The 234,027-nt window shown below is 39.3% G+C and overlaps 1 protein-coding gene across 4 annotated transcripts; it reads right to left on the bottom strand.

Annotated features, from left to right (window-relative positions):
- Positions 1 to 9,186: 9,186 nt before the first annotated feature.
- On the bottom strand, positions 9,187 to 229,183 carry Me3 (malic enzyme 3). 4 transcript variants are annotated; one of them, XM_003468608.5, is made up of 15 exons: positions 229,022 to 229,183; positions 228,445 to 228,642; positions 124,425 to 124,558; positions 121,456 to 121,605; positions 87,807 to 87,882; positions 72,304 to 72,465; positions 61,578 to 61,681; positions 32,419 to 32,528; positions 17,231 to 17,328; positions 16,859 to 16,972; positions 15,179 to 15,284; positions 14,492 to 14,634; positions 13,728 to 13,901; positions 10,830 to 10,928; positions 9,187 to 9,426 (listed from the first exon to the last, which is right to left on the bottom strand). In XM_003468608.5, exons 2-15 carry the CDS (start codon positions 228,625 to 228,627, stop codon positions 9,265 to 9,267), a joined length of 1,815 nt encoding a protein of 604 aa, XP_003468656.3. In that variant the 5' UTR covers positions 228,628 to 228,642; positions 229,022 to 229,183; the 3' UTR covers positions 9,187 to 9,264. The 4 variants fall into 4 exon arrangements, with proteins under 4 accessions (XP_003468656.3, XP_013006613.1, XP_013006612.2 ...); XM_013151159.3 differs by lacking the exon at positions 229,022 to 229,183 and adding an exon at positions 228,973 to 228,994; XM_013151158.3 differs by lacking the exon at positions 229,022 to 229,183 and adding an exon at positions 228,778 to 228,917.
- Positions 229,184 to 234,027: the final 4,844 nt, after the last annotated feature.

Raw genomic sequence — 234,027 nt, 5'->3', positions numbered from 1 at the left:
TGCTATAAACATGGGTACACATACATTGTTATGGTATGATGCTTTTAAGCTTTTGGGAGGATATCCAGAAGGAGACTAGCTGGGTCAAATGGTACCTCTGAAGCTAGTTTTTTGAGGAATCACCAAACTGATTTCCACAGTGGTTGTACCAGTCTACATTCCCACCAACAGTGGAGAAGGATGCCTTTTTCCTCATAGCCCCTCCAGCATTTGTAATTGGTTGATTTCTTAATGGTTGCTTTCTGGGGTGAAATGGAATAGATTGTTTTAATTTGCATTACTTGAATTATCAGTGATGTTAAACATTTTTCGTATATTTATTTGACATTTTTATTTCTTCATCTGAGAAGTGCATATTCATCTCAGATGCCCATTTTTGGATTGGGGCTTTCAATTTGGTGGCTTGATTTTTTTCAATTCTTTATATGTTCTAGATAGAAGTTCTTTCTCTGATGGACAATTGGTTAAAATTTGTCTCACTCTGTAGGTTGTCTTTTCATTTTGTTTTGCATAACAAAATGAATATCCTCCCAAAAGCATTAATGTCTTTTTGTTTCTTTTGCTTTGCAAAAGCTTTTTAATAAAATGAGATTGCAGTTGTTGATTCTTTGAAGTTTTTCCCATGAAGTCTGGGTTTTGTTGATGAACTCTCTGCCTATACTTATGTCTTCAAGATTTCTACCTACTTTCTCTTCCAGTAGATTTAGTGTTTCTCTTCTAATATTTTGTATCCTTGAACCATTTTTGACTTTAGTGTAGTGCATGATAGGCAAGGGTTTAGTTTTAGTGTTTGGTATGTGGAAAGTCAGTTTTCCTAACACCATTTATTAAAGAGGATGTTTTTCTTCCAGTGAACATATTTGACCCCTTTGTCAAAGATAAGGATGGCTGAGTATGTTTATGGTTGTGCATCTTCTAATATTTTCTACTGGTCCTCAGGGTTTTTTTTTTTTTTGCCAGTACCTTGATGATTTTATCACAGTAGCTTTGTAACATAATTTCAAGTCTAGGATTGTGATACCTCCTGCCTTGTGTTTATTGCCCAGGATTACCTTTGGTATTTTCGATCTCTTCTGGTTCCAGATGAATTTTGGGGACTGTTTCTTGAGTTCTGTGAGCTATCCTAATGGTAATTCAATTAAATGGTAATTTGATTAAATCTGTATACCAATTTTGGGATTATGGTCATTTTCATTATGTTGGCTTTTCCTATCCATAAGCAAGGGATATATTTCTATTTTCTGATATTCTTTTTGATCTCCTTTTGCAGAGTACTGTAATTTTCAATATATAGATCATTAACTTCCTTTGGTAGATTGACTCCTAAGTATTTCATTTTTTTGGATGCTATTGTGAAGAGTGTGATTTCCTGAATTTTTCTCTCAGTGAGTTGTTTGTGTACAGGAATATGATTGATTTTTGAGTGTTGAATTTGTACCCAGCTACACTACTAAATCTGGTTATTAAATCTGGATGTCTTTTGGTGGAAATTTTGGGTCTTCTGTATAGCCCAATATAGGCCCAGAAAAAAAGCCACACCCTGAGGCTCCACTACCATCAGGGGAGCATCAGTGAACTTCTGCTCCATGTCGCCCCACCACTCCTTGAACCCCAGAATGGAGGAACCCAGTTGCTTAGCCTAATCCCCTACACCAAGGGACTGGCAGCCAATATAGGAAATGCCTGGGATGCAGCAACAGGCTGATTGAGAGAAACCCAGAAAAATATCAAGATAAAGGAGCAAAATACAATTTCAGACCTCCAGCACACCTAAAACAAGTTCAGGAGATGCAGGTATAGTATCAATTAGAGGTCACACACCTGAAATTTCAACTTAGTTCTTGTATTGTTTGGTTAATTTTACATGCCTATGTCTGATGTTCTAGGCAGGCCTGAAGACAAGATGTAGTAAGATAGCCATTGTTGATTTCCTGTTATCTTGTTTTGAAGTTCTGTATAATTTTCATTGTTTTTTTTTTTTTTTTTTTTGGCTTTATTCTGTTTTGGGTTCTTTTTGGTTTTAATCTCTTAAAAAAAAAAAAAAAAAAAAGAATCCAGCAATCCACCAGGACCTGGGCTTTTCTTTGTTGGTAAGTTTTTAATTACATTTTCAGTTTCATTGGCTGATGTTTCATTGTCCAGAATTTTTATATCTTCTTGATTCAGCCTTGGTTCATACATATCTAGTAATCTGTCCACTTTGTTTTTCATCTTATGAGAGTAAAAAGTTTTCAAAGTATGTATTGATGATCTTCTGAATTCCTACAGTATCTGTAGTTATTTTACCCTTTTTATTCTTTATTGCATGAATTTGAGTCTTTCCTTTTTTGATAAAGTTGGCTAAGGGTTTATCAGTTTTATTGAATCTAAGAACCAACTCTTCAATTAATTCTTTGTTTTGCATTAACTTCCTCTCTGATCTTTATCATTTCCTTCCTTCAATGGATTTTGGGCTTGACTTGCTCTTTTTGTAGAAACTTGAGGCGTAATATTAGGTTGTTTATTTGTAATCATTCTGTTTTCCTGATGTGAGAATTCACTGCTATAAATTTTCCTCTTAGGATTTTTTTCATTGTGTCCACAGGTTCCAATATGTTGTATTTGCATTTTTGTTTAATTGTAGATATTATTTAATTTCTTCTTTTATTTCATCTGTGACTCAATGGTTTTTCAGGATGTTGTTATTTAATTTCCATGTGTTTATGGAGTTTTTGTGGTTTCTTTTGCCATTAGTTTGCAATTTCATTGTGCTATTGTCAGAAAATATGAATGGGATAATTTCAGTTCTTTTAATTACTTAAGCATATTCTGTGGGCTAGTATATGGTCTGTTTTTGAGAATATCCCATGTGCAGCTGAGAATAATATATATTCTGATGTTGTTGGGTGGAACATTCTGTAAACGTCCTTTTAAAAAAAATTTTATTTTGAAGGTCGTAAAAATACAACAGAACAAAGCCAATTGAGACAATGCAGTGAAATTAGCACAGAACTTCAAAGCAGGATCCTGGGATAGTAGTAATAGATACTATAGTATATCTCCTTAGCTTCATAATAGTTGTCCAGTCAGTTAGGTATAGTGAAATCAAACCAAAAACAGAATATTATAAACCAATTGAAAGAGAGTATTAAATAGAGCAAAACAAACATAACAAAACAAAACAGTGAAAACAACCTTTGCCTTCAAACAGAAGATAGAAGGAAATCCCCCAATCCCCCATATTTGCTATATTGCATATGGTCATCCTACCAAGAGATCCTGAGACATCTATCCCCAGTTGCTATGGGGGGGGGGCGTGTTTGATTCTCAGCCCACACACTGCTAGGCTCAAGGGAGCCTCTGGTTCTCCTCCAGGCCCACGCCAAGGGCGCTTATGAAGAGGGCAGGCGAATAAGCTAAGTTCCATCACGACTGGATCTCAGGAGCGCTTGTTTTCCTCCTGGCCGCACCAGGGGCGCTTACCAAGAGGGCAGAATAAGCTGCCTAAGTTCCACCATGACTGGAGGGAGCATTGGTTTTCCTGGCCTGCACCAGGGGCACTTACCAAGAGGGCGGGTGAATAAGCTGTCTAAGTTCGATCATGGCCAGATCTCGGGAGTGCTGGTTCTCCTTCTGGCCCGTGCCAGGGGCGCTTTGGAAATGTCTTCTAAGTCTCTTTGTTCACAGGTTTGATTCAGTTCTGGTATTTCTTTGCTAATTTTTTGTCTGGTCAATCTATTTGTGACAGTGGGGTATTACATTCCCCCATTACAATTGTGTTATTGTTTATTTGATTTTTCATGTCTATTAATACTTGTTTTATATGATTGGGTGTTCCCATATTTAGTGCATATATATAGATATATATATGATATCTATCTATATATATAGATATATGTATCACTGCTCTTTCCTCCTCTCAAAGTTTTCTTCTAACAAGTATGTAGTGATCTTTATCTGTTTTGATCATTCATAGTTTGACTCTTACAATCCTGTATTTTGCACAGAGTATTGTTTTCCATTTTTTGACTTTCAGTGTGAATTTCTTTGTGAGTTAAATGTGTTTCTTGTATAAACATAAAATTGGGTTATTTTTCTTGATCTATTCTGCCAGTCTGTTTCTTTTTATTGTGAATTTAAGCCATTTACATTGATGGTTATAGCCGGGAGAACATGGCGGATAGATAACAGCAGCTACAGAGGCTCTCTGAGACAGCCAGCATACACTGATGGTTATAGCTGATAAGTATTGGCTTATCTTTGTCAAGTTACCTTTTTTTCTTTCTTTTTTATTTATTTTTTTTCTCTTTTTGAGAAAGGGTCTTTTTATATAGTTCAGGCTGGTCAAGCACTCACTTTGTAGCCCAGGCTAGTCTTGAATTTGCAACAATCCTCCTGTCTCAGCCTCCTGACTTCTGGGATTATAGGTGTGTGCCACCTCACCTGGCTTCAAGTTACTTTTCTGCTGTTGGTTCCTACTTTCCCCACAGTTTAATTGCTTGCCTTGCTGGGTGGTTTCTTTCTGTCTTTCTTGGAATTGTGGTCATTTCTGTGTCTGTCCAGAATATTGTTTAATACTGTTAGTGTTGATTTGGTGGTCATGAATTTCTTCAGTTGGTCTTTGTCATGGATGTATTTTATTTCTCCATTATTTTGGTTTTTTTTCCTTCTTAAATTTTATTATGAAGGTAGTAAAATACAACAAAGCCAATTGAGACAATGCAATGAAATTGGTACAGAATGTCACAGCAGGATACCAGGATAACAGTAATAGGTACTGTATATCTCATTATCTTCACAATAGTTGTCCATTCAATTAGGTATAGCAAAATCAAACCAAACACAGAACATTATAAAACCAGTAAAAGGAGAATATTGAATAGAGTAGAACAAGGCAAGGTAGTGCAAACAACATTTGCCTTCAAACAGAAGATAGAAGGAAGTCCCCCATATTTGCTATATTGCATACGGTTATCCTCCTAAGAGATGCTCAGACCACTGGCCCCATTTGCTAATGGGAGTGGGAGGGTTGCACAAGGGGAAGGCTGGGCTGTTTGATTCTCAGCCTGTGTGCTGTAGGCTCACAGGAGACCCTGACAGGTTCTCCTCCTGACTTGCGCCAGGGCCACTTACCAGGAAGGAAAGTGAATTGCTTTCTTGCTCAGTTACTTAAGTTCCACCATGGCCACATTTAGGGGATGCTGACCAGTTCTCTTCCTAGCTCATGCCAGGGACATTCACCAGGAAAGGAGGCCTATTTCTCCATTATTTTGAAAGATAGTTTTGCAGAGTTCATTCATCTAGGTTGGAAGTTATTTTCTTTCAAGACTTTAAATATTTCATTCCAAGTTTTTCTTGATTGTTTGTGTTGAGAAGTCTGCTGTGATTCTGATCTGCTTTCCTTTTACAGGTGTTCTGTTTCTTTTTCTAATAGCTTTTAATATTCTGTTCTTGTGATAAATTTCGGCGACCTTAATTGTTACATGTCAGGGTGTAGATTTAATTTTGTTATGGCTAACTAGGATTCCCCATGCCTCACTTAACTGTATGTCAGATTCTTTTCTCATGCTTGGGAAATTTTCTGCTATTCTGAAAACAGGGTTTTTTGGTATGTCATTTGTGTTGACTCCTGCTGTACCATTGACAGCAATTATATATTATTTTTCTTTGCATCATCTTGTAGCTGTTAAATTATTTCCCGATTGTTTGTTCTTTTCAAGTGATCTTTCCTTTCATTATTACTAACCAAGAGCCTGCCTTCAAGGATTGAAAGCCTGTCGACAGTTTTGTTCAGGCAGTTTTGCCAGATTTCAATGTAATTTTTAATTTCCTGGGTATTTGTTTGAATCTATTTCATGCATTCTATTTCTTTCCTATTGTGATCCCTCACAGTTTCCATCCTCTTCCAATCATAATTTATTTTTATGTATTGCTACTCCAGATTTGCTGAGCAATTCCTTTATAAATGCTGACATTTCTTTTTTCACCCAAGATATTACTTCTGATCTGATTTCCTTTATAGTCTCATGAATTTATTTCTTTCCTTTGGTTGCTATCTTTTCAAAAATTTCAAGTGAGTGAGTGTCTTCCAGTTTCTTTGATATTTGATGTCTCCTGGACTTGTTCTGGGTGGGCTGGAGGTCTGAGGTTGCATTTTGCTTGTGTGTCTTATCATTTTCTAGGAAATTCTCTAATTTTCTGGGAAATTAGAGAAATTAGTTTTTGTTTTGTTTTCTGTATTGATCCTTGTAAGTTTTTGTAGTAGGTAGCTGTATTACTAGTGTCAAGAACCCTCTCTGTAAAGTTTGTTCTTTGATGATGTCTTCTGTGGTAGGAGGTCCTTGGTTTGTGTGGTCCCATGTCCTACCTTTCCAATTAATATAGAATGAGATGTTGGTATCTGTTTGGTTTAGTCCCCAGTCCGTTGGTGCTAAGATGGGGTCAGATTATTACTCCAGAGCTTTGCAATATTGTTACAGAAGTGAGAACAACTGATTAAAATAGTTATGACATTCTAGCTAAAGTAGAATAATTAGCAATAGTGATATCATTGGGCACAGTTTAGAAACTGTATTAACTATTAAATTTTTACCTTTAAGCATAGGAACAAAATCTTCAGTTATATTACAGATCTGATCTTAAATTGGGATCTTGTGTGCAATCTTTTCCCTTGATAGAGTGGTTTTACCCTGTGGTGGGGAAATTTAAGAAAGACAGTGGATAAAACAGAGATAACTGAAAATAAAGTAAAAGCCAGTCTGGAGGACAAAGGATGGTCATGCAGGCTTTGGGAAACTAGAGAAGAGGGCAGAAGAGAAAGAATGAAGTAGTAAGCAAGAGATTATTTGAATTTTGTCTCTAACTTTGGGGGATGGGATTAGTTTTATGTTTCTCCCTAGCTGTTTAGAAAAGAGAAAAAAACATAAGAGAGAAGAAAAAGAAGAAAGAGAGAGAAGGGGAAGCCTCACCCATCGACTTCTATTCTTGTATGTCTTTGTGCCCAAGAACAACACTGGTTCACCTAACTTACCACCTGTTGTCTTACACTGTTATTGTTGCTTCTGATAATTTCATACTGCTACTCTCATTTGTTCATTCTGTACACACTGACTGGGGGTCCTGCTGTGTGGCTGACATTCCCGTCAGTCTCTAGGACTTCCTGCAGTGCTTTTCATCTAGATCCTAGTAGCCACAATGGTGGTGGCTGGGATCTATGTCTGCCCACACTGCTTTTCACCTTGGTCCCAGTAGCCACGATTGGGGGGACTGAGTTCTGTGTCTTCCTGCACTGTTCACTTGGATCCTAGTAGCTGCAATAGGAAGGGCCAGGCTCTGTGTTGACTCATGCTTTCAAAATAGTATCTAAAAACTCTCCTTATGCCAAGTTATACAATTTTCCACTTTTTTTTTTGTCTTTTTCCTTTTTATCGGTACTGGGGATCGAACTCAAGCGCCTGCTTGCAAGGCAGGCACTTATGCCACTGAGCTAAATCCCCAGCCCCTGTTTTCCACTTTTTTTCCAAGAAATGTATAGTTTTTAGCTTTTACATTTCAGTCCGTGATCTATTTTGAGTTAATTTTTGTGTGTAGTGCAAGATGTCTGTGATTTTTAAAATTTCATTTTGATTTTTTGCATGTGAATATACAGTCTTTCCAGCATCATTTTATTCAAAAGACTATTCTTTCCTTTATTAAAGTATCTTAGTAGCTTTGATGAAAAAACCAGTTTGCTATAAATATAAGGACTTGTTTGTGAACTCTCAAATATGTTTTATTTATTTTTATGACCTACAGTTTTATTGTATGATACATAGTAAGTTTTTGAAATTGAATAGTGCCATTTTCTCTTTTTTTGTTAGAAAAGGGATGTTCCTATTTGAATTTCAGTATAAGTTTTAAGATCAGTCCATGGACAAAATAAAATAAGAACAAAATAAAAACAAACAAATAATAAACCCCTTCAGGGAAATGCATCATAAACAATCGTGTGAATGTTCCCTGGTGTGCAGATTCCAGCTTCACTCTTTAAACCTTCCTCTGACTAGTTTACCAATCTCTGTGAGCCTAAGTATTATAGAGGAGAGATGTTTTATCAGGATATTGTTGAGTGTGCACCAGCCAGAAGAAGATGATGTTAGAAGAAAAAAATGTGAGAAGGCAAGTGGTCGTTCTGATAACTTTTCTCCTAGAAGCCTGATAGTCTATATGGCTTGTCATTGGGAACTGATCAAATAATGTCCTACTCCTTGTGGGTGGTGGGAATTCTGACACTGTGGTGGCTGCAGCAGAAGGTCCCAAAGTATGACAGAAAGAAATTAAACATTTGAAGCTATCATCCCAACACACCTTAGCTCTTTCCTTATCCCTGTGCTCCAGGATGTGGGCTTTATTGGATAGGAGAGAAATAAATGCTGAATTTGGTCTAAGAAATACCTAGATTGACATAATATCTACAAGGAAGCTGTTCTGGGATGCTCAATTACTTTGGAGCGTGTGGAATAGAAGAGAATGGAAAGAGAAACCAGTCTTCCTTAGAACTCCCTATGGTACTCTCCCTCACTGCTTCTTCTTCCTCTTTATTCTTCATTGTGCTGGGCCTCCCCACCCACATTTCTCTGATTTTCTTTTTAGTAATAAACAAAAAAGAATGTTTACTACTCTGCAACCCATAGGGCAGTGACCATTCCAGGCCGGGCAGCTGCCTCCAGCCAGCTCAGCCTTCACACACTGCTGAGTCTTAAAGGGAGTGTATTCCTCTGACAAGGGCCTGCATTCTCTGATGGGCGGGTCACATTTTCTAGCTAGTGGCTGTGTCCACATTCCTTACCTCTTTATGACTCCCACCCACATTTCACTCCTGAAAACCAGTGCATATGCTACTTTCCATGAACCTTCTCTTTATGTACTGACAGAAAAATCTTCTCTTGACCTTGATCTGCACATTTCTACTGATTTACTACAGTCTTTATTTTGTGGCAAAATGAATTATGTTCAATCATGGTAGGAATCTAGGCAGGATTCTGTATTTTCCCACAAGGCCTAGACAATAGCAATAAATGAAAGAAGAAATGTTTCAGAAAAAATTCAGAAAAGAGTTATAAGACAGTGAACTGCCCAGGTTTTCATGGGTAAGAATTTCATTCACTGAATGCTTAGCACTTCTCCTCACCCACAGTGCTCATGGGAAAGAAAACACAGTCACAAGGATGACCATTTTGGAATCCATTTATATTGTAGATATCACTGTGGGCTTCATTGAGCCCCACACCAGCCCCTGAGACTGCATCAGACTGTCTGAATATTCATGGCTTCTTTGGGCCAACTGTAGCTGTCCAGTGTAAAGGAGTCATAGTCTGGAGTGTAGACCAAGGATCTTACAAAAGCCTCCTTGTCCTTGGGCTCTGGATAGTAGGAGGCCAGGTTGTGTTTGTACGCGTAGTCGAGGACCTAGGAAAAAACATGTTTGGCTGAGGAACTGGATCTAAGGGAAAAACCTACCTAACGGTCCTTGTGTGCGTTCTAGGATGGAGGAAGAACCAGACATATTCCTTTCATGAGTTGTGGCCCATGAAACCTTGGAGAGTATTTTAAACTTTCTGTATGGACAGGTAGTTTTGACATAGTGAAATAGATCAAGAGGCTTAGCATAAATTCTGCCTACTTGCAACTGCTAGTGGGTACCCTGCCACGACAACTCACTGAGCCTTTGTTTCCTCATCTGTAAAGTGAGGGTAATGATACCTTTCTCTGGAGTGATGTGAGAATAAATAGGTAACAGGTAAAAATGTGCAATATCTAATTTTTTTAGCCATGCCTATCATACCATCCAGGGAGACTGAGACAGGAGAGTTACCATGACTTTGAGGTCAGCCTGGATTACACAGCAAGACCCTGTCACAAAGCAACCAACCAACCAAACAAACAATGTAATTTTGTTTTCTTTTCTGGGTGTAGGTTGAATTACATGAGTATTGTGGGAGCTGTTCTCTGGGCATTAGATTTAACTGTGAAGAACTTAAATATAAATACTGCAAAAGAATGAAAGTGGACAAGGTAGATCTGGCCTGTGAGCTGGACTACTGGTATTTAGGGCTGATTCTGGATCATGCACTGGATTACTCATGGAGAGTGTACACTATTGTGCACTATTGTGCAGTGCATTTATGAAATATTTTAAAAAGATTATAAGAAACATGCTTCATGACTATAAGTAGTACAATAAAACTTAGGTACCCATTATTCAACCCCCATAGTTATATTCTGAGGGAGCACCATGCTCAGATTCTTTGAAAGCCCATCATCTTTGCATAATGTCATGGAATATTCCATGAACCCAATTACTTTGAGGTCCAGCCATTCTGACACAAAGGGAGAGAGTGAGCATTTACTCTGGCCAGGCAGACACTGAGTGCAGAGCTTTCTCACTGTTTTAAAACTTTTTCCAGAACTCTGGGAGACTGGGATTACTGGCCCATTTGAAAATGGAGGAAACTGAGGCTCAGGAAAATGATTGGGACAAGGTTACTCCACTATTACTGGCAGAGCTGGGACCTCAAAGCCTGAGACATTTCCGTGATGCAATGCAATCTGTCTCTTATTAATGGATGATTATGATTCATTAAAAAATTCCTCCCACATTCTAGTCTATGACATTGTAGACTCTGGTGTCCTTTCTGCTTTATGTTTGAGCAATAATTCAGAAGAGTGTCTTAGAACTGGCCAGGGTTTGGGGGACTCCAGCTGTAAGCTGCAATTTGTCACATAACCTCTTTTATCCCCTTAGCCCTCAAAAGATAAGAGATAAATAGCTGAGCCTCACTACCCATTTGTAGGGGTAGGATGTCTCTTACTTTGACGGCGATTCTCAAAGACACATCCTGGATGCTTTTGAGTGGTGGGTACAGTCTCCCCTGAGACAGATGCAGCTCAGAGACTTCCTGGGCAATTTGCTAGAGAAAGGGAAAGAATCAAGAAGAATAAAATTTCTGACTTTCTAGAACAAAGCTAACCTATACTCCAGAGACTCATCTGGCCCTGTACAGATTGGAATGCTACAGTTGTTGATGTCGATCGACTCTGCCACACAGTACCAAGGGATCCTAATGGTTAAACTTAGGCACACTTTCCTATGCTATGAGACTGCTTGAGGCTTAACACAACATTTCCTCTGAATTCTAAAGGAAAATCACTAAGACCAAGATGAATAAATTTTTGATTTGCAAAGAAGACTATGGGATATCCTCTTGGTTGATCCAGCCTATTTTGCAAGAATCTAGGATTCCTTACTTCCTGGGTCCCAATCTCCTCCATGTGCTTGGTATGATTTTGGATGCTCATCGAAGAAATATTATTTCTTTTTACAGGACTCTGAACTCTTCCTTCTTGCCATGTTCCATCCCAAGGAAGGCCTTTCCTCCAGCAAGCAAATGACACACTGTATTCTACAAGCCTTATTTTCTGTCTCAGTGTTGGTGCTCAGCCAGCCTTGCACATCAGCCTCTTAAATGGGTAGCTCTCAGTCTATCCGCATCTGATTTTCTAGTGCCAAGTTTAAATTGGAGAAAAGCTATCATGACTGTCTAAGAACAGTTTGTACCAGAAGTGACAGGGCAAGTGAATTTGTTCTCTACTCCCATAACTCCAGAGTTTGCAGACATTAGGAAAATGGTTCTCTCCCTCATCTGCCTCCTCCCACCCCTCTTTATTCAGTCAAACATTCACTGAGCTAGCTGTAGGGTGATCCATGTTGAAGTCATATTTTTTCTCTGTTAGAGGCTGCTATCAGTGCACAATGAACAATTATAACTTAGAGTGGTGAATGCAGTGAAAGGGGTTAGGGCAGCGAGGGTGAACATTTTAGAGCTTTTAGTGATACAAAGAGTCTGCTGCTGCATACATGCTATAGGCTCATCACCATTGGGCTAGGGAATAGAGGAAGGTTGGGTCTCATTTGCCAAGTATACGGAAAGCTTTACAGAAGATGTGCCATAAGCTGACAGGCAATCAACAAAGTATGAATTACTTAAAAAGGGGAAATGCATGAAATTATGAATTACATGCAAATGCTTTGAGGTGAGAAAAAGCATGGACGTGAGGTTGAAGACAGTATTCTGGATGTGTTGATGGCAGGGAGAGGCTAAAAGTTAGGCTGGATAGGGAAAGAGGGCCTGGTGATAAATTACCTTGCATTGAAACTAAGGGAAAACCTTTGAATGTTATGAACTCCAGGAGCCATGAAAAGGTCTGAAATTAGGAGAGACTTGGCCTGATCAATGTTTTGAAGGATTTTTTGTGTGGAGGTATAGAAGATAGAAAGATTAATAAGAAGCAGGATTTCTACCACTAGAACTGCTTCTAGAAAGGTTATCCTGAAGAGGTAAATCATGGTATGCTGGACACTGGTTCCTGCTGCAGAAGGGAGGCAGGTTGTTTGGGGCCATGTTGGTGCTGTGGCTCAAAAGCCCAGAAATCTTGGGCAAGTTCTTTAAACTATGTTTCACTTTCCTGATCTATAACAGGGATAAGCACTATACCTGTATTACATGATTGCTATGGTAGACTGAGGTAGTGCATGTAAATATCATAAAACCTGCATTAATTTCCCTAACAATCAAGTTCAACTTAAATTGTCTTAACTAACAGCGCCTTTTTCAGAAACAAAGAAGACCAGATTTTCAACTTCTAAAAGGGTTGGGCCTTATCCTATTTATAGTAGATACTTAATAAGTAGATTGAGAAGAGGTTATTGTATAATTTATGGGCACTGTTCATCAATTCCTAATCTGTAGTAGATTGGAAGGGGCTGTGTAAAAGCTGTTCCCAAGTTTTGTTATTTCTGCTACTTTCCAGAGCCATACTGAGACAGAAACCCATAAAGAATTTAGAAGTCATTGGAACTTCTTAGGTATAAGCATATTTAATATTTGCATATAGCTTTGATAATTTTACCTCCGAAGAGACACAATTTTATGCCTTGGTCTATTCAAAATGAGAATAAATGTCAGGTGCCTAGTACTTGGTAAATACTCAATAAGGTCGGCACTGCTGTAAATTGTAATTAATAACTATAGTCATGAATGTGAGCTGTCAGCCTTAAATTGTAATTAATAACTATAGTCATGAATGTGAGCTGTCAGCCTTAAATTGTAATTAATAACTATAGTCATGAATGTGAGCTGTCAGCCTTAATGTGAGCTTGATTGCCTGTCAGCTGAGTTTTTTCGTGTAAAGAAGTCTTTTCTGCAGTAAAGAATACTTTCAGGAGCTTTTCTAATATTATACCTGGAACAAGTATATCCTCCCACCATGGTGCTTGTAGTAGGAAATTCACCTCACTCCTTTACCAAAAGAGCTCCTGCTGCCAGTTTCCACACTGATATGACCAAGGCATGGTCTGCAAGCCCCCAAAGGTGGCTTAGATAGCATCTGTGTGTAGGTCTATAGGTGGTACTGCCAGAAGAGTTCTAGGTTTGTCCTTCACTGCCAGTGCCTTCTGCCAACACTGTTTCTCATTAACAACTACTCACTATCCCACCCCAAAAACTCTGTGTGTGATTGTAGAAAAAGTCAAGTCTCTAGATGATCTTGAAAGATGCCTGAGGTTCAAGCTCTGTGGGGATCCATTGCCAGGTCTACAAGCAGATGAGCAGAAGAAACAAGACAGAAGGAATATTTTGGGCCCAGTATAGGACTTGATGTTGACCCAGAGGCCCTACTAGAAGCATTCAAAGAAGCAAAGATAATGGTACCTCTGCTGTCAGGAGGAAGATCTCATCAGGAATATGCCGGATTCCTCCAGCGATGACGCCCAGTGCTACTCCAGGGAACACATAGGCATTGTTTCCCTGCCCAGGAATAAATGTCTTTCCATCTTCCAGAGTCACACTCTTAAAAGGACTTCCACTGGCAAAGATTCCTCGACCCTGAAGGCAGGAAGAAAACCAGTGATGGGGATTGGTTTGGGGGCAGTAATGGCTTGGGGCAGTTTTTTTATTTTCCAAATGTTGGATCCTTCTTTATCTGCTTCCAAATGCCAGCACTGTGGTGAGAATATGGCAAGTACTGAAGCATATTTGTTCATTTTACCAGAAAGCTCACCATCAGTCTCCCCACCATTAAGACTCTTTCCCTACATACACATCAAGCTATCTGAGAGCCACTGAAAGGTGATGGAGTTCATAGTACATTTTTACACCTGTCACCTAGAAGGCCAAGCCAGGACATAGCATGTATGGAAGTGGCCTGGAGTCTTTAAGAGCCTTTGGTTCTAGCCAAAGTTTTATGTTGGTTAGGGGAACTTTGAGCAGAACTGGTAAGAGTAAGCATATTGCTCTAGAGTAAGACCTGGGTTTCAAAGCCAGCTTTTCTTATTAGCTCTGTAACCTTAGGCAAGTTACTTCATCTCTCTGAAATTAGTTTGTTCATGATGATGGGAATTTTTTCACCTTCATAGCTCACATAGTTATTGTTACTATGTCCTCTCAGCTGGGGGAAGGAACAACTCCCCGCTGACCTCTGTGACCTGGTAGCACTTCTCAGCCGTGCACTCGGCCTTGCTGGTGGGGTTGCTCAGGGCAAAGATGATAGGGCGCTCGTGGAAGGAGGCCATGTCCCTCAGAATCTGCTCCGTGAAGGCTCCTGCGATGGCGGCAACACCTACAGGGAAAAGGTGTGGGGTAGTGGGGATACCTACTCTTCATAAACAACCCATTCTTTGAATTCTGGAGGATTGTGTCTACCATGGGGACAGAAGGGGCAGAAGGGAAGAAGGTCTTCCTGCTGGAGCTGCCTGAGACTTTCTGTTCATCCCTAAAGGAACATTGGTCTACGTATCCCTGCCAGTTAGATACCCCTTGAAGACATTCCTGGGCATTATTAATAACAATAGGCTTCCCTCTAGTACAAGGAAAGATGGGTTTCTGCCTTGGAGGAGACATCTTTATCTCATCTTCTCTTGATTAGGGAGACTAGTCCTGTGCTTTTCCACTGCATTCTTAGCCCCAACTCTAGCACCTTATTTACTTCTTTTTTTTTTAATATAGTAACTACTCATGAAAGTGACACTAAACTAGATATGAGAACAGGGGATAGAACTGTGCTTCTATGAATTCCTTTTATCTCTCAATTGAGCCTCAGTCATTCCATCTGCAAATCAAGAGAGTTAGTTCAACTGGGCAGTAGCTGATCTTCTTCTTCCTACCTATGATGGCTGTGGGCTTCACTAGCCTCACCACCTCCTCCAGAGAGTTCACTTCAGAGTGATCTTGGGCAAACACCTCCTTTTCTTGGTTCAGGTGGCTCCTTCCCTGTAAGAAAAGAAAGTTCATGAAGCAGTTGTGGTGTTGATCAGTGCTGGACAGGCCTGGATGTATGCAAACATTTGAGAGCAGTCCTGGTTCAGCCCCATGTTTTGGTCTGTACTTGCAGAATCTTTGAGGCCTGCGTATTGAGCAGGTTTCCTAGCAGATCCTAAAGTGAAATGTCTGTGTGTGTTTGTGTGTGTGTGTGTGTGTGTGTGTGTGTGTGTGTGTGTGTTTTCTTTTTAAACTGAACTATGCAGAGAGAATTAGTTGAGGGATGGGGGTTCAAGCCATCTAGGGGCAGGAATATGATATGAATGTACTTTATCAGGACCTGTAGCCTTCCTGTGAATAATACTAAACTGAGCTCCAGGATAGGCTTTGGAGAGCCAGATGTGCCATACCAGCTCCAGATTCCTTCCATTTCTTCAAGTAGAATTCTGTGAGCAACAGGATGAAATGAGTGCTAGTAAATGAATACAAACATTTCTAATGACTCCTTTGTACCAGCTGGTCTCATGAGAACAAACATAAGGATGTCAGCTCTGGCAGCTCCTTGGGTAGGGGTGAGTTCCACAGGGTAAGAAAAATTACAAAGAAAAATGAGCAGGAGGGAAGAGTGGCAGGTGTTGGCAGCTTGTGCTTAAGGCTAGATTATGCTCTGGAATGACACGAAGGTGAGGAAGAGGAATCACTAGGCCTAAGTTTCTACCACAGTGATCTGAATTTACATGTATCAATAGGAAGGCCACTGTCTGCTGAAAGTATCTGCTATTCTTGACCAATTACCCAATGCATTTCCCCATGCTCATCTCTAGTTATTTTCCATTTCTCACTAGCATTCATGGAACTGTGGAAATTAAAGGGTGAATCTCTGAATGAATTCCTGAGAGATAGGATTATGCATTATATCCCTCATATTCTAGTCAGAAGCTGTTTCTCTGTCATTATTTCATTCATCCCTCATATACTAATTATGTGTTCACAGCATACCAGGCATCAAGACTAGATAGTCTAGTGAAATGGCAACTGTTTTACAAGTGAAAGGGCAACTGTTTTACAAAGTTGTAGGTGCAGTATATGGAGATGTGAGGCTCATATGAATATAGATGTAGGAAACTGACCTCAGTGCTCTGAGAAAACTTCTTGGAGGAAGTACTATTTGAGCTCAACTGGAACATAAGGAGAAAACTGGGAAGGAGGTGAAGGTTGACAGCACGTGCAAAAAAGGACAAGAGCATTTCAGGCAGAAGAACAAAATGTGCAGTGGTAAAACAAGACGGAGAACATGTGACTTCTGGAGAATTATGATTCATTATGGCTGGAGGTTAGGGCAGGAGGTGATAGGATTTAAAGCTGGAAGGCTCACACACACATATTCAGCACTTTAGGATTAGAGCAATTAAAGCTACTTCAGGATGAACCTTAGTCTATTACCACAGTCTTTGCTTTGAACCTTAGTCTATTACCATAGCTATCCTCCTCTTTTCTATCTGAGCAGTTTGCCTCTTAGAGTACTCTTTTAGTCTAGTTTGTAGGAACTGTGTCAGGAAACCTTCAAATCTTCAGAATGACAGTACCTTGACAATTAACCCTTTAGAATCCACCATCCAGATTTTCCTTGTAGCTTCTGCCTTGGGTACACCTTCTTTTTCTAGGGCCATGACAAGAAGATGGGCAATGCCCATGGCTGCCTGGGGGGTATTATAAAGAGAAATTTAGGTACAGGACATGTATCAGATGCTTCACCAGAATGAATCCCCCTTCTCTCACCCAGTCTCACGATTCCCAAGAGGCCCAGCTAAATCCTTGCCTTGAGAGACTCAAATGTTGCAGTTCAGGAAGCTGCAATGGTCAGAAAGCACATGTGCTGCTCCCTCTTCTCAGAACACCCAAACATTTCCCTTTCTGAATCTTCTCTGTGCAACAACAGAGACCCCTAATGCACTTACCTCACCTGCGCCTTGGAAAACAAACACGTGATTGGAAAGCTTGTTCTTGGTGATTCGCAGTGCAGCAAGGATCCCTGCCACAGCAACGGAGGCTGTGCCTGCAACAGAGTGGACTATGAGCAACAACTGGCCACTGGCCCTCATACCCGAGAAGACACCTCACAGAATTCCCAGTACTTAGGACCTATGCAGGCAGAAGCAAATTTCCTTAGGCATTCAAGTTAGAACAGATTCATGCCTTCTTTTGTAGATAATTATTCTACTTTTGAGGAACAGATCTTGGATTATTCTTATTCTTGGCAGAGAGGACCAGACATTCAGATGCTGCTATCACCATCATTCATAAATAAAATGACAAAATGAATATAATTTAATAGACTCCAGAGAGAAGTGTGACACCCATAAAAGGATTTCTTCAAGAGATAAATGGATAAAGATATACTTAAAAATGAGTTCACAATCTTACCATTAGACATTGTGACTTTGTGCCCTAGGCTGCTTACGTTATAAGGTTAGGCATATCTGATAGTAAAAATCATTATCAAATGGCTTGAAGTTGTCCAGAAGAGACATGAAAATTACATTAATAGGTGGTTTAAACTTGTGTGAGCCCCACTATGTGATTTCATCTCCCTCAGTCCACATCTAAGTCTCGATGAGAACTTTTGAGAAAAGCTAACCAAGGAGAAGAATTCGTGGGCTTGATTCATAGAATGTTTTAAATGGTATGTTCATACCAGCTAAAGATGTGAGGTTGAAACTCCATAGCCCCAACAAAAGGTAGCTCTAAGGATCAATGATGAAGGCCAGTGGACATAGCTTCAGTTGGAAATTTTGTTGTTCACTTCAGTCCAAGAGATGCCTAGGTTGACACTGATTCATGTCAATGGTTTAGCTGGATGGCCAGGGACTAGAAAAGAACAAATTTATAAGAATGGTGCTGAAGAGGCCTAAGGGAAAAATGTGTGGAGGAACCTCTTGGAATTGATGCAGAATGTGAAGATATTTGTGTCCATGTGATAGCTCACCAAAAGACATAATGAAAGTAGTATCTCAATAACCAAGTGGATAAATGTTATGTCCTATGTTTGTTACACAGCTAGCATATTTTCCCAGACACCTAGGGTTTTCTTGATGGGATTATATACAAAGTAGCCACGATGGCAAGGATGGAGGCTGTGCATGATTTCCTTCTCATCACCTACTACTGATACTGCTGAATAACCAGTATTATGCTTCTGATATGGAACCACAGTCTGAAGGGAGCATTGTCTAGAAGGATCACCCATTTTGTGGCAAGATGAATGTGTACACTGAACTCTTTACATCATAGACAAGAAAGAGAACTGTCATCCCTGGAACAGATATTCTGGATATGGAATTCTTTCTTTGTTTATAATGCTTCTGCTTGTATAATCATCTGTGAATAATTGGAATTTCTATTCAGTTATCTTGCTATATTCCAGACAATGAAGTTTCTAATAAAGGAATTTATTTCACAGTAGAAGAAATACATCAAAAGGCTCATGATCACATAATTCACTGGTTTTAATGTACGTTCAACCACTTGGGAGCAGCCGGCCTAATAGATCAATAGAATGATCAATTGGCATAGGATAAAAAAAGACTTGAATTGAGGCAACACGCCAGTGGATAATTCTTACAAGATGTAACATGTGATGGGATTCAGCAAACAATACATTATGTTCCTTGTCCCTTAGCCAGAACATATGAGTCTGGAAGTGGGGTGGTTTTTCTCATCATTTTACCTAATAATACACTTGCAGACCTTTTGTTTCCCGAATCTTCAATTTTGTGCTATGCTAGATTGGAAGTTTTAGTTCCCAAGAGAGAAATCCTTCCATTAAGATTCATAGTTGATTCTCATGGATTGGAAGCTGAGAATACCACTTGGCAATTTGGGACTGTTTGTGCCACTCAACCATTAGGCAAAGAAGAGAATTCCTATTATGGCCACAGATAGTGGTCCTGATAACCAAAAGGAAACTGGGGCAGGCAGAAGTTTAGCTGAAGATAAGGAGATTCTCTGGGCTGTGTCTTAGTATTTCCATTCTCAATAATAAATATTACTGAATATTATAGCAACCACAGAGAAGCAGGACTGCTGAAAATTTAGAACCTTCAGAAATTAAGGTTTAGATCATTTAGCTGATAAAGAACAATGGCCAGCTGAGTTCCTGTCTGAGAACAAGAAAACATGGAATAGAGTATTAAGGGAGAAATTTATAAATATCAGCTATGATTTCATGACTGGCTAAAAAAAGAGCAATGTAGTAGTCATATATATATCTTCCTTGATCACTATATGGTCATAAATAATGGTGTATGTTACTTGATTTTTTCTTCCCTTTCCTTCCCTTTTTTATTTTATATAAGTTTGTTGGAAGTTAATTTTACCCTTTAGGCTTTTAGTAACAGAATTTTTAGGTGTGGCTATAACTTAATTTTAACTACTATTAATGCTTCTCAGAGATGAACAGTGTGACTATCTTTCAGAGATGAGAAAAGTGACTGCTAAGTTTTTGCTTTTTCCTATTTTGGGGAGAAGGTAAGAACGTTTTCATTGGTGGAGACAATTGTAGTTTGTTAGAGTTATTTTTGTTGTCTGGAAGTACATGTAGAATAAAATGCATGGATACAAAGTAGTCAAAAGGATGTGCTGTGTATTATTACCCAACCCCAATTGCTTGATCATTTCTCAGCAGCAAATTCATACTTCTTTACTCTGCTTGACTTTGTCAACTGGCTGTACCCTGGGCTACTCCAACAGGGGACTCTTGAGGGAACACGGAAGTCTTGATGAGGGAGGAAGGAATACCTTTTTCCAAATCACCTTAATCTTGTAGAATTGCTAAGCAAAATATAAGACATTTAATAAAACCCAAGTTTTAGAAAAAAAGTAACAAGTACATTTTAAAGACTAAGTATGTTATACAATATTGGCATAAATATTCTAAAAATAGCTATTTATTTAATATTGAAATTTAACTGAATGTACTGAGTTTTGTTTTTGCTAAATTGGGCAACCCCACAGCCCTGCTTCTTCACCATAGCAGCAGTTACATCTACAATTCTCCCGTGACTTGGAGATCTAGCTTTCTAGTTTGGACTCCAGAGACAGCAGTACCTGCCTCTTTCTTTCTCTTTCCTTTGTTCCCCCGACCTCAAGGGTCATAGCAGATCCTTAGTTTTTTTCTGATTTTCAATTTTAATACATAATGTAAAGTTCTTAATATTCTTAATTTTCTCTATCCAAGCAGTTGATACAGACCCACACTGATACAGAGCATCCCAAATAAACACACAGTTACATTTGGCAATGTTAAGACTCCAGGATGGTCAAAGAAAAGGAAACTAAGGTGAGAATATTTATAGACTGTTCAATTTGCATGAGTTAGACTGATGTTATCAAAGTTAGTAAGAGAGTGATGAAAATAAAAACTTCCAGCATATCTTGCATTTTAAAGTCTCATGATTCTTTTTCTTTTGAAAACTATTTTCCAATACAAACCAAAGGCACAAAATGCTTCTGCATTTTTAGCTCACACTTGTACTTCTGAAAATCTACATATGGAAAACCCAGATATATTTGTAGTAGGACACATATGACATGTACGGCAGTGTTATTTGTAGTGCAGAATGACTGGAAATAAGCTAAACATCTAACAAAAGAATAAGTATAAACATTGAGCAGAATTTTCTTTTCTTTCTGTCTCTCTCTGTCTTTCTCTTTTTCTTTTTAAACTGGAGATTGAACCTAATGTCTTCGCACTGAGTACCTCCTCAGCCTTTTTATATTTTAGGATAGGTTCTCCATAAGCTACCCAGACTGAGCTATATTTTGCAGCCATTAAAATGGTCTTTATGAAGATTAGGTAGCAACAGGGAAAGTGATGTTACTAACTAACATCAGATAGTTCTTAATTTTTTTATTTTAAAGAAGATAAAATAGAATAAAATCAATCAAAACAAACCAGTGTAAGAGGACTTCAAAACATTATGAAATCAACAATAGTTACCATAATGCCTTTTGATGTCATCAAAATAGCTGCAGATAACTTCAGACATAGTAAAAATCAAACGGAAAAGAATAGAATAGAAATAATAAAAACAAGACAATGAATGTAACAGAGGATTTCAAAACAAGCCAACAGTAAATCCAAAATTGTTACCATAATATATTTTGCTCTCTTTGGAACAGCTGCTCCTGCCTCAGATTCGATGTAATCAAACAAAACAAAAGAGAATAAAATGCAACTCAGCAAAACAATGGAAATGATGTAGGACTTCCAAAACAATAAGGAATTAACAATGGCTGCAACCCTCAGAAGGAGATGGGCCCTAGATATCACACTGTGTACCACTGTCCTCTGAACCTATGATCAGACCACTGGTCCTAGACCTGCAATGTTAGTGAAACAACAAAGCACCACAGGTATCCAATTGCATTTCACCTCAATAGCTATCATCACAGCCTGTGTTTCTCTGGGTAAGCCGGTTGCTTACAGTGGTGGGTGGGGATGAGTCTGTGGGATGGTACTTCTTGTTTTCTAGCCTAAGTGATGGAAAGGGCTGAGGTCTGCCTGTTCTAGTCCTGTGGGGGTCCGTGCATGATACTGGTTTCCAGACTCAACATCAGATAGTTTTTAAATTCCATCATCTGTCTTAAGTTAATGCATTTATTTATTTAATCTTCACTATTATCATACCATTTTACAGAGTAGAAAAACGAGATACAGAGCAGTTTTTGACCAGTCCAAAATCATATAACACAAACAAGATTTGAACTTAGAGAGTCACACTCCAAGACCTATGCTCTTAACCAAGAAACTTTGCTTCACTGAGTTTGCTGGAAAGAAGAGAATCTTAAATAGTAAGTCTATATAATGGAATTATAATTATAGTGAAACAGAATTCAGAAGAAACTACAAAGTATAATGGCTTCAGGGTGGAGTTTGAGTGAATGTTTTGTGTTATTTTCAGTTTTCTAGGTGGTTTGTTTTTTGCTGGCTCAAAGGTAGGACCTTCTTCATGAACATAGGTTGGACTTGTGCCTGGTTTAGAGGCTGTGTTGGGCTGAGATAAGGAGCCCAGCAATCATTTAAAGACTAGTAAGTGCCTGTTCATCACTGTGTACGTCAGATATCAGGATTCTATGCAGGACATACTCCCTAGAAGATGGGGTGCAGGCTCTCCTGTCTTTACACAGCTGTGGCCTGGAGGGAAATGTTCTAGGGGCTGCAGGGGTCCAGAGGGAGGGCTAGAATTTTATCTGAAGGTCTCCAAAGTGTTCAGTTTTGGGCTTTTACTGAAGATCTACCATGTGACAGGCAATTATAGGCACCAAGAAAGACAGAGATAGATACAACACTGTCCCTGCCATCAGGAGCACCCAGTTTACAAAGGCTTGGGAACAAGTAACTATGACCACCAGTAGTCAGAGATCCTTCAAAATTGTTGCATTCATTTACTTATTGAACATCAAAAAAGTATGAACCAGACTCTGGATACTGGGGGTACCATAGGTAATTAAATAGATGACATTCATTTATATTTGGAAGAAAAGACATCATTATACATGTGATGAATATTGGAAAGAAACTGAGACATATTTTTGTTAATTTATGTATAGAAGAGTATTGAACACTATCAACTGTCTTAGTTACTTTTCTTGTTGTTGAGACAAAATACTCAAACCCAAAGTTAAAGGAGGAAAGATTTATTTGGCTCACAGTTTGTAGAAGTTTTAGTTCACAAATCAGCTGCTTCCAGGTCAGGGTGACACTGTGAACAGGCATTGCAGAGGAGAAGCAGTTCATGGTGGGCAGAAGGTGGCAAAGGAGGCAAGGGATGACCACAGTTCTATTTCTTATGTTTTATTCAGGCTACTTAGGATGGGTAGCACTTACACCCTTAATCCTACTGCCCTCGACCCTAACATTGCATCATATCAATCCCAGAATCATACTTTCTAGATCCTGCCTATAACTGCATGAGGCTTAGGGGGAGCATCTGGGCACAAGCAATAAAATTATGGCCCTGGCCTCCCAAAGACTCATGCATACTCTTTTATGCAAAAGGAATTTAGTCCATCTCCAAGAGTTGCCACAGTCCTAACAGTTTCACATTGATAAAATGTCCAAGTCCAAAGTCTCCTCTGAGATTTAAGGCAAACTCTAAGCTGCAACCCCCTGTACAAATGATAAGAAAGTTAAACACTTCCAATATTTAATGATACAAGATAGACATTTTCATTCCAAAAGTTACAAATGGGGGCATCAAGCAACGGAAACAAAGCAGGACTAAAATCCAGCAGGGCAAACATTAAATTCCACAGTTCTACTTCCAGCATCCTCAGCTGGCACCAAGGCAGGGTGGCACAGCAAGTAGGCATTACAAAGGAGAAACAGTTCATGGTGGGCACAAGGTAGCAAAGCAAGCAACTGATGACCACAGCTCTTTCTGTCCCTTATATTGTAACTTACTACTTAGAGTGGGTAGCACTTACACCCTTAATGCTGGTGGTCTTGATCCTAGCCTTGCACCATATCAATTTCAGCATCACTCTCTTTAGATCCAGGGACATTTAGAAAAGCTCCACCCAGAACTGCATGAAGCTTTGGGAAGACATCCAAACACAAGCCATAACATCAGCCTGTCTTTACAGTTTCATGCCTTCCTATTCCACTAATGTTATTTGTAGTGCCCTTGAATGCCATCTGTTTATATACTTGTGTGCTCGTGCCCTATGCTTTCCCACTCTCGAGGACTTTTTGCAGTTCATTACTTATTCCTTAAGACTCTGCCCAAATGATTTCCCGTGCTTCCCACAGGCATCATTAGCCACTCTTTCTTTCCCTATGTCTATTTTTTAATCCAAACTGAATAAATCAGGTTATAACATGGCCAGAATCAGCATTGCATGTGCTCAAAGAAACTACTAACTAGCATCCAAGAAAGAGGCAAATATAAATAATTATTTAAATCACTTAAAGAGATAATGAGGAAAATTGTATGATCTTCTCTCCAAATCCTCAAATCTCCTGTGTCCATCATTTTAGCCACTTGTTAGTCTACAATAAATCTACCAACTGTGGCCTGTCTCCATTTCTTGGTCTCCCCGCAAACAACTCCATTATACTTACATTCTCTGCCCCTCAAAACCTGCTTTCATTTTAGTTCTAATGAGTCAGAATATGTATTTCAAAATTTCTTTGGATAATTTGTGTGCCCATGCAAATCTGAGATACAATGAATGGAATGGAATCTTTAGTGGACTGCTAGTTTGCCCTGTAGAGAGAAGGAGTTTGCTTATCTGATCCTTTCATAACAAATAGGCTTTCACCTTCGCTGAGCAAAGTATTTGCCACCAGATGGCGCCAAAGATGTTTGGCCAGAGTCATTCCCAAAGACGGTTCAGGGGCTTTTTCTTTTTGAGTATTAATGTCTTTCAGGATTAGAACCTGAGAATAGAATACGTGGGCTTACTTTCAGAAACTCAGTGCTGAATGGGGTTTGGAGATTGTGGCATTCTATAATGCATAGGGGAGAGAGAGTGAGTGAGAGAGAGAGAGAGAGAGTGAAAAGAAGAGAATAGGAGGAGGAGAGGAAAAGGAGAAGAAGGAGAAGAAGAAGAAAAGAAGAAGAGGATGAGGAGGACCAGGAGGAAGAAGAGGATGAAGAGGGCGAGGAGGAAAAGGAGGGAAAGATGGACAGACAGACAGACAGACACTTGGTGTGGTTGGTCGTTGAGGGAGAAGCAAAGCCAGGGCCTGGGATGTTCATTGTAACTGTTTGGGGGTCTTCAGCTTCTGATTGGAGGTGGAGAAAATGGAATGGTATTATGATTTCCACGGGGAGAACTGTGGCGTGGATGGTGAAGTGGAAGCAGAAGAAGGAAAGCGTAGACAGGAGTCTCTGCTGTCGGTAATGACTCTGTCATTGTACACCTGTGACTCGAAGGGGTGGGGGACACACAGCACTGGGAAATCTGATAGCAAAGAATTGCATATTTCAATAAAAGAATGCAAGATCAGCTACCATTTACTGATCATTCTTACTGTGACTGTGGTTTTGTGCTGTAAGTTTACCTGCCTTTGCTCTTTTGATCTTCACAACAGCTCTACAAAGTAGGTATTATTGTATTACCACAGCTTTACCTTTTCCCTCTTTCTTTCTCAGAGAAGTAAATGAGGCTTAAAGAAAATAAAAGGAATCAAGGGAGAACTTGCGAATCATTTCACTGCCAAGTCTGTGAGTCCTTCACCTCATATCTATGCATTTTGCTAGTCCTGCTATAAACATTGAGACAGTGTCTCTGGTCCCAGCTGAAGCCACTTCTCTTTGTGTAATGGATCTTGTCATTTCTATCCACTCAAGGAATTTGTGCTATAATTCTTTCCCTTGCTCCCTGAATCTTCAATATGTCCCTCTCTACTGGACCGCCACATCTACTGGCAGCATTGGTGGGTACTTCTTTGTGGTCTCTTTTCTGGGATCCTTTTTTCATGTAATCCTCTCAGTTGGCAAGCCATTGTAATTACAATCCAGGATTTGATAGGAAAAACAGCAGCTTTTATGAAGTTTGGTCGATAAAGTTATCATCTCCGTCATCACCCATCATAAGGAGTTATCTGCTTTCATCTTGGGAGGCTCCTGGAGTTTATACCAGGAATATAAAATGGGTGAGAGAACAACTACTTAGCTTTTTGGAAGCAACCCTCTGAGAAGCCTTGGGGTCGAGGGATGGCCAGAAACATGGCTTATGCTCGTAAATGCCTTGGGCAGCTGAAAGAGTGACTGGTTGTTCCCATTTTTTATGAAAGAAAAACAATCTTTTCTTCGTCAGAGGGAGATTTCTATAATTACATTTCCTGCAAACTGAATACTTGAGGTTGTAGGTTCAGGAAATAGCACAAAAGAGCAAGCTAAAAATGTAGTTTCTACTTTTAATAGTCACATATGACGACTATGATTTTTTTTTAAGTAGGGTCTCACAATGTAGTTTAGGGTAGGAATGTCCATCTTGAATAACTGGTTCTTAGAGGAAAGAGGAGGAATTTACTGCCTCATCAGGCAGCGGCAACACTGTTGACCCAGGCATTATGGAAGTCAGGGCGGGGTAGGGTTTGTCAGGGCCCATCCACGGTGGCTATAGAGGCCCACGACCCTGTAGTATTGGACAGTTTATACTGTAAAACTAGATCTGCATCCAAGATTTGCAAGAATTGCTTCCCACAACTCAATCCAAAATGAGTGCATGTTCTTTATTGACTGACTTTTGAATATATAAAGAAGAATAAGACAGTCTTATTTTCAAGGAGTTGCCACTGCATAAGTGTTCAGAAAAGTCAGGTTTCCCTCTGTGGCCCTGGAGAACTTTAGGGGAATTCTGTGAAGTGGGCTGCCATTTTTGGGCCATGGGGAAAGGTGGAGTCATCTAGATACCCGTGGACTGGCTCTGGATACCATATTCTGAAGGAGGTGACACTTGAGTCTTTAAGGACAATTCAAAACTAGCTAAGAGAGGGAAGAGAGTTCTTGGCAGAAACCTTTTCAAAGTCACATTCAAAATAAGACTTGTCAGAAAAATTCAGTGGACCAGAAGAACAGGGCATGTGTGGGGAAAAGGAGAAGAGTATGGTAGGTTCTGCCGCCCTTTCTGCAGCTCCCTTGTGCTCACATTGAGCCTCTCCTCCTGTCCGTCAGAACCTCCCTGTCTTGAGTCTCCATCCTTTCTCTTTCCTCTCCTCCCATACTGACATGTTGAGAGCCTGCTATGTACTGGAGATATCAGTAACAGGTATCATGAAGTGAACACTGAACTACACCGGTTCCTGCTTTCATATCCCTGCAATCCTTGGCACAGTGAGTACCATAAACACAGTGATGTTGGAAATACTTAAAAATGAATTTACACACGTACCAACAAACCAGAATAGATGATGGCCTTAGAAAAGCATCCAGGGCATTCCAGTGGTATTGGTTGATTACTACTTATGACTATTATGCTGTTATGTCCAGTTTTGCAGATAAGGGAAAGAATAATCCGAAAATTGAAGTTACGTCAATTGGCCAAAATGTTTAAGCAGAAAAATAAGCATTCACATGTAGCCTTGTTTCAGTTCAGTATCTGTGTTAAGCAAGCTCGCTCATAAATTAAGGCTTTAAAATGTGAGGGGATGATGCTGGCCTGACATAGCACACAGGCACACCTACAAGCTGGTCTCAGGGATGTGGAGGGACTGAGGGAAGTTCAGGTTCAGGGAAGCCTAGAAGAGTGGAGGATGCCCTGGAACTGGTGAACCTATTGGGTTTTCCTGTTCCTAGTCACACTATGTGTTCACTTTGCACTTGGAGGCTGGCAGCCCAAGGTTACCAGGACAGCAGCATTATTGACCTAGCTCTTTGCTTGCAATTCTTCCCAAGGTTGGAATTGCTCTGTCCCCTAGTGTAAGGATTCTTGCTTCCTTTTCCCTTCTAGGCTTCTTTTTCCTCCCATAAGAGCAGAGATGCTTCTCTGATTGCAGCTGAAACAACAGAGGTCACCTGAGCCTCTGCTTATTCCAAAATTCCCGAGGAGGCTGCCAGTGATGACTCAGTGCATTGGCAGCCTTGCTCGCCAAGGACCAGCTCAGCCTGGCCTGGGGCTTCCTGGGAGTCTGCACTGTGCTGGGGCAAAGGAGACAGAACCTTTTATCTCAAATGCTGTGGCTTCAGAAGCCAAATCTTGTGATTGGCCTGGAGTGTCAGTGATTTTCAGGTGTATGGGGCTGTTGTTTGCCTGGGAGACAGTTCAAACAATGTGCTCAAGCTCCTGTACCATACTAGGCCATGCCCTGCCCCACCTCATGGAATTCAGTGTTGGAAATTCCTGAGGACTTTGGTTTTCTATCTTTCCTGGTCCCTCTGAAGATGTGAGGTTAGGATGGTGTACAGAGTGGGCAACACTGCTCCAGTCTCGCTTTCTGAAGGGTGTGGATTCCATGCACATTCTGAAAATCTGTCCCCAGTTCCTGTTGGGATGGACGGGGACTCAGCTTATTCAGTGTGGTTTTCATTTCTGTTTACCATCTTAATTTGGTGTTTCTTACCTTCGCCTCTCTTTTCCTCTCACTCCAAGCCCACTTCAATTGTGATACTTTTTGAGCACCACTATGTGGCTTAGAGCTTTCTTTGTTCTTACTTTGTATTTCAAATTAAAGGGAAATAAATACAGCATTCATTGGATCTTCCATATTGGTCTTTTAATAGTGAAATTCCTCATCAGTCCCCTCATTGCCCACATAGTGAGAAAATACATCACAAGCTTCTGGTCCTGGTCTTGTCAGCGGCAGCTTATGACTGAGTCTCTTCCTCTCACTGGCCCTTATCTTTAAACTGCAGGAGTTAGAGTAGAGAATGGAACGAGGAGGGGGAGAGGATCACTGCAACAGGATGCTGGGAGCAGTAATGACCACGCGCATGGTGGGTTTTAGACTCTGACCCTTAGCAAGAGGATCTGCTCTACCACTTTGCACATGGGAATAGGCAACCAGCACTCTGATCTCCTGAAGAGTAGAGAATTCTCAGTCAGAAATAAGTGGGTTCTACTCCAATGTTTGTGCCTTTCTTGCGGTGTGACCTTGAAAAAGCTTTAACCTCTTACATTCTAGTTTCCTGATCAGTGACATGGGACAGCAACATCTGTCCCTCCCTCAGGAAGAGAGGGTGGTTGCCAGGAACTAGTGATATAATGGAGATGGGAATCACTGTTCAAACCTAAAGTTCTGCGGGCATGCGAAATGTTGCTATTTGGCACAGTTTGTGTCCCTTGGGAAATATCACATAATGGAGTATTCAGGATGTTTTTAAGAAGTGCTCTTGTAGAAAGGAGGGGAAGGAAATAGGACAGGGCAAAAAGGGAAGATGAGATGTGAAGTAGGCTCCAATGCCTCAGCTAATCCAACTGGGAGCTCTGCCCTTGGCTCAAATGGTTGGGCCTCTTCATTTCCATGTGGGAGGCTTGCGCTGACAGTGTTGCCATCAGTTGAGGCCACAAATTTTTCTGAGAAAGGAGGGCGGGGTCATGCATTTTCATGTCCACTGCTTTATTGTTGTTAATTATATGATCACACCAAAAATTAGGTTGTGCTCATCACAGATTGGAATAATATTAAAGTCCTCACCATTCCAGAACTATTTGCTGGCTCTCTAGATTAATGACTTCAGTTCTAATTTCTGAGAACAGAATGGGAAATTCCTCTTTCATTTGCTGTGATACTCAGAATACTGTTCCATTTGGCTGTGCTTAGAAGTCTATAAGTAGGACATAAATCAATGAATTAAGCAAATGAATTGATTTAATTATTTCAAAACACTCCATATGTATTTATGTGTGCACACGGGTTTATATACATATGAGTATACACATGTGTATTTATAGGTGACATATGTATGATGACTGGGATAAGAGAGAAGCTGCATGAAAGGTGTTCCGTGTGGAAAACCCCACATGAACAGTGGGTGTTATTATGAGAGTGTCGTTGGCTTGTGTTGCATCATTAATTTACTAACCTAATGTTTAGTAAGCCTCTGCAATGTACCAGGCACTGTGCCAGAATCTGGCAAAGAATGGTTAAGATATGTTCCTTTCACTGGAAGCTTATCTCATGGGGAGGCATACAGTTCAATACAAAAACCTGGGATATAGTGGAGGAAGAGAATGGCCAGAGCAGAACAAGTATATGGGTGCACACATCAGACTGGGGCAGCAGGGACAGACCTGGGTACTGCTTGGGCAGGAAGCCTTCAGTCTGAGTCTTGATGGATAAAGGAGTTGCTCAGGCAAAGATGATGGGAAAGTGTGAATAGGACTTTCACACACAGAAATGACTGGAGAGAAGGTCATAGGAGTCAGAAGGAAGAGAGAGTCAGAGGTCAGCGGAAAGATTCCCGAAGCCATATATTTCACTGAAGGAATGTTAACTTTCTCATGAAGATACGGTAGTGTAGCTAGCCACATTTCCATCTTAGAGTCACATTCTGGCAACAGTGCAGGGGGTGGTGGCTGATGGACTGTAGGGCCTGGGCGGGTTCCTTTGTTTATGAGGCTATAGGCCCATGGGGCTGACTCTGTGACTATAAAGATAGAATCTATGCACATGGGCTTGTTTTTCACTTCCTTACACTGGCCTTGGCAACACAGTTGTTCATGGGGATGGCTGTCCTGCTGCTCGTTCATGGGTGATGCCATGAAAGTAGAGCTGGCCAGGGGCTAGTCAGCAGGTACTTCTTCCAAAGCCACAGGGACCCCAGCTGCCCACCACACTGATAGTAAAGTAGCTAGCAAACAATGAGAGAGTGCTTTCTTGTCACCCACCAGTCCTCCTGGACCTCACTGCCATGTCTGCAGAGTGCACAGCTTGTCTGGGTAAAGCTGGGCTTGCCCAGCCAATGCCTGTCCCCAGTGCAGGCATTAGAGCCACAGGGGGAGAGAATGAAGCAGCTGAGAAGATGGAGGTATGTAACCATGGCTGATGTTTCTTTCAGGGTCTCCTCCTCTCTGGGCACTCAGTTTTTGGGCACTGAATCACATATTTGAACTTATTCATCTAAAAGGGTGTTACGACTTTGCTATCTCACTCTTTACCAAGTCATAACAAATACAAAAAAATCCCCATTTATCACATTTCTTATACAGAATAATGTACACCATAAGGGAAGGAAAAGGCACGTGATTTTGTTATATGAGTGTAAGACCTAGAACAGTACGATGAGTGATTGTGAACAAGGAATTTAGAATCCAAATGCCTGGCTTAAAATTTAAACTGTATACTGACTGGCTATATAAGTTGCTTGTTTGTTTAATTCGTAAGATGTAGCTGCTAACATCTCATGGGATTAAAGGTGTAAAGTCTCTAGAAAAGTGCCTGATATATAAGAAATATTTAGCTAGAAAACTTAGCTAGATTTACCTGGGTTTCTTTCACTTGATGAAAACTCACTTGATAAAAAGTTGAGACTGTTCAGCTTCTAGAAGAATCATCTGTTGACTGAGATGTTGGTCAGGCTTTTTCTTTCTTTCTTTCTTTCTCTCTTTCTTTGTTTCTCTCTCTCTCTCTCTCTCTCTCTCTCTCTCTCTCTCTCTCTCTCTCTCTTTCTGGTACCAGGGATCAAACTCACGACCTTGTGCTTGCCAGGCAGGTGCTTGTGCCACTGAGCACTGAGCTCAAACCCCAGCCCCAGTCTTCTACTCTTCTGTTCCCACAAATCCATTCTTTTTTGTCTGACATGGATCTTTGTTTGTAATAGACCTTGTTGGGCAAATTTCATTTATTAAATAATATCCTCTCAGACCCATCAGTGTTTTTCTTGGCCTTTTTGAAGTATTAGGAATGATGTTCAGTGCTCGATACTGAGAACTCTGGGATCAGGTCAGATAACCCCTTAGAGGGCCATCCTTTCAGCTCCAGTTTCAGACACTGGCACCACCACAGCAAAAAGCAAGTGTCCTTAGACATTTTGGGTCCTAGAATGAGTGACTAAGTGGACTTTGCATTAGAAGACGCTCGTATTGGCTTTCAAAGTACTCTGTGTCCTGGGTGCCAAAGTCTTTCAAGCCCATCATTCTCAGCAGTGTACATTTCAGGCAAGGTCAGGGAAAAAATGTTCTGACTCTTTGATGAGGACACATCATGTGTTTAAAATTTAAGAACAAGTAATTAAGGCTGTGGAAGCCCATGTTTATATGGTGACTGACAATTGGTCTGTATGTGTTAGTACTTTAAATTAATACAACCACCTTCCAGGCTATTACTGTCATATCTGTAGACTTTATGATGAAACTGTTGTCAGAGAAGTTATTTATTCACATTCAAATAGCTAGTAAGTGGCAGCATTATATAAAATTTCTAGCACTTATTAAATATCATGATCTTTGATGTAGTTATAATCTCCATTTTTGTAGCTAAGGCAACTGAGGTTTACCAATGTTAAAAGACTTGCTCAAGGTCATAGAGCCAAGAACTGGCCAAGTGGGAGTTGAATTAAAGTTTAATGTTTTTCCTTCAACAAATGCTGGCAGGAAATCAGAAATTGAGTGATATCTCTCCCTGCTTCAGCATCCTGGCAAGCTTTGTAAAAAGGCCCTGGTCAGAACTGGATTTGTCAGTTGGGTGGAAACCTACCTTGGATGTCATCATTGAACATACAGTACTTGTTGCGGTATTTGTTGAGCAGGCGGAAGGCATTGGCATTGGCAAAGTCTTCAAACTGGATGAGGCAATTTATTCCAAACCTGTGAGGAGAAAGAAGGAAGAATTTATGCTTGCCTCCCTGGGGGAATGTCCCTGGCAGATGGCAAGGTGCATGAAAGAGTAGGGAGGCTCAGGCTAGCAAGTTGGAGGTGGTATGCTCCCTGTCGGCTGGATTCGGAACTGGTTCTGAAGTTCTGCCTGCCCCATCATTGATGAGAAGAAGAAAGGGAAAGAGTAGGCAATGGTCAGGCAAATCAACATCACTGTGTACGAAACAGTCTAGTAGCTCTCCTGGCATACATGATGCCCTGAAGGTTCTAGGAGGCCTGGGATAGGCCTGTCTTCTTTGTCACCTGTGGTCATCTGAGATCACAGCAGAAAACTCAGAGCCAGGCTTGCCCATTGCAGATAATCAGAAGCTTCTGCAGCATTCACATGTTCCCCTAGCCAGACCCTGAGGCCTGGAATCCCTCCACTACAGACTTCTTTACATTCAGACATCATTCCTTGAAAAGATACGAAGAAGGCTGGGAAGGACCTCCACATGAAGCCACCGTCATCTACTCACATCTTGGAGAAGTTGTTCTCCAACTTACAGGATTAGAAAAATCAGTTAATGAGCCTGTTTAAAATGCAGATCACCAGGTCCATCTCATAACCTCACAAGTGAGTGTGGGATGAGCCTCAGGAGCTTGGATTTTTAAACAAACATTCTAAATAGTTCTGACAGTCTAGATAACTTTGAAAAACACTGCCCTAGTGGGTGAAGATGATACCCTTCAAGCTGCTTGATATGCTTATTGGAAATCTGTGTTGGTATTGCCATCTGTATTTCATATCCTTCAAGAAAAGGAGGAAGAGGAAGAGGAAAGGAGAAGTGGAGGAAGAAAGGAAGTGGGGGAGAAAGACTAAATTTTTAAAACTATTTTCCCTTTTGATGTTTTCTGTCTTCCAGGAAGCTAAGAGAGAAGTTTCCTGCTCATTTACAACAAATATCCTCAGTCTAAGATTTCTGCACACAGATATCCCCTTACTACATTCTCACTCTTTGATTCCAGTAGAATTTTGTTGGTGCTTCTTTCTGGAAACAAGAATGGTACAAGTCATTAAAATTTTCATAACACAAGGCTAAACAAAAGTTTTCACATCATGGATCAGTTTGTGACAGAAGTATATATCTGGGGGCGGTGTTCGTTGAGAAAAAGTCTTGATTGATCTCCATTAGATACAGGAATGGTAATACATGTGACAGAAAAAAGTGGCCTGCCATTCCTAACCTGCTGTCAGATACAAGCCTGGGTCTTTTGCTAAAAGATGGGCAAGGTACTCCTCGGGTTTCCTGTGTGCTGGGGCATCTTTCTGAGGAGGTTAGTGACAACAAAGGGGTGAACAACACTAACTGACCCAGGGAAGCATCCTTTTTGCCCGCATAATTTTGTGTATGGCTTATCCTGTCCAGCATAAAGGCCAGTAAGTGGATAAATATTTGTTCCTGATGTTGTTTTTCAGAGCCTTTCTTGATCAGCACTCTGTGTCTCTTTGTGACACAGCTGGAGTTGGGTTCATATTGTTAGGGCAGAAGTGGAGAGGCTGTGGCTTGCCACCATTCACTGCTGAAGAGTTCTGGGCTTGGATCAGGAGGCTGTGGGCCTGATCTGGCCTTCTATATTCAACTAAGTGACCTTGCTCATGTCTCTTTACTCTCTATTTCTTCCTTGGTATTCCATTTGTCAGTGGGCACAAACATATCTGTCTGGCCAAGTTCTGTGGGCTGTTGTGAAGATGAAAAACTACGAACAATTTTACCCTAACATTACCGGGGTATAATTTATAAATAAAATTCGACTTATTAAGGCATACAGTGTGATGATTTGATATATGTATATACTATGAAATGAATATTGTAATCAAGTTATTAACATAGTCATCATCTCACATAGTTCTTTTTTGTGATGAGAAAGCTTAAAGTCTACTCTTTTAGCGAATTTCAGATATATGATATAGTACTTTTAGTTATAGTCAGAGGATGATTTTGTACAGTGAAGTGTTAGATTGTCATTCTAGCCACAACTCCTACAATCATAGGGTAAGACGGCTAACATATAGCTCTCTTCTCTTGTAAGAGAAAGGAAGGATGACAAACAGATTAAAACAGTAGTAGAAAAGATACTAATTGTACCCTAATGCCTTAGATACACAGTGTGAGACAGCAAACAGACTTTGAGTGCTTCTAGAGAAATAGTGGCTTCAGAGAAAAGCCAAGTTTCAACAAGACTAAGATGACAAGGAATGATCAGAGCAATGCAGATTTCAGGAATTCAGACCAAGATATGTCTCCAGAAAGTTCTAGAAAAGAATTTACAAGGGCAATGAGGTGTAAGAGGTTGGGTTGGATGATGTAAGACACATAACATGAGACTTAAATCTGAGAAGACTTAATGAGTTCTTCTTGTGTTCCCAATGGGATAGGACTAGAGAAGACTATGGTGTGTTCCTCTTTTGTATAATTAGGTACAATTATCAACGCTTTCATTTTCTAGTCTCTGCACACAACTGAAAACAGATTGTAATTTTTTTGTGTTCTTAAAGGGAAAAGAATTTCATAATTTTTTTTTCAGTAATGCATCCCATGGCTTAACAAGCCCTTAAAACTTGGTACTCAAAACATCGCCCAACACATAGTAGGTGCTCTGTATCTATGGGTTATCATCCATGAATTTACCCAATCCCAGAATGAAAATCTTTGGAAAATAAGTTGAATTTCTAGTGAGTATGTACAGACTTTTTTCTTGTCAGCACTTCCTAAGCAATATAGTAAAACTATTTACACAGAATCACATTGCGAAGATACTATAAGTAATGTAGAGATAATTTAAAGTTCACAGAAGTTTTGTATATATTATATGAAAATACTGTGCCATTTTATATAAGAGACTTGAGCATCCATAGATTTTGATATTTACAGAGTTCTGGAATCAGTCTTTCTTGGATACTGAGGGACGATTGTACTATGAATAGAAATGATAAATAAATCCTCCCATGCACAGATATTATGCTCACCAAACCAAAATTTATTGTGAATTTTCATTTGGAGTATGAATTTCAAGTATTTGAGTTGGGAGTTGGGAACAGAATGTCTTTGGCTTTTTGTGACATTTTACTATATATAATATGTCCACTATTGCTTCACAGCTAGCCTGGAGCTAAAATGCTAAAAAGGTCAGGCAACAAAACAAGCAGTGCATGTTCTCTCTCTTTCTTTCTCTCTTTCTCTGACACACACATACACACAAGCACACTTGACCTTTAAACAACACCACCCTCACTTGCTGAGGTAAAAAAGAAGGCAACAGTTATAAATAAATACATTTGTCTAGTGGGTTTCATTTTTAATTCAATTTTATATAAAAACTACTCTCTTTTCCATGCAACAATTTGGCAGAATACAGAGTAAACCCTCATTAGTTAAATTTCAACTTGGAATTATATAAAAAGCCATCTGGACCACCCATCCAATAGCTGGAACTGAGAGTTCCTAGGCTTCCGGGACCTCCACAACCCCATCATTTTGGACTGGCATCTTTGAGGCTGTTCCCAGGGCCTCTCATCATCAGAAACTTCTCCTGTTGTAGGATTTATACTGTTCCCTTTCAGTCTCTGATCACAGCCTCATCTTATAATTCCCCTTACTTATACTGCATCTGCTCTTTGTCTGAATCAAGACCTCTGGGCCTTCACCAAATTATACCAAATTATACCAGTGTCTTGACCTTTCTAATGAACCAGTCTAAATCAAGAAGAATTACTTTAGTCCCTGGTCTTAACTCCATCCATCCATCCATCCATCCATCCATCCATCCATCCATCCAGCTATCCATCCATCCATCCATCCATCCATCCATCCATCCATCCACCTATCCATCCATCGACATCTATCCATCCATCTATTCATCCATCCATCCATCCACCCATATACCCATCCAGCCAATCAGTTGAATGCCTAACATGATATAATACTATAGTTTAATAATGTTTAGGAAAGGATATATATATGAAGAGTTTGGAGGAAATTTACACTGTGAGTTTGCTTGACAAGTTGTTAAAATAATTAAAAACTACTTAAGGACAAAAACAAAATTTTAGTGTGAAAATCTAAATGGTTCAGGTAGAAAAACTTTTTTTCATTTCTATGAACATCCAAGTACACAGACTTCCTCTGTAAAAAATTTAATTGTTAATTATCACTTAACTTATATATTTATTAAGTGATAATTAAATTGGTAATAAAAATACTTTACACTTTTTGAGTACTTACTGCCTGCTAGGCATCACACTAAGCTCTTTACACATTATCTCAAACTTCACATTACCTTATATGAAGTAGATGCTTTTCCCAAGAAGGAATCCTGACTGTAGATGTCGTCTGCCTAGGGGTATTTACTCTAGTCCACTTGGTAGTTGATGGAGTTGGTAGGAATTTGGATCTGGCTGTAATCTGACTTTAGATTCTGCCTTAGGTTAGTCTGAAAAGCAATATAGATTTGTAAAAGATAAAACTAAATAGGTAAAATAATAGATTTCTTTTAGCATTTGGAAAGACATGGTGAAGAAAACATTGGACAAGGAGACAGAAAAAGCATTTTCTTCATTTATGACAAAGTCTACTAGTCTTATTCAAGTGCCCTTTCTTTGCCTGGACTGTTTTGGGCTGTGAGTGAGTAGAGGATGAATATGAATTGCTTAACATCTGAGGGTGCAACTGATACACTAGGAGCTTCGTGATATTTCTACAAGATGAAGAATAAGGTCTGAACCATTCTTGTTGAGAGAAATATGTCGCAGGAAAATCTGGAGAACCAGTGTCTAAAGTCCTCTTTATAGTTACACAAACCAGACCAGCACATGACTAAGGCAGTAGCAGGACCTTTCCTACCACCAGATCTGAGGCCCCAGGGAGCTGGATGGCTTCTTGATTTTAGTGCTGGCTGGTGTCCTTCTGTCTTGCCAGAAGCAGTCCCCTACCAGGGAGGACACCACTTTCCTGTCTCCTGCTTCACTCTTGAACTTCTCACCCTGTAGCCCAAGAATTTGTGGGGGAACATCTGATTCTTCTCCAGTGGAGAATTCCTGCAGTGGAGAAAGAGGCAACTCCCCAAGCCACACAGGGAGCTGCCCAGACTTCCCAACCCCTGGGACTCAGCTGGAAAATGGATTTGAGGCTGCCAAGGAAGACATTCCAAAGTAAAGGGTCATTTAAAGACACAAGATGTTGGACAGAAGTTTGATTTTTCCTCCGTAGATCAGGCAAGGGGAAGCCTGCAAAGAGTGACCTATACTTGGGAGTCCCACTGAGCCAGGAGACAGTGTGATGATATGTGAGCCACGGACACAGACCTGGGCACCTGCCTCCTGGGATGCAGCCTCCAGGGTAAGGGGAGTCTGAGAGAGTGTACCTTCCTCTACATTTTGAATCAAATGAAGATGAGGGATGTTGGTGAATATTTCAGGTACTGAAGATGTGGTTTCCAGAGGTCAGGACCTGCCATTCTTTCAAACACCTGGGTCTGATTCTTTGAGGCCTGAACAAACATGGGGGACATGGGAGGAGCAGGTGAACTTGCTCAGCTTGACTCCAAACAGAATGACTAAATGCTACCACTCATATTTCCATGGCAGTCTGTTCTATTCTTCCAATGATAAACAAACATAAGTTTCCCGCAGGAGAGTATTCAGTGATAACATCAGTTATCATCCCATGGAAAACTATGTCTTTCCATTCCTTCTTTTCTTCCAGGAATTAGAACTGACACTGTTTTGTTTTTTATTTACAAATTGCATTAAACTCTGGGTCCTCAGAAAGACATTCAGGAGTAAAATAAATCTGCATTATTACATATGGCATGTATGATGTATGTCAAAGACTCTGAAAGTTCTCTTTTAAGAAGTTTGCATAACCCAGAATTTTCTAAACATATTTGACCAGAGACTTTACCGTTCTGGGCACCTCCCTCTACCTGGGGTGAGCTCTAATTTGAGGGAACTGACTCTCTGTAGAAAAAACTTGTTCAGGTGGGCCTGGGTAGATACAGGATGAGGTAATTTTTCCCTGAGGTTACTACATTGCTGTTTCTGGCCAAGGTCCTACAATGATTGATCTTGCCTCCTTCAAGTTTATTTCCCCTTCACCAATTCACCATCTACATCTTTCTGTACACAAGTCTGGGAGGATCACTTATTTTTTGAAAATCCTAGGATGGTTTTCCCTGTCTTTGAGGTTTTATTCAAATTCCATAGGTGGTGTTTACTTTGGTTCCAATCTTATTGCTCAATACCGGTCCACATCTTTTGACACTCTAGGCACATTTTTGCTGTTCTTTAGCCACTATAGGCCCTTGCATAGTTCCATATTTTATGGCAGCTGCTGGTACTCTCTGCCCAGAAGCCTCCTTTTATGCCTTGGCCAACTCTTGCTCAGATCATAGGGTGCAGCTTATATGTCATATCTTCTAGGAAGACTTCCCTAAACTATATTTTTCCCTATACATGGAATAGTATGAAATCTCTTCAGTAGGCTACCTGGTACTCTGGACATATCTATAATAACACATCACATTATGTTACACTTGTTTACTAAATTTTCTATTACAATTTAATAACAAAAATATATTTGGCAGGGAGTCCTTTTTAGTGCCAAGAACTATACCAGGTATAATATAAAATTTTAATTAAAATATCTAAGTATTACCACAAACAATGGGCTGTCCTACTTTCCAGAATACAAAAACAAATATAAAGATCCATAGTCAAACAGGAGCACAGACAACAAAAAAGCAGTTGTAACGTAATATGTAATAATAAAGCCGTGTGCCTGCCATTTGGGAATCTTTAGCAGGCAGGCAGATCTGCTGGGGGGAACAGTATTCAGGATTAGGATGTGGTACCTTCCTGGAGCTTCAGGGGAATACGTAGAACCTTGCCAGTGAGTGGAAAAGAGGAGGATGTGGGGGAGACGAGGTGGGAGAAAACCTAAAGGCAGCCCATCGTAAATCTATGTGAAGGGCCTCATGAGAGACACACTAAGGGGCACAGGCAGGAAGGCAGCGTGTGTTGCAGGAAGTCCATCCTGGAAGCAGAGTAGATGGACAGTTGAGAGCAAATATTACAGACAAAGCAGGGTGTGACCACATGACAGATTGTGAAGTGTTGAGATAAGGCAATGGGGAAACTGAGGGAGAGAAGGTATTGGAAAAATGACATTGAAAGGTAAAAAGCATAGCTCAGATAAAAGAGAATAGAAAACGGGGGAACTCTGAGATCAAGTAGGATTGGCTCTGTCACTTACTAAATATGTGACCTCAGGTAGATATTTAATGTAAGTTTCCATCTTCAATAATAAGAAAGTGAGATAATAATACCTCTTTTGCTGCGCTATCCAGGGAATTAAGTTAAATAATGTATATAAAAAGCTAGAAACATTATAGATACTGAGTCCATGGAAGTATTGATTCTGATGACTTTTCTCAGGACTTAATAACAAGCTAGATATGGAAGATGAAGAAGGAGGTGCTTGGGATAGATATATGGTGGTGCGTCTACTCCTAGAGGTCAGGGATAAAAACAGGACAAGCAAATTTACTAGGTTAGACAGGCATGGCATATGCTGAGTATAAGATGCCCCGTGACATTTGATTGGATGTGTTCATGAAGCAAAGGACATGAATAAGGTTTAGGATAGAGGACCATGTGGCTCAGGGTACTGTGAGTAGTTAGAGTCATGGAACTGGAATGACTGTCCTCAGGTGGCACATGTGGGCAGGGAACAGAGAGAACAGTTAGGACAGAACACTGAGACACGTGTATCCAAGGATCAGAAAGAGGCACAGTAGGGAAGCCAGCAAAGGACAATGAGCGGAATGCCCACAGAAGTGGGGTAAGGACCCACAGAACACTGCCAGAGGACCTATAGGATGGGCTGTGACTGGGAGTATCAAATGCTTCCATTAAGTAAAACAGGGATTGGAGAGTATCTGTTGGAGTCAGAAGTTAGAAGATGGTTGGTGACCTTTGAAGAGAATTTTCAGTGGAGTGGTGAAAGAAACCATATTGCATGGGGTTAAAGCATAAGTGGAAGGGAAGAAAATGTCAGTGATTATGAATATCAAGAAGTTTGGCTGAAAAGTAGAGGAGGATGACAGCTGTTGGTGATGCAGGTTGAATGATTTGTTTTGGAGACAGAAGGCATACATGTGAGCCAGTTTGGAGGAGAGGTGAGAGGTGAGGAATGAGAGGATGGGGGAGACCCTGAGCAGCTTGGAAGAAGTGACAGCTGGATCCCAGTTGGAATGTGAAGACACAGTCAGTACCATGAAACAGATCAGAGCTGTTACACTATGACTCAGCCTCTGTGAGGGAGTATCTCATTCTTCTGGAGGTAGGAGGGAGACAGAGTTTGGGGAAGGACTCACAAGAATGACAGGAGAACTATCCTGCAAGTGAGGAATCTGGAAACCCAAGATTGAGGATAGAAGATATCAGGCCTGAAAAAGAAAAGGCAAAGGGACATGGGGCACACTGATTATTGTCAAATATAGGAAAGAATATTCTGACAAGGAATTAAACTGAATTATTTTATGTTGCATTAAGGGAAAAATAGTGCCAAAGAGTAGACAGCAGAGACCAAGATTACATATAACTCCACATAAAGCAGAGATTTCAAACATTGCAAGGACAGAGGCTACTGATCATTGGAGGTGATTTCATAGTCACCAGATCTCCATTTGGTGAGGAAGTCATAAGAACGATTTTAGCCTGAGTACAAGGATAAATGTCAGAGACTCTGTTCTTCCCAGCTCTTAGGCAGGGAAAGTCCTTGCTGTGTATGCTGAAAGCCAGATTGGCAGCTTCCTGGAGCTGGCATTCTGGCTTCAGGGAGAACACCCCATTAACTAGTAAGATAGTCACATAAAGCAATAATTTCTAAGCAAAAGCCACAAGAAAATGTTGGTCATTTCTCAGTCACTGCTGTAACAGTCAGTCTGGGCCAGATTGAAAACATTTCAGGAGTAGTAGGATTTCCTCCTGAATTTCTCTGTTTGACTGAGTTCTTGGGCATGCAAGCACACGGTGCCAGGAATCCCAGGACTGGGAAGATGGTGGCTGATCTGCTGACCTCTCAAAAGTTGGTGGCCAGTACTGTGTTTTTCCTCTAGAGCTCAGAAACTCACTTCTGTTCAGAGAGTTCAAATAATTTTCTCAACCTCTAATCCTCTGGCTAGCTTAAGGACTTCAGTTATGCCAGCTCATGTCTATCTATAGATTATGTAAGTCCAGTTATCATAAAGCCACTACTGTCCTTCACGAAAATTCTCTGATTAGTTTGGCACATGCATGTCTCTCTTTTTAGGTGTGTTACTACAGTATTCACATCATATGATTTGTAGTACAGTTATATCTTGACTTTCTTGAAAGTCTAAACTGATCCTCTTATAAGGGGGACAAAAATAAAAAGAATTGACATGTGTTATGTACATGAAACATACTTCCCATGATGAATGTAATCATTATGTCCTGCAAACATGAACTAATAAAAATTAAAAAAGAAAAAAACTTTGAAAATTTCTAAAAAATAAAATAAACTGACCCTCTTTTATGGAACTAGCTGGACCCTATTTTTAATTATGATAGTTAATTTTGAGGTGGGGGTTGTGGAATATGGTAGAATTTGGAAGACAAATCTATGTGTATGGGCTTTCAGAATCCCAGTAGGCTAAAGTCAGAGAGAGCAGAAAGGAAGACCATCCCTGGTTAGGCAACGAGCTGGATCAAGCAAATGCTTAAAAGAGAGTCCTAGAAGGCACAGGTGGTATCTTATTCTCCATTACCTGGTATGACAGCTGAAGAGGAAAGTCCATTGACTTCATTTCCTGTCCCTGCTCTAGATAAGTCAGTGCTGGAGGATCAAAAACTCTACTGCATGTCCAGTATCCTGGCTCAGTAAACCTCTGTGGATCATGTGAAAACATGAACCTAGAGAACAGTCCCTCTCACAGGGCTACCCAGACATGCACATCCCATATGATACCACCAGCCACCTGTGGAAGAACACTCTCCCCTCTTCTAGAGGCCACAATGGCAAAGGAGGTTTGTACCTCAAAACCTGGAAATTCTTTCTTCACCCTTAAGGATCAATAGAAATGAGCATTAACTGCAGTGAGCATCTTCTCAGCAAGGCTAGGAAAGCAGGCTAGCCCAGGATTTGTAGACCCTCTCTGGCCATGAACTTTAGGATTTGGTGTTGTGTGCATTTGAGAATCTAGCTGGGTGATTTGGGGCAGTTACTTAACTTTTGTTTCTTAATATCTCGGGGTTGCTGTGCTAAGTAAATGTAACTAACGCAGCATGGTGCTGATGCACTATAAAGGTCAGTTGTTAGCTCTTTCTTGGGAATAAGGTTTTGAGTTTTTAAAATTAAATAAGTGTCCCACATCTTTCATCATCTTATTCACTCTATGACCCTTGATTAATACTGCAAGTGGCATTTTTAGTCAGGTTCACAGTAAGTCTACAGAAGCCGCTAATAATTATTTAAATATTTATGTCTTTTTATCCTCTAACTGATCTTTAACAGCAAAGTCTATTTTTGAGTTTTTGCTATGTTCAATAATGTCAGTTCAATGAAAGGAAATGAGCAAATAAATACACAAATACTTTTCATAGAATAATAGAATGCTGTCTTGAGATATTTTCCAATTTATATGTTTATATGTCTGTATTATAAGCCCATGAAAACTGAATCCTTTAGGCCAATATTTTCTCCATGTTGCCACATTGTGTAGAGTACAGAGAAAACACATGATGACTACAGGCTACATGGAATTTGGAGGGAATTTCATAAGTTATGTGAAAACCAGAAAAGAGCTATTTATTTTACCCTTATTTATTCATTATCTGACATTGAAGAAATAATTTTCTTTTCTGGACTCAGTTTCTGTAGCATGAAGTGAGGAAGTTGGATCAAATGAGCAGGTTGCCTCATGCTCAGGTATTCCAGGCCCGTGGGATGACAGTATCATGTTGGACCAGGTGGGAAAACAAGCATGGTAAAATAGAGCTTGAGCCACAAAAGGTATTTTAGGTATTCCTAAGGATTTTAGGTATTCGTAAAATCCTGTGCATAGAAATACTCAATAATAGCTGTTTTGGTGGAGAAAGATTTAGAATGCGAATAACCTCTTAAAATCTCGTAGTTAGGGCTTATAACCAACAGTTACATTTTTGCAGTCTTTTAAAATTAAAAGTAAAACCTTCAAACCTTTGTTACAGTTTGGATGCCATAACCTCAGGGCATTTTCCTTGTTTATATTGTTTTAAAATCAGCAAAAGAAACTTGGAGCCCAAGAGCCTCAGCTTTTACCACTGAGGTGGGCTGAGCTGGTTTGTTGGTGATTTGTTGATCTGCATTTTTGGTGAACAATGGGGAACCAACAACTCACCCTTAATTGGTCAAGAAGGGGGAACCAGGGAAGAGCCAACTGACTAACCTGGAAAATAGCTAAGTAGGACAATGCTTCCTTCACTTTCTACTAGAGAGTTTTGGAAATGGCTGTCCACAGTCTCTTTATGGTGATGATGGGTGGAGTTTTAGCCTTGTCCTTAAATAAGTTAGAGAGAGAAGGCACTAGTAACGCAAGGACAATGCTTTCAAAAGTTCTTGCTCCATTTATTCTTCTGGCCTACTATATAAAGAAAGTGTCTGGAGTATGTGGAACTATGTTTGCTTTCATGTAATAGGATGCAAGTAGACAATATTCAATGTAGAAGGATAATTTTGCAGTTAAATCATCTGTGTTCCCATCTTGGCCCTGTTTAATGAAAGTATGAATTTAAACAACTTCCTTAACCTCTCTGTGTCTCAATGCTCTCATCCATAAAATGTGCATTTATTCAGTAAGTACTTATTCAGGGTCCACAATGCATTAAGCATTGTTATAGGTGCTTGAGATATAGCAATAAGTAGAAAAGACAGCTCCTTTCTTGGAACTTACATTTTAGTGGGATACAACAAAAATTATAATTACTTAATAGGGTTCCCTTTGGTTTATGTAAGTGCCTTCTAAAGACTTATGGTTGAAGTCTGGTCTTCAGGGTGGCACAATTAGGAGGTAGTGAACCTTTAGGAGGTGGGCATTATAGGAGGTCCTTGGGTTACTGTGGATGTGTAATCAAAGGTGATTGTGCAATTTCAGCTCATCTTTTTCCTCTTTCTGGTTATGAAGTGAGCAGTTTGCTCTACTATATGCTCCCTGACATGAAGTATGGCAGCATCCCCTACCTCTCCAAACACCCAAAGCAATGGAACCTCCACAGCAATGAGCTAAATGAACCTTGTGGCTCTATAAGCTATTTATCAGAGGTATTTTGTTAAGATGCTGGAGAGCTAACTCATTCAGGCTCGTTATGATTATTAAGTGAGTTAATGTATGTGAATTGTTCATTATCTCTGTTTACCAGAGGGTAAATGGTAGGATGTTTGCTTGCTTATTGTTTATTAAGGAGTTTTTTCCCTTCAAGAAACTATGTCTGGGCAAAAAATGCTGTGTAACTTATTATTTTTACAAAGGATTCAATTATAAAAAATCTTGCTCCCAAAAAGTCAAAGGTCACAAAAAAATGAATGTATTGGAAAGCAAACTATCCTTGGAAATCTCATCCCTTAATTGTAATCACTATTAATAGTTTGTCTTATATACCTTTAGATTTTTTCTTATATAACCTATCTTGATAAAATCATTTGTTTTTAGGACTTTTTCTCAGTTATACAACTTTATTAAAAAGCAATCCAGAAAGCCTAATAAAATGCACAAGATAGAACAAGAAGAAACTGTATGTTGGTGTTTGAACAAGCAAAATAAAGGAGAAGACTTCCGGGAGAACATGGCGGACAGATAACAGCTACTACGGAGGCTCTCTGAAAGGCTCGGCTCAGAAGTCAGGAAGGGTGCGGAGCAAGGAGACATAAGGAGGTGGAAATATGCTCTGCTGACTCAGGAACGAACTGGGTTGAGAGAAACCAACTTGGAATGCAGTCCTGGTGCTAAAACAGGAACAGAAAAGCCTCAGTGTGGAGGCTGGAGCCCGCGCCATTGGAAGCTGCGATTTGGGTTTCCCGCCGCGCGGCGGCTGGCTGCCTTTACATTGGCTCGGCAAGGAGAGAGATGCGTGGAAGCTCTGAGAACGGCAATCTGAGAATGGAGTGGAAAACAGGACAGGCAGGGAGGCGTGCACTGACTTGTGGTGAGGTGACTGAGAGAAACTGACACTCTACCACAGTTTGACTCCAGTGGAAGACACTCTGGGCCCGGGCAGTCCTGTGTGAGCAGGGCGCAGTGGCGACTTCAGCCACACATGCCCCTCTCAGGCGGGATTGGTGAAAAGTGACTAACCTACGTGACACTGCTGGCGGACCCAGTAGGCTAGCCCAACCCAGATCCCAGAGCCTGATGGTGGCCGGGAGGGGCAGGCCCCGCGTAGGCTGCCTGGTCTGGAACTTCCTGGTGTGCTGCGGTGGGCAGGCGGGAACACCTAACTGGCGCAATTCGATCAGGCTGTGGCTGACAGGGAGAGAAGCTGGGCCTATTATAATAGCTTGCATATATAAGGAACAGAGAATATGGGAAGAGGCAGCAACAAGAAAGGCTCCTCGGCCCCCAATTCTGAGAAACAGGTAATAGCGGACACTGCACCAATAGACATAAAGCGCCATATAGAGAGCCTCATAGATCAGTTCAGGAATGAAGTTATCAATGACCTGAAGCTAAAAGTAAGTAGAATAGTTAGAGAAATGCTAAGCACCACCCAAGAAAAAACAGATGGTGGAATGGAAGAACAGAAAAAGAGGGGAGAATTTTTGATGGAGAAAATAGAGAAAGCATAGAATACGTGAAGCAGGTTCAAAGGGACTACCAGGAAACTAAAAAGTCTATCGAAAACTGGCATAACAGCTTGAAAGAAACTAAGGACAGACTATCTGAACTGGAGGGAAGATTTGTAATATGGGAGAATGAAATGAAAAACTTCTTAAAAGTAACAAAGAAACAAACAGCAATAATACAAAGACAAGAAGATGATAAGAGGATCCATAACTTAAGAATTAAGAACATAAAAGAAGAAGTAGGGACACAAACAAATGAGCTACAAAAGCTACTCACAGAAATAATCCAGGAGAATTTTCCTAATTTAGCAAAAGGTAAAGATACTCAGATGTATGAGGCATACAGGACCCCAGCCACCTACAATCCAAACAGAGCAACACCCAGGCATATAATAATAAAAATTCCAGAAATTCAATACAAGAACAGAATATTAAAAGCTGTCAGAGACAAGAAACAGACCACTTACAAGGGAACACCCATCAGAATTACAGCAGATTTCTCTGCACAAACCATCAAATCACGAAGAGCGTGGGGGGAAATAATTCAAGCTTTGAAAGATAATAATCTCCAGCCAAGATTGAGATATCCTGCACAACTGTCCCTGGAAATTGATGGAAAAACAAGGTGCTTCCAGGATAAAGAGGAACTGGGGGAATTTGCAACCACCAATTCAACTCTACAGAGAGTATTGCAGGATATTCTAAAAAAGAAAAATACAAAGAATCCAGAAATAGTGGCGGGGAGGCCACAACGAATGGAGCAGAGAACAAAATGAAGAAGACAAACTGACAACTAATGACAGAAAAAGAGCTCAACAGAAATGAGACAGAGAAGATTGGATGATAGGAACAGCTATTTTGGAGAAAATGGCATCTTAATAGATAATACTGATTTAGTATCATCTTGTTTTGAAGTCTCATCAAACTTTTGTTCTTCTGTCTCCATTGGTCTAAACAGGTTGTATCTTATTGGATTTTATTATGTATGATAGTATAAACAAAAACTTTTAAAGACAAGGAGATTATACAGAAACCATTGTTCATTTTCTGTTAGTTGATTCTAAACACCCTGTAATGCTGTCATTCTCTTAAATGGTTTTACATTGTTTTGATATATTTAATGCTGCAATATACGAAGTTGTACTCAAGGATTTCAAGGAAAGAGACAATATGGTAACTACTTTTATGTCAGGATTATCTGGTGGTGAAACACTATTCTGCTTAAATGGTTATGTTTTGATCTGCGCTGTTTTGCTGTTATGCCCTCTTGTATCTCAATCTCCACCATTATTTACTTTTTTATTTTTATCCTTTTAATTAAGGGAAAAATAAATAAAAATAGCAGGATATATTATAGCAACCCAATTTGACTTTCCATTATCTTGATTTAAAGCCCTGTATTACTCTCACCATCTTGTTTTTGACTGATGTTCCCCTATTCTGCTTCGCTTGAGAGTACCAGGTTCGAAAGTTTAGGCAACAGCTGTGAAGATAGTGAGATTCATTATGATGCCCATTCTCGATGACTTTTATCTACTTTTGAAGACCTACAATGTCTCCAATGTTTTGGTTTTGTCGGTTTTGTTCTTTACTGTTTTGCTCAATTTTATTATAACTGATGATATAAGCAATTCTATTAGAGATAGCAGGAGGCATTATGGTAACCATTATTGATCACCTTGTATTATGCTTTTACATTATCTATTATGTCTACCCTTTTGATTTGATTGACTCTGTTCTGTTATGTCACATTTGGTTCTACTACCTTCCAAAAAAGTAATAAGAAATGTGGGAGTAACAAAACCCAAAATGTGTAATTGTCATTGTACAAAAGAGAGGAAAATAAAGTGCTCTAAATGATATAACTGCATTTATGTTTAAGTGTATAAGATAGAAAATGATATCACTGAGTTTTACTGGATCATTGAACAGAACTGTTTGCAGTCTCACTGTTGGAGTGTCCACTTTACAAGCTTTAACTTTGTGACCTGAACAATTATTTCTAAGATGACAATATGTAATCCATTAACTAGTGATTTCCTACTGTTTATTTTTTCTGTAAATCTGTATAACTTGTACCCTTTCACTGCCTTTTTTTCTCCTTAAATAAAATAAAAAAAAAAAAAGAAAAGAAAAACAAGGTGCTTCCAGGATAAAGAGGAACTAGGGTAATTTGCAACCACCAATTCAACTCTACAGAGAGTATTGCAGGACATTATAAAAAAAGAAAAATACAAAGAATCCAGAAATAGTGGCGGGGAGGCCACAACGAACGGAGCAGAGAACAAAATGAAGAAGACAAACTGACAGCTACTGACAGAAAAAGAGCTCAACAGAAATGAGACAGAGAAGATTGGATGATAGGAACAGCTATTTTGGAGAAAATGACATCTTAATAGGTAATACTGATTTAGTATCATCTTGTTTTGAAGTCTCATCAAGCTTTTGTTCTTCTGTCTCCATTGGTCTAAATAGGTTGTATCTTACTGGATTTTATTATGTACAATAGTATAAGCAAAAACCTTTTAAGACAAGGAGATTATACAGAAACCATTGTTCATTTTCTGTTAGTCGATTCTAAATACTCTGTAATGCTGTCATTCTCTTAAATGGTTTTACATTGTTTTGATATATTTAATGCTACAGTATACGAAGTTGTACTCAAGGATTTCAAGGAAAGAAACAATATGGTAACTACTTTTATGTCAGGATTATCTGGTGGTGAAACACTATTCTTAAATGGTTATGTTTTGATCTGTGCTGCTTTGCTGTTATGCCCTCTTTTATCTCAGTCTCCACCATTATTTACTTTTTTATTTTTATCCTTTTAATTAAGGGAAAAATAAATAAAAATAGCAGGATATATTATAGTAACCCACTTTGATTGACCCACTTTCCATTATCTCGATTTAAAGCCCTGTATTACTCTCACCATCTTGTTTTTGACTGATGTTCCCCTATTCTGTTTTGCTGGATAGTATCAGGTTCGAAAGTTTAGGCATCAGCTGTGAAGATAATGAGATTCATTATAACGCCCATTCTCGTTGACTTTTATCTACTTTTGAAGACCTACAATGTCTCCAATGTTTTGGTTTTGTTGGTTTTGTTCTTTACTATTTTGTTCAATTTTATTATAACTAATGATATAGGCAATTCTATTAGAGATAGCGGGAGGCATTATGGTAACCATTGTTGATTACCTTGTATTATGTTTTTATATTATCTATTATGTCCACCCTTTTGATTTGACCGACTCTGTTCTGTTATGTCACATTTGGTTCTACTCCCTTCCAAAAAAGTAATAAGAACCGTGGGAGCAATGAAACCCAAAATTTGTAATAGTCATGGTACAAAAGAGAGGAAAAGAAAGTGCTCTAAACTATATAACTGCATGTATATTTAAGTGTATAAGATAGAAATTGATATCACAGAGTTTTATTGGATCATTGAACGGAACTGTTTGCAGTATCATTGTTGGAATGTCCACTTTACAAGCTTTAATTTTGTGACTTGAACAATTATTTCTAAGATGACAATATGTAATCCATTAACTAGTGATTTCCTACTGTTTATTTTTTTTTCTGTAAATCTGTATAACTTGTACCCTTTCTCTGCTTTTTTTTCCTCCTTAAAATTAAAAAAAAACAAAACAAAATAAAGGAGAAGATAAAGAGAAAATGAGAATAAATATTTTATGCTATGAAATTGGTGGGAATTACTACAGCCTTTCTGTACCTATCACAGACTGGATTTGAGGGTTCTGGGTCTTATATAATCTTTCTTCCTCTCCAGAAGCACTTGATTTCATCAACAGTATCTGATAAACTCTTTCCTGATAAAGAACTTTGACAACTGAGTTCTGAACTATCAGAAGTGAGAACAAAGGATCTCTCTGAAATGCTGATAGTAATTTTGAGGATTTGGGTTCTCTAACAGTGTCTTTTCATGACACTGGTGCACACTCCTGGATTTTCATGCTTCTTTTTCATTTCATATGTTTCATTAGATTATTTTTCAAATCTATTTGTTATTATTTTGATTCACAGTATGGGTACAATACTTCGTGATTTCATTCTATAAAAAAGTCTCTTTAGTAAACTTAAGCATAACTTTTATAGTTTCTCTTGGAACATTCATTTTTCTTTTGATTCTAATTCTTCTATTTGTTGGGTATCCAATTTTTTCTTGTTGTTTCCTATGTATCATTTCCCTACATGTAGATCGTTGTGAATGATGCGTCTGTCCATTTTCATCGGGGAACTGAATTCACAGCATAGGTTGTAGGAGTATCCCTACAGACAAGACTTACGTTTCCTTCTGTCAGGTCTTCCAGCAATATCACTGGCAAAGTACAACATTTTATGTTTGTTTCTTAACAAGAAATTTGTTTCATGAGTATATTGTAAATGAGGATTTCAAATCCACATATGGTGAAGGCTTGCCATTTTCATTTTTTGCATTTCGATCAAATTTTTCTCTCACAGGCTCTTCATCATTTTGCAAGGTTGGTGCCCACAGCCTGTTTCTTCTTCATAAAGGGTGCAGTCATTAGTGTCTCGCAGTATTGGGAAGACTCTCTGTTCCAACGTTTTGTCTTGTACAGATTTTAAAACTTGTTCCTGCCTCGTTGACCTCTGTCTGACTGATGGAGAAATAACCAGAACAGTGCAGTGCTTTCAAGGCTAGCGAGTTACCGTGGGTGAGGGCTCTGTAGCTATAACAAAAGTGATGTGTTTAAAGAGCAGCATGAATACCAGCGTGACTAGAGCCCAGGGAGCAAGGAAGAGGATGGTAGAAAGTGAAATCTCTGAAAGCATCCTTCTGCCTTCAGGAGGAAAGTACGAGTATGTGTATCTTCTTAGTAAGTCAGTATCAGGGTAGATCTTAAGCAACTGACTTTCTGTTGGACAAGTTTGTGTTTTTCATTTCTGTGTGAAAAATGTGTCATGAAAATTTTGGTTATGCAAGAGGACAATTCTGTCAGAATAGTGAGTCTGCAAAGCTCAAATAACACTCAGCTGAAGCAGTTGCAGAAAGTTTGTGCAAATTTCACCCCACAGACACAGTAACAATCCTCCTCCCTGAAAGACCTACAATGCCTCTTTACTGGGCGGGGGTTACCGAGCATTACTGTGGTATGGTACACATACCCACAGATCTAAGATAGAGATGGGTCATCCCTAGGGACATTTTGCTCTTGTTTTTCCTTCTTAAGTTCAGCATTGGGGAAGAGAAAGTAATATTGGGATGGAGAGAGTAGACTGATGTAAAATTGTGGAAGACAGTAATGACCTATTAATTAAGCATGGATATATGAATTAACAATAGCAATAATTAATAATAGCTTTGAGGTTAAATGTTAAGCATTTCACATGGATGGCCCCATCTATCCATCATAAGCATTTTATGAATTGTTTTAAAAATACCCTTTAGGGATGAGGAAACAGATACAGATAAATTAAGTCGTGTGTTAATACATAGTTTGTTAATATGAAGTTCAAATTTAGGTAATCTTTCTCTATGATCCATGCTTTTAACAGATATAGTTAATGAGTATGATCTTCATAAAAGTCCTTGTATTAAGCAAAACACTTATGTTTTTATAGCATTCAATTTCTTCATCTCTTAAAATGAAGCTATTAATAGTACCTGCTCCATAGAATTGTGAGAACTTGATGGGGTATTATCGTATGAATCGTATGTGGATCAGTGTCTATACATAGGAATCAGTTAAATAAGAGTTGTTACTATTATTATTGTTAATCCATTGAGGGAAATCAGAACCCTCACTTCTCCCATTCCTCATATACACAAAATACTTTTTTATTTCCATTTTTTCTCTTATAATCTGGAAGTTTCAGGTCTGGACATGATTTTACTCCTATTCTTGAAACCAGGCAATAAAAATTAGGCTGCTAACAAAGAAAATGAAACAGACCCAGCCAGCTGGCGTCATTGAGTCCATTTCCCTGGCCAGTGAGTTTTTCCAGCATAGTTTGGCTCAATCCTGAGGCCAGACTTTAACTGGTGAACTGAAAACTCTCTCAATTATTCAGTCTGCTTGGCTATGAAAAAAGTGAATAGGTCCTAGATAATTGGTGCCAGTTTGAATTATGGTACATTGTCCCAGCCCTTTTGTGACCCAGGACAGATTCCTTGTGGGCCTGGGAGTCTGTCACCATGCAACATCTGGCTTCTATTCTGATGGGAATATGTAGGAGCTACATTGGCAACAATTAGGCATGTCAGACTGAGAACTAGAAAACTGTCCTGCTTCTTGAAAGGACAGACAAACCAGAATAAGTTCCAGAGTTCTTTCTTCTGAGCTTCCTCAGATGTGGTCATATTCATAGCCCTGAGTCCATTCTAATTCATAGCAAGCCTGCTAAAGGCTTTTGACCTAACCACCCACCAAGTTAATCAAACAGTCTTGTCCTCACCAGTTCCTGTGGGCTCAGTGTAAGTAAAGGCATGTTCCCCTGGAGCTACCAGTTGTTAGAGATGTCATAGTCATAGAACTAGAGTGAGGCCAGACAATGTCAATACTTGAGCTCTTCTAAAATAGTCCAGGCATATCTTTGTCCAATCTCTTTACTGACTGAAAGACTAGAGCTTTAAGGAGCTTAATACCCCCCACAAATCATTATTGAAATGGTATCCCAAATTGACTGTGTGAACAATTATGAAATTATAAAATGAATATAATGAAATACTACGCAACCCTAAGACTAAAAACAGGGAAATAGTTTCAGACCAGGCCGGTCAGGATAGATTTCCCTAGGTTGAGCAGAATTTGAATTAGGGAATTGATATGTATTCTGCCTCTAATCTCTTCTCATATCCTGTCAACTTTAATATAATACTTTGTGGTTCAGGAATCTCCCATGGCATGAATTTGTAGGTTTCAAATATTTTTTAGCAGAAACTTTTAAAAAAAATGAAGTATTAAGCAAATACCTGATACAGAAAGCAATTATAAACAAGGAAGTATTCCTTTAAATAGTTAGAATCTTTTATAGTTGGTGAAATATATTTTATTTGTTGCCTCCCCAATACACGTTATAGTCTTGGGCTCTGGGAGGCTTGGTTTAAAAAACTGCCATATTAGATGACTGAAGCCCTTTCCACTTTGAGCTCTAATCATGAGGACCTTCTGCCAGGTTTTAATGGCTATCATAATACAATAGCTAATTTTAAATGTCAACTTGTGTTATACAAAGGATATCCAGATAGTGGTAAAGCATTATTTCTGGGTGTGCCTGTGAGGGCGTATCCAGAAGAGACTGGCTTTTAAACTAGTAGATTGAGTAAAAAGATCTGCCCTCATTCAATGTGGGTAGGTACCATTCGATTGCTTAAGGTAGAAGGAGGAAAAGGTGGAAGAAAGGTAAAGTTTTGCTCTTTTCTGGTGCTGGGATAACAATCTGTTTCCTGCCCTTGAACCTCAGTGCATTAGGTTGTCTTGACTTCTGACTCCAGGACTTGCACTCCTTCCCTCCCCCACCTGGCCCTGCTTTCTCAAGCCTTTGGCCTCAGACTCAGAGTTACACCATTGGCTCTTATGGTTCTCATGCTTGTGGACTTGGACTGAGCTATCAGAGAATTTTCTTATTTTCTAGTTTACAGATAACCTATCATGGGACTTAGCTTCCATAATTTCATGAACCAATTCCCTAGCAAATCCCCCCACCCAACCCCAGTTCATTCTGTTTCTCTGGAGAAATTTAAATAATGTATGTTAACTGGTTCAATTTATACTTAACCTTATTTTTAGCTAACAAATGTTCTCCTCCAGTTGGACTGTTCTAGTCTCCTGTGCACTCCTTGCCTTTCCTGTGTTCTGGCTTTCCTCATGATGTCTCCTTTATGTGGAACACCATTCTTTCTCCTACTGCTTAGTCAAATTTGGCCCCAAGTTTATAAAAGTTTTTCTCTTTCCTGTCATTACTGATTGTATTTTTAAAAATTTCCATCAAATTTAAGGTCAACACCAAAGAGTAATTATTTCCTATTCAAAAATTTTGTCTATTAAAGGACTATAAGTTTCTTAAGGGAGCAACCAGGTCTTTTATTTCTTTTGAATCTTATTACACTGCCTAATAGACTATTAGTTTTGCAGTCACTATTCAAAAGCTTTGACAATGCTTGATTAAATATATTATTTGTTTGTGCTGTATCTAGTTTCTCAGAGATTCTGTAAAGAGTCTTCTCATCTTACTGTTGAAAATAAAGCTCAATCCCCAGAATTCTGGGGTACAGTACCTATTGTTCCTGTCACTTTACCAGAAAAATATAACCTGTTATGCTGCATGTCTACTCTTTCCAGTTCAAAAAGTCAAATTCCAAAAAGTAGGCATGTGTTGTAAGCATGATGTGATTTTCTGTATTTCTACAGGAAGCTTTTTAGAAGAAATTCTATGAATAAGGTAGTAATTACTGTCTGTCCCTAATTTAAGCATTTGGCATTTCCTTTTTCCAAAACTATTAGCTGCTATGAAGTCAAGGCTGAGGCTAAAGAATCAGGCCTGAGGATAGATATGTGGGAAAAGGCAGACTTGATTCTAGCCTACAACACGTCTCCAGGGCCAAAGTGCCCAGATATGTGAATGCTCGCTGTGCATGGGAAATGCCAGACATGAAAGCAGCACAAGCTCCTCAGGGCAAAGTGTATTCCCACAAAACCAATGGGCACAGCCCTGCTTGGAAGGTTTCCAGAGTAGAAGGAAGCTGTTCATGTGGCAAGTGTACTGTCAAAATGGGCCGCTGTGAACTTGGCAGCAGAGAGCATCACCCAGAAAATACACTAGGCCCTGTCTGATGTAGGTCCTTGCTGGTAAAACTGGTGGCAACTTTCTGTGTGTTGGCCTTTAAACCCTCACTTCAGCCTTAGTCTGATTCTGAAAGTGGGAGGAGCTGAAGCTTCTCAAAATATGCATTTTCTGGGGATGTGATCCCTTAGAATTTTTCACACTTTGGTCCTTCATGGCTGTATCAGGATAATTAGGAAAGCTTCAAAATCACAGATACGCAGGGCTCACCCCAAAGTTATGATGGCTCAGGAGCCTGGGTCTGTACTATTTGTAGGCCCTTCTGGTGATTTAGAGGCAAAGCTGTATTTGGGAATCACAGGTCAATATGTACATACGTTTTTATTTTAATGAGGATAAAACTAATATAACAAAATAGAACAAAGTAGATCAGAAGAAAACAATGTAAGTGACACAGATTTCAAAGCAAGATAATAGGATATCTACCATGGCTATCATAATGTCTTTTGTTTTTTTCCAAATAGTTGTCCATATCTCCACAATAATGAATTCATACAAAACAAAATAATATTAAACCTATCAGAACAGAATGATGATGATATTACAGGCCTTCAAAACCAGGCAATAGGAAAATCAACAATGGCTGCCATAATGTCTCTTGTTTTCATTCAAATTAGCTGTCCATACCTTCATGTATGTCGAAATTAAACAATACAAAACAGACTAAAACCACTCTGAACAAAGAATAAAAGCATTACTGGATTTCACAGCATGATGATACAGTATCTGCAGTGAATACCATAATGTCTCTTTTTCTTTGTTCATTTCATCATGCATAATGTAATTGATTCTCATATACTGTTGAAGGGGAAATTCTACACATGTATAAGCCTCTACACGTATACCTATCTTTTCTGTATTAGAGGGAAAAACAAACCAAAACAAAACAAATTGCTAGAAAAACACGAAACAAAAAAGACAAATAAATAACAATAGAAAAGAGCCCAAAACAATGATGATATAGGCCTTCAAAGCATGACTAGGGTTATTATTTTACATAATGATCTTCAAGAGGTCCTCATATTACTTTGATTTATTGTTCTATCTCACAGTGGATAACAGGGGTGGAGTGGGGATGGGGTGTGTCTGGGGAACATAATTCTGAATGCTTTTATAGCAAAAAGAGAAGTTGCAGTTTTATGTAGACAAAAAGTGAGAGTCTCAGTTTAGCTCTTGAAATATCTGGAGCACTTGGAGAAGAAATGCTCTAAACACCTGGAGCACAACACAGAAGCTCTGTTAGTCTCTGAGTTGACCCTGAGCTCTAGGAGTTACAGGACAGCCAGTGTGAGCGCTCATGGAAACACTGATCTTGAGCTACCAGGTTCCTCACGGATCCAAGATGGAGACAGCACAGTGTGTGCCACACACCTTATTCCCCACCCGAGCAGACATGACACTCTTCTCTACTAAACCTACAGAGGTCTTAGGCTCCTAAGCAGTCAGACCTGGAAAAAGGAGTGAAATCGTGTACCTTTCTTGCTATTTTTGACAGTAATATCCTAGTCTATTATTAAATTTCATTGACCCACTTGGACTTGAAGTTATCTATAGGGTATAGTTCAGAGAGAGATGATGAGCCATATTCTCTATCATCTTTTCCTGATGAACAAGTCTCCCTTTGTACTTTAAATATCACTTATGGGATGGAATCTCCAAATTTTGTATTTCCACTATAGAACTCTCCAGACTACAGGAGAGGAGCAAAAAGGTCAGGTTATTGAAACTCCATTTAGAGGCGACAGGAGCGAAAAGGTCAGGTTATTGAAACTCCAGTAGTTATACAAAAATGTCTTTGACTACAAACCTCTTTGAGAGTAGGACTGTTTATTTCTCTGGGGGTTACTTGCCAACTCTGGCTCAGTTTCTGGTATATGGCAGGAATTGGGTAAAAATGCTCATGGATTTTGTATATTGCATATCCCTGCATATTCTTTTCATCATTCGTTTCTCTACACTTCTGACATTTGTAGAATACCTTTTCCTACACTGTTCACTGCCTATTCCTTTCCCTCTCAGGTTGGATAGGCTGTGGTAGTCTGTTATACTAGTGGCTCCTGGTGAACCAGGGTTCCTGGTATTTGCATCCTTGTGTTACCGCCTCTCTCCCAGAAATGAGTATGGGCTTGAGGTTTGCTTTAACCAGTATAATGTGGTGGAAGCTACATTGTATGAATTTCAGGTTCATCTTTAAGAAGGCATGGCAGCTTCTAGTTTTGTGCTCTTGGGAGCTTTGCACTGCTATGTGGAAAGTTCTGCTATCTTGTTAAGAGAAGAGCCATCTAAAGAGGCCATGTGGGATAGGGGAGGGGGGAAAGATGGAGAGACAGAGACAGAGACAGGCAGAGAAAGAGAGAGAGACAGAAAGAGACAGAGAGAGGCGACTAAAATCCATGATCTCAGCTGAGCTTGCTTCCAAATTAGCTGCCAGCTAAAAGCATTAATATTCATGATCACTGACATGACCAGGACTACCCAGATTAGCCAAATCAGTGTACAAGAATCCAAAGCAAGTAAGATATTTGGCCACTAAGAATGGGAGTGGTTTGTTACACAGCAATAGAAATGGAGGTTATGTGCCTTGATAGCACAGACCAAAGGATAGGGAACAGTTTTGGAATCCTAACTCCTTGTTTCTAGCTTTACTTTGGTGCTTTGCATTGTATTAAGGGCACTCAGGTACCAATTCCTTTGTTCCCTGTTGATCTGATCAGAGCACAGCAGAAATACTTAGTTGTAATTTTATATTTGAATGGAAACCTTAGGGCACCCTCCAAGCTAGGACTCCTGGTGTAACTTAAAATGGACAAGACCCACTCCTTCTGCTGTAAGTTGCAGAAATGAAAAATGTAAGTGAAAATCTTTACGGAAAATTGTCATATCAAGATGTGGTAGTCAGGTGCGGGCTCTGGATGCCACTGGAGGAAAGAGGAAGAACAGCAAGGGCAGAATGATCAGTCTTTGCCACAGAGCATCAGACTTGGTCTCAGCTTTCAGGGGGCTCTCTTAGCACTCTGTGGTTCTGGTTTGAAAATATAAATGAAGACTCTTCCTGACCTGGTGAATCTTCCTCAGTGGCCAAGCTCCAGAGTAGGAACTGGGCCATAGTGAGATTTTTTTTTTTCAGGTCAAAAATGTTTTTAGGCACATGCTGATTAGTGGGACGGGTAAGGAGCTAGCGTTTTTATTGACAGGATGTTTGGACAGAGACGGGATGTTGAAGGCAGGAGTCAATGTTTCCCAAGGTTCCTTCTTAAAATACACTGAGTTTGGCTTCAGGGCTTCTGACTCACGCCCAGGCCAGGCATTCAATCTTGGGGTGATTTGGAGTATATTCCCAAGAGTGCCTGGGGAGACCAGCTCATTCCCCACCTACAGTATCCAAAGAAACATCTGCTTTAGCTTATTAGGAAGTCAAAACAACAGACCGTCCATCTATCATCTTTTCTGCTTAAGGACACATTCTTGTTGGCTGACGCATGCCCCTCCCCTAGGGGTCACTCTGTGTGCTCCTGTGAAACAGTGAACTGATTTTGATGATCCTTTGAAGAGACTCTTACACTCTGGTTTATTTAACCTTCTCACATGAATAGCAAACCTCTCTTTAGGGAATCAAGGAGTGACTACTGATTCATTAGATAAACCACGAGTCCTGAGCACAGGAAGCCAACTTAATTGCCTTCTGTCAGGTAACCTAGCATTATAGAAAACAGCCTGGCTGGTGTTTGCAGACTGAAGTTCAGTGCACAGTCCTGCCCGGAGCTATGTGACCTCAGCCAGATACCTTGGTATATCAGGGTCTCGGTTTTCTCTTCCATAAAAATGGAATTAATAATGTTTATCTTGTACATTTTACAGGGTTCATAAGAGGCCAAAATAGAATGGAGGAGGGCCATGTAGAAGCATCAGATGCTTGAATTCTCTCTTATAATAGCACCACCAATCAGCCATCAGAGTCCACTGCATGGTGGATAGCTCTGATTTATTTTGCTTTTAAAGTAGTTTCTCTTTATATTCTATCAATTTGTTCTTGTCCACTGGATATAAACAAGTACAGTTCCCCCACCGGAAGACCTGCTGTCAGATGTCTGGAAGTAATCCTGCCTTCATGATTCAGAGGAGTCTCTGAGTCTCTCCACCAAGTTAAGCCTTTTATTCCCTTTGCCATCACAATTATTGTTAAACAAATTTGCGTTAGTTTATGGCCTTCAACATGTCTTGTGTAGTACTGAATGCAGTATTCAGGATAGACTGAAAGAGGAAGAATGAAGTGGGTATTCCGCTCTTCTAAATGCTATGCCTCTACTAAGCTGCCCCTTGCATTGACTTCTTTGACAGCCACGTGTAGATGGCAGCACTTCTTCCGCAATACCACCGGAAACGCCTAACTTTCTGATCTCCATCTCCCTGCTTTCTACTCATTCATGGACTGAGTACCCCATTCAGCAGTTCTCAGTTCTCAGCAGGACTAACAGTCTACCTCGTACCTTTTCCACTGTTCTTTTGCCTCCTCTCCTCTCCTCTTTGTCCTTTGTTCCTTCTTACTTTGCTTAGATCTTGTGACACATCATTGTAATTACTTCCTTGAATATACTCTAAGTTCTTTCTCTTTCCCTGTGTCTTTTGCTTGGCAAAATTCCAGCCCTCATTACATCCTCCCCTGTGTCTTCCTGCCTCACACCCAGAAGGTTGAACCTAGCTAAAGAAACACAAGAACAGGTTAACTTGGCTGTGTGTGATGGTGCACGCCTGTAACCCCAGCACTGAGGCAGGAGGATTTCTGTGTTTTAGGCTTGCCTGGGCTACATAGTGAGTCCAGGTCAGCCTTAACAGACAAAAACAACAATAACAACAATAACAACAACAAAAACCAAAAAGCAGCAAAGCAAAACAAAACAATAACCACAACAAAAAGAACAAGTTAATTGCCTTCTTGGTTGTTTTGTGTTGCTATCACAGAATATTATGTAATTGATAAAATAAGTTTATTTCTCACAGTTCAGCTGCGAAGTCCAAAATCAAGGTAGCAGCCTCTGGTGAAGGCCTTCTTGTTTCGTTGTCCCATGGTTGAATTAAAGGAACAGGAGAGCTCCAGGGAGCAAGAGACTGTGCTCAGAGCCCTAAATCCTTTTATAGTTGGCATTAACCCTTATGCCAGAGTAAGGGTTAATGACCCACACGCCTACATCCCAGCATTACACTATTGCATTAGGGATTAACATGTGTTATTTTGGGACGCATTCAAATCATACCACTGACCTGAGTTGAATTCACGACCCGTAACCTCAGGTCCATAGAGCTTCCCAGGGGCCATATCTTTGCTCCTAAGTCTGTTATTCTCTTACACCTCTTCTATCCTTCAACCTCTGCTGCTTCATCCTCTGTCTCTACTCTTACTTAATGACCCTATTTTCAGCTAGATGGGACTTACACATGCTCCTTTCGCCACTTGCTGCTTCTGTGCCCAATATTCTGTCTTCCCTCTCTCCCTGTGGATGCTTTCTGTGCTCTAAAATTAAGCTCTCCGCATGTGTATTACAGCATTACCCCTCTAGCTTTCTCAAGAACTGCTGCCTCATCCTACATGCCACCATTTTCAACTTTTTTTATAGGATCATTCCATACCCACATGACTATAATATTATTTTTCTCTCTTTCCAAGTGAGAAGGGGACCTGCGTGTTCTCTAAAACCTGGGAGCTGCTGAAACACTAGATTGCCCAGGTTGAAGATGAGGTATTACCAGGAACACACCCCAGCAGCACAGCAGCCTTGGCAGGGAAGCAAGTGACCAAGATAGATGGGGCAGGCCAGAGTGGGGGAACTGCCAAAATACTGCACCACAGTGAAGAAATGGCACTTGATAACTCTAGTGGGTTCAGAGCCCATGTAGTCTCTCATTAACACTGCCTTGTCCTTACAGCTACGTGGAAGATGACAAATGTGGTAAGCTCTCTTCCAAAGCCATTTCTTCAGGATATCTTACTCCACCACTTGCAATATCCCTATTTATGCTGAGAATACCAAACAGCTCAGCCGAGTTTTCTTCCTGGAACATCAGATACTTAAATGCCTCCTCACCACAGATCCTACAGCCATCAATCTTCTTCCCTTTCCTCTCCTCTCTGCTCCTAAGGACTCTCCCAGAGAATGACCCCCTTCACTTCTAGTCTTCCAAGGACATGGGGTCAAAGTTGGAATTTTCAGGCCACCCAGCAAAACATGTATCTATTACTTCCTGTCTGTGATTTTGCCAAAAACCAATATTGACCTCAGTCATGGTATCTCTTAAGAGTATGTACTCTTGTGAAGGGGACAGCTTGGCCCACATACTTATCTGTCACGGCCTGCATGAATTCATCCAGCAAGTCATCGTACTCCTTCCCGCGCACACGCTGGTGTTTCAGGCCAATGTACAGAGGGTCTCTGAGCAGCTCCTGGAACAGATAGTACTCATTTATTGAGCCTTCTCTTACTGTCCCTGATTTATTATTTATTATTATTATTTTTAGACAAATGTCTAGGCTTAGTGGGGCTAACCAGGGTATCAGAAGAGAAGAGGGGGTATGAAGGTGGCTGGGTACCCTACCCCTATAGGAATCATCTCTGAAAGGTCCTGCAGGCAAAGCCACCTACTAAGAATGAATTCATATGTGGCTCCCGCTTGAGGAATGAATGGAGCTTTGACCCAGATAATCCTCTCTCACACATAGTCTTCCAACCTCTGAGTGCAAGCTTTGGGTTTATTTCAGGAGTTCTCAACAGTGGCACTATTGATGTCTTTGACTTGGAAGTGAGAGCTAAACTGCATCTTGTAGGATATTTTGCAGCCTATCTCGCCCCTAGCCACTAGAATTCAGCAGCATCTGTGACAATGAAAAATGTTTTCAGACATTGCCAAAATTCTTATTATGAGCCCACTGTAAAATGACTTTAAGCAGCATCTATTTTGAAGTATTGGATCTTACCCCAAATCCCTGATATGTATGGACTCAGTTTAAAAGATTATTCATCGACTCATTCATTAATTCAATGCAATCTTATCTATCACATGTGTCAAACTATCTAGGTCCTGAGAGATGCAAAGATACCATGATACTACTGGAGATTTCAACTTAAGAAAGATGCTCCTCTTACTCCCTGGTCTGTGGCAGGTGACCCTCTACCCTGCCTCCTGCAGGTCCTTCCATCATAGCAGTCACATGTTGTTGTGTTAACAACCTTCCACACGGGATTTTCTACCTCACTATTTTCCTATGAATTAGTGGACCCACTCAGGCTTTCCAGTCTTCCTCCATCTCTCTCTTTCTTCCTTCCTTTCTTCCTTTCTTTCTTTCTTTCTTTCTTTCTTTCTTTCTTTCTTTCTTTCTCTCTCTCTCTCTCTCTCTCTCTCTCTCTCTCTCTCTCTCTCTCTCTCTCTCTCTTTCTTTCTGCCTTCCTGTCTTCCTGCCTTCCTTTCATGGTATTCCCTGTAACAAAATTGTTCTGTATCTTGATTGCTGTGATGATACAAGAATGTACACACACCAGAAAACTGCATGAAGTGAAACACACACCCACATAAACATGAACCCATACAAAACTAGTGAAAGCTAAATAAAGTTTGTGAATTGTGTCAAGGCCAGTTTCCTGGTGGTGATATTGTACTAAAGTTCTACTAAATGTTACCATTAGGCGACACTGGGTAATGGCTAAATAAGATCTCTCTGTATTAATTCTGACAACTCCACAAATGCAAATCCACAGTATTTCAAAATAAAAAATGAAATACAGAGTCACTTGTTAAAATATTTGTAACCCATAAAATCAAGAGATGATACATTTATGAATCATTTACTACACACCAGACCTGGTGGGGTAATTTGTAGATAACTGAGCAAGGTTGTTGTCTTCAGCGTGCTCACTGTCTACTGCCGGCTGCCTATGAGTAGTAGACTTAACTGTACTACAGGGCTGGGGGATGAGGCTTTGGAAAATGAATGGTGCATGGAAGCACAGAAGGAGTGAAGTAATTTCCCTTGGGTTGTGGGTGGGGATTGTGTCATGGATAAAATGTTCAGGCACTGAAAATTGGGTGTACACATTTTGGCTTGCCTGGGCTGCCTTGAGTGAGGAGAAATTGTCTTGGGCCATAAATAAAATATATGGTACAGTTAATATGTAAGCAGCAAAACTCTTATTTTTAAACTTTTTTATTGTGACATAAAAAGGACAACATAAACATAAAGCTACTGGGATATTTGGTCTTGTGAATTATGACTGTACATTAATGTCTCGTTTGATGGAAAGAGTTATGATTAGTGAGTTCTTAAGGTGTTCATCAGAAACTTTTGATCTAATTGCATTATTTGTGTGATTCATTCTTAAAAATAGTTGTTCAGGAATATGTTACTACCAAAGAATGATGACATGAATGATGCATGCTTGTGAAATATGGGCTATTTTTCTCTGGGAAGATAGTTCTTATAAAAGTCTAGCAAATAGATACAATCATCTTTTGAGTTGAATGATTATAACTTTTACATTACAAATATTAATAAATAAGCAGCCATTTATGTTTCTAGTATTAATAATGTCATCTATGTAGTTGTAACAAGATCTTGAGCAAAAATCTATATATGTTTTTGTACTTTTCACATACCATAGCTGCTAAATACTACTTTAACCTATAAAATTATTTTACAAAGTGACAAGTTCTAGTTTAATAACTGAATAAGAAAGTTTACATATCTGCTTCATAACATTAAGACCCATCTTCAAAGGCACACATTCATGTGTAGGTAGGTAGCTGTGCAACTTGACAAGGGCATTTGGCTTGTCAAGTTGCACAGCTGCATGTCATATCTGTTACATGTAGATTTTGATTGGGTTGCACTGTTCCTACTCCTTCTTAGGCTTCTGTTCTAGCCTATGTAGCCTGTATTCATGCAATTGAGTCACGAAACATCATTAAAAATCACATAATACTGTTCAAAGTTTACTATCTTGTAGTACCACATTACAAGCTCTCCAGGGCTACACGTGGCACTAGGTCTGTAGGTCGGATATCTATGGTAAAAGATGAGCACATTTCAACAGGTGGTATGGGCCCTCTGGGTGATCATATAACACAAAGAACAGATGGGGGTTGGAGAGATAAGGAGGAAAATAATGTGATATATTTGTGAAATAGTAATTCCTGATGTTAAGAGGAATTATCTATTTTTGTGTCTAGCTCATCAAACTTATGAGCTCCTAAAACACGAGGTTCTGTCTTATCATCATCATCTGTGTTACATTCATCTTCATCTCACAGCTACCACAGGATACAAAGATAAGGACAACATGGGTGTAATCTCAAGGGGCTTTGAGTCAACTCTCATCTCCACCACCAAGAAGTTGTGTGATTATGGGTGAAGTACGTGACAGTTCAGAGCCTTTTTCTCATCTGTCAAAAGGGGACAAGATACCAGGAACAGGTGGTTGTGATGACTGAGCAAAATAACATAAAATAGGTTTGTGAATTATAACACAGGCTATAAGACAGTGGCAACTACCTTTCACAGCGCTTCCTATGTGTTCCAATCGCTTTAACTCCCAGGTCACGATGGCCATGGAAAGGTTCAACTCAGAACTCTCTTAAGAGAGCCTACAGAGTGGAGGGTAGTTGGGGGATAGTAGTGCACTACCACATTCTATGTACACTGGCATGGTGGGGTCTAGGGAAGGCCCTTTCTACCCAGCTGAGACTCTAAGCAGCTTTGCTTAGAGACTTCCCTTCAGCCTGAATGAGACTCCCTAGGTTGCCCTGCAGTCACAGCTCACCTTATTCATTTCTTGGTTCTTTCTTTTCTCCTTTCCAGAAGCCTGACCTATTTTGTAGTCTGAAGGCCGTGTACACTTCAAGCTATGCCTGGCCCCTCCACTTTATTCTTCATGGTGTTTTTTTCCATGAAGCTCTCACTTCTGTTTCTTGGACAACCTGAGAAGTGGGTCTCATTTTTTGGTCCCTATGTTGCAAATGAAACAACCAGATACAGAAAGAAAATACAACCTGCCCAAAATCTTGGACAAATAAGGCAAGAAGCAAGATTCAGATTTAAAGTTTGTGGTTTTAGCACTCAGTCGTGCCGCTTTATTGGCTGTTTTGTAGATAACCAAGGACAGACTTAGAATTTTTTAAGCCACTGTTCTAGACACATACTGTTTAGACATCGCTGTAGGGAGTGGTAGGGGAAAGGTGTAGGGACAAGATCAGGAAGTATAAGCCTTTTCAGCCTCTTGCCCCTGTCATGGATTCACATAATTTGTTTGAATTTGGTTTAGTACTTTATTTAAGATATCACAGGTCTAGAAAAGAAGTGAGTCCTAATCTCCTTTCTCACTCTCCTCATCTCCTAGACTCACCTTGAGACTATTAGTCTTTTTGGTAGTTCTTCCTTTGTAGGGTGTGTGTGTGTGTGTGTGTGTGTGTGTGCGCGCGCGCTAGGGAAATAAAGAATGAAGCTGAGACAAATCTTGTGTCTACCTTCTTATATGCTACCTGGAAATTATTATTTAAAATCCACTTAGAGATAGCAAACATCCATGCAAGGGGGTGATAAACAATGGTAGAATAGCTGAATGGACAGCTGGACAGTCATTAAAATGAGGGGTGTTTAAAACCATGTTACTGTTTGTGTCTGAATGTCACCACAAAGCCTCATGTGGTTGGGGGAGGGCAGGCTTTTCTAAGACAGCTTGTTAAACGTGGACCCTTTGTTGTTGTGCCCTCATATCAGGAAACAGAGTTATAGCATTTCCAGCTCAACTCAGCAGAGGGCCAGACTCCTCACTTTGTAAACATCCTCAGCCTGTGCAAGATGGGGGCATAGACATGGTGTGAATGCTACACCTGCCCTAGGGTGGGTAGCCTGCATAACTATAAGGGAGGAAAAGAGGCTTACTTTCCTCCTTTTGGCTCTTGTTGCTTTTGCTGTCTTCTGCCACCTTGAATTGCTGCTCTCAACCATGCCATTCTGTGCTGAAACCTCCAATAACTGTGAGCTAAACAAACCTTTCTTTCCTTAATTTTGGGTATTTTGTCTCCGCAGTGAGAAAAAGGTAACTAACATGAACCATGTAGACATGTGGACAAATGTGTATGAGATTTTTAAAGTGAAAAAGAAAAATGCAAGATTATGCAGATTTGTAACTGTAGGGGTGATGCTTCAGTCACTGTTCTAGAGCCACACTGATTTAATATCATACCTAATAGCTTCCTTTTAACTTGAGTTATACCTTTTGATGTTACTGAATCATGGATTTGAATCTTGATGTTTTCAAATCTTGATGTAGCAGGGAACATAGTATAAATATGCAGTCTCTGGTATGAGTCAAGTTCTTAATTGACACCTAAGAGTTTCTAGATTTTCCAAAAAAACGTGTATTTCAGAAAAGATCAAAGGTCAATCATAATGGGCTGCTATTAACATAGTAAGATGATTCTGAAAATCTTTTGTGTCTTACTTTTAGGATATAATGTTTTGTGGCTCAAATGCTTCAAAAGTAACCACAAAAATTGGAAAAAATTCCATGTGAAATTACAAAAAAAGTAGCTTCTTACGGTTGTATAGAGATTTCAAGCAATTTATTCACTTGGTCTTCCAGTAGTCTGATCTCTTTTCATTTCTGTTTTACATGTGAGAAAGTTGTAACCAAGGCTTTAAACCATTGCTCAAGAGTCAGAGATGGCTAAGCTGAGATTGAATCTTACTTCAACTGGATCTCATGACAACAGTCTCTCCTCCCTGTCACTTGCTGTTGTGCTGACCAGAGTCCTAAGCAGCAGTTCCTTGCCCTCTTCCCGGGCCTCCCAGAAGAGTTCAGCAGTGGCTGGGAAGGCTGAGTTGGTCAGGCTCTCATTTGACAGACCAGGCTGGAGAGCAAGGAAAGCTTTAATGGAGCCAGAAGAAAGTCCATGTCCACCTTTCTAGCATGTAGGAGCTATTCTGGCGAGGGTGAAAATGGCTTCTCTTAAATAGCTGCCACAGATGACTTGATACAACATCGAGACAAAACACTCACATTCTGCCTCGTGTTACACTAACTGACCTGCACTCAAGAATGACTGCAGTGAGGTGTGTGTATTTACTAGGCTGGACCCTCTCCTTTGTAGCCCTTCTGTGTTCAGACTTTGTCATATGAGCATGTAGGAGGAAAGTAGTATTGCAAGATAAAATACAGGATGCTCAGTTAAATCTTAATTTTGGATAGGCATTAAATAAAGAAATTAATTTGAGTGTGTCCCAAATGTTGCATTGAACATACTTGTGTTAAATACAATTGTTTATCTGAGAATTAAATTTAATTTGGGTTCTGTATTTTTATTTGCTAGACCTACTAACCCTATCAGTTGCGATGAAGGAATCCTAAAGTTAAGAGGTATGGTACTGCAAAATAGGGCCCCACAGGGCCTGCTGGCTAAGGTCAGGATTCCCCCTCTGAGTGCTCTTGGTGTGGCCTGAAGAGGTGCTGGGCTGTTGTATTGGATGGACCTGGGTTTGAATTCACACTGTATTACCTAACTGGTCCTTTGACTTTGGGCAAGATATTTCCCTTCTCGCTACTTTTTCTTCTGTCTCTCTGTCTCTGTCTGTCTGTCTCTCTTTTTTTCTTTGAGTTAGGTTTTGCTCTATAGTTTAGGCTTGCCTTGAACTCACTTATGTAGCCCAGGCTGGCCTTGAACTCACAGAGATCCTCCTGCTTCAGCTTCCCAAGTGCTGGGATTACAGGTTTGCACCATTATGCCTAGTGCCTCTCTTTTCAAAAGGGATAATAATTTTACCTCTGTCATGTAATGCAAATTTTTTGAGGAAAAACTCTGCTCTGTATTAATTAGCATCTTGCAGAGATTTGTAAACTTTTTATGAATTATATGAGTCCCAGGACTGGATTTAGGAGATTCTAAATTAAGAATGAAGGTCTGAGGAAGTCATTTGGCATAGCCTCCTCCAAATAAATTTCTGAGACTCTAAAAAGCCAAAGGAGCTGTCCAAGGTAAATCAACAACAACAACAACAAATGTTAATGGAAGCAACAGAGAGGAAAGTGTGATTTCTAGACCACAGGTCTTCCCAGGGTGGAGACCAAGCCTATTCATCTCCAAGCTCTGGTGCCCAGAAGGATGTCTAGCACCTAAATAAAACCCAAGTGCCTAAATCTTTCTTCTCTGTTAGTTACTAAGTTCCCTTTAGAACTAAATGCATCAACGACTATATTTTTAGTTGAAGGCAGGTAAACTGTAACTCTTTCCTCTGCTGTGGGAGGCAGAGGGCCAAAAATACTCTCTGGGGCTGTTTGTCCAGCTCTGCCTTTCTGGGGTTTTTCTTGGGAGAAAACAAAATGTCATGGAAAACAAAAATGTTTCATTGTCTTCATTGGGCATTAGTTTTAAACTGGTAAATTTCTTAGTAAAAAAAAAAATACAACCATTTATCTTGCACAGCAACAGACAAATCAAGATACTATGAAGATCATCTATGACCTGAGAGGTCATAACATTGGGTTTACACAGTGGCCACAGGGTCCCAGGGTAGCAGCTATGTCTCCTTCTCATTTCTTGGAAGCTAAATTAAGCCCAGGAGTAGGCTGCAGAAGCCTCAGGAAGAGCATCTTCACTGATCACATGCACAGAGAGTGAGCTCTCTGATGGAACCTCATGGTGAATGCTGAATATTTATTAGTCACACTGGTGATAATCTTGGAAGTTAGAAGAAATCTGAAACACCCAGCTTGGCTGCTGACCCCACGCTTCCTCACTGATCCACTTACGCCCAAAGCAAGGGTACCAAGCTCTGCTGATAAAAGCCTCCCACATTTGTCTCCCAGAGCAGATATGCCTCTTCAATCAGTTCCACAGGTCTATAAAGCATCTCTTTCTCAAGTGAATTTATGATTGTTTGAGACTTGAGCCAGGAGAAGTCCACAAGGCTCAGGGGGACCAATGTAAAGCTAAGCTTCTGTGACGGCAAGGAGCCTTGCGTACAGTACGGTGAGTGTGGGGCTCGGAGCCAGTTCTGCATTTGCCCTCTTTCCCCTTGTGAAATGAGGGTGTTGGATAAAATAATACGTCAGCCCCTTCTAACTCAGACAGCGTGAAGTGACTACCATATGTTTTGCTTTTAATCAACAGAAGCTCTCTTTCCTTTCTCTCTTGGAATTTAACCATCAGATGTCCCTTTTCATTGGATCACCACCCAGTGTATTTATTTTGCTAAATCTCCTTAGTGTTGGCAGGTAAAAGTGACTCAGCTTCAGGGCTGTAGACAACAGATGTTTTCCTTCAACAGGAAATCTGGAGGGCTGTTTTCTTTGACTCTGATTAATGTATTGCCCAGGAGTTTTTCTGGAGGCATACACAGATGGCCTAGTTATTCTGACACTAAAACCCCTCACAACAGCACCCTTCCTGCACTGACATATGAGATAAAAGTTTCAAGGCCAAGCCTCCCTCTACTGCGCCTAGGCCTGCTCTGAATGAAAGATGCATCCCTGGACTTTTACAGAGAAAAATCTTGCAAACAGATTCAATTTTTAAAAGAACTATAGCGTGGGAGATGACACATTAAATTCATTTGAAAAGAGATAAATCACTGTCTTTTTAATGTTGGTCACTGTGCAATTTTGAATTCTTGTGTTCTGAGTGAAACCCTTAGGGGAGAGGCAGACACTGCAAGCAGAAGACATAACCCATTAAAATGATCAATTAGGTGACAGTGTTGAAATACTGTCAACCAGAATATTTCACCCAAGCCTGGATCTCATTTATCTCCTCATGTCTAACAGAGTGCCTGACACCTACTAAATACTCAGTAAACTTTTACTAAATAAGCAAAGGGAAAGTGTTCACAAAATAATCTTAATTTAAAAGTATAGAATAAAATTACATGCATATTCTGATCACAGCTCGGGAATAACGAGATTTATGTATGTGTGTAGAAAAAACACTAGGAGAGGACACAGATATAGCATTGTGAGAGAAATGCTATTTCATTTTTCTTTAAAAATTTTTAATATTCAAAAATTACTAATTGTCTCAGTTACTTTTCTCTTGTTGCTGAGACAAAATACCTAACACTCAAAATTAAGGAAAGAAGTGTTTATTTAGATCGCAGTTTGTGGAAGTTTCAGTCCATAATCAGCTGGCTCCAAGGCAGGGTGGTGTGGCACAAGGGAAATATTTCAAAGTGGCAGAAGACAGCAAAGACAGCAAGAGCAAAAAGAGAACTAGCCTGTTTTTTCCCCTATATTTGTAAGCAGGCTATCCCACCACCCCAGGGCAGTGCAGCACTCACACCATCTCCCTGCCCACCTCTTGCACAGGATGAGGATGTTTACAAAGGACCCTGGCTTCCTGCTGAGTTGCTTAGTTAAACTTCTGAACTTCTCAAGTTGATACAATGCATCAACCATTATACTAATAAAAATTCTGAAATCAAGAGATGATATTTACTTATAAAACAACAGAAATTCAGGCAGGGGCATGAGCAGAGGTTGCTTGTAAGCCTGGGGAGAGGAGCAAAGCCTCCACTTAGGATCCTAGACTGACATTTCCAATAGGCCTTCTGGGTCAAGTTAAACTCCCTGGGCCTCAGTTTCCTCAACTCGAAAAAGACAGTAAGAACAGCTGCTCCCATCACATCATAAGTAGATTTAATTCACACAATTCAGAATTATAAGGTTTTAACTGAGTGTAAGGGCCTGGACTATGCTTGCTGCTGGTCAGCTGTGATCATTTTCTTCCTGGTGAGTTTGTTACAAATTGGAAGTAAAGTTCCGTGCTTTTCTGTAGAGTCCTGATCCCAGGACTTTTACCTTCACTCATCTCACCCTACCCCTACGATTCTCAGCTATTAAACAAGGCCTGTCTGTCTCTTTCTTATTTGTTTTTCTGTGGATAAAACTGATGAAACATCCTTTACTAGTAGCTACAGTGCTCATTCTTGAAATGAGGCTGCATGGTGCCTCATGCTGAGTCTTGATATGTTTCCTTGAGAGAGGTCACTGTGGAATGCAGTAAGTATTATCTTTTTGACATTGTGAATAAAAAAATTTAATATATGACTATTCCATTTGTGTCAATATTTCTGCTTCCAGAAATTTATCCTAAAGAAATAATGAAGAGAGGAAGACTGATCTGTAAAATAGGGTTACTAGTGCACAATTCATTTTTGCAAAAAGCCTAGAAATAACTTTAACACCCTTATGTAAATCATAACAGATGAGGAATTGAACAACTTTGCTCCTCTATGACTTCCTACCATGAAGTTTCTGCCTTGGAGCCAGCCATCTATAGACTGAAACCTCTAAAACTGTGAGCTAAATTAAACCTTCCTTTTGTGTTCTGGGCAATCAAGTATTTGGTCCCAGCAATGAAAAGGCTGACTAATATAGTTCTTAAAAAAGAATTCTTGGACACTTTTTCATGTTTTCTAACACAGAGACACAGCTGAGGATCACAGGCATACATTAAACATGTCAGTCCCAAACCACCTGGAATTCTGCAGGTGGATGTCAGTTTGGCTTAGTTTCTCTCACCATGGTTACAGGACTTTGATCTGCCTGATTGAGACTTTTCAGCCCCCATCCTTGTGCCCTGTATCCCAGCCCTGGTGCACTGAGTTTGAATCTTTCTCCTGAGTCAGCTCACCTTCAAAATGCTGAAAAACACAGTCCACTCACCTGCACTGGTTTCTATCTCCATCAGTGGGTGAGGCGGCTTCAAGAGGAATGGAAGCCATGTGGGATCATGGAGGCTAAGGATAAAGAGAAACTCAAGCAGGGGTCATAAAGGGCACAGAGGCTCTCAAGGAGGTAGAGCGTCAGGGAGAGGTAGAGGAAGAAGCAAGGGGACACAGAAATGGGAGAGGGGTGGGAGAGGAAGGGCAGGGCAAATGTGTGAAGGGAGTACTCCGTTGAAGGGGAACTAGGAAAGAAATAGCTCACTGCTACATAGATACAATCACCCTCGAAATGCTCCCCATTCATCCACTTCTGTCATTTTCTGGCCCCAGAGCCCTTGACCCAAATAGCCTGTTACCTCATTGTTGGTGCCAACATCCAGCAGGACAGGGAGGCACTGCTGCGGGTTCACCCCTCCACATGCTGTGTACAAGGCCAGCTTGCCCACCGGGATGCCCATGCCGTAGCAGCCCAGGTCTCCTAAGCCCAGTATGCGTTCCCCATCAGTCACCACCACGGCCTGAAAAACACAGCAGGCTGCCATCAATCCGGGGCAGCACCTCCAGTGATAAGGTGCTCATTTCAGTGCCCTAGCTTGTCAGACTTGACAAGTAGATACCTATTGATTTTGCAGGGGATGAGACAGCTTGTCTGGGATGAGGCTAGAGGAAATCCTACTGTGGCAAAATGACAGAAAGGTGCCTCCCCTGCATTCTGAGGTTTGAGGGGTGGACTGCATAAACAGCTGGAGGGAAACCACATTTAGTCACTCTCCCTGAAAGAAACTAACACACACTTTCAACCTGAGAAACGTGGGGGGAGGGCACGTAGGGAAGGCCGTAATAAAAGGAGAAAATGGAAAAGAGGCCTTCATGCTGCTGCTGCAGCTCCAGAGTGTGGGGACTGATGTAAATACTGCTGTAAATCCAATTTGCAAAGAACAGCTCTCCTTGTGATGTCTTCTGGAATCACCATTTCATGTCAGATGGGAAAATTTTCAAGCTGTGCTGGTGTTATCTTGCATTTGGCAAACAATCACTGAGAGCTGAAAATGGACTAGAGATAGTACTAGTTCGAGGTTTGACTCATAAATTAACAGATTCTGATGAGGCTAATGGTGATGAAGGGTTTTATTATATGGTTACAATGGATATTTTTTATTCATTCACTTCACATATATTTAAGAAACATCTACTAGGCAAAAGATATTTCCTCCATCTATTGGACGAAGGAGCTTGAGTTTGCTCTTCTATAAAAACAAGTATGCATGGACCCAGCCCTTAATGAGCTAGAGGACCAAGGGAAGTGAAATATATGTATTAATAGTCATGACTTTGGGAGGTGGCTTTACTATTTACAGCAGAATAACACAAAGGGCAGCAGGGATTGAGTCAGAAGATTTACTTCTGTAGAGTAGCCCTTCATGGGTGATGGGGTGCATGTGCCAGGTGCTGGACAAGTGGAGACTGTGTGAATGCAGGTGGGGAGAAAGACAGTTAATGCAGAAGGAAGTTAAGATACAGCATAGAGTTTCGGTCATGGAAGATATGTTGGGAAACAAATAGGTATAAATTGCCTGGAACAAAAGAATGGAAAATCAGGCAGAAATTAGACAGCAAAGGGCCATGAATGTCAGGATAAAGGGGCATCAGGCAGACAATGGAATTGTTCATAGGTCACCACAACCTACTCACCATCACAAGCTTTTCCCACTTCTAAAAGAACTGGAAACCTGGCTTTGGACCGGGACTCAGAACCAGCTCTGACATATGCATGTGCTAGCTGTTCACAAGACTCTGTCAATAGGCACCTTAGGATTTAATCCATGCAGAGACAATGCAAGATACTGGAATAAAGAGATAAAAATCCCTACATACTCTGCAAGAGTTTACAATCCAGTAGTGAAAGGGCCCATGGTATTTTTCACTTCTATTCTTTGTCTCTGTGGGGTGAGAGCACACATAGCCTGGTGCTGCCTTTTGGTACAAATAGGTGTAGAGATCCTAAACACATTCCTGCACTTCTGGAGAGTGCTGTAAAACTCATGACATGGCCTCTTAGATTAGATTCACTATCTCTGTGAAGAGTGCTCACAACTCACTCTTGTCTGACCCTTCCTAGCGTATGGCCCAGTAAGAATGTCTGAAGACTGCTAGCCTTGTTTCACAGGTGAGGAAACTGAGGCTCTCTTGGAAAGATTAGATAATTTACAAAGGTCACCTTGGTTGTATATGTGGCAGTGAAAGATTCCAGGACCTAGTTCAGGACTCTCTGCTATCCATTCCTCACGGCTAAACTACCTGTGCTCTTGCCAAGGTTCCATCCTGCTTCAGCCTCACCTTGTCGATAGCCTGCTTGTGATCTCCCAGCAGCTCTCCTGCTGGACCCTGTGCTGTGCCCTAGACCCCAAACTCTATTACTGTACTGTGTCTCCTAATCACAGTTTTCTTACTTTGGTTCCCATTTTCTTAGAATACTTTTCTCTGCTTAAGGAGTAGAGAATAAGAAGAGGTTAAAGAGAGGAAAGGAAAGCAGTTACTCCAGAGCCTTATCCCTTTAATACTAGGATGACAATGAGGCTTTTCTGTACAGCTTGGAAATGTCCAAGAGTCCCTTATTGCCTGCGCAGCTCTTCGGAGTAGATGCCTCTGCTCCTTTTCTCCTCCGTTCTCAATCCTGCTGTGAAAAAGGTTGATGTTGCACCAACTTCATAAATGAACTACTTACCTCTCATCTTTCTTCTGATCTCGTCTGCCAACAAATGTCAAACTGATTGTTTCAAAAGCCCATTTTAATTATGTAATTCTCAGGCTCAAAAACCTTTAGTATCTTCTAATTTTTCATGGGATGGCGTTCAAAGAGCTTAGCTCTTTAATGACCTGAACCCAACATACCTTCTGAGATTTATCTCCTGATAGGTATCTGTTTATAATTCCATCCTCTGGCCAAAGTGGCTGCTTTACTCTCCCCAGATGCATTCTTAATCCTCCTACGATCTCTCTCCCCAAGCCTCTATGGTTTTCTCTCTGTGATGGGATTTCTTTCCATCCTCCAGCAGGGCAAATCCAGACCACTTGCACTTGTATCTACCACTTATACTTCCTGTCACCTGCCTGTCTTCTACAAATGTTATAATTACTTAGTAGGCACAGTGCTACTGTCTGTGAAGAAATTAAAGTAGTTCTTATGTGGCCCCATTAGTTTCTACAAAAGTGAGTTATCAAAGAGCAAGACTGACCCCTCCTTGGTCTCTCTAGTTTCCCGTCTCACTATTAATTCTCTTACACATGATCCTGACATTGTGATGCCATTTGCCACGAGTGCCTCCCCAAAGCTGAGCTGATGACAGGATCACACACTTGAACCTCCAAAAATGAGAGCCAAGTAAGCCATTTTTCTTTTATACATTATTCAGCCTCAGATATTTTGATGAGTCAAAGTCAAGTATATTTTATGCTGTTTAATTTTTTAATAACACAGACTCTGTCTCACCAAACACTTCACAGGTTAATGGCAGGGGCTTTGGAATCTAGTAAACAATATTTCCATCTAGACTCCTTGATAATGTACTGTACAATCTTGGGTAAATAGATAACTTTTCTGACCTTTAATCGTCCCATAAAATGGGTATAAATTAATATTAAGATGAAAATAATATATATCTTAACTTAAAAGTAAGAGTGGTCAGTAAATAGTCACTATTCTGATGATTATAATGATGATTATTACTTGGGGCAAAGATTATATATTAGACTTTAACATTATTTCTGACTCTCTATAACACAAAAGGACCAGGTGATAATTATTTGTCAAATGAACAAAGAGAAACCAAAGAGAGATTTTGGCAAAAGAAACTTTCAAGAAAATCTGTGTATTCCAGGCCTAATAACATTCTAACCTTGAAATTTCATCCATCCTAAAAGCTCCTACTGTCATTTCTTAACCTGATGACATTTGTAGCTAACTGCAGGAAATTTCCACTTTTATGTCCAATACTTCTCAAAAACTGCATAAGTTCCTAATAAGAATTCTCTTTTCTTTTTACTCTGTTTGAACATTCTTGCTCTGCTGTCCTTCTGTTTCCTTGTATCTCTCAAGTTCAAAACCATCCAGTCTGTATCCTGTCTGTCATTAGTTAGCCATCAGGTTCTACTGATTTTACCTGCTCTGTGTTTCTGTGTCAGCTCCAGCACCTTCATACCTTTTCAACTGGTCCATATCTTACTTAGGCTACCACAGTGGTATTCTGACTTCTTACTCTTGGATCTTTCCCATTCACTTCATTTTTCAAAGCACAACCAGATGTATCCATTTTTTGTCCCCAAATAGCCAAAGGTTTCTGATTCCCATAAAATTGACATTTTATGATTGACATTGACATTGATGATTTCCACAGCATAGTTCTAATCTACTCTGAACTTTTTATCTTCTCTATCTTCTTTTATAATTACAATATTCCAATTTTGTATGAGATTTATATTTTTTGCATAAATGCTATTTTACTTTTCAGACTTTGGCCTGAATCCTACATTGTTGTGTGTTTCAAGGAATAGTTCAAAAAGTAGTTCCCTCATGAAGCTTTCTTTCTGGAAGTTATCACGTCCTACCCTGAATATTCACAACATTTTCCTCACCCAAAGAATCTATCACTCTCTTCCTTGATCTACAGTTACATATATTTCCTTGTCTTTCATACTAATTCTAAGCTTACTAGGAGCAAGTAGTAAGTTGTGTCATCTTTGATTCTCCAGCACTTCACAGAGTGCTCACAGGTGATATATATATATATATATATATATATATATATATATATATCAGTAAATATTGGGCAATATGGTGCATAAATTGGCATTTTTATTCTTTGGAAGTTTTACAACTCATAACTACCTTATCTTTTATAAAATTAATTTTATTGGTATACTTTTGATACACATAATTATCACATTCATCATAAGAAATTTGTATGTATACATAGTATTTCTTGATTCTTTTCTTCTACCATTCTCCCCTCCCTTCAACCCTTCTCATTTACAAAAGCTTCATTTTCATTTTTTGGGGTCAGTACTTGGGATCGAACTCACAACCACGTGCTTGCAAGGCAGCACTTATGCTGCTGAGCTAAATCCCCAGCCCCTTCATTTTCATTTTTGTTTCCTATCCTCCCCCACCATTTCCTTTCCCATTTGAACATGTTATTTTTACTTTCCAATATCATTTTGGTTCTCCTTTACCCTTTTGTTTCTCACACAAGAGAGACAATGTGGTATTTGCAGCAGGAAATTTGGAGAATAGCGTTCTATGTTCTGTCTTTATCTGTGCAGCTCCAACTCACATCCTTTTTTGATTTAGTGAGCATGCCCTTTGGCTTAGGTGAGACCTGATGTACTGACCCAAGACTGACCAGAAGATTCTGATTTCTTGCTTACTTTAGGGTTTTAGATTTGTAGTTACGGTCATGGGCTGCCTATAGTACCATGTGTACAACCTTCAGTTCTTCTGATTGTCTACTTCCTTTTCCTTCCCCTTCTTCCTATTCTCCTTATCACTTCCCCACAGCATAAATAATGCACATTCAATTTTGTTTTTTTTTGTTTTCTGAGACAGAGTCTTACTATGTAGTTTGCAGTTCAGGCTGGTCTTGACCTCACTCTGTAGCCCAGGACTCAAACTCACAGTGTTCCTCCTGCCTCAGCCTCCTCAGTGCTGGGATCACAGACATGTGCCACCACATCAGCAGTTCAAATCTTAATTCCTTTTCTTACTTGCAAAGAACCTAATTTTTCAGCTTCTTTCTCTATAAAACAGTTATTTTCACATCTACACTTTTAGTTATCAACCTCCCTGAGGAATTTTCTCCACCAAAGAGCACCATCTTGTTTAGTGTCACACCTCATTCTAGAGGCAGGCCTGGTCACTGCAGGAGTAGAAGGGCCCATGCTCTTTCCCCAACTCAGGAAGACTCTGAAGGGCCTTTCCTGCTCTAGAGCCTCATGGGTTCAGCTGACACTTTCTTATAAACCTCTCTGGAGCTGACTTCTGTGATCTATACTGCCTCTTTCTCTTCCACTAGTGTTGACTCAAGAACATTTTCTAATATACTAATTTCTATCTCAGAGTCTGTTTCCAGGAAATTCAATCTCTCACACTGAGCACAGTGTGGGGGGTTGCACAGACTGTACCTATGCATGCTAAGTAGACACTTGACCCTGGCCACTTTGTCCAACTTTAAATACCCACATGGTTGGTACATACGGCAGGACACTCCCTTGGCTTCACACCAGCTGCCTCTCAGTGCTTTCTCCAGAACTTGTCGTGATTGGGATAAAAGAAAGATTTAAGAGCTTGGGAAAATTGTTGGGGAGAATGCAATTCTCAGAATTGCCTTCTAATTCCACGCAATACACTCTGTGGGAAAAAGTAAGAAAAGCAATTTGCATTCCTCTTTCTGATTTATGCCGGACACTTCTTGGAGGTCTAATGTGGCCTACCCCATCCTCCCTAAACAAGAAGAGAACCCAGGACCCAGGTAAGCTGCACAGAGGAGAGCAACCCCTCCATCCCATGTTGGCCACCTTGGGAACCGAGGTGAACCTCGCCAGAGGAGGGTGGCTCTTCCCTTCGCTACTGCCACTACTGAAGTGAACGGCTTGGGAAGGCCTAAGCGACCAGAAGGAATGCCAGAAAAACAGTAGGGTCCCAGCTAAGGTGCACAAGATGGACAGGTGAGACTCATGATGTGAAAAGTCCAAAGTAACAGTAAAAATATGATCCAGCAGGTGACTGAGGCTTCTGAGGGACCAGCAACCAGCTAGGGAAGAATCCAGGACTTGGTAACTGGCCCTTTTATCTCAATTTTTTTCTCTTTTTGTCTCTTCATTTTCCTTTTTTATTTCTCTTTCTTTCTTTTGCTCTTTTTCTCTCTCTTTTCTAAAGTGCTAGGGTGAATTCCAATCACCATCCCCCAAACCCAGAGACCAAGTTCTGATAATCTGTTGCACACTCCTTTATTCTTTTTTTTCTACCCCCTTCTCTGGTTTCCAAAACCTTGCATGATCATCCTTTGTCTGCCAGCCTTACTTCTACTTCGTTGCCAGTTATCTTTGTCTTATACAGTGTCCTCCCTAAATTTCCCCACCACAGGGTAAAACTATTTTACCAAGGGGAAATACTTTGCATACAAATTCGTAATTTATGATCAGTTCTGTAATATAACTATAGACTTTGTTTGAATGGTCTAGTGTGTAAAACTGACAACAGTTTTTCAGTTTCTAAGTTGTGCCTGATACTATTGTTGCTGTTAATTTTATTACTTTAGCTAGTATTTCATGTCTGGTTTAATGAATTGTTCTCCCTTCTGTAACAATACTGGGAAGCTCTGGGATAATAACCTCACTGAAGCCCTACAGAAAAAGACCAGGGACTGAGTCAAATAGATACTCACTCTTAATTAATTGGGGAGGTAACATCTTGTAACAGACACTAGCAAAGAATCTTCTACACACAGAAGACATTACTGAAGAACAAACTTTTCCTAGAGAGGCCTTGATACTAGCGATATCTACAAAAACCCACAAGGATCATCACAAAAGCAAAATAAAAAATTTTTTTTGAAATAGAAAATGACAAGATGAAAAAGCAAAATGCAATCTCAGGGCTCCAGATTACCCAGAATAAGGAGACATCAATATAGAATAGATTGAAGACATACACAGGAAATTTCTGAAAAGACAGTAAGTGAGATAAAGAAACAAATCCATGAGACTATAGAGGAAATCAGATCAGAAATAATCTCTCAGGTGAAAAAAGAAGTGTCAATATTTATAAAGGAATTGTTCAGCAAATCTAAAGATAGATGATGCTAGAAAGACATTGGAAACCATGAATGATCAAAATAAGAAAGAAATAGAATGCATAAAGTAAATTCAAACAGATATTCAGGAAATTAAAAATTCCACTGAAGACTGGAAAATTGCTTGAATGAGACTGACAACAGTCTTTCAGGCCTTGAAGACAGGATCATGATTAGTGCTCATAAAAGGAAAAATCTGAAAAGGACAAGAGATCAGGAAATAACAATTAAATAGCTGCAAGATGATGCAAAGAAAAATAATGTAATAATAATTTGTGTCAATGAAAAAAGCAGGATTCAACATAAATGACATAAATTATTTGCATAAGTAATAGTGGAAAATTTCCCAGTCATGGGAAAAGGATCTGACATACAGATGAGTAAGACATATTGAACTCCAATTAACCATCCAAAATAAGTCTATATCCTGATATACAATAATCAAGATCCCAGAAATTCAACACAAGATCAGAATATTAAAGAAAATATTAGAGAAAATAAACAGATCATCTCTTAAGGTAAGTCCATCAGAATCACAGCACACTTCTCAACAGAGACCCTCGTCAAGAAGAGCTTAGAGTGAAATATTTTACATCCTGAAATAACTCCCAACCCAGACTGATATATTCTGCAAACTATCTATCTTTCAAAATTAATGGAGAAATAAGATACTTCCAATGCAAAGAACAACTGAAGAAATTCATCACCCTCAAACCAACAGTACATAGGGTAATGGAAGATAATTCTAGACATAAACAAAAATGACCACAATTTCAAGAACAACAATGAAACTACCACGTCAGGCAAGCAATTAATCACTCTAAGCTCTCCTTGACTGGAGGATTTGTGTTGAGAATTCTGCTGTCATTCCAACAGGCTTTCCTTTATACTAACAGCTTTTAGTGTTCTGTTTTTGTGACAAATTCCTGTAATCTTGACTATTATATGCCTTGTTGCAGATTTCTTTTTGATCATGGTTCATTGGAATTCTACATGACTTATATGTATGTCAAATTCTTTTTCCCTGCCAGAGAGGTTTTCTGCCATGATCATTGTGAACAGGTTTTTTTGTATTATTTGCCCTATCTCCTGTTTTTCATTGACTCTGATCTATCTTATGTTATTCTTCTTTGCATTATTTAGAAGCTGTTGAATTGATTTCTTGTGGTCCCTTGCTACTTTGAAGAAATCTTTCTTTTCATGATGACTAACTATAATTCTGTCTCCTGTATCTGATATTCTATCTTTATATTGGCTCACTGTGTTCTAAACTTTCAATTTTCAATGTCCACAATATCTATTTGAATCTGTTTCATGGATTCCATTTCTTTCCTATGTTGGGTGTTTGTGGTTTCCATCATTTTCTTAAGCTCCTCTACTTTTTTTTACACTCTGTCTCTGCTAGAGTCACTAAGCATGTCTTTCATTATGGTCACCATGTCTGTAGTTATCTGAGAAATGATTTCTGATTTGACTTTTTCTAGAGCCCCATTCATCTGCTTAGTTTCTTCTGCTATTACCATTTCAGAGAGTCCAGGTGGGTAGCTTTTGCATTGTTCAAATTCACTACCCCCTGGTTTTGCCTTTGGTGAGCTAGATATCTGTGGCTGCATCTTCTTTAAATGTCTTCTCATTGTTTATTTTTTTACTTTAATTTCTAGGTCAATGATTATAAATTGTTTGTGGCGAGTAGCTGTATTGCTAGTGTTTAGAATCCATGGGAAAGGGGAATTTGCAACCACCAATTCAACTCTACAGAGAGTATTGCAGGATATTCTAAAAAAAGAGAAATACAAAGAATCCAGAAATAATGGCAGAGAGGCCACAACGAATGGAGCAGAGAACAAAATGAAGAAGACAAACTGACAGCTACTGACAGAAAAAGAGCTCAACAGAAATGAGGCAGAGAAGATTGGATGATAGGAACAGCTATTTTAGAGAAAATGACATCTTAATAGGTAATACTGATTTAGTATCATCTTGTTTTGAAGTCTCATCTAGCTTTTGTCCTTCTGTCTCCAATGGTCTAAATAGGCTGTATCTTATTGGATTTTATTATGTACGATAGTATAAGCAAAAACCTTTTAAAGACAAGGAGATTATACAGAAACCATTGTTCATTTTCTGTTAGTCGATTCTAAATACTCTGTAATGCTGTCATTCTCTTGAATGGTTTTACATTGTTTTGATATACTTAATGCTACAGTATATGAAGTTGTACTCAAGGATTTCAAAGAAAGAGACAATATGGTAACTACTTTTAGGTTAGGATTATCTGGTGGTGAAACACTATTCTGCTTAAATGGTTATATTTTGATCTGCGCTGTTTTGTTGTTATGCCCTCTTTTATCTCAATCTCCACTCCATTATTTACTTTTTTATCTTTATCCTTTTAATTAAAGGAAAAAAAATAGCAGGATATATTATAGTAACCCACTTTGACTTTTCATTACCTTGATTTAAAGCCCTGTATTACTCTCACCATCTGGTTTTTAACTGATGTTCCCCTATTCTGTTTTGCTGGATAGTATCAGGTTCGAAAGTTTAGGCATCAGCTGTGAAGATAATGAGATTCATTATGACGCCCATTCTTGTTGACTTTTATCTACTTTTGAAGACCTAAAAAGTCTCCAATGTTTAGGTTTTGTCGGTTTTATTCTTTACTGTTTTATTCAATTGTATTATAACTAACAATATAGGCAATTCTATTAGAGATAGCGGGAGGCATTATGGTAACCATTGTTGATCACCTTGTATTATGTTTTTACATTATCTATTATGCCCACCCTTTTGACTTGACCGATTCTGTTCTGTTATGTCACATTTGGTTTTACTCTCTTCCAAAAAAGTAATAAGAACCGTGGGAGCAATGAAACCCAAAATGTGTAATAGTCATGGTACAAAAGAGAGGAAAAGAAAGTGCTCCAAACTATATAACTGCATGTATATTTAAGTGTATAAGATAGAAAATGATATCACAGAGTTTTATTGGATCAATGAACAGAACTGTTTGCAGTATCATTGATGGAATGTCCACTTTACAAGCTTTAATTTTGTGACTTGAACAATTATTTCTAAGATGACAATATGTAATCCATTAACTAGTGATTTCCTACTGTTCATTTTTTTTTCTGTAAATCTGTATAACTTGTACCCTTTCCCTGCTTTTTTTTTCTTTTCTCCTTAAATAAAATTAAAAAAAAAAAAAGAATCCATGGGAAATCACTACTCTTCAGAGGTGTCTTCCAGGTGCAGTTGGTTTTTAGGTTTTGACTCTGTTATAAGATCCTACCTTTTAAACTTATGGGGATAAGAAGTTTCTGCCTATTTGGCCCAGATTCTGTTTCTTTGGCACTGGCTTATATTTTTTATGACACTTAGGCAATCTCAGCTTTAGTATATTAGGGAAAAAAACTAGTTAGAGCAATTATGCCACCTTGGTTGTATGTCATACAACCAGTGATAGAATTAGCATCAAACATAGCCTAGAAAATGAGGTAACTATTAATTTACCACCTTTAACTGTATGAACTAGAGTTGTGTTATATAACAAAATGTAAAATGAATTAGAAAATCATATGTAGCAAATAAGCCCTCAATACAGCATTTTTACACTCAGGGGAAAAAATTTTAAAAAAGGTTGGAGGAAACATTGAGAAACAGAGAGGAAGAGATTAGGAACAAGGCTGGAAAACAAAAGAAGATCACACAAACTTTGGGAAAGTGATGCAGAAGAAAAAAATACAAACAACATAACAGAACAACAACAATAAAAAATCAGAAATAATGTTCATACTCATATAGAAACAAGAACAAACAATCAAAAACAAAAACAAAACAAGGAACAAGAGAAGGGAGGGGAAAAAAGGAAAAAAATGTCCACTTTAAGGTGTGTCTCTCCTGTCACTGGTAGACATTGTGGGCAGACAGAGTCCAGATTTGAGTTAATTCATCCCAGTAAAATAGCTACAGCTTTTTGGCAGAGTGGTGGATAATCCCAGTGAGTCTGTCCCATTAGTTCCACTGAAGTTCAGGCTGGTACCTGGTTGTGGAGATGGAACCAGATTCGTTCAGTCTGCAGCTGTCTGTAATCCTTGAACTTGGCTTCCTGCTGGGTTGAACTCAGCTCCCTGATCCTGACACTGGGAGTCATTAGGTAGAACCAGCAGTTACTGTAAGTTCGAAGCTCAGTTGGGCCTTCTCCAAGATGGCTACCAGCCAATGGCCTCCCTTAGGTGATGTCTGAACCCAAATAACTCATGAGCCAGTGCAGTCTGTTACCTTCACTGCTCAATTCCACTGGTGTGTTTCTCTTGTGGAGGCCTACTAATGGAGGTCAATAGTAGACATCACAAATCTGCATGTTCAAACTGCCTCTCCCAGGCAAAGAGTCTGGGCTCAAGGTGAAAGCACCACATGCCCCCTCCTTCTTTGTTGAAGTCTCTCTCTCTGTGCTCTCCTCATGGGCTTCAGTTCTTGTTTCATATCCTTCCTGAGTCCTGGGGTGCACTTCTCCCCTTCTATTCATTACTTTGCTATATTTCAGAATATGAGCATGAAATCTCAGGCTCTTTCTTTGTTGCTCATCACTATGACACCTTTCTGATTGCTCATTTGTGTCCTTTGATTGTGAGGTAAGACCTTCCACAGATGTTCCTAACTCCCACACAGATATGTGAGCTACAGGGGCTTCCAGTAATAACAGTGTCCATTCAAGTGCCATTCAATGTGTACAAACATTATTACTGTGAATCTTCACAGCAGGAAAACGAAGCTCAGAGAGATTATCTGTTCATACATGTAAATGAAAGATTTAAGGCCAGAATGCCCATCTGTCAGGTTTCAAAGCAAGGGCTACTTCCTCTACGTAATAACTAGAACAGACCTCTGGGCTTCTCCAAAGTGAGACAGGAATAAAGGACGGAGAAGGTATTCACTAATTCACTCTAGGACCCTCTAGGCAGGCACAGACTGATTACCAATTTGCTGCTTCCCTTACAGTCTCCTCTTTTTGACAGCACAGACACAGTGTACTCTCATTACTTCTGGGTTGGTCTCTAACCACTGTATGCTCCTTGAGTTTGAATCTGTACTTCTTTAATTCCACTTCCCCAGAAAATTCTTGCAGAGTAGATGTTTACTAAGTGGTCGTCAAATCCAACTGAATTAGATGCCACTCCAGCCTAGATCTGCTTATGCAACATATACTCTCCGTAAAGGTGGTGATGTCTGTCTATTCAGGCTTTCTTGAATTTCATCTCCTAAAGCTCCCATTTCTCTTCCTCTGTAACCACTGTCTGTGGTACTTAGAACTCAGTGTTCTGAAAATACGCTTATTGAAATCACTATATGTAACTCCTTTCATTGTACTTTTGAATTCATGTTTTGGTTTTCTATCCATAGTATAAAGCAGTTCCAAGGCAGGATCCATGTTTTTTCCTTTTGTATCTCTTGCATCAGGACTGTAGTAACAGTTGTATGAGTTGTGCCCTAACAACTGAAGCAGTTGAATCTTGACAGTCATCTCATGAGGCTCTCAAAAAGCCTTGGTGGCAGCTTAGAAGTGGACACCTTTTATTTCTGGTTAAGATGGAGATTATCTTTTCATCATTCTTTCTAATTTCTCATAATTTTAACAAAAGTACTGTATGTATTAGTGGAGATCCTCTCTCTGGTACTTTGTAACTGAAAGATGCTTAATACATCTGTTGACTGAGTTTATTTGATTCAATAAGCATCTTTTAAATGCCTACTATATATGAAGTTTCTTCATGGTTGAACACTCTATGTATGTAGAAAAGCCCTCATTTACAAGACTCCAGCAACATTCCTAGTTAGATCAGCCATTAACTCTCCATTGAGTGAACTGGCTTCCCTTAATGTCAAGATTTTAGTGTACTTACATCTTAGATACATCCTGGAAACTGGGTTTTCTGGACAGAGACCAAAACCTGAAAGGCCAATGCCAGTACATAATTGAAGTCTAAGCAGATAAGCAAGAAAGAGATGCATGGGGCAAAATCACTTCTAGACAAGATACACAAAATGAACCATTTACCATGGCCAGGATTGAAGTTAAAAGGTGCTGCCTCTCTCTACTCTGGTCTGAATGATGATGCAGCACAGGAGGGCCAGAAGTGGCAGGGAGACAACTAGAAATAAATAGGAAGAAGCAATATTTGGAGCCTTTTGGAGACAGGTGGTGGGAGTCAGGGAATCAACAGAAAAAGGAGGAGGGAAACCCTGGATAATAAACAGTGGTGGAGTGCAGGAACTCTCAGTGGAGGCATAGTGGTGTCAGCACTGGACACAAGAGTTTCTTATACTGTGGTTGGTCAGGCCTAGTCTCTTCCCCAGCTCCTGTGCCAGAAATACCCTCATTAAGCAATCAGCAGATGCCTGGAATTTTTGTTTCATCCATATTGCTTCTGAAAGTGACAGTAACGTTAGGTACCAAAACCCTAAAACTTTATTACAGAAGTTCTTATGGCAGAAGATCAGGGGTTTAGCCAAAGGCTAAAAAATTTCCACAAAGTTTTATATTTTAAAATTAACACAGCGTTTAGATCCCACATTCTGTCTTGTTTGTTAAATAAATTTCTTTTCCATTAATATTGGACAAGAAGAGGAGGAGAATAAGGGTAAAACACAGGAAGGTATATATAAGGGTAACAGGATGTATATGATCAAAATATGTTATATGCATGTATGAAAAGACAGCTATGCCATACAGAAAGATAAAGGGGAGTCATTTCTAGGAAAATTGATGCACTTTGAGACTATGATGTTAAATGAAATAAATTAGATATACAAGCGTAAATATCACATGGCTTCTCTTACATAAGAAACCAAGAGTATAATTAAAGAGCAAAATAAAAGAGACAATAGGAACCAGGGAGGCAGATCTTTTGCATGTGGGGAGGGAACCAGGACAGGGAGAGAGTGGTGAAGGTGGAGAAGGAAAGAGATGCAAAAAAACTTAAGATGTGCTATGCACATGTACCAGCTCCTCATGAGGAATGTAATCATTATGTAATTCCAAACATGTACTAATAAAAATGAAAAGTAAGAAAACTTAAAATGCCACATTGAAACCCACTATTTTAGAAAAGGCATAGGCACTAATAAAATATATTTTAAAGAGGTAAAATCATAAAAAAATCTAAATGGCAATATTAAAGATGGTTGAAAACAAGACCAAAGTAATGGAAAACCAAATATTTAAGTACAGAGTTGTAATAAAACTTCTCACTAATCAAAATAAGGTTTTCTTCCTAAATTTTTGAATAAAATGGATACTTCAGGAAAAAGTACCAGGTGTGCTTTGTCACACTGCATCTAAGCCCTACTGCTGTGTGTACCTAGGATACACAAAGTCAAGCTTATGTTATGCTTAACATAAGCTCTTTTCTTCATGTAGAAGGTTGTTGCCTATATCCCAATCTCTTTAATGACTAATTGTTCAAACTCTTCCCTCAGTTCAAGCCCCAGATCCAGTGTCATTTCCTACTTGAAGTCATCTGAGGTTTTATTTGAGCTAAAAGTCATTTCTGCCCCTTTGAAAACTGTCAACCTTTGTGTACACCTCACTTAACTCTGGTCAAATTCTACCTTGCTAGTTTTTTTGTTTTGTTTGCCTCCTGCTATATAAGAAAGAGCTTTTGTATGGTTTCTTGCTGTATTCACCATGGAAACTGTCATTTTACATTTAGTAGGTACTCATGCTGAACATATCTTCATACTAATGATGATGGTGGTGGTGATGATGGCAGTAATGATGATAATGATAATAATGGTGGTGATGATGATAATGGGTAATTTAATACGAGTTTTTGATTAATGCACTCTCTACTTGTGTTTAACCATGAGAAGTCTATGGTATTGCTGGTATAGGAGGGCAGTATGTTGCCTTCAGTGTCATAATAGTTCATCTTACAGGAGGAAATGACTCTAATGCAGGCTGAAAGGACTTACCCAACAAAAGAGCAATAACAATGAAACCAAAATCATACCTTAATATTTTCTTCTGGCCAAGAGTTCAGCATTGTTGCAATGTGGCCCTTGTCATGAATGGTGATAAACAGCCCACTAGGAGAAACAAACACATAGAAACAGAGAAACTAGGCAGTTAGATTGCGCAGGAAAAGAGCAAAGACCAAAGGTATTGGGACTTGCAGCCACTTAATCATTGCATCACCTAATTAAGTGAGCCTTGTACCATTTAATTTTGCCCATAGACCTGGGTAAGAGGGATCTCTTGTTAAAGCCTAAAAGTTTCGAAGATCCAACTCTGGCCTGCCTACAATTGTTCCTCTCCATAGCACCTGGAGGCCATCGGGCCAAGAATTGTGCTCAGCTGGAGTTTGTGTTCTCCAGAATGTGCACCCTCCTTCTCTTCCTCCCTCTAGACCAGGTACTGAGGTTCCTATATTTTCTTGGCCAAAAGGCCCTAAAAGAGTAACTGCTCTTGGGTCTCTGGATCTGTTTCCTGAGTACGGACTACACAACAGTGGCTGGATCCCTAGGCCTGAGGCTGTGAATGGATTGTGGAAACATGGTTTGAGATATCCAGACATATACACACGAAGCCTTTGAAGAGGGATGCAAGTGAGATGGAGAGAAGGAGGATGCAGTCAGTTTTCTTTGGACCCTGGAGTCTCAGAATTTAAAATTTAAACTCAGTCTTCCAGCACATCAAATATAGGTATGCTTGTAAAGACAAGATAATAGATTAAATAAAAGAAAAAAAATTAAAATAATTTTAAAAATTAAAAAATTAAAGATAATAGATTTATTTTATTTAACAGTTTTAAAGCTTGAATCAGAACTTTTAAAGTTTAAACCTAAAGTATGTGGACCTGAATGAATCTTCTACCCTGAAGTGATCCCTTTCCTCTCATTCACTCTACTGGATTCCACATTAATTTCTCACCAGCCCTGAAGCTTGTCAAGCCTCGATACAAAAACAAACCTTGAGCTTCTGGTAATAACACAGTTGTTTAGATACTTCAGATACCAATTATAAAATTATTCATTTCTAAACAATTTAATTGTTATGTTATGAAAATTATATTTATTTATGGCAAGGTTATTTGGATTAAGGTTGCCAGAAACTGGAGGGGAATCTACGTGGGAAAGTAGAAATCACATTTCTTGAGAGTTGCAGTTTTTTGCCTGAAGCCAACAGTTTGCAATCAATCTGGGACAGCAGAAAGCCAAAGTTAGAGAATGGAGTTAGGGTTGGCGGAGCAGCAGGAAAGTGAAGGGGGAGAATTCTGAAAGTGAACCAACTCAAGAAGTGATGAATTCCCAAGGGTAGGGTATAAAATCTGCCCAAACCTATTGGCTGACCATTAAACTATGTGTATACAGGGGGAGTGGCAAAAAAAAAAAACTGTAGCTGGTTGAGCAGTTTTCAGCTATTGCTGATTAGAAGATACAGAGTTTGGAATTGGAATCCAGTTATTCTCGTAGAATAAAAAGTACTTTGGAGAAACAAATGAGGCAGAATCTGGAATTCAAAGTACAACTCAAAGTATATAAATGTCCATTTTAACAAGCTGCTCAACTTTATATGTATTTGAAAGTTTCCAACATAAAAAAAAAAACCTCACTATTCTTAATCCCACTTTTCTTGGCAGGACTGTTCTTTGTCTTCCCTTGAGTACTGCCAAACTTTCTAAAGGCATTGCTTATATTATCTGCCTTCATTTTTCATCTTTCCCTCAGTCCTTGACCCAATGCGATATGTCTTTTCTGAATACCATGCTACTAAACTGACAATGGCCTTCACATCCCTGTGAACTGAAGTTCTCTGAAGAAGTCACATTTATATTTAAGAGCTTACAGACTGTTTAACCTTGGATAACTAGAACATTATAACTGTGGAGAGATGAAATGTTGTACTTTTATCTTGTCCTGTCTTTTGCCTCTTTTATATTCCCTTACTATTAACCTCTGACCTAACATCTCCGTGACTTCTGGCTAGAACTTTTGGAATGTACAGTTAAGCTTCTATTATCCCTAACACTAAGAATGCTATAAGATTACATCTGAATCCCGTAGAAGACATTCCTCTGCTTTTCTGTAGGCTGCCTAGCTAATTCTCCCATCAATGTAATCGGTAAATACGCTGATTTATGACTTTCTTTTGTTCTGTCATTCCACATATCATTCAGGATAGCTTGAATCTGTTTCCCCGGGTCATGGTCACTCATATTTGGCTCAGAATAAACTTAGTGCCTTTAAAGCAAAATTATTTTAAACCAGCATCCCTAAATGCATTGGACACTTTTAAGCCTCATATCCTTTGGTTTTCCAGTAGCATCTATCACTTTTACACACGTCCCACCCTTACCTAGACTCCACTTTCTTTGAGTTTTCCTCTTGTTCCTCTGCCTGTTTCTTTTTAGTCTCTTGTACTGGAATTACTGAGTTATTATGTGATAAAGTTTCTCAAAAACTTATGCTATCCTGATTTCCTTACTACCCTCATTTTTTCCTCATCAATGTCCAAGGCATTTGGCCCAATGTTTCCCAAATATATCAGAACTATGGTTTCTCACTTTTGTCATTATTGGCAGTTTGGGTTAAATAATTTTTGTTGTGCGGTTGTCCTTGCATAGTAGGATGTTTAGTATCATTCCTGGCTTCTACCCACTAGATACTTGTTTTAGTTTCTTTGTCTCTGCTGAGACAAAGTCCCCAAGACCCCAAGTTAATAAAGGAAAGGTTTATCTAGCTCACAGTCTATAGAGGTGTCAGTCCATAATCAGCTGGCTTCAGGGCAGGGTGGTGGGGCATCATATAGAAAAACAGTTCATGTGGGCAGAAGGAAGCAAAAGCAACAAGGGACAACCACAGCTCTTTCTATCCCTTATGTCTCAACCAGGCTACTTAGGGCATATAGTACTCACACCTTTAATCCTAGTGTCCCTGAAGCTATCATTGTACCATGATCCCAGCATCACGCACTCTAAATCCAGCCATCTCTGAAAAAGCCTCGCCTATGACTGCATGAGGTTTTGGGGGGACATCTAGACACAAACCATAGCAATCTCATCCTCTGTTGTGATAACAAAATGTCTGCATACATTGGTAAATACGTGTTGGAGTGGGAGGAATCATCCTTGGTTCTAGACTCATTGCTCTAGAGCCCTCTATTTAACTGTCTGACATGAATACTGAACACTTCAATCTTAATATGGTCTAAAACCAAGTTTATGATCTAACTTACCACTTTGAGTCAGACAAGACAAAAAACCCTCATTCCTCTTATTCTCCAGGTATCAGCTGTACTGGTTTTCTTTCCTGTCCAAGTATCATGATCTTCCTACCTTGAGGCTAATTCACATACTCTTCCTTCTGTTTGGTACCTTCTGCCTCTCCTCACTCTTCATTAAATACATTCCTACTCATTATTTTGATCATTTTAAGTCAAAGTAGAGATTTTAAGAACCTCAACCTGTAGACACAAAATTGTCACATTTATTTATATGGCTACTCAATTTCACGAGGGAAAGGTCTACACCTATTTTTGTTATAGCTCACCATTGTATTCTCTAGCTTTGTCCATACTAGGTACTAAAGATATAATCTTTTAATAAATGGAGAAGTGACTAGATGAATGACTGTGATGACAATTGATGAATAAAGACCAAAGTATTGAGTACATTTTAAGCGGGAGCACAGATGATCTGTCTGTTCGCTATGCTGTATGCTACCCAGAGGATCATGTGAGCAGTGTGGAGTGGCATGGGTAGCACCAGGTGGAGCTGCCTCTGTGGCTTAGAGCAGGGAAATGAGCTCATAGAGGATAATAGATGGCCAGGGAAAAGGAAAGCATTTAGGATTCATGGGTGCAGGGCTGTATTCACTACATTGAAGAAGAACTCTAGGTATTTGAATTAATTTACTAATAAGATTTGGGCAGAATTTTAGGGGATGACCACCCCAAAATATGCCTCTTGGGCCTAGAGATTATTTTGAGCTAACATTTATTGAGAATCAGCTGATTCAGCAAAGCTTTAAAAATTGGGCAAAAATGTTCTTTTGTAAAGAAAATTTACATTTATATAAAAAATTTTCCACTTGTATAGATGTCTCCCTTTCATGTTCCAGGGAGAGGAGGATCCTTAACAACTCTGTCAGTAAAAAAGATGTGGATTTAATTCTGCAAAGTAAAACTTACTAAATAACTCTTGCTTACCACAATTTTCCTGAACATTTCCTCATAATGTCTCCCATCAAAAGCCCCAAACCCTCTTTTCAGTGTATTTAATTCCAGGGTTTAGTGGCTTCTCTCTTCCTTTTTTTTTTTTTTTTTTTTTTTTTTGTAGTAAAGGCCTTCACCGAGCTGCATCCCCCAGACTTTCTTTTCTTTTCTGTTCTCTTTTCTTTTCTCTCTCTCCTTTACTCTTTTTTTTTCTTTTGAAGCAAAACCTCACTGACTCTTTGAGTCTAGGTTGGGCTTGAACTTGCCATTCTTGCCTCAGCCTTGCAGAGGGTCGCACCATGCCTAGTTTATTCTCTTACTAAACTGCCCTGGGTCAGTCTATCTTATGGGGTCCTAAATGGAGAATCTAAAATAGGTAGAGAAAAAGACCCCTTGCTCCACTTCATAGGTATTTGTCATACCATTTTGAAATAACTGTAGGCTTTTCGTTCATATCAGATAAGACGAAACCTAACCATTAGATTAACTTCATGGTTCTTGCCTTGAAAGATCGTCTCTTTTGAATTTAAGTTTGGAAAATCAGACCTTGTTGGTAAAAATAAGCTTCAGACACTGCTCCAAATGAAACAAAGCAGTCACACATAGTTCTTCTGAAGTTTAAGTAGAGTTAGTTGCCTTGTTGTCAGTAGAAGGATAAATTTTGTTTTTAAAAAATTTTTTTTAAAAATTTTAAAAACTTTAAGACAAAAGAGGACAGGACAAAGCAGATCAGAACAGACAATGTAAGCAACACAGTACTTTACCACAAGACAACCCGGAAGGATAAATTTTGAACCCATACGCCCAAAAGCCTTTAAAAAGTCAGTTATTTTTCCCTCCTGAGTTACTGGCACTCTGGAGAGGTCTTGTTGGAGGTACATCTCTTAATTTGTCTTTTTCCCCTGCCACGGGTAGTAGCACCTATAATATCCGTAAGTGTTTGTCCCTCTGCCTGGGTTATCCACAAGACAATCACATAAGATGATAATGCTAGACCCATGTCTCTCACCACACACTAAATTAAAATCAAAATGGATCAAAGATCTAAATATTAAAACAGAAACTTTAAATCTGCTGGAAGAGAGAATAGGTAGAACTCTTAAAGACTTAGGAAAAGGCAGAAATCATGAACAAAACCCCAACCACACTGGAAATACTACAAAGAATCAACAACTAGGAGCTCATTCTGTTAAAAAGCTTTTGCACAGTGAAAGAAATAATAGAGTAAAATAGAGTAATAAGTATAGATAGAGTAAAAAGATAAGCCACAGGGTGGGAAAACCTTTTAGTCAGTTATCCTTCAGACAAAGGATTAATATCTAGGATGCTCAAAACTCAAAAACCCAGACCCCCAAGATTTAAAGCCCAATCCAAAAATATGGGCATCTAAAATGGGTAAATACTTCTTAGATGAAGAAGTAGAAATGGCAAATAAATATATGAAAAATGTTCAGCAACACTATTCATTTAAGAGATGCACATCTCAATCTCCCCCTTTTAAAAAAATTTATTTATTTATTATTATTTTTTAATTAAGGGAAAAATCAAAAAATTAGCAGGATATATTATAGTAACTTTTTTGATTTCCTGTTAACTTGATTTGAAGCCCTGTATTGCTCTCATCATCTTGTTTTGACTGATTTTATTCTGTTCTCTTCTGTTTGATAGCATCAAGTTTGAGGATATAGGCAACTACTTTGAATGCAATAAGATTCACTATAACGCCCATTCTGGTTTGACTATTATCTTCTTTTGAAGTTCTGTAATGTCTCCAATGTTTAGGTTTTATTGGTCTTGTTATGTACTGTTTTGTTCAATTTTATTATATCTAATGATATAGGCAATTCTTTTTAAGGTAGCAAGAGGCATATGGTGACCATTGTTGATCACCTTGTATTCTGTTTTTACATCATGCACTATGTCCATCCTTTGATTTGACTGACTGCTTTGTTTTGTCATATTTGGTTTTATTCTCTTCCAAAAAAAAAGTAATAAGAACTATGGGAGTAATAAAATCCAAAATGTGTAAATGTTATTGTAAAAAAGAGAGGAAAAGAAAGTGCTCTAAAAGATACAACTGCAAGTGTGTTTAGGTGTGTAAGACAGATGACCATATTACTAAGTTTTTGTTGGATCATTGAACACAACTGTTTGCAGTCTCACTGTTTGAATGTCCACTTTGTATGCTTTAATCCTGTAACTTGAATAACTATTTCTAAGATGACAATATGTAATCTATTAACTAGTGATTTCTTACTGTTCATTTTTTTGAAATTCTGTATTACTTGCACCCTTATACTGTTCTTTTTCTTTAAATAAAATAAAAAAAAAAGTATGCTGTTTCCATTTCAACCCAGAAAGAATGGCTGTCAAGAAATCAACCAGTAACAAATGCTGTGGGGAAAAAGGAACCACTGTCTTTTTTCATTCATCTGGGAGAGTAGACATGTACAATCATTGTGAAAATTGGTGTGGAGATTCCTCAAAAAACTAGGATTAGAGGTCCCATCTGACCCAGCTATTCCCTTTCTGGGCATCTTCCTGGGAGAATTAAAATCATCATATCACAACAATATATGCCCCATGTTTGTAGCTGCACAGTTTGTAATAGTTAAATATTGGAAGCAACCTAAATGCCCATCAACTAAGGAATGGATTTAAAAAAGATGTGGCTTATTAATACAATAGAGTACTATTCAGCCATAAAAAGCATAGATTTGAGACATTTCTAAATAAGTGGATGCACCTTGAGACCACACTGTTAAGTGAAATAAATTGAATATACATGTAAATATCATATTGTTTATTTGGTGTGAGATATCGAATGTATATCAGACCAAAGTGTATAAAAGTTATGTGAAATAGGAAGAAATCATTTAAAAGAAAGGGAAACTAGGGAGAGAAGAGGGAAGGAAGGGAAAAGAGCAAAAAAAGAGTCCAAACTCTGAAGTGACATTAAGCCAGACGTATTTAAATATCATATTGTTTCTCTAGCGTGAGAAACTGAAAGGACCAAATGTATAATAGATACTGGGAAATAGGAAGGAGATATTCAAATGGAAGGGGAACAAGAAATGGGAAAGGGGGAAAGAAATGAAGGGCAGAGACAAAAAAGAGAACAAAAGGATGAAAATGGAAACAAAGTTTTTGTAAATAAGGAGGGGAAGTGGGGTTGAAGGGAGGGGAGAGGGTTGGGGAAAAAATAAGAATCAATATCTATCATATGCAATTACAAGCTTCCTCTGATGAATGTGATCATTATGAAAGATAAAGGGGGTTTTTTGGTACTGGGGATCGAACTCATGACCTCACACTTGCCAGGCAGGTGATTCTGCCACTGAACTAAATCCCCGGCAATGTGATCATTATGTATACTCCAAATGTATCAAAAGTTAATCAAAATAAAAAAGAATTCAAAGGTAGGAAACATAAAATGTGTCATTTCAAAATATGATTGTGGAAATTTATATTATGCTACATCAAAACATGTTACTGTTGCCTAAGGAATATTTTGAGACTCTATGGACATAGGAGAAGTTACTGTTCTGTAAGCAAACTTATATCTCTGAAGGAAATATTCATATTTAGGAGTGTCTCTGCCTCTGTGTTAGGAGGAGGAGGATCCTAATAACTCAGAGCTCTTATGAATAAAGAAGGCATCAACTGACAGTGTAGAATAAGCGTCACCCTTGTTTACTGTGCTTTTCCTGGCTACATTCTCATAACTGGCCTCCCAACCCTTTTCTTTCTTTGTTTCAATGGTAGATAGTGTTTAATCTTGACCTCCCAGCCATCTCTTTTAAAATTACTCTTTTTCTGGGTTTCTTCCATGCGTACATGAAGTGTGTTATTAAGTTTCTGTTTTTGCTAATTTATCTTTGGTTATAGGGGCCCATCCAATAAAGAGCTATGAAAAGTAGGGAAAAAATAGGTTTCCATTCCTATACCAATAAAGAGGCCAATTCTTTCAAATTATGAGAACCACGTACCAGTTCCAGGTTCACTGATGACTCACTTAACAACCTAGAGGAAGTCACTTGACCCACATTATCTATGACTCACTCTTGGCCTCTTGATGCTCTTAACATAGCTACGGAAATGTCTTTCATCCAAACAACCCAGTTCTCAAGATTTTTCCCTAATCCCTGAACCCAGATAGAGGCTCAGTAAAATGTTTAGAAAAGTAGCTCATCTATTCAGATGCACCGTCTTAGCTCTTAGCATAACTTATGTTTTGCTAAAACATAGGAAAACAGTGACCATTGATATTATCTGGTACAGTAAAATAAGCCCTCTTCGTTGACAACAAGGTGTGAGGGAGGCGGGACACTTGAACGTTTTACATTTAAACCTGAACTACTAAAATTTCAGAAGACCTTTTTTATGTGTAAATTCATGCTTTATAGACACCATGCTCCAAAAATATCATTTTTTTTTACAATGCATTAAAAACTTTTTAGCTGGCCATGATGGTGCATGTTTATAATCCCAGCACTCAGGAGGCTGAGGCAGGAGGATTGCTGTCTAGTTTCAGGTCAGCCTTCTTTACGCAGTGAGTTCAAGACCACCCTGAACTACAGTAACACTATGTCCAAAAAAACAAAAAACAAAACTAAACAAAACAAAAACAATAACAAGGAACTCTTTAATGTTTTTCAAAAAGCATCTAAACCATACCTAGTTATCCCAAAAGATTGCTTTGAGTGAAGATTTTGAAATGTCTGATAGAAACAAGAACAGTGAAATCCAGGATGAAGTCTAAGATTATGTGGCTCCTAAGTAGCAAAACCTGCTTGAACTAGCGTCTAGCATCCATGGCTGTTTTTGGGCTCTGTGTCCTGACAAGGAGAGGTGCAGAATGAAGTGTGCCAAAAAAGATGCACATTGGAACCACTAATGAGATAGTTGTCTTTGATGTATGTTAAGAGTGAGGGATCACGATGATAAACAAAATAAATCATAGGTCCCACTAGGATCCTAAAAGGAGGTCTCCTGCTCATCCATCCAATTCCTGGAGAAACTGCATCTAGGCTACCAGCTCAGAAAGAAAATATTCCAGGGAAGAAATCTTCTGAAATACTCTGAGCAGCTGATTTTCAGTTTAAGCATCTCAACACCATTTTCTCCAGCAGTAACTGGTGATAGGGTAGTTCTTTGTGTTTCCAAGAGACTCCATCAACTGAGGAATGCACACTCTAACTCCTCTGCATTCCTTTTTAGTGGGTAAAGAAAAAACCCTCCATTTCTGGGGGTAGATGTGTTCTTTCCTCATCTTGCTTAGTTCCATCCTGAGATTCTGAATGCACCGGAGTCCTGGAGGCTGGAACTTGGATTTGCAAGAGATTTCCAAGAGTACAAAGCACCAACAAGGCTGCATGTTACTCAAGTGAGGTTTAGAGGACCATCAGCCGAAAAATAGCATACAGGAAGGCTTAAATGCACATGCTCAGCAACCAGAGCATCTGAGCTCAAAGTTGACTCTACTACACCCTAGCTGTGTGGCTGTGCAGGCTCTATCCTTTAGCTTCAGTTCTTCACATACAAAATAGACGAAATCGTACCACCTGCTTCTGACCTTTGGTTGAACAGTTAAATAAGACTGCACAGTTGAAGAATATATTACTGTATCTGCTGGCACATGGAATAAACTCAGCAAATGGTAGCTCTTTGTATTGCTGATTTGTGTGGTATTTAATTAGTGCAGGATAAGGGGTCAAGTTGCTTATGTTAAAATCCTACTGAAGTGTCCAGTGAGGCACCTGACTCTTTATAAGTGCTCTGTAAGTTTTATTACTTAATAATAAATTAGTATTTTAATTAGAATGATACTGTGCCAATATGTGAGTTTGTGTGTCAGAAACCATGAGTTGTATCCGTTATTGGTGAAAGAGAAAGGTAAGTAGAAAATCTACGACTATATAGATCACTGAAGAGGGACAAAATAATATGGTCTGTGGTGATGTGCAGTTGAGACTAGAAGTTTTCCATCTTCCTTGTAACTTTAGTGTATGTGCTGCCAAAGCAAGCACAATCTATCTTGACTATGAAAGCTAAAATTCAGTGAGAATGAGGCCAAGGGCATCTTGCAAAAAAACTTAGGAGTTTTGCCTCACAAAAGAGGAACATTCATTAATTTATCCATTATGCCTTTTAGAGCATCTCTGCTCTGGGATCCTGGCAGGCCCTTCATGTTAGGCTAGTGCTCATGCAGCACTGTCAGGCAGGATCCCATTACTCTGCAGATGAGATTAAAAGGCAGCAACATGAAGATGGAAATGAGATTCAAACACAAGCCCTTTGGATCCCAGAAATGTGTGGAATTTGGGGCAAGTCAGTTCACTTTTCTGTGCCTTAGTTTTTTGGTCAGTAATATGGAGACTATATCTTTTACAGATGGACTTTGAGGATAAAACAAAGCGGGTTTGCACACTGAAAAGCTTTGTAGAGAGTGAACCTTACTATTTGACTGACCTTGTCCAATAGGGCAAGTCTGAGTACGGTGCTAATAGGACAGTCCCTAAGTACACACTGTTCTGGTTTCCTGGCAGCCCTCTCCAGATGGTTGGGGTAATGGTTTAAGTGCCAAAAGTCTCTGTGTGTTCCACAGCTGGGTCTGTTTCAATCTTCTCTTTGACAATGAGCCAAAGCCCCAGGAATGAATGATACTGGGAAGCAATGTCTATTTCAGATATGTGATACATTTCCAGCGTGATGTTACTAGCTTGCTGGAGTCAGGAAGGTGAGAGGCTGCAGGAAGCCTACTCTGGCTCTGAGGCATGGAGATAACCCTAGTTTTGGAATGAATTATATATATATAGGCTGTCTCGGGATCCCACGGTGACGAACATCCTGCACTGAGCAATGCAACCTGAGCACTCATCACAGCCAAGGGCTCCTCTGTGTAATTAGGACAGAATGTCTCTCATCACTCCTGGGCTTCCCAGCTGAGCATCTGGGACAGAGGCGCTTGTAGGAATCTGGCTGTGAATAGTCATTAACAGGAACGGAACAAAAACAATAGCAATTTTAGCTATTGATGAGTAAGTTTTTCCTGTTTACTTAAGAGAAAAAATTTTAGAATTTGAGGGGAGAAATACAACATGTCCTTGAAAAGTTGTGAGTAAATAAAGTATCTAGACCTGAATTTGTATTGTACATGTTCTTGAGAGATTACTGTTGGAAGGGAAGCTATAAGAAATTGCCCAGGAACATTTATCACTATCCCCCTGATATACTACTCTTCTTTCTGTCACTGAGACAAAATACTTGAGATAAGCATAAAGAGGAGAGGTTTATTTTGGTTCATAGTTTTGGAATTTTCAGTCCTTTGCTGGTTGGCCTGACACTTTTGTGCCTGTGGCAGCATCTGGCTGTGGTACATCCTGGCAGAGGCATATGGCAAGAAAAGCCTTTACCCTTGGCAACTAGAAGGCAAAGGGTGGTAGAGGAGAGGTGTCGGGTCCTCACTTCTCCTCAAGGGCACGCGTCCACTAACTTCATTTCCCTCCACTAGGCCTGATGTTCCACCACGTCTCAATAGCACCAAAGGCAGAGACCAACGCTCTGACACATGAGTTTTGAGGAGTGTTTCAGACCTAAATTATAGCACTTGATTATTCCTTTCCCAAGTTTGGACTTCCTTTCTTCATTTCCTAGAAACAACACAGGTCCTGTCTCAGTTGATATGTGATCATGAAGGCCCAGGGACCGAAGCTAAGAAAGAATAGCAGGGAAGGGGCATGGCTCCTGGGTACATGTACACAGAGGTGAGGGAACACATTCATGCATGACAAAACTTGCACTGAACACCTACTCTATTCCTTCATACTTAATCTGTTTGACCTGAAAGGCATGTCTGTTGTGAGCTGCTTATCTTGGAACAAGGCTGAAACTTTCTTTTCTACCCACGTGTGGAAGCAATGAGTTCTGTTCCCTGTATACACTGTGTACTTTCTCTTTCTTCCAGGGACAAGACACGGTGCACGTGTATGATTTGCTGAAATGAAGCACAGCCTGATGACTTGCTTTGACTAACAAAATGAGAGCGAACAAAACATTTCTTTTTTTTTTTTTATCGGTACCAGGGAACGAACTCATGGCCATGCACTTGCAAGGCAGGCACTGATGCCGCTGAGTCAAATCCCCAGCCCCCGAAAAAAACATTTCTAGATGGAAGAGTTTAAGCATGTTATTTACTGTCTTCTCCTTCTTTCCCTTTGCCATCTGTACAGTTCCAGATAAGGATACTTTATTAGCTCAGTCCTACAGTAAGGGTGATATAGCATGGCCCCTAGACTGGTGTTGGTGTTGTGGTGTTTGTGGTGGTTTTGGTGATGATATGTGTGAATGTATGTTCACACATGGGAGTGCAGAAGTATACGGTAAATGTTTTAAGTATTGAGGGTTTAGAGTTGTTTTTTCCACAGCATAACCTAGCTATAGTATATTTTGTCATCTCTGAAAGATGTCCAATATGTAAAACAAAATATTGGTGTTCTGGGTAAAGCAGTAGTGAGGGTCACCCTTTTTAAAGGGACTGCATACTCTTCTTTTCTTTTTAATCTCATTTTCCATTATTCCTTAAAAAGCCTCTGGCAATGACAACAAGGAAAAAAGAATTCTTTATTAGAAAGGTACATGGCACTTGGAATTACTAACATATTTAGAATATTGTATCTTTAATACAAGTCTCTTCTCTTGAGACTTTATGCTCCCAATGGGATGCCAGTATCTGTCTTATTCACTGCCATAACCTCAGGGCCTAGCATAGTGCTGGCACACTACAGGCAGGTGATAGGCAATATATGCCATAGATGTGGTCAGTGGTTTAGCAAGATGCCAAAGAGAGATAGATCTGGGCCCTTATAGTTACAGTCATAACTGATTATATAATAATACTCCACAGTGTTTCTGTGAAGGTACTCAGCACAGGGCTTTCACTAAGCTGTTTGAATTGTGTCTCCCTTCCCCTTCTCAAACCTCATCACCAAACATTATGTTGGAATCCTAACCCAAGTAACTGTGACCTTATTCAGAAATAAGGTCTTTGCACTGTAATCAAATTAAGGCAAGGTTAATAGACTGGGCCCTCGTTCAACAGAATTGCTGTCCTTAGAAAAAAGGGAAGACAGAGACATAGAGAAAGAAGACCATGTGATGATTGAATCAGAGATTTGAGTGATGTTCTATAAGGCACGGAATGCTAAGAATTACCAGAAAACAGTAGAAGATAAAGATAAAAATTCTTCCCTATGGGTTTCAGAAAAAATGTGGTCCTGCTGACATCCTGACCTCAGATTTTAGTCTGTAAAACTGTGATACAGTACATTTCTGTTGCTTCAACTACGCAATTTGTGGTAATTTGTGATAGCAACCCCATGAAGTTAATGTGCCAGTTATCCAATTTTTGTGTAGTAGCCCTGAGTAGCGGTCATCACAATCCTGTCACTGTACATTTCAAAGTCTATTGGAATTTCACAAGGGCAAGTACAGGCGAAGTTTCCTTCATCCAACAAAGGCCTGTAAATTACATCACTATCTCCAGTTTCCATCAGGAGCCAAAGGAAAAAAAATTCTCCTGGACTTTAGAATTCAGTTACATGAGAGAAAAAGAAAAACAAAGATAATGTTCACTTAAGAGAATGTTAATTCTTGAGAAAAAGACTCTTTAACTCTTATCTCTGTCTGCAGAAAAGTGACCCTCAGAAATTTCCTAAAATAGAATTAGAAAAGCGGGGTGGGGGGGCAAGACCCATTGAAATAGGCAACATTCATTTAAGCTTCTTGGCACCAAGTGCAACACAAAAGGAGGACTTAATTAAAACAGGGTCAGTGACATTAGGCAAATCACTGCAGCGGGCTCAGGAGGAGGGAAACACACTTTCAGCTCTGTAACAAAGGCTCACTGTTGCTGAGCAAAGTGCCATTCCACACATTTTTGGCAGGAAGGGAACCTGTCCTCTGAAAACCTGTGCCATAAGCTATTTTTAAAGCCCAGAATTCTCCCAAAGTCAATAGCATAGCAGAAGGCAGTAAGGCTAAGGAGTCCAGGAAGTAGATCTAAGAAATCATCCAGGGCTCTGTGGACAACATACCTGGAGAAGCAGAGTCCTGAGTGAGTCAAGTGAGGTCTCTGCCCATCCTTCAGAGAATTTAACAATCATGCGCTATGGTTAGTGTCCTCATAGTAGTGTGATTAAAATGGGACAGAGGGTATCCGTAGGTAACTCAAGGCATTCCTAGTGGCTGGTACTCACATCCTTTGTTTTTATTTTCCCTCTTGAGGAACATTTGGTTAGTAATACACACAACACCGCCATAGCTAATCCTGCACAACCCCTCTTGTTTCCATCTGAGGTGGGCTGTAACAGAGAGTGGGTTTGTGCTTTCCCCCACCCTTGGAGGTGTTTTGTTTTCTTCTGACCTTCCCAGATAACAGTGGATGTGAAGTGTCCTTGTCTTTAGAGTGAGACTTAAAGACAGGGACAGTGCTATCTGTCCACATGACCCTACCAGTAGAACCTTGGAATGGGCAGAGTTCCTAGATTTCACGTGCTTTAGGTTAACAATTGCCTGGATACTGCATAGGCTTCATGATTCTGGTTTGTGCCAGGCATTGCAATGGGCACATGGGACATAAGGATGATTATGACTTTGTTTCTGGTTTAGAATGGTTTTCTGTCTTAGGCAGATTAGAAAAAATATGGTCCAACTGGACATAACAGAGACTGAGGACTGAGAAGGACTGAGAAGATCCACTAACTAAACAGGCCTAGACAGGCTAAATCAGAGTGAGACAGGGCCAGATCTAGGCCTAGCCAGTCCTTGGCTTTCCCCTCTCAATGCCTCCCTCCTGCTGCTGTATAATGGTTTTCTTCCCAAGTAGACTCAAAACATCACTAAAGCAGGGACCATTGTCTTCACTTCCATTAACATGCACGGGTTCCCTGATGCAGTTCTATAATTACAATATCTACTTCAGGAAGAGATTTAATAGATGATTAATTCCTTTGCTTCCCTTAATGGAGAAGTTAGGACACAGCAGTAGACGGTTTCTGCATCTATATCTAGCCATGTGGATTTGAGAACTTTACTAGAGCTCTCTGAACTTGTTTCCCCTTCTGTAAAATGAAGGAGTTAGATCACATACTTTCCAACATTCTATAATCCTATGATTATTACCTAGCAAGACTCACAGATATTCACAGAAATGTAAGAATCTATACTTGGTTCAAAACCTATATTCGTTGCCAGGGATTTAACTCAGTGACATAAGCACTTCCCTCCAAGCACGTGGTCATGAATTGGATCCCCAGTACAAAAACAAACAAACAAACAAACAAACAAACAAAAAATAACCTGTATTTAACCCTTATCCACTGAGAGGCCTTATCTAACTTTGAGTCTTGTTTACTCATTAAAATTGAGCCATAATCAACTTCATCTCACTTAAACTAGTATGGCACATATGTGTACATGTACAATGTCAGTCACAAAGTAGCCTCTGAGTTGGAACTTTAGAAATATTTGTTGAAGAAATGACTGTTAGCTCTCCTCCAAGAAACACAGAATTTCATGCCGTGGTTCACAGATAGGGTGACTACATATTCTGGTTTCCCTGTGTCTTAATACAATCATTTGTTTTCCTTTCACTGGCAGAAACTTGCTGATTTGCAGATCTAGCATATTGTTCAATACTAAAATACTTAACTGAGTGCTAACCATGCAAGGTCAACCTCCTTCATTTGGTGGCATTGTTTAAGTTCCTTCTTTGTGTAATTATTAATTGAAGTCTTACTAATAACACAAGACATATGCAGAGCCACGTGAAGTATTTTGTTCTCCGTACATTTTTGATGTGTTTACAATGCACTGTTTGCCAAACTCTGGAGTTAGTTCTGAACCCAGACAAAGGATGTTGCCTCAGAAGTGTTGGACAAGCAAAACTCAGGTTTGATCTTGGCTCTTTGAGGACCTAATATTTGGCTTCAGGTGAGTCATATCATTATTATTTTAGTTGCCAAATTTAATAAGCAGGAAAAATAGTTAACTGGGGCTGGGTGGGTAGTTCAGTGGTAGATCACTTCCCTAAAATGCATGTGGCTCACATGTAATAAAATAGAAAAAGCCAACATTTATTTGGTTTCCATTGGGAACACTGTATAAATGCTATAAAGTGTACTTAGTGCCACAACTCTGGCACATAAGGACTGTTTTTCCCACTTGCACTTGAGAGTAGTGATGCTCAGTGATATTAGGCAATACCACTGAGGTAAGATGTATTCAAAGCAGTAACAGAAAGCAGGTGCAATGCCACTGTGTCCTCCTGTCTCTCTGGTTGAAGTTTCAGAAGGTACTTGTAAAACACTAAGCCCTTTAGAAGACAGGTTGCTATTAAGAGAGAAAAACTAGAATAGGTTCTAGTTTTTACTCTTTTTTTCTCCTGGAATTTGCAAACATAGAGCTATAACCTCTTTGTTGATTATGAGATAGTTTTTGGCAGTAGGAAATTGTTGAGTCAAATTCCAAGAATAGGGAGAATTTCTCTACCTGTTCTTCTTGAATAAGAAGAATTCTGATAAGCTATGAACATTGCTGAAGAAGTACAGAATTTATTGAAAAGCATGAGAACATGGAAAAACTGGTAAAGAGTGTCCTATATCTCCATCACATCACCATAACTGAAGATTATATAATCAAGACAAAGAAAAAGTCTCCATAGATGAGAATTTCACTTAAAATTAACACTCCTGTCCAAATAAAAAAATCACTTTGGCGTCTGAAAATTCAAATTCTACACCTCACAGATGTTTTCAATTAGAACAGAGAAGGTTAATGTAGTTTCAGATGTTATTTGAAATATTAAATTGTGCCAAGAAATTTAGAGAGACATGGTACAAGGAGTTTCTTTTTTTACTGAAATATTTACTCCCCTAGAAATAATAATCACAGGAGTTTCAGGCTCTCTTTTCCCTGAAAAGTCACACTTAACACTCTTTACTTTCTTTCATGGCTGTTACATGGCAAAGACCCACACATGCCTCCACTTTATAAAACAAACACTTTTTTGCCACCTAGAAAACCTCTGCTTACTCTGGCAATCGTGGTTTTTTTGGAACAGTCTTTTTCTAGTTCAAACTTCTGATATCCAAAGCAAATAATCATCAACCTGAGATTCTGAAATTGCTGTCCCTCTGTCTCAGAGGCACAACCAATGAGTTACTCGCTTATACACATATGTAAGATAAAGAGAAAAGCATCCTATTTGCTTGTTTTTCCAAAGCAGATTTGAGAGGTACTGGCATACTTTTCCCCACTGAGTCATAAATCTCTGCAGTTTCAATTTAAGAACTAGGTTAGGATCTCAGAACCCTATGAAGGCATTGAAACAATAGGACCCTAAACAGAACCCAACCTGAAATTATAAAAGCTCAAATCCATTTAAGTCAATATTTATGAGACAATTCTATGAGCAAGCACCTGAGTTCTATCATGAAGGAATTTGTAAGTGGAACACCCTGCCCACTTTATCATACAAACACTAATATGCTATCATTGCATATTAGTCATGAAAGCTGGAATTTAGTAAGAGAGAACAGGATGCAGTTTCTAGAGGACAAAAGTTTACTGGGAAAACATATATTTAACTTCAGGGATCCTGATCACTGGAAGCAAATGTAGGAGACAGCTAAGTCCCTGGAACTGTCCAAAAAGGTCACTTACCGAACATAATTAAGCAGGAAGAGAGCAAGGACACATTTGACCTAATTTGTTGTTTTGACTAAGTTTAGCCTCCAAACTACAAATCTCTCTAAATGGAAATATCTTAAAATATTCTGATCAGGAATTTTAAACCCCTCAACTGTATTTACTTTAAAATGACTGGAAAAAGATATGTAAATCTCTGGTTATGAATAAATCCCACCTAGATCCATTACAATTTGTGAAATACCAACATTATTATGGAGCAGAATCCAAACAGACTTAGACCCAAATTCCAGGTTTTTTCAGTAGTAAATGAGTGACTTCAGTAAGTGACTACCTTTGAGCCTCAGTTTCCTCATCTGTAAAATAGTAGTAATAAAACATTTCTGATAAAGTTGTATGTGAAAAGCCAAAGAGAATTTAAGGAAAACAGCTAGCATAATGCCTGGAACATTTGGATTCAAAGAATCTAATTCTTTGAGAAAAAGATTAAAAGTATACCACTACAGAAAAGCAAAAAACCACAAAGGAAAAAGTAACAAGAGAGAAATAAAGGAATGAAAAAAATCTACAAAGCTAATAGAAAAAAAAATTTTGTAAATGGCAATAGTTAAGTCTTTACCTTTCAATAATTAACTTGAATGTAAATGGATTAAATTCTCCCATCAAATGACATGGTGTAGCTGAATGGATAAAAAACCAAACCCCAGCAATAAGAGACTGGTTTTTACCTTTAAGGATACAGACTCAACAAGAAGTGATGGAAAATAATACACCATGTGAGACCAAAAGCAAATAGAGATAGTTACCCTTAAATCAGACAAAACAGACTTTGTATGAACAATTATATAAAGGAATAAGGCCATAACGTAATGATAAAGAAGTCAGTTCATCATGAGGACATAACAGTTGTAAATATATATGCACTCAACATCAAAGCATCTAAATACACAAAGCAAATAGTAAGAGAAGAATATAATAAAGGTGGAGGACTTCAATGCTTCATATTTGACAATAGATAAATTATCTAGACAAAAAATTAATAAGGAAATACTGCACTTGAACTACACTTTGGACTTTAGACAGATACAGAACATTTCCATCAGTAGTAACAGTCTTACTAAATGCACATAGAACATTCTGGATAGATCATACATTAGCTATACACAAGTCTCAATAAATTTTAGAAAGCTGAAATCCTATCAAGTGTCTTTTTTGATTACAGTAACATGAAAGTGGAAATCATCTGTCAGACAAGTTTTGGAAAATTCACAAATATGTGAAAATAAAACAATATACTAAGTAATTATTGGTTTAAAGGAAAAATTAGAAGGGACATTTAGACAGCTGGAAACAAGCACAGCATATCACAACTCATGGGATGCAGCAAAAGCAGTTAAAGAGGAAATTTTGTAGCAATAAACATGTTCATTGAAAAAAAGATCTCCAATCAGCAACATAGTGTTATACCTCAAGGAACTAGAAAATATCAAATTAAGTTCAGAGTTAGCAGAAGGGAAAAATACCAAAGATCAGAGCAAAAGTAAATGAAATAGAATACAGAAAAACAACAAAAAAAGTCAACAAATCTAAGATTTGTTTTTTCAGAAAATATAAAATCAACAAACCCTTAAGTAGATTACCTAAGACAAAAGGACTCAATCAAATAAAACCAGAAATAAAATAGAAGAGGTTAGAAATGATACTGCAGAAATACAAAGGATCAAAAGTGACTAGTATAAAAATCATATGCCAACAAGTTGGATAACCTAGAAAAAAACAGATTTAGAAACACGTAACCTACCAAAATTGAATCATGAAGAGATAAAAAAACTGAACAGATCAACAAAAAATGAGCAAGAAGAGTAAATTAATAATAAAGGCTACTCTCAATGAAAAGCCCAGTAGTAGGTGGCTTTACTTTTGAATTCTTTCAAACACTTAGAGAAAATATAATATCAATTTTTCTTAATCTCTGAAAAATCTGATGAACATAGATGCAAAATCCTCAACAAAACACTAAAAACCAAATTTAACAGCACATTAAAAAGATCATTCATCATTATCAAGTGAGCTTTCTCCCTGGAATACAAGGATGCTTCAATATATAGAAATTAGGTAATGTGATTCACCATATGAGCAGAATGAATGACAAAAACTACATGGTCATCACCATAAATGTAGCAAATACAGTTGAGATCATTTAATATCCTTTCATGATAAAAATGTCAAAAACACAGCGCTTGGGAGGCTGAGGCAGGGGGGATCACTGTGAGTTCGTGGCCAGCCTGAACTGCATGGAAAACCTGGTCTCAAAAAAAAAAAAAAAAAAAAAAAAAAGGTCAAAAAATTAGGTACAAAAGCAATGTTCAGCACAAAAAAAGCTATATTCCTAGCCTACAGCTAACATCATACTAAATACTGAAAAACTGGAGTTTTTCCTCTATGATCAGGAATAAGACAAAGATGCTCATTTTTGCTGGTTATTATGGTTTGCATCTTAAATGGTTCCCAAGAAACATACACTAAGCATTGGTCAACAGTGTTTGGTGTTATTGGGTGGTGGTAGACCATTTAGGAGGTGGAGCCTCATGGAGGGAAATCAGGCTGTTGGAGTCACGGCCTTGAAGAGGGGTTTTGGACCCTTGCCCTTCTTCTCTTTGCTTCTCAACTGTCATGAGATGAACAGGCTTCCTCTGCTGTGCACTTCTACCATGAGGCACTGCCTCACCGCAGACCCCAGAACAACGGACCTAACCAACTGTAGCTGAAAGCTTTGAAATTGCGAGACAAAATATTGTTTTCTCCTTTTAAGTTAATTTTCTTAAGTATTTTGTCATAGCAGTGGAAAGTTGACCAATATATTACCTGCATTCAAAATAGTACTGGAAGTCCTGACCAGAGCAAGAAAGCAAGAGAAAGAAAAAAAATCCATCCAAATAGGAAAGAAAATGAAATTATTTCTTTTTGCTGACAACATAATCTTATATATAAAGCCTCAAAGACTCCAGCAAAAAACTATTACAATGGATCCATGAATTCAGTAAAAACTATTAGAATGGATCTATGAATTCAGTAAACTTACAGGATTCAAAGTAGGCGTATACAGTCAATAACATGTCTACCATTAACTATGAACTGTGCAAAGAAGAAATTAAGAAAATATCCCATTTCCTGATATCATCTCAAAAAACACATAGTATCTTTCACCAAGGAGATGAAATATACATACATAGAAAACTATAAAATATCCATTAAAAGACTGAAGATGACACAATCTTCATAATGCCTAGCATATTTAGCAAATTATCAATAAACAAAGTCATTTTTATTATGTATAGGACTATTTACATCCCAAGCTTATCATCAGTAGAAGAGAGGAGTAAGTAAGCCCAAGACACAAGTCAACTTGTTACAAATTACGTGAGTGTGAGCTACGTGTTTGCAGTGTTACTGCTTTGTCTCTATCAGAATATCTTAGGTCTATACAGCTAAAGTCTCTTAACTTGATAATCAAAGTCACTTAAATATTTATGATGTTAATTATTCTATCCAGCTCCTTACTTGCATTTGTTCTACTATTACTTGAATTCAAACTTCCTGCACTTTGTTAGACTACGGAGAATTTTTTGTGTTCCTATCCCCTTACAATCCAAAGATGGTCACTCCAGCTTCTTCTGTTCTTCCAATCAGAAAAAAAGTTACCATGACAACTTTGCATCTATGTTCTTTTGCTTGGTTACACATCAGAAGCCTAGATTGAGGGCCCAGGCCTCATTCTGCACCAGTAAGCAAGGGCAAATCTCTTCAACATCCTTCATGGTGAGTATTAGACATTATTGTTAATCTTGCAGAACCCAGGACTCTGGGTGATCTCATTTCACTCTAGCCACTTATTTCTTCCTAATTTTATAGGTCTTGATTTGGGGATGAAGCTATTTTGCAAATAATGAATAAAATTTCTTCTTTAATTATCCTAATAACATAGAAACTCTATAACTGCTTTTATTTCCCCATTGTAGCTAGTGTTAAAAATCTATGCAAATGTTGCTGAGCAATCCTTAAAAGAATCAAACCATTTTTTACATTAATATTAAAGAACAATTTGAGACAAGAAATATTCTAAGCAAAGTTAGAGTCATAGGTCTTTGTGTTCAAGTAAGAAGCTACTGATATATAAATTCACTCCTCGTGGAGTCTATTAGAAGTTACTGGGGGGAAATGATCCTAAATTTCTCTTGTTTACCAATCATTCCATCCATCCTTTCTTATAATAAGGACCTGTGCTGGGTATTGAGTATTCAACAGTAAGCAAACAAATTCCTCCCATTGGAATTTTGCAGCGCAGTAGGAAAGGGTCATGGAAGACAAGCAGAAAGCTCTAAATCCTAGGTTCAATTATCTGTTACTAGTTGTACTGGTTTGGGGAGCCACGGACTTCTTGAATTACCTATTTTCTCATGCAAAAAGGGGTTATCTTGTTTTGCAGGGCAGTTAGGAAGACTGCATTTGAATTCACCTTCAAACTTTGACATACTATAGATATAAGTGATAATTGTGAACAAAGTTCGATTGAAATAGTGGGGGGAATACCTATCTCTGCACCATACACAGGAGTGAAGAGATTTAGAGGAAGCCTCAGAAGACCTGAGTTTTAGTCCTACCATTGCAGAGAACTGTAGACCAGGTGAACAGGTCTCTTACCCTTGGTTTGGGCTGGTTGATTGATAGTTTTGTGATCTGCCAATATACGCTGCACAAGGAGATAGACCTGCAGAAGCACAGAACTCAAGGTTCTGAGAGTTAATTAATTCCACTTTTCTTCAAAGATAGGCTCTCATCTATGATTTCCTGAGGAGACTCTTTTAAAAGGCCTCTCAGGAGGCAAATGCCTTAGCTATATGGGAACCAAACAGAGAGTTGCTCAGGAACAGGCCATGGGAGCATGTAGGTAATGCTAGTGCCAGTGAGAGGACTCCACAGGCTGTGCAGGGAGCATTTAAAACAGAGGCCATTAATACCCTGACACTGGCTCACAGAAGCAGAATCTCCATGAAGAGCACTGAATATTCTTACCATGTGCCTAAAAAAGCTGTCTGTGCAGGTATGAAGAACGCGGGTAAGACCTAACTTTCTTTATGGCTCTTTAACCAAGCACCTTGGCTTGATGCTTGCAATTCATAGTTCCACTTTACTCCCAATAACTGCAAGAGACTTTTGCCAGGAGTTTGCCACACATGGACTCCTGCAGGTCCTGCTGGTAACTTCGTTTAGACTAGTAATATGTTTGCTTTATATTGTTGTTGGGGGCAGAGGAAGATGGGCCACATTTGTGGGAACACAGACGACTCAGAAATGGTGTTTTAACAATGTAGGGCTAGGGAGAATTTCATTACGGAGGAAGGAAGGTCTTGGAACAGGAAAGACTCAGGTTTGAGTCCTTGCCCTTAAGCAAGTCTCTGAACTTTTCATCTGGGGACCAAAACACGTTTTAACCTCTTAGATCTGTTGTGGGATTCAAAGGCAATAGAGGCAATTGACCATCATGGTACTGGCCACTCTACAAAAGCAAGTGATATTGGCTGTTAGTGTTGTAATCCAGCTTAGAAGAGTTATGGGGACTTAACTGGAGTCAACACACAGAAAAATACCTGATGATTGGAAGCACTGCATCAATAGATGTGAGCTACTACTTTATTGCCGAGGTGATCCAAGTATTCCATCAGGGAGGGGAATTGCTTTCAGCAGTAGCTAACAGAAGCCTCTGACTCATCTGGCTCAAAACAGAAAATTTATTTCATATAACAAGAAGTGTAGAGATCTGTAGCTGCAGGATTTGTTTATTTGGTTGTTCAACAATATCACCAAAGACACTTTGTTAACACTGGGAGTACACACTTGGTATTGTGGTTATTTTCTTGGTGCACCAAGGATGCTTATTGCTGTTGCAGACATACTAGGCAGAAATGGAATATCTAGGGAGGTAGAAGGTTCTCTTCCAATGAGAAAAAAATTCCCACAAGTCCTCCATCAGATTTTCCTCCACTCCCTTTTGGCCAGAATTAAATTATGTATCTATACTTAAATCAGTCACTGATGAAGGCACCGGACCAATATGGTAATCTTAGATTAATGTAGACCTACTGCTTAGTGCTGGAAGGGCCAAGACTGTCAAAACACAATGACTATTTGGAGGAAGGAAGATAACTGAAAAACTCAGGGATATTGAGAAGGAAGAAGGCTCAATTAACAGTATCCTTCACATTTTCAATTCTGAGAGTCTATGGTTCTCAGCTTGTTCTAGGTACATACCTTGTTTCTGTCGTTCTTTAAACTTTGAATGCCATGATTGTGCTGGTCTACTTTCCTAGCGTGAATCAAAATCCTGTTTTCAGGATTTATATGGAAAACCAACAATTTAGTGGGGAGGCTTCCTACTCTAATTAATTACCTTGATATTCTAAAAGTAAACAAGACAATCCATTTCACAGTTCACCCATCAGCTCGTGTTGCCTTAGAATCATTCTTAGTAAGGTTAGAAGCTTAAGGATGGGTACCATGAATAAACTTCTTTTTTCTATTTGGGTCTTCTATGTGTTTATGATAGCCAAACACAAGGATGATGCTTTACCAGTGTTTGTAACTGAGTAATCAGAAGACGGTATTTTTTGTTTGTTTGCTTGTTTGGTGCTAGACATCAAACCTTGGGCTTTGTGTATGCTGAGCACATTGAGCTCCCAGGAGGCAGCTCCAGAAGACGGTCCTTAAAAGCTTTCTTTGGTGAGTACTTAGTGACAATAAGCTCAGCACTAGAGGAGATCCCGGCATCCAGTTCCTTACCCTCTGAAGCTTGTGTTCCAGGAGAAGAAACTGTCTAGAAGCATGAGGCTGGAGAAGTCCACTTTCTATCACCCACACTACTCTTTATCTTTTTAGCCTTTCCACTTTGATCCCCTCTAGGAAAATTTATACAATGCTGATTACACCTCACTGGAGTAACCTCCGTGAGGCTTGTTTCTGTGTCCAGTATCCTCGAGAGATCCTTCTTGACCTATGCCTTTCCATCTTTCTCCATTTCAAACAATATTTTCCTTCCTATGTTATAATTGGTTTAGGAAATGCCGGTTTAAGAGTTGCTAAAAAGCCAGATCAGAAATGAAATTTTTACTGTCACCCTACTGGGACACATGGAGAATTTGAAAGGATTCCAGAAGGTATAATGAACTAATGCCAGAACACAAATGTAATAGGGGACTCTGAGGACTGCCCAGCTGGTGGTAGATGCTCTGTGGCAAGACAACTGTTTTCTTTAATATGTTCTTTCTAGGAATGGTGGTGTACACTTGTAATCCTAGCACTTGAGAGGCTGAGGCAGGATGATCACTGTGAGTTTGAGGCCAGCCTAGGCTACATGGTGAGTTCAAGGCCAGCTTGAATTTCAGAGAGGATCAGAAAAAAGGTTCCATATCTATGATCCTTTACTCCTTCTTTAGCCCAGAGTAAAAACCTTTGTACTACAGTTTCCTAACCTTTGGTGCATTTTATATGTTAACAGATCAAAGTGATTTGAGGAAAGATTTTTCCAACTGTTGTTTGTTTCCAGGTATTCCCTTCTCTGAATAAAGAAATTCTCCTCACACCTATTATTTTGACCAACATGATTGGGATTGCTGGAGATGAAGAAGGAAAAAAACAGACTGATAAAAAATAAACAAAAAATTAGTTTGCTGAAATTGCTAGAGAAATGTGCCGTCAGCTAAAAAAGTAAGACCCAGGATACCCTATACTACCTAACAAAGGTCATCTAACTCCAGTTTGAGTAGCGAAAATGTAATCTTTACATCTATGTGGGGTTGCTCAACCCATCTCCACCTTCATTTCCAGCCTCCTGCACCCAAACCAGGGATAGCTGTGGAGTGTCTTTTGTCTTCCCACAGAGCAAGCGTCTCTTTTAGGTGCTGAAGTCCCAGGAAGGTCACATGCAATTAAGGATAAACTCACTTTGTACAATGTAAATCTCAGAACTTCCTCTAACATAGAATAAACCAATTCCATAGGTGATTGAAATTTATCTAATTCAGATACAAAATTAAACACTCTTTTTCTAGCACTATTTCCCAAAGTGTGGAATTCAGGAATAAGTTTACTTACTCTATGGGACAGTCACATCAAATAATAGCTGAAAAATCTCCTGCTTTGGAGGGCCCTTATGCCACCCTCCTAAAATCCATTCTGGCATCATTTTCTAAGCCATAGCACCAAACAATCAAGATAGATCCTGGACTGCCCACCTGTTCTGCCTTGGAAAGTGACCATTTGTGAATCAGCAAAAATGACACTTCTACAGTTAAGGTGGCTTGACAGAAACTTAAAAGTATATGTTTTCACTCACTTTTACATTTTTCTCTTAAATGTTGGAAAAATTAGGGACAAAGTTACAGCCACAGTACTCTAATCTGCTTCAAAATATAGAGACTGTTAGGGCTAGAGCCCTTGAGATTACCTAGTAAAATCCTCTTGTTATATAAACAAGGAAACTGAGGCCTACAAAGGGGTGGATTTATGGGAAGGTTACACTCCTGGTTGGTGACAAGAACTGGAACTAGAACCCGTCTCATGATCCGGGCTCTCTCTGCGGACATGGAGTAGGGTCTGGAAGTACCTATTTCTGCTTCTTCAGATATTCATTATGAGTGAGTCACTTTTCCCTATCCTTTCATCTAGTGTTTCTCAGAATGTGGTTCTTGTACCAGTTGCATCAGCATCACCTGGACCTTGTTAGGTATGTAAATTCTGCAGTCATTTTCCTGACTTGCTGAATCTGTTTTAACAAGCCTTTCAGGTGATTTTAATACATGCCAGACACTGAGACACTCTTCTTTAATCCATTAGTCCTATCCAACCAACTAATAAGGGAATCAGGAACTAATCAGATCCATCTTATTTCATGGCTCTTCTTCAGTTTGGCTCTTCCAGTTACCGAAGGAGGCGGTTCACTTAAGCTACCCTTTGGAGAAAGGTGGTGTGTTGTAAATTTGTGAACAGGACCTAGTGTGGAAAGCTGTCATGAACTGAGGCAGCTTCTGGGATCAGTCACTCTCTCTGTTTTCCTCTCTTCTCTGCCATCTGCCCCTATCTTTCTCCAAAGACCACTCCTCTGCTTCCTGCTCTTCTTTTTTCTCTTCTTTGCTGTCATTTACCTTTGGTGTATCATGACCTGACTCTAAAATCCAAATCATAGGATCCTTTCTGCCTTCATTTCTCTTCTCAACTGAAAAGTTATTTTTATATGACTTTTTCCATGTCTTAGTTCGCATTCCTGAAGAGGACCCCAACTAGTTCAGCTCTTCTTTTGAGCAAGGTCATACCAGTCACATGCTTGACAAAATGACTGGTCACCCTTGAGGATGATGGTTCCTCCCACCTAAGCAATATTAGCATATATAAGTAGGTATATATAACATGTATAAGTATACATTTCAAAGCAATTAATTCCACAGGGGAGACAGGATGATACCAGCACAGCTTGGGAGATGAGTGACTCCTATGTGGTGACAGGAGTTTAGGAGGAAATACTAGGAAAAGAGGAGGTAGCAAATATGAAACCTCTCCTGCTCTGGCAACACGGTCAATGGGCATGACAACCCAGGTAGCTAGAAAAATTCTATTTATATTATTGTGATCCTAAGCTTCAAATATACTTCCAGTCTGAGCTGGCCTGGAAAATATGAAACCCAAATTATCATGGAAGGTCTGGGGTGAAAGAAACTTCAGAAATTGCCCAACTCAGTGGCTCTTAGCCCAAGCTGTCCACTAGAATGTTCTGGGAAGTTCTTGAAACCCATAGGCTCTGCCTTGGGGATTTTAATTAAATTTTTCCCCAGATACTTGTAATATACAGCAAGGATTGAGAATCAGTGCTCCAACACAACACTCTTAATTTTACAGGTGAGGAAACAGGCTCAACCACATAATGTGCTCACTTCAAGATCTCATTTCAAACTCGTTACAGACTTTTGGTTATTTGATCACACTCTGTCAGATCTTAAAGAGATCACAGGAGCCATGCAGCCTAAGCTACCATTTTCACTCATGTCTAAAGAGCAGTGACTTGCCTTGGGATTCACAGTCAGAAAAGGGGCAATAGAGGTAGAATCCAAACCTCCTGACTCCTAATCATCCTATACCCTTAACAAGCCAAAGCTAAGGACTGAGGCAGCCAGAAGAGACGCTAACCAGACCCAGCTGCAGATCTTGTGCTTGTTCTCCTCAAGGGAGTACTGTATTTCCAGCAGCCCAGTTGAAACAGTTTAGCAGAAGAGTTTGGGTGGAACCAGTCCCTTGGTGTCCTGAGGATGGAGGTGAGGCAGAAGTGATTCTGGCTTGCTTTCTGTTCGCTTTCCAGTTGTGCTGAGAGTGGTGTGTGTGTGTGTGTGTGTGTGTGTGTGTGTGTGTGTGTGTGTGTGTGTGTCTATGTGTGTATTGGTGTGTGTGTGTATGATTTGCATCTGGGTTGGAATCCAGGTTGTGATGTTCTCAAAGACTGTGTACCCTAGGTGTCAGGAGTCTCCCCACTGCAGAATAAGGTTGTCTTTGTTTTCCAGAGGGACTTTGATCAGGATATTGTCATCCATTGTTCCTGTGTATGACTAAAAATGGACTCTGGCAGACATTTAGGAATAGGAATGTGATTCAAGTGCTGGGGGTCCCTTTACATGTGGGTAGATGTAGAGGGGTGGCTCAAGATAAAAACATTCTAATGCTAGAAATGACGCTCACCAAACATACTGAGCAAGAGGCAGGAAAATAGAGATGAAAATGAGACTCCATATTCTTTTATGGGGTTGGGGTGAGGCAGAAGAGATGAAAGAATGATACCCCTTTAAGCCTAGGAAGAACTTTATTATTAGTAAAACATATTCACATGTATTTAGCCCGTCTGAATTTCACAGTAACCTGGGAAGTGGACAGTTTCTAGGGAGCAGGAGTAGCCAGGCTCCAAGGACATGTGGTCACGAGTAGGAGAGCTGACCCATTTCTTTTGGGCTGTAGCCCAATTTCACTACAGCATACTGCCCCTCCCAGTTGTGTGTGTGTGTGTGTGTGTGTGTGTGTGTGTATGTGTGTGTGTGTGTGTGTAGCCCTCTGTGCAGATCCTTCATGTATGTGAAGGGAAGAATCAAATGTTCACCTCTGAGACATTATGTTGACAACATTTCAAGAAACTGAGCAGCAGGTTGAAAACAAGTAAACTAAAGCCAAGCCAAGCAAAACAAAACAAAACAAAATAAAACATAGGGAATGCACTATGGGTCAGTTATAATGTCCTAGACAAATAAGCCTAGTTTTCTTCTTGGTAAATACAAGCACCCTGTCGGGTTGTCGTAGAGCTCCGACATAATGTGCACTAAGTACCTATCCTGCTTCCCATCGTGAACATTACAAGCAGTCCACAAGTGGCAGCTGTTAATATCCTGTATATTGTGATTGGGCTGTGTGCAGAAACCTACCTGTTGACACATAAGAAAGATAGCAGCTTGGTTTAGGGCCAAGGGCTGCTGGACTTATCTAAATACAAATAAGTTTTTAGCCATTTTATACAGAGCTCTGTCCCAAACTACTCTCGCTCCTTACGCAGCCCTTCTAACTCATCACAACCTGCTCTTTAATTCCTCAAATTCCTCCGACTTGCTAATGGATTTGCTAGTTAATCATAAGTACAGATAATGTAATGTTGGAATCAACAGAATATGGAGGCACTTCAGAAGATCAAGAGACCTCAAGTCTGCAGTTCATATTCATTGGTGGGGAGACTGAATCAGATGACAGAGCCTGGGGGTGATGGGTCAGGCAGATCACGGTACCACAGATAACTAAGTTAGGTAAACACTGACAGGTGTCTGGAAAGGGACTGGGCCCAAGACAGAATCAGAACAGAGAGGAAGCAAGCTAGGCCTGTGCTAGGACAGTGTAGAGAGAAACTGGGTCCCAAGACAGAGACACAACGGCTTGCCTGCAAGCCTCACCAGAAATACACAGCAACTGAAAGCTGTACTGTAAGGAGCATCACCTGGTCCAGTAAACCTGAATAATGTAACAAACAGCATAATGAACGCTTAGATGCCTGGAGCACTAAGACTCTCACTCCTGCCCTTTCGGAAATGACTTTGTTCTTTTCTATGCTATGTGTCTTTTCCACGTACCTTTGTTTATTTATTACATCAACATTAGCTAAGTGATTGTACTTGTAATCCCATAAATTGGGTACACTTTGATGCTACTCTACTGTATAAAACCTTCCTAGATTAGTAATAGCGAAACTTTTACAGCCGCCCACTATGGCGTGTTTACCATAAGTTTGCCACCACTGCCCCAAAGAACCTCAGTGGCAATATTTTGGGACCTCTCCTGTTTTTCAGGAGTGTTCCTTTAATAAAACTTTTCTACTTTTCATTTCCTTTGTTCTCAAGTGCATTCTTCAGTGTCTTGAGATAAGAACTCGGATTGGTAGAAACTCTAAACCCCATTACAATACCTGCTGAGCACCTACGAGGGTCAGGTCCTATATATGAAATCTTATAGCGTCCTCACAAGCAGCTCTGGGTATAGGCATTACTCCCATTTCACACATGAGGAGACTGAGGGGATGTAAAGTTAGCTGTCAATATTATTAGGAGTTGAAGTGAGAGGCCAAGCTTGGCTGGCCTCAGTCTGCTCTGCCCATCACCACCTAGCTCTCTGCTGACTATTCTTTGACCAAATCTTTACTCGGCTCCTGAAGCTTTTCTAATTAGGTCAGACCTTGGGCTTTTCTCTCTGTCCCTATAGAATCCACTATGATCAAATATCTTGCTAAGTTATTTCAGCAAAAATCCCCCACCTGGATATCTGACTACCTTGAAATCATGTCACCTGGGCTTGCTCTCAGCAATAATTCTATCAAGTCAGCTTTGCCCAAAGTCCCTTGTATGTGATGTTCCTTACTAAATTTCTATCCATAACTCCCAACCTGCCCCTTGGTTATAAACTTCTTGATCCTGTTGAAGTTTGAGTTCAATCTTCTGTCTCACTACAAGTGGTTTTATATCTATGGCTCTGCTCCTCCTGCCCCTGGATAAAGTCTGCCACACTATCTCCAACAAATTCCATGGGTACATTTTTCTTTAATACCTCCATCACTCCTTCAGGTTGGACTTTACACTGGAACTGGAATTGTTAGGTCCATAAGTGTGGAACCAACATTTGGAGTCTAAAAGGACAGGAGAGGTGTAGACAGGGCTGATTTTGACCAGTATTCACAGATATTGGACATCATATTGGCTTCATCTCTGCAGCCCTCTTCTGAGTTGAACTCTGTCCTGGCCTCCACTCAACCTTAACTCTGGCTTTTACTTCTTCAAGTCCCACACCGGTGACCTCCTGTGGCATCTCTGCAAGCCAACCCATGAAGGTACATTAAAAAGATCCCAGAGGACAGGCAGAAACAAAATTGGTGGTAGAGTCCAACAGAGTCCAGAACTTTACAATGTGTGTAGCTTCCCAGGACCCTCAAGTGCTCCTGAGATACTCTGACATCTCCTTCCATGTAGACCATGTAGTGCACAGACATGTTAGACTCAATTTTAGTATCAGCTGGACTTCATTAGCTTTGGTGGAGGGCCAGGTCCTTTCACAGAGAGCTTCATTGTTCTCAGGAACCTGGCAGGAATGTTTATCATTTCAGACACGGGGAAGGCCTGGCTCACTTCCTTTTAGTTTTGGGGCTGTCCTTTCTTCAGAGGCTAATCCATAAAGCCATTCCAAGCCAGGCCTCAGAAGAAGCTCAGGGCTAGGGTGGAGCCCAAACCCTCATTTCCCTCAAGAGCAAGGCAGGTGTGAAATCAATACCTGGAAAGCAGCCAGATGGCAATACAGAGCAACAGCTCAGAATGTCACATGTCAAATAACTTAATTGGGTAGTCATTCGAAGAAGGCTTTAGGCAAAACATATGTTAGAAGGCTACACTCAGAATGTGAAGGACTAATCCAAGGAGACAGTTCAGATTGCCTGAGCCTGCCTCAGCCTCATCCAGCTGCAGGGCCTGGGACTAGTAGATAAATACTTTCCTGATTCTGCAAATGGTATCCAGCAGTCCCCACCTCAGACACCCAGGCAGTCAAACATTACAGGAACTGCAATGATGCCCCAACCTAAATGCCCCTAAATGCACACAGAACTGAACTGTAAAAGCAGCATAATATAGCAGTTACCTGTCTACATCCTGGTTCAGATTACATGGGTTGAGTCCTGGCTTTGGTGGTTATAAACTGTGTGACTTTGGGCAACTTACTTTTCTGTGTCTCAGTTTTTCCACTGACACCTACCTTCTGGAAGGGAATTGTGATATTAAATAAGGTATAAAGATTTTAGGATAATACTTGGCCTTTACAGTTATTAGGATTTTCTACTGGCTTCAGCTCATCTGTAGATTCCTAGCTGGAGCAGTGACATGCCTGTTTCCCGCACTGTGTGCTCAGTTTCTGTACCACCCTTGCTACCTCCATCTGCAGATGACTTGATTATCTGAGTGCAAGTGGTTGGAGGATTTTTCCTACCTAAATGGATCCCCACACATGTGCCACACCCCTGTCCATCGCTGACCTCTTGGAGAACTATGAATGGGGCCTACACAGGAATCTAAAACAGTGCTACATTAATCCAATCCCCTGGTGGTGTGAAGGTGACCAAGAATGTTCTCTTCGTTGGGTGGAACCTCTTGACCATTCTGCCCAGCTCCTCGGCGCTCCTGTTTCATCATCATGGGGTCCCACAGGCCCTGTGTCCTAGCCAGAAGAAGGTAAGTACACTATGCTCACTGCAGACAAATGCTCTTTGTCTCGGTTTTTCACATTCACCTTTCATGACCCAGCTTATATGAACTAAAGCTGTCAGACACACATGAGAGCTGTTCTCCATGCAACGCATTATTTAGAAACATTCCTTTGTAAATTATATGTAAGTATGAATTACACATCTCTACATAGTACATATTCTAATACAGGCTAATAACTATCTGTTGGCAATGTTTTGTACATAAAACAAACTCAGATACCTCTTTTATCACTAGTGCTAAAACAATGTATTTACATAATTATTAGGCACTTTGCCCTTAGAATTCCTTGAAAATCCTCCCATTTTTCTTTTTTTTAAAGAAATATGTATTCTGAACACATCGTAAAAAAAAACCCAAGTGATTTACTTAGAAAACTGACCCCAAATTCTTTAGCCTCTGGAAGAAAGTGCATGCCAAATATTTGCCCAGTGAAATGACATTTTAGATGGAATCTGAATCAAGTCCAGATGAAGGTGTGCTCATTCTTTGAGGCTGCCAAAGAAGTTGGGCTCTGGTATCCAACGCTCCATTATTCATTGGTCTCAACTGCCAGGAGAGCTGTCTGCATTTTGGAAATGACCAGAAAAGTGGCATGTGTGTGTAAGGAGGGGAACAGGTAGAGGATGTGAGAACAATCTGAACTATTTTTCAGGCCAATTTCGAGTTACATGTTGGGAATTTATTATCTGGAGGTTGAAAAGACTGATATCCTCTTACTGAGTATTCTCTGCTTATGGGATCTTTTTCCTGAGCAAGTGCTTAAACTCAACCCACCAGGCGTTAGCTGTTTAGCATCCCAATAAGCAAGGGCGGTGGAAAAGATGCATCACACTTTGCGGAGGCCTGAACCCTTGCCCCAGATGCACTCACCGTGGCCTTCGGAAGGTTAGGCCATAGTGCTGGCAGGCCAGCCCCACCGTGGGTGTGTACACGATAGGCATGAACTTCTCCACGTCCGATGTCAGCACGCGGTAGAAGAGCTTCTCATTCCGGTCTTGAAGCGTCATGAGAATTATGTACCTTGGAGATAGACAGAAGCAGCAAGCTGATCTTAAGGACATGGTGCCACCATACAGGAAAGCGGATGCATGCAGTAGTATGTCAAGAAGCAAATCAAGCATCAAGGAAATATTGACCTAAGCAGGGCTGTAACTATGAAATGTCTACAGTATGATCTGCCTTATGGTGCTTATTAGTACACAGAGTATAAGCAATGTTCAAAATAGTTTACATGAACTCATTTAAGGTTCCCAGGACTTCTCAGGTAGGTATTATAATTCATGGTATTTTAGAGACAAGGAGACAAATGTATGGCTAGGAAGATGAACTTACTCAGAGTGTCATGGCAGTACCTAAGCCATCCAACTCTAGAGTCTGTGCTCTTAACCATTTTGTAAGATCATTGTATTACTGGCTGGCATTAATGAATGAGTAATAGTGCTTTGGGAGTGAATCAGGGCCAGGAAAATACTAGGCAAATAAATGCTGTATGAACTGGCTTTTTCTACCATGCAGGGTGGTTTTGAACACAGGCAGAGTGCACAAGTAGCTGAGTAGCAAAGAGGCACAGGGAATGCTCCAAAAATAACTTTCCCAGAAGCCTGAAATCACATAGCAAATAAAAGACATGTCTATTCACCTCTTAAATATGCAAAAAAAAAAAAAAAAAAAAAACGCTCTGAGAAAGAAAAATGGTGACCTATGACTACTGATGAATCACCATCCTTTTGGACAACAGTCAACAGTTTGGGAGAGAGTATGGGGGCACTTGAGGCCCTGGCATGGGGTGGACTGACAGAGATTCTCTCATGGGGGAAGGAGCTATAATGTGGTGGACTGATTCCTGGGCACCATGAAAGTGTCTCAGGTCTTACTCCCCGCTCTGCCATTTATCATTCTTTGGGAAATCTTGTGATTTCCTGGGACCTGTCTCCTCTCCACTAAACCCACAGGTCCAGAACTAGAATCTGTGTCTTGAACAATGTTTTTAGGAAAAAATGATTCACACTTAGAAATAATCAGGATTTTAGCTCATTGCCAGTATACAGGATTTCCAATTCTACATTCTTCCCCTGCACCTTGCCCACCTCAATCACTTCTTTTTCTAATTCTAGTGCCCATCAGAAAACCAATTATTAAGCATTTATGAGCACACCACTGCTCTGACCCAAAGGAAGCTTGGGAGCCTTCTGACATTTCTCTAACTACTTGCTAAAGGAGAACTCCTTGGAATGAGTGGGTCAAAGTAGCAGACAATGCATCAGGAGGAAGCCGACTACCACTCCCAGAAACAGGGATATCCCTCCCTGCCTGCGCCTGAACTTTCTCCCCGGGCACATAAATGTGGCCCATCTAGCAGGAAAATATCTTGAAGGAAATGATTTGGGAATTAAATTTTAGGGTTTACTATCTTTAGGAAAGATTATACTTAGAACTTGAATTCATTTTTATAAAATTAACGGAGGAGGGAGTTTCAGATTGTTCAAAGTCAGAGTATGTCCTACATTGTTAGTTGAATTTTTAGTGTAATTTCTAGTTTTCTCTTCAGGGCAATGTGGCTGGATCCAATCACATTGGGATAAACAAAAGGGAGAGACTATTTGACGTGGGTTACAGGATAGTGTTGGAACTAATGTAAGCAACATCACTAGAGTTTAGCTTTTTGGGAGTAGGGGCTATGAGGTGGGCATGGGCTTTCTTGTACATTTATGGTTCAGTAGCTGTGGTTGGTATGGGGGAACCACGGGTAATAGGTACAGGAGGATCTTGATGTGTAGCTGAGCTCTGTGCTCAGAGGCAGTCACAGCCCCACATGTGAAATCTTAGCCATTTGACTCTCTGCTTATAGAGGAAGCCTTCTTCTTACATTTGTGTTAGAATCCATAGAAAGACAACATGTTACATTTAACAAACTCTTACACAGTCTTTACTGAATGTCAGGCACTATTCTAAGCGCATCACAAAGATGTCTTTAATCCTCGTAACAAGTCCTATGAGTCACCTATTTTTTACTTTCATATAAAGATGGGGAATCCAAAAAGGCAAAGTAACTTTTGTTAAGTGGCAGAATGAAGGACACAGTTTAGAACTGAAAAGTCAACTTCTCTGCATAGGTCCTGGAGTTAGCTGTTTTGGTCCGATCCTGGCTATGGCAACTGATAGCTGTGTGATCTGAAAGGTAACTGCCTGCCTTCTTCAGAGAGGCTGAAATTGCTGACCCCGGGCTTCCTTCATGGGATCTCTGTGTACACATCTCCACTGAGGAGAACTCAGAGAGGAGGCAGAGTTTTAACTGCTGCCCACAACCTCTAACACATGACATCTAAGTTCTTTCCAACTCCCTCCCTGACACATTTGTCTTATTCCAGGAACCTGATCCTGTACTATTTTGTTAATACTCCTTTCTCTATCTTTCCTCAGACAATTTTCCTCTGTGAACTACTGTTGTCTGCTACAGTTTCATCCATTCCATTTTTCCCCCATACTAGAAATTGAACTCACATCCTTTACACTGAGGTACATATCTACCCCTTTTTATTTTTTATTTTGAGATAGGATCTCACTAAATCACTAAATTGCCCAGAATGGGCTTGAACTTGCTTTTTTTTTTTTTTTGTCTTTTTCATTTTTTTTATCGGTACCAGGGATCAAACTCATGACTGCACACTTGCAAGGAAGGCGCTTATGCCGCTGACCTAAATCCCCAGCCTCTGAACTTGCAATCCTCCTGCCTCAGCATCTCAGACTGCTGGGTTTAAAGACATAAGTCACTGTGTGGATCATGGGAAAAAGCTGCTTTGCCACAGATTGGGTAAAGAGACCAGACTTCTGGCACTGACTTGTCCAGGTCACTCTGCTGCCGCTCGTAGTATCTCATGATTCTGAGGAGCTGGACATCTTGGCTCAGGAAGCAGGGGGGGATCAGGCCATGGATTCCAAGCTGCAGCCTTTCTTCAAGTGTAAATGCCATCCCCTGGGGAGAATAGAAAGAACACAGAGGTGGATATTTAGGAAACCAAAGACAGGGGTTTCATGCACAGACAGGAAAAAGTCAGTGTGACTCAGCAGCAAGGGTTCTGGCCTCAAATGCCTCCTGTGCTGTTAAAGTGGGGGGCAATCTCATACCAGGTACTTTGAGGCTCCATGTTTTTTTAAATTAAAATGTCTAAATTATCAAGTTTTTGTTTTTGTTTTAAGTTTATTTTTCTGAAGTTCCGGATTTACCAAAAAAGAGAAGATAGAGTTCCCATGCACTCTTTCATCCAGTTTCCTAAATTATCATTTTCTTCCATTAACACGGTATATTTTAGTCAATGAACAAATACACATGTGTTATAACTAAAAGCCATACTTTATTCGGGTTTCCTTAGCTTTTACTCATGTTCTTCTCTTGTTCCAGGATCCTGTGTTACATCTGACTGTTGTGTTACCTTAGAATTCCCTGTTTGAGTTTCTCACCCTTCCCTTGTTTTGGATGTTTTGATAGTTTGGAGGTGCACTAGACAGGTATTTTGTACAACTTCTCTGTAGGAACTCATCTGATGTTTTTCTCATGACTAGACTGCTTATGTAGGTGTTTTTTTTTTTTTGTTTTAAAGGGGAAACCACAGAGATAAAGTGCCATTTTTGTCACATCGAATCAAGGGCTAAATATGACTTATCACTGTTGATATGGATCTTTACCACCTAGGTGAGGTTGTGCTTGTCAGTTTTTCCATTGTAAAGTTGCTCTTATTTTAGAATTATTCTGCCAAATTCTAAGCAGCAAAGGCAAGGCAGGAGGTATCACAATCTCTGATTTGAAGTTATACTATAAAGCTACTGTAATAAAATCAACATGGTCCTGGAATAAAAACAGCTCTGAAGATCAATGGAATAGGTTAGAAGATACAACCACAACTACAAACACATTCAACCACCTTATCTTTGATAAAGGGGCCAAATGCCAAATATATTCACTGGAGGAACGATGGTCTTTTTAATAAATGGTGCTGGAAAAACTGGCTATCCATCTGTCAAAAACTAAAACTAGATCCATGCCTATCACCATGTACTAAACTAAAATCTAAATGGATCAAAGATCTGAATATTAAAACAGAAACACTAAATATGTTGGAAGACAAATTAGGTAAAAATCTTGAAGTCATAGGGGTAGGTAGAGAATTCATGAACACGAATCAAACCGCATGGGAAATACTTCCCAGAATCAATAACTGGGATTGCGTCTTATTAAAAGGTTTCTGCACATCAAAAGAAATCTCCAGCATAGTGAAAAGAAAACCCACAAATTGGGAAAAAATCTTAGTGAACTGTCCCTCAGACAAAGAACTTCCATCTAAAACATATAATGTATTAAAAAAAAATCAGACCCCTGAAATTCAAAGACCCAATCCAAAAATGGGCATCTAAGATGAATACACAGTTCTCAGATGAAGAAGTACAAATGGCAAATTACATGAAAAAATGTTCATCATCATTAGTCATTAGAGAAATGCAAATTAAAACAACACTGAGATTTCATCTCACTACGGAAAGAATGACCAGGATCAATAAAATAACGAACCACAAATGTTACAGAGGCTGTGGGGAAAAGGAAACTCTCCTGCACTGTTGATGGGAGTGTAGACTGGCGCAGCCATTGTGGAGGTCAGTCTGGAGATTTCTCAAAAACCTGGGATTGGAAGTCCCATTTGTTCCAGCTATTCCACTTCTAGGCATATTCCCAGAAGAACTGAAAATATCATACTACAGTGATATATGTGCACAATGTTTAAAGCAGCACAATTTGTAATAGCCACATCTTGGAAACAACCTAAGTGTCCATCAACTGAGGCATGGATAAAAAATATGTGGTATTTTTATACAATGGAGTACTATTCAGCTATAAAGAAGGATCACATTGAGATATTTATAAATAAATGGACGCAACTTGAGACCATACTCATAAGCAAAGTAAATCAAACTCACATGTATAAATACTGTATCATCTCCCTAGTGTAAGAAATGGAAAGAGTACATAAGATTTTATGGCAATCATGATTCCAATTACATTGCTTTGAACGCTTATAATGTTTTCATTCATTAGTTGGGATGGTTTTATTCTCTTTTATTTGATTTTATTATGTGTGATGGAATGGACAGCTATTTTGAAGAAAACAAGACATTATGACAGCCATTGCTGATTTAATATCATCTCACTTTGAAGTCCTACCATGCTTTTGTTCTTTCATTTCCATTGGTTCTGTCATGTTGTGTATTATTGGATTTTAATGTGTGATAATATAAACTAACTTTTTATTGAAAATGAGATAATATAGTAGCCATTGTTCATTTTCTGTTATTTGATTCTGAATGCCCTGTCATACTTTCATTCTCTTGAATGGTTCTATACTATTTTGTTATGTTTGATACTATTGTATGTGAAAGTGTGTTCAACTATTTCAAAGAAAGAGACATTATGGTAGCTACTGTTAATATCGGCTTGTCTTGTGGTGAGGTACTGTGTTGCATACATTGCTCTGTTCTGATTTGCTTTGTTCTGTCCTCTTTTGCCTTAATCTCTTTAAAATAAAAAAAGAATTATTCTGCCAAGGAAATTTGTCTCTGTTATCATTTAGTTATATAAAAATGGACTCCCTCAATATTTATTTTATATTTTGATTTATAATATGATAATGCTTTATCCTATTGTACTAGCTTATATTCCCACCAACAGTGTAGAAGCTCTCTACCTTCTGATCCCCAGGTTTTGCCAGAGTGTGTCATTACTGATTTCTTGTTGATATCCATTCTTTCTGGAGTAAGATAGAATCTCAATGCTGTTTTAGTTTACCTTTCTCTAATGGCCAGAGATGTATTTATTGGCCATTGACACATGTGAGAGATGTCTTCTCATTTCAATTGCCCATTTTTTAATTGTAAATTTTATTGTGGGAAGTCTATTTCTTCTTAAGTTCTTTATATATTGTAGATAATAGTCCTCTGCCTGAGGAGTAGCTGGCAAACTTTCTGCCATTCTGTATTTTGTCTCTTCAGTCTGTTGGTGTTTCATTTGCTGTGTAGATGATTTTTTATTTTATGTAATCCTGTTTATTGATTCTTGATGTTATTTCTTGTGCAAATGGGGTTTTACTCAGGAAGTCCTTGATTATATCTTCAACAGTTTTATTTATTTATTTATTTATTTATTTATTTATTTATTTTCTAGCAGATTGTTTCTGTTTTAATATTTAGATGTCTGGCTCGTTTTGATTTTATTTTAGTACACAGTGAGAGATTTGGCTCTAGATTCAATGTTCTGCATGTGTATAGTCAATTTTCCCAGCACTATTTGTTAAAGAGATTATGTTTTTGTTAATGCATATTTTTGTCAAAGATCAGATGGTTAAATGTGCGTAGAATTGTTTCCACCTCTGTTATTCTGTTCTATTGACCCGCATGTCTGTTTTTGTGCCAGTACTATGATTCATTTTTAATCACTGTAGCTTTGCAATATAACTTTAAATCTGGGTTTGTATTGTCTCTCCCTTTGCTCTTGTTATCCAGAATTGCTTTGCTATTTTGGGTCTCTTCTGGTTCCAAAGAAAATTTAAGGTTGTTTTCTGTTGTTCTGTGAGGAATGTCCTTGGTATTTTTATTACAATTGCATTAAATCTATGTATAAGTTTTGGAAGTGTGGTCACTGTCTTTAGTTATTTTTCTTTCGTTGCTGAGACAATGTACCTGACACCCAAAGTTAAAGGGAGGAAAGGTTTATAGGTTTTTTTAGCACACAGTATATAGATGTTTTAGCCCATAATTGTCTGGCTCCAAGGAAAGGTATCTTCACAATGGAGTGCAATTCATGATAGGCAGAAGAGAGCAAAAGCAATACGGGAGGAGGTCAAACCTCTTGTTGTCTTTGTAGTGTATCCAGTCTACTGGGATTGGGGCAATGCCAATTCAATCAGTGGAGTGATCCAGCAATCACCCACCCTTAATCCCAGTGCCCTAAATCCCAGCATTGAATCACCAATCAACCACACACTCTAGAGCCAGTCGCCTCTGAAAAAGGCCCATCTAAAACTGCATGAGGCTTTGAGGAGACATCTGACTCAAACCATAACAATCATTTGCCAATATTGGTTCTGCCTATCCAAGAACAGAGGAGATTTTCATTTTCTGATGTCCTCTTTGGTCTCCTTTATTCCATGAGATACATTCAAGAAACTGAAAAAGTAACCTACAGATTGGAAGAAAATATTTGAAAATTGTATATTTACAATGGTTTAATATACAGAATATATAAGAATGCATACAACACAATGACAAAAAAGTACTACTCAATTAAAAGTGAGGAAAGGACTAAACAGACATTTCTCTAAAGAAAATACGTGAGTGGCAAATGTATATGAGACTGTGCTTAGCACCTTTAGTCATTAGGGAAATTCAAATCAAAACCACAATGAGGTACTGCTTTATATGTACTAGTGTAACAGAGAATGCTTCCCCCCACCCCAGCCAATACATTTCAGTTTCTTAGTTGCCCAGATAATAGTTCCAGTTCCTATTGCTTCTGTCTCTTAGAAACAGCTGGTCACTCACTGTGATGCATAGCTGGTCACTATGGCGCACATCAGATAAACCAATTTCCCAGTTGACAAGCCATTCTGCCTCTGCATTTCCTTCGTGCTTATCGTATACATGTACATGCCCTAGACCACCAAAAAATCAGAACCTGATATTTTGGGAATGATCCTGTTGATGTAAATAAATCTGCCTCCAAATTCTGGGTGTAGTTTTGGTGCCATTGCACTAGGACGGCTGTAATAAAGGAAAGGAAAACACACACACACACACACACACACACACACACGCACACGCACGCGCACGTGCACACAAGCACAATGTGCACAAACCAAACCCAGAAAACCAAAATGTTGGTGAACTTATGAACAAACTGAAAACCTCACACATTGCTAGTGGGATGAAAATTATTGCAGTCTATATGGAAAATAATTCCATGGTCCTCAAAAAAGCTAAATATAGAATTACTGTATAACCACAATTCCTCACTGAAGTATATATCCAAAGAAACTGAAAGAAAGGGCTGGAATTCATACTTTTACTCTAGTGTTTGGTTCAAGATTATTCACAATAGCCAAAGGGCAGAAATAACTCAGATGGCCATCAACATAGAAATGGGTAAACAAAGTGTATAATCCCACAATGAAAACTGTTCAGTCATAAAAAGAAATGATGTTCTGATATATGCCACTATGTGGAAAACTTTGAAAACATTAAGCTAAGTGACATAAGCAAGACCAGAAGCACAATATTGTATAATTAGCTTATGTGAAAAAAATCTAGGATAAGTAAATAAATATAAACAGAAAAATAGATCAGAGATTAGCAAGGGTATAAGAGAGGGAAAGTAATAAATTATTGCTTAATGTTTCCAGAATTTATGTTTGGGATAAGAAAATATTTTAGCAGTGGATACACATGATAGTTGCACATCTTGTGAACATATTTAATGATGCTTAATTGTACACTGAGTGTTAAAATGGAAAATTTTATGTTATGCATATTTTGTCATAACTTAAAAAATTAATTATATATCTCAAACCACCAAATTTTACAACCCAAAATGGTGGAATCATAGCTTAAGGTTTTTGGAAATTGAGTTGTCATTATTTCCTTACATAAATGTGAGAGGGACCTAAAATTACAGTTTTTTAAAAATTTTATTTAAGGAGAAAAAGAAAAAAAAGCAGAGAAAGGGTACAAATTATACAGATTTACAGAAAAAAATAAACAGTAGGAAATCACTAGTTAATGGATCACATATTGTCATCTTAGAAATAACTGTTCAAGTTACAAAATTAAAGCTTATAAAGTGGACATTCCAACAGTGAGACTGCAAACAGTTCTGTTCAATGATCCAACAAAACTCAGTAATATCATTATCTATCTTATACACTTACATTATACATGCAGTTATATCATTTAGAGCACTTTCTTTTCCTCTCTTTTGTACAATGACAATTACACATTTTGGGTTTTGTTGCTCCCACAGTTCTTATTACTTTTTTGGAAGAGAGTAGAACCAAATGTGACATAACAGAACAGAGTCAGTCAAATCAAAAGGGTGGACATAATAGATAATGTAAAAGCATAATACAAGGTGATCAACAATGGTTACCATAATGCCTCCCGCATCGCTAATAGAATTGCCTATACAAAACAGTAAAGAACAAAACCAACAAAACCAAAACATTGGAGACATTATAGGTCTTCAAGAGTAGATAATAGTCAACCAGAATGAGTGTCATAATGAATCCCACTATCTTCACAGCTGTTGCCTAAACTTTTGAACCTGGTACTCTCAAGCAAAACAGAACAGAGGGACATAAGTCAAAACAAGATGGTGAGAGCAATACAGGGCTTTAAATCAAGATAATGGAAAGTCAAGGTGGGTTACTATAATATATCCTGCTATTTTTTATTTATTTTTCCCTTAATTAAAAGGATAAAAATAAAAAAGTAAATAATAAAATGGAGGTTGAGATAAAAGAGGGCATAACAGCAAAACAGCACAGATCAAAACATAACCATTTAAGCAAAATAGTGTTTCACCACAAGATAATCCCGACATAAAAGTAGTACCATATTGTCTCTTTCCTTGAAATCTTTGAGTATAACTTCGTATACTGTATAATCAAATATATCAAAGCAATGTAAAACCATTTAAGAGAATGACAGTATTACAGGGTATTTAGAATCAACTAACAGAAAATGAACAATGGTTTCTGTATAATCTCCTTGTCTAAAATTATAGTTTTTAATGTAGTTCTGCACATTTCAGATAAAGCATTTTGTTGAATATATATTTTATAAATATTTTTTCTTGTTTGGGGCCAGGCTTTTTATTCTCTTTGTGGTGTCTCTTGTAGAGCTCCTGGCAGAGCTCCTGTGGAGTGAGTTACATGTGATGGAGTGTGCTCACTGTACAGGTTCACAGTTAAGCTCCATGGAAGCAGTGTTTCTGGAAGAAGTTGCAGGAACTTTTCTTAACAGGGCATTGGGAGACCTGGCACACAACCTGCTCCAGAATGAAAAGGTAGAGCCCATGGTGAAAACCAGGGCCTTAACACTGAGCCCTTTTTTAAAAAAACTTTTTATTTTGAGACAGAGTTCCACTAAATTACTAAATTGTCCAGGCTGGGCTCCGACTTGCAACCCTCCTGCCTCAGCCTCCCAGAGAGGTGTGTGCTTTTTCTTACAGAGTTGTAGGTGGCTCTTCTGAAATGAGGCCTGCTCATGCCCTGCTTAGCAGCTCCTGGAGACATCTCCTCAGCTAATTCCTGAAGTTTTTGGCAGCAACAGTTGTGGCTCCATAGGTGGTGGATAATTAATAAGGAAGAGACTAGCAACTCTATGGAGGGACTGTACACACCTGAGTGTGTGTGTGTGTGTGTGTGTGTGGTCAATTCTGTTACTATGATCCTTGTTGTATTCAAGGCAGATGATAATTGGACAACTCCGGTTAAGTCCTTTATTTGTAATGATTCTCAAGTAATGCAAATTTCCTGCTAAAAGTGAAGAAGGCTATAGGGCTGATAAGCAAGACCTAAATTGTAATGCCACTGATCTGGCTTTCCTAGATTCCCTCAGAAAGGGAAAGGTCGGAAGCATCAGAGCTCCCCTGCTTCCTCTACCAGCTAGAAAATATCTACAACTAGTATACATGCTTTATAGGGTGTTTAATAACCTCTGGAAGATTATAACCCATGTAATCATCATTCACACCTTAGATTGTTGCTATTATCATCTCTAAGGAAGGGGCTGAATGCATATCCAAACTTATTTTATATGTACAACCTCTTTGTAAGGGACATTTTCTAATCTTCACTTTACAGCTGAGAAGGCTGAGCAAGAGAGGTCAACTGATACTCTTAAAGTTCCATAGCTATTACTTTACATCGTATTGCTTCTTAAAGATGTATCTTCTGATCAGTGATTATTCTTAGCATAATTTTTACTGATGATTTCACTTGGTTGAGGTAACGGAAGGAACCAAGATTTGATCACAGGTTTGCTCTTGACTCTGTAATATGCATCTTCACCTCTAGTAAATTTTAAGTGGAGAGGGTAACAAGGAAGGAGTAGAAAAGCAAAAAGAGAAGTATAGCAGGGAAAAGGAATGAATGTTAGACTCCTCGGCTGCTCCAATTTTCATTTTGACTTTCTTTTGTAACTTGGGGATCTGTAATTCTTGGTCCAATTTTTATAAGAAATAATGACAACTCAATTTCTGAAAATCTTGAGGAATCATTCTCTCTCCTAGAAGAAGTTCTAGAACTCTGTAAAAGTATGACTTACAGAAACTTTTCAAAGTACTCCACACATAAAGTTCCAGTTTTGTCAACATCAAAGCCCAAAGTCACCAGTTCATAAATTTCCTGGGCTGGCCACCAGCTTAGCAAGCAGACAGCAATCTGGGGTTCCCAAAGGCTTTTGCAGGAAACAACCTTGCCCTGGAGACTGGGTACTTTCATCAAACACCATTAGATATATGACTGCTCACTGCCTTTGTAAAACCTGTGATCACCTCTCCTTGCTCCAAGGGATCCAGGGAACCCAGATATGATATCATCTTTGTTAGTAACCTCTGTGGCTTTTAATAATAGTCCATTTTTCTCTACAAGGCTGTTTCCCTTGGCTGACTTCCACTAAGTTCTTTTGTATTTGAGGAAAAAGAATGACTGCTAGTAACTGTTAACCTCAGGTATTTAAAGAAATTACTTCTAGGAGCTTCCTCTTCATTCTGAAGCTAATATGAAGGCAATTTCATATTTATAAGTTGACAAAGCAGAAATGTGAACAATTTAACTGCATCATGGCCACAAAATAGGATGGGCATGCTTAAGACCATTCACTAGAGCATATAGGAAAAGTATTAGAATTTATATTTATCTACAAAAAATAAAACAAAACTTTGCTAATGGCACTCAGACACTTGGTCTGTATAAAACTCAACAGTTCCTGAAAAGTATTCCTATAGTCCTAGGATGAAAGCAGAGGTTTGCAACATGAAAGAGTCAACAGTGAGAACCTACTTATTTTTATTATACTGAGAAATTACAATTTTTGTGGGCCTAATGAATAGAATTACAGATTGTATTTTCTAGTTTTAACAAAGCCCTCAAAATATGACAAGTGACTTTTGAAAAGTTCACTCTTATAATTAAACTTCAACCTCATACGCTGTGGTATTCAGCCAGGACCTGCCTGGATGGACTATCAGTTGTTACTAGCTTGAAATGTTCAACTGTTACACGCTACCATTCTGACCACACTTCCCAGCCAAGGTTACCTCCCCACCTGCTCTGGCTTCTTCCAGAAACAGCGGACCTCTTCAAGATCCAACAATCAGTGAGCTAATGTCTGGAAAAGTAGGAGACCTCCAGACTCTGGTGCAGCATTAAAAACCCATGACCATTCCTACTGGTCAGTACCTATACTGTAACAGTTTTAATCTTTTAATTATTACCCCTAATCTTACCTACTTCATCATATTCCCTCCAGGCCCAGCCTGAACTCAGTATGCCAAGCTTCCCAAGTTTCGAGGACAAAATGCACTGGTGTGTATTAGAGAGGGATTTGAATAGATCCCACAATCCAATGGCAGGGTTCAAAAGCAGCAAGTCCATTAGAACTGCCACTGTCCTGGCCTCCTGCTATTTTGAGATCCAGGCTTCTTGTTCTTTATAGTGAGATTTTCCCAGGTTCACTCTCCCAGCCCTGTTTCATAATCCGCGTAGGGCCTCTGGACCCAGATCCATGCTGTGTATCTGACAATTCTTGTTTATTCTGCAAGTATCAGTGAGTTTCTACTTCATGTCAGACATGCCATGTTAGGCACTAGGGAGTCAAAAATGAATAAGTTCTAATCACTGTTCATGAATTTACCACAGTAGACGCACAGGTTACCAAAAGTAACAATCTTGGATCTCTGCCTTGGGCAAGTCATTTCTCCCACCTAAAAAAAGCAGAGTGCTGCCCTATTCGTGTGCACGGGTTAAAAGAGATAATAATGTGAAATGCTCGGCACAGATACTGGCAATAGGAAGTGTTCAGTGAGTATCAGTTAACCTCCTTAATACTACTGTAAAATATCAATAACAGATAGTTACAGAATAAAATAAAATAACAAAATAATTTAAGGCAGGTGGCGCAAGACAGCTCACTAGCAGAGGTTGGAGTTGAACGCTAAGGGAGCTGATCTTGTCTGGCAGGCGGAGCTGGAAGACAAGAGCTGAAGTGAGGTTTCATCCAGGTGTGCCTGCTTGCACACGGGCTCAGGCAGGCTCCTGCGTCTTTGGTTCTATGCATTCTGCCCACAGACACATCCATTCTGGCTATTATGCTTGGATGACACTATAACGCCTCTGCCTACCATGCTCTTGCTGCTTCCCTCACCTGCCTTCTGGGCCACAGTAAGTTCTTCCATGTCACGCAGTTCTCCCTTTTCTCTATAAGTCAGAGTCATACATTAGCATATGTGTCTTCTGTTTGGTTTCCTGAGATTAGCTGCTAGCTCATCATCTTAGGGTGATGAGGAAGAAAATGTGCTAGAGACACTAACACCAACCAGGTTTTAGCACACAATACCTTTACCATTTATAAGAACAACAATAATCACCATCTATGAAACATCCATTAGGTTGGATCAGGTACTGACACTTAGACCCTTTATAATGACCATTATATCTAATCCTCACAGCAACACGGATGAGAAGATACTATGATCATTATCCCCATTTTATAGTTTAGGAAACTTAGGCAAGGAGAGGAGTAAGTGATTTGCCCAAGATCACATAGTAAGGCAGTGGAAAAACCAGGAGTAGAACCCTGGTCCAAATGTTTTCAAAGTTTATATTTCTTCCTCTGAGTGAATCGACAGCTCCTGAGAATATTCAGATTTAAGCTGCTGCTGCTTGAGTTGAGATTTTTCTGATTAGGCATGTGATTATTCTGCTTTAACATACCGAGTCAGGTATTCTGATGATTTTAGCTCCTGTTAAGTATTTCTCTGCATTGGCATCAGGCTGCTCAATCCAACTGCCAACAGGTGTGCCTATAACTCTGATCTTACACACATGGCCCATAGCACATGTGTAACTGTGCTACTCTCACAAGCATCATTACTGGAAGGATTAGCAGACACGTGTGTAATAGTAAAGGTTTTCTGTTTGACACGTCATTACATCATACTCTGTGCTGACTGCTTATGTGATAACTGGCTTCCTCTGTTAGTCAACCATAACAGTGGAGAGAGCTGTAGGAAACGAGCCCTGAGACTGCAGAGTTAAAGCCAATTAGCTTTTAGGGGGTTGGAAGGCATTTCTGCCTTCTTTTGAATATTTTTTGATTCTATTTGTTTGGGGTTTTAAAGACTTACGGTAATCTGATTTCTGGTTGGAGTAGGAATTGAAATTGTTGAGGCTTCTCATTTCCCTCTCTGAACCCCAGGTTTATGAGGATCCCTGAACACACCCCTGGGATGGATACACAGGGGTCTCAGAAACACAAACAAGAAGTCTGCACAGAGAGAGACTTGAGAATGCCCTTCCTCCCAGACATACTTCTGTGATCAGGTGCAAAATTAAAGATTCAGAAACACATCATAGATTCCTAAAGAAGGAATAGAAGAAATATAACTTGTTACTAGTCAAAGCCAACCCTAGACTTTGGCCTCGAAGTCTAGAATCTGGTGTAGGAGGTTGTACATGTGAGCCTGCCTGTGACATTCCACCCAGAACATCCACACAAATTCCTATTTTAGTTAGGAGACACACGCCCATTTTCCTCCCATGGCATTATAGGCAGACATGAGAAGTGCTACACTCACACCGGCAGTAAGGGGAGTGGGGAGGCAACCAGCAGACAAAAATTCTACCTTGGCTGTGTGATTCTGGAGAAATGGCTTCACCTCTCTGCGTCTACTCCCTTCATTGGGTTGTTGTGTCAAATGGAAACATGGATGCTAAAATCTCTCTATATATTCAAAGATTTGGTAACAAAAATTATTTTAAAAAAACCAACCTGGGCATGATGGTACAAATGTATAATTCCAGCAAATCAGGAGGGTGACACAGGAAGACTGCAATTTCCAGGCTAGCTTAGATAACTTACTGAGACTCCCTTTGAAAAAAAATTAAAGGGGAGGGTGGTGGCTGCAGATTTATGTCAGGTGAGTCCTGAGTTTAGTTCTCAGACAACAACCAAACCAAATAAAACAATATATTTTTTTTAAAAAAAGCTGTCACTCTTACAGTTTCAGATAACTCTAGGTTAAAGATTATATGCAATTTAGCACAATTAGCAAAATATTGGATCTATATTTTTGTCTCTTCTGCAGCAATACAATAAATTTTTAGAAGACAGAGAATATGTTTAAATAAACCATACATGTCTTTTGTATAGCACAGTAACCAGTAGAGGAGAAGCATTTAATAAATATCTGGATGGGTAGACCCATTCATTCATTTGACAAAAATTATTAAGAATCTCCTATGAGCTAGCTGCCATTTTAGATCTTTGGGAACCACCAGTGGAAACACCTAGAAGGCTCTAGTTCCATTTAGGCTCTGTGAGCCATTCTTACAGCAAGCTCATGACAGCTTCTCTTCCATACAGCATCAGTCTGCTCAGTACTGCCAGGAGGAAAAGCATTCTATATCTGCTCTGTACAGTGCAATAGCCCCTGGTCCCATGCAGGGTCAGCACACTTGAAACATGGTCAGTATAATGGAGAAACTGAATTTTACATTTTAATTCAAATATTAAAATATTCAAAAAGCCCATATTTTGTTGGACAGTGGAGAGCTTCCTGTATTGGGGATTAGTCCCAGCCTGGCCTAGTAGGAAGCATAGTAATTGAGGAATCATTTCTTGGCCTTCGGCCTTGCCACATAATGAAGATCCTTTGATATATCTGGATGCAGAAAGTGATGGCTTTTGGTGTGGAGCAGGTTGGGGGAGAGGTTGGCAAATAGGGGTCAGAGAGGAACCTGATGATAGGAAAGAGCCCTGAGGATGAAGACATACAATTGCACCTGGGTGGCAGCAAGCAGAAGAGTTAAAAGTAATTCAAGATCCTTGTTCTGGCCAGCCCAGAGGCCTAAGGGCAGGAAAGTGTAATGGGAGAAGGCAATAGGAAGGCTTCAGGAGGAGCAGCACACCTTCCTCAATGATTTAAAAATCAAGGAGGGGAAACGAAAAATAACTGAATGTAAAATAGATGCAAATAATAACTATTTCTAAGATGACAATATGTAATCTATTAACTAGAGATTTCTTACTGTTTATTTTTTTGAAATTCTGTATTACTTGTACCCTTTTACTGTTTTTTTCTCTTTAAATAAAATTTAAAGAAAGAGATGCAAATAAAACCTGAGGAGAAAGGAGGGGACAGGGATCCTTGTGAGGGATCGAACAAAGAATCTTTCTTCCCAGGAGCTTTTGTGGGCAAGTTCTGCAAACATCACAAGCAATCAGAGAGTCTCACAATGGGACATCGTAGCTTCTGATGAACACTGACTGGTGGAAGTTCTGAAGTGGTTAACAACCTAGCCTATGAGGGCTCTTATTTCAGTGTGGCCCTGGATGGAAGAATGAGGGAGAAAATAAGAAAAGTCAATAAAAATCCATAACATAGCTGCTGGATTTGTTTTCTTCAAAAAACTCTGAGCCTCAATGGAGATATCACATTAAGAAGTTCCCTTTGAAGATATCTGCAATTTCCAGAAACGTTCACCTGTTGTCTGTGAAAACCCAGCAGCCTGCAACTATGGCAGCACCTGGCCTTGATGGGGATTTCTGCCTCTCAGATGGGGCAGGTGGTGGCGTGGATGCTCTCCGCTTTTAGCACACGGGAAGAAGTCACAATAAGAGGGCACCACTCTTTGCCCTTTGCCCTTGAAATGTGTCTCAACATCTTTAAACAGCTTCCTCAAACATTTTAAAAATATGTTTTTAATAAATGCTGTACCAAATATATACAACTATGGACATAAATCACTTTGTATAAATCTGTTCCAGGTGTGAATTTCTCTTGTTGTTTCCCTCCTCCCACTCAAATTTCTGGTACCAAGTCTCCAGGATAAAACCAAATGTTATAAAAATAGGATAATTTCAAGGCAGCTAATTTTTATACTCTCTTATCACATAATGCAAGAAAGTATTTTCTTAGACCTTAATTTTACCCACAAGGAAATGCACATAATTGTAAGGCTCAAATCAGACATGACTCTCCCAGAACCCAAAACTTCTGCCAGTAGAGGCATTGTTTTCAGGAGAGACTCAGCTCAGCACTGGGATAGTCCTTGGCAAGCACAAGATGTTGTAAAAGAGATAAGATAGCAAAGAATCTTGCAAGTCTCCAGACACCTGAAGACACCCCAAAAGGTATACCAGATGCCTCAAGGACTTTGTCCACTGAGGCAGAAAACAGAACTTTGACCACTGATTTTTTAAAACATCTTCCTGCCTAATGTCCCTTGCTTTCTTTTAATACCTATAAAAAGGGCCTCCTTCTCTTTGTTCCCTACAGACAGCCTTATTGTCCTTTGTCTGCCTGCACCCAGGTATTAAACCATATGCCTTGTTGCTCTCAAAAAAGTTGTCTCTACCTTCTTATTTCTTTACGATAATGTGGTATACTGTATGCCTCATTTTCTTGATGGGAACGTAGAATATTCAGCAAAGACAATGTGTAAAGAAGGAACTTGGAATACAAATATGAAAGTTCTTAATAATAGAAAAACTAGCATATTTTTAATGGCTCTTTTCTCCAAGGTAAGAATGGACCTAGTTGTGTTGGTACTTACAGAGGCACTGCATGTCTTTTGGAGGAGATGTTTAGAACATACACATATGTAATGACCCATGACCTCTTGCCCCCTTTCCAGGCTGGGTGGGGTGCCTCCTGTTCCCATGGAAGCCTTTGCACACTCCCTACCAGGCTTCAACATACTGTCTTACAACTAAATGTTTATGAGTGTGTCTTTCTTGAAGACAAAAACTTGCCTTGGTCTTACTCATCTTTGATTCCCCAACACAATGCTAGTACTTCATGACATGCACTAGAGGTATAAACAGATAAGCAAAGTGTATGATTTCCAACTTTCTTAGGAAAGCCATGTGTGAGATGCCTTCCTTTGCCCTTCATAAGGGTTAACAACTGATACTCCTTTAACAAAAGATAGGCTAACAAGAGAAAGGCATAGCTAATTTATTTAACCAAAGTTTAATGTGAACCAGGAGCTTTAGAAATAGAGATTCAAAGACCCAGAAAAAGCTGTCTGATCTTATGTCTAAGCTCAATGAAGAATGGATCGCCACAGAGAAGTGTAATTAGAGAAAAGAATCTGATCCAATGAGAATAAGAATGAAGTGGGAAAGCCAGCAAGGCCTGTTGGCCTTTCTTTCTGATTCTTTTTAGTCTCTTTGCAACATTCCTTCCTCTCAGGTATGGGCCAGGACTCTTGAAAAGAGGACGTCAGGGAGAAAGGAAAAGGGACAGAGTGACCTTTCTAGGTCTCACAACTTGCTTTCAGGAGAGGAGTTTATTTTCTGTGATTCACCTTAGGGAAGAGGAATTCTGGTTTCTACGACAAGCTTTGGAGGAGAAAGAGGGTTGAGAACAGGAAGATAGGAGATCAGAGAGATCTTTTGCAGGCTTTCAGGCCTCCTTTAGTTCAAGGTATCAGCATGCAAAGCACAATAACTCTGGAGTATTATTTTTTGGCCCCTCACACTGATTAAAAGCTATGGGTTTACAAACAGGCAGTTTTGGGTCTGAAACTCTGGCCCTTACTAGCCTTGTGACACTCAGCACATTATTTAACTCCTTGATCAGCAGTTTGCTCATCAACGAAGTTTGCGTAATACCTACTCTAATACTTAGCTCATGAGACTTATATGTACATATGTGAAATGTCTAGTTGTTTAGTTAGTATTTTGTTACTACAATTAAATACTTGACACAGACTACTTGTGAAGAAATTTATTTAGCTCACAGTTTTGGAAGTTCAAAGTCTAAGATGGGGTATCCCTGTTGGCTGGCCTCTGGTGAGGGTCAAGGATAGCAGTACAATGTGGCAGTAGTGGGTATAAGAAGAAGAAATCACACCTCAAGCTAGGAAACAGAAGGACCAACAGGATTGCTCCTCTTATAACAAACCTCTCATGAGAACTGAAGGAGCTGTACAAGGACTAACTTCTGAAGCATATCCTCAGTGACCTAAGGAATTCCCACCAAGCCTCACCTTCCACGAGTTCCACCACCATCTTTCAATGGTGCACACTGAGGACAAACCCTTTAATCACACTGCACCATGGAGGATGATCAGTAAGTACTCAGTAAGTGGTAGTTAGCATCATCATTCATTCCTTAAAATTAAAGAAGTATTAATTTGATGAGAGTCTTGGAGGGCATCAATGGAAGAGGCAGATGGATGAACAAAGCTTTTTTGATAAGACATATATGAGGTAAGATTCTGCAACTAGGGAGAGTAGCTAGGAGAGAATTTGTCACATAAATAATACATACCTGTCTTAATAATACAAACCTGCTTTGTAGATTACCTTCTCCTTCAGTGTATTTCTGACCCTGAAGGCAAGAGGTGGCCAAGGTGGATGGGAGTAGAGGAGTAATGCCCTTGACTGAGTTCTCAGCCCCTCCCTACCGCTCTCTGTCCACTGCCCTCCTCTCCTAGAGTCTCTTTAGTTGGTCTCAGATGAGGGCACTGAACAACTGCCTCTTCTATATTGCTGCTTTACTGGGTCAGCATAGGGGAGTCTTTAATCGTCCTCTGCAGGACTGACTTATTTGTGTGACTGTAGGACCTCTGCCTCTGTGTCCTTCCCAGTGATAGTGGCAAGAAGCTCCACTCTGCTTCCTGGCTTGCTGTACCACTGGCAGGGGCTCCGCAGTGTATTCACATCCTGAAGGCCCCCTTCGATGGCTCTTCTTACTTTGCACCCCTTAATTCAGGAATTATTAACTCACTTTGCTTCAGGATGGCACAGGATTCCTTCCTCGCAGGTAGACCATCAGAAGCATTTAAAAGCATTTCCAAAGACTGGTCATCAGTCTTAGAGATCAGAGAACCTTGTATTTCTTTAACTCCTTTCAGTGATTTTGGTACTGTTCTGGGTTGAAACTTAAATGGTTTTTGCCAAATTTTAAGTTCATTTTGTTCAAAATTGAATTCTGTCATCTATCCCTTTAAATTGGTAGCCATATTCCCTTGAACCCTGTTATATAGAACTAAAGATGGAAATCTCATCCCACCACTTTCTGGACAAGATTGTCCCATGTCCTGTTCCCACTGTAAGGCCTTTGGGACACAAACAAGTCTCAATAATCATGTGGAGTATGTTAGTTACATTTGCTTTTGCTGTGAGAAGCACCCATTGTACCTAAATTAGAGGAGAAAAGGTTAATTCTTGGCTCATAGTTTCAGATTTCAGCTCATGGTCAGCTGACTCTACAGCAGAAACATCACAGCAGAAGGGCATGGTGGAGGAAAGCTCTGAACTTTATGGCAGCTAGGAAGCAGAAAGGGCAGAAAGGTGTCCAATAGCAAGAGTCCCAGAAACCGATATGGTCTCCAACATCATAAACCTTCAACTATTCAGACATATACAGAAATGTGTTTTGCTAATTTCTTAAGCCAATCAAGTTGACACCCAGGATTAACCATCACATGGAGAAAGAAGATTACCCAAATAGTTGGGGATCATTTTAACCTGAATGGATTGCACAGCTGGGCAACCAGAAAAGCAGTGCTGAGAAGGACCTAGGGCCACTTGTAGACACCTGCCTGGGTCCACACAGTAATCTGCTGACTCAGAATAGAGCCTGGTCAACATGGATTTAAAATTTATAGAGGCTCAGGCAGCTCACCTAATCAATGTCTTCCTCTCCTGGAAGATTCAAATCCCCGCAACCCATTTATTCTTTCACTTATGCATGCAACATGTATCAGGCACCTCCTCTGTGCTGAGTACTGTATTAGATGCCAATGCTTTACTGTTTTCTCTAGACAGCTCTTAAAATTTCATTCAGCACAGTATAGGTATTAACCAGGTTGTGCTTTCTGCAGCCTATTAATCCAAATAAAAATTTCCACTTCTTGGAAAATAAAAATGATCTTAATTCTTTAGAAGTAAGCTAATTTTTATATTGCACATTATTTATTCAAGCATTTTATAAAAGTGAAATTCATTACACAAATGGTTACATGTCTTGCTCAATGTCTTTGTCAATGATAATACTTTGCATATTTTATTGTTTACATACTTTACTGCTTTATTGTTTCTAAAATGCTCTCATACGGCTGCTGCTCTTAGATGACATTATTATCTGTTATTACCCCCATTTTTAGAAGAGGAAATTAAGGCCCAGATGGGTTCATGATATGCCAAGCTTATGTGGCTAACAAATGCTCTTCTAAAGCATGTGAGAATAATGTCTATTTCCATTGTTTTGCCGTTTGAGTACTAGCTTTATGCAAAGTTGTGGAATAAAACCCAGCAAAGACAAGAAATGGAAGAATCTTCTCCTGAAATACAAGGCAATTCTTGCATTTTGTCTTTACCAAACAAGAACAAAGGTGACTAGTTAGAAAGATTATGAATCACCCTCTTGGCAAAATTCCCTGTGGCAGTCTGAATGCTTCATGACCCTTCATTCCCAAGAACGTATTATTTAAAATTTAAATAATATTGTTCTTGGCACTCTGCTGGCTCTCTAACCTAGATGAACCTTAGCAGAGTAACAGCAAAGGAAGGTTATGGGCAGGGGAGGAGCTGAGAACAAGGCAGGCAGCTTCCTTCCTTTAACAATACAACTGCACTTTGATGGGTCTGGCCCAGGAAAGATTGGGTCAAAAAGTGAACTCTGAACAGAAGGAGTAAAGCAAACAGACATGCTTGGAAGGGTCTTCCAATAGGCATTGTACACGTATGTCCGGGACGTGCAAATGAGTGGGCGGGGACACCAGAACAGGATGTAAGATGACCAAGGCCAAGCTCATCTGACAAGACCATTGTTTAGCAGATGGCTGTTAAGTTCTTTTTGCCATGATGTTGACCAAATCTTCAGTCTCCTGGAGCTTGACCTCAACCCTGTCACTTGACTAGGTGAACCACGAAGAAAGTCAGTTTGCCTGAGATAGATGACCATTGCGATGCATAGGAAATAAAAAGAACCAGGCTTTTTTCTGTCTTGACACCAGGGGGAGGGAATTCTAAGGGCCATGGCACATTTTGGACTGCGTTTATAATAGGTATCTATATTCATCTACCTTGCTAGTGTACACAGAACAGCTTCACTTCCTATGGTACTAGCTCCTGAATTTTGCTAGTAATTGGAACCCTTGCCCTATAGACGCAGGCTGTGAAAGTGTCTTTTCCATTTTGCAGATGAGAAAGCTGAGGGTGAGAGAAATCAATAATCTGCCTAAAATCATGGCTCTAGTAAGGTGAAGAAATGATTTTTTTTGGTACCAGGGACTGAATTCATGACCCCACACTTGCCAGACAGGCATTTATGCCGCTGAGCTAAATCCCCAGCTCCAAGGTGAAGAAATGAGATTTGAATTATATGCGCTACTTCAATGTGTTAGTTCATTAGCTCACTTACATAATCATTTATTTAATGTCTATGTTTTGAGTAGTTGCTATGTCCTGGACATATAAGGGACCAAATATATTATGGCCTCTACCTCCACAGAATGTCAGTTTAGTCATCTTTTAAGTCTCTATGCCATTCTTTAATTAAGAATTAATTTGGAATTATTTGGACTGTTTAGTGCTTGACAGGTAGGGGTGCTCAACAGAAAAGTGTTAGTTGCATTTTTTGCTAGAGTTTACGTGTGTAGGGATAGACTTTCCCACAAGAGGCAGTCAAGCTTTCCTTCCCTTCCCCCCTTCCCTTCCCTTCCTCTCCCTTCCTTTCCCCTCTCTTCCCTTCCTTTCTCTTTCTCCCTTCCCTTTTTTTCTTTTCTGACTTTCAGTCTAAATAATATAACAAGAACTATTTGCTAACATATATTAATTACTTATTTCATAAATTTCTAGAGGTCCTCACATTGTAAGTAAGACCATCTCAGGCCCACGTACATACATATCATGCAGGAACAAACTATAGCCAAGTGACTAAATCCTTCCAAAGCTCCTAAGTCAAGGAGACTCAAAAGAAAATGACACTATCAAGTCACATATGTAAGCCTCAAAACTTTGGCTCAGTGGAGTAGAGAGTTCAAACTCATCAAGCAGCAGGGTGAGCCACTGTTACATCACTTGGGCAGGATAGAGGCAAAAAATGGCAGCTTCCAGTGGGGTCTTGGAATGCACTGAGGTCTGACCCCATCCATTCACTAAAATATCAGTGGCAGAGGAGAGCCTTTTCCTCTATTAATGGGCTTGTTTCAAAGAAAGCCTGGGTTTCCCTAAGCTTTACTCATGAGTGACAACATTATTTAAAGACCTCAAGGCACAATGCCTTCCCTAACTCCCCATGGGCACTGACAAAAGAATCTGGCAAAGGCTCCGCCTCTGGTCATTGTGTGGCAGCAGCTATGTGTCCCCAACGCTACAGACATTTCCTCCCCCAGGCCTGTCTCCCTCACCTCCCCTGGCCTGCTCTGAGTGCTTAGTGCTGCTGGGAACAACAGCTGAGTGGGGGCCCAGGCGGACTCAGAGGCATTTATCAGAAAAGCTTTCCCAATACACCTTTAGCAGCAATGCGTATTCAGGCAACCTTATTTTGGGTGCTGACTAGAGAATCAACTGCTTTCTCCTTTCTTGGTAGCTTTGCTGACCCCTACACAGACTGGAGCTCTAAAAATATTTGCCAGATTTACTGCAAGAGCTTGTTTACAAGTCTGTGTCCCTATTTAGACTCTGGGTTTCCTTATGATAGGTACTGTCTCCGTTATTTTTACTGGAGGGCCTGACTTGTAGTGGGAACTAAAGAGAGCGTGACAACAAGCCCACAAGTGAGCGAGTGAGCAAGAGAGAATGGGAGAGGTTGAGAATGAATATGAATGAATGAAAAATCAGTCTTTAAAGTTGCACTAAGTGGCTAGGATGCATAGTTCTTTGACTCTATCTAATAAATATGCTTATTCCTTTGACTAATAAATCCTGAAATATTTTTCTGTGAGAAGTCAAGCTCCTACTTCATGGGTGGCAGTGAATTGTGATAATCATTTCCCTTTGGGGGGACCTCCTCAGACCCTATCCAGTGACATTATGACTTTTTCAGACAGCTTATTTACTACTTACCTCCTGAGTACCTGCTGTTGGACTGTGTGGGACGCTGGCACACACAGGTAAATAAAAGAAAGTGCTTTGGTTTAGAAGCTCATATCTGTGACAGTTAATCTTACTTATCAATTTGATTAGATCAGGAGATGCCTAAAAAGGTGACTAGGCAGTAAGAGAGCTAACCTCACTACTGGATTTGCTCAGAATTCATAGTTGAATGTGCTATTAGGAGGTGAGCCTGGCTAGAAGAAGTGGGTCGCAAGGGGCATGCCTTTGAAAGATACACCTTTGCTTGGACTCTTTTCCTTTCTTCATGCTTCCTCATTGCCATAAGGTGAGCAGTTATCCTCCTCCAGGCCCTGTTGCCATGGTGTTTCTGCCTTAGAGTCAGCTGACCATAGACTGAAACCACAAATCAAAATTAGGCTTTTATCCTTCAAGCTATAAATGTTAGGTATGTTGTACCAGTGATGGAAAGTTAATACGACATCACAATTAAGTAAGGTGAAGAAAATGATACAATTCATGATGATAAGCAGCACAGACAAAAATGGATTGCAGACTAGCAAGAGAACATTTTCCTTGAATAAGGGAATCTGGGAAAAGTTTAGCAATAAGTGGGGTTTGAATTAGGCTTTATCTTTGGACAATTTTTCAAGTCTGGAGGCAGAAGGAAAGCAGAACAAGAGTGGAGGAGGGAGGCACTACTATGGTACGCTTCCTGAAACTGGAGGTTTGGGGTGCTAGACTGTCTGGGAGGTGGGACTAACAGGACAGTGGTATGTCAGACAGGAAGGCTGAGGCAAGTTGGAGCAGATGGAAATGAACTTGTTTGCTCTGCTGGCTGTATTACTCCAGAGGCAATGGAGAACCATTAATGGATGATGTTAAAGCATATCCTCGTGAGCATACTAAAGATGATGGCTTATGATCCTGAGGAAGTACGGAAATCAGACCAAAAGGCACAAGTGGCTTGACCGCCACTAAATGAGCCTTTGTCAGCTGTTTGAAGTTTTGGAAGGCAAGGGCAAAGACTGGATGTTGTGAGGCAATGATCAAGTTATGGCCAATGTCCATGTAAAGGAAGACAATGCTTTACACTATGGCCTCATAGAAGAGACACTGGTGGAGAAGGCATAGATTCAAAATCTGGGTCATAATTTCTTGTGTATGTTGAGCAATGGAGGGAAGCAAATGATGTGCAGGCCCTGGATGTTTCAAGCCTCCTGTGGGGTGGTCCATGTTTCTATTTTTTTTTAAGTACTGCTTGATATTTGTGCTGGAGTGGTCCTGAGCTAAGGTTAGGCACTCCAGCACTAGAGAGGGTACTGACATCAATCCTAATGGCTTATATAATTATTATTGTCATTATTTTGAGACAGTCTTGCTGTGTAGTCTAAGCTGACTTTGAACTTAAACTCACAATTGTCCTGTTTCAGCCTCCCAAGTGCTAGGATTACAATCACTAGCCACCATGTCTGCCAGAATAGATTGGATTAGAAGGTGGCTATACTGTTTTTTTTTTTTTCTTTCTTCATAAGCCAATATAATGGGCTGAATTGTGCCCTCTCAAAATTCACAAGTTGAGGTCCTTCCTCTGTGGCTCTCAGAATGTGAAATAGGGCATTAAAAGACATAAGTCAGTTAAAATGGGATTGTGAGGGTGACCCTAATCTGATGTGAGGGTTGTCTTTATAAGAAAACATTAGTAGACAATGCAGACAGAAGGTCATGAGGGTCCAATGAAAAGATGGCCATCTACAAGCCAGGGAGAGATATCATAGGGGGAAAAACATGCTGGCACCTTGATCCTCATCTTCTAATCTCTGGATTTGTAAGAATGTTTGCTGTATAACTCTCCTGGTCTGTGACACTTATTTTGGCAGCCCAAGCCAGCCAATACACTTCCTATAAGCAAATTATCACCAAGGGTCCAAGCCTTTCTAGTGAACGGGATAGAAGGAGCCACCCAGAACCTGGGACAATATCACTAGTTTTTATTTTCTAGACAGTTCTGCTTCTCCACTGTCTACTCTATCGTTGCAGTCACAGGCACCATGACAGCGAGAGGCAGGTGAGTTAGGGATCCTGGTTATTACATTAGGGGCTACTTTTTTCTAAAGAGTCAGTAAATTGGTTCAAAAGTTCACAGAGACTCAGCTCCCAAGCCTTGGTGAGACTGAATATTCCAGTTTAAACTAGGACTACCGTTGAAGTTTGTTGACAAAATGCCACTGGAGAGAATAATATACGTAAATGGAATCCATTTTTGAGGAGGTAAAGGCTATCAGAGAGGTCAACAAACACGTCACAAAACACACTTCCATCTTATCTGTGATGACTTCTCTACTGCAACGTAAGAGAGAAAAGCGTGAACCCTTGTCCTTAATTAGGCAAGTGTGGAGAATCTCCATGTTTAGAAATCTCATTGTAACTAATGAGAAGACAGGATTTCCAAAGACAATTGCTGGATATGACTAGGTCATTCACCAGATCTCAGATAAGCCAGTTATCTAAGGGTTGCTTCTTAAAGCAGCAGCAAAAAAAAATTTATCCAATTTCTCTCCAGCTTTGGAGATTCCAAGTTTTCCTTGTTCCCGGCTGGCAACAATATAAAATGGTAAAACAGTGCAGTCTGGAATAGTCCAGGAATTCCCCTAATTCAGGAAGATTTGAATAAATACTGCTTAGTTATTCTTCTGAGAAAGGTACAGTGAGAAGAGAAGAATGTAGACGTTTGGAGCCAAACAGACTTGTGTTTGAGTCATGGCTCCTTCGGTTACTATTTGGCTTTGGAGCAGTTACTTAACCTCCAGTGCCCCCAGTTTCCTCTACAAGCTTAGTGTAATCTAGAGTCCCCTGTATAGGTGATTACGGGGATGCAGTATGGTTGTGTATGAAAGAGAACAAAGAAGCTGCATGGAGACCATGATGGCAGGCTTGGCTGGCTGCCAGGAAAATTACTCACTGATGCTTATCATTATTCTAGTCCAGGTTTAATCCTAACAGATGAATGTAAAAGATCAATAACTCTTCAACCTTTCTCCACTCAGGAAGCAAAGTGAAGAAACACTGCCCATATTCTGGGCATTTCCTCTTCTGGCAACTGAGTATCATTTCTGACCTGCTAGTAGTTTTAATTCTTGAGGCAAAAAGATCTCATGATGAATACTTTCTAAAAAAGTGAAATACATTGTAATAATAGTAACAGCTACAATAACAATAACAGCTACAATTTCCTACTTTGGTCTTATGTTTAGTATTTTGCAAAGCAACACTTTCTCATGTAGCATGTGAGCCCTATAAAGGTTTTGGAACCTCAGCATATAACCAGCAAGCTGCAAAAATGCTGACAAACCTAGTCTTCATCTCTTTAAGTTCAGCAGGAATTTTGTAGTGTATTTTCCGCTAAATTTAAATGTAAAATATGCCTGTTATACAGAAAAATTGTAAAGAAAATAAGTCTCATCTTATTCTCACCATCCAAACATTACGGCAGTATTGTGCTAATCTATTTTTTCCAGTCTTTTTTTTATGCTTAAAAAAGCCATTTAAACGATCGCACTAAATGTAAAAATTCATACTATTTTTTCCCTTAAAATTATACAATTAGCATTTCTCCATGTACTGAAAATTCAATTTAAGTATCATTAAATACTGTAAAATATTCCAACTGATTATTTATATATTCTTACAAATTATGTTGTGATACTTGCAATTTTGCATTTCTGACTTTTTTTAGATTGCAGAACTGGAGGTGGACTTAAGAAACTGGTAACTCTTTCATTTAACAAACACTAAGCACACACAGGTGCTGAGTATCATTCTAAATCTGGTAATGAACTATTGTCCTAATTGGGTATCTCTACTGTATTCTAGACAAGGAAGAATTTAGTATAGTCTCATTTAGTTGCTGCTGCTTCTGATATTCTGTTTTTATTTAAGACATAGGACATAGTGTTTAAAACTGAAATACAGTAATAAGCAAAGCAAAACAAAACAAAACAAAAAAACCCAATGAAAACAAAACATCAGACAAAATATCTCTGCTTCATGAAACTTTCATTCTAGAGAGAACAATTTTGTCTATTTAGGCATATTGCCAAATCACTTTTAGAATGCCTGGAATAGTTTACCACATCACTTTCAATTATATAAATAGCTGTCTCGCTGCATTTTCACTAATACTATTGTAATTTAAAATTTTTGCTAGTTTCATAAAATTTAATGGCAATGTTTCATTCCTTAAGGGTTTTTTTCTCCCCTCTCCACTCCTGTATATTCACCAACTCACAAATGTAAATTGAAGAGACATTTGAGTTTTCCTCCAAAATTCACTCTACATGTCAACTTTCAAAAATTTCCCCTCTCCAGTGAGAAAAGAACCATAACCTCAGAGCAGAAAAGGCAAGGGTGGAATTACCTCCCCTGCCTTGCAAGGTGACCCTCAAAGTTATCAGCAGTTGATAATGACAAAACCTGTGGGGAACTGAAATGTCTGGGAGGCAATTCAGAGGTTAGCTCTTCCTCCAAAATGCCAGGCTTCATGGAGGGACAAGCCAAAGGAGCCAGGTAGGTCTCTGCGGAGAGTCAGGGTCTAATGAGACGCCTCAGCAAAAGGTCATTGGTGTTATAGAGCACTCAACAGTAGAAAGGCGTTTTACTGTTTTTCACAGAGGCCTTAGGATGCTGAGGACTTCGACATGTGCTTATAGTTAAAGGGGATAAATGTATAAAAACAAATTTTAAATATTTTTAAGGTTCAAATATGTAGGATATATAAGAATATATAAAAAGAGTTAATTAAATATTAATAAATACACACATAAGCTGGGTGTGGTGACGTACTCCTGTAATCTCAGCACTTGGGAAGCTGAGGCAGGCTGATTGTGGCAAGTTCTAGACCAGCCTGGGCTTACATAGTGAGTTCAAGGTCAGCCTGAACCCCGTAATGAGACCCTGTCTCAAAAAGACAAAAATAAATAGATAAATAAAAATTTTTTTCTGTATATTTTTGTAGTATTAGAAACTTTCAGAATATCTATCTATCTATCTATCTATCTATCTATCTATCTATCTAATTACATGCCAGATACTGTCTGGTTCATGAGTAGACACTATCAATAAATCCACTTGACAGATGAAGAATCTGAATGCAGAGTGTTAAGTACTTGCAAAGCAAATCTGATCCCAATTAATCTGTCTTTAGTACTCTTTTTTTTATTTATTTTTTTATTTTTAATTTTATTTAAGGAGAAAAGGAAAAAAAAAGCAGGGAAAGGGTACAAGTTATACAGATTTACAGAAAAAAAATGAACAGTAGGAAATCACTAGTTAATGGATTACATATTGTCATCTTAGAAATAATTGTTCAAGTCACAAAATTAAAGCTTGTAAAGTGGACATTCCATCAATGATATTGCAAACAGTTCTGTTCATTGATCCAATAAAACTTTGTGATATCATTTTCTATCTTATACACTTAAATATACATGCAGTTATATAGTTTGGAGCACTTTCTTTTCCTCTCTTTTGTACCATGACTATTACACATTTTGGGTTTCATTGCTCCCACGGTTCTTATTACTTTTTTGGAAGAGAGTAAAACCAAATGTGACATAACAGAACAGAATTGGTCAAGTCAATTGACCAATTGACCAATTGACCAGGGTGGACATAATAGATAATGTAAAAACATAATACAAGGTGATAAACAATGGTTACCATAATGCCTCCCTCTATCTCTAATAGAATTGCCTATATCGTTAGTTATAATACAATTGAACAAAACAGTAAAGAATAAAACCGACAAAACCAAAACATTGGAGACATTGTAGGTCTTCAAAAGTAGATAAAAGTCAACAAGAATGGGCGTCATAATGAATCTCATTATCTTCACAGCTGATGCCTAAACTTTCGAACCTGATACTACCCAGCAAAACAGAACATCAGTTAAAAACCAGATGGTGAGAGTAATACAGGGCTTTAAATCAAGGTAATGAAAAGTCAAAGAGGGTTACTATAATATATCCTGCTATTTTTTTTCCCTTTAATTAAAAGGATAAAAATAAAAAAGTAAATAATGGAGTGGAGATTGAGATAAAAGAGGGCATAACAACGAAACAGCGCAGATCAAAACATAACCATTTAAGCAGAATAGTGTTTCACCACCAGATAATCCTAACCTAAAAGTAGTTACCATATTGTCTCTTTCTTTGAAATCCTTGAGTACAACTTCGTATACTGTAGCATTAAGTATATCAAAACAATGTGAAACCATTCAAGAGAATGACAGCATTACAGAGTATTTAGAATCGACTAACAGGAAATGAACAATGGTTTCTGTATAATCTCCTTGTCTTTAAAAGGTTTTTGCTTATACTATCATACATAATAAAATCCAATAAGATACAGCCTATTTAGACCATTGGAGACAGAAGGACAAAAGCTAGATGAGACTTCAAAGCAAGATGATACTAAATCAGTATTACCTATTAAGATGTCATTTTCTCCAAAATAGCTGTTCCTATCATCCAATCTTCTCTGCCTCATTTCTGTTGAGCTCTTTTTCTGTCAGTAGCTGTCAGTTTGTCTTCTTCATTTTGTTCTCTGCTCCATTCATTATGGCCTCGCTGCCATTATTTCTGGATTCTTTGTATTTTTCTTTTTTTAGAATATCCTGCAATACTCTCTGTAGAGTTGAATTGGTGGTTGCAAATTCCCCCAGTTCCTCTTTATCCTGGAAGCACCTTGTTTTTCCATCAATTTCCAGGGACAGTTGTGCAGGATATCTCAATCTTGGCTGGAGATTACTATCTTTCAAAGCTTGAATTATTTCCCCCCACGCTCTTCGTGATTTGATGGTTTGTGCAGAGAAATGTGCTGTAATTCTGATGGGTGTTCCCTTATAAGTGGTCTGTTTCTTGTCTCTTACAGCTTTTAATATTCTGTTCTTGTATTGAATTTCTGGAATTTTTATTATTATATGCCTGGGTGTTGCTCTGTTTGGGTTGTAGGTAGCTGGGGTCCTGTATGCCTCATACATCTGAGTATCTTTACCTTTTGCTAAATTAGGAAAATTCTCCTGAATTATTTCTGTGAGTAGCTTTTGTAGTTCACTTGTTTGTGTCCCTACTTCTTCTTTTATGTTCTTAATCCTTAAGTTATGGATCCTCTTATCATCTTCTTGTCTTTATATTATTGCTGTTTGTTTCTTTGTTATTTTTAAGAAGTTTTTCATTTCATTCTCCCATATTACAAGTCTGCCCTCCAGTTCAGATAGTCTGTCCTTAGTTTCTTTCAAGCTGTTATGCCAGTCTTCTATAGACTTCTTAGTATCTTGGTAGTCCCTTTGAACCTGCTTCACGTATTCTATGCTTTCTCTGTTTTCTCCATCAAACAATTCTCCCCTTTTTTTCTGTTCTTCCATTCCACCACCTGTTTTTTCTTGGGTGGTACTTAGCATTTCTCTAACTATTCTGCATACTTCTAGCTTCAGGTCGTTGATAACTTCATTCCTGAATTGGTCTATGAGGCTCTCTATATGGTGCCTTATGTGTATTGGTGCGGTGTCTGCTATTGCCTGTTTCTCAGAATTGGGGGCCGAGGAGCCTTTCTTGTTGCTGCCTCTTCCCATGCTGCCTCTTCTTCTCTGTTCCTTATATATGCAAGCTTATGTAAGAGGCCCAGCTTCTCTCCTAGTCAGCCACAGCCTGATCGAATTGCGCCAGTTAGGTATTCCCGCTCACCGCTGCGCACCAGGGAGTTACGGACCAGGCAGCCTATGCGTCTCCCCTCCTGGCCACCGTCAGGCTCTGGGATCTGGGTTGGGACAGCCTACCAGGTCCGCTGGCAGCGTCACGCAGGCCAGGCACTTTTCACCAATCCCGCCCGAGAGGGGGATGTGTGGCTGGAGTCGCCATTGCGCCCTGCTCCCGCAGGACTGCTCGGGCCCAGAAAGTCCTCTGCTGGAGTCAAACTGTGGTAGAGTGTCAGTTTCTCTCACTCACCTCACCACAAGTCAGTGCACGCCTCCCTGCCGTTCGCAGATTGCCGTTCTCAGAGCTTCTGCGCGTCTTTCTCCTTGCCGAGCCGCTGTAGAGGCAGCCAGCCGCCGCGCGGCGGGAAACCCAAATCGCAGCTTACAATGGCGCGGGGTCCAGCCTCCACACCGAGGCTTTTCTGTTCCTGTTTTAGCACCAGGACTGCATTCCAAGTTGGCTTCTCTCAGCCCAGTTCGTTCCTGAGTCAGCAGAGCATATCTCTACCGGCTTATGTCTCCTTAGTCCGCACCATTCCTGGCTTCTGAGCCGAGTCTTTCAGAGAGCCTCCGGTAGTTGCTGTTATCTGTCGGCCATGTTCTCCCGGAAGTCTGTCTTTAGTACTCTTAAACACTCTGCTTAAAGAAGGAAACTGACAATCAGAGTAAGTATCTTCTCTGTAGGAATTTACTGAGTGTCTTCTGTGAATCAGAAGACTGTGCTGGCCCAAGGTCACCAAGCCCATGAGTGGGAGGGCTGGGAACTTGGACCTGGCTCAAGAGCTGCTGGATTCCAGGCTCTCCCTCATTCTGCTACACCCTGATTAAAGGAAGGTCTGTTCTCATTTGGGCTGATGGAGTCAAAGTTGACACTGGGCATGGTACTTCTGGAACAAAATGCTGTAGCTAGAACAGAAGCTCAAGGGTGAGCTGTGCTTTGGGAGGGCAGTTGGGTTAGAGGGTGCTATGGAGTGATCCTCACTGCACATTCCAGGCCCCAGACACTCATGTACTTCAGGTGACTCTGAACTTATCTCTTGGATTCAGATACTTCCATGCAATAGACAAGTAGTCTAAGAGTTCCAAGAAATGCTCCTTGCCATTTGAATTTGTCCAACCTTCAGTTATTGAAAATTCTTTATATTTTCCCCTTGATAACTTACACTGTTCTTTAGGCTGCTTTGATAGTTCCCTTAACAGTTGCCTTCATATTTCAAAGCCTATGAAATGACATACTTGAAGAGATTATTCATTATTTTCCAGTATAAGTCAGATACGCCCCATAATGCTTTAATAATACTAACCAGATGGATTGAGGGGACTTTGACAAGGGGTTTCTTTAGATAATTTGAGAACATACTGAATTTCAGTCTTTTTTGACTAGTGCAAAAATAAAGGGAATGAAAAGTACACTTGTGCAACTTTTATACTTCCATCATGGTTAGATGAAACTTCCTTTCCCCCATTTTCAAAGTATGGGTTTCAGGCTTTATTCACAAGAGACCAACCTTTGACTATTAGGGCTAGATATTTCTAAATAATCCGCACTCAAAATTCTGACAAAAATAACTCCTTGTCAGTCTTCATGCCCTGTTCTTTTTTCTCCTCTTCTATCAAAAGAGTCCAAGAAACTGTAATAAAATTTACCTACAAGTAGAATCGTGAGATGCCGTGGCTGGAAAGGATCTTAGTGATCGTCTATCTACCTCTATCATGTTCTAAGAAGAAACTGAAAATACAAAAGTTTCTGAATCTTGCTGAGGTCACATAGATAAGATGTAATCAAACCAAACAGATTTGAACTTAATTCTACATGTCATGGCCACTCATTATGTCACTTTGCCTCTTTTCCGCTCTATTGTCACCTATTTTCTTTACTTTTTTCCCATTTTCTCAACCAGACCCAGATCTTGAATGATGATGGGGCCAAAACAGTATTGGCCGAGTTGTGAGCAGCCAAATTCACCAAGGGAAAATATGTAATAGAGGGAAAGTTCTAGCACTGGACAGCCAGAAATGTGGAGTCGACAAATCCAGAAAAGGCAAAGGCCTAGTTTATACAAGAGGCATATGGATGGAGGAATTTGAAAGTAGGCCATAGAAATCAGTGAGCATATAAGGTAAGCAGCGGTTAACAGGAACCTACTGAGACTGCACTTCATTAGCAGAACTCCTCATCATAAGACCTGAAGTGTACACTCAAGGCAAGGATGGCATCACACAGCCATGTGAGTGAGAATAAAAATCTGGAACCCACTTCTAAGGAACAAGTTTATGAGGTCAGGGCAGACTCAGTAATAAACTTCTGGTCCAGAGCTCCTTACAGCATCCCAGAATGGAGTGGAAGAGATAGTTTGCAGCTATCTAAGTAATTCATAACTTCCTTACATCTCTCAACGTCATCTGTAGCTGGATTGGGGCCATATGACTATCTCTGGTCAAAAGACCGTAAGAAGAGGTACAAACCATTATAGTTACACATCTTGTTGTTCGGAATGGAGAGAAAATACTAGAAGTCTTGTAGTCAACTCCTTATGTACCCTACCCTAACTCTACGACATACACTGTCTGGAATCTATATATCAACGTCTTACCTAAGGGCTACAAGAGACCTGCCTCTGAGAAAGTATGTAAGTAAGTTGCCTTCTGCATGTTTACAGAGGTACATTTTGCAGTAAACTGTGGAAACTGTATATATATATATATCCCATAAAGAAGACTGAAATCATGTGATTTGCAGGTAGATGGATGGAACTGGAGATCATCATTTTAACTGACATAAACTAGACTCAGAAAGTTAAATATTGAGAGTTTTCTCTTATACATATGAGCAATCAGTCAATCAACCAACCAATCAGTAAAATAAAGGAGAGATGACAGGAACCTAGAAAGTAGAATTTTAGAGTTGGGGAAGGGGATCAGAAGAATGGAAGAAGAAAGAGAGAGAGGAACAATAAAGAAGAAAATAATAAAAGATATTTATAAGCATATATCAAGGTACTCCAAAATTAATCTCTTTATTTCTTATCACTAATATGTGCAAATGACTAAAGTTTGACTTGCTGTAGAAGGGCTGATTCCTAGATGGAAATAAGAACAAAGAAAGTTATCATAAAACCAATGCTTTCTGTCCATTGTAACTGCTTGTTGTGTTAAAAAAATTGAAAACTTGATAAACATAAGAAATTTATAAACAATATTGCAGTGGATTAGCTAATGGTCAACTTGTAACACCCTGCTGAGCTGAATCAGTGTGATTCTGGGTGTGGAAGGCCCACCTGAGGACTGTTGACAGCAGCATAAAAGGAGAAGCAAAGGAGAAGAAGACATGCTGCTGATTTTCCTGGAGAAGCTTATTACACTGGTTTTCCTGATACGAAGTCAGCTGTTGTCATCAGAGGAGCGCAGCTCTTCACTGTCACTAAGAAGGGCTGCAATTCTTTTTAGGAGTGCTCTGGTTCTTACTTTGAACATTGTTTCCTGGCTCCATTACAGATCCTTCAGTCTGATGGCACAGATCCTTTTTCCTGCCAGTGTAGACTTTCTAGCTTCTACCACTGACCTTTGGGCCTTCCCAGTGTAGATCACTTGATATATGCATGAGACATTGTCATAAGCTGTAGGCCTTCACCTGGACTCATGCAGGACATTGCTATGGGATCCAGGAACTTGGCTGGATTCTTTGGGTCTCTAGTGCATGGACAGATCTCTTGCACTCTTCTGCATTTGACTTTTTCGGTGAATATTATAAAATGATCCTATATATTATGTGCCCTTTATTAAATCTATTCCTTTACAAACCCTAACTATAGCAAACACACAGTAAACATATATAAACATATTTAAACATATGAAAGTAAACAAATGTATGTATATATAAATAGATGTGCATTGTATTACATCTATAATTCACTTAATCTTCTCATTAATGAGAAACAGAAACTATTATTTCTACTTTACAGATTGGAAAATGAGGTATAAAGCCAGGAATAATTTAGGAGACAGTTTATACAAGTAATTGGAGTAGACGAATATCCAGGTTAGATAATTATATCTTAAACAGTGAACAAAATTATTACTAAACATTTATATACCAGTCATAATTTAAGATGAATCAAGCCATTGCATGTTTTAATTTAAAATTAATCACTTAAAGTGAATGATTTAGTAACATTTAAAATTCACAATATTATGTAGCACCTATATTCTAGTTCTAACACATTTTTATTACCCTAAAAGTCTCTACTTGTTGGGAGACGCACGACCGCCCCACTGCTGTCTCCCCACCTCTCCCCTATATGGGCATATAGTGCACCTACATCGACCATGATCCTCTCCTGCTCACGTCACGTACACAGACATGAGGATGAGTCACATACACGGACGTGATGATGACCCATCAGAGATCACCCCGTAGCCTCTTCCTGTCCCACTGGCCCGTCCTTGCCCTATAAAAGCTGCAACCACTTCCTCAATAAACAAGACTTGATTGGACTTCCTCAACTTGTCTCCCTCTCTCTTTGTCTCTTGCCCTGTCTGTGTTAATCCCCATTTCTCCTCCAGGTGTTTACCCCAAGAATTGACCCACGGGTGGGGTCATCTACTCAATAAGTCATTGCTCCTCATTTCTCCTAATCTCTGAGCCTTAAGCAATCTCAACTTTATGCAATCTCTAATCTATATATAAATGGAATTGTACACTACTGTAGCTTTGGTGTCTGGCTTCTTTCACTTGGCACCATGTTTTAGAGGTTCATCCATGTTGTACCTTGTATCAGTATTTCATTCCTTTTTATAGTGGATCAATATCCCATTGCATATAGTATATACTGGCACTTAATTTATACTTCTTCAGTTGATGGAACTTTTGAGTATCTGTCCATCTATTGGTAGACAGGATCTCAGGGTTGGGTCAAAATAGTTTCTAGTCTGCACTATCTGTTTCTTCTTTAAGTATCTGTGCATGGTGTTCTACAACAGATATGAGACTGGATCTACTTTAGGAATAATGCAGCCTTTGAACTGAGAATCTATGATCAGGTATTGGTCCTGGGAAGCATTTTAGGACATGTAGAGGAAATTATTTTGACTTTAAACTTTTGTTGGGAGCTTAGCTTTGAGCCCCAGTAGCTCTGTGACTTTGGGACAACATCTTTAGACCTCAGCTACATATTAATTGATTTAGAAAAATTCTCTTTTTAATTTTTATTAGTACATGTTTGCAGAACACAATGATTACGGGAAGTTGGTACATGTACATAATATATCTTAGTCCTTTTTAAATTCCCTTTCCCTTTCATCCTTCCTCCACACCCTATCTTTTGGTCTTCTTCCCTTTTGGAAAAGATTTATCCAGGAAATTTTAAGTGCTTTTCAGATATGACAATGGATGACCTACATTTTCTTGATTAAAAGTATTTTTTGTGGACTTTATTAATGGTTCTTATTTATTGATACCAAAGTTTCTACTTTGGTTCTAATATGTTATTTAAAACCATTGCAATAATATTTTAAAATCATTTATTAAAACGTATGCCCATTTTGGACATGGAGTGAACAAGTAACTTCTCTGAATCATATAGCTAGAAGGGAAGAAGGTAGGGCTGAAACCCAGAGGGCTTGACTCCAAAGACCACCATTTTTTCACTAAAAGTGTCCTCTATTAGTACTTTTTGAACAGTCTTTTTAAACCCTGATTTTACATCTCCTCAACCCAAACTCATGGGTCCCCCATAAATGCTTAGAAAAATTTAAGTATTTCTTCATTCTACCCACTTCCTAAGAACTTCTGAAGCCTGTGTGTCACTCCTGTTAAAGCATCTGGGCATCTGTTCCATGGTGCTAAGAGAAGACTACCTTTCCTCCCTCACCAAAGTTACCTGAGTTAATCTGGGACTAACAATAACATGTGATCCTTGTGTAGCAACAATCAACTTACCTACCCATTCTTCTCTATAATCTTATGAAACTGTGATGGAAATTCCATAAATTAGATAAGGGTTAATTTTACAGGCAATGCAATTGAGATGTTACTTATTTACGGTTACATGAATGTCTCTAAGTATACCACTTCCCATCTGGGCCCTTGACATGCTGTGTTGAGCTGGAGTTTGGGGAGATAGCTCGGGAATATGCCTCACAAAATTTTTCTTTGTGGACAGCAAAAGGATGAGAGCCTGGCTACACACACAAATGCCAGTCAGAACACTGGCTTTGACCCTAAAGGATCAGCCAATGGCCTGCTTCTAAAGAGGATATTGCAAGGCACTTGGATGCTCTCACATTCCACACATAGCCATCCTGCTCTGTGTCATGAGCTTGACAGTATCCCAAATATCCCTGACAAACTCAGTGACTGATGTTAACCAGAAGCTTCCCAGGGCTTACGTTAATCTAATGGAAAAAAAAATCCTTCATTACATACTGGGAAGTGAACCATAGTCCACAGTACTGATGTCTATCCTAGTACCTAAAAGTGGAGAAATGTCAGTGGAGCACATAGTGCCTACGGTTGGCTGACTTATTTTGGTGTAGAGGTCATATGTTTGGAAAAATATGGCTTTGGATTAACTGATCTTACCCTTCCTGTCTTAATCATACCCACTCCTTTTTCTAATTCATGTGTCACCAGGAGAAAAAAGTATAAATATGCAGAGTTGCTGTTTGTAGCAAGTTCACTTAGTACTCAGTACCAAATCAAGCTTTCCCTGAAAACTATTCTTGGCATCAACAAGAAGAAAAAGAGAGCATTGTATTTCTTGTAAACCAACCGCTTTATCTTCATTGGCTGTGAATTTTGTTGTTGCTGCTACTGTTGTTGCTGTAAACTAAAGGACAAGCTTATTTTCATAGCTGAGTTCATTAAACTCAACATTGCATCTCCAAACAACTTGCTAAATAAATTTTATCATAGTAATAGATTCATAGCCATTCAGAAATCTAGCAATCTGTACACTTCTGTGCATAGCTTTCTAAATCTAAATGCGATTTGTTACTCTGTATTTGAGATATTCTTGCCATAAGTTACTTTTCAGATTTATTTACAAGCTAATATTTACCTGGTATTCCATAGCACTCTTATTTAGATGGCCTCCATTTTTATTGGTTTAGATTCATTCCACACTGATTGAATATCACCTTTAACTTCTACTTTTAACTTTACCCTTATCTCACTGAGTCAGTTACTTACAGAAAATATATTATATGATGAATGAACCCTGCTTTTAAATTTTTTATACCTTTGCTTTAAGAACCCCTTTCTCTAGCACTGTACATTATTCTATGCTATCAAGTCTGTGAATCCTTTCCCAGTCTCCTCTTCTCACCTTTTTCCTGTCATACACATTGTTAGCTATCCCTTCCTTTCTGATTCCTTAGTATTGTATACAGACAAATGAATTGTTTGGGTTTTTTTTGCTATAGTAATCATACATCCAAAAAGAGCCAATTCAACATCATCAGAAGTAAGACAAAGTAGGAAAGTAAGTCCTCCTTATAAGAAATTTACAAAATCTTTGACAAATATTTTTTCACTTTCCAGTATGTTTTTGGCCTGCCTTCTGGAGTCATACCGAGCAAGTCCCCGTTTACACTTGATGGCCCTGTAGGTATTCTAGAAAAGCTTTCATCCTCTCTTCTGTTTTTCAGAAAGTGAATGGGGCCCAGAGTCATTATTTTTTATCTCACATCAAGAAAGAGATCATGCCATGACTCTTCCATAAGACAAATGTACCTCTCAGGTATTTCCCATGTGCTATGCAGCAGGCACAGTTTCTTGGAGCTAATCCCAAGTATACGCACAAGCAGTGTACTTTTTAAATACACTTTAGGTAAAACAATGAAATGTATTTTTAGGGAAGAATCCAAACATTCTGCAATGGATCTAGCAGATTACAGTTTAGCTACAGATCATTATTTATGCATTTTTATGCCTGTTTCTTGAAGAAGAACAAAGAGGGAACCAAGAGATAAAGCCCATGTAAAGCTCTCCAAGTCCATACGCCCAAGTTAGAAAGTATTCTTAGGAGGAGCCACTGTGGGGAGCTGGAGGCCTCTCTGTAATGAAGCCAAACTCCAGTAAAACTAACTATGCATGACTTGGAAGAAGCCTGGGAAGTGTCTGAATTGTGTTTTGGAAACAATTCTGGAAATTTTCTCTGAAGATCCACTCATAAAAGTGATGTTTTCATGTAGGTTTTATATTTAGTTTTGTCTGGGGTCAAAGCAATAGACTCAAATACCTTCTAAACTCCCTCTAAAGGTTGAAGTGTGCAGTTGCTAGTGAAGCTTCTGGGTATGGACCATCCCAGTGTCCTTTCAGGGGTCATTCTATTAATTAGAGAAAATCTATTGTTTGAAAAAAAGCAAGACAAAATAAAACTGTGTTGTCTAAATAAACAACAGTAAGATAAAACACATTGTGAATATACATTCATATACAAGTAGTGACTGGTAATGCTGGAAAGTTTCAAATTAGAAATTTGACTGTAAGTTATTGTTTATGGTGCAGTGATGAAAGTAAAAATCACACATGACTTCCTAAATGTGCCCTTGTCTAAAAACACACAAATATTTTGGTCAGTGGATAATTAACATGATCGTCACTATAGACACCAATTATTGAGCACCTAATATATGTCATTCCTTGGGTAAACTCTTTACTTGCATTTTCTCATGCAATCTTCATAAACCTCCTTTAATATATATACTATAAGTAGCACAATTTTTCAGATCACAAAAGGAAGATTTAGAGAAGTTAAGTCCTTTATATAAGGTCATATAGTTAACATGTGGAGATAGCAGAATTTGAAGTCAGTCATGTTTATACTCTTAAACACAATAAAACACTGCTTTCCCATTAGAGAAAACTAGACTCAGGAAGATTAATGAGCATTCTCAGACACAACTAGCAAATGGTACCTTTAATGGTTTGGTTTGAATGAAAGTATACACATAGTGCCAGATCTATTGTGGATATTCAATGCACTCCAGCTGCCTTGCCCTATGAAATGACCACAGTTCTAACTACATGTTTCCTGAGAGTGTGTTCAAGAGCACTTAGACCTTAGGAAATATTCCATAACATTTATTCTTTGAATTCTCTCATCTAGACCTGTATACTACCTATATTGGTGACTGAATACTTGCTAAATGAAACATTGAATGATTGAATTTCATTAAGCTTGTCTTCGAGAAGCTTTTGATTTACTAGGAATTAAGAGATTTGTACAGATAAGTTTATGCAATTCTTCCCATGACTTACTTATTGTTGGGAGCCGCGGCCGAGCCCGGTCGCCTTACTTGGCGGACGTGAGGCCTGTAGGAAAGAGCAAAGCCTGAGCTAGATTACCCCTCCCATCGAGTGTGCTAAGATGGCGCTTATCTCCTGCTTGGTAAACAACCCGCCCTGTAAGATCTCCTGCTTCCTGCTTGGTAAACAACCCGCCCTGTAAGATCTCCTGCTTCCTGCTTGGTAAACAACCCGCCCTGTAAGATCTCCTGCTTCCTGCTTGGTAAACAACCCGCCCTGTAAGATCTCCTGCTTCACAACCCGCCCTGTAAGATAGTCTGCCTAGTAACAACTGATGTTAGCCAATCAGCCCGCATCGCGCGCTTTGAACTGATTGGCCACTGTAACCCTATAAAAGTGAGTGCCTCTCCCGCCACGAAAGAAGAAGCAGAAGAAGCACGCAAGGAGCCGCGGAGAGCGGACCGGTAGAGGCTTCGGGACAGACTGTAGGGAGAAGCACGCAAGGAGCCGCGGGGAGCGGACCAACAGAGGCTTCGGCCGGGAGGATTCCCGGGGCAGGCTGTACGGAGAAGGAAAATAAAAGAAAAGGTTGTCCACTGCCAGACTTTGTTGTGTGTCCTTCCTGCCGGCCGGGAGTGACACCGACATCTGGTGGCCCGTACGGGGACTGATCACCCCCGAGACGTGGCAGTGGACAACGCTCCAACGCAGAGCTGCAAGACAGGTGAGTAGAGGATAAACCTGGGCCCTGGGTGGCGCGCACCTACAGGGTTTGTAGACTCCTCTCAGGCTCACGCGTAAGTGGCGGATTCCTTGGGCCTCACGCGGTGAGTAACATATTAAAAAATGGGAAACATGCTAGGTAGCGGCACTAAGAGTGAGGGTGGTTGCGGGGAAAGCTCTCAAGAGCTTACAAAAGTACGCAGGGTATTTGAGCAGGCCCAGTCAGGGAGCTCCCGAGAGGGGTCCGTCAAGGGGAACAAAGATGCTAAGGAGGAGGACGGGGCTCAAGCCTCGGAGTCGTCTGACTCCGAGGACGAGGGAAGGTTGAATGGTGAGGAGGCCAAAGAGACCAGCTGTCAGGGGCCTAAGTCGCTTGATGGGGAGATGCAAGGCTCTTTCGCTGCATTGCGCCGCGAATTGCGCTCCGCTCAGCTAGGCTTACGAAAAAGCAGAGAGCTTCTGAGCGCCCCCTGGCAGGGGAGGGAGACAGAACCTTCTGCTCCGCCCTGGAACTCGTTCCCGGAAGCGGTCCCTCGCCACGATGCCGCCTCATGGGAACTCCCCCCTCTTCCGTCAGTACAGGAAATAACGCACAGGCCGCCATTTTCTGTTCAGCCACGGCCGCCATCTTACGATGCTCCGCCACCGGCGGGACGTTATTTCCACAGACAGCTGTGGCATGGGGGTCGTGTGTCTAATGAAGACCACCCGTTCCCAGGGATAGATAGCGGCCCCTATGGGATATATCCTGTACAGATGGCCATGGCTCAGGGACGTAATGTGTGGGAACCCTTTGAAATAAAGCAGATTAGAGAACTTAAAAATGCAGTTACAACCTTTGGGCCGACTGCGCCTTACACCATTGCCATGCTGGAGAACCTGTCTTCTGGGCCCCTCACCCCCGCGGACTGGACTCAGCTGGCAAAGGCGTGTCTGCCCTCGGGTAGTTACCTGGATTGGCGAGCCTGGTACGCCGAGTTCGCTGCCGAACAGGCGGAAAGAAACGCTAACCGAGGGAACCGGGGGTGGAATAGAGACATGCTTATGGGGGAAGGCCAACACGCTGATAATCAGACTCAGTTCCCTGGTGCAGTTTATGAGCAGATCAATACCATTGGGCTTCGCGCCTGGAAGCAGGTGAGTGGTGCCGGAACGGCATCCTTGTGCCTTTCTAAAATAGTCCAGGGCACAACAGAGCCATTCGTTGATTTTGTGGCTCGGATGCAAGATGCCGCCGATAAGATCTTTTCCGATAGGGAAGTGGCTCAACCGCTGGTTAGGCAGTTGATTTTCGAACAATGCACAAAGGAATGTAAGGCAGCAATAGCCCCACATAAGAATAAGGATCTTAACGCCTGGATCAGAATATGCAGAGAAATAGGGGGGCCGCTTTCTAATTCGGGAGTTGCAGCTCTTCTGGCTGCGGCAGTGCAACAAAGGGGACCTCGCCGGCCTAGAGAGGAACATAAAGCCAAGGGGTGCTTCAGCTGCGGGGACCCAGGACACATTAAACGCAACTGCCCAAATAGTGCAGACGCCAAGCCTCGCCTTAAAAATGAAGGATCGTATAACGTCTGTGGGCGATGCAGAAAGGGTCCACATAAGGCAGAGGATTGCAGGTCAGTTTATGACGCTCAGGGAAATCGTATTTGTGGCCGAGATGTTAACGAGCCAAAAAACGGCCAGAGGGGGCCCTCCTCGCCGGCGGGCCCCCACCCCCGAGACAGGACAACACAGGGTGGCAGCCTTCCACAAGGGCTACCCCTGGGTCAGCAGGCGTGGACCTCTGTGTCGCCTCCAGACTCATACTGACGCCCGATATGGGTGTTCAGGTGGTTGAGACCACCTTTAAGGGGCCGCTGCCTAAAGACACGGTTGGCTTGGTAATTGGAAGGTCCTCTACAGCCCTCCGGGGTCTTACGGTGATCCCTGGGTGTCGGGGTCGCTCCCGGCCGGCAGGAAAGACACACGACAAAGTCTGGCGGTGTGCAACCTTGCCTTTATTTATCTCCGCGTGGGCCCCGCGAGGCCTCCTCTCTGCCACCAGCCCTTTCTCGCCGGTGGACTTTCTCTATCTCTCTCTGTGCTTTCTCTCTGTGCTTCTCTCGTGGCGGGAGAGGCATTCACTTTTATAGGGCAACAGTAGCCAATCAGTTTAAAGCGCGCGATGCGGGCTGACTGGCTAACATCAGCTGTTGCTAGGCAGACTATCTTACAGAGCGGGTTGTTTAAGTCGCCAGCGCAATCAGGGGGCAGGAAGCAGGCGCCAACTTGACTCACTCGATGGGAGGGGCAATCTAGCTCAGGCTCCGCTCCCACCCACAGGCCCTACGTCCGCCAAGTAAGGCGACCGGTGTCGGCGGCTCCCAACACCTGGGGTCATAGACTCAGATTATACAGGCAATGTTAAAATTATGGTCCAAACTCTTGTAGGTATGATGGAGGTTCAATTAAAACATGGTATCCCATACAATCCCCAAGGTCAAGGAATCATTGAGAGGGCTCATAGAAGCCTCAAAGAAATTTTACAAAAACAAAAAGGGGGAGTAGGCCAAGGCCTGGCCCCAAAGGCACGATTATCCATGGCACTATTCACACACAATTTTTTAAATTTAAATAATGATAATTGCTCCCCAGCTATGGAGCACTGCAACCCTTCCCCCAACCATAAAGGGTGGGTTAAATGGAAAGATGTCCTAACAGGACAATGGATGGGCCCGGATCCGGTGGTTAGCTGGAACCGAGGCGCGGTTTGTGTTTTCCCACAGGAACCGGGACGAGAACCACTGTGGGTACCGGAGAGACTGACACGGGCAACAAAGCCCTCGACTGAAGATCAGACCTGCCCTACCGGAGATCCATCACAGACCAACCAACAAGATGAATAGAAATAGCGGTAGCCCAAAATGGACAAAAAGATCCTCAGGCATATGCATGGCTCGCTCGCCTAGCCTACGACCGAGTCTAGGGGCGGTGAGCTTCCCACACTCCTCCTCTAAAAAATTATGACATAGCTGGGTAGGAGAGTCAATGACGGGTAAGAGCGTACTCCCCTGGTGCGACTCAACCTAAGCCAGGCCCTACCCCATCCTGCACGTAAGCCGCTGGACTGTTAGATGCTGCCCAGGTCTAAATTTCTCTCTGAGGGGATTTCTTTACGGAGAGGAAATGAGTGCAAGCTTGTGTGCATCCAGGTTCCGTCCAGTTTGTGCCTGGCCCTAGAAAAAGGACGAGGGCCTCAGGGCCTTGGCAGACCATGGGACGGCTGACCAGGGTCTAAGCCAAGGACCTACGGTGGGCCTACGCATAGGGCATAAGCCTCTGCACCCAGTCCAGGAAGGGCTACGATGCGCACATTCATAAAAAATAAAAAAGGGGGAGATGTTGGGAGCCGCGGCCGAGCCCGGTCGCCTTACTTGGCGGACGTGAGGCCTGTAGGAAAGAGCAAAGCCTGAGCTAGATTACCCCTCCCATTGAGTGTGCTAAGATGGCGCTTATCTCCTGCTTGGTAAACAACCCGCCCTGTAAGATCTCCTGCTTCCTGCTTGGTAAACAACCCGCCCTGTAAGATCTCCTGCTTCCTGCTTGGTAAACAACCCGCCCTGTAAGATCTCCTGCTTCCTGCTTGGTAAACAACCCGCCCTGTAAGATCTCCTGCTTCACAACCCGCCCTGTAAGATAGTCTGCCTAGTAACAACTGATGTTAGCCAATCAGCCCGCATCGCGCGCTTTGAACTGATTGGCCACTGTAACCCTATAAAAGTGAGTGCCTCTCCCGCCACGAAAGAAGAAGCAGAAGAAGCACGCAAGGAGCCGCGGAGAGTGGACCGGTAGAGGCTTCGGGACAGACTGTAGGGAGAAGCACGCAAGGAGCCGCGGGGAGCGGACCAACAGAGGCTTCGGCCGGGAGGATTCCCGGGGCAGGCTGTACGGAGAAGGAAAATAAAAGAAAAGGTTGTCCACTGCCAGACTTTGTTGTGTGTCCTTCCTGCCGGCCGGGAGTGACACCGACAACTTATGTACAGGGAAACATGTGCAAGGATATTGATTGTAAACTTGCAATAGCAAAAATCAGAAACAACTTAAATGTCTATCAATACAAGCAGCAGAAAGTACATTATAGTTTACAATACAACAGAATGCTATGCAGTGTTTAAAACTGAAAAAAACTAAAACTAAATCTATAGAATATATGGCTGAAAACACCATAAACAAAAAATAATAATAGCTAACATTTATTAAATATTTATTCTGTGCTAGGCATACTTTATGTGTTTTGCATATATTTATTCATTTGGTCTTCTCAATAACACCTTTGAACATAGGAAATATCACTAGAGATGAGGAAGATGTTTGCATTTGATATAATTACTAACATTTTTAAGCATACGCAAAAGGACTCTAAGAATTGTCTAACGTGTAGTAGAAGTATAAAAACATGCATGGAAATTGTTAAACACAAAATTTATAACAGTGATTTTATTAGGTCTGATGAAAAAGAACATATAATTAGAGAGATGAATAAAAAGGGGAAACAAATGCATTTCTGTTTCATTTCATAAACCAGATGATTGGTGCATAGGTATTTTTATAATACCTTTACATTTTTTTCTGTGCTTGAAATATATTACAATAAAATGCTTACAAGCAGAAACTAAATAACTTGAGAACTAAAAGGAAGTAAGTATTATTCCTCATATTTCATGAAGAAAGGGGCATTAAATTGAGTCTAAACATTATGGGTAAGATAATGTGAAATATAGTGAATGTAAAATCAGTACATATACTCTGCAGACGATCCTGTACACAAAGATGAAAAATCCACAGGCCTGTAACCAGGTGGGTGAGCCTATCCTCTATTCAGGGAACCATACCAGGCCCACGACTGCCCAGGTGAAACCTGCCCTCCATCTAGGGAACTGCACGGGGCCTGTGAGATACCCAGTGACACAGTAGGGCCCTGGATGGGGCATACATGATAGATAAGTGAGACTCTTGGCCAGAAAAAAGCCTGAAGCAGTAATAACAATACAAACCAATGGTTAGTTCATATCAGTGCCCCGAGGCTAGTCAGCTGGGAAGAATATAGGATTCACCAACTAGCCCTGTAAGAAAAATTCAGGATCTGGTTCTTGGCCTCCTCTACACAACTGATGACTAAGAGAAGGTCAACCACACAGAACTCAACCATTGTAAACAAATGGACTTAGTAGAGGTTTATAGAGTGTTCCATTCAACAACATCAGAATATACATTGTTCTCAGCTGCACAGGGGTCATTCTCTAAAACAGTCCATATACTAGCCCATAAAACATGCTTAAGTAAATGCAAAGGAACTGAAATTATTCCATGCACATTTTCTGACCATAGTGCAATGAAATAGGAATTAATTACAAAAGAAACCACAAAAACTTCATAAATACATGGAAATTAAATAACAACATTCTAAAAAACCAATCGGACACACATGAAATTAAAGAAGAAATTAAACAGTCCCAAAAATCAAATGAAAATGCAGATACAACTTACCAGAATCTGTGGGATACAAGGAAAGCAGTCCCAACAGGAAAATTTATAGTGGTGAATTCTCATATCAGAAAAACTGAATGAGCATAAATCAACAATTTAATGCTACATTTCAAGCTTCTAGAAAAAGAAGAGCAAATTAAGCTCAAAGCCTATAGAAAGGAGGAAATAAAAAGATCAGAGGAGAAATTAATGCAATTGAGACTAAGAAAACAATACAAAGAATTAATGAATCAAAGAGTTGGTTCTTTGAAATAATCAACAAAATTGACAAACCCTTAGGCAACCTTATCAAAAAAAGAAAGAAAAAAACTCAAATTCATGCATTAACGAATGAAAAGGTGAAATCACTACAGACTCTGTGGACATTCAGAAGATCATCAATATTGAAAATCTTTACTCACATAGGATAGAAAACACAGAAGAAATGGACAGATTCCTAGAAACATGAACTACAAAAACTGAATCAAGAAGATGTAAAAATTCTGAATAACCCAATATTAGTTAATGAAATCAAGAGCTCCAGTGGCACAATCAGTTAGCACATGGTACTTATACAGTTAATGAAATTGAAAATGGAATTTAAAACTTACCAACAAAGAAAACCTCAAATCTCCTGATGGATTCATGATTAAATTCTATAAGAAATTTAGTGAAGATTTAATATCGATATTCCTGAAATTCATTATTGAAATTGAAAAGGAAGCAATTTTCCCTGATTTATTCTTAGAGGCAAGTACTATCTTGATACCAAAACCAGAAAAAAGGTACAACCAAAAAAGAGAACTACAGGGCAGCATCTCTAATGAATGTAGATGCAAAAATTCTCAACAAAATACTAGCAAACAGAATGCAGAAAATCATCAAGAAGATTATGCATTACAATAAAACGGGATTCGTTTCAGGAATGCAGGGATGCTTTAGCATATGCAAATCAATAAGTGTAATAAATCATATCAATAGAATCAAAGACAAGAATCACATGATCATTTCAACAAATGCAAAAAAGTTTTGATAAAGTCCATCACTCATTCATGATAAAAAAAAAAAAACTCTATAGAAAATTGGAATAGATGGTCTTTACCTCAATCTGGTAAAAGCCATTTATCACAAACCAAAAGCCAACATCATATTAAATAGACAAAATCTGAAAGCTTTCACTCTAAAATCAGGAACAAGTCAAGGACATCCACTGTCATCACTCTTATTCAATATAGTTCTGGAAACATTAGCCAGAGCAATTAGACAACTGAGAGAAATAAAAGGAATAAGGATAGGAAAGGAATAAATAATCTTTTTTTCAGATGACATGATACTCTATATAGAAGACTCCAAAAATTTCAGAAAAAGACTGATAAATTTAATAAACAAATTCAACAGTGTAACTGGATAAAAAGTCAACACGTAAAAAAGCAATACCATTTCTGTACACAGAAAAAGAAACTTACTTAGAAACTAGGGAAATAATACCTTTCACAATAGCATCAAAAAAAGAAAGAAAGAAAGGAAAGAAAAGAAAAGAAGAGAAATACTTAGGAATCAATCTAACAAAAGAAGTGAAAGATCTATATATTGGTAAGTATAGCACTCTGAAAAAGGGGATCAAAGAGGATATCAGAAAATGGAAAGATATTCCTTGCTCATGGATAGGAAGAAACAACATAGTGAAAATAGCCATACTTCCAAAATTGTTATACAGATTTAATGTAATCCCAATCAAAATACTATTAGCATGCTTCACAAACCTAGAGAAAACATTCCAAAAATTCATTCGGAACCAGAAGAGACCTAGAATACCACAGGCAATCTTGGGCAACAAATGCAAGGCAGTAGGCATTATAATCTCTGACTTGAAATTATACTACAAAGCTGCTGTGATAAAAACTGCATAGTACTAGTAAACAAAGAGACATGAGGACCAGTGGAACAGTGTAGAAGATTCAGCCACAAATACAAACACATTCAGCCATCTTGTCATTGACGAGTGGGTTAAACATAGCCTTTTTAATAAATGGTATTGAAAAAACTGACTTTCCATATGCCAAAAACTAAAACTAGATATATGTCTATCACCATGCACTAAAGTCAAAACATTCCAAGTATCAAAATGTTAAAACAGATACATTAAATCTATTGGAAAACAAAGGAGGTAGAAATCTTGAAAATATCAGGGTAGGCAGAGAGTTCATGAATAAAACCCAACTGCATGGAAAGTACTTCAAAGAATCAATAGCTAGGATCTCATCTTACTAAAAAGCTTATGCACATCAAAAGAAATCACCAACAGAGTGAAAAAAAAAAACCCAATGGGAAAAATTCTAGTCAATTGTCCCTCAGACAAAGGGCTTCTATTTAGGACATTTAAGGGACTGAAAAAATCAGGCCCCCAAATTCAAAGACCCAATCTAAAAATGGGTATGTGAGACAACTTCTCAGACGAAGAAATACAAATGGCAAATAAATATATGGAAAAGAAAGATACAGCAGGGATCAGACTCTTGGTAACATTCTTTCCACCCCATGACCCCTAGCAAGATGGCCTCAGATCCTGGACTTGTGGCAGTAATGTCTAGTTGGCCTCCTCTCAATAAAAATAGCTTGGGTCCCTGTGAACGCAGAATCAGTTGGTATCTTGTGGGGTTTTTTTTTCCCCAGCTGTGAGGGGCGGGCGAGGGTGGATGCATTGTCTGCTACTCAAAGACAGATTGGCTGTGATGGGAGAATCTCTGTGTACTGTACCAGCAAGAAAAATGACTGAGTAGTGTCTGCTTGTGAGTTTTGGGAGAAATGATGGGGATTTGCTGCGATTCAAAACCCAGACAGTGACTAACTGACAGTAAGTAGGTAATACATATTTTGTTGGACAAAATAGATGGAACTATCGGTCTGAAAGTCCAGGAACAGTGGCAAATCAAACTTCCCAGTTCTCAGCCAGCTGAAGCACTGGGTACAGACAGCTAAAGCCCTAGATACTGCCTTAAACCAAGCCGATTTCCCAGATATTGTCCTGAACTTAGCCTTAGTTCAGGGGACCAAATCCAGTTCTCCATCTCACCACCTGGTCCTAGGCATACTCCTTATACTTCTCCACATCACTGAACTATTCTTACTGGCTGTCTGACTCCCTGTGGTCTTGGTCAGAGAATCTGGGATGGCATAACTCAGAATCTGGACCACATCACCATAGTCTCCAGCAAGAGCTCTTACTCTGTTTTCTCCATTAACACACTTAAAAGAGATAGCTGCCCAAAAAATGAAACAAAACAAAACAAAACACTCCTTTGACAGAAATCAACATCTGATATGGAAACAACCTAAGTGCCTATTAAAAATGTGCAGATTTCCAATATCACACACACATATCCATCATGTACATATATGTGAAAAAAAAAAAAAAAATATATATATATATATATATATATTCAGCTCTAGAAAAGAAGAAAATCTGCCTTTTGTGACAAATGAATGAACCTGGGGGACATTAATGCTAAGTGAAATAGACACAGGCAAACACTTAATGGTCTCATTTATAAGTGGAATGTAAAACAGTCAGATTCATATAAACAGAGGATGGAGTGGTGGTTTCCAGAGTTGAGGACTGGCAGTTATTAGGGAGAAGTGGGTCAAAGAATAAAACTTTTAGGTATAGGATGAGTATGCTCTGCATATCTAATATACTAATGTAGTTACTATAGAGTATAGCTATAGTGTTGAACTGTGCTAAGATTAGATCTTAAGTATTCTCAACACATACACAAGCACAAATGGATATGGATAACTATGAGACATGAGGGACATTTTCATTAGCTCGATTGTGATCACATTTCACAATGTACATGTATAAAATCACCACATTGTAGACCTTCAATATGTGTTATTTCATACCTCAATAAAGTTGGGGGATACAAAAGAGTGTCTGAATGTCTGGTTAGAGAAAGGCTTTGCTTGGTTTGGGAACAGAGCCATTTAGAAATTGAAACTGAAGACAGGGCCTGATTGTTGGCTCTTTGCCTAATTCTGTATAGTGGATCTTGGACAATCCATTCAACCTCTCTAAATCTCAATTTCTTTATCTATAAAGCAGGAGTAATAATAGCAGAAAGAGTTTCTGCGAGGAGAAGAGACAGTAAACCAACATCTACAAGTCACTGAGTGTTTATTGTGTGACTATCTCATGTTCAGCACCTTGAACAGAATCGCACATAATTTTCCCAATGCCTCTAAAAGAGGAGGAAAAGCTCAAATGATTGTCCCAGTCATAAAGCCAATTTTATATGGACAAGTATTTAAACTCAGATCTTCCAAAGACAATAATAGCACTGGAATCAGCAAAGTGCTTTGCAAATATCATTTTCAGAATTCATGTGGAAGGTACAAACTCATCTTCACTAGTAAAAACATCCTCTCATGAATTGACATGATTTGGGATTAATTTATATGCCAAATACACAGGCTAGATTACATTCTTACTGTAAACCCAGGAATCCCTTCTGCTTCATGTGAGCAGACTGGAGATTTATACTCCTTTCTGATTGGGTCCTCAGTGGACCAGGCGTTGAGGGCTCACTGATGCAAGAACAGCCTTCTTTGGGGGACATTTGGCCTCAGTTTCCTGTCTTCTTTGATTTTTACTAATGGTCACTAAAAAGGTGCCCATGGACTTTTTTGCGGCTGCCCAAAGCTAAACCCTCAAATCCCCAAATATTCACATCATCTGCCACTTTCTTGAATGAAGTGAAATTAAGCTTTTCAATACTTGAAATTGAGCTTTTCAATACTTTCTCTGTGTTCCCTTAGCCTAAAAACAGATTGTCACTTGTCTGAAACTGTTATTTTCTTCACATTGCATTAAATACTAAAGATTTAAGGGGCTGGGGATTTAGCTCAGCGGCATAAGCGCCTGCTTTGCAAGCAGGCAGTCGTGAGTTCGATCCCTGGTACCGATAAAAACGAAAAAGACAAAAAAAAAAAAAAAAAAAAAAAAGATTTAAGACTCCCAATTATGCAAAGCTTAACACTTTATATGAATTGAGCTACTTTTTCACAAAATGTCTAAAATGTTAAATCATGTCACAAGTACCTGAAAGGGTTTTGGCCCAGACAGGATACTGTAGCCGGTAAAGCCAAGGGGCTCTATCTCCCCCACCCTAGGAATCTACCTCTGGCGCCAAACTAGTGCCAATGGGCTACCTGTGCATCCCTAATGCCCCCTCAGGCCCCACCCCTAACCTAAGCTACATATAGGCCCCCACTCCACATGTTCCACGGAGAGATCGCAGACCCTGGGGTGGAGATGCCACGCCCCAAGGGATCGGGGGTGTCTCTCCTGGCATTCTCAAAATAAAGGTCATTTATATTTCATATTTCTTATCTTTTCAGCTGCCGCTGTTCCCCCACAGTTCTATCAATGCCCACAAGAAAATGTCTAGTGTTTTTGATTGTCGGAATATACTTATTGTGGCAGAACCATATATACATTTGGTTCTGCTAAATGAACCAGCATGAAAAACCATGAGTCTTTGGTTGGAGGTCCTTTTAGGGCATGATTTTCTGACTTTTAGAAACAAAATAAGAATTTATGAACTGTTCCTCCAAATGCATAAATGCTAACGAGCTTTGGAGCCTACGCATATTTTTAAAACCATAATTTGAGAAGCTTGAGTTTAACCAAAAAATCATTTAGTACAGGATTCTAGAATTCCTGGTAAATAGGAATGGACTGTGTAAAACAAAGGTGTCAGATTCCATTCCATTCAGTGAAAACTTACTAAATGCCAAGAACTATTATACACATTTTACATATGTTAATATATTTGTCTTACCCCAAATTGCACAAGGCAGGTAGTGTTATTATTCTCTTTTTATAGATGAGGAAACAGTCCCAGAGCTTAAATCCTGTAAGTTCCAAATCCATGCACTCCATTCACTTCTTTATGCAGCTTCTTGATTGAGGTACAAATAGAGGCATTGAAATGGGATAATTCGCTCAGGATCACAGAGGTGATAAGGATTGACCTTTGCCTCTGCTTTTGTCTTTCCGGGACTATTTCAGCAAGGGAGTGTGTGTATGTATATAGGGGTGTGACGGTGGGGTGAGGTGAGCAGCGAGGTACCTTCTTATTCTTTCTACTCTTCATACTCGGAAAACATTACCATCCTGACCTTGATAGTGCCATGGACTGGAGGCTGGGAGAATGAAGTTGAATTCATGGGTCTGACTCTCAAAGACTGCCTGGTGCAATTACCTCCTAAAGTCCCAAAATATTCTCACAGTGGTTTAGGAGCATACTCATTTGAAATGATTTTTCAACAATAACAACAACAACAACAACAAAGAAAATATAAACATCATAATTGCATGGAATTCATGAAATAGGAGAAGAAAGTAAAACTTATAATCTGGCCACCCAAGGGTAATCACTGTTGGCATTTTGTATATTTTCCTCTAGTGAATTTTGGACAATGCATGTATTGTTAGTGTGACTAAAATGAATGCAATGTTATAACTTGCATTTTCAACTAAGTATTGTCTGTAACTTATCTTTTGTAAAGATATTTTTAAAAGTTTTGATAATATACCATTTGCACATATGTTATAATTTATGTAACCACTCCTCTGTAGTTAAGTGTTTAAGGCATTTTTAAAAACATTTCACTGTGATAAATAACAGTAAATACTTTTTCCCTAACTGAACCTTTTGTATGTTTAGGTTTATTTTTCTTGGAAAGATATTCAGAATGAAAAATGTTGGAAATGCTCTTTACCTGAACATCAATTCATTAGGAACTTCTTAGTGATGACAGTAAGTCTAGAATGGTTGTCATTATGGAAATATGAAAATTATCATGGGATTTCAATTTATATTCTTAAATATTTTCTCCCTAAATCAAACCTGAGCTGTCATCCTTTCTTTGGTAGAATGATAAATAGAAATTTTACCCAACTCATTTGAGATATAAGCATATCTGAGAGCAGCATAGCACCAAAAAGCTGTTAGGAAAAAATTTCAGATACTACTCTCAGATATTGTTGGAAAAAACCTCATAACCTCAATTAATCATGAGAAAAAACTGACAAACCTAGCTGGAGGGTATTCTACAGGATACCTAGCCTTTCCCTTCAAGACCATCATGTCATGAAATATAAGAAAAGATGGAGACTGTGTCCCAAACAACAGAAGCTAGGGAAACATGTCAGTAAGATGCGATTGTGACCCCCTGGATTGGATCATAGACTAGGAAAGGGCACTAGTGGAAAATGCTGAAATTCAAATAAAGTTTGGAGCTTATAAGTAGTAATTTGTTTTTGGTTTTGACATATGCACCATGGAAATGTTAACAATGTGAAGAAATGAGGTAAAGAATATAGTGAACTCTATTTTGACAACATTTCTATAAATCTAAAATATCCCCAAATTAAAGTCTATTAAAATACAAGACAAAGAACAAAAGTTCTGGAGCCAGTCTGATTTTGTTGTGAGTCCTGGATTTGGCATTTATTACAGCTGAGTGGCCTTGAACAAATTATTTCTTTAAGCTTCAATTCATCTATTATAGTTGAAGAAATAGGGGTTGTAGGTCCTAAAACAGATAAAGCACTTACCATTATTCTTGAAACAAAGTGAGTACTCATTTTATTTAGTTCAAGGGTTCTTTCTTTCCTATTTCCTCTAAGGAAATTAAGAATTTTATAAAACATAAATGAATGGAAAAGTGGAAATTAAATAGGCTCATTAAAATTTTAAACTCAGCAAAAAGGAGACAATCTGTTACATAAGTCTGGAAATGGTAACTGATGTGGGCTTTTGAGTCAGTGCTCCTGTTTTCTATGTAGTCATGGAGTTGAGTCCTAACAGTGTAGTGAGAAGATGCAAGATTTTGAAAAGACTACATTCTAGCATTGATTATCCCAAAGAAACAACTCACAAATACCCATCATAAGGCATGAAATCCTTTCATTTGAACTTCTTCTAAAAACAGTTTCACAGAGAATCAAAAATAGTCTATACTTGGCTTCTATCCAAAGGCAAATTATTTTAGTATGCAAGTTTAAGAAAAATAATTTAACCACAAGCTATGTGATGAGGAGAGGAAAAATAACCAAAGGATAAAGAAAAATATACTCTGGCTCTTTCATATATAAAATTTCTCTTTTGGGTGTTACACTGCAGCACAGATGTGAAACTTGATGTGCAGTTGAAGTCCAAATGACAAAGGGAAAATAAATAATCCAAAACCTAACAAACATTCTGAGATGATATTAACCTACAGTGGAAGATTGTGACTATGTCTGAAATCCACTGTGATAGTTAAACTTATTTATCTAGATGATTGGCTTGGGATCCACCTGGGAATTAGTAAAGCTCTCTTCTGGGTGTGTCTGGGTAGGCAACAGAGGTTGGAGCTTGGGGTCTACATATGGTCCCCAATACCTTTCTCTCTTGAGCTCTTCTGTCTTCTGCTTTAACCTTTTCTCCTTTAAGGTGAGCGTGTCTAGTGTTTTTCCCAGCAAAGGGAAAGCTGACCAGTATATCCATGATTCAGTACCACTGAAGTTTATGTCCTGAACTTAAATTCTCTTTCAAGATGTATAATCATAGACTAGGTAACATAAATCACCTATCTTCAATTTCCAGAAATTGTGATATCTACTTGCAAGACTCTTGTAGAATTAATATAAAGATTAAATGAGATAACATATATGAAAAGCACCAAACATAGCTCATTCAGAGAAGCCGGGAGAGAAATACTAGCTCAATCTAAGCTGAATTTACGCAGCATTAAGCAAGTCACATGCATAACTCTGTTTCTAACATTAAAGTATTTACAGTTTCACAAGCTCCATACAGTTTCAAAAAAATCTATACGTATGAAGATTATAGAATACTAAATTATTAAATTGAGGGTTAAAATATGTTACTGATTAACTTCAGTTTTCTTTTGGCTGCCAAATTTGACCTTGTCAACATGATCCCTTTTGGAAGTGGAGAAAAGAAAAGATTTGGATTAAGTCATAGGTAAATTAGGGCATCAAATTCACTTTGAGTGTGAGTGTGATTTGCTGATTAATGTTCTTCCAGCTATGAATTCAAAATAATTCAGAGCAACAGGTCATTTACTCTTTTATATAAAGAAATTTTCCTATTAAGTTTCCAATATAGTAAGCATCCCCCTTAGTGCTAAAATTTCAATATTTATGGGCAAAAATTAAAATGAAATTGTTTATGTTGTCACATGCTCCAGATTACAAAAACATGCCTTGTCTTCTCTTAAATCAGTAGCACTTTGCACAGTACTTGGCAGTTACTAGATGTTCTGATGAATAAATAAATACATAAGTAAATAAATAACAAAAGAATAGATGTTCTGTAGAAATGAAGTATATGATGCATATCCCAGTCTCATCAAATAGAGGTAGTGAATGTGATGCATAATTAGCTTAATGGCTACAATCATTATCCTGAGCACAATAACTATATCACTTTATGCAAAAGAAGTTTTCTGAGACAATCTGTCTTCATAACATAGTGTCAAATATGTGATCTTTTAATTTTTCTGGCTCAGTATTTAAGTTTTCTACTTCTTCTTGAAAAAGTTCAACCATCACTTCTAGCTGTTGTCATCTTTCCTCTTTTTGGTTACGCTTTTCTACCATGTTGTGCACTGAGAAATCAGAAAGCCAGTTCTTAGCTATGACATCTAAAAATAAGAGTAAGTAGTCTTTCCACAAGAGATTTCGAAACAGTCAGAACTGCCACCTTTGGATTGCACCACACTATTGAGCAGACCACATGTAAGGGAATATTCTTTCAAGGAGCTTATCACATAATTAGTTCATACATTAATTTTGCTGCTTACAAATGGGGTGCCTTTTATTCAAGAGGATACAAGTACTCCAACAGGTAACTCACTTTGCAGTGTTACTTCCAGCTGCTTATATACCTTAATGCAATATATATTTTTCTATTTAAATGTTTTAAAATTCAGACACTTTGATAAGTCAGTCACTCTCTCTGCCCTCCAGAGCTTCAGGCCAATTTCCTGAGGTCTTACCAAATGGGCTCCATCTGACCTTTGGCCACATGTTTTGGTGCATTTTTGCATCAGATTATGAGGTTTCTCATGCCTGCAATTGGTTAAATAATACAAGATGGTCTTAGCTCCTAACCAGACCTCCTCTGGAGAAGCTGGTGCTGGAGGAACACTTCCAGGCCCCACAATGAAGAGTTCAGAATGAAATGTTGTTGTACGGAGTCCAGATCAGAAAATCAAAATCCACCTATTCATGTCATTTCTGAAATTTCTCCGTAATTACTTTGGGAAACTTGTTTGCTTACTCAAAATATTCATTTCTCATCCTGAAACAATGTTCTTTTGAGGTTAATAAAAGAAGAAAGCCACCATTTTCACCCATTTCAATCCAGATCTAAGGCAAGAAAATATTGCTTATATTGGCACAGAATTCATGGGACTTAAGAACAATAAAGTTCAACTTTTTCCTCTTAGTCCTAGATAATTTGTAAGAAAGGTTCTTGGAATTCTTAAACAAAAACATAGAACTCTGAATTATTTACAACTGGCCCGAGAATTTTTCCTGAGTAATCAACAGTCCAGGACTGATTTCATCACTTTAGCAAGTTTTTATGTATTTTGGGGGTTTTTATCTGGAGTACTTTTACATTTAAGCCTGCTCTCCTCTCTTCTTCCCTGCCTCTCCTCCCTTCTCTCCTTCCCCTCCTCTACTCTTCTCCTTTCCTTTCTTCACCTGTCCTCTCCTTTCCTCATTTTTTCTTGTACTTTTATTTTCTTTTTTCTCTATTCTCTTCTTTTCTTTCCTTCTTTCTTTTTTTTAAATAACAAATTTACAAAACTTTAAACTTGTAAATAAGGTCATATCCAAACTTAAGCTAATGTAAAATATAAATTTTAGGTACAATTACTCCAACCTCTTTGCATAATTTTATAGCAAAGATATAGAGGATTTTCCAGACCAAAACATATTCAAATTGTAATTTGAATATAGCTTGTTCATTATATTTCTTGGAGAACACTATTATAGTGCTTTATGGTATTTCAAGAATCAATTTAAATAAATTAATAAAGGTAAAGTGCTTAGTACATAGTATACTAAAGTGTTATGGAAGAATTATTTATGTTCTTGTATTTTGTTTCACACTCTTTCAAGCTAGCAGAGAGTCAAGAGCAAATAACCAAACCACTTTTCTAGAATATAGTATTGTTACAGAGATAGCAAGTTGATGCATAACTCTATCATACATTCGCTGAGGGTCTTTCCAGTTGATAACAAGTAGTATCCAAGTGCTCCACATGTGTGCAGATGTTATGGAAAACGCCTTTCCCTTTTGAGGTTATAAGTACTTTTTAAAAAATGTAATACATATCTTTTGGAATGTCTGCCCCCTCCAAAGTCACCACCACCACAGGTCCTCCCCCTACATGATCCTCACCCTTCAGCAACCATGGTAGATCATGTGACCTCTCCACCTAGCTGTTGAGTGGACAAGGCGTGGTCATATGACAGTCAAATTATTTGTCTCATAACTGAGACCAAGAGATGGCAAGTATCATTTGGAGGCCAGAATTTTCATATAAACTGGGCAGTTGTGAAGCAGCCATGGAGACATTCCCAAAGTAGAAGCTGGCCCATAAAAGATAAACTAAAGGATTCTGAGGGCTTCTCAGCCCCTACTTCCAACATTCTCCAAGGCTTACCTCACTAACTGGGTCTGTCAGATATGCCTATGACCTTTTGTATTTTATTTGTCTTAAACTAGGCCAAGCTGGTTTTTGTTTGAGCCAGCAGAGAGATACCACTTAATTTCAATAACTGTGACTATCAAGTTTGTGGATTCTCTGACAAATTACTTCAAGTAAACAAACAGAATCAAGTTGAAAAATATATTTACCATATAAATAACTTCAAAACTGGTCTTCTCTTCTCCTTCCTGTCAATGTTCAATCTATTTAGATTACTGCTCTAGGCCCCACCTAATGTAGAATTTTTGGAGTTGCTACATTTATAGAAACACCTGAAATTTATAGTCAAAAGAAACTTCCTATGATTCATTTTATTGGTTGTAAAATAGTCGATGTGGAAAATTTAGGTGGTTGAGTGGTTATATTTTATTAGTTGGTTAGAAGATGAATGAATGAATGAATATTGGTGGTGTTTATCATTATTCTGTCTTTTTCTATTTTCCGCTTTTACTTTTGAACTTCTACTATGGCATCAGACAGTGGAGGAGAAAGGGCAAATGCACTCCTCCAAGAACTAGATTACCTAGTACGTTCCCAGATGCACTGTTACAGGATGTGAGTTTTACTCTGCAAAAAACAGTATTGCCAAGGACACAGAGGAAAGAGAAAATGTAGCATGTGGAGGACTGCAAGTAGACTATGTTTACAGATAACACAAGATCAGAGAGGTAGGCAAGAGTAAAAAGAGGACATCTGAGGAGCAAGAATGTTGTACTGAAGTAGAATGACACTTGTGTTCAAATTTACTTTAAAAATGCTTGCCAGTATTTAAATAGAAGTTACTTTAATAAATTCATTGTGAGAAATCTAAATACTTGAATAATATATGGAATAAGAAAACCCACAATAATCCTAACCTCTTTGCCAAATTATTCACCATATATTAACTATACATGTCTCAGGAAGTTTTATGGTAAGATCCAGACCCCTGGGTTTGACCATAAGGTTTAAAAAGTACAGCGATTTCTTTCCATGTACTCTTATCAGGCAATAGAAAGGTACAGTTAATTATGCATTCTGGACAATGTGAAGACCATAAGAAACTTCATCATTTGTTAAGCCTACAGAGAACAGTGACAAATTTACATGCCTCAAGTATATCATCAGGAACCTCATGTATCACCAGCTGGCAAGGCATTAGTCTGCCTGCTCATGATTTGAGTCTGAATCTTGGCTCTGACTGGTTACTGTTGGTTTAACCTTTCTGAGATTCAGATGCCTTCTCCAGTTATTTGACCATTCAGCATGTATTTATCAAGCATCTCCTACAAGCCAGACTTTGAGGCAGGCACATGGGATCCCATGGTTAGCAGAAACAGACCCAGTCCCCATCCTCATAGAGCCAATCTAATGAGGGAGACGGCCACTGGGTCAGGATTCACAAGTGCAGAACAGAAACCTAAGGCAGTATAGTGTAGTGATGAAGGGATCTGGAATAAGTCTCCATGTAAGGTTTGCTGGAAGCCACTGAGGCTGGAAATTGAACACATGTGCAGGGCTGTGGCATGGCCAGGGCATGGCTGACCTGAGAACAAAGAGATGCCTCAAAGGATAAGACCACAATTGAGGACACCTGGCTCCAACCCCAATTAACAAGATAGAGATTGTAATTGCAGGTATTTCACGCCTATCATAAAAGTCAATCTGGAGATTTTTTCCTAAAATACTTCTCCTAAATTAACATAATATAGTTCTCCTAGATTAGCATAAACTGTTACTTGGAAAAGCCTTTGAACCACTCCCAAGATCCTGCTCAGTTTCCTATGTTTTCCACTCTAATTCCTATTTTTTAAAAACTAAATAAATATGGGCCACCCAGAAACATTCTTTGTTTTGGCCTTCAGAGTCTTGAACTACATTAGAGGGTTATGATCCTCCTGGAGCCCTAGCATCATACCACTTGTCTCATTTATTTAAGCCTCCGTCGTACACTCATTTGGGAGATTGGGGATCTTGGTTAGATCCCCAATACAGATTCTTGAGTAATTGATTTCACTTTTTTGTGCTTCTGCTACATCATCTATAAAATGGGGATATTATGAGTATTTTTTTATTTTAAAGAGAATAAAACAAAGGAAAACAAAACAGAACAAAGCAGACTAGAGCAAAACAATTTAAGTAACACAGGATTTCAAAACAACACAACAGGAAGTCAGCAGTGGCTACCATAGCATCTCTTGTTTTCTTCAGTCCTTCACATACAATAAATTAATACAAAACAAAATAATATAAAACCAATCAAAACAAAAAAATGAGAGTCTTATGGGCCTTCAAAATCAGACAACAGAAAATCAATAATGGCTACCATAATGTCTCTTGTTCTCTTCAAAATAGCTGTTCATACTTTCACATATAATGAAATCAAATAATAGAAAACAGACTAAAACCAATTAAACAAAGAAAAAAAGCATTATTTGACTTCAAAACAAGGTGACAGGAAATCAGTAATGGCTACCATGATGTATTGTTTTCTTCAGTGTAGTGGTTCATACCATCACACATCGTAAAATCAATTCTTATAAGCTATTTAGCAGAAGTTCTAGGCGTGAACAAGCCTAAACCTGTACATCTATCCTTTCTGTATTAGAGGGAAAGACAAAACAAAATAAAAGTATAAGTAAAACAAAAGAGACAAATAAATAACAATAACAAAGAGCTCAGAACAATAACAACGTAGGCTTTCAAAACAGTGTGGTAGGAACATAACAAAGTTTGCTGTTTTGCATAGTTATCTTCAAAAGTGTTACTTGAATTACCAGATATAGACATGCAAAATTGATCTCATCCTACAAATAACTGTTTTGTTAATGATTTTGTTTCAGAAACTAATATGATTAGTAATACAACCATCTTAGTAATCATTAAGCATATATATATACAAATGTGTATCTTTTTTCTTTTCTCTTTTTCCCTGAGTTATCTTTTCCTCTTGGAGCAGTTTCACATACTTTCACCATATTTATTGTAGATTTTGTATCTTATTCACAGTTTCTTAAACTAGGGAGACAATACAGTATTTACACATGCAAGTCTGATTTATTTCACTTATGTCATCTCAAGTTGCATCCTTTTAACTATAAAAGCCTCAGTGTGGTCCTAAGTCCTTAAGTTAAGTAGTATTCCATTATATAAAATACTACATCTTCCTTATTCATTCCTCAGTTGAGGACATTTGGGTTGTTTCCAAGATTTAACTACTACAAATTGTGCTGCTATAAACATGGGGGCACATATATCACTGTGCTGTGAAGTTTTCAGTTCTTCTGGGAATATGCCCAGAAGTGGAATATCAGGTCAAATGGAACCTCCAATCCCAGCTGATTTCCATAGTAGTTCCACCAGTCTATACTCCCACCAACAGTGCAGAAGAGTTCCTTTTCCCTCACAGTCTCTCCAACATTTATTATTGATGTTTTTCTTGATTCTGGCTATTCTTTCTGGAGTGAAATGGAATCTCAGTGCTGTTTTAATTTGCATTTCTCTAATGACCTATGATACTAGAGATATTTTTCAAGTTTTTATTTGCCAATTTTATTTCTTCAGATGAGAAGTGAGTATTCATTTCAGATGCTCATTTTTGGATTGGGTCTTTGAATTTGGGAGTCTGATTTTTAAAAATTCTTTATATGTTCTAGATAGAAGTCCTTTGTCTGAGAGACAGTTGACTAAGATTCTTTCCCTAATCATGGGTTTTCTTTTCACTGTTGGAGATTTCTTTTGATATGCAAAAACTTTTTAATAATAAAAGATCCCAGTTGTTGATTCTGGGAAGTATTTCCCATGCAGTTTGATTTTTGTTCATGAATTCTCTACAGACTCCTATGTATTCAAGATTTCTACCTACTTTATCTTCCAGCAGAATTTAGTGTTTCTGTTTTAATATTTAGAACTTTGATCAATTTTAGTTTAGTACAAGGTGATAGACATAGATCCAGTTTTATTTTTTGGCATATGGAAAGCCAGTTATTCTAGCACCATTTTTTAAAGAGACTATCTTTCTTCCAGGGTACATGTTTGGCCATTTTGTCAAAGATAAGGTGGCTAAGTGTGTTTGTAGTTGTGGTTGTATCTTCTAATCTTTTCCATTGATCTTCAGGTCTGTTTTTATTTCAGTATCATACTGATTTTATCATAGTTGCTTTGTAGTATAACTTCAGGTCATGGATTGTGATGCTTCCTGCCTTGCTTTTGTTGCCCAGAGTTGCTGTCATGGTTTATGTTAGTGGCCTCCAAACCTCATGTAATTATGGACTTAACCAAATCTAGCATTTGTAATTGGTTCATTTTCTAGCACTCAGATTGGTGGTGTGAGTGCTACACCTGCCTAAGGGTGGAGCCAGAATATGATGTAATGGGAAGAGAGTCTCTCTCTCTCTCTCTTTTGCTGGTCCATGCCTTGCTGTTTGCAGTGCCCATGAATGGCTGACCTGCCATGCCATCTGCCTTGGAGCCAACTGAGTATGGACTGAAACCTGCAAGAACTGTAAGAAATAAACCTTTCTTTCTTTCATGCTTGGCATTGGGTATTTTGTCTCAGCAACAAGAGTGAAAAGTAACCAAGACAACTGCCTTTTCTATTCTAGGTCTCTTCTGGTTCCAGATGGCTTTTAGGAATGATTTCTCTAGATCTGTGTGTTATTCAAGTGGTATTTTAATTGGAATTGCTTTAAGTCTGTATAACAATTTTGGGAGAATGGTCATTTTCACAATGTTTGTTCTTCTTATCCATGAACAAGAAATGTCTTTCAGTTTTCTGAGATTCTTTTGATTTCTTTTTTCAGAGTACTGTACTTTTCACTGAATAGATCTTTTACTTCTTTTGCTAGATTGATTCCTAAGTATTTCATTTTTTGGATGCTATTGTAAAGGGTATGAATTCTCTTATTTCTCACTCAGTGAGTTGTATCTGTACAGGGATGCTATTGTTTCTTGAGTGTTGATTTTGTGTCCAGCTTCATTACTGAATTTGGTTATTATATCTAGAAGTCTTTCAATGGAGTTTTGGGGTCTTCTATGTAGAGTACCATCTCATCTGAAAATAATGATAATTTAACTTCTTCTTTTCCTATTCTTATTCCTTTTCATTCTCTCACTTGTTTAATAGCTCTGGCTGTTTCTAGCACTATATTGAACAGGAGTAGTAATAGTGCACAGTAATAGTGCACAATAGTGTCTTTTTCCTGATTTTGGAGTGAAACCTTTCATTTTTTGACCATTTAATATATGTTGGCTATTGGTTTGTCATAGATGACTTTTATTGGATTGATGTAGAGATCATCTATTTAGATTTTTCATAGGATTCTTATCATGAATGAGTGTTAGACTTTATCAAAAGCTTTCTCTGCATCTATTGAAATGACCATGTGATTCTTATCTTTGGTTCTATTGATATGATGTATTATGCTCATTGATTTGCATATGTTGAATCACCCTTGCATTCCTGGGATGAAACCCTTTTGGTTATGGTACACAATCTTCTTGATGACTTGCTGCATTCTGTTTTTCAATATTTTATTGATAATTTTTGAATCTATGTTCATTAGGGAGATTGGCTTCTGTTTTTTTTTTTTTTTGGGTTGGGCCTTTCTCTGGTTTTGGTATTAGGGTAATACTTGCTCCCAGGAATGAGTTAGGGAGAATTGCTTCCCTTTCAATTCCATTGAAGAGTTTGAGGAGTGTTGGTATTAAGTCTTCCCTTGAGTTTCTTGTAGAATTCAGTAGTGAATCCATCTGGACTGGGCTTTTCTTTGTTGGTAAGATTTTAATTACATGTTCAATTTCATTAACTGAAATTGGGTTACTCAGTAGTTTTATATCTTCACTCAGCTTTGATAATTTATACATTTCTAAGACTCTGTCCATTTCTTCTGTTATTAAACCTATGAGATTAAAGGTTTTTGAAGTAAGTATTGATGTGATCTTCTGTATTTCCACAGGGCCTGTAGTGGTTTTGCCCTTTTCATTTCTCGCATGAATTTTTCTTTCCTTTATAATAATAAGAGTGGCAGATAGCTTATCAATTTTTTTATTTTTTCAAAGAACCAACTTTGATTCACTAATTCTTTGTATTGTTTTCTTAGTCTCTATTGCATTAATTTCTGCCCTGATCTTTATAAATTCTTGCCTTCTTTTGGTTTTGGGCTTGACTTGATCTTCTTTTTAATAGATTTTTGAGGTATAACATCAGGTTGTTTATTTGTGTTCTTTCTATCTTTGTGATATGGCAATTCACTGCAATAAATTTCCCTCTGAAGACTGCTTTCATTGCATCCCACAAGTTCTATTAAATTGTATTTATATTTTAATTTACTTGTAGATACTGTTTAATTTCTTCTGTGACTCATTGATTGTTCAACAGTGTATTATTTAATTTCCTTGTGTTTGTGGGGGATTTTGCCATTTCTTATGTTGTTAATTTCCAGTTTCATGGTACTAAAGTTAGATAATATGCATGGTATAATTTCAATTCTTTTGCATTTACTTACTCTTGTTCTGTGGTTTAGTAAATGGTCTATTTTTAAAGAATATCCCATATGAAGTTGAAAAGAATGTATAGTCTGTTTTTGTTGGGTGGAACACTCTGTACACATCTATTAAGTCCATTTGTTCACAAACTTGATTCCATTCTTTTATTTCTTTGCTGATTTTCTGCTTAGTTGATCTGCCTCTTTGTATCAATGGGTGTTAAGAAGTCCCCTGGAGCTCCACCCCGGCTCGGGCCACTGGGTGTGCCTATGTACCTCAGCGCACACCCCCCGTTGGAGAAAGAACACTGAGCCCTGCCCCGGCTCAGTCTGATGAGCTGTGCCTGTGACACAGCACATTCTTCCCACGTGCTGACCCAGAGGACAACTGCACCCACCCTGCCCTGCTGCCCTTGGCTACCCTCCCCATTTCTTAGACCAAGCACTGCTGTGAACATTTGGCTCCCACTCTCCCTCACAGAACCTTGAAGTGCAGTGGACTGACAGTGTTGTTTTGACGGGAGTCTTGATGGCCCCTCACCCATACAGAGGACCCCGGCAGGTCCCGGTCACTCTGTACCCAACAATCAGGTGGATATCGACCACACAGTAGGACCCTAGGAGACACTGCCAACAGTTGTGACTATTGGGATTGAATAACCAGATACTGGCCCAGAAGGTGAAAATAACAAAGCAAAAAACCAACATCTAGTCCATCAGGTGTAAGAACAGGCTACAGTGAAATAGAGGACTTTAAAAGTCACGTACTAGAAATCTCTGAAAAGATAGCAAACAAAGTAAAGAAACAAATCCATGAAGTTACAGAGGAAATCAAATTAAAAGTAATGTCTTATGTAACGACAGATATAACAACCTTAGAAAATGAGTTGCTCTCTTAAATGGTTTTACATTGTTTTGATATACTTAATGCTACAGTATACGAAGTTGTACTCAAGGACTTCAAGGAAAGAGTCAATATGGTAACTACTTTTGGGTCAGAATTATCTGGTGGTGAAACACTATTCTGCTTAAATGGTTATGTTTTGATCTACGCTGTTTCGCTGTTATGCCCTCTTTTTTCTCAATCTCCACTCCATTATTTACTTTTTTATTTTTATCCATTTAATTAAAGGGAAAAAAATAGCAGGATATAATATAGTAACCCACTTTGAATTTCTATTATCTCGATTTGAAGCCCTGTATTACTCTCACCATCTTGTTTTTGACTGATGTTCCCCTATTCTGTTTTGCTGGATAGTATCAGGTTCGAAAGTTTAGGCATCAGCTGTGAAGATAATGAGATTCATTATAACGCCCATTCTCATTGACTTTTATCTACTTTTGAAGACCTACAATGTCTCCAATGTTTTGGTTTTGTTGGTTTTGTTCTTTATTGTTTTGTTCAATTGTATTATAACTAATGATATAGGCAATTCTATTAGAGATAGCGGGAGGCATTATGGTAACCATTGTTGATCACCTTGTATTATGTTTTTATATTATCTACTATGTCCACCCTTTTGACTTGACCGATTCTGTTCTGTTATGTCACATTTGGTTTTACTCTCTTCCAAAAAAGCAATAAGAACCGTGGGAGCAATGAAACCCAAAATGTGTAATAGTCATTGTACAAAAGAGAGGAAAAGAAAGTGCTCTAAACTATATAACTGCATGTATATTTAAGTGTATAAGATAGAAATTGATATCACAGAGTTTTATTGGATCATTGAACAGAACTGTTTGCAGTATCATTGTTGGAATGTCCACTCTACAAGCTTTAATTTTGTGACTTGAACAATTATTTCTAAGATGGCAATATGTAATCCATTAACTAGTGATTTCCTACTGTTCATTTTTTTCTTCTGTAAATCTGTATAACTTGTACCCTTTCACTGTTTTTTTTCTTTTCTCCTTAAATAAAAAAAAAAAAAAAGAAAATGAGTTGCTCAACATAGCTAGAGAAGAAATAGATAAAAAAAAATATAGAAGCATGGGAAATTGATTGAAACCTTGAATGAACAATGTGGAAAACAAGCAGAATCCGTGAAACAAATTCAAAGAGATATTCAAGAAACAAAAAATTCTATTGAAAGCTGGCAAAACTGTTTAAATGAAGCTGAGGATAGAATTTCAGACCTTGAGGACAGGATCACAGATAGCGACCATAAAGAGACAGAACTTATAAAAACAACAAAGCACGATCCCTAGTACCAATAAAAACAAGACAAACAAAACAAAACAAAACAAACAAACAAAAAACCAACAAAGCAGCATGAAATGACAATCCAGCAGCTTCAAGATGATGCCAAGAGAAACAATAGAAGATTAATAGGCATCAGTGAGGATGCAGGAGTCAACACAAAGGACTTAACTAAGCTGTTCATAGAAGTAATAGCAGAAAATTTCCCAAACATGGGGAAAAGATCTGACATACGAATAAGTGAGGCATATAAAATGCCAAAGAGTCATAGTCAACATAAATCTACATCCATACATATAATAATTAAGATCCCAGACATACAGCATAAAAATAGAATACTAAAAGCTGTTAGAGAAAAGACACAACTCACCTATCAAGGAAAGCTCATTAGAATCACAGCAGATTCTCAGCACAAACCTTCAGGTTAAGATAAGCTTGGAATGAAGTATTTCAAGTGCTGAAAGAAAACTTTCAAACCAGACTGACGTACCCAGCAAAACTGTCTTTCAAATTTAATAGAGAAATAAGACACTTCCATGACAAAGAATAACTGAAGAAATACATATCTACCAAACTAACCCTAGAAAGAGTATTGAAAGACATAAAAATGATCAAAATCTCCAGGACAACAACAGAAAGAAACCACCAGGCTGGACAAGAAATTAAACAAGGGAGAAAATTAGGAAACCAACAACAGGAAAATAATATGGCAAAGTCAAGCCAGTACATATCAATGATATTCATAAATGTAAATAGGCTCAAATCACCTATCAAAAGAAGCAGGGTGCCAGATGGATCAAGAAACACGACCTCACAATATGCTGTATACAAGAAATACATCTGACTCAAAAAGAAACTCATAGACTAAAACTCAAAGGATGGAAAACAGTATTCCATGCAACAGGACCCCAGCAAAAAGCAGAGGTAGCTATTCTGTTTGCAAACAAAGTGAACTTCAAACCTAAAAGGACTAAAAGAGATAAAGCCACTACATACTTGTAAGTGGAAAACTACAAGAGAAAGAACTAACAATTATAAGTGTATACGCACCAAATACAGGAGCGCCCAACTATATAAGACAAACACTAATGGACATGAAAAACCAAATACATAAGAACACAATTGTAATAGGAGACCTTAACACCCCACTGTCACAAAGAGATAGATCAACTAGACAAAAAATCAGCAAAGAAATAGCAGAACTAAATCACACCTGTGAACAAATGGACTTAGTGGATGTTTACAGAGTGTTCCACCCAACCACATCAAAATATACATTCTTCTCAGCTGCACATGGGACATTCTCCAAAATAGACCATATATTAACTCATAAAACATTTTTAAATATAATGCAAAGGGAGTGAAATTATCCCATGCATAATATCTGATCATAGTGCACTAAAATTGGAAACCAACAGCAAAAACACTTCAAAACCTGCATAAACACATGGAAGTTAAATAACCAGTGGGTTACAGATGAAATTAAAGAAGAAGTAAAACAATACATACAATACAATGAAAATGCAGACACAACGTACTAGAACCTATGGGATGCAATGAAAGCATTTCTAAGAGGAATGTATATACAGCAATAAATAGTCACATCAAGAAAATGGAATGAGCACAAATAAATAACCTAATGCTACATCTCAAACTCCTAGAAAAGGAAGGGCAAGTCAAACCCAAAGCTCATAGAAGAGAGGAAATTGTAAAGATTATAGCAGAAATTAATGCGATTGAAACAAAAAAATACAAATAATTAATGAATCAAAGAGCTGGTTTTTTGAGAGGATAAACAAAATTGATAAACCTCTACCCAACCTTATCAAGAAAAAGAAAAAACTCAAATCCACGCAATAAGGAGTGAAAAGAGGGAAATTACTACAGATCCCATGGAAATTCAAAAGATCATGAACACCTACTTTAAAAATCCGTACACACATAGGGTGGCAACACAGAGGAAATAGACAGATTTCTACAAACATATGAACTACCAAAGCTCAATCAGGAAGATATAACAAATTTGAATAATCCAATATCAGCTACTGAAATAAAAACGTCATTATAAACAAAGAAAAGCCCAGGCCCTGATGGATTCATGGCTGAATTCTATAAGAAATTTAGAGAAGATTTAATACCAACACTCCTTAAACTCTTCAATGATATTGAAAGAAAAGCAGTCCTCCCTAAATCATTCTTGGAGGCAAGTATTACTCTGATACCAAAACCAGAGAAAGACCAAGCCAAAAAGGAGAACTATAGACCAACCTCACTAATGAACATTGATACAAAGATTCTCAATAAAATATTGGCAAATAGAATGCAGCAAATCATCAAGAAGATCATATACAATGACCGATTGGGATTTATTCCAGGAATGCAGGGATGGTTTAACATACACAAATTAATAAGTGTAATATACCACATCAACAGAACACAAAAAAAAAATCACATGATCATCTCAATAGATGCAGAAAAAGCTTTTGATACAGTCCAACACCTGTTCATGATAAAAACCCTACAGAAACTCGGAATAGGTGGCATGTATCTCAACCTCATAAAGGTCATTTATAACAATCCAACAGCCAATACTATACTAAAATGGACAAAAACTGAAAGCCTTTACTCTAAAATCATGAACAAAACAAGGATGTCCACTATCATCACTCTTATTCAATATAATTGTAGAAATATTAACCAGAGCAACCAGACAAGAAGGAGAGATAAAAGGAATAAAAGTAGCAAGAGAAGTTAAATTATCTTTATTTGCAGATGGCATGATACTGTACATAGAAGACCCCAAAAATTCCATTAAAAGACTAACTAGAGGTAATAAACAAATTCAGCAGTGTAGCTGGATACAAAGTCAACCCTCAGAAATCAATATAACATTCCTGTACACAAACAGAAACTCACTGAGAGAGAAATTATGGAAATATCACCTTTCACAATAGCATCTAAAAAATCAGATACTTAGGAATCAACCTAACCAAGAACTTAAAAGATCTATATGCTGAAAAATATACTACTCTAAAGGAGGAGATTGAAGAGGATATTAGAAAATGGAAGGATATTCCTTGCTTTTGGTAGGAAGAATGAACATTGTGAAAATGGCCATATTCCCAAAAGTGTTATTCAGATTCTATGCAATTCCAATCAAAATACCATCAACACACCTTACAAATCTAGAAAGAATATTCCTAAAATTCATCTGGAAACAAAAGAAACCTAGAATAGCAAAGGAAATTTTGGGCAACAAAGGCAAGACAGAAGGCCTCTCGATTCCTGACTTGAAACTATACTACAAAGCCATAGTAATAAAATCAGTAAGGTACTGACAAAGAAATAGACTTGAGATCAATGGTACAGATTAGAAGATGCAAACACTGACACTCAGTGTCAGATACAAAGACACTCAGCCACCTTATATTTGACAAAGGGGCTAAACATGTTCACTGGAAAAAAGACAGCCTCTTTAATAAATGATGTTGGAAAAATTGGCTTTCCACAAAGCGAAAACTGAAAATAGACCCATGCCTATCACCATACACTAAACTAAAGTCAAAATGGATCAAGGATCTAAATATTAAAATAAAAACACTAAATCTACTGGAAGACAAAGTAGGTAAAAATCTTAGAGACATAGGGGTAGAGAGAGGATTGATGAATGAAACACAAACCACATGGGAAATACTTCAAAGAATCAACAACTGGGATCTCATATTACTAAAAGTTTTTGCACTTCAAAAGAAATCACCAACAAAGTGAAAAGAAAACCCACAGAATGGGAAAGAATTTTAGCCAACAATTCCTCAGACAAAGGATTTATATCCAGATCATATAAAGAACTGTAAAACATCAAGTCCCTCAAATTCAAAGACCCCCTCCAAAAATGGACATCTGAGATGAACACACAGTTCTCAGATGAAGATACACAAATGGCAAATAAATACATGAAGAAATGGTCACCATCACTGGTCATTAGAGAAATACAAATTAAAAACAAATTGAGATTTAATCTCACCCTGGAAAGAATGGCTGCCGTCAAGAAAACAACTGATAACAAATGTTGGCGAAGATGTGAGGAAAAAGGAACTCTTCTCCACTGTTGGTGGGAGTGCAGACTGGAGCAACCACTATGGAAGTCAGTATGGAGATTTCTCAAAAAACTAGGATTATAAGTTCCATTCAATCCAGCTATTCCCCTCCTAGGTGCTTTCTCTGAAAAATTGAAAAGGTCATGTCACAGAGATACATGTGCACTCATGTTCATAGCAGCACAATTTGTGATAGCTAAATCTTGGAAACGACCAAAATTCCCATCAACTGCAGAGTGAATGAAAAAAATGTGGTATTTTAATATAATGGAATACTCAGCTATAAAAAGGATGATCTTGAGGCCTTTACAGGTAAATGGAGGCAAATTGAAAATATCCTCATTAGTGAAATAAACAAGACTCACATTAGCAAATATCACATTGTCTCTCTAGTGTAAGAAACAATAAAAAATGACAGAATAATGGGATCCAAAAAGTATAATAGATATTATAAAGTGAAAGGGAAGGAAAGTGCTCTAACGAGTATAATGGTATGTATAGTGTGTAAGATAGATGACTGTATTACTGAATTTCTGTTGGAACATTGATCAGAGGATTTGCACTGTCAATGTTTGAGTGTCTAGCCATTATTTATCCTTTGATTTTGTGACTTTGGCAACTATTTTTTAAGACAACAATGAGTAGTATATCAACTAGCGATTCTATGATGTTAATTTTTTTAATTCAATATTGTTCTAACTTTCTTTTCTGTTTTCTTTAATTTTCTTTTCTTTCTTTGAAAAAAGAGAACAATAGGCAATATAACAATCATTGTTAAATTTCTTTCATTGTTTTGAAAACCTATATTGCTATTGTTTTGAGTTTGCTGTTGTTTATGTCTTTTGCTTTTTTTCTTTCTGACATTTCTCTTTTTAAATAAAATAAAAAAATAAAGTTTTATGTTTTAATCATGTTATTACTTATTTGATTTTTCATGTCTATTAATATTTGTTTTATATTGCTGGGTGCTCCCATATGTAGTGAATATATATTTAAGATTGTTATGTCTTTCTCTTGAAGTTTTCCTCTAACCAGTATGTAGTGACTTTCTTTATTTCTTTTTATTCTTGGTTTGAAGTTCACATTGTCTGTGAACAGAATAGCTATCTCTGCTTTTTTGAAGGGTCGTTTGTATTGAATGAGTATAGTTTTCCATCCTTTGACTTTGTGTATGAATTTCCTTTTGAGTTAAATGGCTTTCTTGTATACAGCATATAGTTGAATGTTACTTCTTGATTCATTCTTCCCATCTGTTTCTTTTAATTGGTGAATTGAGGCCATTTACATTAATGGTTATAACTGACATACATTGGTTTATTTTTGTCATGTTATCTTTCTGCTGTTGTTTCATTACCTTTCCTCTCCTTAATTGTTTGCCCTGCTTGGTTGTTTTTTTCTGTTGCTGTTCTTGAAGTCGTAGTTATTTTTACATATATCTAGAATATCTTTCAGTATTCTTTCCAGGGTTGGTTTGGTGGTCATGAAACTCTTTAGCTGTTCTTTATTGTAAAGTATCTTATTTCTCCTTCGATTTTGAAGGACAGTTTTGCAAGGTACGTAAATCTGGGCTGGAAGTCATTTTCCTTTAGGATTTGAAATACTTCATGCTCTTCTTGACTTCATTGTGTGTGTATTGAGAAGTATGCTGTGATTCCGATGGGCTTCCCTTCATAGGTGATTTGTTTCTTCTAACAGTTTTTAATATTCTGTTCTTATGTTGAATTTCTGGGATGTTGATTATTATATGTTTGGGTAGATTTATTTTGATTATGGCCAGTTGAAGTTCTGTATACTTCACTTATCTGCATGTCAGCTTCCTTTGCTATATTTGGGAAATTTTTGGCTATTACTTCTGTAAATAGTCTTTTTATATCATTTATGTTGTTACTTTTTTCATTTGCACCTATTTTTATATTGTTTTTCTTTGCATAATCTTGCAACTGTTGAATTGTTATTTCCTGATTCCTTGTTATTTCTAAAAGATCTTTCCTATTCACTAGCTAAAATGTTGTCTTTGAGGTCGGAAATTCTATCTTCACTTTATTGAGGCAGTTTTGCCAGCTCTTGATGGAATTTTTGATTTCCTGGACATCTCTTTGAATCTGTTCCATGCATTCTAGTTTTTTCTTATATCATTCATTCAAGGTTTCAATTGTTTTTGCTATATTCCTCTTTTTTAAACATCTTCTTTAGATGTGCTTGGCATTTCTTTCATTGTGTTTATCATTTCTTATTTTACATGGGAGATTATTTATGATCTGAGTTCCTTTATAGCATATGGAGTAGTTTCTATACCTCAGTTGCAATCATTTAAGAAGTTTCAGGTGTGTGGCTTACATTTTCTTCCATGTCCATGTCTCCTAGGCATGTATGGGATGGGATGGAGGTTTGAGATTGCATTTTGCTCTTTCATTTTGTCATTTTCCTGTATTCCCCTGGGCCCACTGAATGCAAAGTCTCAGTTGTCTCTTGCATTGAGGATGGCTGTCTGTACTGCAGGGAGTTTCCCCAGTTGAGTGGGAGACGTTAGGCAGAACTTACTGACTCTCTAATGGTACTCAAAGGCTCCCTAACTGGGGGGAGTATGCCAAGTCGACCTTCAGTAGAGTGCGTGTTACTCACCAAAGCTCCCCAGATGCTTGAGGTTGCTGGGCAGGGCCCTACCAGGTTTCCAATGATGCATCAAGGCTGAAGGGTAGATGGAGTACACTGGGCAGGACTTCAGCTCATGCCACGTATTGCACCAAAGCTTACCAGCTTCTTGGGGTCTCTGAGTAAAGCCCTACCAGGTTCTGTGTGTCATACTAAGGCTGCATAGCTAGGTAGTGTTCACTCTGCAGACCTTCAGCTCTACCACACAGTGCATTGAAGTTATCCAGCTGCTTGGGACCCCTGGATAGAGCCTGCGCCATTCAGCACAGGGCAGCTCCCCAGCTTCCTGGGGTTCACTGGGAGGGCTAATGTATTTGAAGGCTTTTTGTAATGGTAAAGCATTGAAAGAGATGTGGTGTCACATAGTTCTTATTTTTATTTTCACTCACCGCAGTAAGTGAAATCTGAGAAAAAAATACATAATACAACAAAAGCACCATAAAGTGCACTGATCCCATCAGGAAGTTCAGGGAAAGTTATGTTAGCTATTAAATTATTCTCTTTTCTATAAAACTATTACTGTTATCTGTGATGAGATGTTGGGGCTGGGACTCTGTGATCACACTTTTGTTTGCAAACTGAAGGAGGGCTGAAAGCTGAGGGCTGGCGATGGGTGTGGTGTAAGAATTTGCTCATTCCTGTCTACTTCCTGCACCCATGAATGGCACCAGTGTTTCACTGGGCAGCAGCAGACTGTTCTTGTGGCAGAAGCTCAGGAGAGTATGTGTTTTCTTTATTATTTGTAAAACCAACTTCATCTGATGCCATCTCAGAGATACCAGCACAGCCAGCCAATGTGCTCACCTCAGAAGCCCATGGCCTAGGATCCTGAGATCTTTCTCTAAGTTTCTATGTTTCAATAATTTTAACTCTTGTTCCCATAGCCATAGAAGCTGAAGCTGCTTCCTGTGTCACTCGTCGTCCCTGCCCCATGACATCTTATAGCAGAGGTCAGCAAGCTTTTATGTAGAGGATCAGACAGTAAATACTTCAAACTGTGTGAGCCAAATGCTAGTATCTTTGTTGTATTTTGTTTCTAGCAACGCTTACAATTGTAAAAACATTGTTGGCTCATTAGTCACACAAAAACAGGCTAAGAGCTGGACTTGGCCTATGGGCTGTAGTTTGCCAACTCCTGGCTAGCGTTCTCTGCTCTTTCTGTTAGCTAGTTAACAACTTTGCACTTTTTTCACAATTCATCGTATTACATCCCCTCTGTTCACATCACTGGTGTGGTTTATGTTTCTTGCCTACATCTTGACCAATGCACCTACCTTCTGAAGGAGGAGCTGGAACTTAGTAGGGAGTGGGTTACTGGGGTTGGGGGTGAAGAGTGTTACAGAAGAGGGAGATGGTGATAAATGCCTTCCTCACTGGGAGGGAGTCTTACTCCAGAACTGCTGTGCTCATAGTAGATAGAAGCACAGACAACATGGGGCCAGCTCACACCAGTCCTTGGAGGCCATGTTAAAGAGTCAACTTTTTATAAAAAAAGCTCTAGGAAGTCACTAAAGGACTTGAAGCAGATGAAATACTGGCTCATATTTCTATTTTGAAAATATCTTCATGCATAAAAAAGAATGTGGTAAGGGCTAAACGATCTTTTACAAAATGCCTTATATAAACCTAATAAATGTTCAACAAATTTCAATTTTTCACATGTGTCCCTAGCATTTTGTATCTCAGCTATAAGGACTTTTCTAGATTTCTAACCATAGTATAATCAAGTCTATTTGCTCTTTGTAGTGTTCAGCTTTAGAAGAATAATGACTTTCAAACAGAGGCAGCCTGTATCCATATAAATATTAAGTGTAATTCCTTTATTCTGCCTTGACCAAGACCACAAATATAATTTTTCAATCAGGCACACAGTAAAATTACCAAGGTTCTGAGAATCATGTACACAGCCATTTGGCAAGCACATTCTTGGCAGCTTTTCTGCTGACTTGTGAAGTCTGACTCTCTCTTCTAACTCTGAAGGATTTAGTATCAACCTCAAAATCCCAATCCTCAAGGACACAGGGCTTATGCTCACACTTCTCTGCCAAAGCCACTCTCACTAAAAGTTTTAATGTGTAGCAAAAGTCTGTGTACCTGGACCAAATAAAAATCATAATAGGCCAAATGTGTGGCAAGAAGTCTATGGACTCACAAGGAAACGGTGGCTTCAATTACATATGCATAAGTACTTTCCAATTTCAGACAATATTTTGATACTAGGGATTGAACCCAGGGCCTTCACACTGAGGTACCTCTTAGCCTTTTTTATTTTTATTTTGAGAGAGGATCTCACCAGGTCACCAAGTAGCTTTTGTAATAAATTAATATGAAAACTTACCTTTCCAAGGATGCCTATGCCTCTGGCTAATGTTTCTCCAGCACCTCTCCATGCCCAGTCACCATGTACTACAAAGCCTGGAGACTATGCAGAAAAATGCTGTAGATCCTGCCCTCCAGAGCATACAGTTTAATGAAGAAGATGGTGGCATCCTTTGATGCCAACATCTTAAATTAAGAAGGAGTTTATCATCCAATTGTTCAGATAAGCACCCAAAACCATTACAAGCCAGTATATAAGAAAGAATGCAGCTTCCAGCTTTACAGTGCTCTCCATGGTTTCCCAAGCTGGCTGAGCTTTGTTACCGGCCCCATCTGCAACTCTCTGTTAGGCCACTGGAGCCTCTTCTGTGTATTCCTCTTGGAGAAGCAGATATTTGAGAAGCTCAAGGCCCACTTCCTAAGACACTGTTTCTGTCTTACTTAAGCAGTAGTCCTCAGTTTTGGCTCATATTTGTATTACTTAAACTTTAAAAAATTCTGATTCCAGGCCATAACCCATACCTCTGGAGGTAGAAGCTGTCATTAATATTTTTTTAAAAATGTTTCAAATTATTATAAGGTGCAGATAAGGTTGATAATCATTGACCCTGACCTTATAAACTATTCGATAATAGGGGCTTGACAATGTTATATTCTTACTCGAAGGCTCTTGACAATGTTATATTCTAGTCACCTGTTTGGCAGCACTGTTCCTTTTTTAGGAAATAGGTTAAGTAGCCAGGTCAGGAAATGGAAATACATATTTCAGATTTATGAAGACCAGAGTTCCAACCCTGCCACTATGTGAGCAATGGCTGTTATTGAGCCTCCGAGCATCAGTGTGACAATGGTACTTGCAGAAAAGCCCAACTTCAAATGGAGAAAAGCATTTAGATTTAGTATTTTCCATTGGCAAGTGGATGAAAAAATAAAACAATTAGGAGATAACTGTGATTGTCCCAGGGTAAAAAGCCAGTTATCTCTTCTTCCTCACTAATCTCACACCAGGATGTGCAAAGAGAGACCTAGGAGTAAAATGCATGTCCCTTGTTGTTTTCAGTTAGCTTGAGAAAAGCTAACTGAGGATACTGAGAATTCAATGGGACTGATGGATGATTTCTTCTAGGGAAAGAAAACCCATGCTTGGAAACCGGAACCCCACTGTCTTTTACTCTGAGGGTCATGAGAATGTCTAGCATCTCAAGTTCATGTCCCTGAACTTGATTACTTTGTCATAACATTTAGAATAGCTGGACTATTTATTCTCAGAGGCATGGATTTTTTTTTTGTAGAACTTTAAAACATCTTATAAGTAAAAAAGACAAGGTTTATAATCATTTATTTGTTTTCCTACAGAAACCCTTAACTTTGAAAAATTTAAAAACAGAAGAATAATCTTTTCAGCTGAAGAAAGGAGGTTGAAAAAATGTCCCAGTTTTAGATGAGACCTTCCCCCTGGTTCATCAGTAGAGATATCACATTCCTCTTATAATTTCCTTAATCATTTGGAGCCTCATGAAGATAAAATCACTTAAAATTTTCCTCTACAAACAAAAGAAAACATAAGCTAGCCTGAACTATTTTCCAGTACTATGGCTCTGTCTTGGGTATCTTCTGAGCCTTGGTGTTCCAATGTTTGTTTCCACAGTTCAGGTCTGGCCCTTCAGAGAAGGCCAGAGGTGTTGAGGTTTTGAGCAGAGCAGTCATTCTTACCTAATACGCTTACAGAACTTACATTGCTGACTGAATTTACCACACATTTGCTATTGCCAGCTGCCTCCAAGCCAGTTCTAATGGTTGAAAAACTGTGACTCAAGATGGATGTGACTAACAGTAAACTGGCACTGTTGTTTCTGCTCAACCACTACCATGACAACTGAGGCACACAGAAGAGGAAACTGAGTCAGAGTACTTAAGTTAAACCAGGAGAACTGCAGAGGTTCTGTGAACAATGATTTACTCACCACCAACAAGCATCTAAATTTCCTGGTGAAACTTTTATTGTCTTGATCTATTCTATAAGAGATCCACGGTCATATCAATAGCATATGAACAAAAGCCTGCAAACAGCAGAAGTATGGATTTCTTTCAGAAGGCCCTGAATGACAATCCTTGCTTCAAACATGTTGCAAAGACAGCTGAACTTTGCAGATTGGAGCCAGTGAAATTTCTAGTGGCCTGCACTGGACACCTGAATGGGTTTTGTCTTCCATAATTCCTGCGTCCCTCATATGAGTTGTGCGTTTTCTGGGTTATCATGAAACAAATCACTGGGAATACGTTCCATGATCTTTCTGTACTCCAGAGACTGAGTTTAATCAGAGACTTGCTGAGCCCAAAAGCAACATAATTTTAGGTAAAAATCAAATCTTCTGCAGTATTTACCTCAAACAAGTCTAAATACCAAGACAAATCCAACAAAATGAATCAGATTTGATCATATCAGTTCTGTGGCCTAGAGAAAACTCTGTTTTATATCTTTTTAGAATGCCAACCTCTGACATTTCTTCTCAGAAACTGTTATTGTTTCTTGAATAGTCATGTTAATAAGTATGAGTCATAGGCCAAAGACCCCAAGTTAGGATGTTCAAAGGCTGAGTTTGGGACAGTGTGTTTTGCAGAGGGCCTTGAACAGTGGAGGTAGTATAGGTCTGAAAGATAGCTTGACGTAATAATCAGGGCTGCCCAGAGAGAAACTGATCTGGAACTACCCAGGACCTGGAAATGAGAGATATGAGAGACTTCAGGAAGTTAAAAGGAAATCTAATTTCCAATGAAGGTGACAGGGATCTGGAGATACTGGGGTGAAGAACTAACCAGGTCACAGAAGATCCCAGACCTGAGGCATGGGGCCCTGGGAAACAGGGTGGAGGAAAAGTGGGTTTGGGGAAGGATGCTATGTACTGAATTGCAAGTTGAGGTTAAACAAAATTTTTAACAACCAGTTTGAAAACTGGACTTGGAACTTGGCTTGAAGAAATTAACCAACTTGCCAAAGGTCACACAGCCTATAAATGACAGAGTTTAGGTTTAGAACACAGGAATTTCTAATTTCTAATTCTGTTTCCAATCCCTGTGCTCTTCAGCCTAACCCTTCTCTCACATAGGTCTTGGTGGCCTGTAACCCATGGGAGTAAATAGAGAAATAGGAATTCCCGTAGCTGAGGTCAGTCTATTGACAAAAGTGTCTTTAAGCAGGGAAATGTGAAAGAACTGGAGCCACATTGGTGATAGGAAAACTATGGACGAAGAGGGGAATTGGTGATTCTCAAATTCAAACACCCATCAAAATTGCCTTAGAGAAATTTAGAAATATCTCCCACTCCTCCTAAGACCTATCAAATCAGAGTGCCTTGTTTACAGAGTGCCCTCAGTAATAGTGATGCATCTGAAACTTGGTATTACATATACAATCTGAATATACACAATCCAAATTAATAGTAGTAGTAGTACTACCACTGCTACTAGTAAGCAGCACTGTCTTCTGTGCACCAGACAGCGTTCTGAGGAATGGCTGCACATCACTTCATCTTATTTTTTCTGTAGAACATTGCAGATGAGGAAACTGAGGCCCAAAGTGTCTAAGAACCTTGTCCACAGTCACAGTGTCTGCCATTCCAGCTCAGACCTGTGTGACTCCAAGCTTTGAAAATTAAATGATGCTGGGAGCAACCATGCCAGCCTTTCCTGGGAGAACAGTTTCACTTGGACTTCAAAGTTTTCTGGAGAAGTAGTGGGGAAATTGGCTGACCCTAGAAAGGAAATGGAGGACTAAGCAGTAAGACTAGGCCTCTATGTGATGCTAGAAGAGGGGGCTCTGCTAAGCTGTGTATCTGGGGTTTGCTTCCCTGTGCCTGCATCTGCCTGTTCCTCATGTCCTGGACAAGCAGCTTCATCTTTTTACTTTACCAGTGTTTCCTGAAAAGCACAGGACCTTGGGAACCCATCCTTAGGGTCAATTCTGACCTCTCTGCTAACCGTCCCTCTTGTCAAAATGGTCTCCACATCCACAGAGAAAAAAGCTGTTCTGTACTCCACCTGTAAAGCTCCTTCTAGCTCTACCTGCACTTATTCTCCGGCCACCTGCTGGAGAGCAGCCAAATCTAGGACTCCCCTCACGCACTATGAAGGAGTCCTGAGAAGCTCGCAGGAGCAGAGCTTCCCTCTTGGGATGTGGGTGGGCACAGATGATGAGCAGTGGTAAGGACAGGCAGTTTTCCTTCCCCGGGATGAGCCAGGGTGCTGTGCAGCCTTATGACTCCCTTGAGGGCCTCACTCCTCCTGGAAGCCCAGGCCTGGAGCAGGGAGTGTGACTGGAAATGTATGGCAGAGGACTTGTGTAATTAGAGCTTTCAGAGTTCACAACCCTCGGGCCAATCATTCCTGAGTCAGTCACCACTGCCGAGTGGCAGTGCTTAGTCATCCTCCTCCAGAGCACTGCAGTGCCCAGGGATACAGTCAAGAGGTCGCGGGTTCCCACAGGAAAACAGTCTGGATCTCTTATATTCATTTCACTGAGTCATCATCAAGCATTATGCGGCCTGGCAGAGGATTTGATTTCTTAGTCTCTAGCCACATAAACTCCTCTCTGTAAAGCTAAGGCCACTTTGTAAAGCTGAAGGCCACTTCAGAGTCTCCAGTCAACTTACTGTCACACAAGACAGATGTGACCAAGGACATAGTACAGTGACAGACTGACATTTAATCATCTCCCATATACTATGTACTGTTTTGAGAGCTTTGAGTGCCTGAGTCAATTTAATCTTAGTAACAGCCACCTGAAGAGTACTACTATGACCCTATTTTACAGGTTAGGACACTGAGCACAATGTGCTTATAAATTCTTCCCAAAGTCCGAAGTTTGAGTAGGCAAAGCCAAATTCAAACTCAGGGGTTTGTTCTATGACCCTTGTTGTTAAATGTCACCTTCCCCAGTCTACATTAAAGTAGTTAGAAAGTAAAGGCATAGAGGAGGAATGTAGGAAAGAAAGAAAGAAAGAAAGAAAGAAAGAAAGAAAGAAAGAAAGAAAGAAAGAAAGAAAGAAAAAAGAAAAGATGAATCCAGGCTGTTGAAGAGTGTTGTGAACTGTTGGAGCGTCTGTGAGGGAAAAGGAGGTACCTACACAGGTGTCTGAGTGGCAAATCCAGGTTGCCCTCAAACCCAAATGCATGCTTTTTCTAGGATAGACACTGACAGAGGACAGTGCTGGAGGAACTCAGAGGAGGAAAAGTGTGTGTCCATCAGATGTGAAAAGGAGAGCTTCAAGATAGAAGCATCTACTAAAAGCCTTAAGACTTTCTAGGCACAAATGAAAATGGCACAGGAAGGGCTGGCAGTTCCTTTCGGGAGGGGGAATGGGTTGGGGAAAAAGCAAAGAGTCATGGAAATCAAACATGTGGAGTTGTGCTTCCTTGAGTTCCAGCAACTATGCAAATAAATAATGGGAAATCCAGGCTGGCAAGGTCTGATCATAAGAGAGACACAACAGCCCAGCAAGACTGGGGTTTGTCAGGCAATAGATCACCTTGAATCTTTCCGAACAAGCCAGCTAACGGCAGGGAAGAGCTTCAGCAGTAGTTTCAGGGCAGTGTTGGGGACCACTGAGAAAGGAGCAGCACGACTAGCTGGGAAACCAGATAGCAGGGTGTGGGACAGACAGTATGCAATGATGCATGCGGTGCAAGGGTGGCACCAGGAATTCAGAAGTGTGAGGCACACTGGATGGAAGAATTGACAAGACTTGGAGATGGAGAACATGTGGGTAGGAAGGGACAGTTGTTGCCAGTGCAGATGTCCCCACGCTAGGTGCATGAAGCAGATGCATTTCATGCTGAGAGATTTTAGAATCTTGGAGGTGGAGCAGATCTTAGCAATGTGACTGCATGCAGGCTGCTGGCTCCCAGGGGAGTGTACTGAGGTCACAGACAAAAGGATGCCAAGAAAAATGAAGATACTACTGAGCCACTGTCTGTTCTTCTAGGACCCATATATCTTTCTCCTTGTGTCTGAGCAACATTTATAGAAGAGAGGTTTAGAATACAGATTCTGGAACTAGAGCGTTCTGATTCAAATCCCAGATACATGGGAGTGTGTTACTTAATCTTTTTATGCTTTAATTTTAAATTCTAAAGATGGGGTAATAACAGTACTTGTCTCCAAAAAGTATTCTGAAGCGTAAAAAGTTAATACATGTATAAATGCTTAGAACAGTACTTGGTACATAGTTTTATGAGCATTAGTTGATGTTATAATTGGTATTAAGATAGTTTCTTATGGCTGTCAAATTACATCCACATTTTGGATCTGACTGGGTTATAATGGCAATGCTATGAAGTTCCATGTCCATCATCCAGGTTGGGGACCTGGGCTCCAGGGAGTTAAGTGACTGTCATATTCAGTGGGAGAGCTGAGAGAAGAGGAAAGCTAATGGATTGCAGCACTGGGCAGATTCTGTCACCTCACTGCTTGGGGAGTCCAGGCAGAAGGAAAGGAAAAAACCAAAATTTCCTTCTTGCACTATTTTCCTTGGTGTATTCCATTAATTCAGTCCTCAGATCCTTCCCAAAACACATTCTCTCCTTTTATTCCAACAAATAGCCACTGGGCATGAAGAGAAGAATGAGAAAGGGAAATAGGAGTAGGAAGAGAAGAGGGAGGAAAGAGGCAGAAAACTGAGACAGGCTTCGAGGAAAGTCTCCTGTTAGTCTGAATAGAGACCTTGGTTTAAATCCTCCTCAAAAATGACCCAAGTTGTGAGGAAGCCAGAACTCAGCTCCACTGTCATGCCCGCTGGGACTCCTAACCTGCCCGCAGCCTGGGCAGCCGTCAGGCTCCCATCTGCATTCTGACACCGAAGATCAAGGGAGCTACTGGGCACACGCCTTTTGGGACTGCGTCTTAAACTCTACGACTCCCTGTCACCATCAGATCCCAGGATTGTCTTTCCTGCTTGGTGCTCAGCTTACGTAGCTTACTTCAAAACTGTAGGCTCTTGTTTTAAATAAATGACTGTGACTCTAAAAGAAAACTACCTATAAAACAAAGAATGACTAGTAGCAATTTAGTCCCATAACCCGGGTTTGTTCTTCAATAGGCTCAAGTTAGAGAGGATCACATTCCCATGCTGGAAAATGGTTCTGGGTTTTTTGTTTGCTTATTTATTTATTTATTTATTTATTATTGTGAAAAACAAGGGACATAGAGAGCAGCTGGTTTGTCTCTTGTCTTCTTTCTGGGAACATTTTCAGCAAGTTCCTTTGAATGTTATCCTTGGCTTGCGCTTCTAGGACAAACTGAAATTGTGATTGTTGATAAGGAGTAATAAAAGTTAATTTAGAGAGAATTCTCCAACTTTATTGATTTGCTACTGTAAGACAAAAAATGCCAACCCCTGAAACCCTCAAGTGGTAATTCTTGAGACCTAAGATTGTGTCTCTGTTCTTTGCTGGATGTCACTAAGCCCTATCAACAAATTAAGAACATAAAATAATTTTTAAAAAGTTAAGAAAGCTTATGTGCCAAATAAGAAGTGCTCATGCAGTGATATTAAAGCTTACGTATCTTTTTTTTTTTTTTTTTTTTTTTTTTTTGGTACCAGGGATCAAATTCACAACCTTGAACTTGCAAAGCAGGGGCTTATGCTTCCGAGCTAAATCCCCAGCCCAAGCTTACGTATCTTAGAACAAAACTGTAGGCTGTCGTTTTAAATAAATAATTGTGACTCTAAAAGAAAACTACCCATAAAACTAAGCTGTTCTGGGCTGAAAGTTTGATCCCTCGACCAAATTTACATATATTAAGTCATAACCCCTAAGGTGTTTGAAAGTAGGGTCCCTGGGAAATAATGAACTAAGAGGATATCCAAAGGAAGGCTACTTCGATTGGATTAGTTTCATTGTGCGCTGGCAGCACTCTTCCTCCATTTGCACACACTAAGGAAAGGCCACCTGAGGACACACTGAGAAGGCACGGTCCACAAAGTGGGAAGCGGCCCTCCTCAGAACCCATCCCTGGTCTGATTCCAGCTTCAAGAATGGTGAGAAGCAAATATTTTTAAGCCACACAGACTGTAGTTATTTTGTTACTGCACTCGGAGCTAAGATGAAGGTTCACAGAGAACCTGTGTCATTTCCCAACTAGGGATATTAGTAGTTCTCACGACTAAGTAATATTACATCCATCTTACAAATGAGAAAGCACAATGGGGGCTGAGGGACAACTGCAATCTGGTTAAATGGCAAAGCCAGAGATGGAAGTTGGCATTTGGATTATTTCCCTGCATGTTCTTTTGGGTCTTTGTTTAACCTGCTGCTCATGACGTAGGAAGGCTCAGAGCTAAAGTATACATAGTGTTGGGCAGAGCTAGCAGAGGCCATATACCAGCCCATGAGGGTAAGAGAAAGGAAACCGAGGCCCATGCAGAATCCTGAAGCTTCTGAGAGGTTTAGTGCGGTGGTTAGGGGCAGAGAGAAGGATATCTGGCCTGAGTCTGTCTGGATTAAATTTCCTCTAAGGTCTAGGGATGCATGTTACACATTCTATTCCTTAAGGGTGTTTTTACTTGTGAAATGAATAAATTGTATTCACCCAATAGGTTTCTTATAAAATGCTACATGAGATAATGTCTGTGAAGTACTCTTAGGGCATTTCCTGGCATACGTAAACATTCTCAAAGAGAAGGATCAAGGTCATATCTAGACTGGAGAGTTGTGGCTGAGCATTGCTAGAACTACTGCAGCCAATGCTTGTTCTGGAGAAGCATCAACTCTGTGAAAGTTCAGAATGGCAATACTCCCTCCACAGGAGAAACAGGACAACCAGCAGAGCACCAGCCTGGGGACCATTCCCTACTTCTTGTGAGGTTTTAGTTGGGGAAACTGAGGTTTGTAGAGGACACAGTCAAGCAAAACGAACAAACTTTTGAATCAGAGCTGCCTTTCACTCTGGCTTTTCTGTTTGATCTGGGTGTGATCTTGGGCAAGTTACTTAACTTCTCAGATGCTCAGTTTCTTCATCCTAAAAAAAAAGAAGAATTGATAAATGACTATTCCTAAAAGGATGTTATAGGGACTAAGTGAGAAAGATATATGAAAGCGTCTCTAAAAAAAGTTAGATTTTTTTTTCTTTAGGTGCTTTAGGTCTCACAGCAGAGTGAGACCTAAAATTTACTTTCAAGTGCTGTGAACTAAGGGAGTGAATTTACAGAGAAGTTGAGAAGCTAAAGATCTGGACAAGGGTATCTCAAAGATTGGCTGTTGGTCTCCCGTCATTCCATATAAGCAGAAAATAAGTTCAAAAGAGAAAAATCAGTCATAGTGTGTGTATCTAGAATCTCCAATGGATTTCAAGCCTAATAGTGAATGAGTCTTACATATAGCTAGTATTTTCATAAGGGAATTTAGTGAGTCTTTCTTAATTCATTCGATCAACAAATATCATGAAGCATCTGCCATTTGTGTGAATTACCAAGCCAGGCTCTTGTGGCTACAAAAACTGGTAGAACAAGTCATTATCCTTGGGGGATCCTACTACAGTGCAGAGGTAAAAATAGAAGAAACAAACACATACAGGAGTGTGATAAGGGTCATGTCAGTGGGATAAGCATAGAGATATAGTGGAAAAAGCCCATATTTTGTCTGGAGCTGCCAGGGAAGTGACATTAGAGGTATCTGAGCTGAGAGAATCAGGAATAGGTAGCCTGGGATACATTTAGAACCATGAGTTTGCTGTAAATGGGCACATACTGGAGAGTAAACATGAAGAAGATTGAAATTCCCCTCAAGAATGGCCCCACATATGTGCTAAGAAGTGTGAACTTTGTATGACTGGTGGAAGTGAGGCTTATAAACCATTTTAAGAAGAGATGTTCATATTTTAAAAATTGTTCTGATAAAAGTTAAAGTAGAAGTTGACTCACGGATACAATAAAGATTAGGAAATCAATACAGAGACTATGAAAATGTCCAGATGAGAAAAGATGAGATTCTGAGATATAGATTCACAAACATATAGTCACTGATATTGATAGGCTGGGCTTGAGAAACAAAAAAAAAAAACATGTTTATGAATTTGTGTGCAAATATGTGAAGACACATTGTGTTCCCATCGTACACACAAAACCATCGTACACATGTGTCTTCGTATGACACATCAACCTGTCTCCCACCTGGCATCCTGTTTCCCACAGGGCCTCCCAGGTCTGGTTCTAGCTCCAAGTAGGTTGCTTTAGAAGTGCCTTGTTCTCTTCCTTCTCTGCTGTGGTAAAACCAAATGGCTTTTTGTTTTCAGACTAACCTCAAATTCACAGTTTGAGATGGTTAACTACTGCCTGTGTGGTTGTGGTACTAGAAACCTTCTCCTAAACACTGTAAGCACAGGGTGTGTGGCGAGCTTGGACACACACAGCACACCAGGGCCATGCTGACTGAGAGTGGCACAGCTGCATTTATTTCTGAAACCAGACTTTTAAATCAGCACAGCATTACCAGCTACCAAGGAAAAGGCAAATCATCATTTACTATGAATTTTTATAAACACACGCAAAAGAAAATGAGTCACAGTATTCACTTAAAGAAGTAGTACTAAATGTGCCTTTGTTATAAAATCTCCTACCCAAATACAGATAAAAATTCTTGTAGAGGGTAAGGGGAAGGTGGATGGGACACTGTCTTTCAAGTTTCTGGAACTCTTACAAAGGTTATTTCAATGTTTAAAAAGAGGTAAAGGAGTTAACATTTACTGGAAACCACTATGTGTGAGATGCTGTGTTAACTAAGCACTTCAAACAGATATATTATCTCTTTTAGTCATCAGAACAACCTGAGGAGGTTGAAATTGTTATCATTTTTTTCTATACACAGGAAACTTCAGGAGAGAAAGAGCAAAGAGTCTTCCCAAAATTATGTGATTAGTATGTTGCAGGATCAGAATACAAGCCCAAGTTCCTTGGATTCCAGTCTGTACCCCATTCCAGGGCACTCCTATGCTTATTGCTTTATCAAAAATGTGAATGTCTACCCCCAACTTGACTGGGCAGCCCCTCAGGAAGTCATTGTCAGAGTGCCGTATCTCCAGAGAATGTTGGATTGGAATAAGCCAGAGAAGGAATTGATCCCAATCTCGTAGGAACAGAAGACAAGCCCCCGGCCACTCAGCAAAGGACCCAGTCCACTGCCTCTACTGTTAGTGTCTCTTGCTGCCAGTGTTTTTGCTGCTATTTCAGGCTGAATTCTCCTGTCTCAGGAGTTAACAGTTTGCTGTAGAGGTTATTGTTTTCTTAATGGTGTCATTTTTTCTTGCCCGAGTCTGAAAAGGACCTGGGGAATTAATACCTTTTCCTTTAGCAGATTTATTCAATGGAAATACATGACCTGGGTCTCCCTAATGTGCATGCACAAGATCCTACAAGAGAATGAATGGGAAGTGATTAAAACATAGCAAGATGGTTTTGCTTACAATTAGTGGTTAGTATCTTGAAAGACAAACCATTCAACCAAATATTTATCCCAAGGATAAACATGCTCCAATTTGCCATAACTACCTCCTACTGGCATAAAGGCATCCAGCTAAGTATGTGTAGTTAGGATGTAATTAATACCTTTCTGAATATGAGCTCACAGAACACTCCTGTGTGGTAGAGCCCATCCTAGAATCCCAGACCTGAGCTTCCTCTGGGTCTGTATTCAAAACCAATTTTCTCTTACAGGAAAAAACAATCCATAATCTTACTTATGTCGATTACAATGCTATCTTGAACCTAAATCCTTTGTATGTTCTTCAAACTGAGATGACTAAAGGGAATAAAAGTGAAGCTTACAGGTAAAATAAATATGAATATCCTTTCAAATTAAAGCATAAACATAGTTTTTCTCTAAGGATTATATGACTCCAAGTCTCTAAAATAGGCAGACATATGGCATGTAGACTTTTGAGTATGTTTGGCATCAGTGTGTAACTGAGGGGGCAGGGTGTGGTTGGACAGAGGTTGAGAAAATTAAGCAGAGTTGATAGGAATCATAAATCCCCTTTAGACATGTAAAGTCAATCTACTACTGATTAGAAGGAGCAGGGATGTGAGCCCAGAATTGTCCATTACCCATGAGCCAAACCTCGCTCATCTATAGCTTTCTGTCCCAATTTCTGTCATTCCCCTGCTAGTAAGAAGTGGGTACATATACATGATCACCATGTCAGAGGTCCTCAGTATATGAAGAAAAGACAACAAAAATAAGACTTCTAACAGTCTTTTGATGCTTAGGTCAAATTCTTGCTAGGGCAAGAGCACAAAGGATCCTGTAGCAAGAGAGCACAAGTGTGTTGACATTCACAGAGCACATTAGGTTCTGCGGAGGAAAAAGCCACTACAGTATGGAAAGAAAGAGAATAATGAATTCTCTTCTCTTCTTGAACCTCAGTGGCCCTGACATCCTTCAAGCTGCCATGGTGTGGGGCAATTGTCACTGTTTGTGGAGGTGAGGGGATGCAATCCCAGTGTTTGGCCAACAGATTTGGCACATAATTAATGTACTAAACTTGGGATCACAGGTTCTCAATCTGATGAGTTTTCTTATGGAGTTGTCTTATCTCTTTAAGAGGTACTCAGTAGTCACTCATTCTGATCCTGAGCTGTTATAGGTATTGATCCTCATTCATCTCTCTCACTTTTTATCTACCACCATTCACCTTCAATTATGCTCTGCAGCATGATATTCAAGCCAGTATTTCTTGGCCTCTACTACTGACACAGTTTTCTGTTCAGGTTTACTTTGCTCCTTTTATAGTGCTTCTACTATTGATGTTCCCAGTTATATCCCTCTCTCTTATCCAGTCCCCTAGGTCTCTCTACTCCAGGATTTTGCCTTTTCCCCACCTTTCTGGAAGAAAAAACAGAAGCCATCATCTTCGTGTTTAACAGCCAGGACATCAGTTAAGACCACAAAAATGTCCTATTGTCTCTTTCACTGGTATAAATGAAAAAGGACACATGAACAGATCTCAAGAACAAACAGAATGTATAAGTTATATTTAAGTGTTAGTGTTAGCAATTCTGGAGTAGTCATCTAGGCTACATGTCATGGGATTACATTAGGTAGGAAAGAAGAAAGTAGGAGATACTTTTTCTTCTAACTCATTTGGTAAGGAAAATAAGAAAGCACCAGCAAAATTAACAGAAATAGAATTATAACACAAAACCAAAGGAAATTACTACAGAAAAAGCTATTTGATCAAAGATGCTAAGAAAGCACTTCCTCTCTGAGTGGGCTGATTGGAATTATACTTGTGAGGCAAAGCCCATGAAATAAATATTTCCTCATGGAAAGTAGGGACCTAAGGGTCCCTCAGATCTATAAACCATCAGCTAAATGGATGCAAATGTGTTTACAGCCTTGCTTCTTTGAAGCTACAATATCATGAAATGTTTACAGTGTAACACTCCATTATAAAAATTTGCCCTTTTGAAGAAGAGATGAATTAAAGACAACCACTACAGTAAGATTATACAGAGTAAGTTAACAAGATCAAAGATTTAGGAAACCCATGGTGTAAAGCTAAAGATCTTTCATAATCGTTCAAGAATTATATAACTACTAGCCTCTCGAGAATATTTCATTCTGGAAAATTTTCACCATTGAGCTTGTCTGATTTCTATGTCATCAGGATTATAGTCATGCCATGTAACAGATGACCCTGCCTAGATGATACATAAACACCAAGAATAGGCTCAGAGTGGTAGTGGTATCTTTACTGCTGATTCTGTTAATTTTTTACCTTAAAAATGTCTTTAAACTGATTTTTACTTTGACAAGCGGCTGGTATTATATCAAACTAGCCAAGAAAATCATTTCTGAAAGCTTCTTATTTTCTATTTTTATTCTCCAGGAATCGTGGTTCATAAAGACAAACTAGGACTTGGCACAGAGAGAACACTAAAATTCAGTCCAGGGTAGGCCAAATTTGTGAAAGCTTCCTATTGCCTGGAACTTCAAGTTCTTGTTTTTATTTCACTCAAGTCTGATTTTTAAAAAGTACAAGAAGAAAAGATACAAACAAGAAAACAACGAACAGAGAAAGGAAATTATTATTCAGAGAACACACTTTCCAAATTATGAACATTCCTTTCATTTTAAGCACAAGGGATTCTTGCTTTTCTAGGGCCTAAGAAAAAGCAAGAAGTCTCTTGGACATTGATGGGTGTTAAATATAGAGGCTCACTCATGTTTTGTGACGGGGGTAGAGATATCAGTTACTGATGAGATGCTGGGCAACATTCTTACAGTGATAAAAATACCAGATAATGGGACCATGTACTAGCAAACTGTCACCTTCTCTACACTGGAGAACAGTGTTGCTTTGTGAGAACAGAACCAGAACAAGATGGTCAGTTAGATAAAGGCCAATGACATCAATATACACAATAAAATGCTTGAAATTAAAAGGAGTTCATAATCCTTCATATTTCCACCAATCTCAAAATACTCTTTAAAGAATTTCAGGTTTTGAAAAATGGTGCATTTATTAATAAGTAATTTGTTTTCCAATACTTAAGACACAGAATTGCCAAGCAGAACTTCTGGTACTGGCACAAAACTAGAGCAGTATTAATAGTTTTATTTTGTTTAATTCTAGGCAAAGAGAAAGGAATGTAACATCCTAGTTAAGCTGTGTAAATTTATGACAGATAAATATAAGCATTCCACTGGGTTTTTTGGAATATTGGCAATAACTCCTGGACTCTTAGGAAATTCAGAGAATTCTGGAAAGAACCCGGTTTTCTTCTCCCTGAGATCTCTCGCTTGACTATACCATTGGTCATATCAAATCACCTTCATCTGCCTCATTAGAACTGAATTTATTTTTTAAGTAGTTTCCTTGACTGTATTGTTTCCTACTCGGACCACATAATGCATCTACAGCTGAAATCCTGTATTGCCACTTTCTGGTGTCCCCCTCATCTTTAGCACTAAGGCCAAACTCCAGCCTCCCCCCTTGTCTTACTCTCCAGCTGCATCACTGCACACACTGTGTTCTTGCAGAATTTTCAGTTTCCCTAAACTAGGCGGTTATGCTCTATTAGCTTAGCAAATCCACTCCCACCAAGCATGCTTCCTCTGGACTGCAGGTTTCTTGAAAGCAAGGACCATGAGCACCAGCATGCATTGAATAGGTGTTTGTTTAATAAGTCAGAGAACAGGGTTGAGAATCTGTAATTGTATTTTACTCTATCTTTTACCTCTAGGAGACCATAAACAGCTCAGTCCTCTGGGGCTCAGTGTTGCCTCCCATAAAACAAAGGTAATGATGTTGGGCTCAGGCATTTTTGTAAAGATGGAACAAGATGGCTAATTAAGAAGCACTTCATGGGGCTGGGGATTTAGCTCAGCAGCATAAGCACCTGCCTTGCAAGCAGGCAGTTGTGAGTTAGATCCCCAGTACCGATAAAAAGGAAAAAGACAAAAAAAAGCACTTCATAATAATCTAAAGGTGAAATACAAATCTGTTTCCTTATTACTTTGAAATTTGCTGAAAAGGAAGGAAAGTAATTGAACTAAACACTGGCAGTAACATATCAAGAGTCAGAGGTGGGAGAAGGAAAAATACAGGTTGGGTCTTGGTGCCCTGGAAGGTCACAGGGCTCTGTCCTACTGCTCTCCCTTCAAACCATTTCCAATCTCACTTCTTCCCTTCTCTTCTCTCACACCCTGACACCCCTTTTCCCATCCTCAGTTGCTCCTATTGCTGCGCTAGCCTCTAGATAGTCCTGCCTCCAGCCTTGCCTCCTCCAATCTGTTTGCCACACAGCACCCAGAAAGAGCGTCCATTAACATAAATCACATCACATTGTTCTTTGCTTAGAAACAATTGATAGTCTCCTGTTTATGGTGCATGACCCCTCGCCTACAACCCACAATCCCTGGCCCTGTGCTATCTGCTTTCCAGGTCTCTCCCCCCTGATTTTATGCAGTCTCCCTCTTTTTCATAAATGGTTAGTGGCTTGTCCACTGTCAGTTCTCAGAGCCTCCATGTGAAGTTATCTGTCACTCTAGGCTCCACAGGAATTGTTCGCTCTGCCTGAAAACTCTTGCTCCAGCTTCTCTGCTGGCTGCCTCCTTTTCTCCTGTGACTTTTCTCAAACATCATCTCCTTAAAAATGCCTTCCCTTGTCATCTGAAATATATCCTCTATTATTTTCTCCTATTGTAGCCTGTTCATTTCCCCTACTATCTTTGTAATTTTATTTATTATCTTTCTCACTGACTGTACACTCAGTAGGAAGGTTCACAGCTGTCAAGTTTATGACATCATTCTCAATACTTAACAGTGCCTTGTAGTTCAATAAACAATGGATGGATGGGCAAAAAGTACAGATGAAGTCCAAAGCAAGAAGCAAGAGACTATAAAATAGAAGGTCTTCTTAGGTTGGCAGCCTTGAGCTTAGTGGTGGCATGAAGATCTTCAGGATATGCGTGAGGGGAAAGATGCCACATTTGCATTTTTTGCAATAGTTTTTCTGCTTGGAAAATAATCTATATAAAGTACCTACAAGAGTACCCAGCATGGCATGCATTATATAAGGGTTTGTTGTTACTATTATTTTTAGTGTTTTATATGAGTAAGTCCCAGAGGTGGCAACTGATTCTGTCACAGAATATTAAACAGCTCAGTCAACACGACAGCAGCTGAGGTGATTCAGAATACTCCACCACCTAAAACTGAGTCAGTGACTGAAGGCAAGTGGTTACTGGATGTAACTTGAGGTTACTGGGGAACTGCCCCTGGCTAGCTGTCCCACAGACACCCATGTCATCATCTCTTTTAGCCATGGGAAAGCAGCTTCTGAGGCTCCACAGACGTGAGGAGAAGATACTGCCAGTTTTGGGGTGTGAAGCCAGGGGAAATCTTTCAGCTCTGATGGGTGGATTTCAAAGTCTGTTTCTAAAAATGGCTGTTAAACGGGTTTTTCTTCACACCAACTGTCTCTATTCCCATTGCATCAAACAGCAACTGCATGGCTATTCAATGTCCTTGTGACCTTAAATGATTTCACCAGGCAAAACAAATAACTAGAACAGACCAAAAATAAAATGAAAGAGATCAGAAAGGAGAATGTGACATGAGGGCTGAGCTTTCTGTCAAACACTTTATGGACTGGTTTTGAGATTATATTACTGCAAAAGAAAATAGAAACTTAAGAAGGAGGGAGCATGGAACATGTCCATTCGTCAGGAATGGATGTGCAGGAGTGGCAGAGGGAGCCGTGCCAACATGTGTTCAGGAATACAAATCAAGACAAGGTTAAATACAAAAGATTTCTTCACTGTTCTAAAGGAAGTATAAGACATAGATATAATAGTAGTGCCCTCTGCTACTCACTTCCTGGACAGGAGTCTCTGAAATCTTATCTGCCCAAAGACAAAAGGACGTGCAAGATAATTTTTCAGATTTTGGGGGGTAATGCTCATCTTGAGTTCAAATGCAAGAGAGATATTTGTTTAAAATGTATAATGTAAATGTTACAGACAACTTAGTTACATAAAAATATTATAGGCAGTCAGACAAGGCTGGGCCCTCAAAGGAGCCAGTGCAGAAGATGATATACCTTGCAACTGTGGGGGAGGCACACACCTCCACTGTGAGCCAAACCTCAAGACACAAGATAAAACAAGTGCACTCACATGCTTCGTAAGGATAAACATTAGGACATAATATTCTAAATAGATCTCTATCATCCTGAGGAAGCCAGGAGTCACTAAGCCAATCCCCTACAGGAAGAATCACTGCTCTTTATGCATGCCTGCTTGGTGACTGGCTTCCACATTTGTCCCCAATATAATAAATTTTATCTCAGCAATTAATCTTATTGCTTGGCCATAGTTCTGTCCCACTTTACGCTCACTTTGGGAGTTCACATGTTTTCTGCACCTTAGACCTGCCTCACTTTGTGGTTCTGCTCTGTAAAAGTCCCTAGAAAAGACAGTCTTTGGCAACTTTCTCAGGACCCCTTCTGTCTTTGAGACACAGACGCTTTCTTTCTCTCAATAAATATATTGTGCTCTTAACCCCTGTTATTCCTATAATTCTTTCTTCAGTTTTAGAGACATGAACTCATACTGGACATCTAGTAGGCTGGGGCATTTCTATCTCTTATACCACAAATACTTGTTAATTACCCCCAGAACAGTAGATGGGACTATCTTACAACTCCTTGACCAATATGACTGCTAGCTGGGTAAGTTGGCCCACCCAGGCTCTATTCAGCTAAATTAAAGCAACCTGTTAATTTTATGCTCAACTCCAGAGCACATATTCTCTTTTTTAAAATTAATGTATTGTATTAGTACGCTTGCAGTACATAATAATTGCATTTGTATATGTACACATATATATCAAATCTTGATTCTTTTTTGTCCCCTTCCCTTTCTAGCCCTCTCTGCCAATTCTCAATCCCCTTTCCATTGTAAAAACCTCTATTTCCATTTTTTCTTTGATTCTTTTAAAAATACTTCCTTTCTTCCTCCTCTATCTATTGTTCCCCCTTTCACTTGAAAAAGATCTCCAAATTCCTATTATCTATCATTTATTTTGCTCTTTATTTATATTTGGGGCTTCTTATATGAGAGAAACCATGCAATATATAAACTTGTGTGTCTGATTTATTTCAGTTAAGATTTATGGTTTTGATGTGTATCCATTTACCCACACATGCCTCAAGTTTATCCTTCTTTGTGGAAGAATACTCCACTATATATAAGTTCCATATTTTCTTTATCCATTCATCTGTTAATGGACATACAGGCTGCTTCCAGATTTAGACATTATAAACTGTGCTGCTACACACATGGATATGCATCTCCACTGTAATATGATGACTTTAACTATTTTGAGAAGATTCCTGGAAGAAATAGCTGTGTCAAATGAAATTTCTATTTTTAGTTTTTTGAGGAATTTCCATACTGATTTCCATGGTGACTGTACTTGCTTACATTTCCACCAACAATGTAGAAGGGCTCCTTTTCCCCCAATAGCCTCACTGGCATTTATTTTTTAATTGATTTTTTTGATGGTAACCACCCTCTCTGGAGTAAGATGGTATATATCTCATTGTTGTTTTAATTTGCATTTATTTAAAGACCAGCGGTGTTGGACAATTTTTCTTGTATTTACTGGCCATTTGTACTTCTTCTGAGAAGGATCTATTCACTTTGGTTGCCCCCCCTTTTTATTGGGTCTTTTATTTAGTGGGGGTAGAATTTTTGAGCTTTTTATATATGAAGCAGACATTCTCTTATAATGTTGTGTTGCTATTGTTATAGTGCTATAGGGATGTTATAGTGAAGATGGGGAGCAGAGACAGAGAGAAATCTAGCTTAATTTGAATTTTTTTAAAGAATAGATCTTAAAACCTTGGTTAGAGTGTGCCAAAATATTGGAACAAAATTCTAAGATTCCTGATGGAATTCACTATCTTCAACACCAGCCTCAATGTCCAGAAAGAAATACCAGTTCTTTAAATGATCCTTGAGTTTCTGCTTCTAGAGACATTTTTATTTATGGTTCCTTTAAACAAATTTCCAGATTGTCCAGGTTTAAACTCCATCAAGTACAGAGCATATTATCAATGAGATCTCCACTTACCCTGTCTCTTACCTGACACATTTTTTAAATCAAATCTCCTCTTTTACCAAATATGTTCAAATCAGATGTAGTCCATGCTCACAGAGATGAATTTGAGCCTTCAGTCTTCCTCTATTCCTAGGCTGAATGCCTTAGATTGGCATGAACCAAGTCTGAACCCTACTTTGTTTGTGACTTCTACAGCACACAAGGCTTTACCAGTTGTATTAGGAATGTAGCAGAAGCTTTGGAGACGTGAATTAATCAAGAATTAGTTGAACACAGAGTATATTACACACACTATTTAATTTAATCACTGCAGCATTCTGTCCAGTGTAAAGATTTTATTATTTTTTTTATTTATAGATGAAGAAAGGGATGCTCAAACAAGTGAAATGGGCTGCCTAAGATCCAGATTCCGTGAATGACAGAGGTGGGATTGTGATATGAGTCCACTTCTTCTTACTCTAAATACGAAAGGCTGGGTCATTTTATAAAGTTTTAGTTTGGCTCATGGTTCTGGTATAAGATCAGAGCTTAATATCCTCCTTGCTTACACAGTGAACCATGTGACAAAAGATAGGGTGAATATATGTGTAACCTCTGATCAGTCCCTCTTCTTATAAAGCGAACAGTATTCAATCATCTTGATGACTTTAATCTAAATCACCTCCCAAAGGATCCACTTCTAACCTTTAGAGCTGAATATTAAGTTACTACCCTCTGAAAAACTCTCATTGTAGAATAAATTGCAACACATGAGCTCCTGTATGATAGACTCAAACCATAGTAGGACGTGTTGGCTTTTCTGACTACATTCCTAGATTTAAGACATGTGCTCTGCTGCCTGATATGTGGATGCAGCTTGAGCTTCTGGAGGGTGACAGAGAGAGCATCACACACAAGTGATTCTGGTTGACTTCTTTCATTCACACCCAAAATCTTTTAACCTATTGTTACTTATATCAGATCTAAGCTTAATGTCTTAAAGTAGCCTCAGGGAAGAGATAATTTTATTATAAAGATGCTGTTCTTCAGATAATATACACCTGGATCAGCACCAGAGCAGAGAACTCACTTAAAGTAGTATATTTCTACATTTTATATGACTGGAAGTACATATTTCTCTTAGATTTTAAAATTTTCCGACATAAAAATAATTTATATCATCATACAAGCTTCTTAACATCTTTTCAGAAGTGATGGCAGATGGTAGTTGGTATGCTACTGGTCTCCATCTTAATGACTTTAGATTTATTGAGGCACAGGGAATATGAAAGTAATTGTAAAGTTCACTGAGGCCATAGTATGAGGAAGTTATTGTCCTGGTTGTGCAATGCCTAACACTGTCTTCTGGATCTGAAGATGACCAAGTGATGGCTACAGATAGTCAGACAGACAGACAGACACACACACACACACACACACACACACACACACACAAATGTACACTGAAACCAAATGTAGGATACAGCCATGAGTATCATACATGCTAACTGCCAAAGAGGAGTGGAAGATGAACGAGCTGCTTCCATGTGGCATTACTGTGGAAGGTAGCTGGGCAAAGAAGTCCCTAGAGATGCTAAGTTCTGAAATCTTATCAAAATTTTGATAAGAGCCAATATGAATAACACCCCCAAAATGACATGCAAGGAAAAGAACATCAAAGAGCATATTCAGGGACTGTAAATATTAACTACATTTGTCAAATTAGAGACTTCATATTATTTAGGTCTCTGAAAATAAGGCTTTTTATAGGCCACTGGTCTATTGCTCAGTTTCTACACCCTGAACCATAAAAGTGATGGGTGGCTATTTATTTCCTCATGGTATGACCTAAATACTTTCTCTTCTTCCAACTCTGACTCTTTCATTGGTGTTGTTTCTGAAAATATGGCCATTGGAAGTATTCCAGCATTTTTTTCCATATTTCTTTAACACTTGTACAAATGTCTCCCTTACCACATCCACCCACTAAATTAAAACTATCTTTTTATCCACATATCCTTATAGCTTCACTGTAAGCTTCTCAAAGATAGAGGAAAAATACTGTATTCACCATGAAGTGTGTACTACTTAAAATGGAATAGAAACTCAGTAAATGTGTACTTATTGTTCAATGTAATGTTTTAAAAATGATTCCTGGGAAATTTTCACACATTTAAAGGGTAAGTAAAGATATTAAGTGATCTTGAAATTCTCTCCAACTTCAAGTTTCCCTGATTTTAATGCAGCCAATGAAAATGATAGTAGCTAATCAGAAGGGCTTAGCAGGAATCACTGAATATCTTAATTAGTTTTTTATTCTGGAAAGACCATAGCACATCTGACTTCATACAGGGGCACCAGGTAAGAGGAACCTTGAACACTGGATGTGGTCGGCAGCATAGGGAACTCAGGCCCTAAAACAAGACAGCCTCAGTCCAAGCTCTATCTTTATGAGCTTGGACGATAGGCAGGCAAATGAAATAAACTCCTCATGCCTTAACTTTCTCATCTATAATGTAAGAATAATAACAGTGTCTACCTTAAATTCAGCCTGTTATAGCTATACTTGAAATCCTTCCTTACTACTATCAAAGGAAATTCACTGTACTGGGGATCTAGACAATATTCCTTCTAAAACTGGAGAGAAAGGAGATGTAGATTGTAAACCATGACAAATCACCAGGACTTCTGTACATCTGGTGGATACACTCCAATTGGGAAGTCAATCGAAAGCTTCTCCATTCAGAAAAAAATGGAAATCGGTGTAGATCAGGCTTTTTTCTTCTGTCTTCTCAAGGAGCAAAGCAAAGTGAAATAAAACAATGGACACAACAAAAAACACCTTCTACAGAATTGCACATGGGGGGGGGGTATGTCAGTATCAGTCATGCTATAGGCTCCAGGTGACTCATTACCAAACCATGCAGAATTAGACAAAAATGTTTAAAAAATAATCTCAAGTTGATCATTCAACTATATCCTCTAGCTTTTGGTAACCATTTTTAAAAATGAATGCAGTTTTAATTTTTCTCTTGTTCAAATTCCTCAAAAGCTTTCCAACAAAAATCCTTCTCCTCAAATGACTGGGTATACTTTACTCTTCATGGTGTTCTTTTGGTAGGAACTGTGTTTGAATCAGGTTTCCTGGCAACCATCTGGGTATAAAATGAATGCAAGCTTTTAACCACTGACCTTGGCACCCGCTCACTGTAGGATATCCGTCAGACTTTCATCACACTATCATAGAGCATCTTTTGTGCTCTGCATCAGAAAGGCAGCCAGACATCACCCCAAAGGATTTCTCAATGTACGTACTTTCTACATATCAAAGTGAAGGTTTTTGAGCTGACTGTAACCCATATCTCTGCTAACAAAAGTACTGCATGTTAGTGATCCCTTTGCCATGGCCAGACAAATCAAAAGTGCCCTTCCCTGACTGTAAGACTGGCATTTGGAAAGAGGAGATCAGAAAATAAAGTAAATCTTCAATAGAAATAGCAGAAATACAAAATAAAACAAAGCTATAAGCCCCAAAGCCCACAAAGGCCAAGGAAAACCAAAAGAAACTAGAAATAGAAATGAAGAGACTAGAGATGAGCCAGGAAAAGTGTCCAAGGAAGCCATACAGAACCCTAATTTTCAGAAGTCAGTTCAGGGTAGGGACAAATACCATGTATTTTCCTCCATCTCTGCAGCTTACATAATCTAGATATTGTTGTTTATAATCGCTTTTAAAATGGACAGCAGGTTCTATTGTTAACATTTTCTTATTACATGAATCTAGATATACTGCCTCTAGAAGTTAACTAATTACAAGAGCTTGAAATGAAACTACTTCAGTGGATTTTCACTCAGATGTTACCAATGAGTCAGCTTTCAAAATTTGATCTGAATGTTATTTACTCAGCTCTAGAAACTTGACTCCCAATAAACTGTGACCTAAAACTGAGTAAGACAATAAATTATTAAATAAAATTATATTAAAAAGATGATAAATCTCTCAAAGTAATAAATTCCACTACTTTGATACACTTATGTTTATACACTTATTCCCAAGTCATTTTTCCAGAGTTATATCTTTTATAGTGACACCCACAAGGATAGATTTCATTTATTTTTTGCATTTTTCAATTAACATTCCTTTAAAATAAACCAACATTTCGATGTCTTCATTATGATCACACAAATATTTAACACATAATTGGCTTTCTCTGGAAGAAAATTCAACATTTATAACAACATGAAAAATCATTTTCTTAAGAAAAATCTTATGAAAGCTGTCTTAAGAAAAATCTTATGAAAAATCATTTTCTGCATATCAACTTTAGGTTCCAGGAGTGGCAAATCTCCTTTCTGAGCTCCTGTCACCCTACCCACACTTCCTCAGCTTTCAAACCCCTGGGAGATGAAGCCCTCTCTGGTATGGTTTCCCTTATCTTCACCAGGGTCCAGAACTGGAGGGAACTCGAGGGGTTCAGAGCAGGAATAGAGGCTCCAACCAGTCAGTGTGAAGGATGGAAGCACCAGAAAGATGGAGATGTGGACAAGAAGCCAGGGCCTCCCACATCTGACATACTCTTTAAATATCTCTGTGCTTTCTTATGGGCCTCAAAATTGTCTCTATTCACCTCCCATACAAAAGGATCACTCTGCTATTGTTTTGAGAGTAAATGAGAGGAGCAAAAAGTAGAAGCAAGGAGACCAGCTGGGAGGCTACTGCCCTCATCCAGCAGAGAAATGATGACTTAAAATAGCACCTGCAGGAGCAGAAGTTGAACACCAGATTTGGCCAGAAGACAGAGCGATGGGAGTTTTGGTGGACTGGCTATGAGATACAATAGAAAATGGGCGGTTAATGATGTGTCTTAGATCCTAACCTCTCTAGTGTAGTTAACATGCACAGAGGAGTGGATTGAAAAAGACTAGAAAATGGGAGACCAATTAGAAAATTCTTGCAGTGAGCTAAAGGATAGTGAAGGTATGAACAAGGCTGGTGTTGGTGGGGATGTAGAGGAACAGATAGCTTTTAAAGGCTGGGGTAAAATTTTCAGAGCAAAATAATGAAAGTTTCATATTCATGGTTTGTGGCAGTACCCCTAAACATCAATTCTCCTTTTCTTTAATGATACAAAAATTTTAGCTGAAAACTTTGGAAGTCCTATAATGTTTACAATGCTTAAGTTTTATTGGTCTTGTTCTCTACTGTTTTGTTCAACTTTATAATACCTAATGAGATAGACAATTCTTTTTAAGGAAACAAGAGACATGGTAGCCATTGTTGATAACCTTGTACTCTGTTTTTACATCATGTGCTATGTCTATCCTTGGTTTTGACTGACAGCTTTGTTTTGCCATATTTGACTTTATTCTCCCCCCCCCAAAAAGTGGTAGGAACTGAGGAGTGGTAGAACCCAAAATGTGTAAGTTTTGTTGTGGGAAGGAGAGGGAGGAGGGTGCTCTGGAGGATACAACAGCAAGTGTGTTTGGGGGTGTTGAATAGCTGACCATATTGGTGTTTTTGGTTGGATCGTTGAACACAGCTGTTTGCAGTCTCACTGTTTGAATGTCCACTTTGTATGCTTTGGTACTGTGACTTGGGCAGCTGTCTCTAGGATGATAATGTGTAGTCTATTGGCTGGTGATTTCTTACTGTTTTTTGTTTTGTTTTGTTTTTTGTGGTTCTGTATTACTTGTACCCTTACACTGCTTTGTTTTGTTTTGTTTTTTTCTCTTTTTCCTTTTAAATAAAATTTAAAAAAACTCAGATGTCCTGCTAAATATTATACTTCCCAGGTTCTGCTGCAGCTTATTGTACATATGACAAAGTTCTGGCCAATCAAATGTGAGCAGAAGTGATTACATAAATTTTCCAAACACTGCTTATATGGTAGGGGTGTTCCTTGCTGTACCCAGCACTATCTGAGGACCCATTCTGTGAATGTAATGCCCCACAAGTACAGTGATATGACTAATTGGTCTTTCATTCATTATTTCCATGAATATCAAGTTCAAGAAATTATATATTTAAAAAACATAGGTGAACAGTCAGAGGAATTAATTATATCCAAAGTCACCGTTGATGTTTACATCAAAAAAAGAGGCCAGTGAGCTCTGTGAAATAACACACCACTTCAGTGAGATGACTGCGATCCTGGAAAGGTTTAAGTCAAGTAAGGTTTTTTCATCAAAAACTGGTCTTTTGTGGCACTTACCTAGACAACAAGAGCACTGGGTTTTGAGGTACTGATATAGTATTAATAAAGTTGAGGGGGAAAAAGGGCCATTGAGATAACTTAAAGACTGAGAAAACTTAAAGAAAAATATTTATTGTACATCTCATGTCAGGCAAAACTTCATGTGACCAGTCAGTCTCTGTCCTTAAAAGTGCTCAGGATCTACTGTGGAAGACAAGCCAGCCAGCTATTATAGTATGTGCCCAATTTCAAAAGGAAACAGAGTGACAAGGCAAATGCCAAGGGGCTCAAATCTAACTTAGAAGATCAGCAAGTGGACAACCCTTCCTAAACGAGGCTGTAAGTGGGGCTGGAGGTGTAGCCCAGTGCTAAGTATATGATTATCTTATTTGAGGCCCAGGATATAATTCCCAGCACTGAGAAAAAAAATGTAATAGGTAAGAATGAGGCCAGGTGCATTTTAATGGTTAGTTTGCTGCATTTCTAGAATAGAGATGATACCTGACTCTAAAGAGAGCCCTATAAAGTGGAGCTGACAGTTGCTTATTTAAGTAAAACATGACTAATGTCAAGTCTTTCACCACATCTGTATGAACAAACAAGGCAGGCTATTAGAAAAAAGAAGAAAGGTAAAAAGTTGATACATTGATGAGTTTGCATCATTTAGATTTAGATCCTGGAGCAAACATGGAATTATTTGGTACAAATTCTATCATCAATAGGAACATGCTTAAATCAGCCAAAGCAGCTCTGAATTGTCTGCATGGCTGACTGAAATGTCAAAGACAGCTTTCTCTACAACTGCAACCAATGACAGTCTCTATGGGGTCACTTGACTTCCTAGGCTTGCCTTGTCTTCTGAAAATGATAGTAAATAATAACAATGGTCTTCAAAAACAAAAACGTTTAAACCAAAATCCACAGTACAATAGTCAGTTTACATGCCGATCTGATAAAATATCATCTTTATTGACATGAATGTACTTGTTCTTGTTCTTTTTCTATTCTACTCCAATTCATTTGTTTTTAAAGCAGATTGCTGGTGGAATCACTAGGCTAACATTAACTCTAATGATTTATGATTCATAGTTCAAATAATTGCACACTAGGTCATCTCTCAGGACCTTTCCAACTGCAATTCTGGGACTAGTCTACACAGCCACCTAAAACTTTACATGCTACAGTTTTCAAAGTGATTTCATGAGGGATATCTCTATATCCTCAGAGGAGTGATACATCAGGGTCAGTGGAGCTTATGAGATTCATCACAAATCACATGGTCAGGTCCCTGCTGAGTTAGGTGCAGAGCTCACTAACTGCATAACATCAGCAATGGTTATCTAGCCATCTAGTTGCCATCTGCTCAGAAAATTCCATCTCCTGACCACCCTCTGCACTCAAGTTTCAATTTAAATGCCTCTTCTGATCTTTTACAAGTGGGATGCTGATTGAGTGAACACATTCCAAGAATTTAATGTTAATTGTAGGCCCTTCAGGAGATTCCTGATACCAGTGCCTGTCAGTTGGAGATCTAGTACGTGAAATACAGTCCTTACACTGGAGGAGCTCATGCTCCAGTAGGAAAAAAATATTACACCCACAGACCTACCACTAACTACAGCATCAAAAACCCTGCCCTTCTCTGTTTCCTCAGTTGTAACCCTATTGTTCTGGTTAACCACAGCACAATCCTCCCACCTATCTGAGGAAAAGCATAAAACCTCAAGTTTTCCCTGAGCACTTCAGACCACCAGGACAGGAAATGAGTGGAAGTCCAGTGGGAAGAGACAAGCATCTACAGAAGCTTCCAGGCATCATTGCTTCTCCATCGCTTCCTTCTCTCCCCGAGGTTTAGTGCCAATGGGTTCTCAGCAGTACCCTTAATACCTTCCTCACTCCTTACCTGAATCAACTGGATGTACAAAATATTACTTAACATAATGAAAAGATTTATGGATAATATTCCATTTATATTGCTTGGGAGGATAAGCATTTATGTCAGGGAGAAGGAACCAGGGACAAAAGTGTTTTCAGAGGACAAAATCTAAGGTTATAAGAAAGTATATGAATTTTTCTTTATCTTCTTAACTATTCACAAAACTAGAGGTTGGTAATATGCCCATAGTTTTAAGGCAGTTATTATCATCCTTGGAGCCTGTAATGAAAACTTACTGTTTGGCTTTATAGCATCCAGCCCTCCATTGACAAAATCCAGATTTATGACACAGAAACCACACAACTTTTATTTTAAACCACCTGAAGTAGGCAACCACTTAGCTTAAACCCTGTCTTCTACTCCAGGGTATGTGTCCACTGGCTCTGGTTACAGGTGGTTGTTGTGAGAATAGAAAGAGTTAATTGGAATCTATAAAACAGTGGAATTTATTTTCTGAGATGTCCTTGTTCTTTCACTGGAGCTGCCCTGCAGAGTATGATGTGAAAACAGCAAATGGGGGACTGTGACAGTACTTGAAGAGAAAGACTCAGTGCATGTAGCCTTAGAATGAAGCTGATATTGCAGAAGCAGAGCAGACAGCTTAGAAAGATCCTGCATCTTTTGGAAAGCCATCTCCACTTCTAGATCAGGCCTACCTCTAGGTTTTTAAGTTAAAGAAGCCTTTAGTTTGCTCACTCCATTTTGCATTTTTAAGCACTAAGAAAACAATTCAAACTGATATGAACACCTTAAATATGTTGGAAAGTAGCAGTGTATTGAGAATTTGTGATCTCTTTTGGGAAGAGAAGGTTAATGCGATAGGTACAGGTTGAGAGAAAGACTTTTTCCTTAGCTTCTTCTATTAATTCTGCAGGAAACAATCAAAATACATAGCATTATATACTTGCTCTTACTTCTTTTTGTGTATTTTAAAAATTTTATTGGTACACTTTAGAGATGCAAAATTGTAATATTCATCATAGGGAATTTATACCTGTACATAATATATCTTTGTTTCTTTTTTTCTCATTTCACTCCCCTCTCTATGAATTTAAATTTCATAATCTTGAGTCAAAGAAATTATTAACATTTTTACTTGTGGTGTATTTGCTTAGTATTCAGCCCTTTGTGTACTTTAAAATATGACTGCAAATTTGATTCATTTTATTATCATAACAACCAAATGAGTTAAGCATTGTGGGTCTATCACAATATTCATTTTAGACTGGAGAAAAATGAGGCTTAGAGAAATTTAATGAGCTGCCCAAGCTAGTAAAAAGGAGGGGAAACACACCTCAAAAATAGGTTATTTGCTTATTTTTCGACCCAATCCTCAAAACTAAAGATCCTGATTATATCTCCCAAACAAATATGTGTATTTTTAGGTCAGTAAATAGGTATTAACAAGAGGCTCAACAAGAACATTAGAGATTTCAATTTCAGGGCAGAGCCAGAGCTAACTACCTGACACGTTCCTTTTGTCTTTATGATTTCTGATCCTCCTTCAGACTCTAAAAGTTCTATAATTCTAGGCTTCCCTGTCTCACTTTCAAATTAATCTTTTTCTCAGAATAATAATGGTAACCCCAGCTGACACCATCTCACCAGGTGCCAGGTACTGTGCTGAAGACTGGTTCTTTTCCATTTTCTCGTAAATTTTACAACATTCCTAAGTCAGTTGTATCTCTTTAACAGATAGGGGAAAGTGACTCAGAGGTTGAATGAGCCGTCCAAGATCATCAGGATTAGCATCATCCAAGAGAGTTCTGACCCCTAGGTCAGACTGACCCTGAAGAATTTAACCTGGTCTATATTGTTTTCACTGAAGGAATTAAGCTCCCTGCAGTACTGGTTACCTCTCTCCATGCAGAAGGGGGAGAAGGGGGAATAAAAGCTAAAGTAAAGGACACAGCGTTTCTGCAAGGCAAAGTCACTGGAAGGGCGCCCGGGAAGACCTTTCCAAGACCCTGGGCGGGGCGCCCTTCCGCGCGTCACAGGATCGTTCCCATGCCCGCTCCCAGACCCAGACCATTACCTTGTTGAGATGTGGGTTCCTGGTGACATCGTATCCGCGCTTCTTCAGGGGCACTGGGCGCGCCAGGCCGGCTTTGGAGTGGCAGCTCCGGGCGGGAGGGGAGGGTGCCCAGTGCAGGAGAGCGCCGCAGGCCCTGCCGGCCAGGGGAGCCAGCCGCGCGTCTGTGCCCAGCACGGCGCCCATGGTCCTTGTCCAGACCTGACGTCAGGAGAGATCAAGGTCAGGGCGCCTTCTAGCCAGAACCCAAGCGCTATGGGCACCGGGCCTGGCCCGGGAACGCGCCTTTCGGGAGAGGTCAGGGACTCCCCAGCGGTCAAAGGTGCCAGTCCCTACCCTCCTCAGTGTCCACCTGCTCGGCTTTCTCTGCTTCCCTCGTGCCAGCCCTCGCGGAACCCGGGGAAAGCGAAAGCAGCGGTAAGCAGATCCGGTGCAGGTGACAGCCTGCGCCATCCCCGCCCCCATCCCGGAGAAGAGGCAGCTGCGCAGCGGGGGTGCGGAAGCAGAGGATGGGGAGCCCGGGAAGCGTACCCTCAATCCGCCTCGGTGGTTGCCCGGGTTCCCTTCTGCTTCGACTCACCTGCGCTGCTCCCAAGCTGGTGCCTGCTGGGTCCCGCTGCGGGGCAAGGCGGAAGGCCAGGCCCTGCGGTGCTGAGTTCTTCTCCTGCCAATAGCTGTGCTGCGAGCTTGCGGGGCTGATGCGTGGTGGAAGGAGCGGTCCCAAAGGCTTTCTTTGCAGTTCCGGGCTCCTCCAAAGGATGTGCATGGAACTCCCCACAACCGTGTTTCTCCCTAATAACAAGACAAAGCCTCATTGACCCAGAGACTCTTCTGAGCCGGCACAGCAAAGGGGTATTAGTGGGTGAGGGTCCAGGTACCTTCTCCTGTGCCCATCTTTTGGGGAAATTCCTGGCTGCAGTATTTCAAGTAAAATGCACAAGCATCCAGTGCCCAGTGTTGCCTTGTGTGGTACAGTATAATGCCCATTAGTTGCATGTAGCTGTATAAATTTAAATAAACTAAATAGAATAAAATTAACATTCAATTCTTTAATCAAACTATCCACAATTCTAGTGTTCAAGAGCCACTTGTACATATAGAACATTTCCCTCTTTGCTAAATGTGCTGCTGGACATTGCTGGTATAGGCTCAGCAGTTACTAATAGGGCTCTAGGGTACCCTTTAGTAGCCCGCTGTGGATTCTGGGGCCGAACCTGGACCCTACTGTTCATCTAGCTCAAAACTTGATTTTGTACTTCCTTTACACAGTACTTAGGAGATTCCTTTTAAAGCAAACATTTCATTGTGTGTGGAATAAAATGGAAGCCTATTGGTTATCCCTTGGCCTGCCTCCTGACAACTTCAAGCTCATCTATCTCTCCATCTTCCTCTCATTGTTTTTCCACTCTCAGTTCCCTCCACTTCAGGGCCTGTGTTCTTGTTATCGCCTTAATGTGGAACATTCGCACACCAGTCTTTCAAACAACTGCCTCATTCCCATCTCATTCCCATTAGGTGTCCTGTAATAGACCAACTCAAGGCCTTTGCTCCATTCCATCCAGTGTTGAGTGTTCCATCGACCATGGAGTATATAGTGAAGAGATTTCCTTCACAGAACTTAACACAGTCAGTAATTTGTTTCCTTGCTGTACATTGTCTTCCTTGTAGAACAGAAGCTTCATGAAGAGAGGCTTTTTGCTTAGAGACTCATTTATCCTCACCACTTAGCTCAAAGCCTGGTATATAATTGCAGGATAAATAGTTGTTAAATGAAGGGAAAGTGGCAGGCTCTTTCATAACTCTCCAGCTGATTGCCAAACAGATGGCACGGTTCTCTACTTATGCTCAAAGCTTGCCCCGCTGCCTGTCCTAAGTACAGAAATATGGCGGTGGTGGGGGGTGGGGTGGGATGGGGGGGGGACACATGTGCTATTTGGAGCAGCTTTTGCCTGGGTTCAGGATTTCCTGATTGCCTCAGGAATGGCTGTCTTCTTCAGCTTCTCTTTCTAATCTAATTGCCAATTTACGACATGGATGATCTATATTAAAACTATGATTTCTAAAAACAGAAGCAAAATTGCCTGGTGGATGGATAGAAGGAAGGGCAACAATACAAATGTGCAGGCCCCATCTATGGAGTTTCATTCAGTATGGGGTTAAATGCTTGAAACCAGGATTACTGTTGGTCCTATATTTGCATAAGTCTATAAATGATTTTATTTTACTCTTAAATCAGTTTGAGCTGGACTTTTTGTCTCAAGTCAAGAGTATTAACTACTAATTAGTTTGACTGCTGTTCTTAGATTTATATATCTTTTCAGTACAGGCATCTTGAGGGCAAAGATTGTGTGCCCATCTTTGATACGGGGCATATAGAGAATGCTCAGAAACTGCTGAACAGGTCTGCCCTTGCTCAAAGCAATGACCCTCACCTTAGGGTCATTTAATAGGGAAGCCCAGGCATTTGAAACTCAGCTGGAAACCACAATATAAACAACAGAGATTTCCAAAGAAGTAAACGTAGTGTCTATGGCATCAGCTCAGCAAAGCCGATTCAGTTTGCAAGCCAGTTTTCAAGGCTTCCTCACCTTTGGCCTATATTCCTTTAATCCTGACAAAATTCGGATGATAATGTTTTTCTTTGCAGGTATAGCTGCGAGAGGAGGTGGCTTTTTTGATCCACGAAGATGTCCTAGGACCCAGGCAGTTCCTTTCCTGCTGTTGTATTCTTCTCCTTTCTACACAGAAGAATTTATACAACATTGGCACCCTATTTCCCTTGTGGAAAGAGGAAATGAAGGGCCAACAACTCTCTTTTAGGGAAGTGACCTGAAAGCTGTATACACTGCTTCTCCTCACATTCTACTGAAAACTAAGTTGTGTAGTTACATTAAACTACCAGGAGGTCTGGAAACTATTGTCTTTTGTAGGTAATTATGTGGATGCTCTACTAAAGCTCAGTAGGGAAGTCTGTTACTAAAAGCAAGAAAGGTAGAAGGAGACATAACAAACAGGTATTTTAAAATTTTTTATTTAAAATATCTGTTATTAAAGTGGTTGGTGTACAATAGATGTTTAGAATAGTTTAGTTAGCTATTATTATGGGAATGTGCAATTTCCTTCTCTGATTTCATGGCAACTCTCTTACCATAGGACTTCATAGACCAGGTCTAGAGCCATGGAAACATTACAGAGCATTTTCCAACTTCATGAAACTCTGACTTCCTCAGCTGAGCAGCCTTGGGATCTGGATCAGCATCCTATAAAATGAATGAGTCTCCATGATTTGTTCTTTTTCTTTCTCAGCTACTGACTTCTGCTATTGTTGCTGCTGCTTGCTGGGGTGGCAGAGGTAAAATCTTTTTCCATGCCCTCCATCCCTTCCCATTGGAAGCTGTATATTTTAAGTGTACTGGAAACTTCACTTTCTGTTGCAGTTACAAAGATTTGATTATCTACCAGCTGCCACCCCAGATTATGAATTTCTTAAAGACTAAATCACCATTTACAGTTCTCTGCCTGTCTAGTGTCTGAGCCCGCCTAGCACTAAAAGTTGAATTAAATAAAAAGGATATAAAGTAAATTCACACCTAACTTTCTGACAAGTGAACTGAATTGAAACCAAGTATGACACATTATTTAAATGGCCTCAAAGTAATTCAAATTAAATTTCCAATTTACTCAGCTATTTTAAAATAATGTCCCCTCTGATTTTAATATTAAGAGTTTTTAAAGGATATGAATTAAAAAGCTATTATTCAACTAATTCTATTGTTTCACAAATTTATTCATAAATTTATACATTTTATCCTCCTGATTGCCTCAAAAGAACTTTTTAATTTATATTACTAGTAATATCTATAAATATATCAACTTTACTGTTTTAACACTGAAGAAAATGGTTAGGAATCTTTATCTCTTCCTAATAAGCATACTCACCATTGAACACATACCCCATACCCTGGTCTTTGCTCACACAATTTCTTCTACTTCCATCATCTGCTAGTCAAAACCCTGTCTTTGACAACTCCAATCAAACCCCATCACCTGCAGTAAATCTTCCATATCACTCAGCCAATGGCTTGCTCTCCATCCTTTATGCTCCCCAGATGCTTCCGTTTGTATCTCTCCTAGTACACCTTACAGCCTGTGTCTCTCAGAAGTGATCTGAGTCTATATGGCTGCTTTTTAAAGGCACTTCAGATTCAGATGATCCAGACTACACTAGTGACTACTTTATGGGACCCTGAGCATCCTATGTAACTACTTTAAGCCTCTTCATTCTCATGGATAAAACTGAAATTCTAAGATTACTTTCTGCATTGGTTTTTGGTGAATTTATTTATTTGAAGCACATTAATGCACTCACTATATGCCAAGCACTATTCTAAGCACTTTATAAATAGAGATGATCCTCTACTTATGATTTTTCAACTTCACTATAGTTCAGTAGGAATTATACTTCTAATTTTGACCTTTTCCAGGGCTGGGGAAGTGCTGTCTCACCAGCCTGGGCAGCAGCAGTAAACCATAGTTCTCATTCAGTCAAGCAAGCACAGGAGTCAACAATGTATGCTCTGTGAAGTACTGTGTTGCTAAGCTATGATGTTTTGGAGGTTAGTTATACTGAATGCATTTTTTGTTGACAATATTTTTAGCTTACAATGAGCTTATCAGCACACAGTTCCATTGTAAGTTGAGGAGCATCTGAACCAACTCACTTAATCTTATAATTTTCCCATGAAATACTAATCTGGGTTTAAAACAATTTCTGTCACTTCCAGAGCTACCTTCCTTACTCTGGTTATGGTTGGAACTTGGCTTCTTCAAACCAGTTCCTTTAAGGCAGCAGGTTTCCTGTTTATTATTGTCAGCAAGAGGCTCTACAGAGACACTAAAGGATAGAGATTTCTTTCTTTCCGTTTGTTTGCTATTGAAGTTCCTTTCAGAATCTTCCAAGCAACAATCATTCACCCAAACTGGCCACTGGTCTCAGACTGCAGCGTCCATCCACACTCTACAGCCAGCCTCTTCAGATCCCTTATGACTTGGAAACAGGGCTCTTTCTCCACATGTCCAGCTTCTGATGGTCCCCGCGTCTTCCTTTTGTTCCTCCATCCAAAGAGATGGGAGTTGCTTCCCATAGTTATTACTAGTTCTTGCCTCACATTCCTTTCTTTCTCAATCAGCCCTCTGACACCCATAAAATAGGATCTGTATATTAAATTTCTGTTGTGGAAATATACCTTGTATGGTTCTGTTTACTCAGCCTGGCCTGATACATGTTGGTATAATTATCATTCCCATTTTACCAACGAGAAAACAGTGCCCAGAGAAATTACACATCTGAAGTGACCTGGGATTTAAATTCAGGATTCAGATGCCGTAGTGATCCAAGGCCACAAGACTCACACCTGGTAAGTGCTCCGTCAGGTCTGCTGTGTGGCAGGCTCAGATGGAGAGTGTCCTCTAATGTCCAGGTGCGCCTTCATCATCCTCATCCCTGCTCCAGCTTTGCATCCTACATGATGACTTTCAGAGGGTTGTGTGCAAAACATACCTATGGAAATGAGCTTATTCTACCTG

This window comes from Cavia porcellus, unplaced genomic scaffold (assembly GCF_034190915.1).
Source record: "Cavia porcellus strain 051 isolate PalLab524CR breed Dunkin Hartley unplaced genomic scaffold, mCavPor4.1 scaffold_9, whole genome shotgun sequence".
Lineage (NCBI taxonomy): Eukaryota > Metazoa > Chordata > Mammalia > Rodentia > Caviidae > Cavia > Cavia porcellus.
This window is presented reverse-complemented; position numbering and strand designations above follow the sequence as displayed.

What these genes read in the sequence shown, in the direction of transcription:
- Me3 (XM_013151158.3), bottom strand. Translation starts at nt 228,906, where the DNA reads ATGGGGGCGGGGATGGCGCAGGCTGTCACCTGCACCGGATCTGCTTAC. An exon ending in GGAACCCACATCTCAACAAG is followed by an intron (nt 124,559 to 228,444) that starts GTAATGGTCTGG and finishes TATTCTCCCCAG; the next exon opens with GGGATGGCATTTACACTTGA. An exon ending in CAGCAGAGTGACCTGGACAA is followed by an intron (nt 121,606 to 124,424) that starts GTCAGTGCCAGA and finishes TCTATCTCCAAG; the next exon opens with GTACATAATTCTCATGACGC.